Consider the following 288,358-nt stretch of genomic DNA (forward strand, 5'->3'; position numbering starts at 1 on the left):
GCTATATTTTACTTTTTTAATAGCAAATGAATGTAAGATGCAAGTTATCATAACTCAGTTCTGCGAATACAGTATGAATAAGAGACCTTTAATGTCTTCCTAAAACAGAACATTATTTTTTTGACAGAAAAATACCAACATGATATAAACACAAAGAGAATTACAGGTATGATAATGAAGGTTACTGGCCGACAGAAGCTGTGGGGAAGATTATTTTTAAACAATAAACTCAAGAATATTCAAGATCTATGTTCTCATATGCTTCAGAAAGGAAATCCACTACACAAACTTATATAAACCTAGCATAAACCCACTATATGTGATTTTTAGGGATGATTTTATCATGTCCCAAGATGAGTAACTAGGCCCATCATAGTCCAGATATCACCTCCACTTTTGGACCAAACTGTTTATAATTTCTATATTGGATGATTAGACGTTTTGCATGCTCCCCACCATGGGAAAATGGTACAACAGTGCTTAAGTATAGAATGAATGATTGGCTCATTTGAGTGAACATGAAAAATCCTGCTTCCATTTGTCTCATATCAGCCATTGCTTTAACTAATTACTGCAATATCTCTTCGCTAACATCCAAATTGCAGAATGATTTTTATGTCTTATTGGAAATTTAATGAAAGTTTATTGAAAATTTGATTGCACCCTTTTGAAAAATTATATAGTTTCTAATCAAATTATTGCACTGTTTGACAATAGACCTGATTGAGAATTATTATCTGTTGCAAGCATACTGAAATTGTGCCTTTGGTCATTGGAAAAAGTGAGTTATATTGTTATTTTTTTTATAACTTCAATGAAAGTAATGCTATGTTGAAGAACCATTATAAATATGTATTTCCTTTGTTAAAAGTTCCTTTGTTATTTTCCTTTGACAAAAGAGGTAGCACTGTAGCATGCAAAATTTTATGTGAACAAATTTGTTCTCGCTGTTTCACAAGGTCAACGCAGATTCATCTGTGTCTACATGCATTAATCTGTGAACTTGAGTTTGGTGATATTATGATTTAATTAATCGAGCCCAGTCAGAGAGAAAGGCCAGCAATGTTAATAATATAAATACAACAGTATATACAATACAATCACATGAAATGCAGAACCTGTCTTTTGGGGATTTGGAAAAGAAATTATAACAATAGCTTCAGTTAGCGGAGCACAAAGCCTGAAGTTTTTAACAAAGTTTATAATAAGGTTTACAATTCTGTTGGTTGATCATTTCTAATTTTAAACTGTAAAAGTGAAGCAAACTCCTCCAGAACTGCTTTAAGGGTTGATTAGTTCTATATTCAGACAAACATCTCTGCACACCAATCCTACTGCACTTGTATCCTTCCTGTTAGCATTAAGGAGCTTGCCCATTATCCCCTGATCTCACTTAACAAGGTGCTTGCACCCAGATCTGCCTCGAATTGGATGCTATTTTTTCTGTATAACCGCTAGACACTATACTGTGTGAAAATCCCAGTATGGTGGCTGTTTCTGACTGCCTGGAACCAGCATGTCTGGTACTAACAATCGTGCTTTGTTCAAAATATTTTAAGTTAGGCATCAAAGCCATTCTAATACTTAATCAAACTCTAAGTCAGTCTCCTAACCCTGTCTGTGTACTGTATGTATTCAGCTGCAGCTCCATGATTCGTTGTTTGGAGGGTCAGGCTGTTTGCATTTACAAGCATCTGGCTGCTAAGTATAGAAACATGTACACAAAGTAAGCTTCTTATAGATTGACTGTGACGATACAGGTACCCTTGACTTGATTTGACTAGACTTGACAAACAAAAAACAAAACCCTGCCATTGGTATTTTTAGAATGCCTACAAAAATATCCTAAAAAACATCTCAATTCATTTTGAAATTTATTTATTGAATTTTAAAAACGTAGTTTTTAAATTATTGATGGACACATTTTAGGAACACAATAACATAACTCAGCCTACTAATATTCCTAATATTACGAAATAATAAAAGCAGACACTTCTTAATGAACACTTAAATTGCCAATTAATAATGAGCAGATGACATGAGACTAACCGTCGATATGGACTAGACATAAATAACAAAGCCCTATGAAATCATCACCCACGCAGTGGTACTTATTCACACGCCAGTTTGCCATCAAAGGAGGACAGTGTGATGGCAAAGGCCTGAAGAGCACACAGCGGGAAGCTGTAATCCATGGAGAAGACATTGTGTGAAACACGGCCAAACTGCATGACGATGTAGTCCGCTGAGAAAAGCAGGGGGAGGATAGTGATGAAAGGCCGAAAAGGGACAATGAGCAAAGTGATAATAGTGAGTAGTGAAAATAGTGATAATCATCCATAATGAAACAAAGAAAATAGTCAATGGGATTTTTACATGTATCCTACTTAAATAACATAGGATTTCTTACTTTTACTGGTGCATGACTGTTACCAAATGCTGTCTCTATCTCTGTCTGTGTCTCTTACCATTGTCGGGATGGATGATCTGAAAGTTCTTGACGGAAGCCTGAGTAACACGCCCGTGGAAGTTGAGCACGTAGGACTGCGTCTGCTCGTTCCAAACTGGCGACTTATTCACCAGACACACTAGGTTGTCCGTATTGCCGTTCTCATAACGACAGGTCAGCGACTCAAGGTCCTGGGTGAGGAAGGAGATACGGCAGTGCTTATTAGACTCTGTACTTTTTTATTGTATCGATATATATAGATACATTTCTTACGGTACATAAAGTGCAATGTGTCAGTAGTTTTTGTTTTTAGGATAGTAAGGCCTCAACATGCTTCTCAGCACATGGACCATGCGTTCAGACGTCTACATGCATAATATCAGAGCGAACAAGGATGTTGCGCCAGTTTGCTGGAGGACTGACTAAATTTTGCCTTTTTGAGATTGCCATGCCGGAGCTGTTGAAATTTCCAAATATTTCCTATTTCTGAAGATTTTTTTCTTTCAAACCGGCTGACCTCAGGCCATTTTTCCAGCCAATTAAGTGACTGAAGACAAAAAAATGCACTAAAACAGCAAAACTTATTATATTTTTTTTGGGTGAACCTTAAACATGGATGCATAATAACAAAAGGGTTGTGGGAGTGTAGGAGAATCATTCCAAATGCGTGAGACTCCTGTGAAATGCGCGAGACTTGGCAGGTCTGTAATACGAACACGGAACTGTTATTACTTCTGTAGTCAAGCCTGTACAATTCACAAATCCGCAGGATGCGTGGAAGAAGGAAAGGGCCATATTGTTGACGTATCAGAAAATCTGGCTGTGATTTCACGCTATTTAGCATCGGGCACTTCACAACAGGCTATAGCAGCAACTTACAGACTAGGAAAATCTACCAGAGGTTGCACTGATGTAGAGCCACATGAGTTGCATTAAACCTAAGATACAATTTCATGACTTTTTTCCAGGAAAAGTGCTATGGCAAAAATGGCAATATAAAGAAGACTTCTGAATGATTACATTTTTAGTAAAACAGTATTAGAATTTCTTTGAGACAATTATACAATTTATAAGTCTTCTGTTTACAAAATATTGAAACATGCCATCTCTGAGTTCGAAACAGCTCTTTAAACAGCAGATAAACAGGTATCATGATAATAAATATCTGAAACAAAAATATACACTATATGGGTAAAAGTTTCGGTACACAACTGTCAATTATTGAATTCAGGTGTTGCATTCAGACCCATTACCACAGGTGCATAAAATCAAGTATCTAGCCATGCAGTCAGGTTTACAAGCGTTTGTGAAAGAATGGGTAATCCTGAAGAGCTCAGTGAATTCTGCATGGTACTGTTATAGGATGCCACCTTTGCAAAAAGTCTGCTCCCCAATGGATAAGCTAAAATGCTTTGACAGACATAAAATAAGTTTTGCACCACTTTAAAGATAATTCAAACATAATTGTCTTTGACAGCCTAAGACTTTTGCACAATACTGTATATTTTTCAATTAATATGTATTTTAGGAAGGAAGTAGACTTCTAAGCATCCAGGACCACTGCAGAAAATAAGACCTGGAACAGCAAAAAATCCTGAAATATCCCTACCAGGTATAAAAAATTACTAGCTTTGTTTATATCCAAAATATTGAGACAAACAAATATGATCTGAGGCCTTAAACACCATAATTTTCAGAAAAATTGTCTTTATTATACTACAAAACAGTCCTGTCTAATAGCAGCAGGGGTTCATTGTTAACCTACAGTATAGCACCAGCGACAGTTAACAGACTCACATTTTTAGGGCAGATAATGACTCTCTCATCATTTGCCCTCATTCCAGGAATAATCACAGCCATCTTCCTCGGGCCCTTAAACCCCAGCAAGTTTTTCTCCTAACAACAACAGAGAAAAAGAGAGAGAAATTGTTGACATTATCCCAGAAACTGTTTTGGTGAATCGGGGGCTCTGGGCACAAATGAAATCCCCCCCTCCACCCCAACAAGACATAAACACAAACCAGTTATTCATACACAACTCCCTCCCTCTAAGCAAGAATGAAGAGCCAGGTTTTAATATTGCACATTTTTTCCAAAATTAATTATACTTTGCATTATTACCATTTTCATCATTCAACAAAACAAAGGAAACATATATATATATATATATATATATATATATATATATATATACATATATATATATATATATATATATACATATATATATATATATATATATATATATATATATATATACACACACATACGCACACATATGTGTTGCACAATTACCAGTGGTAATTGATAACAAAATCACATGAAAGGCTCTCTCTCAAAAACTGACTCAAATTGGCCTAGTCTGGCAACTGAAGATACATTTGTTGCAAATCTGTCTTTAAATCAATCAATATATGCTACAACACATAAAAGGGGTAGGTGGCATAGCTCGATTTTTAATGCAAAATGGAACAAGAGAACAACAGAGGATTGTGGAACTGGAGTCCAGTGCTGTAGCATACAAACTTCTCTATGTGGATGAAGCTGCTTTCAGTCTGGTCAAGACCAGAAACCATGGGAGGAAAGTTAGAGGCCATAGAGCAATAATACAGACACCAGGGCAAAGGGGTTCAAATATTATTCTTTATGCCGGCATGTCAGACAGTGGTCCTGTAGCTTACATCCCAGCGGTTGGTCCCAATAACTCTGTTAAACATTCGTTGATGAGCTTTTCAGACTTTTGCTGGTTGCTGAGGGTTGACTGGGCTCAATGGCATACATTGTGTAGTCATACAGGACAATGTCCCAATCCATCACTCATTTGCAGTGATAGAGTAGTTTAAGGCTCATCCAAACATCTCAATTGAATTTGTTTGTCTGTATTCACTGTTCCTCAGTCTTATTGAAAAGTTCTTTCTGCCTGGAATTGAAGGTTTATGACCACTGTCCTTACAACAGAATGCCACTGTTGAATGCCATGACTGAGACTTTTAGGGCAATCACAGCATCCAACTGCCAGGGCTGGATCAGGCATGCCTGAACATATCCATCACATTGCATTACCAAATAATATTTTATGTGATGTTGACGAACACATGTGGCCCAACATCCAGGACAGGACTGATCAGACACAGAAGTAGATTTTGATTCTCAAGCAAAAGATATTTTTTGTTGCACCTTAACTGTATCATTCATTTGTAAAGGTTTGATTTTGTCGCTCATGATCAGGTTTGAGTTTGATTGTACCAGTGTAATGCCCAATACAGTAAAATTTCATTTCAGTGAATATGCATCTTCCCTTTTCTGCATTTCGCTTTGTTGGACCACCTATGTGTACTCATGTGTTTAGTCAGTGATGTTTAAGATGGAGTACAGTTTTTCTCAGTTCCTTATCCATGATGGTCTAACCAGTAGCCTCATTCTCAAAGCAAACACAGCTTGCTGAACACTAACACAATAACAAAACAGTCTGTATCATCAAAACAATAAATGTTACAAAACTGCATAACTTCCTCATCAAGTGACACAGGGTATGAAAAACAGTATCACATACAAGCATTCATTGTATAAATACTGTATAAATATTGTCAAAATACTGTCCATATATCACACTCAATAGTGGGACAATCGGTGGTCAGTTTTGACAATGTGATGCTGGTTTCTTACTACTGATTAATGTTACTCAATATTACAGAACAGTTACTGTAATCCACAATAAACACACTGAGTCAAATAAAATCATGATTTTTATGTACAGACACAGATGGTCCAACAGAGTGATATGCAAGAATGAAAGCAGACATATATTACTATTCTATAAAGTATTTTACTGGACTCGCTACAGTTATACACAACATTTCTCACTTCAGAAAATCAAAAATGCATGGATGATCAACACAAAAATGTTGCCTTTTGATTTAATCCCCTTATTCAGTCCTGTCAAAATTTGGCTAAATGCATTCATCCATATCGCATAAAATATTTTCTTTAGCAATGCAGCAGTAGAAATACCTTCAAGCATATTTAATCCAGCCTTTGGAAATCTGATGCTGTGACATCAACATGCCTCATCCATAGGGCCCAACAAAGAAAAAGATGGTATTCACACACCTTCCATCTCCAGGCCGAAAAATCTCCTCAATTGGATCAAGAAATGGGGAATATGGTGGAATAAATTCCATGGACCTGCGTGGATGACCCCTAAACCAGTCCGTTACTGCAGGTGAGTAGTGGAATGGAACATTGTCCCATATAACCACGTATAGACTTCAGCATCCAATCCCCCTTCAAACACCAGTAGTTGTCTGTAGAGCTCATCCAGGAATGTTCTAACAGAGTTATAAGGCCCAGCTGTTGGTATGTACTGTATGCTACAACACCTGATGCACCCAGTGCAGCACATATGCTTACATTAGCACCTCTCAGCCCTGGTATCTGGACCAATGCCAATGCCCCATTACTTTCCACATCTCCTTGTCTTGGCCAAATTAAAGCCAGCTCCATCCACATAAATGAATTTACGTGGCACAGCAATGAACTCCAGCTTTATAATCTTCTATGATGACAAAACAGGAAAAAATGAAATGAATGAATGACTGAATGAATGAACATATGAAAATGAATACAGTACTTCTTCAGTGTACAACATGAAGTCACTGTACAAAAATGACTATGAGAAAAAATAGACTGTGCTGAAATTGTTGTTGTTTCCTTCATATGGGATTGACAATTGATTATGTGAGCAACTGAGGAAAACTGTAAAATAAATGTAAGAAACATCATGCTATAAACACTATTTTGTTCTCTGCCTGTGAGATATGTGCTTAGTGTTTTACTTGTGTTCCCCGTCTCCCATCCTGAGCGATTTTATTACTCTCGTTATCCTGCCCGCTGAGTGTGTGCCTCGACCGGCATTTCAGTGCGAGTGTGTAACTCCCATTCCTCTCCCCCGGTGAGTGTGTGCCCTGACCCCCATATTAGTGCAAGTGTGTAACTCCCTGTCCCCTGGTGAGTGTGTGCCCTGACCCCCGCGTTAGTGCAAGTATGTAACTGCCATTCCTCTCCCCCGGTGAGTGTGTGCACCGTCCCCCGTCTCAGTGTGAGTGTGTAACTCCCGTTCCCCTGCTCAATGAGTGTGTACCCTGACCCCCTGTATTATTGTGAGTGTGTAAATCTCATTCCCCTGCATGGTGAGTGTGTGCCCCAACTGCCGTCTCAGTGTGAGTGTGTAGTTCCTGTTACCCTGCACGGTGAATGTGTGCCCCGACCCCCATCTCAGCGCCAGTGTGTAGTTCCTGTTACCCTGCACGGTGAATGTGTGCCCCGACCCCCATCTCAGCGCCAGTGTGTAGTTCCTGTTACCCTGCACGGTGAATGTGTGCCCCGACCCCCATCTCAGCGCCAGTGTGTAGTTCCTGTTACCCTGCACGGTGAATGTGTGCCCCGACCCCCATCTCAGCGCCAGTGTGTAGTTCCTGTTACCCTGCACGGTGAATGTGTGCCCCGACCCCCATCTCAGCGCCAGTGTGTAGTTCCTGTTACCCTGCACGGTGAATGTGTGCCCCGACCCCCATCTCAGCGCCAGTGTGTAGTTCCTGTTACCCTGCACGGTGAATGTGTGCCCCGACCCCCATCTCAGCGCCAGTGTGTAGTTCCTGTTACCCTGCACGGTGAATGTGTGCCCCGACCCCCATCTCAGCGCCAGTGTGTAGTTCCTGTTACCCTGCACGGTGAATGTGTGCCCCGACCCCCATCTCAGCGCCAGTGTGTAGTTCCTGTTACCCTGCACGGTGAATGTGTGCCCCGACCCCCATCTCAGCGCCAGTGTGTAGTTCCTGTTACCCTGCACGGTGAATGTGTGCCCCGACCCCCATCTCAGCGCCAGTGTGTAGTTCCTGTTACCCTGCACGGTGAATGTGTGCCCCGACCCCCATCTCAGCGCCAGTGTGTAGTTCCTGTTACCCTGCACGGTGAATGTGTGCCCCGACCCCCATCTCAGCGCCAGTGTGTAGTTCCTGTTACCCTGCACGGTGAATGTGTGCCCCGACCCCCATCTCAGCGCCAGTGTGTAGTTCCTGTTACCCTGCACGGTGAATGTGTGCCCCGACCCCCATCTCAGCGCCAGTGTGTAGTTCCTGTTACCCTGCACGGTGAATGTGTGCCCCGACCCCCATCTCAGCGCCAGTGTGTAGTTCCTGTTACCCTGCACGGTGAATGTGTGCCCCGACCCCCATCTCAGCGCCAGTGTGTAGTTCCTGTTACCCTGCACAGTGAATGTGTGCCCCGACCCCCATCTCAGCGCCAGTGTGTAGTTCCTGTTACCCTGCACGGTGAATGTGTGCCCCGACCCCCATCTCAGCGCCAGTGTGTAGTTCCTGTTACCCTGCACGGTGAATGTATGCCCCGACCCCCATCTCAGCACCAGTGTGTAGTTCCTGTTACCCTGCACGGTGAATGTGTGCCCCGACCCCCATCTCAGTGCCAGTGTGTAGTTCCTGTTACCCTGCACGATGAATGTGTGCCCCGACCCCCATCTCAGCGCCAGTGTGTAGTTCCTGTTACCCTGCACGATGAATGTGTGCCCCGACCCCCATCTCAGTGCGAGTTTGTAACTCCCGTTTTCTTCATGCATCAAGACCTGTAACCACCGGTTTTGTTCCTTTTCTCTCCCTGTAATGTCATGCTACTTGTATTGTGTTGGCTGCGTTCCTACTCAGTCCCTGACAAATGCTTATCCTTAACAGTCAAACTTGGTGATCACAGCCGAGTCCCGTGTCACATGGTTACATTTGTTACCCTACCACAATGAAATCGATATGTTATATGCACATGTATGTAAGGACCAGGTATTTTAAAGCATATGATTGGATAAGGATGTGGGCATATTTTTTGTTACAATTTTTTGCACATATTTAGAATTTTAAAGCGTTCAGGTGTTGAGAGCCAGAGAAGGCAGCTCAACTAAGGGACAGGAACTAAGGTTGTATCAGCAAACGTATTCATCGTGTACCATTCAGTACATCATTTTCGGTCTGGTATGCACAATGAAATGAATAAATACATTTACTGACACAGGCGGAACCAAAATTCTAAGCATATGTCCATAAAGGAAAACATTTTGCTGTGGCTGTGAGTTGCTTACGGCTAATGCTAGTAAGAGTCAGCCATAATCAGCTATTTGGGAACATTTTGGTTTCCCAATAAATTACACCAACATCAAAGAGAGAGTATTTGATAAGTCAAAGACTGTTTCAGCCTTTACTGAGAAATAAGCTGCTTTTGCCAAGAAATTCAGGCTGGCCTAAGAAAAATAACTATAGATTTAGGGATGTTTATCGCTACATGTACGTGATCATACTTGTTAGTAGAGAACAAGAGATTTAGTTCATTATGATATTTTGAATTATTTTATATATGTATGTTTACAATATGTAAATAAGCATTGGTTTTATAGCAGACACATTGAAAGACATATTACCTTTGGTTTACAAATGTTCCTGTCATACTGAAATTGTACCGAACCTTGAACCCAAAGATGCGGTTCATACCGATCCGTGAATTTTGTGTACTGTTATCCCCCTAGTTGGAATCTTCATGAAAATAATGCCATGTAGTTGGCTTGGAATCTGGTGGTGGATATTAAAAATTTAATCTCTCCCATAAAAAGCGTAAAACAGTAAGAGAAACAGGGCTGAGCTAGTCTGGGGTGACTTAAAACAGCTGCTGCAAGACCAACAATGACTGTGGGGTATTGGTCTTCTCTCTTGGTACACATGGGTGCAGTGGTGGCTCTGAGGCTAGGTTCTATGTCAGCAATTAGAAGGTTACTGGTTCGAATTCTGTGAATGTCAGGAGTGATTCTACTTGAGTTTTTTTGACCCTTGAGCAAGGCCCTTAACCTGCCATTGCTTTGTCCCAGGTATGACATTAATCTGCAGGGAGCATTAACCTTACAGGGATCATTTGGGGGTTGGTGACAGGATCGGCACTCTAGCTACTGGAAAAAAAAACTCAAATTGTTCCAGTTGGACTAGTGTGGTGCTGAGGTATCACCCACTGCCCTCAGGTTCTCATCCCTGAGGTGAGGTGGTGGGGGCTGTAATCAATGCATTCTCCTTAGTGCTCTCTGCTCTTCATAGAGGATGAGGCCTTCAGTTCAGAATAAGCAATACTGTAATGGTTAGATTGCGTTGCTAGGGAATGAGTGGCAGGAAGGTAGCTAATTCAGAGTACAGCTGTGTAGAAAGTATCAGGCAGCAGCTGCAAATGTAACCCCCAGTCTGCTTAGATTAGAAAAAATTCAGCAGAAAAATCACTAATGTTACCCTACAGAATTCAGGTCCTCATATTTTAACCCCAATTGTTGCAATTATTCTTAAAATAATAATCTGATTATTAATAATACTTGACATAATAGTGATGGAGGATAATCCCTTGTGTTATAGACACTATACATTAAAATCATTAAGCTGTGTATTACTATCAGCTAGAATCTTGTTCTGGTTTACAACACTGCAGTACTAGAATATTTACTAATTTCATCTCTCATATTCATAACTCAAAATATAAGATTATATGTGTAAACTAATGTTTCTTTTCATTCAATGCCAGCAAACACAGTCTAATCCATTTATAATGCATTCTCTAGAGTGGCATCACAGTATCTAATAAGTTTGGAATTGTTCCACGAAGAATAAAATGAAATACTATTTACTTCCTGCTGTAAATAAGACTGGTTGAAGGAGTTTAGCTAATACCTCTTTAAGTAACTTTAATAAATCATGTAGTGACGGGTGCAATGTGAGAGTCACCTATACCCTCTAAGGCTGTTAGTCTCTCACTCACTCATTGTTACTCACTTATGGGAATAGTTTACGTGCAAATGGGACCTATATTATTGTTAGGAAATAATCTACATCAAACATCATGCTACACTGAGCCCTTGATTAAAGGATTTGGGTATTTAATGAGGTCCAGGGGATCATGTGGTCACCAGGAAGCATATGATTTTGATACTTGTCCTAATTTTAATCAAGTCCATCCTGTGCCCGTCCATCACAGTCTGGTTTGAAGCAGCCACCAAACAGGACAGGAACAGACTGCAACGGACAGTTAGGACAGCAGAACGAATCATTGGCGCCCCCCCCCCCCCCAAATGTATGTAATCTGTACTGTTTTGTTCTATTATATTGTATCGGAAAGACACCAACTGCTGGAAAGAAATTGTTTGTGTGCCACACACACACTAGGCAAGTAAACATGATTCTGATTCTAATTTCTTTAATTTCCATTTTGTTTTTGAATTTATTTCAGGCGCCCTATGCATATAACTCCAGGCTTACCTAATTTATATTAAAATTCACGAGTTGATTAAAATTATTATACTTTATTGATCCCTGTGGGGAATATCTCTTTTTGCCTACCCTATCTTGCTCTCAGTGACACACAGAAACACAGAGGTGAGAGCAAGCGTGACGGCAAAGAGCAGCTACTCTTTGAGCTGTGGGTTAAGGGCCTTGCTCAGGAATGCAATAACCACAGATGCGGCTCTTCTGGTGAGGCAGGGATCAAGCCAGCAACCTTCCAATCACAAGCTCGGAGTTTTAGCCCACTGAGCCACATACGATGCTTTTGACTAAAAACTTAAGGAAGCATTAATAAATGGGAATCCACTACCTTACAGGTCTCACACTCACACACATACCAAGGGCTAGTCAGAGACTCTGAGGTCACTGCACTTTGGACTGTGAAATAAAACCAGAGCACCGGTTTCTGCAAGCTAAATAGAAGTTTGTACTGCAATTTCTTATCAAAAAATTGTTAATCTACTAATTTGGCAACTAATGTATTATTGTTCTCAGTCAAACATTAACAATACCTCCGTTTTTTAAGATATCACCAATTATTGATATTATTAAGATACAGTAACTGCATATGGTACTCTGCTGTACCTTGAGCCAACAAACCACTGAAGCCGTACATTTTTTTCACAAGCGTTATGCAAGTAGTGTATGCATTCGCCATTACAAACCTTTGTATTTAACCTATTTATTTATATAATTGGCCCCGGATGTTCTTACCGTGCGGACTGCCTGCATACAATAAGTAGGATGATCTGGATCTCAGTATTAATCATCAATATACAAAATATCAATGGTAAAAAGTTCTGCAAATATCATTTCACTATCACTGTACTCAGGGAAGGGGGGGTCTTTGCTTGGCTGGCTGTCCTGACCGTATGTCTCTGGTACTGATATTGTCTGTCCATTCACACTGACTGCACCAGCATGTAAACCTAATCCAAACCCTCTAGGCATAAATTCAACTCACATAGCAGATGGCTGCAAGCTCCTGACGAAGCATCTCTGTCTCTTTGATAAAAGGCTGTTTTTCTGGATTTTCTCCGCTGTCAAACACAGTGAATTTAGTACCCAGCACGTTGGACCTGAAAAGGGAAAAGGATCATATGACAGAAAGACCCAGACAGCATGATTCACAGAGCGGGAAGTTACTGTCAGAGATGGGCTTGCTGAAGGACAAAGGGACAATCCATGGCGCGGCTCACAAAATACAAAGATCTTTAACTAAAAGAAAGAAACAAGAAATAGAAATCAACAAGTAACCAAAAACAAAGGATCATGAGGGGTCAAAGCCGGAACACAAGAACTAAGGCAGGGAGCAAAACAGGAACAATCACAGCATTGCAGAAACAAACACATAAACAGCCACTCCAGAAGAACTACAATGACTGACTAAAGACTAAAGCAAGGGCACCTAAATACACACATAACAAGGATTAACAGGAGACAAGTTTGGGCAGCAAAAAACACAGGTGAGGGCAGTCAACAGGTAAAGGATCACACAACAGGGGAGACTAGGATAACAAGGATAAATTAACAATAATGAAAACAAGAACTGGGAGCAACAGAAAAATAAACCAAGAAATAAAGTAGAAAAATGAAACATATGACCAAAAAGAAGCCTGGATGACACGGCCACCAGCTCAACCCATTAAGCCATGTGGCAGCACAAGGCACAGGAGAACATATTAGGAGCTAATGGACATAGGATGATCAGTGACACCTGCTGGCCAAACAAGGAACAGACATGGGACAGGGACTGATCCTGACAGTGGCTGTATTAAAATATAGCAACATGTAATTCAGGGAGAGTGCTGCTGAAAGGCAGATGATAGTTTAGGATACAACACTCTCCAATGTTGCCAGAAGATGGCAAGGAGGCTGACCGTAATTTGCCAATGTAGCTCTTTGTCTTTCTGGATAAGTCAGTTGGGTCAGTGGAGATCAGGTAGTTTGAGGTTTTGCTCTTTTTCCTCTTCCTGCCAGCCATCAGAAAGACCTGTTATGGAATTGTCAAGTTTGTTAAATATTAAATAAACTTTTGTGATTTTAACCAATTGTGTCCTTCGCTTCTTCCTTACGGACCCGTGTCCCATCCTCTTTCTCAAGGTGGAGGTAATATGTGGGGTAAATTCCTCTCTCCATGCCTCTTCTGTCCCTTGTTATCCTGCACTGGATTGTTGAATCTCTTGGAGCAGGGCGCAGAGCAAACTGTCCCAGGTCCTCTATGGAGAGGGGGAAAGACTACAGCAGATACAAGTACAGTCAACAAACCGAAACTGAGGCTCAGGTTCATCAGCACTGTACCTTATAACGGAAACACCGGTTAGATATGAGCATTTAATTCGCAATAGTACTTACCCTTCCACCTGAGATGTTGTCTGAGAATGAATGCCGTCGATTGGTATTGAAATCTGCAAGGCATCGAGTGTCCCCATCCCTTTTTTTAACCTTTGTAATAGTTTGCAAACCTTCTTCCTCTTCTTCGTCTTTCTTCTCTTCTGTCTCCTCTTCATCATCACTGTCGCTAATTTGACTCTTTGCTGAAATACCAGAGATGACCATTAAAGAGCTGTTACATGTGTGTTTGGAGTAAACTGAAGTAAACTCAGTGACCATGGAGCCTATTCCAGGATGCACACAGCATGACACCCGGAGAGGGATGTCAGTTCATCGCAAAGCGCACACTCTCCCGGTCACGCACTGTGGGCACAGGTCCATCCAACCACTGTGGGTGAAAACAGGAGTACCAAGAAGGAACCATCAAGAACACAGGGAGAACAAACTCCACACACAGAGAGACAAGAGGAATGCCCATCCATCCATCCATCCATCCATCCTCTATCATGTTTTCTTGGTGAAAGTCATGGTAAAAACAAATACAGCAATAATAAATCAAATGAAGTGGTTCCCATAGTTGGACATGTTAAGAATATGTAAGTGCAATAGTACATTGCTTTTTCTTACATAACTTTTTCTTTGACTTTTATGTGATAGGACAAGACACCAGTAAAAACCATCAATGTGAACCTGCTCAGCTACCTAACCACAGAGTTTAAGTGGCAAATCCCCGGGTTCTAGCATGAGGAGGGAACAGAAACACCAGTGTATAGGGGGGTAGTTAGGTGAGCCCTTTCACTTCTCCTTATTGCAAGTTCTGTGAGACTGGGATTTTATTTATGCCCTGATGTTCACACCCAGATAATGTAGCTATCGTTATAGTACATGATTAGGAAATTGCCCAGGAGATCTACCTTGTGACCATCTTGGGGAAATATGTCAGGTCATCTGGGCCAGTTATGTTGTGCATGTAGTGTAGCAGTAGAATTGTCTATCTCCTTAAACAGTCCTGCATCTTGCACCAGTTTAACTGTTACACACTGCAGCAGTACAGATCACTGCTTTCCCAATTGCCATGGTCAATAAAAAGCAGATGCCGTCTTGAGTGACATGCAAAGAGGGCTGCAGGTGTGATGACTTCTCCTGAATCTCTAGGCCTGTCATGCCCAGCTCGTACGATCCTCGTGTGTGCCACGCCCCCTGATTATCCACGTGTGCTTCCCTGATTGTACCCAGCTGTACCCTGTTGTCTTGTCTATTTCAGTCCACGTCTTGCCTCAGTTCAGTGTCTGTCACTGATGTTAGTTGGCATCCGATGTTTCTAACTCCCCGTATTATTATTAAATCCCCATTTTCCCCGTACCTTGCCTGCCTTGCCTGCTTCCTGCCCGTCTGCCTGCCCGTGCGATTACCCACGTTCCCCGGATCACAACAGGCCTCACCAAAGCAATCTTTGTCAGATGGCAAGCTACTGGTGGATTCCCCTAAATTAATAGTCAGCCACATACAGTATCTCCACAACTGAGTAAATCAGTAATCTACTGTATTTAATGCTATTTGCTTCCAGAGATGACAGATCCCAGAAACCTTTGACATCACAACCTCCAATACCTGCCCTATATTCACTGCATTCCCTTTTACATGAACAATAAAAACAAGTCAGTCATGAGGTACTGTAGATGTTGTCACATTAGGTTTCTTAAAGGTAGACTGAGCAGGATTTGTGCCGATAAAAAGTTTTCTAATATTGAGTGTTGCATGAATTACAGTCAATACAAGGAAACTTTACTTACAACTCAAATTCTAGAAAAGTTGGGACGCTCTTTAAATTTGAATAAAACGAAAACTAAAAGACTTTGAAATCACATGAGCCAATATTTTATTCACAACAGAACATATATAATATACATGTTTACAATTTTATGCACAAAATGAGCTAATTTCAAATTTGATTATGCTTGCTACTGGTCTCAAAATAGTTGGGACAGGGGCATGTTTACCACGGTGTAGCATCTCCTCTTCTTTTCAAAACAATTTGAAGACATCTGGGCATCGAGGTTATGAGTTTCTGGAGTTTTGGTGTTGGAATTCGGTCCCATTCCTGCCGGATATAATGATGCCGCCAAATGTTCTATATAGGTGAAAGACCTGGACTGCAGGCTGGCCAATTCAGCACCCTGACTCTTCTGTAAGGAAGCCATGCTTCTGTAATAGCTGCAGTATGTGGTTTTGCGTTGTCCTGCCTTCCCTGAAATAGATGTCGTCTGGAGGGGAGTATATATTGCTCCGAAACCTTTATATACCTTTCAGCATTTACATTTCCTTCCAAAACATGCAAGCTGCCGATACCTTATGCACTTATGCATCCCCAATCCATCAGAGATGCTGGTCTTTGAACTGAACGCTGATAATACACTGGAAGGTCTTCCTCCTCTTTAACTCCAAGGATATGGCGTCTGTGATTACCAACAAAAATGTCAAATGTGACCATAGAACACTTTCCCACTTTGAAACAGTCCATTTCAAATGAGTCTTGGCCCACAGGACACGACAGCGCTTCTAGACCATGTTCAAATATGGCTTCCTTTTTGCATGATAGAGCTGTAGTTTATTGAGAATGTAGTTTACTGTAGCGGACTGTGTTTACTGAGAATGGTTTCTGAAAGTATTCCTGGGCCCATTTAGTAATGTCATTGTTTTTGACACAATCATGCCGATGAGTGATGCAGTGTCATCTGAGGGCCCGAAGACCACAGGCATCCAATAAAGGTCTTCGGCCTTGTCCCTTATGCACAGAGATGTCTCCAGTTTCTCTGAATCTTTTGATGATGTTATGCACTGATGATGAGATTTGCAAAGTCTTTGCAATGTGACATTGAGGAGCAGTATTCCTTTTTACACACTCTGTCACTGATTGGAGAACCTCTGCCCATCTTTACTTCTGAGAGACTCTGCTTCTCTGACATCCCTTTTATAGCTAATCATGTTACAGATCTGTTATAAATTAACTTAATTAGTTGCTAGATGTTCTCCCAGCTGAATCCTTTTAAACTTTCTTGATTTTTCAGCCATTTGTTGCCCCCACACCAACTTTTTTTGGACCTGTAGCAGACATAAAATTTGAAACAAGCTCATTTAGTTGATAAAGGTGTATAATTTCCAATTTTGAACATTTGTTATGTTATCTATGTTTTGTCGTGAATAAAATATTGGCTCATGTGACTTGAAAGTCTTTTAGTTTTCATTTTATTCAAAGAACGTCCCAACTTTTCCGGAATTCGGGTTGTACATAAGACATTTCATAGAGAAGGTAAATTCAAAACAGTAAACAAAGTGAAGGGATATTTTGTCACCTTGTATATTGTTTACAACACACATCACATTAGGTCCTCACTTCCGGCCTCTACCAGAAAAAGGACGGCCACTGCGAAACCAGTGCTCTGGCTATTCTCGCCTTGTTGCTTTTGCTGTGTTTTGTAATTATTGTCATTCTGCCAGTTCACTGCCCTGAGTTTGTTTTCTGGATTTCTTGCTCTTTGCTTTGCCCTCAGTATTGTCTCAATCTCCTTGTGAGTTTTTCCAATTATCGATCACTTTGCCTGTTTGTTGACCACGGTTTAGATACACCCTCGGATACCTTTGCCTCAGCTACTTCTGCACACTACTTCACAACCACATGGGGAGAACATGCAAACTCCACACACACGTGACCCAGGCCGAGACTCGAACCCGGGTCCCAGAGGTGTGAGGCAACAGTGCTAACCACTGCACCACCATTCCACCCCCCATACTGGTACTTGAATAATGAAATTGAAATTACCGGCCCTGCAGAGTAATAATATTATTTCAGTCCCTCTCATGCTCACTTCCTGAGTTTAATATAAAAAGGAACACAGTACAATTAAATACTTCTAAATGCTAAGGATGGGATTGAATGTTTTTCGGTGACATTCCTGTGTTGAGTAACACTAATACAAAGAAGACCATCATGGCAGAGTAACAGTATCTATTCTGTATATGTTATACTGAATATTGATATTGTTTTAACAGGCTGAGGAGAGAATGTTCAGGAATGAGGGTCAATATTCAGGCCGGAAAATGCCAGCGATTTGCGTAGCTCATGAATTCTGCCGTCAATAAACTTTCAGACTAAAGCATCCTTTTGATGATGTAAGAAGATGAAATTTGTCATGAAATTCTCTGCTCTTTCACAATTCTCCTTTCACTGTGCACACAGAAAACAGACCATACTTTACACGCTACAGTAAGGAACCGAGATCCACTTCTCACTGTTATGAGTGCTCTACACATACCTCTGAAATTGCTTGGAGATTAATAAAATGGGTCTACGATTCTTTGAGCTGATTTTTCATACGTATGGTACACAACTTACATGTCACAGGCTGACATGCCTCCACAGGGAATGACCACTCAGCATCAGGAGGTGGGTCGTCTCTGTCCTGCTCACTGGTCACATGCTCACACATGTTATATGCCGTCCCAAAATTAATCTGAACCACTGAGAAGTAAGAAATGCATATAACAACCAGCATTTAAATACAGTGCAATATACAGCAAGAAAATATTTGTTGCATTGTTTTCATTTTTTGTATATTAGTTTTCCTTTGATACATTTTCCAAGATACTGGGTTTAGTGCTGGCTTCCTTCATATTTTTCATTTTCTGAAAGTCCTGTTGTGTGTGTATTTATGTGTAGATTATGTTTACATTACATTATGGGGACCAACTGGCCACCACAATGTGATGAAAACCCCATGTTATTTTGACATTGTGGGGACCATTTTTAAGGTCTCCCCAAAGATCTGTGAATGCAATCAAAAAACTGAAAATGCCAAAAGTGTCATATTTCGGTTACTTATGGTTTAGATCAGGACTGCGTAGTGTCATGGCGTTGCACAATACACTTAAAAGCAGCAAGACAAAGGGGTTTATTGGGAAAACTTCAATGTAACAGGACCTTGAGGGGTCAAAAGCAAATGGGGGGAGAACTCACACACCATTCACTCACACATGCACACTTACGGGCAATTTAGCAAGTCCAATTAGCCTCAGCATGTTTTTGGACTGTGGGGGGAAACCGGAGTACCTGGAGGAAACCCCATGACAACATGGGGAGAACATGCAAACTCCACACACATGTGACCCAGGCGGAGACTCAAACCCAGGTCCCAGAGGTGTGAGGCAACAGTGCAAATCCACCATGTCGCCCCCCTAAGGGTAAAATCCATCCATCCATCCATTTTCCAAACCGCTTATCCTATTGGGTCGCGGGGGGTCCAGAGCCTATCCCGGAAGCAATGGGCACGAGGCAGGGAACAACCCAGGATGGGTGGGCCAGCTCATCGCAGGGCGCACTCACACACCATTCACTCACACATGCACACCTATGGGCAATTTAGCGATTCCAATTAGCCTCAGCATGTTTTTGGACTGTGGGGGGAAACCGGAGTACCCGGAGGAAACCCCACGACGACATGGTGAGAACATGCAAAACACCACACACATGTGACCCAGGCGGAGACTCGAACCCGGGTCCCAGAGGTGTGAGGCAACAGTGCCCCTTAAGGGTAAAATAAAACCCAAAAATAAACAAATGGTAATGCAGGCCAAAGCCCACCTCAAATCCACAACTGGAGGGCTGTTAGCTTGGAAGTCACTCACTCAGCCATGAGCTATGTAGGAGTCAGGGAGAGCAAGGAAAAACACGAGGCCAAAAGGGGAAGAGACCCTGACAGGTCGGGGTTAAGGTCGTGATGCTGGGATTAGATTTGTCCCCATGGAAATTAATGGAGAGTCCCCACAAAGACATAATTCCAAACCTGTGTGTGTGTATACATATATAAAATACCCCATTTATGTAGCAGAGACTTTTGCCCCAATCAACAAAATGAGGAGCCTAGGATCAGAGAACAGGCTCTGCCAGCATTCAGCATCGGGGGGCAGCTGGGGTTAAAGCAGGGGTGGCCAGTCTTATCCACAAAGAGCCCGTGTGTATGCGGGTTTTTGGGGTAACCTTTAGGTCAGCTGTTCACACCCAGGTGTGAAGACTTTTCAGCCAATCAGTCCTCTAATTAGTAATCTAATTAGGGAGTAGCAGCGAAAACCTGCACACACAGCGGCCTTTTCTGGGTAAGATTGGCCACCCCTGGGTTAAAGCTACCTTGGCAGCTGTTTCAATTGCAAAGTGGGACCAACTCAGTATTGATGCTGATTGAATTAAAATGGGACATCATCAGGTGTAAAGACCAGGTGTCCCAATAATTTTGTCCATATAGTGTATATGTATAGGTGAGTGTAATTTTGTTGCCAAGTGATTTGTTATGGGACTGATTTTCTCATCTGATTTTATGGCCTACCCACCCATACTATAATTCCTCACTCCACTATTGAGTTAAGTGGTTTGCCCAATGACAGGATTTAAACCTAAAACCTTCCAGGCAGGCCCATAAGCTACTGAGCTACATATGTAGAAAGTATATACAAAACACACATACAGGATGTATTCATTTTGCATATGCTATATCTTGTATGTATGCATGTTTACACAGAGTTTAGCATAACATCATGTACATAACCACACAAACACAAACTTGCCTGTTTCATTTTCTTCTTTGGTGACTTTTTTTTTGATTTTCATTTGTTTCTCTGACCAACTTCTTGTTTCAGCTCCAGTGTCTCGTGATTCATAATCAGTTTGTAAATGGATCTTCTTGGTCACCATAGGCCTTGCAGCTTTGTTGGATGGAAAGTTCCCCTCGTCCAGGCTGATCTCTTCCAAGGGGATGTCAAGGCTGTCAGGGGGGGTGGTTGTCACATCGTCACCGGCTAACTCCCGGAAAACAGGAAAACAGTAAAGAAAATAAACAAGGATTTCAAGAATTAATTTCCATTTTCCCATTCCTTAGTAATAAAATAAGCAGAAGAGGTTTGTGGGTCATCTAGGAAATTAAGTGATGTACTGATAATAATTATGGGGAAAAAAAACACTGCGAATGTTATTGTTATATAGTAAACCGTTATTAAAGCTTAGTGGGGCTGCATGTCCTGAGACATGCTTTTTAAAATTATGAATAAAAAGTCAATGTACACAGGCACAAAAAGCCAGACCAAAACATTATTGATATAAACTGGCACCTGTGCTGGATATAATAAATGCAGTGTGCTACTTTTATTCTTCTCTATACTGCTCCTTTTCCTTCCACGCATATTGTCACAGAGTGTTTGGGGTGCAGTACGAATCTCTGGAGAGTATTGATGTATATTGTATTGAGGAATATACACATTGTCTGCTTTCTTATTACTGATGGGCATCTCTGTAGCCCCTGAATCCGTATGGTCATACTGTGGGCCTCAGTCATTATCAGGGCTATCAGTTAGCAGCAGTCAAACACACCCTGATCAGGAAAAGAAACGGTGCTGAATCATTGAGTGGAATGACAAAGTAATGATGGCTTAGCTGAATGCACAAATACATCACAAGTCACTGAAAAAGAAATTTATATTTAGTTCTGTAGATATAGAAAGACCCATGGGAAGCATCCGAAAAGAAATGTCGGTTCAGTTATGACTAACATGACACATTGCTTATAACTGAGTCTCTGGGATTATCTCCTGAAGGCAAGCTGACAACTTTGTCTCGCTAGTGTTAAATTTAATTTATTGTCACTGGAGCTCTGAATGTTTCATTGTTTATCTGACCATTATGGAAAATAAAGTATTTCAAAACCATTTACTCTGAATTACAGAAAATTCCTCAGGGTATGGTCTTAATGCCAGTGATGTCCATTTTTGTTCATTATGAACTTTGCTGACCCAAATGGGTCTCATAAATTGTATACCATTAGTTTAACAGTGCCAGTTCAGTGTTTACTGACTTTTCAGTGATGTATAACTCTGTGGTTGGCTGACCAAGGGAGTCTTGTCCTCTGCCCCAAATTTCAGCTTCCTGGTCTTGGGCCAAACATCACAATTTGCTTTCAGCATTTGGGTATCAGCTCTCCTTCTTTGTTGCTTCTTAATTAGAAGAATTCTCTATAAGGGGACAATGGAAAGGCATATGAGGGATGCATTTTGTTACCATAAATGCGATATTCTGTTCAGCTTCTAAAGGTATAAAAACATGATACAGTAAAATCAAAGGCAAAAATAAGAAAAACACAAAAGAGAGACAAGCAAATGCAGGGACATCCAGAAATTTCTTGAGGGGCAGAAGCTCAACAGTAACAGTTAGCCCAGGGGAGGGGGATGCTGGTGGTTTACTAAGTTCGTTGCCATTGGTGCTCGAAATTAAAATGCACAAAAGCACAGAAAGGGCACTCAGTGCCTTAACTGAGGGCCAGTGTGTTTTGAATGGGCATGCTAAAGGATTGGATGAGCCACACTGTGGTTCAAAATGGAACTTTACCACAATGGGTTAAAAAAACAAAGCAGGTAAATGGGAAATACGGAGGCAAGGAGCAGCACAAGGAACAACCATAGCAATATAGCATGAACGCAATGCAACGACAGCTACAAACACAAAATGACCAGCTGTGAAAACAGAACAAGGGCAGGCACATACATACACATAATGAGGGCTTCAACAAGGGAGAGGTGTGCTATCACATAACACTAACAATTACAATTAACAGGAAACAGGCGAGCATAAACCTGAATCACTAGCAAAGACTAGACCTATGGGTACAGAAAATGATTACAAATTAAACACAGGTAGGGATAACTAGAAACAAGGCTACAAAAACAAGGACCTATACTGACATATAAAAACAAACAGTCCAACATACTCATGACAGTAGGGTATCATAGATGCACAGTCACATGTTTACCGTATTCAGTCACATGGCAGCCTGGGGAGCAGGGGAACACACTAAGGACTAAAACAAACCTAGGGGAAAAATGGGAGACAGGATGGCCAGCGACACCCGCTGGCCAAACAAAGAAATGACACATGGACCAGGGTAGGACAGGGACTGATCCTGATGCAGTGCCTTTAAAGGGGGAAACTCAATGCCTTTAAAGGGAGGAACTTGTCTTTACAGGGAAGAAATCAGTGCATTTAAGGAAGGAACTCTGTGTATTTAAATGGAGGTACTTTCGATATTTTGGGCAAAAGGGGCAAGTGCTCAGACACCCACAGCACCCTCCTCTGCACATGCCTGTACAAATACAATTTCTCTGTAGTTTTTACTGATATTTCTTTCATTCTTGTCACAGATATTAAGGGATACATGACTCAGTGTTGTGCTCGATATACACTATATCCAGCCTCGATCGTCTGCTCCTCCTGTGTGCCACGCCCCCTCATCTACCCATGTTGAATCCCTGTGTTACCTGTTTCTTGTTGTTGTTAATTAGTCTGTTGTATGTAAGTCTGCGTTAGACTATGTTTCCGCAGTCCGGTCATTGACGTCTGTCCTGACGTGCTGCATCGTCTTCCTTACTGTTCTCCAAATAAATCCCTTGTTTACCTGATTTCCTCGGGCTCCTGTGCTGCTTCCTCGCTCTATGACCGCTGAATTTGACACTATATTGACAAAAGTATTGGGATACCTGCCTTAAAAACACATGAACTTTAATGACATCCCATTCTTAATGCTTAGGCTTTGCAATTAGCTCACCCCTTGCGGCTATAACAGGTTCAACCACAAATTTTAGGAGTGTGTTTATGGGAATTTTTGACCATTTTTCCAGGAGAGCATTTGTGAGGTCAGGCACTATTGGACAACAAGGCCTGGCTCGCAGTCTCTGCTCTAATTCATCCCAAAGGTGTTATATCAGGTTGAGGTCAGGGCTCTGTGGAGGCCAGTCAAGTTCACACCAGACTCGCTCATCTTATGGACCTTGTCCATATGACCTTTGTGCACTGGTGTGCAGTCACGTGGAAATAGGAAGGGTCCATCCCCAAACTGTTCCCACAAAGTTGAGAGCATGAAATTGTCCAAAATGGCTTCAAATGCTGTAGCATTAAGAATTCCTTTCACTGGAACTAAGGGGCCAAGCCCAATCCCTGGAAAACAACCCCACACCATAATCCCCCCCTCCACCAAATTTTACACTTGGCACAATCCAGTCTGGCAAGTACCGTTCACCATGAAACCACCAAACCCTGACTGGTCCATTGAACTGCCAGACAGAGAAGTGTGATTCGTCACTCCAGAGAACAGTCTCTACTGCTCTAGAGTCCAGTGGTGGCGTGCTTTATGCCACTGCATCTGACGCTTTGCATCGCACTTGGATGCAGCTACTCAGCCATTGAAACCCATTCTATGAAGTTCTCTTTGCACTGTTCTTGAACTAATCTGAAGTTTGGTGGGTTGTCCTGATACTTTTGGCAATATAATGTATAACTGAACTTATAGATATACACTAGTGAATCACCTAGCATTTTTGCCATTGCACATTAAAAATTACTACATGAATATTGGTGGTATTGTTTATAAACAATCAGAGAATGTTACAAATATTATACATTGGATAATTAAATAAATAACTGAAGCAACAGTTGAATAAAGTTCTACAATCTTGGCCACCAGTGTACACTGGCTACGTGTGTATGGGATGTTTCAGGACTCCTTTGGAGAGGATTGTGCATAGTGAAAGTGCACCAGACCCCAAACCATGGACACCAGACCCTGCACCCGAGACACCGGAGTATAGACACTGGATTCTGGACACTGAACACCAGGCACTGGACAGCAGACGGCTCCCCTGACTGCACTGAGCACTGTCAAGATCATGCTTTCAGAGGCAGGCTGAAGTTCAGTGCTTTTTATACTATTCTAGACCTTTAAAGAAAACCCATACATCCATCCATACCTGTTTTCTCTATGCTGGGTCATGGGGCTCCAGAACCTATTCTGGAGACTACAGGCGCAAGGCAAAGAACAACCCAGGATGGGGCACCAACCCATTGCGGCAAAGAAAAGCAGATTCCTAAATTGAAATATCTGTCATTTGGTAAATATCTGGTATTTCTTTTTCTGGGAATGTTCTGAAGAATGCTTAAGTCTAAAAACGTTAATTATGCAAAACCATTATTATATGCATAAAAGTGATGTGTTTTGTGCATATTTACGACTGTGAACCAAAGAGAAGTTTCCTGCATGGACATAGCTAAACCAAATGGATTTAACATTGTATTTTTTGACTATAATCTCTAACAGGCTGGATTTTTTTTTCTCTGTTCCTAATCATTAAGCATAGACAAGGTAGCTGAGCGAAAGGTTGTGATGTAGTAAAATTGACCGTAACATTCATGGCTTAGTGAAAATGTGGCTAAAATGTGTGAAATGTGTGCCTGCAGCGGCTATGCCTTTGTGCTTGTGACCAGAAGGTCACTGGTCCAAGTCCCAGCCTTGGCAGAATAGCCACATGTCCATAGGCCCTTAACCCCCAGCTCCTAAGGTGCTGCAAAGTATATGGGGCAAAGATACCTTTCCCATACGGGTTAAATAAAGAATCACTATCCTCATCTCAGCATTAAATATAAGAACAACAAAAACTTGTTTCACATATGCCATGTATACTTACAGATGCAGAATAGGGCTCCCCATCTATTTTACCCAGAGGGCCAAATTCTATCAGCTACACAAAGCTAAGGTCTACAGCTTCCAAAAAGAAAACAAAAAGCCAATGGGGGAGTTAGTCATACGATATGGATTCAGTTGTATTTCAGTCCAGATGCAGACCAGATTCTGCCAGTTGGTGACCACTGGTCTGTCAGTGTTCATGCATTTATATGTATTTAAAAATTATTTAGCTATATGAATATAAAGACATATAGTTCTACAAATACCACTCATGCTTTACCAGTCAAATGCCACTCAGAGCAGAGAAATTAATTACTAGGATAAGGGCTATTATTTCATTTTTTTACAAAATTATTCCTACAAAATTATTTAAAATGACTGGTCTAAAGGAAAATGTATGATAATTGTCTTGCAAAGGATTCTGAAATAGGAGGCTGCAGTATGATACCAGAGAATTTCTAAACTGACCACTCGAATGAGGCCTCTAAACCCAGATCATTCCTCATGCGAAACCAGGCTGAAAAGTCGGAAGGATTGTTATGGTTTGCGATGTGAAAATGGTAATAGGAAAAAAAGAAAAAGAAAAAATACCCTCTACATAGATTGTCTTTATTTCAAGAAAGACTCGCAGTGATGTCGTTAAGCACCATGTAAGTCATGTTTTGATGACTGTGATGAAATCTAAACCTGCTGTATTATTGATTCATTGGCAGTCCTTAGCTCTTTCCTCCTGTAAAAACTGATCCAGTGAATTACATCTTAATGCAGTACAAAAATTGTTGCTTACACTGACACCTAATTAGGGTATATTTAGTAGCTTTTTACATTCAGAATGATTGATCTTTTGCTACCCAAATATGGCTTGCAGATGCAGGGGATTAAATAAAATCACTGAAATAAATACGCACATTTTTTTTTACTAACAAACCTCACACTAAAACTGGGAAATAATGACATGCAATTGAAATTTCTGAGACAGTGGCTTTTGCTCTGCTAATGACATGGCTATATATAAATTTTGTTAATATATAAATGGGGCAATAGTTAATGGAAGCTATATTTTAATTCTGATGCATTGACCTGATGCATTATAATGCACATAACCACAGTAATATTCTGATTTCAATGAATTAGCTGAACAACTGCAGAATTAATTTCATTGGGAAGTCTATTAAAATGTTCATCCATGACAGAGCAGCTTTTGGATTAAACAAGAATTATATAAGAAAAAACATACAGTTGAGACTGCGTTGACAAACCCAAGAAAATAATCAAGATAAATATCTGTGGTTTTACCTGATTTTCAAGCTTCTGTTGACGGATTTCTGGGTCATCCATGCCTAAAGTTTAGTGAAAAATTCTGTGGATTGCAAGCACATCGCATAATTAAAAACAAAAAAAATGCTTAACTTGTACGTGCATAAATACTCACAAACTGATAAAAATACACAGACATATAGATAAAATCACAGTCGTACTTACTGTTTGACTTGTACACCCTGAAGAATACAAGATACTTCTTTGTTTCCTTCTGTTGCCTTTTCTCTCCCTTGGATAGTGATTGGACATAAGGTAAAGGGGATTAGAAAGGCTAATGCTATTAAGCTCACTGACACAGTGCTGACACAACGCGCAGTACCAACGCCAGCTGAAAGCAAAATAAAACTTAACAGATGCTATTCTTCATTAATGTCAGCCAACTAGCCTGCCAAGAAGCAAGGAAAATTTGATCTAGCATGGATACAGGTGAAAACAATAAACTGCATGTGCAAAAATGCATGTTTTTAGGTCCACAAGAAGAAGTAGGAAACATTTAATGAGACAGGGGCCTGGTGAGACAGACATATTTCTGAGTGCAGCCATTCACACTGCACCTTTCACAATAGTGGCTGCAGCACTAGTTGCATTTCCCCCTTTCTGACACTGAAGAACTGTTGAACTCAAACTATTCAGTATACAACAGGCTCTGGTTTGAAGGCTGAGGTGAACGTAGCTGTCATCAGATTGCTTACCATACTGAGAGCTATCAACTACCATGTAACCTCAGTTATCTTAGCATGTAGAGTCTTCCTGTAGAATATTCTCCCATTTGTCATGGCTTCTTCATGCAGTTCACAGTCCAAGCCCTAGACCTCCTTTGTGACGACAAATGCAATTAATAAACACTTTCAGCTGACCGCCTGCTCAGCAGAGGGCACATGGCTGGGATGCCAGTCCATTGTCATGGCACATGCATGCGTGGACACATCATCTTACACTATGGGCAATTTTGAGATGCTAATTAGGCTGACTACGTCTTTTGGCTGTAGGAAAGTCACACAACAGATAAAAACTGCACACACACACACACAAGGTGTAGGTGTGATGGAATTAAACCATTGAACTGGACTGATATAAACTCAAGGGTGTAATTTTGGGTGGGGTTGAGGTCTCCATCCATTTTGTGGTGATTTGGAAGGGGGGCTATTGGCTGGCTTTGATTATCAGGGGGTTACAACCACCCCACCCCCCATATTTTATGGCCAAGTGTAAACTATTTCAATAAAATGAGGATGCCACTACTCAGTTGTGTAGAGATATTATGGTAATAGAAATGAACAAAATAAACAGTACTTGAACAACTGACCTAGTTGATATTTGTCTGCATCATTGTATGTTTATCATGAACATATGTTTGTATAAATCATTTCTGATCATTCACAGATCTTGTACTATTTAATGGATAATACAATATTGCTGTCTCTACAAAATGAGAGATGTGTAGTACTTTAGCTGCAGAAAAGTAATTTAGGGAAAACACCAAGAGGATAACATGCATGAAAAATGACAGTCTATAAACAAATTTCTCAAGGCTGCAAGCCTTCCCCTGCTGTGATGTTTGAATAAAGGCATTTTGCTATGTTACAAAATTAATATCCATCCATCTTCCATACCTCAAATTCACTGCATGGTCAATGAGGCTGGAGCCTGGATGGAATGCCCAGCAGGGCATCACATTAGAGCACATACACACACAATCATACAGAGAATTCAGAGACACCAATTCATCTAATAGCACATCATTCGACCGCAAGAGAAAATGGAAATCCCCAGAGGAAAGCCATGCGAACTCCACAAAACCCGATCCACAAGCATGGAGGTGTGTGGTCACAGTGCCACCTACTGAGCTACCATACGTAGTACGAATAGAATTAGTTCTGTATCTGACAAATGCCATGATGCTGGACTGTGCTACGCCTTCTAAAACTAACATATGAAAAATTGTATAATTTCTGTAAAAATTATTCCTATGAGCAGTTTAATGAGTAAACACTGTGACTGCAGTCGATCACAGATCACTCACCAGACGATAATTTGCACGAGCTACACCTTGTGGAAAGAGACCCACAGAAACACAGGCAGAAAGTGCAAAGGCTGGAAACATTTATAAACAACCCAAAACAGTGTAGCCTGCAAAGGCATAAAAATACTTAAAGTCGATACTGTCATTTTTAATATTTCAAATTTTATACCATGTATACAGATTTACTGAGGGGTGCAGGTTTACGCCACATAACACAGTGTCCTGGAATTTTTACTATATACTGTTGTTCATAAGCAGGAAGATCACCATTTTCAGTTGTATTACAAGCTTTATTGGTTTACAAATTCTTTCTGAAAGGACAAAGACTTCTGCAGTGCTTGTTTAGACACAAGTGTCAGGGTGATATCAATCCTGTTCTCACAAGCTTTACGGAGCAACAAGAACAAAATATCTGGAGATTCACCAATTCTGATCACGTTGGTCTTCGGAGTGTGTGTTTACAGACCATTGTTAACCAATATAGTCCTCTTTGCCGATTAACTACTGTGGGGGATCAGTGGACAGCATGTGAATACCTAAATGGATTTCTCCTTGTTCACCCAGGAATACAGATGGAAATAATTACAAATGAAACATGTATAGAATGGGTTTTGTTTTGCGGCTGAGTTTAACATGCATTCCATGGGATCAAGGATATACCTGCAATGATCTTAAGTAATTATTCACTAGTTCATGAACATAATTTAATTTTCCAACTTTAATGTTTGCATCAGTCACCAAAATCATGCCATATCAACTGTCATTAATATGTCCATAAATAAATTATAATAAATGTAAAGCATTTATCACTAGACAGAGGCAACAGAATAAAAAAAGGAAATATGTGTTAAGTGTAGGGTTGGGGGGGCAAGAAGATATGAAAAGTAACAAGAGGGACCATGATCCAGATCCATAACTCAGCATGGAGGTGTAACAGGACATCTCTAAGGCATGCCAAGTGTACCAAGTTATGTTAAAACATTTTTTTTTTTTTAAATCAGCATCCATGTCGTTTAATAAAGCATTTTAAAAGTCGATGTTTGTATGAAGTTTAATTCATTTTGGGTTTCCATTTTGAACACGTCATTTGTTATTTACCTATCTAAAATGGACATTCTGCACCCATTTTGAAGGATGGTGACAAACTCACTGACCAGTCATAAACCATTAAACAACCAGCATTCATCGGAGAGTCCGTGGTAAACGAATACAACCGCAGGCTGGGGAATTCGGTGGCGAATGAAACTCAAGCATCCAATTCTCATTTCATTACTGCATGGTTTCAGCAGCTGCCTGCATGATATTTACAAAATGCAGCTCATTAACTTAAAATATCAAGGAGAACTAGAGGGAATTAAGATTAATTAGTATTTGCAGATGAGTTTATACATTTTTGCCTATGGACTACCCCCCCCCCCCCCCCCCCAAGAAGATATCTGTGGCCAGACATAACAGTAACTGCAGAACAGGAGGCGTGAAGAAGTCGCAGCGGGGGCAGCTCGCAGTCGAAAACCCCAAGAATGCAACAGAAGGTTCCCAATGAATAGGTACAACCAGGAGCCCCCCCCCCCCCCCCCCCCCAAAAAAAAAAAAAAAAACATTTACACTTGGTCACTATCTCCATCAGGCAAAATCATTGATTTATATTGCTCTTTTAAACATTTATCCACAGCCTTAATGGCATGATAAAATCCGTTTGCCAATGCTTTTATTTGATGAAATCAAAAATGTATCTGAAGAGCGTCATGATGGGTTACAGGGCATGAAGTGTTAAAGTTTGTGAAGATCACAGGCTGTACAAAACGTATGGTGAGACACAGGTCCCCAGCCATTTTCTTGTCATTATGCAGGCACTTAAACAATTAAAGAGCAAAAACTGGTAGTTATTTTTTATCTACATTATAAACTGACAAGAAATAAGATAAATACTTAATTCACTGACACTGACTGACGTTTCTTAAAAAAAAAATACTTTATTTGTATTTGTCCATCCTCAAATATAAGTTGTTGGTTTGCATTAATTTTACTATAATTATAATTAATGTTTATAATATTCAATGTAATTATATCGCAGTCATCAGCTGTGAACAGCTAGGATTTTAATATACACCATAGCACTAACATTTTTAAGCCCCCATCAAAACAAGTAACCCCTCCCAAAAAAATCCTACTACACATGAAGATTTCACCCCCTTCCCGATAACATAGCCCTATTTGCACAACTATGTGATTCCTCAGTCAGCTTGTATATGAATGGTTCTCTTTTTGTACGTGCATCTTGCCTTGTGTGCCTGTCCAGTGTGAATATCAGTGTTCCATTGAGCCTGTACAGTGTTCTGAGCCTACGTTCTTTCACCTGTGTCTATAAATGTGTGTTTGTATGGGAAATGTACATCAGTCCATATCTGGAGAGTGAATCAGGTTGACCTCAGCGAGCCATGGATTTCAGTGTGGTGACGTTTGCCATTTTAAATTTCCAAAAGAAGCATTTGACTGTCTGCATGTCCTTCCCTCGCCCACACAGTGATTCGTCTGCTCCGTCAGTAAGTCTGGGTAAATTGGCCATTTATATATATATATTTATATATTAGGAGAACCTGAGGATTATTTAAGACATCGTTCAAAGTAAGTCGCCCCAACATATCCACCCCTCAGTGATCTCTGTACATTCTGCTCAAACAGCCTCCTGTTTGTCTGAAGGACCTCTGCTGCGTCTTTATTCAGGGGATCTTCTGGGTTGGGTTCCTGGAGAAGACCAGAGAGCAAAGGTTAAACACACACAGATTGATCATCACTACACAGTCTGCCAATAAAACGGGTCAACAGATGCAATTACATTAAAAAAGGCATTAGAGAGAACATATAGTGGATATAAAAACTCTACACACTCCCACTAAAATAGCAGGTTATCGTGTGATAAAAAAAAAATGAAACCGAGATAAATCATGTCAGACCTTACACCACCTTTATTTGAAAATTGCAGTCTTTACAAAGAACATGAAAACAAATCAAAAACCATACAAAAACCTGGCTACATAATTGTGCACACCCCTTAATAATCAAGGATGTGGCTGTGTTCAGAATCAACCAATCACACTGTCTCATCCTGAACAGCAGTTAATATACATCTGACATCAATTAAGGTGACTGTGATTGACCTTGCTTAAAGACTGACTGTTCCTGTAGTATTATTCTGAACTCCTCTTGGTTGCATCATGCTCCAAAAGCCATGGTCCGCAAAGAGCTTTCAAAACATGAATGGGATCTTATCACTGAAAGATATCAGTCAGGAGAGTGGTATAAAAAAGTATCCAAAGCATTTAACATCCCAGGGAGCCCAGTGAAGACAGTCATCAACAAGTGTAGAAAACAGTGACCATACCGAGACCAGGATGTCCCTCCAAGACTGATGAGAAGACAAGGAGAAAACTGGTCAGGGAGGCCACTAAGAGACCTACAGCAACATTAAAGGAGTTGCAGGATTTCCTGGCAAGTACTGGTTGTTCCCTACATGTGCCAACTCTTTCAAGTCCTTCATATGCCTGGGTTGTGAAGTAGGCTACCAAGATGAAAGCCTTTACTCACAAAAAAGAACATCCCAAACAGGTCAAACTTGGCAAAAAGGTATATCCAGCCTCCCACAACAATGTGGAACAATGCATTATGGTCCAGACCAAGGTTGAACTTTTTAGCCATAAATCCATAAGGTATGCTTGGTGCAAAAATGACACAGCACATCATCAAAAGAACACTACATCCAGTGAAACATGGTAGAGGCAGAATCATGATTTGGGGCTACAGCTGGAACTGGGACTTTAGTCACATCTAAATTGATAACTGCTATAATAAAATCTAAAAGGTGTTTCAATTATTTGTTTAGGGGTGTGCACACTAATGCAAGCAAGTTTTTGCTTTTCACAAAACAGTTTCTCATTTGCTTTCATCTTCAATGTATAGGCTGCCATTTTGCAATAAAGGTGAAATGAGTTTTGACATAATTTGTCTTGGTATCATTCTTTATCACAAATGTGTATAGACATTTTATATCCACTGCATAGGCAGGAAAAAGTATAGCATGCAAGACAGTAACATATGTTGGTAAATATATTCACCAAAAACAGATACTGTAATCCGTAGATGATGGAGTTAATCGTCAACACAGGTTTCCAGTCTTCTCTGCCAAGAAAATGAGGAAAAAGTTAGGTCAACCATATGCAGAAATGACACTCATGCAATATTAAAATGACCAGTATTCACTGACCATGAACACTAAGAGGCTTTTTGTACTGCCATGTACATACATAATGTATTTTGTGGGCCCACTGCAAAAGCTACTGCATAAAATATCCTGCTTTTCTTGTCGCTATTTTGCTTAGGTTGCAAGCACATCATATCTCATCCAGATAACAGAATGTTATCTCAAAGGTGAATTTCAATTTAATGCTTACAAACAGAGGATTATAAATATTGTCTTGACCAGACCACATAATATGCAGTTACTTATACACATACTTAATGACCATTAAAAATTTTACCAAGCTATGTTATTCAATCCAACAAAAAGTCAAGAGAGCAATTCATAGCATGATACTTACAAAATTTGACAAAAAATGTCACTCCATCATTACAATATAGAAAAACAATCAATGAAAGTTCTGGATCTTATTGTTTTTCATTACTGTGGCAAATAAAACGAAGGATTCAGTACTATGCACAAGCTATAACCATTCCAGATCAGATGCCTACAAGTAGCCACCGATAAGTCATTCCATACAGCAGTGGTCTCCAACCTTTGTTGCAGTGAGAACTGCATTTACAAATAAAATAATCTTGGCTGAGCTGAGTCACTTCACTATATTTTGCCCCTTTGATAAACTTCACCACAAGGTGGTCCTTCAAATGGGGCAGGGGGGAGGATGTCAGTCATTCCAAACTGATATGCTATGAAACTCAACCATAGCATATTCTAAATGAGGTCGCCTACCTCACCTTGAGGACTACATTACACTGCACTTGAGTGCCAACAACTACACTGTCCACCTTCCTACAGGCATCACCTTGCCAGCTGATCTGACAATCTGGATAAAAGACAGAGTTTCCATAAAAGGAATCTCAGCTTGATCTTCCTTGGTTCAGATGGGCTTTCAATGCATTTTCAATTGCTGCCAAAAGATGCTTCATTTACAGGGCTATCCGCTGCCTGTAACAGTCTACCAGCAAAGGTAATGAACAGCTCAATAGTCTCAGCATTTAAGTGTTATCTTTGCATTTTTATTTACATCATTTAAGTAGAATCAGGACTATGGTTCTAAATTACTATCTAGCTGTCCAACCTATTTGCAGTTGGACAAATGGCCTGACATTCTCCAGTGGAGTCAGGGGCAGAATTCACAGTTCATTTAATGTCAATTTGGTCAAGGCCTTATAGAAACTATCATTTGGTTTTGCAGGTGCAAAAAACTGTTGTTTCATACCCAGCGATAAGGCCGAATAATTAATTACATTTGTATTGCTATTACGATGGGTCATTTATACAATAAACATATTGTGTAGGCTACAATAAAACCAATTAAACTAAGCACACGACTGAACTAAAAACTAAAAGAATGAAAGTCTTTGAGAGGTGTCAATCTCTGCGGACGCTCCTTGCAGACAGATTAAGTCATGTGCGGAACAGGAGAAACAGCAGCAGTGTGTATAAGCAGAAGCAGCTACATCATGAACACACCTGAGTGTGAAAATGCTGGCAGAAATCAGAGGATTTGGTCCCAAAACAAACCAGGATATCTATTGTGCGGCAGCACTTTGGTGTTAAATGAGAAGACTATTTACAAGCATGAGTATTTTGCAAATTATGTCAAGCAGAGGTGGCTACCTGAGGAGAAAACAAAACAAACCTGTTCCACCATTTTAAAGAAGCGTAGGGAGCAGCAGAGAGAGTGCTGTTAACAAAAATGTACAAGCAGCACAATCAGACAGAAGGCAAAATCAGAGCCATAACAGCGATTGAGTTTTGAGTGCACGTCACCATATGAGTCAGAATCCTGAATCAAAAACATATAATGCAGGGCATTACACACTAACTGGCTAAAGACATGGTGCCAATAAATACCATCCAAAAAAGGTTCTGTGCACCTTATCAACAGTCATGTTAATTCAATTCTCCCAAGTCACCATCCCGGAGATGTTTCAGCAGTATCATAAATGGGTGCTGGAAAATTGAATGAAGTGGCATTTTTCATATGTACAACCAATCCTTGATCTAGCAGGATTTCGGAGCCCTATATAAGCCTGACAATTCACTTTATCGACTGTGACTTTGAATTTAAGGCTCAGTGTTTATAGACATCCTAATTCCCCAAAGAACACAGTGGGGAAAATATAGCTCTGGGACTGTGGGAGGCTTTGGCTTCCTGGAGTTTATGCGAGGATGTGCTAGTGTGTTTCACCACTAACAACGCCACAAATATGATCAAAGCCACTGATATAAATAATTCAGTGTTTTGGAAATAGACTGTGCCTTACCCACGGTAAGTTTTATTTCAGTGATTTAACTAACCAGTAACAGCGTAACCTGTACACGACTTATATATACACACAGCATTTAGCAGATACTTTTAAGGCAACTTAGGTGAGTGCTATGAAGTCACCTGGGTGAATGTTTCAGGTTTACTGGCAAGCATAGACTAGAGTTGCTAGCAAACTAGATTCCGGAACTAAGGTAGAACAAAAGCAATAGTCAGACAAATTTTATTTTCCCTTTTAGTGCAATGCTGTGGGCAATAGCACCCCTATATTAAGATTTGCAGGTATCTGATTTAATAATTTTACTAATTTCTAATGTATGGTAGGGCACATGCACATCAACATCTCCCGTTTAAACTGTAGACAACCCAGCAACCAACAGCTGTGCCACATAACTCACTGACAATGCTAACGAATGTTTTGGTTTGTGTAAATTAGGGTTGCAGCGGTATACCGGTTTCACGGTATATCACAGTATGAAAACTGATCATGTACATTTGCTTATTACCACGGAATCTTTTGGATACAGCTACTTTCCATGATCCATGATTCAAAGCAACCTATATGTGCCCTGAAAATCTCACAGACATCAAGACACAGTTATTGTCTGATGCTGATGACACGAAGGGCAAGTTATTATTTCAAATAATTGATGAATGAAGAGCTTCAAATATAACTCACATTATTAAAAAAATATACCTACATGCTCAAATCATCTCTCTAACAAGAGCACCAGCCTGCTGTTGTTAACACCAGAAGTTTAGCGGGTTTAGGGTCTGGGCCTCAGCAGAGTTATTCAGTCACAACCCAATTTAGCAAGAGGAGGCTGAAGACGACTCTGTGAAGTCCACTGGAGCTGAAGTTGAACTTAAGTTAACTTCTGACTCTCACAATTAGCAGTGAAATAGATAATTTGGCTTGGTGGAAAATACACCAGGTTAATGTTCCTGAATTAAGCAAGCTAACCAGGAAGTACGTGTGTGCCTGTCACAAGTGCACCTTCTGAAAGATTTGATTGTGACATTCCATGATACGCTGTTCATCTTTAAAGCCAAGCAAAGTGAATGTGCTACTGTTCTTACCCAAAAAAAATTTAAGATGGAAAGTTGAGTTACAAAGCTCAATTTTGTTTCTGATAAAAGTAATAATTTTATTAATGACGGTTTTCAGATTCTTGAGAATTTGCAGGTCTTATATAGGTTGCAACACTGACATTTTTCTTTTCCACTACTGCTAGAAACAACTTCACAGAATCATTATCTGCAATATTTTGCATTGTTGCTTTTTGCACAAAACATTGTTTTGCAACATTATTAAAAGCAATTTGTTTTAATAAACATATACAGTGAACAACCTCTATCCTCAATATTAGCAGCATGTACTGCACAACCTTAAGTCTCTGATTTACTGCATCGTTTATCATTATCGCATTATCACCAGATTTATTGCACATCGCAATATCTTGCCATATTGTGCAGCCCTACATGATGGTTTATAGCAAAGGATTCAAACTGCTGTCCATCACCATTCCTTAATTAACGAAATAATTTACATACATACTAATACATACAAAACAAAACATATGAGTGGAGTTCTTCTTTTCAGATGCCCTCTGTATACCAGTACAAGCCAGAGTGTTCTGGCCAAGCTCAGAAGAAGAAAAGCACTGAAGTGGGACGAACACCAGACAATGGGCAAATGATTATCATGGCACTGCATATTAAAAAGAATCCAGATCGCTCCCAATGACCTTTCTAAATTCTGCACAGCTACAGCATAGACATTCACCTTCGGGGGGTGAAAAATACACAGGGATGTTGTTTCTTTGTACCACCCCATATCAAAAACAGTGCAATGCAGTATACAGTGCCTTGAAAAATATTCATACCCCTTGAACTTTTTCACATTTTGTCACCTTACAACCACAAACTTAAATGTTTTTTATTGAGATTTTATGTGATATACCAACACAAAGCACATGATTGTGAAGTGGAATGAAAAAGATATATGGTTTTCAAAAATGTAAGCAAAGAAAAATCTGAAGTGTGCCATACATTTGTATTCCGCCCCCTGTATTCTGATACCCCTAAATAAAATTCAGTGCAGTCAATTGCCTTTAGAAGTCACCTAATTAGATAATAGAGACCACCTGTGTGTAATTTAGTCTCATCATAAATACACCTGTTCTGTGAAGGCCTCAGTGGTTTGTTAGAGAACAGGTATCATGAAGACCAAGGAACTCACCAGACAGGTCAGAGATAAAGTTGTGGCGAAGTTTAAAAGAGGGTTATGTTATAAAAAAATATCCCAAGCTTTGAACTTCTCAAGGAGCACTGTTCAATCCATCATCCAAAAATGGAAAAAGTATGCTGCAACTGCAAACCTACCAAGACACGGCCGTCCACCTAAACTGACAGACCGAGTAAGGAGAGCACTAGTCAGAGAAGCTGCCAATCGGCCCATGGTCACTCTGGAGGAGCTGCAGAGATCCACAGCTCAGGTGGGAGAATCTGTCCACAGGACAACAATAAGTCGTGTACTCCACAAATCTGGCCTACATGGAAGAGTGGCAAGAAGAAAGCCCTGTTTGCAGTTTGCCACAAGCCATGCAGGGGACACAGCAAACATGTGGAAGAAGGTGCTCTGGTCAGATGAGACCAAAGTTGAACTGTTTTGCCTAAATGCAAAGCGACATGTGTGGCGGGAAAGTAACACTGCTCATCACCGTGAACACGCCATCCCCACTGGAAAACATGGCGGTGGCAGCATCATGCTGTGGGGATGCTTTTCTTCAGCAGGGACAGGGAAGCTGGTCAGAGTTGATGGGGAGATGGATGGAGCTAAACACAGGGCAATCCTGGACGAAAAGCTGTTGGAGGCTGCAAAAGACTTGAGACTGGGAAGGAGATTCGCCTTCCAACAAGACAATGACACTAAACATACAGCAAGAGCCACAATGGAATGGTTTAGATCAAAGAATATTCATGTGTTAGAATGGCCCAGTCAAAGTCCAGACTTAAATCCCACTGAGCATCTGGGGCAAGACTTGAAAATTGCTGCTCACAGACGTTCTCCATCCAGTCTGGCTGAGCTTGAGCTATTTTGCAATGAAGAATGGGCAAAAATTTCAGTCTCAAGATGTGCAAAGCTGGTAGAAACATACCCCAAAAGACTTGCAGCTGTAATTGCAGTGAAAGGTGGCTCTACAACGTATCAACATAGGGGAGCTGAATACAAACGCACAGCACACATCAGATTTTTCTCTGCTTACATTTTTGAAAACCATGTATCTTTTTCATTCCACTTCACAATTACATGCTTCTTTGTGTTGGTCTAGCACATAAAATCTCAATAAAAAACATTTAAGTTTGTGGTCGTAAGGTGACAAAATGTGAAAAAGTTCAAGGGGCATAAATACTTTTTCAAAGCACTGTATAATTTCTTATATGGATCCAAGTGTTGTTAAACATTTCTTTAATCACAAATAGCAACCACACATCACATTTGATGAACTGTATATATACAGATATACTGTGCAGTACAAGGAAACTAAACCCACAAGGAGTAAACTAAAAAGAAACTCAGCCAGCTGTCACGTAACCACTTATCCTGGTCAGGGAGGCCTATTCCAGGCAACACATGCATTCACAAATATACTTTAACTGATCAGTACCATTTTAGGTATACCAAGGCTTTAATGACATGCTACTGAAAGCCTGGAAGACACTGGCACTGCCCACATTTTACATTCTTAGAACCTTTAGCAGTATAACCAGTCCCTGGGTTAAGAATGTCTGACTTACGGACAACAGGTACTTATGGATGGACTGTCATAAAGCCAATTATATTAAAGATATGAGTTAAATACAATAGTTTGTGAAAAATGCACGTACTAATTAGTGACGCTCATGAAAACATTGTGTGGCATCAGCAGTTTGTGAAATGTGTTTTAGGTATTTTCCAATTAAATAATTTTGATTATTTTCAATATTTTCCAAAAAAAGGAAACATTCAAATGCCTATTGTCCTTTATTTCAAACAAAAACAAAGATAAGGATACATAACAGGAAGAATTTACAAACGAGAGGAGGCCATTCGGCCCATCAAGCTCGTTTGGAGAGAACTTAACTAACAGCTCAGAGTTGTTCAAATCAGAGCTAGATAAGATTTTAAGGAACCCAGGGTTTTAGCTTACACTACACTAACAGAAAGACTATCCCATACTCTAACTACATGCTGTGTAAAGAAGTACTTTCTAAAATTTATTTTAAAATGTTTTCCCGCTAATTTCCACTTATGGCCACGAATTCTAGTATTTAAACTAATACTGAAGTAGCCATTTGGCTGAACAGCATCCAGACCAGTTAGAATCTTATATACCTGGATCATGTCTCCCCTGTCTCCTTTGCTTGAGGCTAAACAGATTCAGCTCAGCTAACTTCACCTCTAAGACCAGGAATCATTCATGTAGCCCTATGTCGCACCCTTTCCAAGGCAGAAATATCCTTTTTAAGGTATAGTGACCAAACCTGCACACGATATTCTAGGTGGGGTCTTACCAAGGAATTATATAATTGTAGCATCACCTCCCTTGACTTGAACACCACACACTTAGAGATGTAACCCAACATCCTATTGGCTTTTTTATTGCTTCCCCACACTGGCGAGAGTGGGACATGGAAGCATCAACATACACACTGAGGTCTTTCTCATAATCAGCTACCTTTTATTTCAGTGGAAACCATAAAATATCAGTACTTTATATTTCTGCTCCCTGCATGGATTACCTTATATTTATGAATACATGATATTTGGGTTATTTGTGAGTGAGTCAGTTCAAATAAAATGCAAGCATATTAGTCAGAAAAGCAAGCTGATCATCATTTTGTCATTGTTAATATTAGCAGCTTAAGTCACTGCCGGGTGAGTTCAGGTCACTCATGAAATGGACTCGTGCATCACTGTAGATTATGTATGAATATGGAGTTTTTTCCATCACTGATTTCTTTTATGCTCATAACTGGGGAGTGAACTAGTCAACAATCACGTCAGTCTTTGAATTCCTTGAAAAGGTTGGGATGTTTGTCCGACAGACGTCTGGCCAGGTTTGACACGTTGCCTCCCTTTGCGAAACACACTTTAAAACACCACTTGCACAGCAGTGCTGCAGTGTTTCAGGGCTTGTCTATATCATTCACTTTATAGCCAAAATACCTCCATGTCATTTTGGGCCCCCTCTGTCAGTGACTGCAGGTTTTGCCCCAGCCCTCTCGGTCCACCTCGTGTCACCTTCATTTTATAGGCTTGCATGGTATGCAAGGTTAGTATCGATATGGCATTTCATGTGCAAGCAACTGTCACTTTGCAAGGACCAAGATTATATGCTAGGTCCAAACCAACAGTAAGTTGCGCTAAAATATTTTTACTGAAAGGAAACAACGTTTCCTTCTCAACATAGTCTAGTCCGTTTTTAAAAAAATCAGTCTAAAGCTTACCGCTCCCGCTTTTCCATACGCTCTGCGTGCGCTCTACAATCATAATCATTCTCTTCCTCGCTACTGAACTCTGTCATAGATGTTTGTGAGAAATTAAACAAAACCGTATAGAAATATTTCACATTCCATACAAACGACATTAAGCAGAAGGAAGTTTTGTCAGCACTCACAGCATCACCAGCTTATTGGACAGGCTTTGTTTTTAGGCAAGTTCTATTTGGCTGTACAGTTAAATTTGAACCCCTAAATATCACAAAAACTTATAAAAAAAAATATGAACTTTTTCCAATGTCATTCAGCTCTAATACACAATACATTCAGAAAAAATGGTTATATGTACTGTATGTAAAATGACATGGCAAATTGCAGGGGCAAACCTTAGTTTAAACTGACTATTTTGACATTTGCAGTAAATTAAATAAAATAATTTAAGTCAAAGTGGTGACAAAGGCAGGCGATGCTACTCCAAGAGGCTAAACAGCAGATATTTATGTCTAAAAAAAGGCATGATTATAAGTCTCTCAAACCTGAATGTCTTCTTTTAAGATGCATTTGCATTGCAGTTGTGCTGTGGTGATATTTAAGTCTCACTTTGCAATACTGAAAGACTACATTTTCATTCACTTTTAATATTAAGTGCTTCCACACAATGCTGCTTTCGCTCCTTATTTAGACCCTCATCTATTATGCACAGTCTTCCTTCTGCCATATTGCCAAGTAATTGATAAGGATTTTATTATCAATGCTTTATAATAATGAATTCATCAAGTTTAATTGACTGTGACAACTCTAAATAAAAGTATCATTTTTTCAAAATGCTGGTATTGTAAGGGTTTTAAAATTCTAGCACCACACATGTTCAGTACCAGTTTACAATGCAACCCTACTATGTATTTTATTTTGCAGCTTACCTGGGAATGGATCTCATTTGTAACCTGAGGAGTGTCTGTATATTAAACACACATAAACTTCTAAACTGTTTTCACTTCTGTAAAAATTCCTGTGTCGTTACTGATATGCAACAAGTTACTCTAAATATTCTTAACCCAAGTCACGGATTCTGTTACAAAAGTAACATAGGAGTGAATTAGATAAATTCTGAAACACTAAAAATGTTTGTGATTTCTGAAAAACTCTCTCCCTGCTTAATAGTCTTCTCAAAAAGAAAAACCATCAGATGTAGTTTGTCTAAGCAGCCTAATGGTCTTTGTGCATGTTATAGAGAAGCTCACAAAGGTTAGATAAAGGATGTCACAGAATAACTGCTGAGCAGTTTGTTCTACCTCAAGATATTCAAGCAGACGTTGCCTTCCAGGTCAATGTTGGGATGGTACACCATGGTCTCACACTTCACTTTCGGAGGATCATGTGGATATCCTTGTCCCACCTTTAAAAAAAAAAAAACAGGAAAAAAAGATTATCCACGAGTAAACTGATTTTTAAAAAATCCCCCCTAAGAGTGGACTGAAACTTTCTGAACAAAACTACAATCACCACCCTACTTTAACAAAAACATAAAAGTTGTTCAAGTTGATTTAAAAAAAGATAATCATACACTGAACACTGAAATAATTACTCAGATCAAAATAACCAGCAGCTCTGCAATGTACAACATAGATTCCAGCACATTCTATAGTGTTCAGTTTATGAAATACTTCACAAAATTAAAAAAAACTGAAAAATTAAAGGAAATAGAAATTACAATTTCTCACCTTAAAGCTGAAGACAAACCGTCCACCTTTGTAAAATCCCTATAAAGAAATTATATAAATATTAAATCAAGTTTTCAATATTCCAGACAATATAGTGCATTTTGATAAATGCTGGCTTTTCTTAATTACACAGATCAATAAGTTAAACAAACCAAGCACAAGATAAATGCATCAGTATTTTAAAATTCAATTTGAGGGAATTTGTCATTGTAAGCAAACATCAATGGCTAATAAATACAGTAGATCTGACCTCATCTGGAGAGATGATGAGTTTGAAATTCAGTAGATCATCCTGATCAGGGAACACAATCTCACAGGTTTTTGGGAGGTTGAGCTCATTTATATCTGTGGAAGAAGGGAAAAATATGCCACTTAACTGGTTATTTAAAAAACTAAAAAACCTTCTTTAATACATCACAAAACAAGCTGACTGATAACTCATACGACAGAAAGGTACATTTTACAAAGTTTATACAATTTAATCTGAACACAGGCATTTAATCATTTACTCATAAGTCTCTCACACCCATCACATCACCATACAACTCTTACTTGGATAGGGATGTTCCCATTTATGCAATAAGCGTTATACACAAATATTTCACAGTAACAAGAATGAATAAGCTGATTTCAATATATGACATTTCTATAAGGCACCGATTTGAAATATCATTAGTTCATGGTACAAGCACAATTATATTTATCTTTTACTCTCATCATAATTAAATATTCTGTTCATTATTTATAATGTATGCTCATATATTTTGCTAAATGAGTAGTATATCCAAATGTAGAGAACCCAGGTACACGTTCAAGAATATCAATCAATACATTACATCATATAATTGGCTGTTTAAAAAAATCTGTGTAATTATACCAGGACCATATTATAGGGAGATGAAAAGAAAATCTGGCATCACACGTACAGATAACCCCGTGGCTCACCAGTAAACAGTTAGTGTTTCTATCTGAATTTCCAGTTTGCAGAATGCTGAAATATTAAAACATTAATCGGCGTCATTGGTGAGGATACATCACCCATGAACCGATGGCCGTAACCAGCTACACCGATCATGCACCGGTTACAAAAAGACACGATCAGTGCTACATCTTATCGGTACCTACCGTGACTCTACACAAAAAATTACCAATGAAGAGATACACAGCGGCAGACATTTAAAATTAAATACTGTATGCAGAAATGTACACCTAATATCCGTGCACCTTCGTCTCGTTATATCGAGGTAGCTACCATACTGCTAACCAACCCACCCGAAAGTGATTGAACCACCACTAAAATTGAACGGCCCTCCAAAATTAATGAACATTTCTGGAAGTCTGCTGTTTGGAAGGAAAAAAAGTAAATCGTGTAACATTTTTTGAACAACTTACCTACTAACTGTATAGCTTAAAACGATTACTATTTGTTCTCATGGCTACAAATACGAATCTTGACTAGCTGGTTATTCTTCACACATATCGTCCGTTAACATTATTTGACTGCATTTATCACAAAACAACTTAAACATCTGAGCTGGTAATGTCACCCTGGTTATCGTTTATAAAATAAAGGGTTTTCTTTCTCCGCTAATTTAAGGCCATCAGCTACTCTGCTAACAACAAGATGCTCTGGGATTTAGCGGTATGCTAAAACTGTGTAGTTTGGCTACAACACAATGCCGCACAAGTAACTATAAAATGTACATCTTAAGACACTTTCAGGGTCTCCTATAGAGATCAGCTAAGCCGGGCAGACATTACAAAAGACTTCATCTCTACGATTACCTGGGGCCACACTGCGGCGGCCTTCCTTAATCGACACCGGGGCTTACGGGCCCACGCACCATTAGCGGTGTTTTCTTACTTCATTTCACTTCTGTTTTCCATAAAGCCCAGAACCGGTGTCATACCACTAAAACGGTAGCATGTCCCCTTTTCGCCTTCAAAATTTACCGGCGAGCTGCAAGCGAAACGATCAGCCGGCTACCTTTCTGTATCCGGAGCTGGGCCGCACTCGCCTTCTTGCCCCCGGCTCCAGCTCTAGTTCCTCCCGCCGATTCCTCGTCTTTCTTCTGCTGCTTCAGCGAAAAGAGCTTAATCATTTTTAAATGTTCACTTAAGATGTGCAAGGCGCAGTTTTGAAAAGGTGCAGCGTGTCCGCCGTGGGCTGAGCGCTGCGCCGTGTGTCACACGGGGGCCGGAGTGCACGGCGAGACTGGAGGGCAGCTGGGCTCCTGCGTGACGAGCGGCGCACCGGGAGGGAGCTCCACAAAAAGGGGGCAAATGCGAAAAATACCGCTGCGAATAACGCTCCTACTGCCTGTCTGCCTGCCTCTCCTCTACTTCTGCAGCTTTACATGCCAGCGAGTCTTTATTCTGCCTCGAATGGCATTTAAATGCACCTATGACTAAATAACGTGTATATATTGGACAGATATATAGTGGCCACAGCATATAGAAAGGCAGCCACAGAGATATTATTGTGAGTAGTCTATCGCTATATTTAACAGTGAAGAGACATTAAATGTATATAATCAGCATAAACCATGTAATATTTGAGTGGGTGTAATAAATTACCAATATTTGCATGCAAACTGGGAATATGAAATAAAAAGCATTACTAATGCATTATTTGCATTGTATTGTAAAATATTGTTAAGATATTCTTTGGCAGAATTTGTGGATGAATCGCAGACCAAAGAGATTTTTAGTTAGTTGAGGTTCTTACAAGAGCCAGTTCTCTGGTCCTGTGTACTCTTTAAGTCTTCTATATTGTTATTAATGACCAATCTATGACCAGACAACAGTAAATTACCAACTGTTGTCCACATATCATATTTCACCAAACTGAAAAATTGCAAACTGTTTTGCTAGGTAGTATCTAGTCTCACTTTCTTGTAATTACAGACGTCCATTAAAAATTCCATTAAATTATAATGGGTCATTTATTCCATTGTTTTACTAGAGCACACTACAGCAGTGTAAAACAACATGTTTTCTACCAAACTTTTTTGTTTTAAAGCGGTGTGTTGAACTTGTGGGCTGCAAGTCCATTTTCAGTGAATCTGCCAGTTTCTCGAAGGTGAAATTGTCTGAACCCCATTTGCACCTCTCAGTCTGCTCATCCATTCAGAGTAAGTTTATTACCATTTTGACTAACAAATCTTTCAACATTTGTGAAGTCCCATCTGTTTAAAATAGCTGCTGCAACTGCCCTACTTAAGAAACCAAACACAGAATGCAAAATTCCAATTAGATTTTAGACCTTTTCACACTAATTATTGCCCTAGCAAAAGTTGCTAATGCTTTGCTTATGGCTGTCGATTCTATGTTCAACCTCTCTGATCTTTCAGCAGCCTTTTACACAGTAAATCATAGCATCCTCTTGTGAACAATAAGGGATTTCTTTCTGAAATGTTTTTCCTCCTATTGCTTAGGTAAGATATATCAGATGTGCTGTTCCCCAAGAGTCAATGTTGGGACCCATTCTTTTCTCATCCACATCCTCCCTCTGGGCTGGATCATTGATGTCTCAGTTTTCGCAGTTTGGAGATGACATACATTTGTACATCAACACCAAACCAGATTGTCAATGAGAATCTGAAAAACTACCTGGAAGAGATCTGCCTCTGAATGCTGCATAAACTGAAGCCCCTCACCACTTTTTCAGTTTAAATGCATATAAAGTCACTGTTGATGGGAATGCTATTCTCTGTTTCAAATGGCATCTCATCTTGGCATGATGCTTGACCCCCTTCATAGTTTTCCAGTGCTTATTAAAAATTTTTGGAATTTTGCACATTTTAGCTTAAATATTCATTGGTTAAGGTTCTGATTCCAAGGTCCTCAGATGCTGAAAATCATAGTCATGTAGTTCCATTTCATTGGCTTTCTGTGGAACTGTAAAATGCTCCTCCTGGTTTCTATCAATGATAAAGAACCCATAATAATAATAATAATAATAATAATAATAATAATAATAATAGCACCTTTCACAAACCCAAGGTCAATTTACAGGAAGAAGAGGGGGATAAATCACACAAACATCTAAGCAGTTCAGGAAGAATTATGCTCATTAAACAGGAAGGTCTTTAAATCAGATTTAAAAGTGGAGAATGAAGAACAGTCACACAGAGATTGAGGAATATAATCCCAGAATTTGGGGCTAATGGCATTGAATAACCCATCAACCATAGTGAGAATACTGGTGTGAGAGACAAAGAGTAGATTACACATAAAGGACCAGAGAGAGTGAGAGAGGGAGTAAGACGGCAGGAGCTGGTTGAGGTAAGCGGGTGGTAAGAGGTTATGTAACTGCAGTTGTTTTGAGGGCAGTAGGGATGAAGCCAGAGGAGAAGCATGTCTGCTCTTTATGCGCCTCCATAATGAAACAACCTTATATTATACAAGCTATGAATCTTTTTTAAAGCCCTTAAATCTCATCTTTTCAAGCAGAATTATTTATTACAAGGATATTTAACATTTTGCTTTGATTGTAAAGCACTTTAAAATTTTGGGTAATGAAAATATAATTGCCATCATAAATATAGAACAACAACAACAATGATAATAAGTAGCACAGCGATACACTGGTTAGCACTGTTGCCTCACATCTCTGAGATAAGTGGTCAGGTTTCCTCCATGGCTCCATGTGTGTGGAGTTGGCATGTTCTCCCCGTGTCATTGTGAGGTTTTCCACCACAGTCCAAAAGCATGCTACGGTGAATTGGAGTTACTAAATTACATATAAGTGTGAATGGTGTGTGAGTGTGCCCTGCAAAGGGTTGGCGACCCATCCTGGGTTGTTCCCCGCCTTGTTCCCATAGTATCCGGGGTAGGCTCTGGACCCCCCATGACCCTGAATAGGACAAGAAGTTACAGAAAAGAGATGTATGGATGGATGGAATCATTATTATTATGTTTTCTTTTATTGGAAACTACAGAAGGAAAACCCAAATCCAAGCAGACATCCCTGGAGGACTAACCCTAAGCCTAACTTCACTCTGAATCCCTTGTTTATTGAAGGTAAAATGCCTGGATCTCCTTGCATGTGATGGCATGATGGTGTGGTCAAGAGTTTACGTACAGGATCCAATTCAGCCATCAGGTTTTCTACTATGTAATAATGAATGTGTCGTTCAACTGAAGTGTTCAAGGACACAACAAAGCCTTGGACTATATTTCATTCATTGGTTACAATACTACAGAATAATTTTATATTTTATAATTTTTTGTTTTGTTTTTTACAAATGAGAGGAGGCCATTCAGTCCATCAAGCTCATTTGGAGACAACTTAACTAATAGTTCAGAGTTGTTAAAATCTTATCTAGCTCCGATTTAAAGGAACCCAGGGTTTTAGCTTGCGCTACACTAGCAGGAAGACTATTCCATACTCTAACTGCACGCTGTGTAAAGAAGTGCTTTCTGAAATTCATTTTAAAATGTTCTCCCGCTAATTTCTCCTTATGGCCATGAGTTCTAGTATTTAAACTAATATTGAAGTAGCCATTTGGCTGATCAGATTTCCAAGTGGCTGGAGTGCCAATCCTGCCACCAACCCACAAGCTATTCCCTGTAAGTTGGAGGACCTCCTTATAGGGCTGGATGTAGATTAACATCATACCCAGGATGACGCAATTGCAGGTTAAGAGCCTTGCTCAAGGACCCAACAGAGTAGAATCACCCCAGGCAATCACAGGGATTTGAACCAGCAACCTTCCAGTTGGTGACAGAGATTCCTAGCCTCAGACCTACCACTCCCACTTTTTTTGTGCGAATGTAGGAAAATGGAAGAACAACTGCTTGCACATTGAATGGCATTAATCTTTAATTTTATAAGACATGAGTTGGAAGACAACAAAAAACAAATGACAATGCAGAACAAAAGAACACATCAAAAAGCCAGCACTTAGTTCTATGCTCATTCCGTGTGTAGCTCCCACAGAGGCTGCATTTGCAAAAACCATGAAAATGTTGTAAAAGTCGGCTATTATTAACAACTCACATCAAATCTTTACACTATGTTAATGGTGAATATAGGAAATACCACAATACAGCACATACTAGAACTGCCTTAAAGTCTGATGTGTCTGAGCTAGAGTGACAGCACTACACTATGAAATAAACCAAATATAAACATAAGAAAAACGGTGTGCTTCTTTTGACAAGACCTTTCAAGAAGGTCATGTATCAGTCAGAATCTCAGTAACTAGGAAACGGAGGCTGACAGGCTAGTTTGCCAGAACGGAGGAAATTGTTGATGCAGAGTGTCTGTTCCTCGGTCGGAGTTTCATGAAAAAAAATATTTGAGTAGCAGGTTGAGCAATTGCTACCTGTACAACCAATATAAGTAGGAAAAGGATAAAAGGAAAACATAATCTTACGACTTGTAAAATCTGGTATATCTTGGACTGGGTCTGTGATCTCTTGCTTGCCTACCAGCCACCCATACTGTCTGGTTCTACGTCTAAGAAGTCTACCATCAACTGCATCCTGGCACTGAAGGTTCTCATCGTCCTGTATTGAAAACTGAAATGCTGTGTCCCGTTTAGAACCAATGCGGGATACGATTTGTCGCGTATTCGTGATTTGACCCCACCCTATTTCATCGTGAGGGGAGTCCCGTAATTCTTTAGATGGGAAATGGCAACCATAGGATGGAATGACCTACAAACACGTTGTTAAAAGTCTTGCATTGCAAGGAATTGTTACTAGCGAGAAGCACGTATGTAGAATAGTGAGGGCCAGTGCGCTTTACCGAACTATAATTCGTGCAAATACAATAATTAAGCAACACAGCCTTTGACCCTTAACGGTCTTTGTGAAACAATATTAATCGTACGGTGTATAATATGAATTTTATAGCCTTATCATGAAAACAAAAAATTAGACACTAACAAATTTATCAGCCAGGAATTTATATCGTTTCATTCCCGGCAGTTCACAGTATAACATAACATGTTGCGGTAAACTAATAGATCCATAGTCTCCTGATCCACGACCGCTGCAAAGGGGGCCATAAATCCGTTTCTGTGGATGATGGCTGCACCAGTTGCACTGCTCCACCAGTGATCCAGTAAGAGATTGTGGTGAGGATTGAAGCCTATCACCGGAAGCCCAGGGCATTTAGACAGGGGACACCCTGGATGGGATGCCAGTCCATCGAAGGGCACAAATTCTGACAGCATCGCTTCACTCGACTGTAAATATTAAGACTACAAAAGAGAACTGAAATATTTGGGTTAACTTGGACTAACATGGGGAAAGTACGTATTACTCTTCTGTTATTATTGTTTTCTTTTTCTTATGATTATTCTCTTTCTTAAATACTCCGCTACGCTCCGTCGAGGTGTGATTTGATTGGTGGCTGTCGACTGCAGCTGCGCCTTGCAGAGAGACGTGGCGTCATCGTACGTCATGCCGTACGGGAATGCGGAAAGAAAAAGACAGATACCTGCTACGTCTGGAGAAATAACTGTAACAGCAGAGAAAGTGTATAAAACGAGTAAAGAGGGTTGTAGTTTTGCCGGATTTTCTAGTTTGTATTTGAAACCCTGTCTGAACACATTGCCACATAGAAACACACGGTGAGTACTTTTGGGTGTTTGGTCAAGTACCTATATAGCTTGTAGCTATGTGTATGGTATGTAGTGCGAACTGTTAAAAGCTTGTTAATATTCAAAGATGGCGAAAATGTGATTAACTGCCTCGATACGGATCCCGTAGTCAGCTTGTTAACCGTTTTGATAGTAGTTTTCACTTTGTATTTGATTTCGCTGTCTCACTGGCCTTAAGGTTACAATCCCAAACAACAATAACATACCAGCGTAGACTATAAGTCTGATTTAAGTAAACAACATATCAAATCGACGGCTGGTGATCAAATAAAAGTTTGCTCAGAACACCAAATAGTTTAATCTGATTTTTTTTAGTCACGTTTGGTAGCTCACTTTGTAACAGCGTGCTTTTAGTGCCGCTGTTTGGGAGTATTCCTTGTGTTGTGATTGTTGCTTCCGCCTGACCGAAACCGACTGCCCAGTGTTCCGTGATTCATTCTACTATATATACTCATGGCTTCGCTCAGTATTTCGTGGTCTCATATGCTTGTATGCTGCTCATACAGATAGTGTAGCATTAAAATTTAAGAAGATAAAACAGTCGTAGCTGCTTCCTCCCATGGAATTTTTGACTTCGTGACTTTCACGACAGCAACGAAACAAGTGTTGCTTTGTAAACTTGTACAAAAAATAACGGGAGCAAACTGCAGAAAAGATTTTTAAGTGGAGATATGAGCTGCTACATGGTGGAGTTTTCAGTTGGTTATTCTTGGTGGCGTTCTTAAATGACCAACATGCTCTTTGTAAGGAACACTGATACAGCAGTACAAGTTCTGTGACTGTAAAGAAATGTACATCAGGGGTATAAGTCAGGCACTTCTAGTTCCTATGACTTATTTTGGTCCTTTTTCCTCAGATGGAGTTCTTATTTGGAAAGCGGAAGACCCCAGAAGAGATGCTGAGGCAAAACCAGAGAGCTCTGAACAGAGCCATGAGAGACCTGGACAGGGAACGGCAGAGATTGGAACAGCAAGAGAAGAAAATAATTGCAGACATTAAGAAGATGGCAAAGCAGGGACAGATGGTGTGTTAGCAGCATGACATAAACGTGTAATGATAAGAGTTATATCCTGCACTGTAATAGTGTTCTAAATATCTATATATATATTTTTGCAGGATGCAGTGAAGATCATGGCAAAGGATCTTGTTCGCACTAGACGCTATGTAAAGAAGTTCATCATGATGAGGGCGAACATCCAGGCTGTCAGTCTGAAGATTCAAACGCTGAAATCTAACAACAGCATGGCGCAGGCCATGAAGGGAGTGACCAAAGCTATGGCCACCATGAACAGACAGGTTAGCACCTTCCTGCCAGATATGCACTGCACAGTTTCGGATTGTATCTTTTACCCGTTTACTTTGTCATAATTTGCAAGGATACATTTTGTTTACAAACCGTAGATGGTTCTAAATGCTGACTCTTCATTACAGTTGTTGGCCAGGGTGTTTCTGTTTCTATGTATATTATTTTTCACCTACCAGCTGAAGTTACCTCAGATTCAGAAGATTATGATGGAGTTTGAACGACAGAGTGAAATTATGGACATGAAGGAAGAGATGATGAATGATGCAATTGATGATGCCATGGGGGATGAAGATGATGAGGAAGAAAGGTAAGCCTTTCAGAATTTTAATACCCCCACAGGTGGGTATATCTTGTATTAAGAAAAGAGAAAACTATTTAACCTGAGGAAAATTGTTGGACATCAGTGGTCCCATTCCTGGAGGGAGTCTCACTTGTTCAGTGTCTTGTGATCATAGCCTCTATATGATAACTTGAAATTTTGCCCAATTAAGAGAGTTATATGCTTTATGACGTGAGCATTATATGTTGGACTTTTTTTTCATTACGCTTTTTTACTTCTCTTTAGTGATGCTGTTGTTTCTCAAGTACTGGATGAATTGGGCCTAAATCTCTCAGATGAACTATCAAGTAAGATTCATTTTCACAAAAGTGTAAATCGTGCACTGTTTAATTTTTTTTTTAAATAATGTTTTGAACTGTAACTTGATTGTAAATTAATACAGGCTCTCCCTGGGTTATGATGGGGTTACGTTCTGATACACCTATCATAAGGCAAAAATATGTAGTACTTTTTAGGCGTAATACAGCACACCTAAAATAACACACATCATAGCCTAGCCCAGCCTAGCCTACACATGCTTGGAACACTTACATTAGCCTACAACTGAGCAAAATTATTAACACAAGGCCTGTTATAATGTTGAATATCTCATGTCATTTATTGAATAATGCACTGGAAGTGAAAGATTGGAATACCCATCGTAAAGTCAAAATATTGTAACACGGACCATCGTAACCTGAGGAGTACCTGTATTATCTTTTAGTTACCTTTGTTTTGTTTTTCCATTGGTTAATAAATTGTTTTACATTACATCTATTAAGGCAGTGGATTTTGATGTGTTTTTTTTTTTCTTGCAAATTAGACCTCCCGTCCACTGGGGGCAGTCTGTCAGTGGCCGCTGGAAAGAAAGCAGAACCACAAGCTGCTATGGCTGATGCAGATGCCGACTTGGAAGAGAGACTGAATAACCTCAGGAGAGACTGAGAGATTAGTGTGGGTACATTAATGCAGGTGTAGGTCATCAGTGTATATACGCATTCTTTACTGAAGCAGAGTTATAGAACCAAGGTGGTGGCAAAAGCCCATATGAGTGTGCTGTGTCTGCATTTAAAGGAAGATGCTTAATACTACAAATATGGTTGGGGGATATAATTGAATATGTTTATTGTTATGTAATTAAGAAGTTCCACCAGAAATGTGCTTTGAGGATATTTAGAGGAACAAAGTTATTGTGAATATAGTTTTTTCAGTAATTAATTTTAATAAAGATTTAATGACAATCTCAAGCATATTTTCTGTTGGATCTCCACACAAATTAAGACGATTTTTAAATGACAGTTTTCGAGAAATGAGAAATCTGAACATCTCCACATATCCTGCATAATTTGTACACTTGTATTAGAACATACTGAAGTCAATAATAGATGTAAGATTAGCAAGTTATGCAGTAGAAGTGTTGCGGCTAATCTTTATACCTTTTTTAATAGTAAAGTACCTTTTATTAGGTCCTCTCTAAATGACAGCTTTAAGAAATGTGGGTTTTTTAAGCTGCCCTTGTGATATAAAAAGTTATAACAAATATTTTTCCCAAAGAGAAATAATAAATTGTCAGTGTGGATAACTGTACCACAGGTTTTTAACCGGGGAATTTATTGATGCAAAACACTATTGGGTTATTTATCCATAATTACCGCAATCACTGTACAGTTTGTGATAACTGGCAATGGGAGATAATAGGCACCCCACGGTAACATATGCTACCACAGTGTGGAGTTTATTTACTCATGAAGGTAATGGGAGGCTGTTCTTTCTACAGGGTTTATATGTCAAACAACACGTTTTGTCTTTTGTTGAGTAAAAATTTTCAACCATTTAACAAAAAAAGGCGGTGTGTTTTTTTTCTATATATATTTTTTATATAAGGTTCAACATAAAATTAGCATCTTTGTGGTTTCGTTAATTGTTGTAAGTTTTTTTTCAAGTGCGTTCCTCAGGCAAAGCTTTTTATTTTGTCACCTGAGTGTCGCTGGTCACCACAACCAACATTTGCACATTTTTCAGATGACAGATGTAAATTTTTATGCCTAAACAGTAAATGTTTGAACAGGAAAAAATTAAATCAGAATATAAAGTGTTTAGATTTATAATACATTGACAATCATGAAACTCAGGAGGTCGGTGTATCAATATCCAAGTCTACCATAAAGAGAAGACTGCATGTAAGCAAATACAGAGGGTTCACTGCAAGATGCAACCACTCATAAGCCTTAGAACAGAAAGGCTAGATTGGACTTTGCAAAAAAAAAAAACATCTAAAAAAGCCAGAACAGGTCTGGAACAACATTCTTTGGACAGATGACACCAAGATCAACCTGTATCAGAATGATGGGGAAAAAAAAGTACGGGGAAGGGATGGAACAGTTCCGTAGAACATCGTAGCATCTGTAAAACATGGTGGAGGCAGTGTGATGGCTCAGGTGTGCATGGCTGCTAGTGGCACTGGATCTTTAGTGTTTCTTCATGATGTGACAGGATGAAAGCAGCCGAACGAATGCTGAGGTGTTCAGAGACATCATGTCTGCTCTAATTCGGCGGCGTTTCATAATACAGATGGGCAATGACCCAAAACACACAGCAAAAGCAACCCAGGACTTTATTAAAGCAAAAAAGTGGAATATTCTTGAATAGCCAAGTCCAGCACCTGATCTCAACCCCATTGAGCATGTATTTCACTTGCTAAAGACTCAACTACAGACAGAAAGACCCTCAAACAAACAGCAACTGAAGGCTGCTGCAGTAAAGGCCTGGCAGAGCATTAAAAAGGAGGAAACCCAGCGTCTGGTCATGTCCATGAGTTAAAGACTTCAGACAGTCATTGCCTGCAAAGGGTTTTCAACTAAAATATTAAATTCTAATACTATTTGCAGTTATATTAATTTGTACAATTACTTATGAGCTCCTGAAAGACCCCTCACAAAAGCACACATATGAAAAACCAAGCTGTTTATTTAATGCTGAATTTCTGCCACAGCATTATATCGGGCGCCAAGTGTCAAGCACACACAGAATGGTACATTTTGTCCATGAAAGCATGAAGACTTCTTTTATGTACAAAAGTCAAAAGTAATGTTTCATTTTGTGCACAGAATTGATATCAGCAACTTTCATTTCATGGACAGAAAGCTGAATGTATCTGCTTTTGTGAATAAATCATTTCATTTACAAAATGCATTTTGGCAGCTAAATAAATTCATCTGTGTACAACATGCATTTCATAAGTGAAAGAAAGCCATTTTGTGAAGTCCATGTAGTCCTCAAAGTGACATTTCCACTTACGAAATGCATTTTACAGACAATGTGCTATATCGTGAAATATATGATTATCGGGATATGAGATTTTGGTCATATCACACAGCCCTAGTTATTAGCTTCCTGTCCGAGGGGCTCTGGCAGGGAGACACGGACCCAGAGATGCGGGATGAAATGATCTTTATTAGATCCTTTGAGCTAAGGGCTTTCCAAGGGCGAGATAGGTTTGAGGGTAAGACAAGAGACAATAGAGCGCTCGGTATTGCAATGCAACATTGGCAAATACTTTGTATTTGACAAATACAAAATATAATAGGATTAACTTCATAATACTGATGTTGTGTCAAGAAAAGACATTGAGCTTACCAAAGTATGTATTATGAGGCCAAAAATATATTGTATGTTTGGAAAACAGTGATGAAAATAAAGTAGCCTAAAAACGTTTCTCTTGAAAATCAAGCTTCCATGGTTCATATCAGTACCTTAAGTATATAGCTGTATAGCTTTAAACGTAGAGCAGATAGACACATAAGAAATATCAAATCAGAACTTTTCACCTCTTATGTTTGGGTGTGGGGGTGGCATGGTGGTGGCACTGTTGCCTCACACCTCTGGGACCTGGGTACATGTGTGCGGAGTTTGCATGTTCTCCCCATGTCGTCATGGGGGTTTACTCCATTTTCCCCCCACAGTCCAAAGACATGCTGAGGCTAATTGGAGTTACTAAATTGCCCATAGGAGTGCACGTGTGAGTGAATGGTATGTGAGTGTGCCCTGTGATGGGCTGGCCCCCTATCCTGGGTTGTGCCCATTGCTTCCGGGATAGGCTCTGGACCCCCTGCGACCCAGTAGGATCAGCGGTTTGGAAAATGGATGGATGTTTGGGTGTGTATAAAAAAAAACTGTACAAATACTTATTTCTCCCCAAACAGAACCTCACTTGCCTTCTCTCATTTTATGTAAAGAACAAATGAAAATGATAGCGCCTGTGTGTTTTCTCTTCAGGCGAACTTGGTACATTGTAAAACCACCTTTTTGTTTTGTGATAATTTGAATTTCTCCCATAATTACGTAGTGAAATTAAAGGAAAACATTTGTTATAATGCATTGAAGCATTTTAGAAATTGTGATGGTAATTTCAATAAAATAATGAACGTAAAAAAACTGAAGCTGACGCATTTTCATCTTCAGACTAATCGCGGCATCCCTAATTTTAACAATGACTCAGCACTGCGTAATCACCTGCTTGCCGTCTGGTGGGTGCTGTGTACTGTGTACAAACACCAGCATTTAGGGTTTACACTTTCAGTATGAAGAAATATGGGGCATTTTCAAATATGACATAACAATATAATTTAATTATTTCCCATGATTTTCCAGAGAAGATTTAGCCCATTCCTAGATTAAGAAGGCCTTTTAAATTAGATTAACTGTAGTCTGCTTTCTGAGTCATGGTTTGAAATAGTTCTAGACTTACTCCTAGTTATGATTTAATTGAGCTGAAGTCTTGAAGGAAGATTAGAGTTACTCCAGGAACAAATGAAGCCATAAAATAAACCTCCAATGAAGCAGATTTAACTTCATATTAATGCTGTTTGTCAATGGAGACACATGGATAATGTGGACTATTTCAATGAAACCAAGCCTGGGTCACATGTGTGCGGAGTATGCATGTTCTCCCCATGTCATCGTGGGGTTTCCTCCAGGTACTCCGGTTTTCCCCCACAGTCCAAAAACATGCTGAGGCTAATTGGAGTTGCTAAATTGCCCGTAGGTGTGCATGTGTGTGTGAGTGTGCCCTGCGATGGGCTGGCCCCCCATCCTGGGTTGTTCCCTGCCTCGTGCCCATTGCTTCCGGGATAGGCTCCAGACCCCCCGCGACCCAGTTGGATAAGCGGTTTGGAAAATGGATGTATGGATGCTTTACAGCCTTTAACGAAAACACGCAAACCAGTATTTTTTCCAGCTTTACTTACACAATGCAACTTATATCACCCAAGTGAAAGATATCACAGCTACAGTTCTGAATTGTAAAAAATAAAAAACAAGAAATACTGAGATTAATAATGGATCACCCCCCTCCTAAACAATATTTGTAAACTCAATCAGGTACAAGTAACCACCATTTTCATTACAGACTGTTTTTATGCTTCACTAAGCACACTGATTACAATTGATCACAGGTGGAAGCCAATAACCATGGTCTGTTTCCTGGAACACTCCCTCGATTGGTATTGCAACTGAAAGCAAACAACTGACTATGGGTGGCAAGTCACTGTTAAAAGATCTCAGAGATAGAGCTGTGGATAGACAAAAGGCAGGAGATGCATACAAAAAAAATCTCAAAGGCTTTATCAATCCCAAGGAACACAGTAAAGTCCATAATAAAGAAGTGGCAAGTGTTTGGTATTATTGGGAACCTCCAGCCGTCCCTCCAAACTGGTAAGGGAGGCTAGCAAGAGGCCAATGGCCACTTTGAAGGAGTTACAGGATTTTAGGGCAAAGAGTGGTCATTGTGTGCAGGTGATAATTTCACAAGCGCTCCACAATTGTGACTTGTTTGGGAGGGTCGCAAGGAAAAAGCCATTTCACAAGAAAGGTCAGTTGCCAGAATGCACCTTGAAGATTCTGATGCTAAGTGCAAAAAGGTCTTATGGTCAGACGAGACCAAAATTGAACCATTTGGCCTCAGTACCAAATGGTACACCTGGCGGAAATCCAATGCAGTTCACCATCCACAACACACCATACCTACAGTAAAGCATGGAGGTGACAGCATCCTGTTGTGGGGGTGTTTCTCTGCTGCAGGGCCTGGGGCTCTCGTTTGGGTAGAAGAAAAAATGGAAAAAATGGATGGGGCAAAATACCATCAAATTCTTGAGGAAAACCTGCTACCCTCTTCCAGAAAGTTGGAGATGGGCAAAATGTTCACCTTTCAATATAACAATGACCTGAAGCACACAGCAAAATTGACCACACAGTGGCTGAAGGAGAAAAAAAGTGAATGTCCTCGTGTGCTACTGTAAACCCCATGAAAAATCTGTGGAAATATTTGAAAATAGCAGTCCACCAATGCTCACTGTCCAATTTGACCAAACTTGAACAGTTGAAACGTTGACAGAGAAGTATCCCAACAGACTCAAGGTTGTCATTAAAACAAAAACAAAAGATGTCATTAAAACAAAATATTCAACACCAAAAGTTCATGTCACGATCGGCAATTAGGCTGGCGATCGCACGTGCCGGTGATGCGAGCAGTAAGCAGGCAGGCAGGTAGAATACGGGGAAACTGGTTTATTTAGGTACGGGCAGGACATAAACGGACGGAACAGGAACAAAAGACTCGAACATCGACTTACATCGGGTAACATCAATGACGGACAATCAACTCTGGCAAGACAAGGACTCAAATAGACAGGACTGATCAAAATAACTAGACACAGCTGGCGACGATCAGGGAAACACACGTGGGTAATCAGGGGGCGTGGCACACACGAGGAGCGTACGAGCTGGGCATCACAGTTCAACAAAATATTGACAGATCCTTTATTAATCTCAGTATGTCTTGTTTTTGATTTTTTTATAATTTTTCTGAACTGTAGCTGTGATGTTTTTCACTTGGATACTATAGGTTGCATTGAGTAAGTAATTATTGTTAGTCTGTACTTTTATTTAAGACTGTAAAGCAAAAAAATTGTAATATTTCGAAGGGAGTGATTATTTTCTATACCCACCGTATATCCGCTTCTCTCTAAGTGCAGTTTTCTTTGGTACAAACTACAATTCCATGAATATGGGAGCTTCCCATTTACTAAAGTCTGCTCTCTGAGTTTGGTTTGAAATGGTTCTAGATGACTGACACAGGAATGATCGGTTATATAAATGGATACCATATTCTCATGAATTTTGTTCAACAACAGATGCCGAGGAGTATAGGAATCACAGGAACTTTTTAATTAATTAATTTATTACATTTGATTTGATTTTTAATTCAATAATATAATATTCAGGGTATATGCACTGCACGTTTACAGTTTTCAAACCTTTTTGCTCACTGGAAAGTTGCAGCTGATGATTCAAAGATTTTGAAAGTGGGCTGGCTCAGGACACCTTGTTGTTCACACCATATCTAAATGCATCAACACCTGAACAACAGCACTATAACCATGCCATCACCACTAGATGTCTGGTAGAGTACATGTTTGGGTCATGGAAAAAAGTTACCAGTGCCTAAGTACATGTTTTTGTTTTCAGCCAAGAAGATGCTGCATTGCCGTTATTGAAACAGCCGTTAGTTACAAACACAATTGCCCAGATCCCCCAGTGGAATATGCAGGCCAACCAAATGCCCCCAAATGTTGAGGCTGAGAATAACAGCTGTGGATCGGCGTTCAGATTCTTTTGTGCTGCAGTGTTTTTCTAACTGTACTACTAGTATATTGTTTTGTTTCCTGTTTGATTTAAGTTTGCAAGGTTTCATTTGTTCTCGTTCATCGCATTACTCTCCTTCATCCTCACGTGCAATTTAACCTGCAGAATATTCATTTTTAATTCACGTTCCTCTTTAGCCATTTAAGCTTGTGTTTATGAAATTTTAAGGCCAGCTTTAAGGCCGTGTGTGTTTTTGTCTTATTTTTTTATACTTTTTTACTCTGCTGACTGGAATAAGCGAGAACTTCCCCATCATACAGCATGGAAGGTCATGAGACCTGTTAGTTTCCCCTATTTAGTTCTCTCCCCCCCCATCTATTATTCCTAAAGGCAGGTCATTTAACTGGTCAGCATCTCCTTTTTCAGTGGTCCACCACCAGTCTTAACCCTCTCACTTCAAACCACTGGGGCTTTTTTCCAACCTTTCTAGATTATTGTAGCTGTAGTAGATTCTAGTCAGTAAGTGAATTTTTAGCAGCAGTACAGTAAGCAGAATAAGTTAAAATACAAAACCACGGGACAGAAATCACGGCTTCGTGTAGGAATATTTCATGTGTTCCCTGATGTGTTGTAATTTAAGCATAGTAATAACTGAGTGAAGCAATGAGCATAAGATTCTCACCCGTAATTGTTGTACTGTTCTTTTCGTACTGTTCTCATCAGCATTTTATCCATTGCAAATTTATGCCCAGGCATGAATTTTCTTTAATTGAGCTGCAGATTGATTTATGTTCTATTTGTCTTCTGTAACTGGATGCTTTGGCACTATTTGCTTCAACAGTGTTTGGTGAGTTTCATGCTCACTAATTTTTTTGAACCTGTTTTTTTCTCCTTCTATTGATTCATTTATTTTTACTCATCTGATTCCACCCAGTGATCCAAATGATCCACTCCAGTTTTTATGAGCACCCTCAGGCCAGTGCCAGGTCCCGACACCTAAACTAATGAATATAAACATACAAACATAGAATTTTTTTTTTTAATCATGTTCAACTTTTCCAAAAACTCCATAGCGAAGTAGTAATTAATCCAAAAATTAACTGTGTTTCAGAAAGCCAATTTGTAAGCCTTGATTAACTACTCATGATTAGGGCTTTCTCCTGCCTGAAAATAAACCCTGCTTGGGAATGCGCCCCAATATGTTTATATTGTATTTTCATCTGACCAACAGGGGGTGCAATTGCACCCCCTCTTGAATCACTAATGCCATTCTGGTTAAAAACTGGATGGATGACAACTCTACCAGCAATATCAAACCCCTTCCCTGGAACGAGCAACAAAGAAGTCTGAGAAAAAACCCAGCAGCTACTTTTATTGTCATTGTTTTCCAAAGAAAATTATAAAAAAAACTTTTCGTTAACTGAAATTAAATTAGATATGAGGCATTGTACAGTATTGATAGGGTCATGTTTAGTCTCACACCTTAGTAAATAAATCCCAGTTATCATGAATGTCCACAAATGGTTGCGAGATGAACTCCTTCAATTCATCCACAGCGTGGAGATTCTTAGGTAAGAATTCTTAGGTACGACTCAATGCTGCCATTGTGTCACTGGAACGTTACCTGCTGCTGGGGCACATGGCACTTGGAGGGGTTCAGCTTCAACTCCTTTACTCAACCTTTTTTCTTAGTGCCCCCAAAAATAGTACAAGATCTGAAGTGACTGGTTTAATAAAATGTACATTTTATGCTGATTTATTTCACCAGCTTTAATGTTAATTTTCATTTACCAGTCTGATTTCTTGAGTGGATGAAATATTCCTACAGGAAGCCATGATTTCTGCCCCATGGTTTTGTATTTTGACTTATTTTGCTTACCATACTGCTGCTAAAAGTTCACTTACCGAGTAGAATCTACTACAGCTACAATTAGAGTAAGAAGTAATCCGTGAACAACTTGATATTTTAACACATGTTGTGTTCAAAAGAACTCAAGCACTGCTTAACTATGTGATATGCACATCCATCCATCCATCTTCTGTGCCCACTTATCCTATTCAGGGTCATGCGGGGTCTGGTCCCTACCCCAAAGGCTACAGGTGCAAGGCAGGGAATAAGCCAGGATGGGACACCAACCCTTTGCAAGTGATACATACAACACATATGAAATAAAAATTACTTTTTCATCACATTTTTCAGTTTATTTTGTTTTGCTTTAAAGTGGTACAACAACATGCCGACAAATGAACATACTGCACCAGATTATAAATGACCACAGATGCATATAACTAGTTTATTAGATAACTAATATACTAATGTACAGAGTGGCTTATTCAGGACCCCTCCCACTCTGAGTCTGACAGACCCCCCACCCTCTGATTAACCACCTGTATATGATAACTAATATACTAATGTACACAGTGGCTTATTCAGGACCCCCCACCCTCTGATTAACCACCTGTATATGATAGCTAATATACTAATGTACACAGTGGCTTATTCAGGACCCCCCCCACTCTGAGTCTGACAGACCCCCACCCTCTGATTAACCACCTGTATATGATAACTAATATACTAATGTACAGAGAGGCTTATTCAGGACCCCCCACCCTCTGATTTAACCCCTGTATATGATAGCTAATATACTAATGACAATGACATTATTGATGACAATCAACAATGACAATTAATCACTAAATTCTAAAGCACAGAGTGGCTTATTCAGGACCCACCTCACTCTGTCCCCTTATTCAAAACACACAATACATTTACAAAATTAAATAGGCCTATTATATTGTTGATATGTACCATATTAGTAAGATGATGCAGCTAAGCGATGGGGCTAACCTTTTTTATAGCAGCAGTTATTTTGAGATAAAGGAATCACAGAAAGTAAGTTTAGCAAAGTGATTTACGCCAAGTGATGGTAAAGGCAGGCTACAATACTCCAAGAGGCTAAATGGCATATCTATGACTAACCTTGCATCATTGGGTGAGTCCGTCATTCCGAAATGTCTTCCTTTAAGATGCATTTGCATTTCAGTTATGTTGTGGTTGAATTTAATCTCTACTTAGCTGCATTCTCATTCACTTTTAACGTGAAGTGCTTCCACACAATTGATGGTTTGGTTCTTCCTTTGGATCCTCTTCCTCTATACACCATATTTCGCCATATTGACAAATTTTAATCAATGCTATTTCTTAATCAAGTAATCATGCCACCCTAATGAGCAGCTGCGTTGCCTTTTCTCATTGTTCTTTAAGTGCTCATTGAGTATCACTTTTCAGTGCTGTAGGTGGAGCCCACAGGAATATTGAATCATTACCCTTTATTTGATCATTTTTCTACAGATTTATAGTCCAGTTATAAATCTATATTTTATCTACAGTTCTGCAGGACTAACAAAAACCATAATGATATATGGGGGATGTTATCATGAGAAAATTATAGAAAACCATGCATCCTCTTAAAATTAAAATTTATTGTTTCTGCATTTGTACAAAGGACGATGTCACTGTGGACATTCACAAAATAAATATAAACATTATTTGATCCACTGTATATTTCCTACAGGTGACATTTTATTTTATCCTCCAGCTGTAAAGAACACACCAAGCCTGATGTAAATCGTCTTCAATGGCTCGAAACCACAGCTGCTAGAAATCAGCTGGACAAAAACCCTAAAGAAATATTTTTTTCTTTTTATGTTCAGCACTGGTGTTGATGATACTCCCCTGCTTGGTAAATGTGTCGAAGCTATTTGAATTACAAGTCAGTTTTGGCTTATTTATCTTTTCTGAAGTGTTTTGTGAAATGAAATTATCTTGAATCTCTTTCATGGCGTCTTTATTCACCTCGTGTAAAATCAGGCATTGGGTTTGGGGGCGTGTCTGTCACTGGGTAGTACCATCATATAGACACAAATGGGACATTTTTTCCTGGGAAAAAAAAAAAAATCTAGAAAATGGAATAAAATGTTTTATGTTTGTTTATCTAGCCCTTTAATGAAGGGAAGGCTGCTGGTCCATCGTCACAGTGTTGCCAGAGGCCACCCTGCATTCCTCCATCTCTCCCTGACTTCGCAGGTTCCTTCATGACCTGCCAGGTCCTTTGAAGTCAAAGTTCTTCACAGATTGAGGTGCCATTCCTGCCTGCAAGTTACAAGCTGTGGGCTCACAGTAACCGTTGGGCCCGGCGGGACCAGGAAGGCCTGGGACTCCCGGCACCCCGGCAACACCGGCAGGACCTCGCTCGCCATCGCGGCCATCTCTGCCGTAAGCAGGTCTTCCAGGCTCACCTGAGATCAGAACATCTGTCTTGATATCTACACAATGTCACAGTTCAATGCCTATTTATTTTAGCATAATCAAATGAACGATAATCAAATTTAAATAATGACCTAAAATATATGTGGAGTTCCTATTCTTCTCCGCAAACACTACAGATATATTTAATCGAACTCCTCAATTAACTCCATGGTCAGTTAACTTAGGTGCTGCATATACTCACTCTCAGCAACACGTCAGTAATACTAAAGGCATGTTGGTGTTTCATCATTATTCCACATCTGCATTCTGAGCTTCACTAAACCAGTCATGGAGTTTAACAGGCGACTTTCTTACTTCATGCGGCTCTTGAAGCTGGTTATAAGAAACTCTGCTTCTACTCCCCACCACATTTTACAGGCAAGAGTTAAGGGTCTTGCCCAATGTTCAAAACACTCTGCAGACCATGGGATTTGAACCTATTACTTTCTCATCACTGGTATGGCGTCCGAACCCACTGTCAATGGACATACCTGGAAGGCCGGGAGGTCCTGGAATGCCCTTTGGTCCATGTGCTGTGGGTCCTCTGTCTCCTCTATCTCCCATTTCACCTGTGGACAGGACACAAGTTCTTCATTCACCTTTTACAGCCATTACTAGCAGAACAGCATGCCTTCTCCTTTAACAAAAGCATCGCTGAATTTAAAGGATAGGACCAAAAATTTTTAAACGACTCCAGATATTTCTGAAAAGTTGCAACCTTGCCATTCTGACATTACTTACCTTTGGGCCCTTTGACTCCCAGAAGACCTGGAGGACCTTTGAGGCCTGGTAAACCTCTTGGACCAGCGTGGCCGGGTAAGCCACCGCTGCCGGGGAGGCCTGGGGGCCCCGGGGGCCCGGGTTTACCAGGCAATCCAGCCACACCTGTCTCAGGTCTCCTAAGACTGGCGGCCAGCTGGGCCAGCTGCTCTGTGACATACAGGTTGCAGGCATAAGACAGCTACAGGTCATGGGCAGTTGCAGCTTAGAAAATAAAACCTGCTTTAAAAGACAGTTCTCTTGGGGTACATGACCACAGATTTTCTTAATTTATATATTCTTAATTTCCATCTTTCCTATCAAGTAATTAACATCTAGAGACTTTTTATATTTTCATTTCACAATGTTATTTTTCAACCTTGCGTTGAAACAAAATCAAGCAATGTTCCTATTTCTTCTCATCAATCAAGCATTAATTAGGATGAGGTGTCCAAAGGGATCCAGGTGAGGAGATCGAGAACAGTTCAACCTATTGAATTTTTGTAAGAGCTTGCAGGTATTGTAGTTATAGCACAGTTCCTGGGGGCACCTTATAGGGCATCTATCTGAGGGGATATCAGCCCTCCAATCACACGCACCCCTATGAGCCTGTGTTTCAGCACAGAACTTATGGTTCTTTTCCCCTGCTGATAGGAACCAAGCCTTACCTGAGCTGTACCACGAAGAGACAGTTTTCCATTGTAACTTACACTAGCCATACTCAACCCGTACCCACTCTGACATGACCTTGCTTACTTGGAGGGCCTCCAGTGTCACTACACAGAGTTGGTTGCATCGCCACTATCTGATTAGTCGGAATGCATGGAGACAAGAAAGAACTTCGATATGCATGCATTATTTGAAGGAAAAAAATGGTATATTCTATATATTATTCATTATTAGTAGTATTGCACATCACAATGCATTGATATATTCACAATAACTCAAAACTTGAAAATTTCCAACTCCATACTTAAAAAAGTACTATAGAACAGTTGAACGGAATGGATGTGTAATGTAAATTTATGCAAGTGAATGCTAATTCCGCTAGCATCATATGCTAAGACGGCAATTCTCACAGACTTGCTAGCGGAAATTGGCACACGATAAATCATGATGTATATTTTGTGGACAATAAATAAGAGTATCTTTGGTTTTACGTCACGGTCACTCTTCAAACCTAGTAACGCCTTTACCAGGCCGACCCTTCTGCAATGGAAACTCGAAGTGAGCTGGACCTGAGCTGTAACTAGTCTCTCTTCGTGGTATGGGCAGAGCACGGCTCAGTTCCTGCACGCCACTGGGAAATCACTGATAGTGACACGCCAAATCCAAGTATTCTGAATGACACGGGTGTTTTTAAAGACAGGAATTTCAAGAACTTAAGGCACACAAACAAGCTTGCTTCATGGCCAGTACTTCATAGGGCATTAGGCATCAGCAATACCTAAAAAAAAATGCTTACCCTGCATTACTCTTATGCAAACCTGCTTGATGTGCTGATCACTTGGCCCTTTACCCTAGAGAGAAAAAACACACATTTTAAGATCTAAGTTAATAACAAATTTGACGTACTGGTTTTGATCAACAGTCAAATGTGTGTATATAAAGAATGTTATAATACTTCTAATAATGTGTTGCAAATTGTGTTACTATCTCACAAGAGACAGTCAGTCTGGGTGTACTATATAACCAGAAACAGCATATTCATTTTATTTACAAATAATCAATGTTAGCCATGTTATCAGCAGGGTGTAGTCAGTACCGAAGGGCCCTGTGATCCTGGAAATCCCGGCACACCCCTATCTCCCTGCATGCCGCGGGGTCCAGGAGCTCCCGGCGGACCCTCGACTCCAGGCTGCCCACGGCCTCCCTCTGGCCCTCTGCTTCCCGTCTCACCCAGTATGCCCATCTAGACGAACGCCACACCACAGAGCTCATACAGCACTCTACTGACACGCAAAGAGCCGCGGTGAAAAATCACGGCTCCATCTCAAAGACATTAAGGCGCTTTCAATATTTTCTAAAAAGTTTCTAGACATTCGAGTGACTTGTTGAATATGTATGTCAGTGTATTATAGCAGGAGTGTTTAAGCTCTCTTAAAGCAAACAGAGCAGAGCTGAGGACCTCGTACCACCAAAACACCATCGCAGATCTAAGAACTAAAGCTCGAGGGAACGTTAATATTTAATATCTGTAGGAGTTAATTGTGCACCAACATATACGCTGATTCCTTAGCAGATTTCATTAATTAGGCTTAACTGAGCTGAATAAACAATAAGATTCACATTTGCATGTATGTGTTACCAGAAGACTAAATTTCCAATTTCCAGTTGTTAAACTAAATTATGAATTTATTAATTTATGAATTAATTTTTGCTGAGATAGAATTAAATGCCACAGGATTATATAATATACATAAAATATGAATGAAAATCTTACTGATCCTTTCAGGCCTGGCTCTCCTTGGTCACCCTATTAAAGAGAAAGTAAAAGTGAAGATACTGTCTCACTTCTGATGAAATATGAGCATTTTCACCTGTCTCTGCATGCATTTCAATGAATAAGAAGCAAAATAGCTGTAATGTGAATGCGAAAGTTTTACCTGTTCACCTTTGTCTCCAGGTGTCCCCTCTGCACCAGACGTTCCCTAATCACGGGACAGAACATCATCTTCGTTTAAGGTTTGACAGTGATGCACATTATTCTGATATTTCTTCACTGGCCTCTCCAATCCAATACAACTCTTTCCCCCCTCAACACACAGCTTTACAGGTCATCAAAACAGTTTTACCGTTATCTTCCCATATACATGGGAAAATAATCTATGGTTTTCTAGTTGAGGATTATAGGATCTTAGGACTTACTTGTTCACCCTTGGGGCCTGTTTGACCAACAGCACCCTATAAAAGACAAATAAGCTATATAACCAATTATACATGAATACAACCAATCGATTAAGCAACTGAATTACAGAATTATAATCTAAACTAAAAGGAGATATCACTGTTGTGCCCTTGGGGTTATTTTTCTGAAGGTTAGTCATAGTCCATATATATAAAGTACCGATACAACTATCGTGCACTAACAAAGACTCTCCATAGTAAGACCCATTAACTTTCATTGTATATGCGTATATACTTATCAGGTAAAAACTGAATTGAATCAAAAACGTGTTATATTTAAGATAAAAGATCTTTTTCAGGACCACAGATAATTTATGTGTAGATGTCAATATTGGAGAAGCCAAACTAATTCTAAGCAGGTCTGCCAATAATTTTCACAAAACCACCAAAGTTTTGAAAATGCTCCATCTCCAATGCACCGTAATGTGTGATTGAGGGAATTGTTTGTAGTAAAATTTATAATTATCCGAAAAGCTTTTTTTTCCCCATCTTTTTCCAAAATCTGGTGTAAAACACATTTTAATAAATAGCAAATTTTATGTGGATTAAGAAGTTGTTGCATTAGCAGATGGCTGAACAACAGGAAAATGCAGTTCACTGGGCGCAGGGGCTCATGGGAATGGGGGGTACGCACTCCATGTGTCCCGCAGAGCGTGACATGATCCACTCAACAGGGGGCTATAGCACTCAAAGGAACTTCATACGTCGTCACTACGTGTTTGTGCAGACCCCCTATATTTAGCTCAAGTCGAAGTCCTGGGAAAAACGTTGTCTTGATACATAATTTAACTTTTTCGTTTTTTGGAACATCATTCTGTGATAAACTGCCAACAAAACACTGCATTAATAAGTTTTTAAAACTGCTTTTCACAAGAACATGGATAGAGCTTTGGAGAGCTTGGAGAATATTTCCAGAGCTGTACAGGCATATTTTGTTCACAAAAGTTTTAAGTTGCAGTTGTCCTAATGATTACTGTAATGTATCATTTTATGTGTAATACCTGTATAACCACCGCGGACACACGATATTCCAAACTTTATCGAAACAATATTACATTTTAAACGCGATTTTAAGACTAATATGGTATTTAGGGAATTACATTACTTTACTCTTCACACTACTTTTGATATTAGCACCCCCGTTATACATATTGTTAGACTGAGCATGTTTGCCATCACCCCACATTGTAAAAACTAGGCATGTGACAGGTAAGGAAAGCCAAGGGCCAGCTTCCTACCCTGTCTCCTTTCAGTCCCATCAGGCCTGGAGGACCCGGCAGTCCTGGCAGGCCGAGGTCTCCGTTAGCTCCCTGGAGAAGAGAGGAACGGGCCAATCAGCGCGCAGAGTGTCAAAGCGCTTCATTGATTGAGGTTTTGAATTCACTCCGCCTTCTTGTTGAAGCTGAACCCACTGGTGTGTAAAGTAGGCATAAAATAATTTCCCATTGAGCTACTCCAGACATTCCTCAGGAACAGGGAACTCTTTCAGGGCACAGTCCCAGGCAAGAATATCCCCTTACCACATACATACAGCTCAGAACAAGAGTTCCTTCATGCCCAATCCACTCCAGTAAATTCCAATATTTAAGCTAAATCTCAAAGGCTTTTTATTTATACCATCACCAGATGAGTCAATAAAAACGGTATGAGCCCTTAAGTTTGTTTCATCAAGAATGTGTATTCCAGGCATTACTGTCTTACATGTGATAGATATAGATAATGGATCATTCTAGACTGGAAACAGAAACACTGCCTTGATACAATGTTTAAAATTGCTTCCCTGGTAGCTGCATGGTTTGCCATCCATGGGGTGGCAAACCTGCATGGACAGCCACTGAGAGAGCAGGTTTTTGGGATGACCTCTCAATCAGATAATAATGCAGTGGTTCTCAGCTCCTGACCTAAGGACCCACTGTTACTAACTGAGAAGTCACCTCAAAAACCTGCCCGCGCCCACAACAGCTCTCCATGGATCAGGTTCACCACCTTTGTTGTATGCAATCAGTATTTTCATTCTTCTAAAGTCACTGCAGAATTAAACTGATCATTTTGGCACCATAAAGTCAGTGAAGTCTACTCTTCTCAAAGACAGTCTTTAATAAAGCAGATGCTTTGCTTTGCACAGCTAGTGATGAAATGCCTGCTTGAATACTGGAACACAGGCCAGCTAGCTCTCTGATCTTACCCTGGGACCCGGTGCTCCCTGTGGTCCTGCTGGGCCCAGCTCTCCTCTCCAACCCTGGAAAAGTTACCAAACTTCTAAGTATCTGAAATTTATTTAGAATCCAGTTTTATTCGTATAACAACATTCTTAGGAGATGATTTTTCAGTGATATTACTGAAACAAAACCAAATCAACAATGGAACAACACAACATTCTTAACTGCAAATACAGCTTATCTTCTTTCACCTCAGCCACAGAGAGGGACTAATTTTCAGCCCGAGAGTTCCAGCCCATTTTGTCTTCGTTCTGAGGTAATTTTATAAACGATGCCACTGTTCAAGTCTTACTATCCCAAGTGAAACTGAAATTTTGTGAAATTTCTTTCCTGCTGGATATTCCATGGTCAGCTATAAGTGGTATTATTGCAAGGTGGAAGCTTTTAGGAACAATAGAAACTCAGCATGAAGTAGCTGACGACGTAAAGTAGAAGAACAGGGTCATCAAGTGCTGTGGCGTAAAAGCCACCAATGCTCTGTTGACTCAATAACTACAGAGCTCCAAACTTCCCCTGACATTAACCCCAACACAAAAACTGTGAGCCAGGAGCTTCATGGAATGGACTTCCATGGGCGAGCAGCTGCATGCAAGCCTCACATGAAGAAGTGTTGCATGGAAGGCTGCAAAGCACATTGCCACTAGACTCTGGAACAGTGTAAACATGTTCTGTGGAGTGCTGAAACACGCTTCTCTGTCTGGCAGAGATGTTATTATATTAATACATGTATCTTCTGTCTGCTACAACCGTGACATCAATTCCCATGCAGGTGGCAACTCACTGGCAGATTTAGGTATGGGTGGCATTGGCAGCTGCCCACAGCGCCATCTTGCCGGAGGTGGCACAGGGCGCCCGTACAAAAAACAAAAAGTCGGAATGGTGACATTTGTGCAATAATTTTTCTGTCACTCATTTGCACATTTGTACAATGTGAGTCAATCAACCTTGTCAGAGTGGGGGGGTCCTGATTCTAGCTTGCGAGCTAGGCAGGCTATCACACAGAAGTATGAGATGGGCAGGACATCAAGGGTGGACTTCTTAGCCCTCAGCTCACCAGGGGAGGACTTACTTTAAGGCAGGGGTAGGCAGCTGCCTGGGGCTGATACTGTCTCGTTAGAGTGGTAGAGTTTAAAACAGATGAATGTGCTGCCAAAGGCTGTGCTAAATTAGCAGTAGTGCACCGTTTGGGGGGGGGGGGGGGGGGGGACAGAGGAAGTCATACTCACCGGGCCACCTCTGGGTCCTACAGCTCCCACCTCCCCTTGCTCTCCACGCTCTCCCTGTTACAAAATACAATTTAATTATAAGTGCATTGGACCATTGGCTGATGGTAAAGAGCAAGCAAACATTACAAGTAATGTTATTTAAAAGTAACTTCAACTCACCACTTTACCAGGAGATCCCATTCTTCCAGTGAGACCAGGGTCACCAGAGTTACCCTAGTATGAAACCGGTAAAAAAAACAAGTAGTTTTGTTCAACCGTTTTCTTAAAATCTGTATCTGGCACTGGAGTTTTTGAAAGATATCATTTATGCTTTTTTTTCTAATCAGTTTTAAATGTAAAAAAACTGCAGCCATTTTGTACTGCATTTCCCATAATGCTCTGGGGGCACACCCTAAAGGGGATGCTAGTCCATCACAGGGAAGATGCACAATACTTCTTAACCATGACCTGGGAAAACATGCAAACTCTACACATACAGAGCAGAAGTAGGATTCAAACCCCCAAGCCTGGTGGCGTGAGACCCCCTGAGCCACCCTGCCACCTGATTCTGAACTGTCAATAATAATAGGTAACGATAGACAATAGGTCCACATATAAACATTGAACTGACCCTATAAACACAGTCAGCAAAATGCCACCTTGCTATGGAAAAGAGTTCTGAGAAAAAGAGGGTGTAGCCACACTGCAGAAGTGCCAATCATGCTGATTGGTTCCACTGGTCAATGTACAAACCAATGAGCTCGTTGCCTTCCTCCCCACAGTGAGATGCCATTCCCTAATTATATTGTACTGCATTTATTATTCCTATCTGTTCATTGTTGTTTCTTTCTCACTGCTGCTCACAGAGGAAGGAAATCCCATTTCCAAAGTCTATTCCCATTCCCATGTTACACAGTTCTGTTTTCCGTCTGGTTCAGTGTGAAGCTCTCATGAATGACCATTTCTTTATCCATTTATCTTAAATGAAAGCCAGCCAGGTAATGTTCAATGTATACTTTAGAAATTTAAGGCCTTTCCGCACCATTTAAAACCCGCATATTTTAACTCCTTACCTTCTCACCACTAACACCCACTGACCCTGGGGCCCCAGGCAATCCCTACAGAAAACACATGATGGAAAATTAGTGTCTGCTCAGTGGAATTCAAGAGATCTCTACACCAGGAATATTCAGCGTTTACTCTCTTTCTTTTATTAGAAGTATTGTACTCTGGGTTCTCTCTTGAACATTTGATTAATAAATTCAAGTATCTTCTCAATGCAGATATATATTTTTAAGAGGAAACAACATACATGTTACTAGCTACTATTCAAGAGTCAAATAATATAAGCAAGAGTGAAATGTGTTACACAAAATGCTAACAGTATTGTCAAGGCAAGGCATCTAAGAAAATTAATGCATACAAACATTTTTCTGTGTAGAAGCCAATAAATAGTGAAATACATGGAAAATGGATCCAATCATCAATGATACTTACAGGAAATCCCTGAGTCCCTGCATCTCCTGGAGCTCCAGCTGTTCCTGATCCCCCCTAAAACGACGAGGAAGGCAGAGATGACTCCTTTCAGGTCACACTTTCTGCTTTCCATCATGCAGTGCAATACGCTGATTAGTTCAGTCATATAATCATCGGACCTTAACTGCTGGCAACCCAGGAATTCCATCTTCACCATCCACTCCCGCTAATCCCTGATAAAATAGAATATAAAAAAATAAAGGCATTTGTGTAAAGGTATTTTCTTTTGTTGAAGAAAACATGACAACAGAATTGTATTTATAACCTTTCAATTTCTTTTCATAATCCTTTTGTATTAAAACACCATCAGGAACAGCAATAAATAATAATAATAATAATAATAATAATAATGGCATTCCCATTGACACATCCATCTTACACTGTAGCTAAAGTTAGCTGCTTCTGTATAATTGAAAACAAATTCAATTAAACAAATGCTAAATTAATTTCTTTTTATCAGTAGTTTTCAGGGACTGACAAACCAGCAGCACCCATAAAATGGTATTTCTGTGAGTATACTCTATGTACTGTACATTACTAAAGCAAATTCTATCCATGTTAGACAACCTCATGTTGCATCAGCCTTGACCTGTGGTAATCATACAAATCATCAGACTACTGAAACAGACTACAGTAATTTGGCATTTTAAAATTTAAGCACTGACAGTTCAAATTCACAAATAAAATTTTTATATCATAGTACAAAAACCAAAAAATAAAAAAGTGAGACAATGGTCTAAAAGAACGTAAAAGGACACATTTAAACTGTTTTCACAATTGCTAGACCACAGCTTAGACAAAATGCTGAAGTCAAAGCCCTGCGTCCTCTTACCCTCAGGTGACTACAGCTATGTGGCAACAGAATGACTGACAGTAACATCTGACATAATCAGATAAACATTAAGCAGAATCACCACATGAATCCATGGTGATAAATGACTGAAATGCATTCTTCAGTACAAGTTCAAGTTAAATGCATTGATTATACATTTTAAAAGTTAAAAAATAAATGCTTACGCTCTCTCCCTTGGGACCAGAAAGCCCGCTGAGTCCCTGTGGTCCTAGAGCCCCCTACAGAGAGTAACACGCAGAGGAGTTAAACATCCTCATACAGGCAGGCCAGGGTTAGCAGAAAGGCACGGGAGGGGGGGAATTATCTAAATATGAATGATCTTTGCCTATAACCTGTAAGACAATAACATGCATAAAACAGACATTCATTTTAAATAAACACATACATAGCAACATGAAGCAGGAGGATAACTGCTGGCTGCTCTACGGTCCACATTCAAACAGACACAATTGACTGAAAGATTACGCCTTTGCATTATGGCAGGACAAAACATCAAGGAAATAAAATGCATCAGTACCAATAACATAATGAGTTTAAACATGCAAAAACCCAAAATTTACCAAACGAGATTCATAGTGGAGCCATCCCAGAATAAACTTTCAGCATTTTCAGTGTGCATAGAGTTACTTTACTCATTAACACTGAATGCTAATCAGTACATTAGATAGTACTAAATAGTAATATTTAGAAATGTTCATTTTACATTGCTTTAACACTGACTGTTCAGATAGCAATTATAAGCTCAATTGTATACATTTGATATGTATAACCTGCACATTCTTCAGGAAATCCATCAATATTATTAAATCTAAAATACTTCATTATAATACCAAGAAACTTAAAATTTTACCTCTGCAGGTTAGTTTTTTTTAGGGTTTCAGAGCCAAAAAACCAAACCAAAGCTAAATGCCAATAATAAAAGTTAGCAATTATCGTTAGTTTCCAATATTTTTTTTTGAGGTTTACCAGTTCTGTGATATTAAATTAATCTTGGGAGTTAGCTTTGATAAGCACCAATCCACTAACTTTTCAGTTAGTTATGCCCACCTCTGACTGGGACACAAACCCAGTGTCCTCTGGGGACTCAGCTATGTAACTATATCTGGACAAACAGCTCTTGCATTGACACAAGTCAATATAGGTTTTAAAAAAGATTAACATGTAACAATTTAACATGTTTTTACTACACAATTGTTCTTCTTTATTATATTACTGCACCCAGGTCTGTGGGCTTTCAATTGCAAGGTAAAGAGTACTTTGTGTCACAATTACTATAATACACATATATACCTACAATAATAAACTCTCACACTGGTCCACATATTTTAATACTTTATAATGAATATATGTGCCTTTGATTAAGTAAGCCGGCTTACTTTCTAACCAGAGGTAACCTAGAGCAAGTATTTGTTAACAGATTTTCAACATAGAAAAACTACAAGTTTGTTTTTGTCCTTTCAAACCTAATTATTAATATGAATTCCAAGCATATCTCAAAAATGAAAAAAAAATAAATAAATAAAATAATAATAATAATAAATAGGGAAAAAAGCAGAAAACAATTTTGGTATTTTTATTAGTGACAAACTATGAAGCTTGAAGTCAAACTGCACAGCAGCTTTATCAATGTGAACCACACAGGGACATAAAAGGAGCAATTTTCTGCAAGGACAAAAATCTAAGTGATAGGAGAGCATTTCTAAAAAGCTGTGAGGGCCCTTTGGTGTGAGTTCATCTGTGTGTGCCTCAGATTATTTAGCAAACTCCAATCATTTCAGTAATTTAAACATGCAAATAGGTAATTAAAAGTAAGAAGAGCAAGAATGTTGCTTATGAATCAGTGAATGCAGAAAAGCAGCCAGAACTTCACACATCTCTCTTTTCAGATGCAGCAGGCTGTCAATTTACAAAGATTCCTGGATACTGAGATGACAAAAAATGCCTCATAAAATCATTCTGGTTTTTCTCTACCCTGATATTTTCTCTCTTTATGATATAAAAATGGAATGATCTACTTCTGTAATCATCACTGCTGCAAAAGGCAGCTACAGTCAGCTAGCAAAGTACATTCCCAGTACTCTGGACCCCATTCACATGCATCTTATTCACGCTGTCGCTCTCACACTCAGTCCTGTGCTTACAGCCCACTCTCACCACATCAGTCATCATTGGTACATTCCTCAATATATTTAAGCAGGCTTCAGCAGCTCCATTGTTAAAAACACACTGGACCAATCACGAGTCAAACTACACACCAGTCTTTCTCCACTCATTTGTCTAACACTTCTGAGAATATTGTCCTCAATTTGATCTTCTCACACTGAATAATCTTCTGGATCTACACCAATAGCTCCAAAGCTGGACACTACTGTTGCTATGCAGCTGACATCCAACTCTACCTGACCTTCCCTCCAGAAGAAACCACTGGAGGAAAGAAACCTAAAGGATGAACCTCCCCAAAGACTATATTGTCTTCCCTACCTTTCTTCATGGCATCAGTATCTGGCTTGGATCAGCTTCCTAGGAACCAAGGATTAATGATAGATGACCAGCTATCATTAGCTACAATTGGTCAACAAATATCTTGATCTTCGCAGACCCAGCTTTCTGACACTGGGCTCTATATTGTGCCCAAAAATCTTTTGGTAGTCTTCAGATTTCATGATGCCTTGCATACAGTTAAGGCATCCAGTGCCAGAGGCAGCAAAACATCCCCAAAACGTCTTGCAACCTCCATCATGTTTGACTGTAGATACTATGGTCTATTCTTTGTAGGCTCTACCTTGGTCTCATCTGTCCATAAGACGTTCTCCCAGATGGATTTTGGCTTCCTCAAGTACATTTTGGCAAACTTCAGTCTGGCTTTTTATGTTTCTGTGTCAGCAGTGGGGTCCTAGGTCTCCTGCGATAGCTTTCATTTCGTTCAGATGTCGACAGATAGTTCGAGCTGACACTGTTGCACCCCGAGTCTGCAGAACAGCTTGAATTTGTTTAGTTGATTGTGGCTGTTTATCCACCACTCAGACGATCCTTCGCTGCAGTCTTTTATCAATTTTTTTCTTCCGTCCACGTCCTAGGAGATTAGCTACAGTGCCATGTGTTGTGAACTTCCTGATTATGTTGTGCACAGTGGAAACATGAAGATCTCTGGAGATGGACTTGTAGTCTTGAAATTGTTGATATTTTTCCAGAATTTCCTCAGACAAAAGTCCTCAGACAATTTCTGTTCTCCATGCTTAGTGTGGCACACACAGACACACAACAGAAAGGTTGAGTCAACTTTTCTCAATTTTAACTGGCTTCAAGTGTGATTTACTATATTGCCAGTACCTGTTTCTTGCCACAGGTCAGTTCAAACGAGCATCATATGCTTGAAATAAAACGATTTACCCACAATTTTGAAAAGGTGCCAATAATTTTGTCCGGCCCATTTTTGAAGTTCTGTGCAAAATTATGTCAAATTTGGCCTTTTTCTCTGTTTTTTTGTGTTGATCCAATGCACATAAAGAAAATTAACATGTGTATACCAAAACTTTTCTAATTGGAACAATTTTCTGGGGAAAATGGTGCATTTTCCGGAAAAATTCCAGGGGTGCCGATAATTTTGGCCATGACTAACATGTTGGTTAAACCATATCTATCAGAATATGCAGGTTAACTCCAAGTATTTGTCATCTCACAACTAGACTAATGCAACTTTTTACATAATGGCCCCAGTCATTATTCAAAAAGATGTGTTTTCTCTTTATTATCTTTGTTATTCCAGATCAGGAAGGAATTCAGGAGAAAACCTATGGAGTCTCTGGAGCAGTCCTTCACGTAGAAACCAGACCAGTACATTTAAACACACCTAATTCAGCTTTTCCAGTAATGGTTTTAATTTGTTCCCCGCTACACCTCCATTAGTCTTCATCAGGTTAAGACGTTTTAGTGTAGGTGACTCAAAACACAGCAGTATGTCTGGTATTCAATCAGCTGAAATGCTGTCACGTTATACCCCTCCTAGCTTCTATCTTTATTGGTTCCTTATTAAATTTAATGAAATTTAGATTCTTTGGTCCTGTTTACACTTTTAAAATGCATCTTGGGCAATTGTGCAAGCTGTCCACTTGTCATCTATCACTGTTTACATCTGTGTCTATTGTGCGTCTCCCAGGTATCCCGCTCACCATGTGCGTTCAGATTAAGTCACAGCCCCGCACACAGTTACTGTTAAGTCCCTGTCGTACATGCATCAGGACGCATTAATGTTTAAACTACAAAAAAAAGTGGCCAAATGCATTCCAGACCACCTTGGCAAGTGGATTGAGTAATCGATCGCAATGCATCTTGTACAGAAACTCCGCAAGGACACTCCTGACGGAGTTCTGCTCCTATGACTAGGTCATTGGGCGAATTGTTCGATAAGCAAGGAGCCACCCATTACCAATATTTTAAACATACTATACTGGTATTTTCAGTATATTTATAAATGTTTATACAGTTGTGTACTGAATACTGTAATAAACAGTGTGTGATTCCCGCTATGTGTTTTCTCCATACATGACAGGTGAAAATCTGAGTGAAACTGTAACAAACAAAAAATACAGAAATGATTTGGGAAATCTCTTTTCTAGCACAGCAAAGTTACAACAAGCTGGCCGATAAGCACTATCGTTAATCATGTATGGAATTACAAATAAACTATATGCTAACATATATAGACATGTATCGCAAATTAGCATCACTGCAATCCAGTGAATCACTGTTACCTTCCTTTTGCTTTACTGAACTAAAACAGACCATAGAAAATAAGTCACTTGTACATATTAACTAAGATATGAAACAAAGCAAATAAAATTCACAGCCATTGCTTTCAAAGACGTAAGAAAAGTATAAAACATAGGAAAACTTCAAGCTTGCATATAAGTGTTTTACATGCTATTGAAGGTTGCCTATCCCACAATGCAAAGCGTATCCATCAAACTAAAGACAACATACAGAAATAAAAGTGGAATGCTCAGTGGAAACTGATATAGCATATCAAATTAAAGGTTCGTTAAACAGGTAGGTCGTTAAGTGAAGAGTGTCTGTATTTAGTGCTGTCCACTTGTGATCTGATGTTGGGCCTTTTCTCAGTTTTATCAATGGCTATAGCTACATATTGTGTTACACCTTGATTCAAATCAGCATTTCTTGCATTGTGACGGTGGCACACAAATGTGTCATATCCATACTACACCTGCAACATACACCTGAATTAACACCTGGATACTGGACATTCGCGATATCATTGCCAAAGAAGTGTTCAAAAACTGCAGAGGAATGATTTCAAGCTCACTGCTCAGCAGGGTGTGCATAGGTACAGTATACATGAGAAGTGATAAGACAACACTTAGTACATGTGCACCTTGTACTGGGTCATTTTTCTACTTACGCGGCTGCCTTTCGGCCCAACCTCTCCGACCAAGCCTCTCTGTCCGTCATCACCCTAAAAAAATGTATACCCATTTTAATTTACAGAAGCTGCAAAACTATAATTTATTCATAACTTTGTGTTATAGTATTGAAATATAATTACCTGAGGGTATACATTATTTTTAGAACATAGAGCATGGTTAGAGACCATAAGTCAGTCGACAGGTAATTCCGGAAATGTCCAATTTCTTCAACAGTCTATCAGTAATAACTGAATTTTAAAAATCATTGTTTGGTCAAATGGGACATAACCACAACTTCATAAGCATGATGTTCGATTAACTTTCCAACAACTTATATTTATATTCCATACAGACACATCATTTTTGGTTTTCCATGATGTAAATCACTCACCATGGACCCCTGGATGCCTTGAGGGCCAGGATTTCCACCGGGGCCACGAGCCCCCTGCCAGAAAAAAACAACAGGCGTGTTTTCACATCCATCCATTCTCCATACCCATCTGTTATATGCATGGTGACGACGGTCCAGAGTCTATAGGGAATTGGCAGGGAATAACCCAGGACAGGGCGCCACCCCATGGCAGGGCACACACACTACGCACACAGAGAAATTCACAACCAACGGCAATTTGGCAACTTCAGTTCGCCTATGGGGTGAAACCTAGAGACTCCGGCAGAGACCCTATAATAAACAGATCCTCGCACATAGAAACAAGGCAGAGACTCAAACCCACATCTCAGATGTATAAAACAACAGTGCTAATTGTGGCATCGCCCGTGCATTCTCCAGGAAATCCATAAACATTTCCCACTGTCATAATAAATGACTATATTTTAAATGCAATTTACTCAAGCTGTCATCTTGTTGATTTGTCCCTGAATATACAAATTCAACATACTAATAAACAAATGCCGACAAGTTATTATACTGCAGAACATTCTACAGTAGAGTACAGTATAATATTGTTTTTTTTTCTCTTAAATGGATGCAGCCTTGTGAATCATTAGGTATTTTTGATACTTTAAAAAACTAATATGAAAACCAATGGATTAACATGCTGTGCTGTAAATGCACTTCTAACTCTCCCACTTGGTATTTAAAGTTGTGATGCTGGTTCAAGCCCAGCACACACACAAGTCTGGAGGCAGGAAGACCAGACGCCTGTACCTTCTCCCCTTTTCCACCCAGCATCCCTGTGATTCCTCGCATTCCTGGTGGTCCCTAAAAGAAGAGAGAACATCCAAATGAAATGATTCTGCTCCTACAGACTTTAGTCAGACTGAGGTGAACAGCAACCTGGAAATTCTTACTGCACTGCAGTGCTAAATCTCTGAGTAATTATGAAGGTGAACAGGATTATATACTATTGGGCCTTGTTGTCCAACTTCACCAGGGGGTCCCTCCTCTCCTTCTTCACCCTGAAACATTTTCCAGAGATTAAGATAAGTGAGGCAGCCACCCAAAATGATAGCATATGTGCACGATACTGCTACCTTTTCAAAGCCAGAATAATTTACTACAAAATGCACTCACTGTCATTATGATAACTGTAAACATGACTGTGGATATTAAAAAGCATGATTTAATTCAATTTACCTTGTGCCCTTGTTTCCCTGGCTCACCAGATTCCCCCTTTATGCCTTTGTGGCCCTGTTCCAAAAGCGCATTTCAGAGAGTTTATTTTTCAAATTAAACCAGATATATTAATATTGGTTTTTAAATACGTATTGATGCATGACATTTAAAGGCTTTTCAGGCATTATGGCCAGACTAACTACAATGTATCACTGAGCAGATTATGTGTGAAATAGCAGCAGAACATACCTTCATACCTGGAAGGCCGGGATGCCCGGACAGGCCGAGGGGGCAGGAGTTAAGACACTACAGAATCAGAAAGGTCTGCATTATTGTCACAGATCAGTGCATTGAATGCATGTAGAGCTGAAGATGCCCATATAAATCAGAATCCTACCCGTGCTGCTCTCCCAACATGCACTCCTATGGCACCCTAAACAAGGAAAAAACAGATCAATAAGAGATTAGCCTTGCAATATATTTGTGTATTAGAGCAAATTTATCATAACTCCATCCAGGATGAGGGGAGGGTGTATGGATATTCCAAGGCAAGACAGTCAGGCGATGAGCACATTCCTAAATTTCACTTGAACCTTATTATTACTCCCATGAGACTAAATTTCTTGTTCTCAATCCCACTTAATATGACTAGACCCTAATGCCACCCCCCAGCCAATCACAGCCTTTTCTCTAACATGACGTCCATTACATTTTCTCAAGCATTTCCTCTTGTCTTGATGCAGAAATGACCACTTTTGTTTTCTTTCCACTCCCTACTGATATTTACTATTTAAAGTCCCAGTTCCTCAACCACTCCCTGTGTCACAAAGTTCCAGTCACTGTCCTCTTGGGAGTTTGCTGGACACATCTACAGTGAAGCAGTGCAGTGATGAGCAGTTAATCTGCTCACTATATTGATAATTATTGATACGCCGCAAAAGTGTGGTTCTTAGTCTCTTCTGAAAAAGCTGCTACAATCAAGCTAAATCTAACTCATATCTAAAGAGCAAGGCCAGAGGAAGGGTCTCACAGTGGGGGGGCGAGTGGGGTCCCCTTGGTAAATGTTGCAGTGGGCCCCATTGCCCATGGAATGCATTTATGTTTAGTCCCTAAATACATGTAAATACTTGATAAGTTATTACTCAGCATTTGTTTCCTTTTGTTACTATAACTTATTTATATTGATTGTTTTAAAAAAATATATACATTAAGAATATTTTTTCCATTAGGATTCTTATGTTAGGAAATGACAAAGTGAAGGTAAAATTAAGTTAATGGATTTAATCAAAATTAACCACTTAATGTATGGATGTGTGTCAAACACACGACAGCATATTAACATTTGTGTAAGCTTGAAATTTGAACAGAATTCTCCTGTTAGAGAACCATTTCATTTGATTTATTTACTTTGGTCCAAGTCAGAAGTAATTGTAAGCCTTAAAAAAATCCAAATCAATCAGCATATTCTGTGTGTGTCAGACACAACAGGTTGCAATGATACTGATTCACGCTGCCTAGACCACTGGATGCCATAAGGATATCAGGCTTTATTTCTCCCTAAACAATTAGTAAGAAAACATATAAAGATTGGTTTAGTTGAGTAGTGATAATATACTGGTTTGTTCAAAAAGTACAAAACAAAAGTTTCTTCCTCCAAGACGATGTTTCTAATGCTCCACAACTATTTTGAAAGACAGAAGAAACTTGTCATCTTTGAATGGAATAACTATTGTGGGAAACAATGTCCAGTCAGATAAAATCATTGCTAAAAAAGTGGAAAGTGATGCAGATCATTTTTCACGGCCGAAGAGAAAGCAGCACATAAGCCCACCGACTACAAGCGGCACAATGTGCCACAAACCACCCAAGTACATCTTACAGCTCCATTCAAAAGGCCCGAAAGCAACCTGTACACTTTCCAGTGACAAGTAATGTAAAATTAAATAAAGATGGCATATCCTGGTACAGAAATGGCTGACCTGAATACCACAGTGAAAAGCAGAAAGTAAAAGGATAAAGTTATCAGTCAGAAGAGCTTAAGTGTGTCTTACAGTGTCACTTTCAATGTTTTACAGTGCATCCGGAAAGTATTTACAGCACATTACTTTTTCAACATTTTCTTATGTTACAGCCTTATTCCAAATTGGATTAAATGAATTTTTCTCCTCAAAATTCCACACACAACAAACCAGGCAGGCTGCCATGTGCCTTTTACTAAGGAGCGGTTTCTGTCTGGCCTCTCTACCAAACAGGCCTGATTGGAGGATTGCTGCAGAGATGGTTGTCCTTCTGGAAGGTTCTCCTTTCTCCACAGAGGACCTCTGGAGCTCTGACAGAGTGACTATTGGGTTCTTGGTCACCTCCCTGAGTAAGGCCCTTCTCCCCCGATCGCTCAGTTTAGATGGCCGGCCAGCTCTAGGAAGAGTCCTTGTGGTTTCAAACTTCTTCCACTTACGGATGATGGAGGCCACTGTGCTCATTGGGACCTTCAAAGCAGCAGAATTTTTTATGTAACCTCCCCCAGATTTGTGCCTTGAGACAATCCTGTCTCTGAGGTCTACAGCCAATTCCTTTGACTTCATGCTTGGTTTGTGCTCTGACATGCACTGTCAATTGTGGGCCCTTATATAGACAGGTGTGTGCCTTTCCAAATCATGTCCAATCACCTGAATTTCCCACAGATGGACTCCAATTAGCATGTGTGAGTGAATGGTGTGTGAGTGTGCCCTGTGATGGGCTGGCCCCCCATCCTGGGTTGTTCCCTGCCTCGTGCCCATTGCTTCCGGGATAGGTTCCGGACCCCCCGCAACCCAGTAGGATAAGTGGTTTGGAAAATGGATGGATGGATGGATGGATGGATGGACTCCAATTAAGCTGCAGAAACATCTCAAGGGTGATCAGTGGAAACAGGATGCACCTGAGCTCAATTTTGACTTCATGGCAAAGGCTACAAATACTTATGTACATGTGATTTCTCAGTTTATTTTTTAATAAATTTGCAAAAATCTCAAGTAAACTTTTTTTCACATTGTCATTATGGGGTGTAGTGTGTAGAATTTTGAGGAAAAAATGAATTTAATCCATTTTGGAATAAGGCTGTAACATAACAAAATGTGGAAAAAGTGATGCGCTGTGAGAACTTTCCGGATGCACTGTATATGAGAAGGAAAACACATTTAAGTGTGATACTCACTCTAGGCCCAGGGGGTCCAGGAGGCCCGGGCAGCCCTCTCATTCCCATGGCACCCTGTGTGCGTCACACACCTCATCACATACTGTTCATGCAGCTAAGCGTATTACACATACTTATTCATTTACATATTATTTAGCTAAGGATGATGCACAAAATGATTTATTTACATATTGTTCATTTAGTTATTTAACTAATTAAAACTGACCAAACAGTACTCACTGGGAGCCCAACTTTACCCACTTCACCCGGCAGTCCAGCTGGCCCAGACGGCCCCTTAGAAAAGGCAAACACACACAAATTTATACATACAACTCAGAAATGTTACCCATTGGCACCAAATACGAGATATAGTACAACAGGGGCGCCTGTAAGATACCTACAGGGGGCCCGTCACGTCCAGAACCCTGAAAATAAAGAGAAATTAATTGTAAATTAAATGTAGATAAAATCAAATTTATGATTTATGATTTAATGATTTATGTTAATTAACTTTAATCTGGCTATTCTGAACTTTATAAAACTGTCCGAATATATCAAAGATAGCATTTCCTCTTCTGAGTAAACTAATGCTGGCATATTAATATGATTAAATTAAACATGTATCAGGTCAAAGCATCCTAAATATCTCAGGCACACTTTTACAGCAAAGACAAACAGGATCTCAAAACATGCAAGCCAGGCAAAATATCACAGCATTACCCAGAATATTCCTTATTTCCTTTTGAGTAAGACCTTAAGCCTGAATTCCAAGGGTGATTCTCAATATGCATGCTTGACCATACTTCTGTTCTCGTGAACCCGTTTTACATCATCTTCTATTGTTGAAGACCAGATCCAATACTGAGAACAGCAGTAGAGAGTAAAATCCCCAGTGTCATTCTTGTCCCACCCCAAATATCAAGGATACGTCAGTTACATCCTCCCTAAACTAGATCAATCCCATGATTCATTGCAGTCCAAGTTTGTTCTTGGGAGGAAAGTTAGTAAGATTAATCTACTAAGTATGATCTTTGCGCTCTTGATATTGAGAAACACCCCAAGTGTTTTAGGGTCAGGCTCACTTGAGAGCAGGCATTTACTTGAGCTGAAGCCTAGGGTCTCCGCTAAAAGGCAGCCTCAACTAACCTTTTTCAATACATTATAAAACCCACCATCCAGTATTTTACACGATAATCCCACAATGAAAAATAAAGTGCTGTGATTTGCTTTGAACCAATATTGAATTTTTGCGTCCGGACCAAAATAAAATTTAATCCACCCCCCCAAACCAGTCTTATAACACCCCCAGTCCCAGGCTGACAACTGCAACACCATAGAAAATAGCCCAGGGGCCTTTGACCAAGTTAATGGATCTCTGGTTACGGTCTTCAGTTTTGAAAGTTTTAGGTACAAGTTGCAGCAAAAATACATTTAGTGCTATTCTTGGAAAGCACGGGCAGAACTATTCAGCAAGTTAGAAGCCGTCTGTACGCAAGGAGGTGATAGATGCTTTATTCCAAAGAGACAGAGGTAGAGAGAAGGCCAAGATGCAGAAACAAAAGCTTAATGAAACTCCCCAGGGTCAAGTGAGTCCATCACTCCAGCTTATCTGAGCTTGTAAAGCGGTGAGAGTGGCTTGTATTCAGTCTAAGGTACTGAAAGTGCTGGGTGCTGTTAGGGTTCTGTGACTGCATGGGAAATCGAACTTCAACAAAGCCAGCTTGTGCTCTGTGTTTTTCAAGGCAGCCCAGATGGAGTGAGAGTTCCTAATATAGGGACCACAGTTCTCCACTCTGCCTGGTGCCTGAGCCTCAACTAATGGAGGGACAATGCAGGTTCTGTCCTAAACCTGGAATAACACAGCTTTTCCTGGTAAAACAGAGTGAAATATTCTCACCAGGAGGAGTGAGAGTTCAAATGCTTTATTCATGAGGGGTGAATAGGGGCTTAATGAAAACCAGACCATTTCTCCATTTTTCACCCATAGTGAAAAGCAACCCACCCAAGTAATCCATATAAAGAGACCTTCTCTAACTATTAAAATGATTAAAAGCAGGTTGCACATCAGTTTCTCCTGGAAAAATACACCCATAGCTATGCTTGTCTTCAGTTCATGTAAAAAAAGTATTGTTATATACATATTTCCTGTGGTGTAATATGTATCTGCTGTATAGGAATACAAACAGTTTCCTTACTTGTGAAACATGGATGCAAAAATATCATATTGCTATATTGCATAGAAGTAGATAAACATAAAAAAAATTATCTCCAAAAATGTGCAAGTCTTATTAAGGACTCGAGAATTATGGCACAACACATTTCGCTGAATGACATTCTTTCGTCTATAATGGCACATAAATGGTGCAGTATACTAAAAGTATATTTTCTGCTGTGGACAACTAGTGCTCTTTTCAGAAGAGGCAAGGGGCCCCCATCAGCATAAGCACTGCGGAAGGTGAAAAGAAGTAAACTTGCTCTCTGGGTCATAAGCAATGGGAATACATCATAAAAAAACCCAAATGACTGGCCTTTCAGAATAATGGAAGATAAGTAAGGATGGCTGACGTCTTGGGAATATTTCATATTTACAATATACTCACTGCAGGTCCGTGGGGCCCAATTTTTCCCACTTCACCCTAAAAAGCATCAAATAAAAATCAGGCAATACTGATTTATTACAGCAACCTGCAGTCTTATAAAGCTTATATTGTGTTGAAAATGTATACTCTACACACACAGCACTCTTTATACCAGTGTTTCTCAACCCGGTCCTCTGGGATTCGCAGGGAGGGAACAAAAACATGGACTGTTTTGGGGTTGCTGAGGACCGGACTGAGAAACATGGGTTTACACAGTGATTACTTCTGTGAATGTGCTCTGCATTGAACTAGACTGGGTGCAGCCAGAAATAAAGCCTTGTATCACTGAACCCGGGCGAATGTTATATTTACATCACAACATTTTTGACCAAAAATGCATCTGTGCGCCTAAATACCAGTATTGATTACAACATGTTGACTTGTCCGGTTATTTGGAATGTAATAAAGGTTATACCATCTATAACATGATCAACTATACGCCAGTACACAGGCATTCCTCATAGCTAATTAAACTACATAACTTTAGCCTTCAAAAGTCAAGCCAAGCAGTTCACTAATGTTTTAGCATATTATACTATGATTATTCTCCCAAGCAGAACACGTATTAACAAATACTTACCTTTGGTCCAGGAAGACCAGGCAGACCAGGATCTCCATCTGGCCCAGTTAAACCCTTAAATTAAAAATGGTTTGTTGATTAATCATAATAAATATGAATAAACGAAAAAAACGTCACATCGGTGTATCATTAACTTTACATTACTTACCAACTTTACTGTTAAAAGTTGTATATTAAATTATACAGCCTAAGTAAACGATTTGTATAGATATGAGCGATATGGCCACAATGCTTGTAACATACTTATGATACTAATAAACTTAATTAAGGCAAAAATACTGCATGTATTACAGAAAATAACTCATTATCGCAGCAGTGCTTTTTGTATTAAATTTTCAGTTTCGAGTAGAGATGAACATTCATCACAGTCAATAACTGTACCTCTGAACTCAGCTTACAACAAATACGAACAATGATAAATTAAAAAAATGGTTGCGTTGCTACTTGTATGAACTGCATCTTAGCAAAATTTGCAAATTATGGCAGACTGATCCACAGCGCATTTAGCAAATCCAAATCATTTCCACAAAACTGAGGTAAAACGTTTTTCGGAATCAAATCTTCCTCATAAGCAATGCCGCACACTCGACTGCATACACCCATTTTTAGCAATCTGATTATACACAAAGTTTTTTTTACTAGGTTAGCTAACTGTTTATATAAGATCTACTAAGTTTTAGTTCATGATTTTTTTCTCCAAGTTGAGATCCACCGAGAGAGACAATTGGCAAAGAAGTGAGATATATAGACTGCCCTGAGATTATATAGGCTAAAAATGCTTTGTTTCATCACAGAGTATTTTTGTTGTTGTACGACTGCAGCCTCCGAACACGCAGGTATCGTATGATAGACGTATGTCGTTTTGTTCCGTCATTAGAATAATAGTATTAAGTAGCGCACGTGTAACTGGGCATTCATTGGAAGCTCAGCCTAGTCGCAGTTCTGCAAATCGACTCATCGACAGCACCTATGTTTAAGTGCTTTTTGCTCGACTTGCACGTTGATACAGACAAAGGCGACTTAGCATGTAAATATACCAGCATTGTATTACGATTCTTGTGATAACTATAAAACGCTTTTCGTGGATGCTGTAGCATTGTATATGTACTTAAAACTTTTAAAATTATTATTAGTATGAGTACTGCGTCCTTCGTTAAGTGACTGATACCTCAGCGCTGTTCGTTACGTAACACGTATTTAGGGGTAGGCAATATAATCCAGTAAGTATTCTCAAACCTGGGTTTGAACAGCTGACCGAAAAGGTTATCCCAAAAACCTGTATACACACTGGCCCCTTGCAGATAACATTGCCTGCCCCAGCTTTAGACCATCACAACAATGTTATCAAATGCCACAGCAAGAACAATCAATGTTCATGCAGAACATATGTATAGGTCTACGTACTGCCTGGGATGTTTTTTATGATTGTTTAATAGCAGACAAGTTGTGCCATTTTCTAATTGATATTATGAACAGTATTCATCACCAAACTACACATTTTTCTCCAACGTCCAAGCAACAATGCCCTTTACAGTACTTGCTGTTTGTACTACAAAAAAGTTCAAACCAAGTGATAGATCATACTGACAGACAGATGTCATTGAGGCTAAAGCAACACACTGCTGTCATTGATCCATCTCCCATAACTACTCATCCAGGCAAGGTCACCAATCCCATGAAGCTTAAAGCTGCACAAGGCAGCGAGCATCAAGAATGAGACCGCAGTCCATCAAATGACACACACGTAGGAAATAATATAAGCATTAATTTACTAAATAATACTTTATTGATCTCTGTGGGGAAATTCTCTTTATGCCTCCCTCAACTTTCTCTTTGTAGAGTAAGCTGTCTATAGCAGCACCCAAGGAGCTGGGGGTTAAGGTCCTTGTTCAAGGTTCTGCAGCCAGTCTGAGGGTAGGTTTGAACCAGCAACCTTGTGATTACCGGCACACAGACGTGGCCCACTGAGCCACACACTACCCCCAAAGTATTTTGGACTGTGAGAAGCAACTGGAGTATCTATAGAAACGTTCCTCAGAAACTACCAGAATAAATACCCAGCCACATAGATGCTGCATAGTATTACTTACATCAGCTCCAGGTTCCCCTGGCAACCCTGCAGACCCCCGTTTCCCAGCATCACCATCAGGTCCCTGCATTCAGGATTAATTAAAACTTTGTTAATTTTAATGCAAATGTTTACCATGCAAAAACAGCAGCAGTGGTGGTATTGCAGTAAGTGGTTAATTTGGAAAGTGAGGCTCTCTTACAGGACCGCCATCTGGGCCGACAGGACCCCTCTCTCCCTGAAAAACACAACAGGTATATAGGTTAAATGTGAGGTGGTCACATTTCCATACATGAAAGTAGATGTACTTAGATATATATCTGGAGTCTTACGTCTATTCCATCAACTCCAGGAACACCTGCAGGACCAGTAGGACCAGGGTGACCCCACGGAGCTGCAGGGCTTCTCTGTGAAATCAAATGTAACAGCGCCATAAAGTTTGCGTATATTATTACTGATCACGAGTGACGTCTTTCCGAAGCCAGATGCGCGATAACTCGGGATGCAGACCGGTGCAATTACATTTATAACGATTCAGACCCTCTAAAAAGGCATCAGAATAGCACTAGTAAAATCTAATAGTTTTATGTGACTAGCTGTAAGTGAATTCTTATACAAGCATGTTAAAGAACATAGTAAAATAAGGTTTATCATTAATCCACTACGATGATTTTATTTGAATTTACTTTTAAGCTACATATAATGCAAATACAGAATATCCAGCTATCATATTTTGATTCCCTGAATGTTCTGGGAAAGTTATGTTTTGGTTACATGATCGTTCCATGAAAGTTTGTTTGGTTGTCCTATGGTTAGACAGGAAAGTTTTTTTTTGTTAACGTAAATATAACGTTAGGTTTTAGTTTGTTTAGTTTGTTTTAGTCATGTTTTGGTTTATGGAACATTCTCCAAACGTTTGTAATGTGGGAACGTTTGAACAATGTTCCAGTTGGTTATTAACGTTCCCCTAACCATTGCAATATAAGAAACCTTCGGAAAACCTTATGGCACGTTCCAGTTGGGTTCTCTAAATGTCATAGGAACGTTCATGTAACGTTAGACGTTTTAGGTACCAAAACGTTTGTGGAATGTTGTAATGCATAATAAGTGAACGTTCTCAAAACGTTACGAGAGGTTTTTTTTTTTTGTAAAACGAGCCATAGGAGAACCTTAGGCTCACTTTAGTTGAACGTTCCCCGTTTGCTGGGTATACGCTAACTACAGAACGACTGCTATCCTCACCTGGAGAAAGAGGATGAATGGATGGAAGTATAGATAAAAACTAGAACTATAAACACATTATATAAGGATCTTACTCTTTTCCTCACACAGGAGTTTGAGCGGTGTTTCTTTGTATGCAAGATAAGACTTTATTGATCCCACACCGGAGAAATTTACAGTCTATAAATAAAAAAGCAATAGAAAAACATACCAAAAGATACTATAACAAAATAGAAATAAATAAGAACAATTAGTGCACACAATTACACATATTGCACAGATGGATGACCTAAATACATATACAGGTATTGCACCGAGTGATATGAATATACAGTATCTTACAGACATACACACGCCTTACAAAGAAGACCTGAAGTCGCACCTCAGCAATAAGAACGGGAAAGCGCATATGCAATAATACTTACTTGTGCAGAGCAAATGAAGACAATTTGCAGTAAAATGACAAGCAACGGTCCCCGAGAAGCTGTGGTGCTGGCCATGATCTCCGTCAGCACAAGTGTCTCGCTGGGTTCAATCCACTATTACCCTCTCTAATCGGCACCGAAAAATGCACATGGCACTAAAGGGGGCTTTGTAGCCCATCCATGACATGGCTGTGTTTATCCATGACGTGTGGCGCTATAGGAAGTGAATACAGAAATACTAGACCACACGAGAAACAGCAATCCTATCGGCGACAGACCAGGGTATCTTCAAAACTTTCACTGTAACATTTTTATAATAGGCAGATATGAAGATTTTGAATGTTACGGTCTTCCATAAGCTATCAAACAGCATACATATAACCCGCATTGCATTTTGTTCAAATTATGCGTCTTTCTATGAATGGTGCATGTTTTATTTCTTAGGTAACATCATCATCTACTGGAGATTATATATTTTAAGAATAGATGTTCTGGGTCACTGGAAGGTCAGTGAATACTGTTATATAGAATTTACTGAAATTTAATTAGCTCAAATGTATAAGCAGTTTATTTAAAGGAATAAGTTTAACACATTTAGCGGGGTTTCTTACCATACAATTAAGATTATTTGTGAAACTTTAAATCCTGACCCCCTCTAATTGCCTTTCTGTGTGTAAGGTATATTGCGACTTAACTAACTGGATCAGCAAATTAGTCACATACCGAACATTATTAATTAGTTCAATGTTAAAAGTTTTACACCTCCGTTTGACACAGCTCCGTTGTACGCTCCCCCGCTCCAGCCAATTTTCCATCAGGCTCCAATGAAATCGCTCACCGTTCGCTTCAACAAAGAAAACAATCTGCATTGTATCTTAATCTTAAATTAAACTGTAGCCTGACATGAAAATAACTGAGCAGCTAAATCTTATTAATATTTAATAAATATTAAAGCAGAAATTATTTATTTCAATATGTAAGCAGGTCCGGTGCCGCGCAGGTGTATGCGAAAGCATGGCTGCCAATTTAGATCCGATGGCCGTCATGAGAATTTCAAGTCTGCACAAGCATTTACATGTATGTAAGAGTTGTGTTACCTTGTAAATAAACTGTAGGGATTGCAAACTACCCCGGCGATTTTGATGTAGCTAATTTTAGGTTTTTATTGGAAAAATATAGATTTGCCATAACATTTCTTGAGTATGATGCCAGATGTGTGAGAGTTGGGAATTCTGCAACCTCGGAGCGAAATAGAGCCAGAGATAAGGGGATGCTCCCATCCATCCATCCATCCATCCATCCATCCATCCATATTCCAAACAGCTTATCTTACTGGGTCGCGGGAGGTCCGGAGCCTATGCGCACGAGGCAGGATGGGGGGCCAGTTAGCCATCAGCATGTTTTTGTACTGTGGGGGGAAACCGGAGTACCGCACGACGACACGGGGAGAACATGCAAACTCCACACACATGTGACCCAGGCGTAGACTCGAACCCGGGTCCCAGAGGTGTGAGGCAACAGTGCAAATATGCTGCTTCGTGCTCGCTCCCGCTCCGGCCAAAATCCTTCCGCGCTCGCCTCGGCTCTTCTCCGCTCACATGCTCTGAGTGGAACCAAAGTTGAATTTGCGGTTTTCAAATGGGAAGCAATAGCAAACAGTTATTTTTGTTTGAGACACTGAAACAAAACTGAAGTAAAGTATTGACATCACATGCCCCCCCTCCCCACACATAACAAAACAATCAATCAATCAATCTATCTATCTATCTATCTATCTATCTATCTATCTATCTATCTATCTATCTATCTCTCTCATTACTGTTATACATTTTCAGTTTCTTTACTAGTTAGATTACTAATTAATTAAAGTAATGAATTGCATTGGTTAAATGAATTGCAGTTTTTTCTTAACCTTCAGGCCTATGGTGACACACACAAACACACACAGTAGAATGCTGCTTCCTCTATTACTGGATCACAAATTACAACCTACTGGACTTTCTGCAGTTGAAATGGCAGCAACTATCAGTTAAAATACTTTCACTGTCATATTCATAAATTGTTCAAACACAAGGCTACATAGACTGGCAACTGTGAATCATCCATCCATCCATTTTCCAAACCGCTTATCCTACTGGGTCACAGGGGGTCTGGAGCCTATCCCGGAAGCAATGGGCACAAGGCAGGGAACAACCCAGGATGGGGGGCCAGCCCATCGCAGGGCACACTCACACACCATTCACTCACACATGCACTCCTATGGGCAATTTAGCAACTCCAATTAGCCTCTGCATGTCTTTGGACTGTGGGGGGAAACCGGAGTACCCGGAGGAAACCCCACGACGACATGGAGAGAACATGCAAACTCCGCACACATGTGACCCAGGGGGAGACTCGAACCCGGGTCCCAGAGGTGTGAGGCGACAGTGCTAACCACTGCACCACCATGCCACCCAACTGTGAAGCAACTGACTCCAAATGTCAATATATGGCATTAACAGGCAATTTTGTCTTCTAGAATCCAAGTCCTATACAGAGAATTACTATGATTATTTTGCATATTTATGAGTAAATTGATGCAAATAACACAACTGTGGTGTCCTAAGCAGTAGAAAAATGTGACAGATGAATCATGCATTACCTTATCCTTAAAAAACATAGAGGCATACATATAGTATGCCAAAAGAAGCCTACAGACTGAAGTATTTCCCACGGTGAATTGTTCCAGTGGCCCTATTAGGGTGTGAGATGCATTTTATTTTTCATTTAGACTACTGAAACCTTCAGAGGTCAAGGTAAATGTGACATTTACCCTATCCATTCATCCATCCATCCATTTTCCAAACCGCTTATCCTACTGGGTCGCGGGGGTCCGGAGCCTATCCCGGAAGCAATGGGCACGAAGCAGGGAACAACCCAGGATGGGGGGAAGCCCATCGCAGGGCACACTCACACACCATTCACGCATACATTCACACCTACAGTACGGGCAATTTAGCAAGTCCAATTAGCCTCAGCATGTTTTTGGACTGTGGGGGGAAACCGGAGCACCCGGAGGAAACCCCACGACGACATGGGGAGAACATGTAAACTCCACACACATGTGACCCAGGCGGAGACTTGAACCCAGAGGTGTGAGGCAACAGTGCTAACCACTGCACCACCATGCCGCCCCCATTTACCCTATATTGACACAATTTTGTTCTAATGGGAATAAAACCTTCTATATTTCCAATTACCACTCTAAATGGGTTTACATATAAATACAATATGCCACAGTCACCAGATCTAAACTTGGCTGAACCTTTATGGGCGATTATGGAGCAAACCCTGAGACCACCACTATCCAAAATAACAGTGAAGGAATTTGTCATAGAACAATAGGTTGTTCCTCTTGCATGTTGTATTGTGTTAAAAAGGAAACTTGAATGACAGGACGGTGTACAGTTAATCTCACAGAGACCAGAGTGCATTTACACCGCTGTATAGGAAGGATCGAGTAAGTTCTCTCCCCTCAATCTATAAAGCTCACAATCTTCCATTTACCCTTAATCCAAATATTATACATACAAAGCAATGAACAACTGTTTAAATTAAAAAAAATATCAAATAAAAAAACATCATTAACAAAAGCGGGATTTGAAGTTCTCAACATCTTAAATTAATTCCAAATGCCATTTATTAAGAATAATGTTAAAAATGACAAAACAATACAATGAGAGGATGAGATTTTAAAGTATGATTCTTATCAGTCAAAAATGTATGCTATGTAATTAAACCAATTGTCATGCCCGGCTGGTCTGATCCTCGTGTGTGCAACGCCCCCTGATTATCCGCATGTGCTTCCCTGATCATGCCCAGCTGTTTCTTGTTGTTTTCGGCTTCTCTTGTATTTAGTCTGCGTCTGAGTCCGTCTTCCCCAGACTTGTCATTAATGTTAGTTAATGTTAGTGGATGTCAGTTTGTCGCCTTCCCCGCTTCCTCCTTGCCCTGTCTCTCCCGTTCCAATCCTGTGAATAAACCCGCGTTTCCCCGAAGATCCCGCCAGCCTGCTTGCCCGTCCAAAGCCGAACCTGACACCAATTATCATTTGTTGTGATTAATATTAGTGTAGGCTTGCTTATTGGTTGGCCCACTATTTGCTCTTATCACTCACGTTAATGTTTATACAACTGATTTTAAAAGAGAAGTGATGGATCAATGATAATCTTCTTGGTTCCATATTAAGGCATAACCTGTCCCTTTATTGCTTAATCAGGCTCTTACTGAGTTTATACGGCCTACCTTATTCGACATCATTTAAACCTGAAAATACTGTAAGATAAGCAATGGCTGCATTGCAGTTCCACAGACGGACATTGTGACCAGAAATGTGTCATTCATAAACAAATCATCTCCAGCTAGAGTTCAGTATCCTGGTCACCTGGTGAAAGACCTGTCTCAGAGCCTCACTAACCCTCTCCACGGTGGTCCCATTGTTGGAAATGGGGGTCTATATTCCCCTGGAGTCCACTATTAGCTGCTTGGTCTTGGTGACACTTGGTGACTTGGGTAGGGCAGTTCCTCTCTGTAAGTGGTCCCGTCACTGTTGGAATTGAGACCCACCTCCCCCGTGTCATTTTCAAACGTTATGATGATCCAGGGGGCGGCATGGTGGCAATTAAATAATTATGTATAATAATTATGTATGCCAGACAGAGTTTGTAAAATAACAAGTATCTATGTAATATAGCCTACATCGATATTCAATGACGTAGACGAGAGTTTGATTTGGGGGGATGGGGGGCACAACTCAGTTATTGGCAGAGGGGGACATTTCCAAGTAAAAATCCAGACAATGGTTTTGTTTCAACCAACCAGCTGAGTGTAAAGAGTCACATCAATCACATTCAACCGACTCAACTGGTTGGATTTTACTTTCTGAACCTGACATGTCCAGGTCTTTATTATGGAAAAGTGTTGAATGAATCCAAATTAAACACTGGGGGATGCAGGTATCCTGCGCTTGTGTATGTATATGTATACAGGCACGGGGAGTAACGGAACACGTGGAATTATATTGCGCATTGAGAATACAAAAAACTAAATGTATTTGTTACAATTACAGGAAATCATCTAATCATATTATAGATACATTTAGAAAAAATAAGCATTATTACCAGGATTACACTTACAATAAATTTTAAAAACAAAGAATGATTTTCTGTAGACACACCATAAACACGCAACGCCTCACTAAAGCATGCGGTGTCACTAGACCCCTTTTACTGGAGAAATTCATGTGCTGTGCCCCAGTAAATAAAAAATCTCGTTTTTTTTTTAATTATATGGGTAATGGAGGGGGGAGGGGCCCTCAGCCCTTTATGTCTAGCAACTCCCCCGCTCTCAAGACACCATTTCCATTTTACTCTAGCAAGAAACATTCACCTACCTAAATTAGCAGTACCCCCCACAGACAGGGAAGGCATTACCCCATCCATATATCCATTTTCTGAATGGCTTGTCCTATTCAAGATTGTGGGGGAGGGGATGGGGTTACAGTGCCAATCCAGGAGGCTATGGGTGCAAGGCAGGGAACAACCCAGGATGGGTCACACACACAAACACATATGGGCAATTTGGTAACTCCAATTAACTTCAACATGTTTTTGGATTGTGGGGGGAAACCAGAGTACCTGGAGGACGTAGGAAAGATATGCAACCCCCTCACACATGGAGTGTGTGCTAACCACTGCTGCCCATTACCTCATCCAGTGGTGCATACTGTACTGAAGGTCACTGGAGATGAAACGGCTGAGATGAGATTAGATTTTAGGGAATTCGTCATGTGTAATGTCAACATTCTTCCCCCCCAAAAAAACCTTTTACAACTAACTGGATTACCATCTTCATTACTAAAACTTTATATAAAAATAAAATTTGTTTCAAAACTTATACTTTGTTAATGCATGTCCAGGCAATGTAATGTTCATCATCAACCAGGACCGCATTTTGAACTGCAATCAAGCACCGCGCCTCCAGATTTTTGAATCCTCACCAACTTCTGCGGGTCTGTCACGCATGCGCAGTAGAGACCACGGAGAGCTTTCGACTAAAAATTATTTGATCCACCGCTGCTCACATTTACCAAGGTTTGGGCCAGGACATGAAGCTATACAATCCGTCTTTGAAAGAGCAAAAGGGCGCCCAATTGTGTGCAAAATCAGGGCTTGAAATAGCACTGACGTTAGGAAAAGTAGAAACCTTCTACAAACGGAAGCGGAAATCTTAAGGTACACACATACAAATTGTAACCCTTCCTTATACTGTAAGTCGCTTTGGGTAAAAGTGTCTGATGAATAAAATGTAAATGTAAATTTACGTTTACTGGACAGATTCTACTGCGCATGTATGGGAGCGTCCGCGTTCACTCATTTCCGTTTTAATGCGCGCTCACGTCAGCGGCAACAACAGAAACGGGCGCGGACAGTGTGCTGCTTGAGAAGCGGGCGGACACACACTCGTCTTCGTTGGTTGAAACACTTTCAGCCTCCTTCCCTCCACCCTTCCTGCGCGTCGGGGATACAAACTTTGGCGCCGCAGAGCCCGCCGGAGCGAACGAATAAAACCAAACACGTTAGTGTCGTTTACAATGAACAGTTTTTGCTGTGATCCTACGGCTAGTTATGGACGTCTTTCTCTTAACTACATTTGAAAATTGGCGCCCTACTGCCAAAGTTCAGGAGAAGTTAGCTGGCTAGATAACGAGATTTTGATTATACTGAAGTATAAACGGCAGTCTATCTGTTCAGTCATTACTGGTTTAGGTGGGGGCAGTTTGTTGATTCATAATTACTGGATAGCTAAGCCATGTGTTGATCCCGTATTAGTTGGTTATATGAATAAGCGACGTGGCTACTTAAGTCTGATCTTGCATGTTTGATGCCGAGTCTTATTTATGAATATTAACAGGAAATGGACAGCTTGGATTTCTCCGAGGAAGAGATTGAACGGCAGCTGGCAGACCTGGGTTTTACAGGGCTGCCGAGACACAGGCTGCGTGAATTTAAACGGGGTGAGATTCTTTACATACATCTACATGACTGTCAATTCTCACTGTTCTGATGCATAAATGCGTGCATTTTGAGGCTGATTATATATACTAAATGCCAACAAGCGTATTTTCACCTTAATTTGAACACACTTCTTGTCAGACCTCGATCTGCTAATTCGTCAGGAGATGTCCGGTGATTGTACTTCAAGCTTCTGTTCTGCATTGGGGTTCAACAGCTGCGGCAGTGAGGGCTCTCCTGCACTCGGTAAACAGCATGACACTTTCCACTTCAAACATTTCTGAACAGTTGACTGTATTGGGTTTTAAGTCTTCATATGCATCGAAGTACTGGTGTTACAGTGCACTCTACTTTTTTAATACCCATCCTTTTCCCATAATTATTCATACAGTGCAAAGGCTGTACATTCAGACACTGTGTGCAATTGAGGGAAACCAAATGCCCTAAATCAGGCTGCTTAGGGTTGTGGTAGGAATCCCAAACTGGAAATTGGGTAGTTTTCATATATCTCTTCTTAATCTCCATGAGACACATTATAGCATTTTTTAAGCAGTGTCGTCCAGAATCAGAGCATAGGGTTAGTCCCTGGAGCACTGGGATTAAGGGTCTTGCTCAAGGGCTCAATGGTAAAATTACTCAGCCAATGATGTGAACTGGCAACTGGCACAACATGCTAATGAGCAAAGCTACATACCGCTCCACGGTACATGGCTGCTTTAACATCTGTATTTTTTTTGGTGCTCTGTTTAAATGTAGAATTATTCACAGAAATTGTACTGGGTTTCAGGTCCTGTGCTACCTTTTTGTTGTGGGGCGGTTCACTAGGCAGCCCTGGTGCCTCCCACCTTCAGGATTGGGGGTTCAGATCCTGTTTCTGCTTGCTGTGTGTGTCCTGTCCTGTCCTGTCCTGTCCTGTCCTGTCCTGTCCTGTCCTGTCCAGTCCAGTCCAGTCCACGTTGGGTGGGCTTTCACCAGTAGTCCAAAGATGTGATTATCTCTGTTTTAAGTGTATGTTTTAATGTCTGATGTAGATCTGTACTTTTGTTAGTATAGATTATACCAGATTTTTGAACTGTAATATAATGTGCATATTTTGCATTGTTATTTATCTTTTGATTCAGATGACAATGCATCTTTCAAAATCGTGACAGGGTCTTTACCCCCTGAGAGGCAGGTAAGGACAAACGCTTAGCTAACCAAGCATTAGCATGTGTTCTACAGTGTTGGGCAAGCTACTTAAAAATGTAGCAGGCTACATTGCTACTAGTTATTCTACAAAAAATATAGGTGAGTGACTTGAAAGCTATACTTTAGAGAAATGTAACAAGTTAAGGCACAACTATTTTTTTAGCTTGGAAAAAAATGAACAGCAAGTGAACATTGTAATATGAAGAAAACCTTTCATTCAAACCTTTTCATCTATCTATGTAGTTGTACAGGTCAGTACAAGTACATTGGAATTTTTGTGTGTATCTCCCAGAGTCATTTTTATAAAACAGAGAGACAGAGGAGAAGAGACAATTAAAAAAAAAAAATAAATAAATAAAAGCAGCACGCACACTAATTGCAGGATGGAATAAGTCGATACACACTGTGTACAGATGCAGATACAGGATACAGAGTGCATGGCCTGTGTGGATGCGTGAATTATTTCACAGAAATAATATTAAGAGGTATATTGTACACAAAAGTGGAACATTGCACATGTTTGTTAGGCTATTGCACTGAAAGAGTTATTTGACTACCTAAGAGGAAGACAGAGAATGAGAGTGAGGTTGTAGTCCTCTGATGTGTCTGATTGCCTCTTTGGAGTGCCAACTGTCCAGGTGATGTCCATGGGGGAAGTGAGGGGGCTGTATTTCTTACCCACCTTAGTGTCCTTAGCCATCAGTCTAACTGGCTGGGAAGAAGCTGTTGTAGAATCGTGCTTTGTAGGTGATGTCTGGCCTGTGGTATCTTTGGTTGTATCCTAAGTTCTTCCTCCTGACAGGCAGAATGCTGGGTGATGTTGATCACTGAGTATGACCTGGGCTTTCCTCCTACAGCGCTGTGTATGTGAAACGTACATTCCCATACCGGAAGTCGAACCCGGGCTGCCTGAGTGAAAACCAGGAATACTAACTGCTAGACTATTGGAAAATGTAGTTAAATTAATATCTTTGCTATTTGTAGTGATGCTACTGCCCAACACTGGTGTTCTAAACAACTAAATTGGTGTTCTTTTTAAATATATGCAAATATTCTACGGCTGGATATTGCTCAAACGATGAATTTTTCAGTTAAATTCCAAGACTTGACACAGTAGATCTGAATTAAATGGCATCCTCTGATGAGATATTCAGTTTTGCCGCCCCCCTCCCCCCCCCACAGGCACTTCTCCCTATGGATGCTGCAGATATTCACACCTTCCCAGGGAAAGAGAGACAATATGATTTGTACGCTCGGTATTCCGTGGCAGCAAAACATCCCCGTGCAGTGTACAGACAGGAAGCTGAAGATGACCTGTGCAGCCATAGCGATTCCGCGCTTTCACGCATCCCCATGGCTTCAAAACCTGCTAGAGAGGACCGGGCTTCTGGGAAGGCTGTCATGAAGCGGAAAGTTGTCAGGTATGACCCCAGGGCTCAGTGCTGGTACAAATCAAAGTTTATGCCTATAGCAACAGTTAAGAGGACGTTTTTACCTGTATGTCTGCAGGAAGCAAAGGGGCGGCCTTCATATCTGTGATGAATCCTCATGCAGTGCAGGTAATAATTTTACATCCAATTCTAAACTACAGATTTAGGAATTAGTTGTGAACCATTCTTTCAGTAAAATATAGACCTTACTTGATTATTCAAAAGTATTGATTCAAATTTGCTCCCTCAATTTCTCTCCATCTTGTGTAATGCAGTTCATAACAACCATATAATATAAACAAATTATTGTGAATGTATTGTGTGTTTGGGCTAGGGCTGTCCGGTACTGGAAAAGTGGTGCCAATAAATCATTTGCTTTTGCTCATTCTTTACGGAATACAAAATATTTAAATACAATGGAAGACTAATGTCTTTTCCTAGACAGTTCTTGTTCGTGTTTCTCTTTACTCATTTTGTTAAATTTTTTTAACTCTGTAAATGAGTCCACTGTATGAATGAGTCACTATGAATAAGTCTAATGGTAAGGATGAGCGGATGCAGAGCTCATGCAAAAGCAATATACTTCATAATGTTAAAAAAAAAGCAGAAACATTTCATATAGTTAGTGATGCACCGACAAGGAAATTTCTGCCCGATTCTGATAGCCAATTATTTTGAAAACTGACATCAACACTGATTGTTGGGGGAGGTTCTGCTTAAATACGTTTAAAGGGACACTCCACCTGCTTAAATGAAAAAAATATATTCCAAAAATTTGAAAAAGTATTTATTTTTGGTAAGAAAGCAGCAGCTCAGGCATAGAACAATCACAGAGCACTGTGTTTTATAACTGCATACATCTTATATATTAATAACATTTATAACGGAGAAGGGCTGATCATCAATTGTGATTAAACCTTTCTGAGTAATATCTTTTGGTTTTGCACTGTCTGCAATGAACTTTCTTTTGCTGTCAAACACTTGCGCTACTGACGGGTTAGCGTTATTAGCGCAGTTAGCGTTATTCGGCTGTACTGCAGCTTTCTTTATTGGAACGGATTTGTTTTTCAGAAGCTCTTCATACCCTTCACTTGTTATGATGTTTATTAGTAGTTCATTCTCTTGGAATTTTAGCAGAGATGTTTGCAAAATGCGTTTCTAATTATGTCAAAATATTTCCAAAGCAAAGACATTTTTCCACCATTTTAAAGGGAATTACTTGTATTTTTTTGTAATTTTCTGGGTGCCATTGGCTGTAACCTAATAGACAGCTTGCAGAGCTACATGAAGTTTTGTTCTTGACCCCATGTTGGAAAACACAATGCATTTATTTCGGTATGAACACAGTTTCACAGATGAGCCTGCCACTGTCGTTTTAGCTGTGGTTTTTAATTCTCTGTGATGGATTAAAACTGAAGATAAATCTATACAAAGCAAATGTGAACCCAGGCATTTCATGCTGATTGTTTTCCTTGTATTTAGACACAGTTAGTAGGCTGGGAGACCAGCTTGAGGGACTGCAGATGTCCGTGTGTTCATATCCCGACTCTGAGCTGCGGCCTGAGGATAGAGACTCCCTGAGTGACGTATGCGACTCTGAGGCTGCAGTCTCTGACCTGTCCTATCGGTCAGCCCTTCCTCCGTATACCGGTGCCATGGTAAGTATTCCCTCCTATTCTGCTGAAGCTTAGCTTCTCCTGAGACGTTACACTGAATAGGAAAGCATTGCTTGCATGAGCCCTAATTCATCATCGTTGAACTTTTATATTCATTATACGCAAACAGTGGTTGCATTTGTCAAAGCCTAAATTCTTTAACAGTACAGGTCGCAGAGTGAGAGCAACATACTACCTCGTCCAAAATCCTGTAAGTATTCTGAATTGGAGCTTTACTAATTAACTAGCGAGCAGGAAGGTGTTTTCATACATCTGCTCCCCTTTCAGTTATCCAGCCGCAGCAAAAGCATCCTCACATGAGGAATGTGAAGAAGACTGATCTGGTTGCAAAGTAAGCTGTATGATTACGATTTCCCACCTTAACATCATCCAAGTTCTTGTACAGTACTAACTTGGCTCGTTTCACAGGTATTTCCAGTACAAACAAGACTGGGAAACCTTCGGAGTACCAGGAGAGAAGGATCGGAAAGAACTGCGCTGGGAGATACGGGTATTTTAATGCTCAGATTATTGCTGACTCTGTCGGCCCTGCTGTATGTGGTGCTCCATCCGTACTTCTGACAGTAAAGTCATGAAATGGTCACACTGTCAAAATGACTTGGCGTGAACGTGACCTAAAATAAAACGACTAGTCAGGTTGACTTCATTATCTAGTTGCTTTTGGAACATATGGATATCATTAACTGGATAAGTGTGTACCAGACTTACTGTGACCTACTACAGTGTGGCAGCTGATTTTCTTCTAATTTTATGCCATTCAAACCACAATCACTGCAGTCTTTCTATAGTGACAATAGTGCATCTCATTAGTCTGAATGGCTGAGAAACTTTTGGTTTGAACATCTGATTTTAACTTTAATTGGATTTCAAACTAATATTTTGCTGTATAATTTTCCTTTTTGCAGGAGCAAATGATGTACAAAAGCCAGCCTGTACCAGTAAGTACAGTCTTAAATTTTAGCCCTCTACCCCCTGCGATTCACTTATTCAAGAATACCTTGATCCCGTAAATCACAGAATGAGGCTGCACAGTGATGTTTTGACCTATGTCATGTCTGGTTCAGGCATACAAGGACTTAATCCTGAGCATGAAAAACCCTCAATGAACTCATTGAACAGCCCGTTTGCCTTTCTCAATGTTACAAATTTCAGCTCCAGATAAGGGCAATAACTAGTAATAATTAATCACCATTTATCAGCATGATTTTAAAATGTTTCACTGCCACTTTGTCACTTTTAAATAGTTATTACAACTGTGACTTAATTTGCAGTTCTCTTTAAACGTTGTAATGGCCCACCTAATCAGTCGATTGCATGATTATCAAAATAATCGTCCGAAGAACATGTCCTTACTTGACTTTTTTCCCCCCTCCTTCACTCACAGAAGCCTCAAAGGACATATGTGCCAAACAGCTACGTTGTTCCGACACAGAAAAAACGATCAGCGCTGAGATGGGAGGTGCGACACTATTTAGCCAACGGGATCCTTCCCTCTAATGTCACTTAGATCCTCGTTTATGTGTCAATCTTGTACATGTGTGTTATGAACTGTAAGATGTTAGATGCTGAGCATTTTATTTAAATATTTATACACAATGTTTTTAAACTGTTGAGTGGTGCCGTATTTAGGGGAAGTCCCTGTAGGGGAGCTTGAAGGGGTACAGCGGCGTGAACCGTGAGTCATGCCACAGCAGCTTCTTCTCCAGAAACTTCACAGCGTCCAGCGTGAGCACCAGGCTATCGTGCTTCAGCATGCTGTGAACGTTCAGACCTGTCGGGCATAAGAGGAGGGTCAGTCAGCATTAAGGATATGTGTTACACCACCCTTTCCAATCACACAGCTATCACATTATTGTCTCACGTGCAACATAACTGGTACCAAGTACTGACAAGTAACCCTTGCTAGTTCGGGTTCTCCGATTTTATTAGCTCAGAATAATGGTCCGTATACAAGAACGTCAGGGCACTGCAACAGACTACCCCCCCCAGATCTGGGCCACTACTTTCTTTTGCATTGGATGAGACCTGTGATGCGGCTTCTATCTATTCATGTAGCTGTTCTAAGATATTGACTGAAACAGATTTTTGCAATTGTTTTTTAAACTGAACTCTCCCTGCCCTGGATTTGAATGTAATCGCCTCAGGAGACAACCGTGATAACAATAAAAGCTTTTTTTTTAAAAAACTAAGAAGGATAAAGCTATTCTTACCAATGGCTGGAAGAACATTCACCGTCTTTAAACCTGCTGTTGCTTGGAGCAGGTTTTCAGGAAAGGTTTCATTGCTGTAAGTGACACATTGCCAAAGAGACGTACACGTTCACCATAAAATGTCATAATTATGAATAAACACAAACTGAGCATGCAAGTTAAAGGTTGAAGACTGATGATGTTATAGAAAGCAGATACTTACGCGTCTACAAGGAGCACAGACTCGCCCCACTGCCTGTGCCGTACAATGTCCAGCAGGAACTCCGGCTCAGGGGTTGGCATCTCCAGATTATCCACAACATGAAGATAGCCCTTATGATAAAGGCCAAAAAAGACCACTTGGACAATGCCCCCAATTCCAGCAGAGCGGTCTACACAATTACATGTACTTATCAAATGAAGCACATAATATTCACTGAATTTTATTCATTCGGGGATTGTACCACGTTTTTATGATACAACTATATACAGCCATCTATTGACTTAAGTACTTATCAAGTGACGTCCAGTTGTGCTTACATTCCATAAGAGCCGTAATGAAATTTAACCAGACGTGCAAGCGGATGTCGTGCATGTTAGCGGATGTATTTTACCGTCTGTGCACCATGCTGCAAGAACCAAAACAAATTGATTGTGCTGCCACTATAAAGGTGTAATAAATAGTGTGTGATATTGTACTTTGTCACACAGTATATTTGACTTCTCCCCCATAATGACTTTGACGTACATCCTCACTTCTGGGATGAAACCCAGATGTAAGTTGATGGATACCTGTATTTTAATGCGAATGAAGAAGTTTGGTTTAACCCGGCTTGCAAGTGAACAGACGGTAACATGGAGGCCAAGAGCCACGTCCTACCTGAGCCAGCTTAGACGTCAGGGCCACCTTCAGTCCCATGACTCGCACCTTCATGGGCAGCATATAATAGTAACTTGTTGGTCCTCTAGGGCCGTGAGAGATACCACCTGTAAATAAAAATACATATTTGGCATTGTACTGATGAAATGGAGGAAACGGCCTAAGCTGGCCGTCCAGCCTCCAGACAAGGAGAACCGCGTGGCTGAGGAAAGCGGAGCTGGAGCGGCGTTCAGGGTACCTCCCCTCCAGAGCGGTGACCTGATGCTGCCTTGCCGTGCGCGGCCACTGCCCTTCTGGGCCCAGGGCTTCCTCCCCCCGCCGCTCACTTCTGCTCTGCTCTTTACTTTAGCGTGGCTCTGTAAGGAAACCAGAGCTCAGCACAGGTGTGTGTGTGTGTGTTTTTGTACTTATTACATTGTGGGGACCAGATTTCCCCAAAATGTGATAACCTGTTTTGACCTTTTGAGGACCATCTTTTGGTCCCCACAAGGGGAAACTCAGTGTCATAAAACTGACTACAATCAAAAATATAAAAATGCCTGAAGTCTTGTATTTTGCTTGGTTACTAATGGTTAACGTTGGGACTGGGACGAGGTTAAGGTTTTGCCCATAGAAATGAAAGTCCCCATAAAGATATAAATATGTGGACTCTGTGAGCAACTGGCATTTGGTCTGGAGTGTTCCCCAGTGTGGCACAGTATATCATATGATTACTATCGACCCCTTGTAGCGGTGGGCAATATGGCCAAAAAGGTATTACATTTTTACAAAAGCAAAATGCATGTTTGATGTCAGTTTTTTAAATAAATAAAAAACAGAATAGCAGTCAGCGAGTGTCAGAGTATATCATTTAAAATGTCGATTACATGGCCTGCAGTCACTTGACCGTAACCCCACTGAGGTGATTTGGGACGAAATGTACAGAAAGGACTAGATCATCGTGGGAACTTCTGCAGCAATGTTGCAGTGCATTTCAGAAAAATACCTTGAGTCTGATAAATGCCTAGAGATCTTTTTCAGCTGTACTCACAGTCACAGTGGATATTTTACTATTAGTAGTTTGTCATTCTGCACCTTTTCTTTTTGTACAGTACTATGCAAAAGTCTTAGGCGGCTAAAGAAAATGTTTAAATAATCTTTATGTTCGCGCAAAACTGATATTATGCCTGTCATAGTGTGTTAGCTTAGCCATTCCACAACCTCTGCTAAAATCACCCCATTATTTCCAGCAATCATATAATACACCCATGTATTTTTTGACTCGACCACTAGCACACCCCATATAGAATCATTAACTTCAAACATTTCCTTTGACTGCCTTATACTTTTGCACAGTACTGTATGTTGCACCGTAATAAACTCCAGGCTTCTGACCGCTGGTGCACATGAAATTTAATTTTTGAAAGTCAGTTTCTTTTTAAGTAGCTAAAATCTGGCATCTTGTGTGCTAGACATTTTTACAATAAGGTTCAAACTGTTAGACACTTACGATTCTTTTGAAATTTCTCTGCCAGACTTCAACTGCATGCAGTATGTCAATTCTGAAAAGGTAATAAAAATGAACTTTAGAAAACTCAAGTAGTCAAAATAAATAGTGCTGCCTGCAATAATCCAGCCTGCAGTCTTAATACCTGTATACATATTCCCACTGTTGACTGTTCCCAGTCAGTACGTCCTGATACAACACGTGATATCACACCAGAAATCCGTTAACCTTCGGTACGGGGGCCTAAATTAAAAGGGTTATTCCGCAGCTCTGACTTGCGTAGTTTTTAACCCAGTGATCCCTTAGTCTGGAACTCCCAAAGCTCTCATGAATGCAGGTTTTCCACAAGAACCAGCAGGAAAATGCTAGCCAGACCAAGAACATGCAGAGAATCCTGTAGTAGCAAATATCAGCATCACTACAATGGGCGAAGGAAATAATGTACCCAAGTAACTACTGCATGAGCTGAAACAAGCTCCAGATTACATCAGAGCAGGGTTGGGTTTTACTAGTATATCATATGATTACTATCGACCCCTTGTAGCGGTGGGCAATATGGCCAAAGTTTCACGTCACAATATTTTTGGTTAGAATCACACTCCACAACATAGATTACATTTTTTGGTTTGTTTACAAACCAAATTGGAATGTATGTAGTAATGTTAACATTTGTTTCCAAAATCTAAAGTAGCAAAACATAATGGAGTGCAAACAATCTGTACTGAGTTTAATGAAATACCTGTATTAGATGAGTAGATAAGACAAAACTAGCCATGATGCCATCTATTGTATGAAAGGTATCTTGAAAAAAAAAAGGTTTTCAAATTACAGTACATTGATCCAAATTTTGCATATCTAAACCATTTCCACACAATCAATGGAGAACATGGATGTCCTGACTTTTTTGGTACCCCTAACCAATCCATTCAATATTTACAGAATCTGAGTCGTCGATTGAAGCAGCATAGCACTGATTACAAGGCGGCGGCATGTCAGCATAACTCAAAAATATCTGGATGATCTTTTGCAAATTTTGCAGGTACATTGTACAGCTGAAGATCTGAACCTGTTCAAATTTTAAATCTCGCCAAAATTGAATAAGCAAGCAAGCAAGCAAAGAAGGCTATGTTAATAAATAATGAGATTTGGATCCATGTATGATGAATACTCAAAGTTTGAAAGCATGCAAATTTGGTGAATTTACTGAGCGAATAAAAAAAAATAATAAAATAAAATGACTGCCAGTATATGACCTTTGACATATGGGAGAAACCAAAAAAGAAAAAAAACCAGGAGGTATGCAGGTCTCTCTTAATTATGACTTAGGATCTCGTAAGAATTCCCCCCCCCCCCCCCCCCCGCTTCCGTACGAAATAGATCTGGTCTCACTCAAACCCCCAGCACAGTCGTTTATTTTATTTTTTCCCCTTATCTGTGCCCCCCCCCCCCCCCAATTCCTTGAAAGTGTTAAATTGCATGTAAAACATTTAAAAACAAATATATAACTAAAGGACATTTTCAGACATTGACATTAAAACGTTGGTATAGAAGTAGCCTAACCGGTGGGGAAAGATTCTACAAAATTATGAAGTGGAATAAAAAGGAATAAGTATACTTTCAGACCTGCACATCATAACAAGGACTCTCTGCATTAACTTCTACATTTCTAGGTGATTAGAACAAGTCATTATAGAAATTGTACAAGTTAGTGCGTGCAGAATGACTGGCTTAGATGGCCAGACCAAATGACAGGGCTGTCTGTGGAACAGACAGCATCAAATCTAGTTATATTTGTGGTATTAGGTCTAAATGACACTCTACCTCTCAAAAAGATGGCACTGCAAACATTGCAGGTAGCTGTCGGCCTACTTTGCAATTGCAATTTAAAGAATTTCCACACAACTGACATCTTGGTAGTTTGTAGATTCAAGCCATGTGGCTCAGGCTTACAGCAGAATGTGATGGAACCTTATAACCTGTGCAGCTGTTGTAAATTGGACGGACAGAAGAAATGAAATAGATCAGTCTATAGATTGGGCTGTGGTACCAGATACTGATCAACTGAAAAATGCCTGGATCGCCCCTGATTTTGACCTTTGACATCTCCTCAGGACATTTCTGAAAAACCGCCTTTATTTCATACCAAATTATTATCATATCTTGCACATGTCCCCTCCTCTGCAACTATGGCAGACGAGGCTCGCAGCTGGAGGGAGGCAGTAAGCAATGAGGTCAAGGTCACTACTGTACCGTACATGTATAACCACTTATAGGTCATATATACTTCCAACAGTCAGGTAAAGTTGGATTACTACATGTACAATATAATAATCTATACTACAAGTGTGTCTGCTGAGGTGTGACATGAGTAAATGGTGTCCTGTAGTTGTGTACTGGGCATACAGCAACTCTGGATATAACGAACTTTGGATACAACGGACTGTTTTGCCAGATCGCTTAAAGTCCGTTATAAAGATATTGAACTGTAGTACGATATGTAGAGATAATTGTAGAGAGTTAATACATGCTATGCATCAGTACTGACATTCTGCTTCTAAGAAGCTTTTTCACTTCCCCAGGTACTGTACTTTTGGAACTTAAAGTCTCAAAGGGAAGGTGTTGATTTTCTACTGCCGTTAAAAATTGGTACCACTGCTGAATGACATAACACGACGTGGGGTATTTTCTGCTGAATTCAAAAGATGACTATAGTATATTACAGGGTGGGGCAATGTGATATATAACACCAACATGTTAAACACAGTTCTCTCCATGTCGTCTTGGGGTTTCCTCCGGGTACAGTCCAAAGGTACAGTTTCCCCCCACAGTCCAAAAACATGCTGAGGCTAATTGGACTTGCTACATTGCCCGTAGGTGTGCATATGTGAGTGAATGGTGTGTGAGTGTGCCCTGCGATGGGCTGGCCCCCCCATCCTGGGTTGTTCCCTGGCTCATGCCCTTCCGGGATAAGCTCCGGAACCCCCAGACCCAGTAGGATAAGCGGTTTGGAAAATGGATGGATGCTATGCACATGCCATTCTCACATCACAAGGATTTCAATAATCAGCTGGGTTGAGATCTGACTTTTTCATTATACTTCATAGCATTATACTTTGTCATAGGAAACAAACTTAGCAAGTATTAAAATTTTAGTGATTATTTTAGTGATTATTCCTTTTCAAAATTCAAAAGTATGATTTTTTTTTAATTGTTTAAAAAGTTTACCGCTTTTGATTTTGCATCAGCTCTGCAAGTGTTCTCTGAGCCAATAAATCATTTCCACCATTACTGTTTAAAATCACTCCTAGACGGATTTGTGAGACATTTGTTTTGAACTCCTTTTTTGCTTTATAAACACCCCAATATTTATAGTGAGGTATATCGGGGTCAGAGGTGTGACATCACATTGTAGCGAAATTCTGTAGCCATGCTGCATAGTTATTTATTCTTTTTCATTCTCAAGCTATTGCCGTTATAGTTACAATATATTAAAGTGAAATTTCTCTCTCCATTTTTGCTGTTATTCATCTTCACTAATATGGTAATTTCAGTGTGTTATGTATGCCGAATTTGCAGGAATTAAAATTATGTAAAAATCCTGAGATTCCACCATGAATATCAGGCCCTGCACTCTGTAAAAATGACCTCACCTCAGGGTGCCTTATGATGCCCCCGTCATTCTCCTGTGCCCCATTTTCTCTCACTAACACATCCTAACATTTTTACTGGAGAGAAAGAGAAGAGTGAGAAAGTCTGACAGAATTGTGCGATGGAAAACCAAATGGGCTGGGATTGTAAAGCATGCCCCAATAGAGCCATATGTCCAGTTTTCCATCTAATGTATTACCCTCATAGAAAATAAAGTCAATCCAATGAAATTGAATATTCATTTCATATTCAATGAAATATCTTTTCACGCCATAGTGACACAATGAATGTTCTTTGCATTATAATCCATTGACAGGGAGAACTCTTGAACTGTTGTACCTCAGATTTATCTACACAAAATTTCATTTATATTTGGTTAGAAATTGCTTCCTGTTATTTTATGACACTAATGTTAATATTTAGATTGTAACAAGCTAAGCAAATCTGAAAAAAGTTAATTGGACTGTGATGGCAATTGTCAGCCTGGTATAACAGATTCTTGCACAAGTCTTACATACTAACTCAAGTTTAATTTAACCATTGGCGAAGCCCCATGAAAACTGCAAATGAATTGATGGAATCCAAACAAATTCTCATTTGAATAATTGTTTGTTTATGGCAGGTTAGGTCATTGTTACTTTCAATTGTATAAATACTGACTTAAGTAGTAGTATTGGTACTCGGTATAGTACACAAGTACACAAATGTAAATACTCATACTTGGTCTGGAAAAAAAAAATCGTATTGTTGCAACCCAAATTAAAACAAATGTGCTGCACCGAAACACATTTTACCACAGATGTGAGCTCATTTAATCACGTACACATGTTCAGAAACTTATACCTGGGGTGCACAGCAAAGACATCTGGGTGAAGCTCGACTATACCCAGCTGGTCCTCCTCGCGACTTCTCAAGGACTCCAGCCATGTCTGCCTGGGACGCAGATGCCGCGCAATCGTTGCTTCACACTTGTGCAGCACTGGGACATTTGAGTCCGTTGGCAATGGCCGAACTAGGAAACAAACAAAAAAAATCCTCTCAAAAGATACAAGTACTCTTTTACTAGCTTATAATTCAGCAATAAATCTTTTTTAAAACTCCACAAAAAAAATTTCTAACAGCTACTGTATACTGTTGTATACAACAATTAGAGAGTCAGAGGTTGTTGCAGTTCAACCTCAGTTGTCTTAAGCAAAGGCTACGGGTGATCACGTAGCAAAAGTGACTGCAATGTTTTCCCCACAACTGTACATTAAAGGAAAAGAAATGGATTGATAGAGAAAACCCTTACGTCTGCGCTGGACTTCAACCAGGTTCGGTGGAATTAGCAGGTTGGTTGGCAGCGCACTTTCTCCGGCAAACGTTGAAGATAACTGGGATAAAGAAAATTAAAGAACAGCAGTGATTAACTTTACCTTTCTATTCAATGATTCCCGTTATGAGTGGTATACCAGCGTGCCATGTGCAACTCGTTGCCAAATCTAGACGCCCCGGGTTTTTGCAACTGCAAGAAAAACTTACCCGTTTACCAAGCGTAAGGCAGCAAACATTCAGCCCGCTCCGGAACATGTTAATCATTTTTACTAACAAAACATAATATACATGCCTTCCAATTTTGACTCTAGTGCCATTGAGATCACCTCACTGCGTCGATTAGAGATGACGTTTGAGTTAAATATTCTTGTCTTGAATATGACTTCCGCCATCTAGTGGCAAGGGGGTACCACATGCATCACCAATACGTGAATCTGTATAAAATGAAATGCAATTAACATAAAATGTAATATAACGATGCTTTGTTTGCAATTTGTAGAAGTATGTGAACAGTACCTCCCTTGTTAGTAAATTGATTCGTTATGTACGGTGGAACATAGAGGACACTTCACAATTGCCGTTTAGGCCATTTTATGGGCACCATATCAATTTTTTTTTTCATTAGAAGAGGACTCATTAAAACATTTCATTACATTCTGTTGCTATATAGGGCACATCGTCATATACTATCCTATATGAAGAGGGCACGCCAGACGTAAAAGGCTGCCAAAAGTTCCATTGTCACCACTCTAAAGGACACTTCACTCACGTTTTTTTTCAGCCACGGAAGCATCGGCCTACCCCCTCTCCAAGTCGACCAGTATATACACCAAATTTATCAGGTATTTGATTTAAATCTGAATTTTAAATTCAAATATATTATCCCGATTTGTTTCTAGATTTACCATTATATATATTTAACGATATAACATGGTTTTATATCGTTTCACCATGTGCGGCTCAATTAATGATTATTAATTATATTAAATTTAATTCAATTCCAGTCCATCATTTAATTCATAAATTAGATTACAGATGGATATTATACATACATACACAAAAGATACATACATACAATACAGATATACGTATCAACATTTAAAAGTCTCTATAGATGGGGTAGTGGCGCAGAGATAAAATCGTGCAAATGTCACATTTGCTGTAGTGCATTATATGAGTGTGCGTGTGTGAGGAGTTATGAGGGCTCAGTTCGAGGGGAGGAGTGCGTAACAGTGGTGAATGCTTCCAAACGTCATCCCCATTGAAGCTCAGCGTCTCTTGGAGTAAAAAGCCCTACGCCATTTTGGCGCACCAAAGAGTAAAGCTTCGGGACTTTTATTTTGAAAATGAAATAGTAGCGTCAACCGGAAGTTCCTATCTTCAATTTGTGTAAGCGTTTAGCTTTGCACTCCTCCGTTGGGGAGTTCTCTTGCATTGTAAGGCTTTGTATCTGCTTTCTTTTAACAATTTATATATGTATATTTTTGCTTTATCTGCATTTTGTAATATGGGGTTGCTGTATATATAACTTACGATCCCGTTTATTAAATCAATCGTTACCAGCTACGCTCCATTCGTCGATATGCTAACTGGCTAAGTAACTAACATTAATTTTAATCAGTATGTTATTCACTTGCATTTCTTGTATACGATGGGGAGAACTACATTGTTAGTTAATTAGTCTATTCGTATGTTAGCTATAAAATTAAATTGCTTGTATTTTTGTAATGTTGGCCTTCAGTCAGGTTCTTGTACTAACAAATAACGTTACTCCCTTTTCCCTTATGTAAAGTAGGAGCTGCACAGTCGTCCAACACTGAATGTTTATATGATTTCAGCGATCTGACCATTACTTTGTCTTTTAATCAAAGGTTAGCAAACGTCTGACGTGTATTTTGAACAATGCATAGTTTTTCCTACGTTTATAGTATATTTCTAATGTTATTTAATGATCCCTTCTTTGGTATTCATTTGTTTGGTTCCTAGCCTGACAGAAGAAATGTCTGGTATGGGAGGAGGTAAGAGGACAGCCGGAATTGGAGGGGACAGCCCCCCTGGACCAGTGGAAAAGAAGGGGAAAAAAGAAGAGAAAACCACCACCACATTGATTGAACCTATTCGCATAGGTGGTGTGTCCTCTACGGTCAGTCACATTGATCTCAGTTTTCTATCTGTACTGTAGTCAGAGCACAGCATTGAATTTCAACAGTGCTAATGTTTCATTGCTTGCAGCTGCTTTTCTCTGGACTTATTTATTAATCCCACTTGTTTTTGTCCTCCATATTTAAAATGTTCTCTGTACCAATGTCTTCCAGCACAGTCCTCAAGGATCACCTGACAGTTCATGTTTTTGCTGACTCTCAGATTCTGGGTGTTGGGAGGTAGCAAAACATGGACTGTTTGGGAGTCCCCAAGGACTGGGGTGGGAAACCCTGCAATATACCTAGAAGCACCAGGCTGTCTTTTGGCTCAGTGGGCAGCACTGTAGCCTCACACCTCCAAGGTGTCATGAGTTTGCTATGAGGAAGGGTTAAATATAGCATAAAGCTGCTGTGTAAACTTGGAGACATCTGAAAAAGAGTGTGCAGCCAACCCTTCCATGTCGCAGGGGCTAGAGGTGCAGGCCTCCCTCGACATCGAAAAACTGCATTAAAGTTTTGGTCCCTTTGGCGAACGAAGCAAAGCAAGATCACTGTGGGATATCAGTGAGAAGCTGCTGTAAATGCTCTTGCCGTCCTTCAAACTAGCACTTGGGGCCACACGATATCACATCACGATGTATTCGCAGTTATATGTTGTACGCTCAATAATCACCAAGTTTTAGATGAGGGGCAAAACATTTATCTGGATGCTGGTTCTTCGGTTCTTTATGGATATTTACTTACGCCCACAATTTGGTCAGCAGATTAGTAGTAAAATATGAATGAGATGTATTTTGTGATGCCAATAATGTATTAAATTAGGTTCCTGGAGCACAGCACATGGTACTGTTTTGGTAAATCTTGAAAGCAATAAACATTGAAGTGGCCGTGAAAAAAGCTCAGCAGCTACAACGTCTTTTGCGAACATTGGTGTTGTGTCGGTACTTTTTGTAGTTTAAAATCGTTACATGTTTATGAAACATAAGGATATGCTGAATTCATGCAGATTACTCATGTTTTAGGTGCACTACTAATCTGCTTATCAAATTGTGGGCATAAGTACGTCCATTAAGTTCCCGTAAAGCTGTCGTCTGCACAAATGTTTCGCCCGTCGTCTAAAACCCTGGTGATCATTACACACGATGTGATATTATGCAGCTCTGCTAGCTCTGTACATATATTTTGTGCATTTATGAGTTACTAAACTTTGCATGTGTATTCTGCAGTCTTGCAAAACTCCAAATAAAAATTCCATTTAATTTATTATAGGGATGGGCAGATCCACACTTTTCAGTTCCGATCCGATACACGACTGCCAATACCGATACAGATTCCAATACAAGAGCTCTTTTTACATTTTTAAGCTAGTTTTTAAATTTTTTAGCTTTTTAAATTTGAGCTAGTAAATACAGATGGAAAAAATGTATGACGAAAAATATTTAATTAGGCTACTACAAACATACATAACGTACTGCTCCACCTCGTTTGTACATCTTGTTTTAAGTGTGTTTGAGGCATTTGCAGTTCAAAGCAAATATGCACAAGTGGCGAATGCTTAAATTTTTAAGTTTTTCTCCCATTGGCATCAGCTCAGTTGCACTTTATTGCGATGGCAGCCTCTCTTGTATCACAAGCTGCAGCGAGTTCGCAAAACAGTCCAAGTTAGCGACTCCCAAATCATCCATTGCTTTTATTTGTCTCACACAGGTATGTGCTCTTTAAGTGGGGTTGTCCATCAAATGTTATTCCCACCTCTCAAAACTTTATTTTACAAAGACTGCAAATCACTGTGCTACTGCTTTCTGTTAAAAGCATAAAATACTCCCAGATCGTCACATCTTATCTTACGCTCCCCATTCTGCGAAGGGTATGCGCATGATGTCGCAGCAGGTGGAAGTCACTGTATTCACACCCACTGAGTAACAAAAAAAGACAGAAGGGCAGCGAAAATGGGATGGAGCCGTCGTGCGAATGATTGTACGAATAGCTCCTATTTTGTGTTAAATCTATCTTATGCTCACTCTGTGAAATATTGGATCTGTACTGGGGAAAGTCATGATGCAGAAGGGTCGAATGTAGTAATATGATGCTTGTGTTTTCCTGGTGAATCTGTTGTGTCATTTTATTTTCTGTGTGCCTCTCGTACAGGAGGAGATGGACATGAAAGTGTTGCAGTTTAAAAACAAAAAGCTATGCGAGCGCCTGGAGCAAAGGCAGGCCATGGAAGACGAATTGCGTGAGCGCATCGAGAAGCTGGAGAAGCGGCAGGCCACTGACGATGCCACCCTGCTCATCGTCAACCGCTACTGGAGCCAGGTGCGGATCTCTAGCTAGGTCTTTCACTGGGGCTTTGGGCAGTGGTGGCCTAATGGTTAGGGAAGCGCACTTGTAATTGAAAGATTGTGGGTTCGAATCCCTGACCAGTGAAGTACCACTGAGGTACCCTGAACGAGGTACCACCCCCAAGCACTGCTCCCTGGGTGCTGAATTAGCTGCCCCCTGCTATGTCATATTGTCACATCTGGGTTAAATGCGGAGGACACATTTCGTTGTTGTGCACTGTGTGCTGTGGTGTGTCGACAATGATCACTGATCACCAAATTCTAAATTCACTGTCACTTTCAATGTCATGTGAACTGTCATAAAAATCTATCACTGTACAGAAGTTTTACCAGCCTTGTTAGTGTCTTTTGGTTTGTTTGTAGTTTGCCTCTCAAAAAAAGAATATCACTATGAATGTACTAAAATATTTAAAAAAGCTTTTAATGTAGTTTGGCTAGTTCGTGTTTCTTGTTTGTATGTCTCTTGGAAAAAGAATCTCATTCCAAATCTGATAAGATATGAACAACACACAACAGTGTATTCATGGAGGCAGCCATTTGTTCCGAGTTGCGGTACTGTAGCTCGAACAGGCGATTGTCAGACGTGATGTCACTCACCTCCGAATATCCGAGTTCTAAGAGATAATCGGACCCACCATAATACTGTTTAGGCAGTGGGTATATTGAGTCCATGGTTCTGATTTCATGGTTAGCGTTAGTGTTCTCTGTAATAATGTTATTGGCACTGGCATTAGAGAAATGTAATATCGAATGGCTTTCAAAAATGCGGTACCTTTTTAGCAAGATTTTTTGCTTAGCCGGGCAACCTGTCAGATTTAAGGTACCTTAGTTTAAATGGCCTTTATCTTCATTCACTTACAATTATCCAAACTACTTTAAATCCAACAAATAATCTGACTAATCATGCAATCCAATTCTAGCCCAGTTAATTGTTAGCCATTGTTAGTAATATCAGTTGATAACACATTATACTAGGTGCTTTACGTATAAAACTCCGTAGCAACACATCCATAGATGAGTTGGACGGTATAGTGTGTGCAACCGATTTAATGAGCCACAAATGAGAAGTAGTACATCAAAGAAGGGGGGGGGGGCATTGTATTTGTGCATGGTATGATGCCACCAGGCCGAGTGTGAGTACACCCTAAGTCACATTTATGAAGTGTGGCATATGTATTACTTGAAGATTGACTGTGCATTGTGTACTTACATTACGCATGGCAAGGTTATCGTTAATGGAAATTTTCCTCATTCTCTTCCACAGTTGGATGACAGCGTCCAGGTCATGCTCCACCACTTTGATCCAGAGGTGAAGGCAGAACCTGCTCCTGTCCCGAGTCCAGAGAAAATGGAGAGCGAAGAGGTCCAGGAAAAGGTTCTGGAGGAGGAAGAGGAGCAGCGGCCTGAGGAATCCACCAAGGAGCCTGAGATGCCGGCAGATTGTGGTGGCGGTAAGACCAATCTCACTGTCCCTTTTCTGAGTGGTGGGGGTGCTGGCAGTGAAATCCAGCCATGAAGTCCATGATAAATGATAGCAGAAGCAGGAAACCTTTCATTCGTTGTACTTTTAATCTGCGGAAAAGTACGTCCAAGAAGAGAGTGGCATGTGCCGGTGTCACGTGGCCTTGGCAGTGAGACTCCTGCTTCTCCCTCACCACCTCCTCCTTACCCCCAGGTCACGCATGCCCTCCCGCCCCCCTCAGTGACACGGCCAAGAACTTCCTGTGTGCTCTGGGCAGCAGCAGTGAAGAGGAGGTCAGCCTGCAGCTGCAGGACCGCATGCAGTTCAGCAAGGAGGCCGTGGCCCGCATGGTCTGCGCCTTCGACCGGCTGCACCAGCGCATCGAGAGCCTCTGTGCCCGGGTGCAGGCTGCAGGTAATTCAACCCCATGGGCACTTATCTCAGTCATCATAGGCTACCCGCTACTTGCTGGGCTCTGTTACTCTGATCTGCCACATAATCAGTGGTGACTTTTTACAAACTGTATTGTCTGCTCACACTTCTCTCTTCTGCCATGTGACACAGAGAGAATCTGATGAGATGTCTGACAGGAAATGTGTATGTGTGTGTGTCTCTCCCCGTCAGTGTGTGAGGATGATCATCAGAGGGACGTCCTGACTCTGAGCCGTACCCTCCTGCAAGAAAACAGCCAGTTACAAGACCTGGCCTCGTCCCTGCAGGGGAGACACCATCGTATGTCCCTGGAGGTACTGTCATTCATTCATTCATTCATTCACTCATTCATCCATCCATCCATCCATTCAGTGAGTGAGTGTGCATTCTGCTCTCTCGGTGCTCCTTTAAAGGAAAATTTATGCTTCACTTTTTCACATGCTGTCACAGCCCACGCACAGGGTTTACATCAATACGGCGAATATGACTTAGTGTTTCCAGTAGGTGGCAACATTGACTTACACTGAGCGGTAGTCAAAGGCAATTGAGTAGATGAAGAAGAGTGTTTGTAGCAGTCGTTATGGTGAGCAGCTGTATGAGGAAGTGCAGAGATACTTGTATACTGATGGAGCTCAAAGACGTATTCTGGTGCATGAATTAAGAAATAAGAAATTGCCCTAACACTAACAAAGGAGAGAATGTCTGCAGGCAGTGATAGAAATATATTGTTTCATATGTCATATATAAAGTGCATATTCAACATACTTTAGTGTTTTTGTACCTCTGTATGCAACATTAAAGATTATTTATTGTTATTCATTTTGTTATAGTTGTTTAACAGTAACACCTGGGATTCAGCGATATCTAATTTTTCATGCCATCCAGTTGTGACCAACTTGTCAGATCATGATTTTTTTAGTTGGAATATAATTTCAGTTTTATTTCATATAGTTTTTTACAAATCAACCAAATTGGAATGTATGTAGCAGTATTAAGTGGTAAAATGATTAATTAAACAGGCATTGTCATTACAAGAAATGCTACTTGTAGCATTATAATATATTTAGCTGATTATTAAGATATGTGGGATAATTGGCAACAGTGCAAATTACAGTAGCTTAATCCACATTGAATTTTGCATATCCAAACCATTTCCAGTTGAAGTGACTGCCAACTGGTTTGCAGTAATACATTGCAGTGCTTGCTGTTGCGTATAAGCTTGTTTGGACTATGCAGTTAATTGCATTATTACTTTATCAGCAATGTATTCTAAGCTATCAGTTCATGCAGCTAATAATATTAACATTTACACCATATGTTAGGTGTTGGTTACATTGGTTAGGCATATTTGCAGGTTTAAGGCATTGATTTGAAGGAAGAGGGGAGAAAGAGGAAATGTATGGCTTCATTCTTAAACGTAATAGGCGTATTGGTTATTCTCACAATCTCATTACTGTAACATCGGTTTTCTCTAACATTTAACGTTAGTTTCAGACTTATTGTCTGCTAATCTTGCCTCTTAGTTATTCAGATGAGAGTAAAAGTTGACATTACAAGAGATTAAAAGAATGAACTTGCATTTTGTTATAGTTATTCTCTGTCATGGGTTACTTGCAGTAAAATTCAAAGATGTAAAAACAAAGTTAGTTGTGTGCTATTTGTTTTTAAATTTTTAATGGTGCCTGTTTGGAGAAAAAGGTTCAGAGATTACATCAAAGCTATAAATGATGCATATACCTGATGAGGTAATGTCAGTTGCTCTGCACAAAATTCAAACACTTTCACTGTAAAGTTTTGTTTTTTTTTTGGCAAAAGATTGACGTTATACTGACCAAATCTAAGTATGGTAGGCTACAGGCATGCTTTCATTTTCAAAATAAAAGGGTTTCTGCAGATCAAATTAGGTTCACAATGTAAATGAAACATTTTGCTAGTTGCCGAAATCATCGAGGATGTGACTCCTTCTCTTGCTTGATGAATGAATCGTGCTTCTTGCATGGTCGTACCTTCTTTTTTGGATTAAGCGTGGTTGACGTGACTGTGATGGTGAAGGGAGAAGATGCATTACTCAAGTAATTTTTAAATGCTTTTTTTCACTTACGCTTCTGATAGTAGAATAGAGCCATAAATGAATAGTTGGTGTTTCATAGTTACTTGTCACAACTAGGACTCATTTATTGGTTTAAAAAAGTCTATTTGGTTCATCCAGTATTTTAGGTTTATGAAGTTTTTACCTTTTGGATTATTCGGTCTGTTTTAATATTCATATATTAAAGTGTAGCGTGTGGCTCAGTGGGCTAAGCCTGTGTGCCTGTAATCAGAAGGTCGGCAGTTTAAACCCAGCCTCAGCACATCTGTGAGTCCTTGAGCAAGACCCTTAACCCTCAGCTCCCTGGGCACCACTACGGGTGGCTTCCCTGCATGGACAAGTTGAGGGAGATGGAAAGACGATAAAAGTATCAATAATTATAATAATATATTCAAGACATGAATATAGCCCTAATTGCTTGCATGCCATAAAAATCTGCATAACGTAACTGATTGTCTTGTACAATGTGAGCTGTGTGATTTTCACTCAGCGGTTTGAATATCTGCAGCTGAATGCATGTTTCTCTCTCTGTCAGTACAATGAATTGGTGGACAAGGTGACAAGCTCGGAGACCAAGGTGTCAGAGATGGAGACAGCCGTGGAGGACTTGCAGTGGGATATAGAAAAACTTCGGAAGAGAGAGCAGAAACTCAACAAGCACTTGGCTGAAGCTCTGGAGCAGGTTTGCTCTTCAACTTCCGATGTCTTTTCCAGGTTTCTTTTCTGGACGCCTGGTTCCACCCCCAGTTCCCCCTTCTGCTGTAGTTGGTCGGTTCTTTGCCTTAATATGTCTCTCATCAGTGTTTTGTCTTTTATCCTTAAGCCTTAAGGCTCCTACTACTTATATTGCTCCTTAGTTCTCACTGCCCAAAGACCATGAAGCTTTTTTGAATAATAACACTTTTGAAAGTGTGGCTCATCGATGCAGATCTTTGCCCTCGGAACGAGAAATATCTCAGAGCAGCACAGAGGATCCCGAGTTCGGAATCCAAGATGGCTGCGCTATTAACAGAAGTGAAAGTTGTAGTCTTATACTGTTTAAGCAATACTTCTGATTTGTGGCTCATTAAGTCGGTCGCGCACACGATACCGTCCAACTTATCTGTGGCCAGTTAAATGCCAGTTAAATCTTAAATCCGACAAGTTGTCTTGCTTTTTGGTATGGGTCCGTGGTATTGGTATTTCTGTGGCAAATGAAATGCATCCGACTCGGTTTTCCCCGAGTTTTTGGCGGATGTGACATAATCTCGGCAACTGAAACTCTGATCCGAAGGCAAATGGAATGCACCATCAATCTCTTCACGTTTCAGCTGAACTCTGGGTACAACTACTCTGGGAGCTCAAGAGGACTTCCAGGTGGACAGATAACCCTCAACATTCAGAAGGTGAGCACTGGCCAGAATTAGTGCTTTATGTAGTAAGTGTTAGCGTTTACTCTCTCTTGTGAGTGGCGGTAACTTGTGCACAGCCAGTAAATGTCGTGAAATTTTTTATTTTTTTTTCCCCAGTTTGAGCTATTGAATGCAGAGCTTGAGCAAAACCAGGAACTAGCTAACAACCGTATGGCAGAGCTGGAGAAGCTCCAGCAGGAGCTGCAGGAGGCCGTCAGAGAAAGTGAAAAACTCAAGGTATCCATGTTGCATCATAGCCAAGCATGTGCTTCGGTGCTCTGATTCACATTAGCAGGCATTTTGAGGCTGGGGTTTAACATGTATATGCAGGCACCAGCCTAATTTCTATTGGATTAAAGCATTGTATTTACTAGTGTTTTACAATGCTTCCTGAACCAGTCTATTCAGCCTGGCTACTGTTTTTTGGAGTCAGGAAGGAAAACAGCACAAACACAGGAAGGGCATGCAAACAACACACACCCACAGCCCAGAGGATGCCCACTCTGCCTCCAGGATTGTTTGCAGAACCTGCAGGCATTTGTCCTGTCTCGCATGAACATTATATTCCTGGCCTTTCACTTTGCCATTCCATCAGTTCAGACCTACTGTCAGTATACTTGGTACAATTCAACTCGCCTTCATTACAGCCAGTCACTGGGTTAATAATATCCGACTTATGGACAACTTGTACTTATGAACGAACTGCCATAAAGTGTATCGTATTAAAAAATTGGGTGAAGTACAATGGCTTGTGGTGATAAACTGAAGCACTGTATTGTGAAGCGCTCGTGAAAACATTGCATGGCTTCAACGGTTTGTCGGCTCAACGTTCAGTACAGTGCCGTATGCAGTTACTTTTATTATTACTGTATAATAATTATGCACTGTATTGTACTGTTATTATTTTTCTGACTTGTGTGCAAATTCCATAAGACAGACTTGGGGAGCAAAACGTGTCTGTAACCTGAGGACCCCCTGTACCGAGTATTCTGACTGACTTAGATTTTCCCTTGATATTAGTCATCTATGCCCACTTCCCCAAATCTTGTTAGCACTTGATATTTAGAGTAAATGTCATATTTTTGGTTGCTACGATAAAATGAGCAGGTCTGTTACCCCCCCCCTCCCCTCCCCACACACACACACACACACACACACAAAACTCATCAAGCTGCTGAGGTTTGTCACTGGTTAGTGTTGCCCTCAGTTGTCTACACACCTGACTACTTTTAACAATTGAAATTGCTAGACTAAATTGTATTTCCAGCCCTGTAGTCACTTTCAGTTGAGCAACATGCTGTTCTGGCATTCAGCAGACCCAGTGACATTTAGTGTCGTAATAAGGAGAAATGTGGTCTTTTTTTTTTTTTTTTTTTTTTTTTAAAAAAAGATAAATTCTGCACTTTATTTTAACTACCCCCAAATCCCAGATGGACCTGCGGAACATCCCAGAGGAGGTGGTCAAGGAGACCCCAGAGTATAAGTGCCTCCAATCGCAGTTCTCACTGCTCTACAATGAGTCCCTGGGAGTGAAAACGCAGCTGGACGAGGCCCGAGCCCTGCTGCTGACTGCCAAGAACGCACACCTGCGACAGATAGAGCACATGGAGGTAGGTGGGGGGGGGGCACTCTACAAGTTACTGTGTTACTGTACAACACTTAGCTCTAAGGGCTCTGTACATGTCACTGTTACTGTACTACACTTAGCTCTAAGGGCTCTATACAGGTCACTGTGTTACTGTACTACACTTAGCTCTAAGGGCTCTGTACATGTCACTGTTACTGTACTACACTTAGCTCTAAGGGCTCTATACAGGTCACTGTGTTACTGTACTACACTTAGCTCTAAGGGCTCTGTACAGGTCACTGTGTTACTGTACTACACTTGGCTCTAAGGGCTCTGTACAGGTCACTGTGTTACTGTACTACACTTGGCTCTAAGGGCTCTGTACAGGTTACTGTGTTACTGTACTACACTTGGCTCTAAGGGCTCTGTACAGGTTACTGTGCTACTGTACTACACTTGACTGAAAGGGCTCTCTACAGGGTTCTGTTACTGTACTATGCGTAGCTAAAAGGGCTCTGTAAAGGTTACTGTGTTACTGTACTACACTTAGCTGTAAGGGCTCTGTACAGGTTACTGTGTTACTGTACTATGCATAGCTAAAAGGGCTCTGTACAGGTTACTGTGCTACTGTACTATGCGTAGCTGAAAGGGCCCTGTACAGGTTACTGTTACTGTACTATGCGTAGCTGAAAGGGTTCTGTACAGGTTAGTTACTGTACTATGCGTAGCTGAAAGGGCCCTATATAGGGTTCTGTGTTACTGTACTATGCGTAGCTGAAAGGGTCCTTTACAGGGTTCTGTGTTACTGTACTACACTTAGCTGAACTGGCTCTGTACCGTTACTGTGTACTATACCATGCTCAGCCTAAACTCGGCTCTGTTTGATGTTTGTTGGTATAACTAACAAGTAGGACTATCATGATCGCGTCGCAGTCTAATTGCGATTATATGGCAACTGCGCAATAATCTTCAGGACTTTAGATGACGGGTGAAACATTTGTCAGGATGCCGGATTTTCGGTACTATACGGACTGCTACTTACACTATAACTTGGTAAGCAGATTAGTAGTGCATCTAAAATATTAATGAGATGTGTATTGTGACACCCAAAAGTCAGTCAGTCATGTAAGTTCGACGTAGCCCAAGTGATTATTGCACATGTGCCGTATAATTGCAATTACCTTGCAATGTGATCACAAGAGCCCTACTAACAAGCATGTGAACCTAGACAGGGCAGTCGTGCATGGTTACTAAACCATAGAATTAATCGGTTTAATTCTAAATGATATGTCTTGTATTGTCTACCTTTCATGTAAAGATCTTTTTAGTAGTAGATCTTTTAGCGTGCACAGCGTTGTGCTGTGATGTGTCCTGTTTCTGCAGCTTTAGTTGCTCTCTTCTCTTCAGAGTGATGAGCTCTCCCTGCAGAAGAAGCTGCGTACTGAGGTCATCCAGCTGGAGGACACGTTGGCTCAGGTCCGCAAGGAGTATGAGATGCTCAGGATTGAATTTGAGCAGAACTTAGCAGCCAATGAGCAAGCAGGTATTTCTGGCTCTCTTCAGTTAAATAGGGTTCTCTTTATGCTTGCACTTATCTGGCACAAACATACCCCCACTTTACATCTGCAGCTCATTCTCTAGTAGTAAATCTCCATTCCAGTTCTTTACTAAGTCTGACCCCCAGGGTGCTGGATGCTGGCTGAGCCTGCTCTCTGACCCCAAGCTCCTGACTGACGAGGAACTGATATTGCTTTGGACAAAAGTAGCTGTTAAACAAGCAAATGTATAAATATTTAATTTAGTAGTGTTAGTAGTAAGCTGATAAACTTTGTTTTGATTTAATTTAAAATGATTTATAAAATGCTTTTAAACAATCAAGTTTGACCAAAGTGCTGTACAGATTCACATCATTAAAAACATTAAAAAAACATCAAATAAGAAACATAAAATGAAGACACTCGGAGCATTTTATGCTAACTCATCCTAAATTAAAGATGTGTCTTAAGAGAAGATTTTAAAGTTTCCAGAATCAAGGCAGATCTAACATGCCAAAGTGGGCCGCCCCAAAGTCTAAGGGCAGCCGCCCCAAAGGCTCGGTCTTCAGCCTGATCTTAGGTTGTCTCGACAGCTTCAGCTAAAAGTTCCTAAGTGTTTGGCCGGAGTTTAAAAACAATCAACAACATTCTAAACTTCACAGGTAGCCAGTGAAGTGAGGCCAATATTGGAGAAATATGGTCGCGCTTATGCTTACCAGTGAGGAGACGAGCTGCTTATAATGAATTGCAATAATCCAACTGGGAGGTTATAAAAGCACGGATAACCTTCCCGAGATCTTTAAGGGGGAGATTACCTTTAACCTTAGCTATAACTTTCAATTACTTTAAAGGTAATTTGAGCTAAGCAATGTGGTGAATTCTGTGTTTTATACTGTCCAGATAATCTAAAAAGGCAGAGCACGTTGCCTATCCATTAATGGCCATTCATACAGCCTGCAATACACAAAGGACACCTTGTAGCCGCCAGTTTACGTGTTTGGCATCTCTTTGCGCTGTGGGAGGAGGAACTCCTCAAAAACAAAGGAAGACTATTCGGACTGACCTAAAAACTGTATCCGGATTCCCATGTTCACACCTGGACTTGTCCATGGCGTTAGCGTCGCCATGCTGGGCAGCTTACGCTGTATGTATGTGAATGGTTTTGCAGGCCCGATTAACAGAGAGATGCGGCACCTCATCAGCAGCCTTCAGAACCATAACCACCAACTGAAGGGAGACCTGCAGCGCTACAAGAGAAAGCTCCGGGAAACCCAGGCCGAAATCAACAAGGTCTGCAGCCTTACCTGTGCTCCTGTCCCAGCATGCATTTCTGTTTTGTTTATATACCATGTCTCCTGTTTTGAACCCTGTTGGTGATATGTAACCTCTGTCTATTCAGCTGCGCTGTCAGAGTGGAGAGGTGGGAGTCTTAGTTTTGGAAGATGCCGGAAATGACGGAGGGGTGGATGTGAAGAAAGAGGAGGACGAAGAACAGGAGGAGGAAGAGGAGCGGAGGAGAGAGCTAGAAAGGCAGCGAGCCCGGGAGAGGGAGAGAGAGGCAGAAAGGGAGCGAGAACGTGAACGGGAGCAGAGGGAGAAGCTGAGGAGCGAGGAGCTGAAGAGGAAGGACTGCGACACGCTGAAGATGCTCAGGGCCGAGCTCAAGTGAGTGTGCCTGAGAGCCTGAGGTTTCCTGAGTACTGCTGGGGATGAGGTCATGGCCAAGATCAACTGAATATGGCTGAGACTCTGGGGTTTCCCATGTACTGCTGGGTATGAGGTCACGGCCAAGCTCAAATGAATGTGTTTGAGAGCCTGAGGTTTCCTGAGTACTGCTGGGGGTGTGGTCACAGCTGAGCTCAGGTGAGTGTGGCTGAGAGCCTGGGGCTTCCAGAGTACTGCTGGGGATGACATCATGGAGAAGATCAAGTGAATATGGCTGAGAGCCTGGGGTTTTCTGAGTGCTGCAGGATATGAGGTAACAGCCTAAATCATGTGAGTATGACTGAGTGCCTCAAGTTATCCGAGTACTGCTGGGTACAGGGGCTTGAGTCACATGGTCCCTGTTCTGCTGGGTGGCTGGTGGTTCCCTCTTTGAAAACAGACTGAAGGTCAAAATATGAATTGAATATGGATTATTGGAACATATAAATAAAATTGCATTTCTGTTTGCCGTTTAAGCTTTCTAAACAAAAATTGTATTGGGTGGATATGACTAACAAGATATTAAATGCCTGGAGATTAACAGTTCATGTTGTCACTACCCAATTCATACCACCTACCCGATTTTTACCATCTGCACTGTCCAATCCGTTCATCCAGCCATTTTATGGCAAACCATGTTGTCCACATTTACAGCAAACTAAGCCAAATAACTTATTGGAATTAAGGTAGTCTGGTGTAACTATGTGAACAGAGATGATATCCATTTAAACTGGGGAACCTTAAATTGGGAAGTTTTCTGGCTAAGCAAGAAATTCAGCTTTGTTGATGATTCTATTGACTTAAAGCGGGTTGTCTTTGCTTGTCATTTTAAGCCTTCACTCCAGTCATCTTTTTCCAGTTTCTGGATCAACACTGTTACCTAAATATCTCAGATCTGCAATGTTAGTTTGTTTCCATCCGTTGAAATTGCTGCTATCCAGTGACATGATATGTTGGTATGCTTATAGTCAGGGCATGTGAGCGGAGCAGAGCAGGAGCGAAAGGATTTTGGCCAGAGTATGAAGCATTATACACATCTGAGACTCAGAGACTTGCAGTCAGGGCTGGTGATGGAACAGTCCTTATGGATCACACTGCAGTTGTGACCCGCTGGTCCGGCTACTTTGAGCAGTTGTTTAAAGCTGACCCTCAATCAGCTGTGAACCACCCAATCTCCCTGAGATTGCATGGGTGGTGAATCAGCTGGGGGTATGGAAGGCCGCAGGAATCTGTGATATCCAGGGTGAACTTCTCCAGGCTGGTGGTAAGGCTGTCCTCCTGGCATTGCAGACAATCTTTGCTTCCATTTGGGAGTCGGGCGTCATCCCAACTGACTGAAAAACGGGACTTGTCCGTATCTGGAAAGGGAAGGGTGATTGCTTTGATTGCGGCAACTATCGGGGGATAACACTGCTGTTAGTGTCCGGTAAGGTCTTAGATAGGGTCATCCTTAACAGCATCCTTAACAGGACAGCAGCTGTAGGGTATCTGTTTGTGAAGAAAGATTTACTGATCTTGATCAATGGTCAATGGAAGTTCTGATCGGGGCTCTTGAGAGACTGAGTGAGAGGTCTGAGTGTCCTGGATAAAGACTAAGATCCAGGCCTTTGACTTCTTGGGCACCAACATCAGTATTATCTGTCTGCGGGGAGAATGTCAACCTTGTCGAGAGATTTACATCATTAACATTCATGTCTCTGGTGACTCTTCCTATGAAGTCAGGAGATGGATTGGAAGAGCATGGGGGGTCATGAGGTCACTGGAAAGAGTGTGTGACTCCCGATATCTTTGCAAGAGGACGAAGGTCCAAGTCTTGAGTCCTGGTTAGGGATGTAACGATTATCGCGATAAAAAAATACCTCAGCACAGTTGTCGGACTGTTACGATATCAACCACGATATCACATGGTTATTTCACTTGTATAAGCTTGTATGAATTATTTTAACAATTTATAAATTGGTCAAATAGAAACAAAAACGCATTTACAGTATATTAACAGTACTACGGAGCCCCTCTGGTGACATAGGAGGAAAAAAATGTATATTGCATGGCCACGAGAATTCAGTCTTTCTTAAAGCTTGGGAACGAGTTAGATTTTCGGGATGTTGTACGCTGGTCTAATGCACTTTTCGATAACACCTGTAGGAAGTTTACGTGTCTTCTCACAATTGTTATCAATTTAAAAAATTATTATTTCTTCATAAAATTATACATACTTTTATCCACTCTCGAAGTTGTCCATGTGTTTCATAGCATTTGGAAATCTTGTGGCCATGCATCATTAATTCGTGGCCACCGCTTAATTAGGCATGGTTACGAGACGATTATGTCGTGGCCACGTGTTATAATTTGTGACCACGCAATATATATATATTTTTTACTATGTCACCAGAGGGGCTCCGTACTAAACAATAATTTATTTCTTTAAGAAAAAAGACGATTGTATGCAGATTGTGCGGTGATGTCATGCAGTAATGTGGAAAGCGCGGGTTGTTTTTTTGCAGAAGCGGTTGTAGCTGACTGCAGCGAGTGCTACCATAGGATTTAGAATATGGTAAAAATAAAACTTGCTAAATTGGATTTTACAGCTTATGTGGTGTAAAGATTTTTTTACATAACTAAAGGAAAAGGAAGATGGAAGAAATGTTATAAACCACGATAGTGTTTCAGACACTTCTGAAGATTTGGAACGGATATTCCTGCATGTGTTTTGCCGAACAGGGACCCACTGAACGGAGTTCATAGCAGGGTGGTAAGCTAGACCCTTGGAGCAATGGTGAAGGATGAGTAGTGAGAACTTAAAATTTCTTACAACGTGTGCAGATAGAATATGATGGACTTAATTGAACTGTATATTACACATGCACTGTTCACGCATTATTTAGCATGTCAGTATGTATGGGCGCATACTTTCACGCGGTGAAAACGGACTCGGTGGGAAAAACGGCAGAAAACACTACTTTGGAATTGCAGGTTGTGTTTTGATTGTAAGATCCAGCCGCTGCAGTAATAATTCATATTTTATAAAGGAACTGCTGACTGCTTGTTTTTGTTTTATAGTTACATGCATTGTTCAGTCATTCATTGCAAAGGACAATTACTGCTAAATTATGGCAAAGGCTTAAAGTCATAGCTAGATATTTCACTAAAAAAGAAAAGCAGAAGCACTTTGTTAAAAGGAAAAACCAATTTGATATAAACATGTTGATTATTAATTAAGAGGTTTCTTTTTAAAATAGCTTGATAATTATTGTACCGTGAACCTTATTGCGATATTATGTACTTATCGTTACATCCCTAGTCCTGGTGCCATACGTGGTGGATTAGTGGTTGACTCAAAAATATATATGGGTGTATTAGATTGTTGCTGCAAATACAGGGGTGGCTTTAGGAGATGAGAACATGCTTTGATAGTGTAAAACTATGATATTATGTCTAACGTGAAGATCACTGAAATATCATTTTCCTTGGCTGCCGAAGACTTTTGCACATCTGAAGTTGGCATCAAAATCACAGGTTAACATCAACATGAATCTCAGAAATTGCAGCATCATCCATCCATTTTCAGGATCTGTTCACCTAAGGTAACTAACACCTGCTGTGGAAACTTGCTCATTGTGTCTGATTTCCTCACTTAGGAAAGCTCAGGAATCACAGAAGGAGATGAAGCTTTTACTGGACATGTACAAATCAGCCCCCAAAGAGCAGAGAGACAAAGTGCAGCTCATGGCAGCCGAGCGCAAGTCCAAAGCTGAGGTTTGTCCTGAAGCATTTTCAGAAAGAAAATCTTTTAACACTAATAGAATGATGGACAAGTACATCAGTGTCTAAAGTTCATGTAACATTATCTACTGATAAGTGCAGTACCGGATCTTTGAATGTGTTCACTTACCTTCTGGGTCCAGGTGGAGGAGCTGAGGGTACGAGTGCGAGAGCTTGAAGAAAGAGAAAGGAAAGAGAGCAAGAAGCTGGCCGACGAGGATGTCCTGAGGAAGATTCGTGTGGCAGAGGAAACCATTGAGCACTTGCAGAAGAAACTTATAGCAACAAAACAGGTACAGAATGCAGGTCTTCATCGGCTTACGTCCTGGATTCATCCCAGAAGTGAGGACATGAGTCAGTCTGCATGTGTCTCAATCATTATAGGGGAGAGGTCAAATGTACTGGATAACACACGGTACAGTATCACACACACTTAACTAAAACTGTGCAGTGTCAGTGCAGTTGGTTTGTTTTGGTTCTTTCCGCATGCTACACGTGATAAAATATGTCCGCTAACATGCACTCTGTCTGCATTGGACTTCCCATGATAAATTTAACTAAGGCTTTTCTGGGACATGGGTACGATAGGATGTTAGTTAATGGGACATAAGTCGATGGATGACGCACTGACTTGCGATTTGACTGACTCAAGTCACAAATCTGATGACTTGTGATTCGACTCGGCAAAACTGAGAGAAAAACTTTGACTTGACTTACACAGCGACTTGAGACTTAGACCCGACTTGGACCCTATGACTCAAGAAGACATGAGGTTATAGTCTTCCCCTCTGGATACCATAATGTTATGTTTTCTGTGTTTATGAATTCTCTGCTGTCTGCATTTTTAATTGGCTGAATGCAAGGTCTCTTGAGAGAATTTGTATAAAAGGTGCATCCCTCTCTGCACAGATGTAAAAAGTGTTTACGGACAACCGTGAATGAGCACTCTTTTCAACCTGTCTCTGCCTATAAAGAGTGTGTCCTATGTACTGTGATGGGTTTTTGCTGCAACAAGTTTTAATCACTAAAGGTAAAAAAAACTGACATAGGTAGGAAGTTGCATGACTCACAACCTGACTTGGATTCGAGTTACAAATTTGTGACTTGTGACTTGAAAGCAAAAATGATTGAAAGACTTGGACTTGATTTAGACTTCAGGGCAAAGGACTTGAGACTACAATCAGACTGCAGTGTTTTGACTCGAGATTTGACTCGGATTCGCCAAGAAATGACTTGCATCCTTGCCAGATACACTTGGATCAAGTGTTATAAAAACCACAATCTGGGTGACTGTCAGGGCATGCATGAAAATATATTAATAGGAATCAATAGGTTTCATAGCACCTTCAAATTAGTGACAGGAGTCAAAGCATATCCAGACATGCTATAGAGAGAGTTCCTTTCTTAACGCTGGAGAATGAAGTAATCATCAGTCAGCAGTTTGACCAGTGTCGCTCCCCCCTTGTTCCAACCAGGAGGAGGAAGCTTTGCTTAGCGAGATGGACGTCACAGGTCAGGCTTTCGAGGACATGCAGGAGCAGAACAGCCGACTCATGCAGCAACTGAGAGAGAAGGATGATGCCAACTTCAAGCTGATGAGCGAGCGCATCAAGTCCAACCAGATATACAAGCTGCTGAGGGAGGAGAAGGAGGAGCTGGCCGACCAAGTGCTAACGCTAAAGACGCAGGTCTCTCACTGCACTCAGCCGATGGGGAAGCTGCTTCTGCACGTGGCATTAAAGCCAGAAGTTGGTGCATTCACACAGCATTCAGAAAATGTATGTCTGTCTCATTCTTGCTCCATCGCAGGTTGACGCGCAGTTGCTGGTGGTGCAGAAGCTAGAGGAGAAGGAGGGGGTGCTTCAGAGCTCTCTGGTTACTCTGGAGAAGGAGCTTGGTATCCGCACTCAGGCACTGGAGCTCAATAAGAGGAAGGTGAGAACCTCATAAACATCATGCTTTGCAGGTTTGGCTCATATGTGTCACCTTGAGAGGTAAAGTAGGCTATCCCACATTTTTGACCCCTACCCCCTTTTTATTGAATATTTTCAATTGGATAAGTTATTATCTAAGTCATACCTCTGTGCTTCCTATGATACATATATCAATTGTAGGGTATAGTCAAACTGATTTTGTATTTTTTTTTTTTTATTCAACTTTGGAGCTCATTTTCTCAAAACTTTGTTTTTTGTGGGATAGCCCACTTTACCTCTCAAGGGCATATATAGAGTTGAGAATCTAAATTTCAGTTCTGGAATCAGATACTTAAGATGAGGAATCGGACATATAAAATTAAAATTTCAGTTCCGCTTGTCGATTCCAATATGAGCATTTTCAATTAGCCTGTATCTTATTACATGTCAGGACTTGAAATTCAGCACGTAATTGTAGGCATCACAATTTGATTTATTCCTGCATAGTCTTATCATAATGCAGGAATTTTTCGCTGTCTTAACATAAGGTGCGGAACACGAGGAAATTCCGAAAGTAACTATAAGCTCAAAAAACAGCCATCAGCTGTGACGCTTATAATATGCAGAACTCATGGTTGGTGATTGTTTACAGAAAGGTCCTATTATTAGGGATCCAAACAGTGTTACATCGTAACTGTAGCTTGACTTGTAAATGTATTGCAAATCAAATCTGTTGTACACATAATATTGGTCCGAACAATTGCGATTAAATATTTTCCCCAAATCGTTCAGCCCTACTTTGCACTGTATATATTTTTGTTTCACTGTCTAGCCTCTTTGACAAGGTGTGGATGTGTGGGGCTTCGTCATGGTGTCTGTCAGTATCTGCACCACCAGCCTTTCTATCTCAAATGTCTTTACGCCAAACTGTATTGTCTAGTTTTGCAATAAATAAAAATAACGATACATTATCAAGCCATTTCATATGTAAAAATGTATTATAAGATAAAAATTTGACATTTCATCTAGTCCAACTGCTTGTATGCCTGGTCAGGAGCAAACAAATTTTGAGGGGGTTTATTCCCAACGGAACATTCCCAATGGGATTTTGCGGATTTTTTTTTTTTTTTATGGCCAAAAACACTTAATTTTTGCTGCAGCTTTTTGCTAGATTTGCAATGTACATTTTGAAGTTCTGTGTGCTTTTTTTGTGTGAAATTTAAAGAAATTGGCAAAATTGCAAGGAATTTTTTTTTAAAAAAAACAACAGTGAAGAACGAGACGCTACTACGTTAAAAAGATTGAAATCGCAAATCAAATTTCTTGTTTTCCATAAAAATACATTTTTTAAATTCTTTTCTAAATCTTTTTATTCCAAACTTTTTATTCTTTTCTAAATAGTTCTAGCATAATTTGGATCTGTACTTTAGGTCATTCACCTGTTTATAGGATGAAATTGGGTCCGATCAAAGGCCGTGCACATTGTTGCCAATCGGAGTGATTGCCTTCCTTGTTAACATTCCTTTTACCCTGTACAAATTTCCTACTTTACCGGCACCAAAGCATCTCCAAAGTATCAGATTCCCCCACCGTGCTTATTCTCCAGTATCTTTTCATTTCTTTTGCACCACCTTCTCTGTGAGCAAAACACCTGACATGGATAGACACCTTTTTTTCCCGTGTGCTTGTGTGTAAAAGAACTCAAGTCAACATCAGCAGAAAGTAAAATCAACATTAAGCTGTTTGCTGTACATATTTGTCTGTTTGTGTGTGTGTGTCTCTAACTTGCCGTCCCTCAGATTTTTGGTAAAGGAGGAATGTGCTCATCTTCCTTGTGCTGGAGTCTAGCAAAAAGCACATGAATGTGCACTGTGATAGTCGTGGTCGAAATGCCAGCAGTTTTGATTTGGTTATTTAGTCAAAAGCTGCAGTGAATTTGATTCACTGCAATACGAACCAACAAAATATAGAAACAGACTGCTGATATGCAGCAGCGTCTAGCACCTCCTGATTCAATCTGTATGCCTCCCCCCCCTCGCTCTCTCCTCAGGCTGTGGAAGCGGCGCAGCTTGCTGAAGATCTGAAGGTGCAGCTGGATCACACTCAAGCCAAAATGCGGGAGATCCAGGCCTCTGTGTCTGACAACCGCTCGGCCCGGGAGCGAGAGAGCTTCAACCTCAAGAAGGCCCAGGTGCTGTGAAGCTGTTTAAATGTATCCTCCAAATACACTGGGCGGTCGTGTGTAGCTCATCCTGTTAGTAATATGTGCGTGTGATTGGAAGATGGCTGCTTGGATTGTTGGCCTTGGCAGACTCGGCCCCAGAACAAGACTCTTCATTCCCAGCTCCAGGGGTGCTGCATGCTGACTGACCCTGCTTTTGTCACTGTCTCATGGAGGGCAAGATGGAGTAGACGAAAAGACAATTTCTCCCTGAATAAAGTATTGCTATTTTCTGTACTATATGGCATTGGACTCACTGATGTACGTTTCTCTGTCCGTGTTCCCTTTGCAGGAAGATTTGTCCAGGCTACGTCGAAAGCTGGAGAAGCAGAAGAAAGTGGAGGTGTACACAGATGCGGATGAGATTTTGCAGGAGGAGATCAATCAGTACAAGGTCAGTCAGATCAGTCATAATGAATACTCTTCCATCTGCAGTATCGCAGTAGAAATTACCCACTTCAAAAATGAATGGCTGTAATCGGAAGCTGGAATGCCTTTGCCTCCTGTGACGTACTTCTCTCCGCTGCCGCTTCTCGTTCCCCTCTCCCCGTGTGGCCTCTTCTCAGGCGAAGCTGCGCTGCCCCTGCTGCAACACTCGGGACAAGGAGACCGTGTTGACCAAGTGCTTCCATGTCTTCTGCTACGAGTGCCTTAAGACGCGCTACGACACGCGGCAGAGGAAGTGCCCCAAGTGCAATGCCGCCTTTGGCGCCAACGACTTCCACCGCATCTACATCACTTAGGGGGGTGATAGCTGGTGTCCAGCCAGTGGGGAAGCCTTCGTCATTCTGTGTACCAATTTTGAGGAAATACTTTGCTGTATCTTGTACAAAATGTGAGGGGTGAATAGAGAAGGAGAGGCAGGCGGGTGTGATGGTGTCTGAGTAGCATTGCAGTCATAGGTAAAACTGGTTTGGGCACTTTGTGATGTGGACAGAGCAGACTCACCCGCTCGGAGTCATCTCCACAGTGCTCTGCCGGTCTCACTAGATCCCGAAAGCCTCCTGTGCTCATTTTCGAGTGTGCTTCTCTTCGTTAGCTAATTATGCTGCACATTTGTGTTGCTAAGCACATTAATACAGACGTCATGTCAGTAATTATGCATCTGTTAAATCAGAAAGTTACGCCATATCATTTCCCTTGTCTAAGCACCCAAAATAATACTGGACCATCTGATTATCTATATTTACTGCTTTGATGCCCTTGTTATTGCTATAAAAACAATAAACAGTTTTGCATTTTCTAATGATAAATATTTGCTTTTGAATTGGAGTGTTCCAGGAAAGCTGAGTTAATTTTTAGGTGTCACAATATAACTTTTACATCAAATGGATTTTTTAGAAATGCCTTGTTAGAGAGCTCCCTCCCATCACAAAATTACTCGTACTGTTTTTAACATGGTTATTATGCGATCTTCAGAAGAACAATACCTTATTAAAACATTATAATGATTTTTCTTCAGTGATTCACCAAAAATATGACATCCACACTGCACTTGTGCATCCCACAGCTCCTTGAAATTATTTCCTGTACTTTGCATCAGTTGTCATTGTGCATTTAGAATAAAATCTTTTAACCATTCTGAAAAACTTAAAGGTTTCTTATTCAGAAGTATAGTAGGTTATTTTTCCTTTTTTTTTATTGTAACTTATTTTGCCACTTGGTAAAGATTTGAGATGTTTTTGCATTCCAGCATTTTATATAGAGAGAAGCTAAGGTTTGGCAGCATTATCACTGTAATACGACGTAAAATTGTCTTGTTAAATAGTTATTTAGCGTACAGAAAATAAATCCAAATGGACACATTTTGATAAAGGTTTTACTAGTGTGCTTTAGTTTGTGTGTTATTAGCTTGCCTTAAAGTATATATCTCTTGTGTATAATGTTGTCTGTGTCCTAATGTATTCTATGTCTTTGATGTGTTGACCACTGTTTCACACTTTGTGAAAATTACTTATAGTTTTAGATCGTTATTCCAAATGCACTCAGGTTGCTACAGCTCAGCACTGTCAGTCTGTTTTTGAGAATTGACCCACTGTTTTGTTTACTGTCAGAGGAAACACTATCCAGCCCAAGCATGCATGTAATAACTATTTGGTTTGTAACGCGTGTATTGCAAACCTTTTGGGTCACACTGCAGGGACATTATTATAAGCCATTCATAAGCTGGCAACTGATTCGCCCATGACAGTGGACCTTGATACTTTAAAGTCACCCGGCAAACACACATCCATAGTTAGCATGAAAAAGCATATAGAGGAAAAAAGTCAATGTTGAAGCTATTGTTTGTAGCCGTACAGCACAGCATGCTAAAAGATATGGATGCAATAGTGAGATTCCATTTGCCCATCTTCTGCTTATCCTGCTCCAGATCACAAGGAGTATGGAGCCTGTTGTGAGATTCTCAGCTGGTGGTGTTTGGTGCTTAAACCTTAATTCCGAATTGAATGAGCCTGAAATGAATCAGGTGAGAGTGGTGAGCAAATTCATTTTCTTGTTTGTTTGGCAAGTAGCCTGAAGCGTCCTTCATTCTTCATAGTCTTACGCCTATCAATTGTTGGATCCTTCAGATAAAGATGCATCATCCTCGAGGCAGGTGTTACCCAATGGCTTACCAGTGTGGGCTCCAAGTCTCTTCTCCCTGTAGCCTGTTGGGAGTTATGTCCTCACTGGCCTCTTCTGCAGCAGCCTGCCCTTCTTAACTGGTCTTTTGAGTAGCACCTTCCACATCCTCTTTCAGCCATTCTTTGGCCTTAGTCAGTGCAGCACCAGAGGAGAATGGATGATTCTTAAAACAAGGATCTAAGAGATGCTAGCGCCACAGGTTTCACTCTATTTGCCCTCATGTCTTGCCTGTGCATTCTGATGCCTTGGTCTTGAAGGCCCTTCGTTATTTTGAAGTAGCATCTTCAGCACAGTCAGACGGGGAATAATGCAGGATGCTGATGAATAGTTATGGCTCACCTATAGTGCCACTTCCTCTGTTGGGATGAGAGTTTTGACCAAATTGGACACAATGTCCCATTGGTGACCAGTAGGGCATGGAAATCCTCTGTTTTCTCCAAAGTAGATGTTGAAAGCATGCTTTTGCTTCCTGCAATCATCACCATTGTTTTAGTAGTAGTGTCGTTAGCTTTGGTGCTGCTAACTTTGAATACTGATAAAGTTTAAATATCAGCTAGCGGTATTGGCCAAGACTGACGCATCAGATGCTAATATCTTGACTTTTAACGAATATCAGCAGATACCAATATGCTGTGCATCTCTAAGGCTAACATTACTTTTTATTTAGCTAGTTAGCTAACCCAAGGTCCTAACCACTGCTACCGTAGCTAGCTTGCAAAAACAATGACTTTTTATGTGCAACAAAATCATTCACCAAAAGCAGCATGATTATCTTAACCAATACAGGGAGTGTTCTGCACTACAACAAAGTTTCCCAAAACAGTTGTAAAGATCATCAGGTAACATTCCTTTATGAATTAATGAACCTTCACTGTCATCCTACGTTTTGGAAATTCACGCATTGGCACTGCTACTTTCTGCATTCAGTGCATTGAATAGCCACCTTAACTGATTCATCACAATGCCTCTTCACACTCCTAGTTCACAATATATACAAAGAAATGTCTGTATGCATGGCTACTTTGGAATGTTCTGACATAAAGGGAACTGTCCCTAGTGTGTTAGAAGATGACTCTGAATAGGAGGGGGTATGAAAATGGGAACTGTTAGAGGCTATGAGACCAGAAAGTATGAGATAAAAGCCCAGTAAAACAAGTGTTATTTACACACACACACACACACACACACACACACACACACACACACATACATATATATGTATGTGTGTGTGTGTGTGTGTATGTGTATATATATATATATATATATATATATAAATAAATAAATAAATTTATTTTTATACACATGTAGGTGTACAAATACAGAATTATGGCATATGAATTAGTACTTGTATTAAATTTGGGACATTTAGTCTCCAAAATCAGGTAGTGCTTTCTTATCTCTTGTAATGTTGTCTTTCCCTTAAACATTGTTGTATGAGAAATGTGCGAGATGAGATAGTCTTGCAGAAGATCGTAGGAGGAAGAGGGTTAGAGGCCTTGAAAAGTATGCAAAAAAGAAACAAACCAGCAAGAGGAGAAGTTTGGGGGTCTGTTCAAGGGGCGTCAAAGATGGTATAAACTGTCATTTTTGGGCTGGGGAGGCTCCTATGTGCATAGACATCCAATAAAATAAGACTTCCACACAAACAACAGTAGATTAGTCCACATCAATCCAAACCATTTCCACACAACCAGAAGTCAATTCTTCCTCATCGGCCATGCTGCAAGCATAGCCAACCTATACACAGACCATATGTTGTTTACAGTGTCACACAAATGCAATATTTTTAGCAGTATTGTTTTTTTTCTTAACCAAGTTGACTGATAAAAAAAGATCCAAGTTTTTAGTTGAAAGTCTAGTCCGATAATTGACAAAGTACTGTGATATACAGACAGCACTGAGATGTTGAGGCTGAAATTGTTCGTCACATGTCCCACCACTAGCGCTAAGAATGGCTATATTCAGTTCTGCCTTAGCTCCGGTCCTGCAGTTCAGGTGCTGGGTGTATGGCAGACATCCCACCTCTCCCAGAAGTTTTGGGAGTCGCTCACAAATTGACAGCAAGTCCGCGACACCCGAATATGTTGTGCAATGTCCTAAAAATCTGTTGTTCCACTATTCGGTGGTGGTGAAATTAGCCTGTAAGATGTTTTACCACCATGTGGCCCCATCCAGTTGGAAAATTTTACCACCACCCCCCCACCTCTGCACTAGGCGTGGATGGTGTCTAATTTTTAATACTCTCATACCATGGTATATGTATTTCATTTGCCAGGTGGAATGGGTGAGTATTTTAGAACACCATGCTATAGGGTATTACTCCCCAGGCCACGCCAGTACACCCCCTCCATGTTGCCCTTCATCCGCCTCCCAGAAATCAACATGCCTAAGGTGTGATGTCTGGTAAGATGTCATCAGAATAGGCAGGAAGGGAGGGAAGGGGTGCCTTCAGACCCCAGTGAGAGAGTACAGCTGTCATATTACAGGGGGACAAACATTTCCATCTGTGTTAATTTAAGGTACAACTGGAGAAGTTCCACACCCTGAGCAAATCTGTCATACAATGTAGATTCCTGGACAGACTGGCTGTTTTGCACTGAATATCACTTGTGCAGCGTCGCAAACGATCTTAACAGTGGATACAGATAGACCTTAAGTTGTATATAGCACACTGATACTACACAAATGAAGCCCTGAATTGAAAATAAATTATTTAACATTACCTGCACGTTAATGCTGTGCAAAGGTTGCCTGTCCCACAATCTCTTTCATTTACTACTTTATTATAGTGATAGGAATGAGAGTACCATCTCGGCATTCAACGGTATCAATGTATATTTAAACAATTAGATTTAGTCACAGTGACAAATCATCCGGGTTAGACACCAATAAGCATTTCTGTAATAAATGACAAACCTGGAATTTGGTGGAATATGTAGTGGCCTTTTTGGGTGACATTTACTCTGATCTTGGTTTCTGGAATGGAGACTGATCAGGTTTATATTGTTATACAGCCCAGACCTACCTAAGCCTAGGCATAACGTTATTGCTAGGTAATCAGATTACTAAAGCACTGGTTATTTACAGGAAGAGAAACTTCCAGAACATGTGAGAAAAATTTCATATTCATTAGAAACAAGCTAACCCTCAATAAAATTCAGGCAAGACTGGATACGATTTTAGAGTTTTTAATCATGTTAACTGCAGAAGAGGTAGGCATTCAAATTAGAACTTCACCTAAGGACAGGATTTTTCTACTGAACTTTGAGGGAAAAGTCCACCGTGGGGTAACCCTGAGTGATGCAGCCTAGGGAGATGATGTCCACGTGGGGGGACAGGTAGAGGTTCAGGTTGGCAGGGGTTATTCCACCACTGGCTTCAATCACCACAGAGGGGAAGTCCAGCTTCAGTGAATGAGCAGCACTGCGTATGCTCTAGAGAAATGGACAGACAAAGGATGAAGGACATACACTTCATTTAACAACCTGAAGGTAAAGACTATTGATATAGGTATGCGTCACTTGACACAGGGGTTACGTTCTGTTATATACAGGAAGTCTTGAGATGCTCAATTCTGTAAATAATATTGCATATTTATTGGTTTTATAACAAAATTACTTTATTCATCTATTTACAAAAATTTGTATCACAGAAACATTTAGTAGTTTTAAGTAAAACATTCATTTTAAGCAGTAATAATTGAAACTCAAATTTAAAGTTAATTGACAAGCAGCCACATTGAGTGCTTTTTAGCAAAATAAAATAGCTAAGATACTTTAAACTTACCCACTTCGTGTACACCAGCTACACGTGGTGCGCTATGGCAGTTTAAGTACATTGTCTTGACTCCATTTTGTGCTGTTTGAACCCACAACCCTCCAGATACATGCCTGGATCCCAAACTTATTGAGCTACACATTGCCCCTTAAGCACATGACATGTCAACAATTCAGTCATTAGTTCAGTACAGATGCCTGGCAGGTTTTACCTCAGGAGTAAAGTTGTCAAGCATGATAATGTCCACTCCAGCTGTTGCCGCCTCCCTGCCATCATTTTCGCTTGCACACTCCACCTCAATCTTACTGCTGAATCCACAAACAGAGCGTGCGTCTCTTACTGCCTGGAGAACACAGAGGAAAGGGAATCATGAATGCTGGATGGAATGTGGGCTCTCCGTGTCTCTCTATGCTCTCAGTTGAAAAGTAAAGCACTGCTCTCAATACTAAGAGAGAGCTGAGCCGGGCATGTCCCACTGGGAGGAGGCCCCAGGGAAGACCCAGGACACGCTGGAGAGACTATGTCTCTCGGCTGGCCTGGGAACGCCTCGGGGTCCCCCCAGAGGAGCTGGACGAAGTGGCCGGGGAGAGGGAAGTCTGGGTCTCCCTGCTGAGGCTGCTGCCCCCACGACCCGACTCCGGATTAAGCGGGAGATGATGGATGGATGGATGGATGCTCTCAATACTGAGCTGTTTGCATTGAAAAATATCGTCCATACATTTTCACTTCAAATCCTAGTATATATACTTGATGCCATGAAATAATAGAGCAGGACAGATCTAATAAATGACAATCACATTGTTTTCATAGATGTTAACGTTCCATGGATTAAATCCATTTGTCATCCTCCAACCACTTATCCTGTTCAGGGGGTGAATCACAGGGGGCACTGGGCACAAGGCAGGGGTATACCCTGGATGGGCTGCCAGTCCACCACAAGGCACGGGGCAGGGGTACACCCTGGATGGGATGCCAGTCCATCACAGGGCACAGGGCAGGGGTACACCCTGGACAGGATGCCAGTCCACCACAAGGCACGGGGCAGGGGTACACGCTGGAGGGGATGCCAGTCCACCACAAGGCACGGGGCAGGGGTACACCCTGGACAGGATGCCAGTCCCTCACAGGGCATAGGGCAGGGGTACACCCTGGATGGGATGCCAGTCCACCACAAGGCACGGGGCAGGGGTACACGCTGGACAGGATGCCAGTCCATCACAGGGCACAGGGCAGAGGTACACACTGGAGGGGTTGCCAGTCCCTCACAGGGCATAGGGCAGGGCTACACCCTGGATGGGATGCCAGTTCATCACAGGGCACAGGGCAGGGGTACACCCTGGATGGGATGCCAGTCCATCACAGGGCACAGGGCAGGGGTACACTCTGGATGGGATGCCAGTTTGTCACAGGGCATAGGGCAGGGGTATACCCTGGACGGGATGCCAGTCCCTCACAGGGCATAGGGTAGAAGTACAGGATGCCAGTCCAAAACAAGGCACAATCACACACTACTGGTAATACAGAAATGCCAACAGGCATAACTGCATGTCTCTGAATTGTAGGAGGAAATGGAAATACCGATGGGAAAGCCACATAAGAACATAAGAACTATACAAACGAGAGGAGGCCATTCGGCCCATCAAGCTCGCTTGGGGAGAACTAAACTAATAGCTCAGAGTCGTTAAAATCTTATCTAGCTCTGATTTAAAGGAACCCAAGGATTCAGCTTGCACTACATTATCAGGAAGGGTATTCCATACTCTGACTACACGCTGTGTAAAGAAGTGCTTCCTTAAATCCAGCTTGAAATGTTCTCCCGCTAATTTCCACCTATGGCCACGAGTTCGTGTATTTAAACTAATGCTGAAGTAACTATTTGCTTGAACAGCATCCAAACCTGTTAGAATCTTATATACCTGGATCATGTCCCCCCTCAGTCTCCTTTGCTTGAGACTGAACAGATTTAGCTCAAGTAACCGTTCCTCGTATGACATGACACAGGGAGTCGTCACAAACTCACACACACAAGACAAAGGAAGGACAGCACCACCATGCCAGCCTCCCTTGGATTAAACGTGTCATTTTAAAAAAAAAAACTGCAAATAACTGAACATTTGTAAAGTAATTTTTACATAATGCTAACAGTCCTGTAGCATCATTTTAATTCCTTTTCCTGCGTCTGGATCTTCCTATTCACTCTACTGAAAATCTGCATGTTATATTTTTGGTCATGATTACTCCAATATACTTCCTGTTTGTGCCCTTGTACCCTGATTAGCATAAGAGCAGTTAGGAGATGAATGGCTGCAGTTATGCATTGTAACTTTCATTCAAAGCAGGACGCAACAAACCTGTAGTAGATAAGAGATGGAAGATGGATGAATAAATGTGATCCTATGCCTGTTACCATTTAACTGTGCAATAAAAGAAATGAATAAGAAGACAGAAATATTCTAATCAAAGGTGGTTTGGCAGTTCAGACCCTTCAGCTTCTCCCCAAATTCTCTGCACTCGGAATGTTGTCCCGGGTTCTACAATTAAAAAAAAACCTTAATTCCGGGCCGTTCTGACGCTCTGTGCAAGACTAAAATGAAAAGACCAGGAGCGACACATGGGTCTGCTCACCTGTGTGATGCTCCCCGATGCCTTAACATGGTTATCCTTCAGCATGACCATTCCGCTGAGGTCATGCCTGTGAGTGGAGATGCCCCCAACCAGCATGGCATACTTCTCCGCCAGGCGAAATCCCGGAGTGGTTTTACGCGTCCCGGACAGCTGACCTGCCCAACCTGCAGACCTGGCCATGGCGAGCAGCTGGTGCGAGCGGCTGGCGATGCCTGATGTCCTGGCCAGGCAGTTGAGAGCAGATCTCTCCCCCAGCAAGATGCATCTCGCTGGACCTGTCACTACTGCAGTCTGGGTCACTGTGTCGGGACCTGAAGGAACCAATAAGAGAGCCTATGCTGGGACTTATGCTTATAAACATGCTCCTTTTTGTTGTAAAGTGGAATTTTCAAATTGGATCAATGGTCTTCTCTTCATTTTCAGGTATCAGCCAGATATTACTTAAATGTTAAGTTATATACAAAAACATACAAAAAGTATATTCATATGCGTGTGTCATATATATATACATACATACATATATAAATTTTATTACATCATTCCTGGATATATATATATATATATATATATATATATATATATATATATATATATATATATATATATATATATATATATATATATATGGATATCAATACTGGTAAATACATGGTATTTTGTAGTGGTTATCATCATATAACAAAATCAGGCTATATATCAGCAAGCACAAAAAATCATGATGTTAAATGATCTTAGCACTGATGTTAAAGCAAGTAACTTTTAGTCATTTAACTGAAGTCATGGAATGGTAAGTGAAGAATTGATTTTCCGTCACTGATTCAATTAAATTAAAGAAAATGTTCAGTTAAATTGTGATTATGCTTCTGACACTGTAAAAAGTGTAACGGATACGAATTTTCTAAAGTTAGATTTACCGAAACAGTAGTAAAAACATTAAATTGGGTTTATATTTTATCTTTAGACTAGCTTACCAAGTATTTGTCCCTCAGGGTGGAGCCAATCCACAGTGCAATCAAGCTCCGCAAAGACTGCATTAAAAAAAGGACAGCCAGCAAGTACACTTCCAGGAGATTTACACAGGAGCGCGGCCTCGACTTCCCTGGAGCCCACACAGAGCCCAGCAGGGTCAAAGTTTGGTGTGTCCTCTGCAAGCCATTCCCTTGCAAGTCTGGCCAAAGTGTGTGGAGGAATTGCATGTGACAGGTCAAGGGTGGTCGCCATGATGGAAGGTAAACTGAAGGGAAATAAGGAGAGCACAGTGCATCTTAGTTCTGTGAGAGAATAAACACAATGTAAGACTCTGGTGGGACGACACATTAAGTACTTTTAGAGTGGATATCTACACACCCTTACTTGAAATGTCAGACTTTGCTGCTTGAATGGCTGAAATTAAGACAAGTCACATTAGACCATTTTAGCTGTAATAAGATCACATAGCCATAACTAAAACAAATGGATAATTTTTAGGAAAAATAAACCTTTTCTTGCACAAAGCAGTTACGCGGCGCAGGCAATAAAGCATCCATAGAAGAAAAACAGACTTTCCACATAAATCCATTGTGACACGCATACTTCCGGTTATATTTCTATTAAAAACAACAATTTAATATGTTCAACACAGAATATATCCCACAGTTGACAGTAAAACAATATTTAAATGTATTTAAGTTACATTTTCAGATCAATTTATTCAAAACTGTTTAATGACTTAATAGTCACCTGCAGTTTTGGTTTATATGCAGACTTTTGTTCCATGCAATCGCTTAACCATTTTTGGAAATAGATTCATCATTGAGATTTAATCATTTTTCAAGTCAGTGCCTCGGAGTTAAATACCCCCACTCCATACCATCCAAGTAGCATAAATAAATCCCAACTCCATCAATAGTTACGCATCTGCTCAGGTAAAGTTGGGTTACATATGTACATACATAAATTTAGGTTTGTAAAATAACACATTCAACATACAGCGTTAATTTCAAAGTTATGTTATTATTCTTTAATTGTATTAACACATGCCATATTTTGGTAGCCAAATGGGAGAATAATATGAATGAAGATTTTATATTGAAATCCATAATATTCCTTCATGATTGTAAACAATGCTTCGGTTGTGATGTTGCACAAAATCCCAGAATACAGCTAAAAATGCATTCAAAATATTCAGGGTCAAAGGCAGGGCGAGGAAATATTAGTACTTGGTTCATCTCATCTTAAAAAAATGCCAAACAGAAGCATTAATAGGATGAAAATAATGCATTTTGAAATGTTTGTCTTATTTTATTGAAGACTAATGACTTATAGTGAGGATCTTATCAGTTATTAAATGCAATTTCTATTTTTAAAACCATTTTGCCAAACAGGTTTTACATAATTGTATATGCCAGGATTCCCCCAATGCAGATTAGATCTGCATGCTGTATACATGCAAAGGTGAGTCATTAAATCGTTTGACATTCCTACTTTATATTAATAATACAATGCCCTCTCTTTTCTTATTGCCATTTGTTCATCTAGTCTACCTGAAAGTATTGAAAATCAGCTTGTACTTGCTTTTAAGCAGGAAATTAGAGACAGGGTTATTGGAAACAGCATTGTATTCCCACCCATCACTTGCTCCACCCAACTAATCTGTACTCATCTCATACTCACCAACCTGCACAATTTCTAGATGTACTGGATGGATCACTTACAAATGTACTTAATAAATGTGTTTTACTTGGATACTGAGAGTCCTTGTTGTGATATGTACACTTGTTAATTTACCCTGCACATTCTGCTAAGACAATTTGAAGAATCTTTCCCCATAAGCTCACTTGGATTCCACTGCATATGTTTTAATATCCATGTCTGAAAACATCATTTATAATGTGGATATCTTTATACTTAAATATTTGTATTCTTTTTTTGCACTATGACCATCATTTTCAATAACAACAGTAATTACCCTAACAAAAATACTAATGGTATACAGTACAGGCCAAAAGTTTGGACACACCTTCGCATTCAATGTGTTGTCTTTATTTTCATGACCATTTACATTGGTAGATTCTCATTGAAGGCATCAAAACTATGAATGAACACATGTGGAGTTATGTACTTAAAATAAGGTGACATAACTGAAAACATGTTTTATATCCTAGTTTCTTCAAAATAGCCACCCTTTGCTCTGATTACTGCTTTGCACACTCTTGGCATTCTCTCGATGAGCTTCAAGAAGTAGTCACCTGAAATGGTTTTCCAACAGTCTTGAAGGAGTTCCCAGAGGTGTTTAGCAAGTGTGCAACTGTATATGTCCCTGGCAATTTCCACTATTATGCTGCAGCAAAGTCAGCAGATTATGCAAATAGGACAAAGAACTACAGAAATGTATGGTATTTTTTCCTGATCCAACTGATTTGAACTGATATAAATTTGGCTGCAATAAATGCAAAATATGCCAAATTTCATATTTCAGAGTGAACTACAAGTACAGCAAAATACCATCACTGGAGAGCAGCAATTTCAATTGATGGAACTGTTAACTAATCCAAACTAATCCAAATGCTCAAAAATGCTGTGCATGCACAGACATGCAAGGTACAATTGGGCAAGTGATACAGAGCGAGTAGGGCATTACCTCTTAACTTACTGGAGTGGAATGTACAATAGCATACACCTTCATAAGGTGCCATATAAAGACTTGTTATAGGGTAGGATGGGGACAGTTGCAACATGTCTAATTACCCCAGTGACAAATACAGTAGAACCATGAACCAGATGCCCATTTGGCCCCTCCCCCTACCAGAAAGAAGGCAGCTGTTTGTGACCTTTCCCACTGGATTTTTCATCAAATGGGTGTTTTGGAGTTAAAGTATTTTTTCATGATCAGAATTTTTGTCATACTGCCCTTAATGTGTACATTAAAAATGTAATCAGATCATTTTAATTACTGTTTTCCTGATTTGTAAATGACAGCTAGCACGTGTCAAGGTTATTGCGAAAGCATTCTTTGCCTGGAGTGTTACTCTCAACTAAGAGAATTATGGGTTCAGTGCTGCTAGTGCAAGGTATGGATGCAATGGGTATGCACTAGTGGAAGCGCAGTTAGTATCTGGATTCAAAATGACCCCTCCCACCAGGGTATTATTCAGTTGTGTTTTGTAGTTTGTCATTTTTTATTATTTAGCCAAATTTCACATAATTAAGAAAATGCCCACTGCTTTCAGCTTTTAGGTTTATAAAGAGAATAAAAATTCTTGTTACATTTTTTGCACCATTTAATAATTGTTGTTATTTTCACAATTGTTCTATCACTGAAACATCTGTGCATTGGGCAGACCTTCTCCATGCACAAACAAAAAATGTTAATTCTCATAAACATAATGCCAATTCTCAAACTTATTAGGCTGCATTTGGGTAAATCAGTGCAAATATTTAAGGCTAAAACGGCAGATGAAAAAATAAGTTAAATAGTACCATTATAATGCATTTTAAATAATGTCGCAACCGTCCCAGTAACGAGGATAGTTGCAAAACCTGATTTCTTCACTTGAAATATAAATTTGAAGCTTATCATCATATTTAGAAATATTTGAATTGTGTGGGTAATAAACTGACAGATGTGAGTTTAATATATTAAATTGTATTGCTCTAGTGCGAAAAGTCTTTTGATAATTTAATGAAATAAATAAATAAAAAGTTTTGCGACAGCCCCTTCTCACCCTACGATTATTCTTGGTTTTTAATTCCCGGGATCGACTAACTTGTCCGTCACAGTTGACCAGGTATTGGATTAAAAAAACATCCTGTTTTTACTAGCTTTTTATACACATATTATGCGATTTAAAACGAAAGAGTAGCTCAAGTTACACACAAAAATCGTAAAAGAACGAAACGTGTAATAATGGTGTTTGACAACGCCACAGAAGTAAAGCACAGCAGGCAGAAAAGCGCCAAGTTTAATCTCATCGGTCCGGATTTGCGCTCTTACCGGGTTTATATCGCTAAATGAGGCCGAGGGCAGCTGCTCGATCGTTGCAGATTTTCAAAAACTTCACTGCTTTTATGTTCTGAGTTTTTCAGCGCAGTCTGACCCAGATAAATTCAGAAAGTCTGCAGGTCAAATGCCTCACCAAGTCTGTAACGATCAATGAACAGAAACTAAGTCGATCAGTAACTCCACAGGTATTAACTTAGTGTTCCGGAACGATCCATTTTCTGCCTTACAAGTCACACTGTTTCTTGCGCGAAAGATTTGTTTAATTTTAACTTTGTGTTGAGATTTACGTGATTATTTTTACTGAATCGATTTTTTTACCACCGTTAAACAAAGATTTTTTTTCAGATTCATTACTTTATTTGTGGGGGGAAATATTCCCCCTGAATATTTTTTCGCTCCCCTGTTAATGTTTTTCTTTTGGGAGACGCTTTTGTATTTATTTATATAGGCCTAGCTATGAATAATTGTTTTTATTCATAAAGGTATATCGTATAATAATTTATATATTTTATATTGTGACGTTACTGAGCCGGTCAGCATGCCTTGCACCGCGCCTTTAGTTGTATTGTAATCTGTAAGTCTTTGCGTATTTATGCTGTAAATATTAAGTGTTTTTAATAGTGAACTGAAAATAACGAACACTTAAGTTCCCATCTCTGCAAAGCAACCTGATTCACTGGAAGCAGGGAGTCGGTGCTTGTTTCATTTGTGCAACATCATATGACTGATGACGTCGGACGCGTCCTTCTATCGCCGCCACGTGATCACGTGGCCCATGTATAAACTTCAAAAGGTCAAAACAAACCCCGCGCGATCAAATTGTGGTGTGATACTGCAAAGTTTGGTATCGATCCAATACCAAGTAAATATGGACCAGTATCGCCGAAACCGATACTTTTACTTATAATAACATAAGAAATTTACAAACGAGAGGAGGCCATTCGGCCCATCAAGCTCGGTTGGGGAGAACTTAACTAATAGCTCTGTGGCCTGTACTAGAAAGCGGGGTTACTGGCTTATCGGGGTAATTTTGCGATTAACTTGCGTGGTGTAACTAGGCTGACCAGATAATCCATGTCAGGGAGGACACTTCAAGTTACTCCAGGTTTTACAAACTACTATAAATCTGAAAGGCAACTGTGCTTGGCTAAATAGCTCACATCTTCTTGTGCTTTGACTGCTTTGTGATACGTGCCGTAAGTTTCAAGGGGATGCCTACAGGTTCTCCAGACCTCGCGCCCTCGTCGTCATTCGCCGGCTGCATCTTCAGCTCCACCTATAGGCCTTGTCGTCAACAGCTTCTCCGCCATGCGATCCTTGCTCCGCCTCCCCGCCCAGACCCCGCCCACTACTCGGCCAATGCACCTTTCGTCACTTCCGGTTTCTGGAAAGAAAAGACCACGGCTGGTGTATGTCGAGTGCTTTTCTCATTGATTTTGGACTATTGTGGATGACGGTTTTGGTTTTTGATGTTTTATTTTCCTTCGCCTTTTTTTGGTACTTTCTCCCTGGTTTGTTATTTTCTGGTTCGACCTTCTGCCTGTGTTTTTGACTGCCCTTTGGTACTGTTGCCCGGATTTTGTGTTTCCTGTGTGTTCGTACTTAGGTGTGTAAGGAGTGACTGCTTGTTTTGCGAGACGTGGTGGTTTATTGTTGGTTTGGTTAGGGAGTCAGGCGTTAATATTGATGTTTTGTTTTGTAATTTGTTTCTCACGTAGGATTCTTAGATTGGGATTCGTTTAGTAGCGGTGTTTTGTTTGTTGTTTTGTCCATTGTCACTCCCGAAGTCTGTTACACCTGTTTGTGAAAGTGTGTATAAAATATAAAGAAAGATCCCTTTGTGTCCCGTGTTTCCTTTCCTCCTCACCTGTTTTTCCTGCTTTTCCTTTTCCCTATTCCATTTCCTTTCTGCTACGCTCCAACCCTAGACTGGGTCGTAACATTTGATTGGGAAAAACCCATCCAGCTGTTGCACATTAACGCTAGTTGCATGATAAGAGACTGACCAATCAGCACGCAGCAAGAACACTGCTTAAATGAGATCCGGGTTCTTTTAATTAACATTGTGTTTTAAAAAACCCTGTCATAGCTCAATATATCCTCCCTGACATGGATTATCTGGTCACCCTAGGTGTAACTTCACAACCCTTTTTTAGAGATTGCCAGAATCCGCTGACATACCCGGACAATATTCTCCATGAAAGGTAATTTGTTATGTTTGCCAGTTGATCGGTCCAGAGGTCTCTAATTGCACTCGTCGTAGCAATGCCCTCATGATCGAGCAGACAGTATGTTTTGCGATGCGATATTTTGCCAGTGGGCAATTTATGTATTCCATAGGCGATGCTGAACATCTGATCGAGAATCCCGTTTGCCATGCGGTTCGCAAAGTGGTGCTTGCTGTTGGATGCATATGTGGTTTTCCATGATCTTTTAAGTGCTCTGCAGAATAAAGAAGGGTTTCATGTAATCACACTTAAATCGCAGCATTAAAATAATCTATTTTTTTTAGGTAAATTGCTTTACATTACTGAACACAATTTTTCATAGGATTCCCAAGGGTGATAGGAATCATCTATTGCACACACGTCCCAATTAATGCATGCATAGGAGAGCATGAGGCCGTGTATATGAATCACAAATCTTTTCCCAGCATCAATGTACAGGTATTTCTTCTCATAATATGGTTTTAGATCTGATATATGGGCTAGTGACTACACGTTTACCTTAGGTTCACCTTCTATTCAGTTATTGGAGTCACATAAGGTGGTGATTTGGAATTTAGCTTCTTCTGTAACAGATATTTATGACTGATCTACTATTTTGATAGTATTGCACTTTAAGGAAAAATTTTGAAGTTACCCCAATAAGACAGTAACCCGACTTTGTAATATAGGCCCCTGGTGCTCATAACTGGAGTAAATGCGAAAGAGAAAAGGATAGGCTTGAGGGCGTGATACTTAAGTGCAAATGTGGTCATGCGCTTTTTAACTGAACTTGCACAATCTGTGGAATTTACAAGATTAAATGTAGAAGATGTTAGCTGGCAGCAACGGTAGTTTTAGCACATTAGCTTGTGTAAGATTGGTCGAGCTGCTTAGAGTTAAGCACATTACAAATGGTTGTTGATATAAACTAAGTACGTGACATCACTTCTAGTCATTTATAAAGAATAATTGCTGATCATTTCATTAATTGCTAGTCAAAAATCCTCAAACACCTGACTTCCCTCAATCTGTCTTCGCAAAGATGTAAAAAAGCAACCAACCAGTCCGAACTGGTAGTCAGAGGGCGAATCCAAGTCTGAATAGCGAGTGCATAAAATTAAGAAACAAATCCAAAGAACTATTAAGGTAAATAATAGTGTACACAGTCAGCAATAGGAAATGTGTTTTTGAGTAAAAAAATATGTACTACGTGGGTAAGAGAGCTTACGGGCATCCATTTACATAATAAAAGCCACCCCTATGTTTTTGGTATGGAATTGTCTAATGTGGGAAGTAGCACAAGTGATAAGCACAAAATTAGTGCAAGAAACTTCTTGAGTAAAGATGGCTGGCTGGCGCTGTGTGATTTGCTTTGCATTTATTGCATTGACTTAAGACATTCTTAAGCCATATTAACACAGCACATGGACATAATATGAACTTTTGAGAAATTTGTGGAATTGATGGCTGCAAATAGTTTAGAGTGTTCCATTCATTCTACTACCACATCAAACACAGGCATGCGTCATACTTAGCCAATGCATGTCTGCCCAGGGAATGCCTGACATTTGGCTCTGGCTGTCATGGAGGTGAAAGGTTTGACGTACCGATTTTATAATTTATTTTATTTTTTTTCAAACTGTATTACTCCCACCAGCCACCGAATTCAAGACTATACTACAAGTACTGTTACTATAGAGGACACTATGCAAGATGCAAATTGCTATGAAGGCAACTTTATGCAAGAAGCTGCTTCCCAAGAGAGCAGGGGAATGTCCAACCAAGACCAAGGCTACATTCACGCTCAGTCACTCAAGGTAAGCTAAACACTAATAGTGTAGCTTACAAAGTCGAACGTGTTGGCAACGTATAGCTTGTATATGTTATGTAAGGAATAATTGACGACGCGCCGTTGAATTATTAGAAAATAATGCACACCCGAGGTGGTAATGCGGCCACGACGCGAAGCGTCTGGAGTCCCACAGGCCAAAAAGGCCTGATAGGACTCCTTCTTCAGCTTTACGGCATCCCTCACCACCGGCACCATAAAATGCCTTTAAAACAATTTTGTTTTCACTGTTTGCAAAACACAAACAAATTGAGTGGTTTATTAGAAACTGTTTTCTGAATCAAATTTGCTGGTCCAGTTGTTGAGCTCATGGTTTCATCATGCTGTCAAAGCCTTATTGGCTGCAGGAACTGCACTGAGGAGTAGCAGAACAATTCTAGCCTTTAACCAAAATGTCGAGCTGATAATTTTGATGAGAACATGCAAAGAGTAACTGGATTCTCTGCAGTGGCTGCAGTGGGAAACTTACTTTGCGAGTAATATTGCACCGTGTTGACTGAAGCATTGCGGTTCTTAATTGTTCTGTTTTGCCTTAATAAGAGGTTATTGTTTATCACATTATTAAAAAGAAGAGAGATATCAGGTAGGTCTTTGCAATGTCCTGTTCTGCATGACATCTATCTTCCTCAGATGAAAAGGGGTCAGTTACAGAAACTGACACCCAAGTTAACGAGGATCCCAACTCCTTGTTCGTGCAAGTTTGCCACAAAAGAGCCACTCGGCAGGAGTTCCTCAGAAATTATAGCAGGACAGCCACCTGCTGCAAGTTCATTGGGTATCTCAGCCTAAAAGAAGGAACAAATAACTAACAAAGCAATGCCATTTATGATGGATGTGACTACAGTATACAATAATCTCTGCTTCTAGTGTTGTGCATTGTCAGTTTAGCATACCTGTGATCCTGTGTGTATTCCATGATTGCACAGCTCTGCCTAGTCCAATTTGGCTTAACTGACATGTCAGGTTTGAGATGCAAAATTTAGTCATATTGTCCTCCATGTTGATGACTTCTTGGTCCAGCAGGTGTACAAGGGCCTGTTTCAATGGGCAGTTCACTCGATTGTTCACCTCTGGCCAGATCCTTTCCACTCGAAGATCCTATGGATCGCAAAACATGTTTCTAGATGGTATGAAAATACAACAGCTGAATGTAATTGTACATTATAAAACAGTTTCTCAAAACATTACTATTGATTTCAGTTCTTTTTCAGTATTACAAAATCCTCACCCTTGTTGATGTTTGGAGGTACGGTGGCCTGCGGAAGCTGTGTCTGTGTCTTGATAGCTTTTCTTGCATGTACAGACACATGTAAAACTCCCTGCCATGGTTAACCCTCAGCTGGCCCCACATCCCATGGTTGATCACTGCAGGTATGGAATAAAATAATATGCACAAGGCTATGATGATCTTAAGGGTAAGGATCCAATAAGAAAAAGGCATTGCATTTAATTAAAAGACAATAAACAGCACAAAAATGAATAACTCACCTGTAAACTTCATCATAAATCGCAAGGTTGTTTTTCACTGGTATGGTCAAACTGGCAACAATTTTGCTGCCGTAGTCATCAACTGTCAAGACGTGTGTCACTCCAAACATCCCAAGCTTCTCATTCTGATCGAGGTGAAGTTTATGGCATGATAAGGAACTGGATTTAGATTACGAGCACCCTAAAGTTGAAATATCCATCTTTGTCACATTAGCCTACAAATTTTGCTAAACTTTCACTACAAAGAAATTTTTGTGCTGATTATAACTTAGTTTTGCGTTCAACTCAAATACCTGGTTATAAGACTACATATAACACTGAACTTGTAGCATAATACCTAATGTGAAAACCTAAATGAAATCTTACCTCATAAATTTATCCCATCACAGCTCTCTCTAGTTCTGTGTCTGATACATGTCTTTTTCGCTTCAATTCATGCTTAACACAGAATCTCCTAAGGCTCATTTCAAAGCAATGCTAGATACTCATCTGCTGTACTGTGCTGGAAATCTCTGTATGGGTCTTGCCAGAGTTAAACAAGACTTTGATTAAATTAACGTATGTTTTCAAGGCGGCCATTTTGTTGATTTCAAATACGTGCAACATCTGCGTGGAGAAGGGTCTAGCTGCAGACGACTGTAGAGTGGAGCTCCACAGGAAATATGTCAGCTCCACAGGAAACACGTGTTTTTTAAGAACGTAAAGTGGGGCTAATCACCATTGTCTGCATGCATACCCAGATAGCATGCGTAGTCGGGCCGATTCTGGCTGAGGGTCGGCACTGTCGGCTTACTGTATGTACGTCCGATTACAACTAAGTGTGATTTATCGGGGCTAGTACATTGCTTATGCGCCACCCTGTATATATGTAGGGCTCCAACATTATGAAAAAATCACGTCATGATAACCGTATATCCAAATATCACAGTTTTCGATGTATCACGGATTTGTCACCTTAATAGAATGAGAAACGTAATATGTAATATTAAGGACTAGGCTGGGAACCCTGGCCTGGTGTCGAGGCAAAAGTATTCTATCGGCCGCGAAACGTTAGAAAATCTACAACTAAACCAATAACCAACAATACCGTTATCTTGGGATATATGGATTAAGATTAATATATACAATAAAAAATTATTAAGGCTGAAGTGTAGCTCTTAGAACAGGTATTCGCGTTAACAACCGTAGCCAAAAAATTGCAATAAAAATTTATATCTGCGTTTTAACAGCCGCTGTTTTAAAACGCGCGAGCAGGCGTTAGGTGACCAATACAGACACTGCACTCTATAGCACTGTAATGAACTCCAGTTAACCATATTTTACTTAATTATTAATTGTTGCGAATTTTTATGTGAATTACTTATGTATACATTACTGTATTTTCTAAATGATTATGGTAATATTCGATCAACGTCTAAATCGTCTAACGTCCTGTTTTACAGAACGTAATGCAGACATTAAACGGGGGATACCTGTAGTTGCAGTTGTCAGTGGGGAGGTAGAATGGTTTTTGCAAACATGGAATTTATATCACTTCCCAGTATGGCATTGCAGGATCACATAGCCAGCTACACTGAATCTTGACACAAAACTGTCCTCGAATACAGTATGGTAGTAGTGTAGGACTGATTAGATTCATTTGTGTAGAGATAAGCGATCCACATATTTTTGTATCTGAATCCAATCAGGTAAATATATTAAAATATCTAAAGGCAAATGTGTTTTATTTCCCCTCATATTTCCTTTTCTTCCCAGAGTGCACAGAAGTAACCCACACACCATATAAGGTACTTTAAATATGGATAGACATAAGGTTAGGAAAAAAGCTGTGGAAAAAAAGTGAACATGTTTTTAGTATCGCTTATGAGTGAGAATACAGAGGGCACTGAGACTGTGATGGAAGGTTATCATACAATCGGTGATACCAGTGTAGATCAAGCCTATCCTTTCTATCCCAGTCAATCAGAGAGTGAGGGGGAGACCTCAGGGGAATCTGAGAGTGCTTATGCAGGGGGTGATATGAGCAGTTTGTCATTGGTGGGCGCACTGAGTGACTGGGCTGTCAGGTTTGGTGTATCTTTAGTTGCTTTGTCTGCCCTTCTGGGAATTCTCAGAATACACCACCCATATCTACCCAAGGATGCCAGGACCCTACTCAAAACAAAAACCCTGTATTGTGTGCAGAATGTGGCTGGTGGTCATTACTATTATTTTGGCATTTTAAAAACCTTTGGCAAAACAATGGAGAGGATGTGGTCTGAAGTTACAGTACATATAAGTAATGGTCTGATTTGGATGTGATTTGGTACATGTGCAGACCAGCCATGGGACCAGCAGTGTGCCTATTCTGCCAACTCTGTTGTCTGTGTGATCTGATATTATAATCATTGCAATACAGTCACATGACCTTTCACCACGTCCAGATTCATTTCCACCACTCCGTCTGGGTGCTTAACTTTTTTTGTCACTGAGTATATTTTGTTTATTATCATCAACAGCTATGTTCAAAATTGTGGAGTTTAAGGAGACAAATGAGGTAGAACTGGTCCCTGGTGTGTGGGTGAAAGATGGTGTCTTAAAGGAAAGCAGTTGGATTCAGCAATGAAGCATCAGGTCACTCCAGACCACAGCTGGATACAGTGGGAAGTCAGAGTGATGTTTATAACAGAGAGTAATGAGGAAGGGAGACGGAAATGACGGGAAGCCGAACAGCGGTCAGACCTCCAGTCAGAAGCTGAAGAGTCTGGGAAAAAGAAAAGGAGAAAAATGTATGTATGCGTCTTTCAGTATTTATGTTTCTTAATTTTTTAATTGCTTCAAGAAAGAATGGTTTATTTATTTCATATGTTTTATAATGTTGATCTTCAAAATGTTTTTTTTTTCTTAAGGCCAAGTAGCAGACTTCTAGATGCCACTAATGGTGCTTCAAGTGAGAGTGAAGAAGAAGCAGGACTGCAGCAGAGTGACAGACGTCTACCTGAGGCCCCACCAATCAGCCAAGTTAAAATTTTAACACCATTGCAGACTGCTAATACTGGAAGTCGCAGTACTATTCCCTGGCTGAAGAATCCACCCCTCCCTCTGGAAATGATGTGGCAACCTACTGATGCCCTACGTGGAGAGCATGACCTAAACAAAAGTCAGTAACAGGAGTTTAGTGACCAGTACAAGATTCTGTATGGCTCGGCACTTGCCATATGCAGATGCATTTCCCCCTGCTTTTCTGTTTATTTTCTTAAGCAGATTTTTTTGATTATTATACATTGAAGAATTGCCACCAGTTCATTATGTCATTCAAGTTATGGAATTGTCATTCCCCCTTGTGCTTTGTTCTTAAGACCGTGCAGACTTGTTTTCCTCACCACCACCTCATCCAGAGCCTTCAAAAGTTCAGAAGTCCTGGATACCATCTGAAGGTAATATTCATATATTTCGTTATTTATGAATGTTACTTCTCAAAAGGATTATTGTTATCTGCAAACTAAAATTTGGTGTTTAAAATAGCATAATTAGCCAGTGTTATATTAGAAGGAGCATTTATTGTCCTGTGACGTTACCTTTTCATTTGCCGTCGCTGACGCTGTGTAACAGGGCCATTGTTTTTGCCTTTGGTTAATCAGTTTCACCAAGACCATGCAAAAACCTGGACACCCCCATCACAGCTACAAAGGACTCCTGCTGAAGGCAAGTAACACCTGAGCAATTTCCTATTAGAAATGAAAGTTTTTAAGGGTAGCCACTGTCAGTAAAAATATATTAATATTTCTACATTGGTTGCCATTTCTACACTGCATTGGTACTCATTCCTGAACCTTGTTCTAAGTATAAATATAACACTAGTGGGTATTCTCTGCAGTACACACTTTTCTAATTGCTGGTTTTAATTCTGAAAGTATAGAAATCACTAAATTTGCATTGTGGAAGTGGTAAACGTGTTTGAGAGTTCCTGTGGTACCTGAAATAATAATATTTACATCATGGTTGTCATTGATGGCAAGTTGTATATTGGGTTTCTGAGGTTGACGTACATTGATTGAATTGCAACCATTGTAATAGCTAGTAAAAAGCTTGTAAAAAGCTAATCAATCGGTCTTCTACAATAACTGAATGTAGCAGCTTTCTAATAATTAAACATTAGCCATGCAGTTGACTGATGTGGATCAATCAAAAATAATATACATTAAAAATATCTTCTGGTCTTTTTCCTCTTCTCTCTAGTACCCCAATTTCCTCAAGGTTGGGCTAATTCATTTACCCAGCAACAATCATTACAACAGCCACCAAGAGTTTGGAGCAATCAAACTTCATCTGAAGGTAAGTTCCATAAATGTGTAATTTAATAATTTATATAGATTTTTTTTCAATGGAAATAGTTTTCCATTGAAAAAAGGTATTGTGTGTGTGTGCGCGCATATGCATGTTATTTTCAACATACATGCACACAACCAGCGAAATAGTAAATTAGTCCAAAACTACTTTCCTTTGCACAACCCCATTTATACATGCACAGTATATGTACTGATTGTTCATTCTTTTCTTGTGTTTCCAGTGTGGATTTCATGTGTCGGTAAATATTTCTTTGGTTAGCATCCTGTTAACTCTCTTACCAGTTGCTGTCTGTATCTTTGCAAAGGATTCAGATACATGAGAATACCTTCAAAACTTGGTCAGGACATTTAATGTTACTTTATAAAGTAAAGAGTAGGGTTTATGATTTGACTAAATATCACATCACAAGGTAAACTCTAGCAGGCAGCTGACACTGGCAAATATCACCTGGTATGACTACTGGAAAAATAATTCTCATTGTCAATATCTGATAAAATCTTGCTATAAATCAAACTTACCATAACATTGCAAATGCCTCTTTATGTGTTTCAGCACTAATTCGGGAAGTCCTAACAAAGCAAGAAATGATCCTTGAGCAACAGACATTTATTTTGCGTCTTCTTCAAGCACGGCAAAACACCCAGGATTGTGAAATTGAAGAAGGGCTTCTGCCAGTGCATGATATAGAAGCGCTACAAAACGTAGAAGTACAACTTAGTAATGGAGAATTCAAAGAGAGATTGGTAGGTTTTTATATATCTTAGGGGGGAATACCACTTTCTGTGGTCACTATTTTAAAGTTTAACAGCCACTTTTGGACTTTATGATTAACTTTTTTTTTTTAAATGCAAAGTGAATGTGTCTTGTTCCATCAGTCATAAAGTTTTGGTGATTTGTGACTAAATGTTTTGGTGTGTCTCTCGTAGATGAATCACTTAAGTCTTATTGGAGGGTGTGACATAAAGGATGCAGTCTGGCGGCTAATGAGGAAAACAATTTCCAATAGCCTTGCTAGAAACATGAATTGGAAGGGGTTGAATGGGAAGACATCATTTGCAGCACTGCGATTGAAGGATGTGATGATTGGTAAATGTATATGCAAACATATCATATGGGTCATTAGCTGGACAAGGTGGTCGTTGAGAAGGATAAAATATATGGAACACCAGAACACTCAAATAAACAAATAAATGTAACCCATCACCACGAAATGAGTCTTATGGGTGCAGTTCTATCAGTGCGACTTCAGACTCATTTTGTGGCGATGGGTCATATATTTGGAAATAAATAAATATTTCAGTAATTAATTAAATGTGTCATTTTATTTAACAGTTCAATAAATGGAATTACATTTCATAATATGCAAAAGTGATTGCTTACATAATTTAAATTCTATTTCACAATAAAGTTAGACTTCACAATGATGTATTTCTGAATAATGGTGCACTCTTTCAATCACTTTGAGGGGGGCGGTGTCATGCCCGGCTCGTCCGCTCCTCGTGTGTGCCACGGCCCTGATTACCCACGTGTATTTCCCTGATCGTCTCCAGCTTTGTCTAGTTACTTTGATTAGTCCTGTGTATTTAAGTCCTGGTCTCCCCGGTTTCCCTTGTCCGTCATTGATGTTTGTATGCGTGAGATGTTTCCCCGTCCGCGCTTCCCAATTAAACTCCCGTTTTGCCCCGTCTTTGCCTGTCTGCTTGCTCCTTGCACGCCTTACCCGCACGATCGCCTGCCTGCTTGTACCCGATCGTGACAGGCGGGACTGAGCTTGTGATTTGCTAATCCCATGTGATCCATTATTCAGCCTAGCAGATATAGGAAATACTTTGAAAAGCTTTGGAGGACGTAATTATTTTATTTATTGAGATATTTATGTATGTATTTATATACACATATACATTTACTTATTTAATTTTGAGTATTATGGTGTTCCATAAAATATGACTTAACATTGCTAATAACTTAACATCTATAAACTCAGTGACAAAAGCAAGTTAAGCACCCAGAAATAACGGCCTGATTTGAATGTATGATATAATCATTGTGATAGTCACATGACCTTTCACCATGTGCAGATTTATTTCCACCACTCCAACTGGGTGCTTAACTGTTTTGTCACCAAGTATAAAAATCTTTAAATAAATGAGAGTTTAATACTAGATGAATTTTTGGATATGTTGAAAAACTAAATTTACATATTTCCCTGACTGGTGTTGCTGCATTGAAAAGATACATCTTAAAACCAATGTCTATTCATGGATTATTTTTAAACTGGCATAAATTTGTTTTAAAATCTCAATATTGTATGTATTTTGAGACATATCTGTTACTTTCTGCCATTTTAGCTGCAGTTCGAAAAAATCCACTGATGTCCAAAGCAACAGATCATGATCTGGAATCTGTCATGAAAAGATGGCTGCAGCTTGCTTTAGATCGAGAGGGCGGCAGAAAACGGCGGCAAAAAACACTCATAAAATGTCTCTCTTGTTCAATCAACCACCCACCCACTTTCACCCACCAGTATGTGTGCCAGATGTGTCTATGCTAATATTCACACACTAGTCATTCATTTTGTTTCTAATATTCATTAAAATTTAGGATGAAAAAAAAAGCAAAATTTTAAATTTTGTGAAATATTTTTCATACCATGTGCTTTGCTGTTCTGAATTTTCTGAATTTGACTGATGTTTAAAAAATAAAACCAACTGAAAACGTATTGTTTTGCTTTTTCTTCACTGTAACGCTAAGTGTAGTTCTATGTAATTTGAAGTACTGCAATTTGTAGTTTGATCATTACTTCAGCCAGCTCTGTGCTGTACCGTTACATAATACGTGGGTCAGACCGGGGCCAAGCTACTTTACAATATGATATCTTACATAAGGCCCAGATCTGGGGGGCTGGGGATCAGATCTGTACTGTACCTTTAAGAAAACATCATTTTGTAGTGTCTGGGCCACACCCCCATTCTGACTGGCGTGCAGTATGTGGGCCAGATCTGGGCCGTACCTTAAAGAATAAGTCATTCTGTAGTGCCTGTGCCATACTTGGGCCAGACTCTCATTATGATTGTTGTGTGGTATGTGAGCCAGATCTGAGCCAGCTTTTGAAAATAAGTCGGGATGCTGTACAAATGCCAATTCTGGGCCGAGGACCCAAGCGGGTTGTGGGCCAGAAGAAACTACAGTATGTGGCCATCATCAGAGCCAGCATAATTTTGCTATCTGGGTACTTATTAAGTGCAACAGTCAATAACTTACGGGTCACACAAATCAGAGAAATGAAATATCCAAATGAAGTTCTGCCTGACCGCGGCACTTTTTCATTTCATTTTTTTAATGTCGACCTAAAAACAAAAGTATGATAAACAACCCGGTATTTGTTTTTTGGTATCAGATTAGCAAACAACATGTGAAATAATGAATTGTTTTTTGAATTTCCGATTTTTGTTTCTTAATTGAATATGGAAAAAACGAATAATACTGTAGCGTTTTCTGGGTTTTCGCCACCAGGGAGTAATGGAGACAGTCGAGGAACTTTGCTCAACAGGAGAAAAGTCTGTGAGCTTTATTCCATCAGCAAAGAACAGAATAAAAGCACAGCAAAGGCAAGCAAAGGGCTAACTCTGCCACAAGCTTACTTGCTCGCTCTCCCCTTTTACACACAAAAACCCTGCCCAGATACACAGTACTACCGAGGATCCCGTCCACCTTAGCCTGTGTGTGTTTACAGAAAAACCACCCAAACACATTTCCAAACACGCCAGAACCCAATTACATTAACAAATACTAACAACTTCCCCCCCCCAAAACAACACAAACAACAACAACAGGAATCACAGGTAAACAGATTCTCCCCCTCGGTGGGAGCAGTGCATTATGGGTGCCGCCGCCCCCTACAGTCCAACTCCGCTACACTGCCCCCACCTCAGCTGCGGATGTCCCCATACGCAAAGTCCGTAACAAAGTCTGCAAGGCGCCGGGGCCGGCGGCGACGCCTCCGCGGCCGGTCCCCAGCACCACGCTCAAAAGGAGTTGGAGAGACAGGGGACGGGGGCTCGTCCTCAACCTGCCCTCCCCCCCCTTGAGTCTCTACCGGCGGAACCGATGGTTGGTAGGGAGCGAGACGGTCCCGGTGGAGGACAACCACCCGCGGTCTTCTCTTCAAACGGACCCGATAGGTTACATCAGACAGCCTCTCCAACACAAAGCACGGGCCCTCCCAATGGGACATGAGCTTGGGTGACAGCCCCCTCCTCCTCATCGGGCTATATACCCAAACTCTTTCCCCGGCCACGAAGTCGCGGCCGCGGGAGCGCACATCATACGCCCGCCGTTGCTTGGAGCCAGCGTCTGCCAAGGCCCGTCGGGTCAACCCATGGACCACCCTCAATCGCTCCCTTAACTCATAAAAATAGTCCAGCCCTGGCCTACCTGGAAGTTCCGGTTCGGGCGGAGGGCCGAACACCAAATCCACCGGCGTCCTAAGCTCCCTACCAAACAGTAGCGCCGCGGGGGTAGACTGCGTAGACTCCTGCACCGCAGTGCGGTACGACCACAGGACCAGCGGCAGGTGCACGTCCCAGTCTCTCTGGTGCTCGCTCGTGAGGATGGCGAGCTGTGTGGCCAGGGTCCGGTTGAACCGCTCAACCAGACCATCGCTCTGTGGGTGGAGGGGAGTGGTGCGGGTCTTCCTCACCCCCAACCGCGAACAAACCTTGCTGAAAACCTCAGCCTCAAAGTTGCGGCCCTGGTCGCTGTGGAGCTCCTCCGGCACCCCGAAACGGGAGAACATCTCGTCCACAAGGACGGCCGCTGTAGTTGCCGCGCTCTGGTCGGGGACCGCGTAGGCCTCCGGCCACTTTGTGAAATAGCCCATGGCCACGAGCACGTAGTGGTTCCCCCGGTCTGTCACAGGGAAGGGGCCCAGCACGTCCACGGCGACCCGTTCCATAGGAGCCCCCACCCGATAATCCTGCAAGGGGGCCCGGGAGCGCTGTGACGGACCCTTCTGGGCGGTACAAGTGTCACACTTGTGGACATACAGGGCCACGTCCACGTGACAGCCCGGCCAGTAAAACCGCGCGCGCAGACGGTTTAAAGTTTTGGCCGTCCCGTAATGGCCCGCTCCCACCGCTCCATGGACTAGGGGAAGGACCACAGACCGCAGGGACCTGGGGACGATGAGCTGGAGCACTGCCCTCGCGCCATCTGCCTGTGTCCAGCGGCGGTAGATCAAGCCGTCCCTCTCGACCAAGCTGCCCCACAAGTTCCAGGTCCCCGTCCGAGACCTCAGCCCACTGCGGATGATGACCGGTCCGTAGCCACTCTGCGACCCGGCCCAAGGTGCTGTCACGGCTCTGCTCCACCCGTAACCGCTGCTCGTCCACCTCCTCGAGGACCTGAGGGCGCGCCGTGCACACCGCGGCCAGCTGCTCCCCCACGCTGTCACGCAGAAACGGCACTCCCCCTCTGAGCACGGCCGCCGGGACAGGGCATCAGCGTTGCCGTGCAGGCGGCCCGCTCGGTGCTGAATCTCGAAATTGAAGGTCTGTAAGACCTCCAACCAACGCGCCAACTGACCCTCCGGTTCCTTGAAACTCAGCAGCCAGGTGAGTGACGCATGATCCGTCCGGAGCTGGAACCTCTGCCCATACAGGTACGGGCGGAAGTGCTTGAGGGCCGCCACCACAGCCAACAGCTCCCGTCGCGTGACACAGTAATTCCGCTCTGCCCGAGAAAGCGCACGGCTAAAGTATCCAACAACGTGCCCCCCCTCCTGAGACAACACGGCCCCCAGCCCCACATCGCTGGCATCGGTGTCCAGCACAAATGTCCCTTTGGGATCCGGGTAATCCAGCACAGGGGCGGAAATCAGTGCTGCTCTCAAAGTCAAGAAAGCACGCTCACAATTACTGTCCCACACGAAAGCTTGCCCCTTTTGTGTGAGACAATGTAAGGGGCTTGCAATCGTGGCAAAGTCCCGCACGAACCGCCTGTAGTAGGAGGCCAACCCCAGGAAGCTCCGGAGCTGGCGGATGTTAGCCGGCACAGGCCAGTCCTTGACAGCGGTAATTTTGGCCGGGTCTGTAGCCACCCCCTTTTCACTGATCACATGCCCCAAGAACGTAGTTTCCCGGCGGAACAAATGACACTTGTGCGGGTGCAGGCGCAGGTTGGCGTGCCGTATGGCGGTGAACACCCCCTGTAGGTTCCCCAGTGCCGTTTCGAAGTCCTTAGCGTGCACTAAAAGATCGTCCAGATAAACCACGCAGCACGAACGCGGAATGCCCCTTAAAACCCTGTCCAGGAGTCGCTCGAACGTGGCCGGAGCGTTGCATAAACCGAACGGCATCACTCTAAACTGCATTAGTCCGTGCCCAGTGGTGAACGCCGTCTTTGCCCGCGCCTCCGGAGCTAGTTCCACCTGCCAGTAACCGTTCCGCAGATCCAGTGAACTGAACCAGGTAGAGCCGGCAATCCAGTCTAGGGCCTCGTCAATGCGGGGGAGTGGATATGAGTCTTTGTGTGTCACCGCGTTTAGTCTCCGGTAGTCCACACAAAATCGCCACGAACCGTCCTTTTTCCTCACCATCACCACCGGTGCCGACCAGGGACTGGAAGACGGCTCGATCACCCCCGCCTCCAACATCTCCTGCACCTTTTGCTCGGCAGGGCCGCACTTGGCCAGCGGTAGTCGGCGCGGCCGAAGGCGGATCGGCTGCGCGTCACCAGTGTCGATGTGGTGCTGGACTAGATTGGTGTGGGTGCAGTCCTTCTCATCAACTGCGAAAATGTCCATGAAACTGTCCAACAGCCGGCGCAGCTCGAGCTTCTGGGCTGGATTCAGTCCCTCGCAACTGCGTTTAAACAGCTGATCCACTGCTTGCCGATCTGGCGACAGTCCCGTACGCGTGGCACCCTCAGCCGACTCCGAGGGCCGTTCGCAAGTCCGCACCGGCAGAGGAGCCCCGGAAGTATTCCACCCCGGCTTGCGGAAGGGTATTCCCCCAGTCCGTTTCCCGAGCCGTACAACCCCCCGAGCAGTGTCCACCACCGCGCCCATCCGTCGCAACAAGTCCAACCCCAAAATGCACTGGTCCTGAATTCCCCCGATAAGGAACGAGTGTCCAAGAGTGAGTGGGCCCACCATGACTTGCACTGTCCTCCTGACTGGCATAGTCACTCTCTGTCCCGTAACCGTAGTGATTCCCCACCCATCTGTCCCCTCGTCCGCAACAGAGTCGGTATCCGCTAAAAGTCCGGTATGGATCAGCGACACGGTGGAACCGGTGTCCACCAATGCACGACATGGCACGCCGTTCAGTTTACAGTCCACATAAAATCCGTCCTGACCAGTACGCGCACTAAATCCACAGAGCGGGGAAAAGGAAGCTGAGGCGGGTGGCGGCTCCCCCTCGACGCCACCCCGTCTTAGTTTAACTGCTGCTGGGGCACGTGGTCCAAAGGCGTAGGAGCAGGGCAATAGCGAGCAATGTGCCCCAGCTCTCCGCAGCGGAAACACCGACGTCCTGACCGCGGCGCGACGTTCGGAACTCCAGTCCGCTTGGGCGGCTCCGTCGCTCTGCAGACCCTCGCATTGTCGCCGCTCGCCTCGTAGGACACCTGCCGGGCCCGTTCCGCCGTGGTGCATGCTGTGCGCTTGTCCGCCAGGATGTGCTCGGCCCGCTCAGCCACATCCACGGCCTGCTCTAGGGTGCAGGGTGCGGAGAGCCGCACATGTTCCCGCAGCCGCTCCGGCCGAAGACCGCGTAGGAAGGCCTGTAGTGCTAGCTCTTCCTGGATGGCCACCGGGAAGTCTGGATGGCCCCGCTGTGCCAGCTGTCGAAGGTCAGAGGAGAAGGCGCCCAGTGTCTCACCGTCGTGGCGTTGCTTGGCAACTAGCTGGGCACGGGCGTCCTCCAGGCAAACCCGCTGGCCAAACCGGCTCTGTAGGGCACTCTCGATGGCGGGCCACGAGCTCTGTTCGTGCGGCAGGAGATCGTCCAGGACCCGCAGCGCCTTCCCTTCCAGGGTTAACGCAACCCGGACCGCAGTCTCTGCCGAAGTCCAGCCGTTGAACTCCGACGCCAGCCGCACTTGGGTCAGGAAGGAGTCCGGCGGCTCATCACCCTTGTACGGCGGAAGTTTCACTGTTGAGCCGCCGGGCTGTCGGGGCCGCTCAGTGGTGTCATCTTCTGCCGGCCCTCGGCGCGTGCTCAGCTGCTGGAAGGCTGGGCCAGCCGCGCTGGACCCCACCGGAGGACCCTCAGCTGTCCTCTGATGCTCTGTGACCCTTGGAGTCTTCTTCTTTAGTCTGGCTCCTTCTAGCCGCCGGATGAGCTCTTCGATTTCCTCGAGCGTCGAAATCTCCATGATCCCACTCCTGACACCAATGTAGCGTTTTCTGGGTTTTCGCCACCAGGGAGTAATGGAGACAGTCGAGGAACTTTGCTCAACAGGAGAAAAGTCTGTGAGCTTTATTCCATCAGCAAAGAACAGAATAAAAGCACAGCAAAGGCAAGCAAAGGGCTAACTCTGCCACAAGCTTACACTGAAAAAAGCGATGCTGAACATTTGTATATATGACATAAATTAACTCTGTGACATTAACAATAACAATCCTTGTTTGTATCTGTACATAAAAAATAATCATTTGAAATTGATATGCATTTGTTCAAACTACAATATATTGTATGATTTTTCATTTACAAGCGTTTTTAGGTTATCCCAGTCGATCTTCGCAAGTTCAAACACTCAACAAACAATAAGCTTGTTTATTTAATTTCATATTTTACGTTGTTCCGTAATTTCGCCAACTGATGCATTCTGGGTCTTGCATGGGAAACACGAGTGCCACATTCCCGCAGGCTGGACGTGTGCTTGAGTTCACGGATGTTTAAGGTAAGAATAAAGTTTTCCAATGATGTGAGATTGTCACGATCGGGGTGTAGCAGACGGGCGATCGTGCGGGTAAGGAGCAGGCAGGCAAGCGGGACACGGGGAAAACGGGGTTTTATTAGGGGAAACCGGAGCAGGACGGGAAACAGACATTGACAACATCAATGACGGACGAAGGACTCAGGTAAGACACGGACTGAAATAGACAGGACTGAGCAAATGAACTGGATACAGCTGGGTACAATCGGGAGAAAACACGTGGGTAATCAGGGGGCGTGGCACACAGGAGGAGCGGACGAGCCGGGCATGACAGAACCCCCCACCAAAGGCGCGCTTCTCCGGGCGCGCCAAGGAAGGGGGCGACGGACGGGACACGGGAACCGGGACCTGGAGCAAAAAAACAGAACCATCAACGAGAGATGGGAAACAGGACCGAGGCACAGAACAGGGCAAGCGACAGGACATGAGACAGGAGCTGACAAAGGGCCGGGAAGGCAGAGAGACAGATCAGGAAGGGAGACACAGCGGGAACAGGAGGAACAAAAGGACCAGGAGTGAACGAAGGGAACAGAGGAGGACGAGGAGCAGAGACGGGAGGAACAAAGCGAGGGGGAGCAGAGACAGGCAGGACCAAGAAAGGGGAAGCAAACGAAGGAGGGACCAGGGCAGGAGAGAAGGGAGAGAAGGCGGGGGAACAAAGGGGAGCCCGTGGGAGCCCTAGCGGGCGACGGGCGGCAGCCGGAGAGGCTGGAGCCGGAGGGGACCGAGAAGGGGCCGAGGAGACAGGGCGAGGGACCCGCGGAGGGGCCAAGGAGGGAACAGGAGGGAGCACCGGGGAAGGGGACGAGGGAGCAGGAAGGGGCCAGGGCGAAGGCAAGGCGAGGGGGGGAGCCGCCGAAGGCGGCGACGTCCTCCGACGGGCCGAAGGTGGGGGCCCCGCAGGCGACTGAGGAGCCGCCGTCGGGGAGCCCCCCGGCGACCGACCAGGCATCGGAGGGGGGAGCGAGGCAGGGCGACGAGGCACCGGAGAGGGACCCGCAGGCGACAGCCGACCCGGAGGGCCAGGAACCGCAGGCGCCAACCGAGCCCCAGCGCAGGCGAGGCAGGGCGAGCCAGGGGGCAGGGCGGGCGGGACCCTAGCCCTGCGTCTGTGTCCCCTTCCCCTGCGGGACACAGACAGGCCGAACCTAGGTTGGGGTCGACGTCGCCGGGGCGAGGGACAAGGGGTCACAAGTTCTGTCCCCGAGGGGTCCCATTCCAGCTCCTCCACCTCCAGAGAGGGAGGAGCTGCGGTGGAGTCTTCGAGGACCTCCTCGGGAACCGGGGCCAAGGGACTTGGAGCGGGAGTAGGAACGGGGCCAGGAAGTAAAGTCACTCGGGGCGCCTCGGGAGCTGCTGCAGGCGGAGGGGGCGCCTCGGGAGCTGCTGCAGGCGGAGGGGGCGCCTCGGGAGCTGCTGCAGGCGGAGGGGGCGCCTCGGGAGCTGCTGCAGGCGGAGGGGGCGCCGGGACAGGAACAGGAGCGCGGTCAGGAACAGGAGCGCGGTCAGGAACAGGAGCTGGCTGCAGTGGGGGCGCCTGCCCGGGAGCTGCAGGTTGCTGCAGTGGGGGCGCCTGCCCGGGAGCTGCAGGTTGCTGCAGTGGGGGCGCCTGCCCGGGAGCTGCAGCAGGCGAAGGGGGCAGCGAAGGCGGCTGCGCAGGCGGCGGCGGCTGCACGGGAGCGGGGTCCGCCGGCAATGGCGGCTGCACGGGAGCGGGGTCCGCCGGCAATGGCGGCTGCACGGGAGCGGGGTCCGCCGGCAATGGCGGCTGCACGGGAGCGGGGTCCGCCGGCAATGGCGGCTGCACGGGAGCGGGGTCCGCCGGCAATGGCGGTAGCGAAGGCGGCTGCGCAGGCAGCGGCGGTAGCGAAGGCGGCTGCGCAGGCAGCGGGGTCCGCCGGCAGCGGCGGCCGCACGGGAGCGGCGGCCGCACGGGAGCGGGGTCCGCCGGCAGCGGCGGCCGCACGGGAGCGGGGTCCGCCGGCAGCAACGGAGGGAGGTCCTCCGTACTGGCGATCGCCGGTCTCCTCCTTCTCCCTCGCTGGCGCCTGGCGGTGGCGGGAGGCGGCGCGATGTCCGTGAAAACGGACGGCGGAAGAAAGGCTTCCGGCTCCGGGTAAGGGTAGAGGAAGGGCTCCTCGTCCTCGTCCTCACTGGAGAGCCAGTACTTCCCCTGCGGGACTCTCCGTCTCCTCCGCTTCTTTTTGTGGTCCGTCATTCTGTCACGATCGGGGTGTAGCAGACGGGCGATCGTGCGGGTAAGGAGCAGGCAGGCAAGCGGGATACGGGGAAAACGGGGTTTTATTAGGGGAAACCGGAGCAGGACGGGAAACAGACATTGACAACATCAATGACGGACGAAGGACTCAGGTAAGACACGGACTGAAATAGACAGGACTGAGCAAATGAACTGGATACAGCTGGGTACAATCGGGAGAAAACACGTGGGTAATCAGGGGGCGTGGCACACAGGAGGAGCGGACGAGCCGGGCATGACAGAGATAGTGCTATCTTTTTCAGCTTTAATAATGTTTTATGTAGTTTTTTTTCATGCTCTGGCTCGGGACACCCGCCAACAGAACTTCCAAAAATGGCACGCAGCCCGATATTAATGCATTGAATTTCATGAAGAGCGTAACTATTTTTGAAAAAAGGAAGGTGTAGCTTGTCTTTTTTAACGTGTTTTCATGTAACTAGGGACATTTTTCCTCTATTAACAAGCTAATTTCTTCGAACAACCGTCAGTTAAGTAACAGCTGAATGCCGGAGATTTCCCGAACAGAAGATCCGGGGGCCTTTTACTTTTTGTAGCCCATAAAACCTGTACGTTAACAGTCTCCCGCATGACTGAAAAAAAACATCCACAAATAATTTAAAACAAGAGAAAGAAATCTACCACAACTTTTAAGTAGAGACCAGATGTGCGCTGGTCCTGTTTTTTTCCAAGTTCAAGCATAGAGATCACCTGTCTTTCTCATTTAGCTATTGAGAAACAAATATGTCTTCCTGCATGAATGAAAAAAAAGTTTTCTTTTAAAGTAATGCTGCTTGTGCACCACTGTTATGCGTGTTTTTTTAATTTAAACTTTATAGTTAAGTCTTTTTTAAAATTTCATTTCAAGTATCATAGACCTGCTGCTGCTGTGTTTGTAATCTACTGCAGTCTACATCTAGGCCTCTGAATTCCTCATAGCCTGGTCTGTAAATCCTTAATTTATTCCAACCTGATAGTTTGCTTCTGAATGTTCTGCAGAAAATATAGAAGTAACACTACAGAAATGATAAATGTGGAAGACGTTTAATGATGATATTTAGGTCAAATCTGTAAAGTTGAGTCGCTAGTTGTCATGGATTTTGGATGTTTTATTATAGTGTGGTTTTGGTTAATTGCCATGGTCAGTAACTATGACTTTTCTTTATCAGCTGTCTCTAAACTGGATGAAGATATTCTACCAGGTGACTTTATAACTACGGATTAAGGTTTGTATACAAACACTTGGTTAGTTGTAGTATTGAATGTGAGGCAAAAATTAGTTTGTTTACTCTTGGGCCTGACAAAAAGTTGCGCATATATATATATATATATATATATATATATATATATATTTTTTTTTTACAACTCATACATTTGTGTTGCATTCTACTGAACAGAAATGTGTGTATTTTTGTCCAACCCATTAACATATTTAATGGGGATAAAATATAAAAACTAATATAACATATATTGCACTCGAGTACACCAGCTCCACACAGCCACCTAGTACAACAATAAACATATAGTATAATTATCCTCGGCATCTTTGTGGTCAGCAAAGCCAGAGAAGATCTCCCCAAGCTAGCTGGAATAGCCATCGAAGGAGCAGAAATCCTTTTTGGTATCCCAGATGTGGCTCATGCTTGCACCTATCTGATGGGCCTTCTCTATGCCTTGGACCTAAGGTACCCTAATAAACTGAAATATACATTTGAGGTCTTTCAGAAGATCTTTCTGGAGCTGGAGGATGCAAACAAAAAAATGTCTTCCAAAGTCCACGATCTCAAGGTCTGTTTGCATGCTTAAAAGCCATACAGATGACGTTGAAGGTGTAGATTTTGACTGAACTCACTCGTACCAAGTTGTGCTAATAGGTTTACACTGCATATTCTGAGGTTCCCCTAATGCTCTCAGGTTACACTTTTCATTTTCGTATCTCTAATATGCAGAAAAATATAAAATTTAATTTAAAAAGAGTATGCTGGCACATGCCTTTTTTTGTTATGTATTAATTTAATTTTTGAGAGATGCTGGATTTTGCTTTGATTTTTGCCTCATCAGTGTACAGTATCTGTAACCGTGAATATGAACGTTACTGTTAGGGTGTTCTGACCTCAAAGAAAAACTGTCAGTTTTGTTCTGATAGCATGTCTTGTACTGACAGCAATTATCCATTCAGTCAGTGTTCATAACTCTGTGGAATAGATTTTTTTTCTTTTATTGTCAAAACTTTTATTTTGTTTGAGCTAACTGACAAGTTTTGTTTTGGGTTTAGATGCATAAATAAACCTGAGATTGACTCTTGTGGGTCTCGTTAATAGTATGTGTGATAAATCAATCACTGGTTTGCCAAAGCCAAAGATGCAACCCAGTATCTCTTGTTTGGTGTTAACAGTCCACAATTTTAAACTTTCACATCAGATAATTTGATTTTTGTTCTTCAAAATATGACTCAGAGAAAATTATACAAATTGTTGATAGCAACTAATTCATTAATCAACTAATAGTTGCAGCTCTTGGTTATTTATCATTATGGTCAAGTCTTGGCTCCATGCACATTGATTTGTGATGGGGAATGTTACAGATAGAGGACATATACTTTTTGAGTAGACTAAACATGATTTGAGTTGTTGTGTCTGATCTACTTAAAAAAGGTAAGGCAACTTTTTGCATCACTTTATTATGTAAAGTAAAGCTAGTCTTTGTGTAGACTACTTGATTTTTTTGTATGTAAGAAATGAGTTTTGGTAGTAATTGCAACTTAATTTTACAAGTAAAGAAAACTTGGCTTTATTAAATAGATGTTAACTCATAAAATTAAGTTAACTGATTTGATAAACTAAGTTGGCTTTACTTGAAAAATAACGTTGATTTTACTTACTAAATTAAAGTTGGATTTACTTTAAAACCATAGGTTTTACACACAATAAATTAATTATCTTATACAAAGATTAGTCTTGCTTTATTTACACAATAATCTGATGCAAAAAGTTGCCTTACCTTTTTTAAGTAGATTAAGGTCAATATTTTTATTAGTGTACTTGCTCGCTCTCTACTTTTACACACAAAAACCCTGCCCAGATACACAGTACTACCGAGGATCCCGTCCACGGTAGCCTGTGTGTGTTTACAGAAAAACCACCCAAACACATTTCCAAACACCCCAGAACCCAATTACATTAACAAATACTAACAACCCCCCCCCCCAACAACACAAACAACAACAACAGGAATCACAGGTAAACAGATTCTCCCCCTCGGTGGGAGCAGTGCATTATGGGTGCCGCCGCCCCCTACAGTCCAACTCCGTTACAATACATTGATTGCCTGCATTTCGACCCTTAATTCTCTATCCGGTTCAGCTGCTGTATGGGGGATTTGTTCCCAAAATTAGAAGGCGAGGTAACGCCCAGTTATGGAATAGCGCAGGAAGTCGTTTGAGGACTCACAGTTATTCACTTTCATTATTATAGAAAAGGGACATAACAGCCATGGCTTTTGCTTATATATTACTCTTGTTCAGCTGCCTCTTTGGGGTCATGGGTAAGAAAGTGGTGCCTTTTTTTGGTTAACTACTGCTATAGCCGTTTTCATACGTTGCTCAACTTTTTTATTTGTATAGTCAATTATAAATAAAACATTACAAAGATATATTTTCGCCGTGCCAATAAGGGTAAGGGTTTGTGATAGTTACATTTCTCTTAAATCAATTGACAAATCTGGCTTAATTTTTGATTTAGTGATTATGTGTAGTCTTTACTAAGTGAAGTACATTTGTGAAGAAGCAAATTATACGGTTAAACAAGACGCCGTTAGTCAACAATCGTCACTTTTCCTTCAGATTATTCCACCATCATCGTAACGGTATTATATGTGTGCAGTATATGTGATACTTTTATTGTATATTGCACAACAGGAAAAGAAACCAAATAACTGAATTTCAACTTCTTAAATATATTCTCATATTTTGAAAATCGCAAGGTTTTTAAAACACCGTGTCCACCACGTCTTTTGCAGATATTTGGAATTTCGGTGAGTTTTTTATGGGACAGCTGAGGGTTAAAATTTACCTACAGAGCGAATTCTCCCGTTCTCTGCTTTATCCGTCTTGAACAAATAATTCTTTATCATGATATTATTAGCCTAACAATGTTCACCATTTCTTGCCCTGCACATTGAACTGACAATATTTCATGTGTAGGAAAAAAGATTATTATTAATATTGTAATAATAACTCTTAAGATTTACTGTGACATTCTGACTGTTATAATTCTAATCTTTCCATTAAGCAGCCCTATTAGGCGAACTGCCTGGCCGTATTTAAGCGACTTAAAATGATTACGTTTTTCTGATTACTTAATATAGCCATAATAAAAATGTATTTTTAATGTAAATCGTAATAAAAATGAAGTTCTTCCCGATCACAGCTTTATTTAGAAAAAAAAAACAGAACAACAGCACTCGTTCTAGACGAAGCTGAAGGGTTTAATTACACAGTTTTTTATTCGAAAAATTATAACTTTTTATTGATCCCCTTGGGGAAACTGTCTTTTTATGCCTACCTCAGCTTGCTCTTTGTGGAGTAAGCTGTGTGCGAAGGGCTGTCACCTGTTGGGGCGCTCAGAGAGCTGGGGCTTAAGGGCCTTGCTGAAGGACCCGCAGATCTGCTGAGGCTGGGTTTCAACCAGTGATTTTCTGATTACAGGCATACAGGCTTAGCCTACTGAGCCACTAGCTGCCCCCTAAAAAAATCTGTCCTTCCTTAAATAGACATAATCCATGTTCTGCCACATTCACAGCAGTTTCTCTTGTCAAGTTCAAAATGTCTGTTTGAAAGCTTAGTATCTGTTTGTCTGTCTGCTGTCTGTCAGTTTTTTCTTTTTGTAATCGTTGCATTTTTGGTAAACACGTAACTCTAAATACCATAATTGTGATAATGAAAATTAAATCAAAATCTGTAAATTTTTGGTTCTTAAAAAGTTTCCTTTGTATGTCCAGCGTTCAACATCGATGTAAAAAACGTCAAAATCTATGAACTGGATGGAAAGGACTACTTTGGATACCAAGTTTTGCAATACAGATCAGAAGATGAGAAATGGTGAGTGAGCTCTGCAACATTTCATATGTATTTTTATTATAAAGACAAGAGAATTATTTGAACAACATTGTAAACATAAAGGGGTAATTGTGTGTCCCCCATCGACTTAAGTCTGGGGTTTACGCACGCTTACGCTAGATATGTACTGTTGGTGGTGAAACACCAAAATATGGGCATGCCACTTGTAAATGACCCTTATGTACTTTCTTCCTCGGATCTAATTGCTTTAAAGTGCATGTCTCTGGATGGTTGTATGAAGTCACGCTCTTCAATGTTCCTCCAAATGCAATATTGCAGTATTCAGAAAACCGAACAAAAAAAAACTTTTTATATGTATTATACATTTAGAAGTAAATTTTACAAACCAAAGCATGTGAATAATTATATAGGCCTAATTATATAAGAATTGTACACAATAGTATATATGAATATATGCTTATATACAAGTATATAATACGATTAAGCAGGATTCAAGTGACATCTGCCTTATCACATTTCATGTACAAATCATTTAGGCTAAACAACTGCTCAATTAAAAATAATTATTTGAATTAATTTTAAGTACAAAATAGGATCAAATGAAGTAGAGTGTCTTCGCAATCTTACAGTGTATGTGCTGGTGCTGCTGTGGGAGTGGGTCAGCCAGAGTCCTCGTCTTGATGTATTTCACCTGACCAACACTGAATGCATCATTTCTGGGTGGATCATGAAAAGCTGGGTTTCAACACTGGAGGCGAGTTTTCCATATTTTCATAAACATACTGGAACTTTAGTCAAACCCAGGCATCAAGCCAGTAAGAAGGAGATGAAAAATCTTTATTTGAACAATAGCACTTTTTTATTTTGAGCCTTTTAAAAGGACCAAGCACGACCATTAAACACTAACTCAGCCACACTCCTGACACCCTCTGCCCACCGTGCTGGACGTTCCAACCACCCATACCACACCCGGTGGTCGCACACAACACACAACGCCAAACATTATACATGACACTTCAATACAGCACAACACAATAACAACACAATTTAATTACACATAACTATTTACATTGAGTCAATGACAGGACTGGGGAAATGTACTGAAACGCAGACTGAAATACAGAGGATGCAATGGAAATAAGAAGAGACAGTTGATAACAATCAGAATTTCACACGAGGTTAATGAGGGGGCGTGGCACACAGGATGATCGGACAAGCAGGGCGTGAGAGAACCAGTATCAGGGGGCAGGACGAGCCAGGGGAGCATGGCGAGCCAGGGGGCAGGACGGGTGGGACCTGGCCATCACAGGGCACACGCGCACACCATTCACTCACATGGGTAATTCAGCAACTCCAATTCGCCTCAGCGTATCTTTGGACTGTGGGAGGAAAACGGAGTACTCGGAGGAAACTCCATGATGACATGGGGAGAACATGCAAACTCCACGCACATGTAACCCAGGCAGAGACTTGAACCTGGGTCCCAGAGGTGTGAGGCAACAGTGCTAACCACCATGCCGCCCCCATTTGACAAACCATATAATTTAATTTATAATGTTAACTCGTTTAGTTGACGTCGTTTAATCGGCTAGCTTATAACATGGCGCCAACATTTGTCGCTACATAAATGTTGACAAATAACTCTTCCGTGGCTGGTTAGCATTGCCAACCATTGTTCCCTCGTGGTCACTATCGTTAGCTAAGTGGTGGACTCGGTCACAGTTAGCAAGCTAACTAGTCACAGCAGGTTGAAGTTCGTTATAAAAAATACCTAAAAAGCTAACATGAAGGAAATATATGAACATAACTTATCCTGATTCTCTTACCTTTATTGACCTACTTTAACAAGTTGGATGTTTCTTTGACCACGCATCAAGCTGCTGGCAGATTTTGAAATCCCGCATTCTGAGCATGCACAAAAGTGTCTGCAAGGGGCGTGGATATGGAAATACAAAACAGAAACACTCAGTGTTTGGAATTTAGAGGCTGTAAAAATTCTGAATGTGATGTGACAGTTTACGCCATTACAAGTGGAATTGTATATGTATAGTTGTGATCATGATTACTATTTCAGAAACTGATGCAAGGGAGCATATGGTATATATTTTTTTTTATTCCATTTATTTCAAAAGAGGTTGAATTCATGAGCATTAAACTGAATTGACAATGTCCAAAAACCTAGATTTTCAGATATTAAACTACATATCAACGCTGAAGAGAGGTTGTAGTCAGACGTCCAGATATTGAACCTGATTTGCATGTCGTGCAGACGTATGGATATAGTCCTGGATGCACTGACCCCATTTAACCATGATCTGCACATCTGGGAGACGTCTCATGTTTACTGGGATGATGTACTTTGTTTTGACTTTACACAGTACAATCACATTTTCCGTGGAAGCATTAAATTATTGGATTGAATCCACGTGATTCATCTTAATTACTTTTTTCAGTGTACATCTTTGAGTTGAGTGTAGTGAATAGGAACCTTCAAGCTGTAATCCATGACTTCCTGGTTAACAGGGATATGAATATGAGGTGACACAGACCCCAAATTCCCTTAGTCATCCATTAACATGGCAAAGATAAGAGAACATATAAATCAAATGAGGGAGAAGTGTGTTGACCTTCATAAGTCAGGGGATGGGTATTAAAAAATAGCTACTCACCTTAAAATGCCAATTTCTACTGTTAGGGCAATAATAAAAAAGTGCAACAACTGGAACTATTACAAATCTGCCTGGAAGCTTTTTCGTCAATTAACCATAAACGTAGGCATCCAGTATTTGCGAAACACTACCACAACTATGACTGGAACCAAATTCAGTGGTCTGATGAAATAAAAATGGAGCTTTTTGGCAATATACATAAGGTGGGTTATGTTTAAAGCGTAAAAAGAAGGATGGCTATAATGAAATGAACTTTATCCCAAATGCAAAATATGGTGGAGGTTCTGTGATGTTGTGTTCCTCCAAAAGCCGTGGAAACCTTGCTAGGGTGCATGGCATTATGGACTCCATGAAATACCAGGACATTTTAAATCAAAATGTGGCTGTCTTTGCCAGGAAACAAAAACTGGGCCAAACATGCACTCATGGGTGAAAATATCATTGAACTGTTGGGGGAGGCAATAAACAAAAAAAGGGCAATACCTGAGGGGGGTACAAAAGATGCCACTAAAAGTACTGTTGTTCTTGTATTAAATGTTTATAGAGGAAACCCTTATCACAATTACATGCTTGATAAGTGATTGGTAAATAACTTAAGAAGGCATAGACAAATGTTTTAAATATATTATAAAGTAATTACTTTCATTCATTTCTTATGAAGACGTTATCAAATTGTCTTTGATATTATTGGGGACTTTTTCAGTGCACTGAAAAAAACGGTTGTATGTCCATCTTCATTTTTTTGCCGTTTTGGCTGACTCAAACAACACACAGAACATGCAGGTTGTTTATAGTGGGGAAAGCAGCAACACCCATTAATTAGCTAATAAAGCTAAAGAGTCACCCACACAGTAACAGACGGAACAAGATGCAGTCTGGTTACAGATGTACATGTGTGATATTCTATTGAGTTGTAGAAGTAAAGAAACATGTTTGGTACATCTGTTGTTTTAAGTGAACATTTGCAAAGTAGCTACTTACCGGTCATCAGCCAGCACTGAGACACAGACACTCATACCGAGGTAATGGGTGTGGTAATGGGATTGCATGCAGTGGGCACATCACTGTGAGGGAGGGGGGGAGAGAAATCTTTTGAAACTGAAAAAATAATTGTTTTGCACTTATAATTTGTACACTTGCTTTCAGTACACATCATTATATTATTTAAAATCATACAGTTGGGTTTACAATAGCCCTCATGAAGGGGGGGGGGGGTCCTGACCCCCCACCTCCCCCAGGATTTATGCCTCTGCATACATTAGGTCAGGGGTCCCCAACAGAAGTACCTGACTAGGGGTGCATTCCCCAAAAACAGTTAGAACTATGCAGACATGATGCGAGTGTTTTCAGAAACAATAGTTTGAATGGAGGTGTGTTCTTCACTTGCGTGTCTGTTCCTGTCTCTGGTGCCCCTCTGCTTGTCTGTCCTGTTTTGGTGTAGCATGTTTTGTCTATATTTACCTCTTCTGTTCCGTAGTCCCTGCTAAGGGTCCTACTTGCTCCTAGTGTGTGTCCTGTTTGTCTCCACTACTGTCCTTGGTCCTACCATGGTCTGTTCTGTGCCCCTAGTGGTGTTCTGCATCTGGTCCTGTATCCTGCGTAGGCACCTCTCTGGTGTTTTGTCCTGTAGTGGAGCTTTGGCCCTCTAACCGCAGTGTGGTGTTGGTCCCACATGTCCTGTTGTGTCTTGTCTGATCCGGTGTTTCACCCGTTTTCTGCCCTGTCGTTCAGTCTCTTTGGGTCAGTGGCTCCTCTAAAATGTCATGAAGAATTTATTTTAAAATGTACTGTTGTATTTAGAATGCTATTATGCGTTCAACTTTATGGCAAATTCTTTCAGAATCAGCAGTTTCTCGAATGGCTGTCCAATGTGATTTTTTTTCTCTTAGTGTTATGAAAAAAAAACAAAAAGCAGGGTGATGCCAAATTGTAAGAAAAGACTGATAGGACAGAAGAGAAATGGGGAAAAAATAATAATAAAAAGAATACAATGACAGAACGATTAGATTCAAGATTCAAAGCATTTATTGTCGAAAGTACAGTGTCACGATCCGGGGTGTAGCTGACGGGCGATCGTGCGGGTAAGGAGAAGGCAGGCAAGTGGGATACGGGAAAACGGGGGTTTATTCGTGGGAATCGGGGCAAGGGACATCAGGAAACATCAATGACAGACCAAGCAAACTGGGGAGACCAGGACTTAAATACACAAGACTGAATGACAGCAAACGGAAACAGCTGGGTACAATTCGGGAAACACACGTGGGTAAGCAGGGGGCGTGGCACACAGGAGGAGCGGACGAGCCGGGCGTGACAGAACCCCCCCCCAAAGGCGCGCTGCACCGGGCGTGCCCGGGAGGAGGCGAAGGACGGGACGAGACCAGGGAACCAAAACCTGAAAAACAAGAACCAAAACCATCAACGAGGGACAGGGAACAAGACAGACAGGCAAAACTGACACAAAGGCAGAAGCCAAGACAGGACACTACACAGGACAGGAAAAGCGGACAAACAGACCAGAAAAGGGGACACAGAGGGAATAGGCGGGACAAATGGACCGGGAGCGAACGGAGGGAACCCAGAGGGAGAAGGAGGAACACACAAAGGAGGGACCAGGGCAGGAGAGAAGGGAGAGAAGGCGGGGGAACAAAGGGGAGCCCGTGGGAGCCCCAGCGGGCGACGGGAGGCAGCCGGAGGGGCCGCAGGCGGCCGGGAGGCCGGAGCCGGAGGGAACCACGGAGGGGCAGAGGAGACAGGGCGAGGGACCCGCGGAGGGGCCAGGGAGGGAGCAGGAGGGAGCACCAGGGAAGGGGACGAGGGAGCTGGAAGGGGCCAGGGCGAAGGCAAGGCGAGGGGGGGAGCCACCGCAGGCGGCGACGTCCTCCGACGAGCCGAAGGTGGGGGCCCCGCAGGCGACCGAGGAGCCGCCGTCGGGGAACCCCCAGGCGACCGACCAGGCACCGGAGGGGGGAGCGAGGCAGGGCGACGAGGCACCGGAGAGGGACCCGCAGGCGACAGCCGACCCGGAGGACCAGGACCCGCGGGCGCCATCCGAGCCCCAGCGCAGGCGAGGCAGGGCGAGCCAGGGGGCAGGGCGGGCGGGACCCCAGCCCTGCGTCTGTGTCCCCTCCCTTTACGGGACACAGACATGACCCCAGGTCGGGGTCGAGTTCGCCGGGGCGAGGGAGAAACAGTCACAGGGGGAGAAGGGACAGGAGCGCGGTCAGGACTTGGAGCGCGGTCAGGACTTGGAGCGCGGTCAGGAGCTGCAGGTGGCTGCAGTGGGGGCGCCGGCCCGGGAGCTGCAGGTGGCTGCAGAGGGGGCGCCTGGACAGGAACATGGTCAGGCTGTGGGGGCGCCGGCCCGGGAGCTGCAGGTGGCTGCAGAGGGGGCGCCTGGACAGGAACAGGAGCGCGGTCAGGAACAGGAGCTGGCTGCAGTGGGGGCGCCTGCCCGGGAGCTGCAGGTTGCTGCAGTGGGGGCGCCTGCCCGGGAGCTGCAGCAGGCGGCTGCAGAGGGGGCGCCTCTGCAGGAACTGGAGCGCGGTCAGGAACTGGAGGTGGCTGCAGTGGGGGCGCCGGCCCGGGAGCTGCAGGTGGCTGCTGCAGAGGGGGCGCCGGCCCGGGAGCTGCAGCAGGCGGCTGCAGAGGGGGCGCCGGCCCGGGAGCTGCAGCAGGCGGCTGCAGAGGGGGCGCCGGCCCGGGAGCTGCAGCAGGCGGCTGCAGAGGGGGCGCCGGCCCGGGCGCTGCAGCAGGCGGCTGCAGAGGGGGCGCAGGCCCGGGAGCTGCAGCAGGCAGCGGCGGCAGCGGCGGCGGCTGCGCAGGCGACGGCGGCAGCGGCGGCGGCTGCGAAGGCGGCTGCGCAGGCGGCGGCGGCTGCACGGGAGCGGGGTCCGCCGGCAATGGCGGCTGTACGGGAGCGGGGTCCGCCGGCAATGGCGGCTGCTCGGGAGCGGGGTCCGCCGGCAATGGCGGTAGCGAAGGCGGCTGCGCAGGCAGCGGCGGCCGCACGGGAGCGGGGTCCGCCGGCAGCAACGGAGGGAGGTCCTCCGTACTGGCGATCGCCGGTCTCCTCCTTCTCCCCTGCTGGCGCCTGGTGGTGGCGGGAGGCGGCGCGATGTCCGTGAAAACAGACGGCGGAAGAAAGGCCTCCGGCTCCGGGTAAGGGTAGAGGAAGGGCTCCTCGTCCTCGTCCTCACTGGAGAACCAGTACTTCCACACGGGATCGGGGTCGCGTGTGGTCAGCCTCCGGGCTGGAGGTAGGGCGGGTACTTCCCTCTCGTCCTCAATCGGGAGCCAAAGCCTGGAGAGCGAGCAGGCGCCGAGACGGATCGTCCCCTGCGGGACTCTCCGTCTCCTCCGCTTCTTTTTGTGGTCTGTCATTCTGTCACGATCCGGGGTGTAGCTGACGGGCGATCGTGCGGGTAAGGAGAAGGCAGGCAAGCGGGATACGGGAAAACGGGGGTTTATTCGTGGGAATCGGGGCAAGGGACATCAGACATCAGGAAACATCAATGACAGACCAAGCAAACTGGGGAGACCAGGACTTAAATACACAAGACTGAATGACAGCAAACGGAAACAGCTGGGTACAATTCGGGAAACACACGTGGGTAAGCAGGGGGTGTGGCACACAGGAGGAGCGGACGAGCCGGGCGTGACATACAGCAGAAAAGTGCATTTCTCTGTGCAATGAAATTCTTTCTTTGCTGTCCACACAAAATGCCAAGGTACAATATAATACAGAATATAATTAATAAATACTTTGAAGTGTAATGTGCAGATGTCAAGAAATATTAACTGTGCATTTGTGCAAATTGAAGGAGATGTGCAAAAGAGCTTAATGTGCAAAAATTACAGTATGAGGTAGGTGATGATGTCAATCATACATCTCTCGGCTGTTAAGGAGTCTGATGGCAGTGGGGAAGAAGGAGTTGTTGAGTCGGGAGGTTCTAGATTTCACACTTCTGTACCTCTGTCCTGAGGGCAGAAGTGTGAACAGACCTTGTCTAAATCTAAGATTTCAGACGAGTGGAAGATGGTTCATGCAAAGTCATTGTAAATACATAACTTATTTTTGGAAGAACCAACATTTTGGTCAATGCAATACAGTCAATGAATGATACTGGAAGGTACATCCGATGTTGAAGGTTGTCCTGAGACAACAGTCCTGAGATGAGGTGTATAATTCATATTAGCAAGTTCAGATAGGGGAGCGGCATGGTGGTGCAGTGGTTAGCACTGTTGCCTCACACCTCTGGGTCCCAAGTTCGAGTCTCCGCCTGGGTCACATGTGTGTGGAGTTTGCATGTTCTCCCCATGTTTCCCCATGTTATACTATACTGTAAATGTGCTAATGTGACAAATATCCGTTAGGCGATACTGTACTCTACTTTTACAACAAACATTTGTTTGTTTTTTTTTAATGTATCAAGCTAACTTTTAAATGGAATTAAACTGTTTTGGGAGCATGACTGTGTCATATTTAGGGTTTAAACTATAGAAATAAGCACATTTTACCATTTTTTGTGACTCGACCGAACATCCACGAATCCTCCTCATACCTGAAGGGTTCTGAACCGTAACCTCACGAATGTCTGAGGGCTCACTGTACTTCACTGTAGCCTCATGTTTTTAATCAAGTGACTCATGTTTGCAAGAATGACTAAACATAAGTGTAATAGGCTGACTGCCATGCTTTCATTTTCTAAATGAAATTCAATTAGGTTTACAAGGTAAATGAAACAGTCCATGTTCCACATTTTGCTTGTTGCCAAAATTAATCATTTTGCATTGATGAGGGGAGAATACTCGTAGCTCAAATGCTTGTGACTTTCTAAGCGCTATTGTTTTATTTAACTGCCTGATAGGCAAATAGACCCCAGAATAAAAAGAAACTATGTCTCTATTGTACATGCTGTCATGTCCTGCCTACACCTCCACCTGTCCCACTTGTCTGCTTCTTAGTGTGACCCTAAGAAGCCATGCCTGTCACTCGTTTGTCTTACCTCTCGTTCTTAACCCTCATGTTGATCACTCCCAGTTGCCTCTCATTAGCTCCCTCGATAGCCCCATATATGTATATAACCTTCCCAATCCTGTGTTCCAGTCCAGTCAATTAATGTTCATGTTGTTCATGTTCTAGTACTCCAGCTTCTGATCCCTTGAGGTCCTGTTTATTTACCGTCCTTGTTTAATACAATAAACCCATCTGTTTTGCCAAGATGCCTGCCCTCAAGTCCTCTGTCCTTCCTATCATGATACACAGTGATGGACTAAGGTTGCTGCAAGGACATGGGCAAAAATACAAAAGGGCATCTACTGCACGACGAGCACCCCCCTCCTGCTAGTAGAATGGTATGGTGAAGTTGTCTCATTTGGCACTTTTCCACTGTCACCAAGAACCAAGACGTAGCTGAGCTGTATCCATGCTGACATGGCCCTATTACCAGTAGAAATGTCAGAAAAGTAGAGAAATAATTTTTTTGCACGTCCAAGTCAAGTTTCAAGTTTTTACTTCCAAGGTTTCATGGTTATAATGTGCATTCTTTCATCAGCTACATGCCTGTTTATAACATTGTATTGCTGTATCTAAGGAACTGTAAGCATGTACTGCATCTGTTTGCATACAGTATCAACACTGAATAGATATTTGACATGTACAGTAACTTTAAATAGGCTAATGCAATACAATACAAAACAAAAAAACAAGGAAATCTTTCTTTTAAAGTTAATAGCTGTTTTTTGCAGAAGTTTTTCTGCTGTGAGCTGGACCCAACCATGATGCAACTAAAACTGATGACAGATCATTTTCACATGTTTATTTGCAGAAATAAATAATAAAATACAGCAGTTACAAATATAAAACCCGCAGCAAGCTAATTAGGAGCATGACAAGAATGCTCCTTATGATAGACTGTTGACCAGTGACTTTCCTGTCCTAGTCGTTCCTCTGAATACTCAGCAGAGTGGGTCAAGTAACTGTAGCTCCATCTGCAGTGACACCAGTGATTCTACAAGGATCCGCATACCATCTGATTCCTTCGGTTAATACATTCAAATTCGCCATTTTATTGTTTCACTCTATATGCAGGGGGAAAGTGGCATAGTAACATAGCCTATAATTGGAGGGAATCGGTGTAGAGATTTTTCCTATGTTAAACATTTTTAGAAGTATAATTAAAATACTGACACTAATGAGTACATACAACAGTAGAAGTACGAGCCCAGGAGCAATTTGTGTTTTTACTAAATTTAAGTTCAAGTTAAAGATAATTACACAGGTCTGCAAAATCAAAGCCGGTGATCCACCTTCTGGTCATTGGAAGGTACTGCTCCCCCCACAGGCACGTGCCTAACTCATACTTGGAGAGACACTACATATTGAATCGTTCCCAGTAGGGCTTCCGCCTAGGAAACAGCATTGAAACTGCCTTGACTAAAGTCCTAAATGACATAACAATGGCAACTGATGCTGACAGGGTGACCGTGCTAATGCTTCGGGACCTTAGTGGTGCTAACATGGTTGATCATTCTGTCCTATTACAAAGACTTAAATTTGAGGTTGGGTTGTGTGAAACAGTGTTGAAGTGGTTAAAATCATACTTAACTAATCATCAATATGTTCAAGTGTAAGATACTGGTACTGCATCGTCAATGTCATCGGTCAAATATGGAGTACCACAGGGATCAGTGCTTGGTCCTTTACTATTTTCCCTCTACGTCTTGCCATTAGGAAACAAAATTAGAAAACATAATGTTAACTATCACTCCTATGCCGAAGACACCCAAATATACATTTCGGTTACGCCTAACAGCACCACACCTGAACTTCGTTGTGAAAAGCGTTATATAAAAATAGATAGTTATTTTCAATTCAATCATTCACGAAATGCATTTCATCTACAAAATGACTGTTTCATTCACAGAATGCATTTTGTATGCGAAATTTAGATGACATAATGCATTTTTTTAATGAAATGACTTTCTTTTTATTCATTAAAGCAAATACATTCTGTCTTCTGTCCATGAAATGCCGGTTGCTGATATCAATGCTGTACACAAAATGGAGCATTCCTTTTGATTTCTGGGCCAGAAGGAAAGTGAAGTCTTTATGCTTCTATGAACAAAATGTAAATCCAGTTTGTTTTTCAGTGGACAAAACGCAGCATGCATTACTTGATTTCATCATTAATTAGTGCTTTTTGTGGCAGAAAATGTATATTGTGCATAAAAATGAGCACTTGACTCTTGGTGCCCCATAGTAGCCAACATTAATAAGAAAACATTTGCTAACTGTCCATAGGCGCTAAACCTGAACTTGTCTTTTACATTACCTAGTGAATTACTGACCTGTCCAGGTGTGTTTTGAGGTGCCTTATAATTTTTGACGTTGTTGATCCAGCATCCTGTATTGTCATGCTGCACACCTTTAATGTAGCTATTCTTTTCTGTTAGGGATTTGAACAAAGTCATTTTGAGCCAAATAAAATCACAAGCGCCGTAGCTGCAGGTGTGCTTGCCACCATGGTCACAGTGATGTTGATTATCTGTGCTGCACACATGAGGACGTGCACGATAGGAGGATGGACAGTCAGCTCACCAGACATTCCCTTAATTTTTAGGCATGAAAATAAAATAAAATAATGATTGTTTACGAGTCCCAAATTTCGAGTTCGAGTCAAGTCTTGCGTCATTTAAGGACGAGTCAAGTCTGAAATCACTGCACATGCGACTTACAGTAAGTGCAATTTAAGTCCAAGTTGCAGACTCAAGTCCCCATTAGTGACTAACTGGGCCAAAAGCATGACCAAACTGAGCTGGTTGCATGAACACCATCTGATGCACAGAGATACCGGTGTTCTGTGTTGATGTGTATGGATTAAGAGAAAGAAAAAGGGCATATTCTATATTTTATTCATTATTAGTAATATTGCACACGATGTACTTGTGTGAACAGTAAAACATCCCTGTTGCTCTCCAAACTAGGCATTGTCTTTTCTGAGCTGACCCTTATGAGGTGGAAAACCAAAGCAAGCTGGAACCATGCTGTAACTAGCTGTTCTTCGCAGAATAGCTCGGTACTTGTATGCCAGTGGAAAAGCACCAATTTTCTTCACTGGAAGGGTGTCAGGTTCGCGGTTGCAGATGGGCAGGCGGGCAGGAAGGATGCAGGGAAGAACGAAGCAGGCAGGCAAAATAAGGGGAAAACTGGGGATTTATTAAGGGGGAAGATGGCTACGGAAAGGGCAGGGCGGAACAACAGCACTGACATCAACTAACATCAATGACAGACAACAGGCAGGGCAAGACGTGGGCTCAAATAGACAAGACTGGGCGAAAATAATAGGACACAGCTGGGCAAGATCAGGGAAGCACACGTGGATAATCAGGGGGCGTGGCACACACGAGGATCGGACGAGCCGGGCATGACAAAGGGCACCCATTAGAGATATTTACTCTCCATTACAAGGGCACTTAATCATGTTTCCTCAATTGGAAGAGCACTCCATAGGGCACTTCACAAGTTTTTTGCACCATTAAGGCACGCAATGGTTACGTCAAGTTTACCTAATTGTATGGGCACCTTATGGGGCTCTATATCACATTTTCCCCACTGAAGGGGCATCCATTTGGGGAACGCCTCACATTCTCAGACATGGACAGATACCCTATACAGCACTGCATCACATTTTCTCCACAGGAAAAGGGCACCCTCTGGGGGCACTTAATCATGTAGAGGTACCATAGAGGTCACTTTATAATTGCACCCAAATATATTAGAACTTTCCTGGTATTTTATTTACACCTTGGTTACTTACAATGGTACACTAAAAAAGAAAAAGTTAACACAGCTTAAAATTTCAAGGCAACTTAATGCACTACATTTTTGAGTTTTGAGGGTGGACTTAAACTTTTGAGGTTTGAAGAAATTGTTTCGGCAACTCTTAACTTTTTCTTTTATACGGAGTAATAATTGGTCAATGAAAACAATTCTTTTGGAGACATAAGCTTTTACTGATCACTGAAGCTAATTTGACATTGAACCCAAACAGGCAAAACCACTTTCATTAAATTTAATTATACCCTGTAAAAAGTAACTGCGATTTAGGCTGGTCTATAGAATGTAGGGCACTTGAGAGTTTACGCTAGTGACAGAAGAAATGCAGTTTCTCCACTGAATTCCAGTATAGGAATGATGGTCTAGATTCCATTGTGTACTGTGAATTTTATGTTAAAGCTGTTCATAATATAATTTCCTTTAGATGGTCACCAGAACTTGAGGAACTGAGCAGGATTTAATATGAATCATTTTCAAAATGTATTACTGGTGCTGGCAATCTTTGAAGAATATTACCTAGCCTTGTTCCCTCTGTTTCATTGTTTAGGATCCAGACTCATTGGACTCTGTACTGGAAAAACAATTGGGTAAAATGGAGGTATGGGATTTTTATTATTAAAACTGATAGTTCATAATGATTTGCTATCTTTTTTTGCTTCTTTTAGGATTATTGTCAGTGCGCCACGGGGAAACAATGGAGCTGGAAAAATCTACAAATGTGATCATATAAACTGCACGGCTCTTCCTCTACAAGGTAATAACATTGTCTAACAAGCAATAAAAAATAGCCATACTTACTGAAAATCTAAAAAGGTTTAGCTATGCTTGATTTCATTAGAACTGACCACACTAATTTAGTTGTGTATTCCACAGAGTCTAATTATACCATCAAATCTATCGGATTATCTCTGGCAGCAATGCCAGAAGAGATTATGGTAAGAATATAAAAATTTTTTCTTCATTTTTATTTTTTTTCTGCAAATTGTTCAATTCTTTAGTAGTAGTTTTAATAGTAAAAGGTAATATATAGAAATGTTATCATTGCTAAAATGTGTAAACAATTTAACAGGGTATGGTGATATTGATGTGACTCACATTATCATTATTTAAGTACTGTGAGAGAAAAGACTCACTATTGTCACATGGCATGGTAATGGATGATCCATAGAGCGATGTTATGACAGCCAAGAGACTTTATCAAGCACTATCCCACACTGCAAACAAAAGCACTGCATAAAACTACAAAGGAAAGAACTACAAGGGGTCAAAAATCAAAATGGGGAAAACAACAGGTAACTAAAAGGAATGACAAGGAAATAAGGTCCAGGAAAAAAGCAGCACAGGGAGCAAGAACAGGCAGGGAACAAAGCACAAACTCATACTACAGAACAGAGTAACATCTAATATCCCAACATAATGACCAACTATACTGTAGGAATAGAACACAAACAGGCACTAAAATATACAGATAACGAGAACTAACAAAAGGCAGGTGCGAATACTCAAAACAATCAACCAATCAGAATAGACACTTTAAACAAGACAGAGCTGGAATTAACTAACAAAATTATAGAACTATGATACTGACAGAGAAACAAGGAAACAGAATCTAACACTAGGAAAATAACGAAGGCAGGTAAAACAAAGCCAAGGTCACAAAGCTAGAAACCAAAACAGAATGCAAACCACAAAATCACAGGAACTAGAAAAACTGATACAAATAAATACATGTTTTGCCAGATTGTGTTGGAGTGATGGAAACTCACATTATCACAAATGATCACATACTTTGGTACATTTTCTTGACCAAACTCCTCTTCAGGAATGAGATCCCTGTAGAGGGCGTTCAAGAAGGTAACCAGGTGTTGGGTGTTGTATACATGGTCCCACAAGAGGGATACGAGTGTAGACCCTATTGTCCGAAATAGCCGCACACATAGTGATGTTTTCATCCTGCTGGCCTGGCACGTCAACAGTAGCTTTCTGTCCAATCAGATTACAGCCACATCTCCTTCTTTTGGCCAAGTTGAAGCCAGCTTTATCCATGTATATGAAAACTTTTGTAGAAACCTATAAAATACACTCGACGGCCAATGATATCTTATTGAACACTTTTGACTGCAATGAGTTACACAATAACAAAATGACAAGTTAGTCTGGAGTGTAAGACTATGCAAAAGAGGGCTGGCACAGTGCATTTTGATCATCCTGACATAAACAACTGCTGTTGTATGATATAGCTGAGAATTGCACATAAGCATCTGCTTGACGGTACGAAAGCAATTGCAAAATCATGAAAACAACCGGGGAGGTATGGTGGTGCAGTGGTTAGCTCTGTTTCCTCACACCTCTGGGACCTGGGTTGGAGTCTCCACCTGGGTTACATGTGTGTGGAGTTTGCATGTTCTCCCCATGTCATCGTGGGGTTTCCTCCGGGTACTCCGGTTTCCCCCCACAGCCCAAAAACATGCTGAGGCTAATTGGAGTTGCTAAATTGTCCATAGGTGTGCATGCGTGAGTGAATGGTGTGTGAGTGTGCCCTGCAATGGACTGGGCCCCCATCCTGGGTTGTTCCCTGCCTCGTGCCCATTGCTTCCGGGATAGGCTCCGGACCCCCCGCAACCCAGTAGGATAAGCGGTTTGGAAAATGGATGGATGGATGGATGGATGGATGGATGGATGAAAACAACCAGAATTTGCTGCTATGATTTGCATTACTGATTAGAGGTTGTGGGAATTGAACAAGCAGTTTTGAGAACTTAAATTATGTTGTGAGAAATGCATCAAAGCAACTGAGAAAAACTGTAAGAACACATTCCTTAAATTGCAGTGATATGGCATTATTGTGTTTTTGGTGAATTTGTTGTCAATTGCAATATTGAATCTGGTGTATTTCACAATAATAAGTATCGGTTTGCTAAAGAAAAATGATCAGTTAGTGACAATGAGAATGTGAACCAACTATCATTCAGAATTGTGGGGTTCAGGAGCACACTTACTGTAGCATTTTGACCCTCATGGATGCTGATTGTATTTTTAATTTTGGTGGCACTGACTAATTCATTGGTGGAATTACCTGCTTTTGAGACACTTGTGAAATGCTTTGGGTTTGTGACAGGCCAAAAGGCATTCTTGTTTATTGCAGCGCCCCCTACTGTTAAAATGACATCATTTTTGTTTACCTTCCTCAGAACCGAGTCATAAGTCCACCTGCCAAAGTTGGCTTTGACAACTAAAAGCTTTTAATCAGTATTAGTTATTTGCATGGTGGCTCTTTGGGTAGCTCTGTTGCCTCATACCTCCAGTTTGGCAGTTTTAATCCCACCACTGTTCTGTGTGTGAAGTTTTATGTTCTTTATGTGTTCGTCCCTAATGGAAAGGGCATATTCCAGGAGGAAAATGCTATTATTCATCATGCTCGACTTGTGAAAGAGTGGTTCATTGAGCATGAAGAATCCTTTTCACACATGAATTGGCCATCGCAGAGTCTTGACCTTAACCCCATTGAAAGTCTTGGGATGTGCTGAAGGAGGTTTTTTGGACGGTTCAACTCACCTACCATCAATACAAGATTTTGATGAAAAATTAATGCAAATCTGGATGAAAAAATTGCTGAGATGTTGCACGAGCACATGGCAACTATGCCTCGACATGTGCACCATAAATAAAGCTAAAGGTTGTCCAATGAAATATTAAACTGTGCGACTTCTTTTTTAGGCAGGCGGTGTATAATAACATTTGCTGTAAAAGCAAAAATCCTTTTTGGAATATCTTTCAATTAGTGAAAACCAGATAGTGCCCCCATAAGGCCCGATGAAAGTGGTGGCAATCTTGTGTTTTCAGGTCACAGTACAAGTCTTTGAAAAGTATCTACATTGTGATAGAGAAAGAGCACAAATGATAACTGGTATAAACTGGTATAACTGGTACAAATTTTGTGTGGTTATTTGTGAGTGAAGTGCTTGAGTACATCTATTTTGACTGTTATATAATAATTTCTTGTGTTTCTCATATTTCCCAGGCTTGCGGTGCAGGAATGGCTTGGGAGTGTGACCAAAATACACACCTGAATGGCATTTGCTACCAGTTCAGCAAAACACTGGAGTTCAGGGATGAAATTACACCAGGATACCAAGGTACTACTGATACATGCTTTATGACATTAGGGAGTTCCCTATCAGTATGGAAATAAAGTAGTAATATACACTGTAATGTGGCCTGACTATGACATTTTAATGCTATCGGTTAGTATTAGGGTTGGAATGGTACATAAAAATCACGGTTCGGTACATATCTTGGCTTTGAAGTCACAGCTCGGTATGTTTTCAGTACTGTGGGGGTAAATATTCTCTCAAGTAAATAAAAATAAAATAAATTTCCATTAAGGTGCACATTTAGAAAATTAACTGTACCCGATCTATACTGTACTGGAGTGCTTTCGACTTCATATTAGAACTGTGTAACACAAATAACGTCTGGAAAAAATGCAAAGCATAGCAAATATCCATTAAATATCCATTATGATGCAGCATTTTAAAAATACTTGTTCTGTATTTGTAGTCACATTAACAAATTCCAGCTTCACCTTAGGATGTACGTACGTATGTATAGTGACGCGGTTTCATTCGCTCCTTTCCGAAACTCAGGGGAAGCAAACAGCTGCACCAAAAATCAGCTGAAACAAAGGAGCTTTGGCACAATTTTTAAAAGAATACTTTAATAATACTTTAATAATAGTTGTTTACCACAACTAAACAAGAAATAGTATCTCTGTGGTAGATTCACTGTTTCTTCTATCAAATTCAGATATTTCTAATATTTTGCTTTTGTGAAATAGATTGCTTTTAAGTATCAGATAATCTTTAATATCTCCTGATATTCCTTTTTTTTTCTTTTGAAATACATCAACAAACTCATTTAGTATTGGTATTGACTAAATGTTTAATTCTTAAATTTGAAATAGATAATCCTGCAGTTAAGCAAAAATTGACCAATTGATCTAAGCACAATGTTCATGGACAATGTATTTTTACCAATCATGATCGAGCAATCCAAGCTATTTTCTGAATGGTTTTGCTTTTTATGATGGTAAACTTACTGTTTCTATAACTGTGAGGGAGAAAAAAATCCATCCATCCATCCATCCACCAAACCACCAATCCGCTTATCCTACTACTGGGTTGCGGGGGGTCCGGAGCCTATCCCGGAAGCAATGGGCACGAGGCTGGGAACAACCCAGGATGGGGGGCCAGCCCATCGCAGGGCACACTCACACACCATTCACTCACATATGCACACCTATGGCCAATTTAGCAAGTCCAATTAGCCTCAGCATGTCTTTGGACTGTGGGGGGACACCGGAGTACCCGGAGGAAACCCCATGACGACATGGGGAGAACATGCAAACTCCACACACATGTGACCTAGGCGGAGACTCGAACCCAGGTCCCAGAGGTGTGAGGCAACAGTGCTAACCACACCGCCACTATGCCACCCCCGAAAAAAAATCTGTACTTGGAATTATGTGGATTTTTGTATGAGTGGCTCTTGGAATATGATCTTAATAAACAGAGTTATACTTAAACAGCACATTTTATATCGTCATATCTTTTTTGAACAAATAGTTTAGTCAAGGTAATTTAAGGAATGTAGATGAAGATCTAATTTCATTCATACAGAAATCTAGGGTTCACAAACCCTTTCCCAAGCAGAATCAGGTTTGTTGACCCAGCTTACTCAAACACACAGGGAATATATTGCAGGTTGACAATGTCTCTCATAAGTACAGTAGATGAAAACACAGTGAGACAAAACAAGACAATGGTGACATACAGTTTGGTTGATATACACAATTTGCACTTATGGTTGGTAAGTATATAAAAAGTGCAAGAGTGCAGTGCAATGCAATAAATACAATAAGTACAATACAATATAAAAGTACAGATTTAATTACAGCAGTGGGGTTTTGTGCGGTAATGAGGAAGGGGAGCAACTGATTTCTCATAACTGTATTTGCCTATGGATACTGCTTCATTACAATCTGCTCGTAATACTTACAATGTTTCCATTTTTCACTTTAAGAAGGGGGACCAGAGGGTGTGCTCCAACTATAGGGGGATCACACTCCTCAGCCTCCCTGGTAAGGTTTATTCGAGGGTTCTGGAGAGGAGGGTCTGTCGGATAGTCGAACCTCGGATTCCTGAGGAGCAGTGTGGTTTTCGCTCTGGCCGTGGACCATTGGACCAGCTCTATACTCTCCGTAGGGTTTTGGATAGTTCATGGGAGTTTGCCCAACCAGTCTACATGTGTTTTGTGGACTTGGAGAAGACATTCGACCGTGTCCCCCGTGGAGTCCTGTGGGGGGTGCTCTGGGAGTTTGGTGTGCTGGTGCTTCCTTTTAAGGGCAGTTTGGTCCCTGATGAGAATCAGCACCTCTAAATCCGAGACCATGGTCCTCAGCCGGAAAAGGGTAGAATGCTCTCTCCGGGTTGGGGATGAGGTTCTCTCCCAAGTGGAGGAGTTTAAGTATCCTGGGGTCTTGTTCACGAGTGAGGGAACGATGGAATGGGAGATCGACAGGCGGATCGGTGCGGCATCAGCAGTGATGCAGGAGCTGCACCGGTCTGTCATGGTGAAGAGAGAGCTGAGCCAAAAGGTGAAGGTCTCGATTTACCAGTCAATCTACATTCCTACCCTCACCTATGGTCATGAGCTATGGGTAGTGACCGAAAGAACGAGATCACGAGTGCAAGCGGCCAAAATGAGTTTCCTCCGCAGGGTGGCTGGGCTCTCCCTTAGAGATACGGTGAGGAGCTCAGTCATTTGGGAGGGACTCAGAGTAGAGCCGCTGCTCCTCCGCATTGAGAGGAGCCAGATGAGGTGGCTCAGGCATCTGATTAGGATGCCCCCTGGATGCCTCCTTGGTGAGGTGTTCTGGGCATGTCTCACTGGAAGGAGGCCCCGGGTAAGATCCAGGACACGTTGGCAGGACTATGTCTCTCACCTGGCCTGGGAACACCTCGTGATCCCCCCAGAGGAGCTGGATGAAGTGGCTGGAGAGAGGGAAGACTGGGTTTCTCTCTTGAGACTGCTACCCCCGCGACCCGACCTCGGATTAAGTGGGAGATGATGATGGATGGATGGATGGATGGATGTTTGCATTTTTTACAGTAGGATATGAGAATTAAGAATGGTATTGAAATCATATGTAAATAATGAATGCATAATGAAACTTATGTTTTTCTGCCCTAGAATGCACCAAAAACCAAGCAGACCTGGTCTTCTTATTGGATGGGTCAGAATCTTTAAAGGCGGAGGATTTTAAAATGACCAAAGAATTTATCACAGGGATCATGGCTAATCTTTCCAATACCTCCTTTCAGGTTGTATTCCTCAGACCATAATGAATGTGCCTGGATGAATGTGCGTGAAGGCAGACTGTGATTTCATGATGTAATTACATTAATAATGTTTCAGGGATGCCCTCCTGTTTACTGCTTTAACATACTGTAACATCTCAGCAACAGCATTAATATCAGGAATGGCTGTTTTAGTTTGCAGTTTATTATATAATTATTCCATATTTTTTTAAAAAAGAAAAATAGTTTGCAGTCCAATGAATCAAGGTCCCTGAATTAATAAAATCCCTTGAAATATTCAGGTTACAGCACAGCACAGCACAGACATTCTGAAGCTTCTGTTTTTATTGTCTAGTTTGCAGCAGTTCAGTTTTCTGATGAAGCCCGAACAGTTTTCAGTTTTACGGATTATGCGAAAAATGAGTCAAATATAAAACTTGATGCTGAATCACACATGCGGGGACTTGGAAACACCTACGATGCAATTCATCATGTTTTGTAAGTAAAAGAATTTGAGCACTATAAGTTCATTGTCATATAAAATTGTGTTTGAGTATATGAATTCTTTTGACCAAGATGTTAGTATTCTTTCAAAAGGACTGTTTGATTTTTGTATTATATAAAAAGGACAATTCTACAAAAGTAATTTGAGGCTGATTTGATAGTTGTTTACATCATTTCATTTTCACCAACATTCATTAGTTTTAACTGTGTATATTAAATATGCACAATATCAGAAAAATTTCAAATATTGCAATGTGAATATTACGATACTTATAAAGCAAACATGGAGTTGAAATATCCCAAAAAGACTAGTCAACTAGATTTTGTGCTGACAAAATATTAAATCATTTTTTTGTCTCATCTTTCTCTCCTTCCTCTGCCCTCTCTTCTCCCTTGCCTGAATACTAACTTACCTTTCCATGACTCCTCTCTTCTAGCTTCAGTCCCTAATCCATGTTCCCTCTCTGTCTATGGAGGTAAACAAACACAGTAATTATGTGAATTAATATAGACTAGTTATTTTTCAGTGACGGTTATAATTACATTTTTTAGCAGCTGCTAAATTAAGTCCTCAACAATTTGCCCATCTCTAAGTGCTTCACTCAACAACGTAATAATAGCCTAACTACACTGCATGCAGGCCGTGGTCAGAATGTCCACTCGTCTCGTATATAGTCCACTGTATAGTGAATCAGCCATTTTGTAGTGGTGGTCAAATTCTCAACTGCAAATTTCATTCATTTTTTTGTGTACTACAAAATCGTCGCTAGGCAAGCCAAGATGTAGTGTACAGTTAAGTAGCTTGCTTTTGAAATACTTGCACATGAGCTTATGTCAATTACAACATGTACTTATCCAAAAATACCAGCATTAGTGTCTACATTCTAGTGTTTGTTTATGCATCAGAGATAACATTTATGAATATCTGGTGCATCATTATGTGGCCATGTAACATCCCCCTTGTGTTCACTTCTGTCATCTATGACTTTTTCCTGTCTAGAGAGTAAAATGTAGCTTTTTAGTCTGTCCACATCCTAAACTTTACTGCTGTTAATGTGCAGATCCAGTTAGGCAGTTTCTTTATTGTATGACCTATTGTGTACTAGGGATGAAATGGTTATCGGTTTTAGGGTAAAGCCCAGTAAACTTCCAGACGGTTAGTACTACCTTTTCAAATCTTAATTATCATTGAAACCGTGGCTGATTATTGCACTTTGCAAAATTCATGTTAAATGCTGTTCAAGCATCAACCAAGGTTAGCAACAGTCTCCCAGACACAGGTGTGCAGCCACACCATGCAATATGGGTTTGTTTGTTATGTCAGTGAAAACATAGTGGAAGGCAGTGACCATCAGCAGTGACAGCACTCTGGAGGTTTTTAATATTAATGCGCATTTGATATGGTTTGCATGTGTTTACATACGGTATTTGCTATGTTATTATTTTAATGTTCATGCAAACAAAAAGTGCATAGTGCTGCTAAATTTATTCATGGGTTTCAATATAAACTTGGTGAATGTCTATTGTGTTCAAAAATTAAAAATGGTAATTATATAATGTAGACTATACATCCATCCATCCATCCATCCATTATCTTCCGCTTATCCGGGGTCGGGTCGCGGGGGCAGCAGTCTCAGCAGGGAAGCCCAGACTTCCCTCTCCCTGGCCACTTCATCTAGCTCCTCTGGGGGGATCCCGAGGCGTTCCCAGGCCAGCTGGGAGACATAGACTCTCCAGCGTGTCCTGGGTCTTCCCCGGGGTCTCCTCCCAGTGGGACATGCCCGGAACACCTCCCCAGGGAGACGTCCCGGAGGCATCCGAATCAGATGCCCGAGCCACCTCATCTGGCTCCTCTCGGTGCGGAGGAGCAGCGGCTCTACTCTGAGTCCTTCCCGAATGACTGAGCTCCTCACCCTATCTCTAAGGGAGAGCCCAGCCACCCTGCGGAGGAAACTCATTTCGGCCACTTGCACCCGCGATCTCGTTCTTTCGGTCACTACCCATAGCTCATGACCATAGGTGAGGGTAGGAACGTAGAACGACTGGTAAATCGAGAGCTTCGCCTTTTGGCTCAGCTCTCTCTTCACTATGACAGACCGATGCAGCACCCCCATGACTGCTGACGCCGCACCAATCCGCCTGTCGACCTCCCGTTCCATCGTTCCCCCACTCGTGAACAAGATCCCGAGATACTTAAACTCCTCCACTTGGGGGAGGACCCCATTGCCAACCTGGAGAGAGCATTCTACCCTTTTCCGGCTGAGAACCATGGTCTCGGATTTGGAGGTGCTGATTCTCATCCCAGCCGCTTCACACTCGGTTGCGAACTGCTCCAGTGAGAGCTGAAGGTCACGGTCCGATGAAGCCAACAGAACCACATCATCTGCAAAAAGCAGAGACCTAATCCTGAGGTCACCGAACCGGACGCCCTCAACGCCCTGGCTGCGCCTAGAAATTCTGTCCATTAAAGCTATGAACAGAATCGGTGACAAAGGGCAGCCCTGACGGACATATGATGGTGATAATGTGTTTGACACAAACATAAATAAACTTGGTATCAGGATCCCATAGGTTTCTCTCAGGGTCCTCCCCTGAATAGCCTGAAGCCATAAAATGTGTCTTTTGCCCTCCCTTTTCCAGTTTGGTAGCAAGGAGAATGGAATGTGTGGGTACGTTGTACTATTGATGGTGCAGGACACAACATGGCACATTTTAGGCATGATGAAAACCTCTATCTCCTATTTGTCGCCAATCCCAAAAAGGGGTGTGGCCAGCAAAACTACATTAAGCTGTTTTTATGGTAGTTATAGTGACTCAGTCTAACCTAACGGGTTTGTTGTGGGCACTCCAAGACTGTGGGAGCTTCTGCATAGCCTGAAGAAAGTTTAATTTGCGGAAAGCCACCACAAAGAAATTATACCATTGGAAACTTTATAATATTTATTGTATTGCACATTTAGATTAACTATAACTACTGCCTATATCTAGGAAACTCTAACGTACATTTTTATTCCAGAAAAAATGTTTTGACCCCAGAAGCCGGTGCAAGGCAAGGTGCCTCTCAGGTTCTGCTCATCATTACAGATGGAATACCCAATGACAATGATGACTATGATATCATCAAAACAACTAAGGAAAGAAAAATCATCCGTTTTGTCATTCTGGTAAGATGTGAGCTACTGTAATCAAAGATATGCACAACTAGGGGTAGGCAATCTGACAATCTTATATCGTGATTGATCTTGAAGACGTCCACAGTCTACTTTGCATGCAAACTGTAGACATTGTGATCTTTTATACTTCCCAACGTCACATGTGATACACATGATATAACTTGGCCAGTCAGCAGAGCCTTCTAGTACAAAGTCATTCTGTTGGTTTGTGAATGACGCACCAATCAAACGTGGTACTAGCCAGTCCATACTACCTGCCTGATTTGCACCTAACAGGTCTGCACCACAATATCTTTTCTGGTACTGTCTGATCCGTTCATCCCGCAATTTTACTGCAAACTATACTGTGTATATGTTTCTACATAAAAGAGTAGAAGTAACACACGATTTTCTTGCAGATTTCATACAAAGGAGATGAGCTACAGTTAAAATTATTACTTTATATCTGGAATATGATTTATAAATCATTAGACATTAGTTCTGAAAAGTAACCAAAACAGGGGCTCACATTGATATAAAAGTATTATAAGTGTGTGTATGTGTGTGTCTGTGTGTATTTGTGTGTAAATAGAATAATGATGCACGGATCATCTCTGTTGCCATCCAAATCAGTGTGGGCGTTTGAATCATCCACCCGCAACCAATCCGCTAATTATTTTCTCCAATATAGATACCCGCACCCAATGACACATTATCAGTTTTTCTCAGTGCGATATATGCAAGTGTGATGGAAAGTTTATAAGTGGCGGTCTGGTAACGTATTATGCCGAATTAGGCTGATTTTCAAATAAAGAAACATGATTTTAAAGTAAAAGTTCTTCTTTATTGGTAAAATAAAAATGCCAACAGGAATTTCCACAACAGCCTAAACACGGCTGACATCATCAGATGAAATTATTGTCATGACTGTGAGGTGCGGGCAAGGCGCGAGACCGGGGCGACGAGCAAGAAGGCAGGCTAGCCGGCAAGATCAAGGCAAACAGGGATTTATTAGACGTACGAGGACTAGGGAACATCGCACAGGAAAACTCACGAGGTAACATCTACAATGACAGACCATGGACTCAGGCAAGACATGGACTGAAATACACAGGACTGAGCAAATTAACTAGACACAGCTGGGTACAATCGGGAGAAAACACGTGGGTAATCAGGGGGCGTGGCACACAGGAGGAGCGGACGAGCCGGGCATGACAATTATGAATGTCACTGAAACTTTCCAAACACCAACAGTTTAATAGCTAATAATAATAAATTACTACTGCACAAAATAAATAAGTAATAAAACATAATGCATTCAGCAGTCCAAGCAAAATATAATATATTATAAACACAGTCTCATCTGTCATTTCAGCTATACTACGGTATGCTGGTATATTAAAAATTTATACCGTATGGAAATTATAATCGGTATATCAGATGACAAGTATGCTGCCCAATGCTATTCCGAAGATTGCAAAGTATATGTCTACAACTGTACAACTGTCAATACAAAAATATACAATGATCAGTTAAAACACCGACTGCTGGAAAGTTATATCACTGGAGCAGGACCCACACCTGTTTTTGTAGCCAAAAGCTGCACAGTGTGAGTGAAATCTTTGCACTTGCAGTCATATGATAGCAGGTCTAGTAAATGTATGTCTCTGGTTATCTGCAAATTTTTGTTGAGCTTTGGTCAGCACTTCCAGAGGTAATACAACAAACCATTCCAACACCATTAAAGGAAGCATCCATCCATCCATCCATGTTCCAAACCGCTTATCCTACTGGGTCGTGGGGGGTCTGGAGCCTATCCCAGAAGCAATGGGCACGAGGCAGGGAACAACCCAGGATGGGGGGCCAGCCCATCGCAGGGTACACTCACACACCATTCACTCACACATGCACACCTATGGGCAATTTAGCAACTCCAATTAGCCTCAGCATGTTTTTGGACTGTGGGGGGAAACCGGAGTACCCGGAGGAAACCCCATGACGACATGGGGAGAACATGCACACATGTAACCCAGGCGGAGACTCGAACCCGGGTCCCAGAGGTGGGAGGCAACAGTGCTAACCACTGCACCACCATGTCACCCCTAAAGGAAGCATATGACATAATTAAATTAGTATTTAAAATAAAGTAAAATCTGCATTTAAATTCCATTTTGTCTTTAATGCAATATTGTGTTTTTATATGGTGCCAAAAGAAGAGTCCTTTGGGTCGTTCAAGTCTTGGTATTCTTGACAGTACATTAAAATTGGGAACAAAGATCACAATTAGACTGTGAATCAATTTGAATAAATGAAAATGCCCATCCTTTTCAAATGACTTGTGCAAAAATAGGTAGGTGTCTATGCAAACTGTTGGTAATCTGGTAATGTACTGTAAAGCAATGTACTGAAAAAGGACATTAAAAATGACGTATACAAAACAATTTTGAATTGTGAAGGAACTGGGATACCACTGAAGTTACCTGGGATTTAATTAAATGTTACATTAAATGAATATGTATCAAATGTCACTTTCCCTAAATATTCCATAGTGTTATTTTTTTGTGTTTTGAAGTTGATCTCACCTCTGTACTGTAAATATAATACGGATTTATTTTCCAGTTTAACGCAGCTACTGCTTCTACGTGGTTTGTTGCCAACTAGTCCTGTTAGAAAATGACAATCCTGTTTTTGAGCTAGCTGTAGTACTACCTCAAGCCTTCCCATTAACAGTCTGTTATCCTAACTAGAACAAAATATTGTCTGATCTTGATCAATTTTCTCTGTAATATTACAGGTGGAGCGCAAGAAGGTTACTGAAAAAGATTATGAAAGGATAAGAATACTGGCATCTGACACTGAAAATATTTTTTATGTTAATAGCTTTACACAACTGACAAGCCTCTTAGAAAAGCTGCAAAAAAAAATTTATGACGTTGAAGGTAATGCCTTATTATAAATGGTTAAACTTGTGATTCATGTACAGTCATTTTATGTTATCTTTGCAAATGCAGCACTGTGCGGAAGTCTTGATGAGGTTCTCTGTTCAAAAATGGGCTCAAATATTCCTCAAAGCAAACATAGAATGCGAAGTAGCGAGGTCAAAAAATACTGCCAGTGGTTCATGAAGTGTCATTTTGGTCATCATTAGCCATTAGTAATCAACTAATCACTGGGATCTAGGAGAAACAAGGAACAGGTGAGGGTGATTTAACGAGCATTCAGGACTCTCACCAGGAGCCATTAGGAACAAGGATACAGGACATCACTACGGAAGTGTATCAAAGCAGAGATAACTCTGATAAAAGCACAAAAGTGATAAAAGCACAAAAACAAGAACCAATACAGAAATACATAAACAGAAGTGCATAGAAAACAAGGTGCAACAAAGTTGAGAAAAAGAAACAACAAAGAAACCCACGAAGGTAGGGAAACATGGTTACACAGTTCTTAGCTGCATGCTCAGCCCATTCAGCTATGCAGCAGACCAGGGAGAACACTCTGGGACCTGTGAAGGGTGCTACAGCTATGGGGAAACAGAGAAAAGGATGGGATGGCCAGTGACACCTGTTGGGCAAACGGGGAAAAGACAGCAAGACTGATTCTGACATATTTGTACATACTAATATATTTCTGTACACTATTGTGCTATATAATTCTAATATAATTGATCACATGCATTTTGGATTGTAACATTCATTTATAAATTTATAATAAATGTTTAATTTTCTTACATATTAGACTTTCTGAACACTGAAATATTGCATTTGGCCATGTAGAGGTGTGTGACTTAATGCAGCCCTCCAGAGTATGTAGTGACTGATGCGATTAAAGGGGCTTAAGTCAGTGGTAGAATGTGCAAAATGGTCACTTACATGTGACACACCCATATTTTGGTGTTTCTTGACCAAACTGCATATCTAGCATAGACACACTTTTTTGACTTGCATGCATGGGACAATCAACCCCAAAGTGAACACTAGCACATGTCGCATTACATACAGGTGTTGTAAAAAGGTTAGCATTTATTCCTTTTTATGAGTGAATATCAAAATCACAGAGGAAACAGGGAAACAGCTCACTACACTCAGGCAAGCATCCTTCAAATTATGTGGCGCACATTTGGGGACATTTTCCCCTTTTTGCCTTGCTGTGGTTTAGAAGTCAGTTGATGTGGATATTTCACTTTAAAATCAGGTTTTAGGTGTTACCGCTAAAGCATTTATAGAATGGTGACATTGTCTTTTGGCCTATCCCATCATGTTCTTCATGAGACACAGACATATATACATGTGAGAGCAAGCTTGGAGGTCATACTTGTGGAGCAATTTGGGGGCTAAGGGTCTTGCTCAGGGGTCCAACACTGGTATCAGTCTGCTGGCTCTTATTTTCAACTGGTAACCTTATGAACACAGGGTCAGTTCCCTTTTGTAGTATATCTGCTTATCTATTTACTTGGTTTGTAATTAGCATAGGAGAATACTGAAAAGTTAGACTGTAGCTCAGATCATATGTTTAATTCAGTTTACCACTAGCATTGTAGACACTTAGAATGATAGCTCAGAAAGTATTAGATGGATCATTTTCAAATTTTGCAGGCACATTGTATGGCTGAAAATCTGGAACAGATCAAATCTGAGACATAGCAAGCCAAAATTTAAGCAGTCCTGCTTAGTGGCAGCGAAGGGAAGGGTTTCATGCAATTTCATTTTGAGACAAATATCACTAATACTGAACCAGTGCCACATGAAAGGAAAGATACAGACACAGGTTACGTAAACCAGATTACATTAAAACAAGTCACACAAAACTGGGCTTTCAATAAAGATCTTTGGAGAGGGAGGTGAGGGAAGTGTGAAGGGGGGAATGTATTGCAGTCATGTCAACAGCATCTAGTCTTATGTGTTTAGAGGAACACATTCAGAGGAACACACTGAAATTCTTGACAAGATAGTACAATATCTGAATGAGTAAACAATACATTGGTGATGCAATTGAAATCAGATTGTGCAAATAACCACAAAAGTAGTAAAGTACTGATAAAGTGCATACATTTAAAATCAGCAACAGTGTGCAATTGTACTGGTTGGACAGATGCAAATCATACAAATATGCATAATTTTCAGTAAAGAATATACAAGTTGTGTGTGTGCCCTGCAATGGATTGGTGCCCCATCCTGGGTTATTCCCTGCTTTGTGCCCGTCGCCTCTGGGCTAGGCTCTGGACCCCCACGACCCTGAATAGAACAAGCGGTTTCAGAAGATGGATGGATGGATGGATGGACTGTACAAGTTGTACATTTTTTTCCTTCATGGTGTAAACTCCACTTTGTCCTCATTCTAGGTACCAAAAATGCTCGTAGCAAGAAATTCACAAAAGAAATGTCACAGAGTGGCTTCAGTTCTATATATCTTAAGGTGAGACCCTATTTTTTCTTTTAATGATCAAGCATGAATTGTTTATTCATTTAATGATGAATCAAAGATGTCATTATCACCTTTTCAACTGTACAATTGAAGCCTCTATTTTTTTATTTGTTTTATACAATGGGCATAGAAAGTTACTGCCTCCTTTCAGATTTCATATCTTTTTAGTGAAATACACCTTAAAATTGAAATAAATACAATAATTTACACATAGTAATGCATCACAGTCAGTTGAAAGAAAAATCTTAATTTAATTAATTATGACAATAAATTCAAACGGTGAAATGCCGTGGTAGAAAAAGCAAACTTCCCTTCCAAAATGCAACTGCAGCTTTACGACCAATCAGGTATGAGCAATCAATGAAGCAATAACAATACCTGACAATTAACACCCACATGTAATTAAATATACCAACGTTTTTGGATAAACTTTGATTTTTGATGTCTACAGAGAGTTCCACTGCTTTTTTCAAATCCACCATGGGTGGAAAAGTACATTCAAAAGAATTTCAGTTAATGTTGGAGAAAGGCACAAGTTATGAGAAGAATGTAAGATGATCTCAAAGTCTTTAATGACCCCTTGGAACACCGTGAACACCATTTTCCAGAAGTGGAAGAGATACAGCACCACGCAGACAATAGGGTCAATGTGGATCGGCTTGATGAGGGCAGTCTAACAACGTTTACCGGGTAGTTTGACTGAGCTGGAGCAATTCTGCAAAAACGAACAAGCAAATATGTCTCCCTCTGGATCGGTCAAGTTGGTGTAGATGTACCTTCACAGGCTCAAACCTGCAATGCAAGCAAAAGATGCTTCCAAAAAGTATTAACTTTGAACTGGGGGCTGTCTTGTACAAAACATTTACACTTAGTTTACATAATCTGTTTTTGTCTTTGAAATCTTACGTTCCTTTATTCAGCTGGATATTGCAGGACTGCAAAATATTCTATGCACACTGCATTTAGACTAGCATATCTGACGAGCACCAAGTATCTGTAAAACCTTTTGGTGAAAATATTGAAGTTCATTTTAAATCCCAATACTGACAGTTACAAAAACTGAAGAAATGGCAGATATTATAATTTGAATGTTTTCCTATTCCGGGCCTATGAGAGGCCTGTTGAGAGATAATTCATATTATTTAGCATGATTCAAATAATGCAAAAGCAAATTAAGCATCAAGCATTAAATTCTTATTTGAAAGCTTTAATGCATTTTTTTCTGCAGGACAGCTTAGTTTTGGGATCAGTAGGATCTGATGTTTGGCGAGGCTCTCTAATTGAAATGAAGATCTCAGGAAGCAAGTATGAAGAAATTAAAGATTCAGAAATGGAGGAGAACTCCTACATGGGTAATACACAGCTATTAAGATCTATTATGATAAAGATCAAGCAGGCAGAATGTCTGAATATTAGTTCTAGTTGTCACTGAATTGTTGGAACATCTAACAGGAATTTGAAGTAAAATATATTACAGGCAGTCCTGGGGTTATGAACGTCCAACTTACGGACAACTGGTACATACAAATGAACTGCCAAAAAGCCTATTATATTAAATATTTGGGTTAAATATGATGGTGCATAATAATGAATGCATTCCTAATAATGAGGTATATGGTACAGTACCATGTGTACTTTTATTATTACTGTAAAATTATTATGTTCTGTATTATTCCTCCAACTTGCGTAAAAATTTGACTTAAAGACAGACTTAGCGAATCTAGGGACTGCCTGTATTCCGGTTCTTCAAATAAAAATAATTTTCAAAACATAATAGAACTGGCATATTTTCATGCTTCTCTGTACTTCTCAGTATGGTGCATTCTGTTGATGTTATGTTTTTGTTTGTTAGTTGATTGATTGTGTGGCTTTTATGTTTTTGTAGGATACTTAGTGGCGGCAGGAAAGAAAAATAATAACAAAGTGTATTTTACTGGAGCGCCACGATTTCGCCATATAGGGCAAGTTGTAGTGTTTTACAAGGGTAGTACAAATTGGACAGTGAAATACAGAGAAACTGGGCAACAGGTTAGTATAATAATTAATGTCTTCACTTGTTCTTTTTTAAAACAGCTCCTGTATTCGACTGTGACTTAAAACGTGAATATGTGTTGTATAAGATAAAGTACCAAAAGTGCTGTCAGCCACAGTACCGGTCAGCCTGGACACATTTATTTTTAATGCATTTGTCTTTATTTTTGCTGTTATTCACCTCATGGAAAAAGCCCCAAGGCAATGAAGTTATACAGTTCAAATATTGCAACAACCAAAAAGAAATGTTTAACATCTCAAAATTATGTCAAATTTTAGACTTTTCAAAATAGCCCCTCTTGCTTCCATGATTCTTTCATCGACTTTCAGGATGTAGCCACCTGGAATGTTTATCCAACAGTCTTGAAGAGTTTCCACAAATTCTGGAACAAAAGTTGGCTACTTTGCTCTTACTCTTCAATCCACTCATCCTAAACTAGCTCTGTAGGGTTTACGTCAGGGTATTTTGAAAGCCAGGTCACCTGTCGCAGCTCTTCATCTCAGCTCATCTCACCTCTTTCCTTGTTTACAAGATAATACTTACTACATAACCTCAAGGTGTTCTTGGGGTCGCTATCTTGTTGCAAAACAAATGAAATTCAGTTTATATGTCCAGTCTTCTGACTGATACTGTATGTTTTCTCCTGATTCTTAATTGTAACATCTGTGTTCTTCAGATTGGTTCATATTTTGGAGCAGAGCTGTGTGCTTTAGATATAGACTCTGATGATGAAACAGACTTTCTTCTAGTGGGGGCACCCCTATTTCACGAACCTCAAAAGGAGGGCAGGATGTACGTCTACAGCATGTCTTCTGAGGTAATGTTCATTCTTTAAGTAACGGTTAATGCAGGACAAACTGTGCATTATACATTTTTAAACCTACAACTGCAGAGGTGAAGTGTCTGTGAACCGTATTTAAAAATTCAAAATGCACTGCTTGGAGTGCATTAATTTGCTTATATATGTTTATATATATATATATATATATATATATATGTACTGTGTGTATGGTTGAAATGACAATAAAACCTACTTGACTTAAACTTGAAGATATTATTTTCACATTTACCAACAAAAAATGAATTTCTCAGTATAACTACTATTTAGGCTTGAGCAGTATAACCAGTAACACAGCATATCATGAGATCTCCTTTGGCAAAATTGTACCTTTGTATCCCCCTCCAAGACTTCATAAGAAATACTGTAAATTAATCTAATCCGTTCCAGATCCCCAAAAAATTCCATATTTAAGCTTATCTACCTACCTGACTAATGATAAAAGCATTAAAAATCAATATAAAACTAATACACACATGAAAATGCATGCATACAAAAGCAATAAACATGACATAATTGACAATTTGTGAGCATGTTACCTGTACTGTGGTGAGCTACTGACATATTAGAAGTGGCAGGTGGAGAGGAAGAGGGATGGAGGGGTTATTTTTTGGTAAAGGAGACGTGTCTCAATCAGTACAAATTATAGCAGGTCTGTTTAATTTTTTGGTTTCCAAATTTTCGGTCGAGTTGCAGCAAGATTTTTTTCGTCCGACCTGTTCGAGGTCCGAGTTGGTAGAGTTGAACACGTCTTGAGCCATGCAAGTTTTAGCAATAAGTGTCGAGTTCTGAAGCACAATTTAATTTTTTTTTTGACAGACCCATTTGACGTTGAGTTGGGCTAGTTAACCCTTGTATGATTGTGTCATGCCCTGCTCGTCGGCTCCTCGTGTGTGCCACGCCCCCGGATTACCCACGTGTTCTTTCCCGATTGTACCCAGCTGTGTCTGATTATTTTTAATCAGTCCTGTGTATTTCAGTCCGTGTCTTACCTGAGTCCTTCGTCCGTCATTGATGTTAGTCGGCGTGCCATGTTCCCCCGTCCGCGTTATACCAATAAATCCCCGTTTGCCCTGCTTCCTGCCCGCTCGCCCCGTCCGTGCGCCTCACCCGCAGACGCCGAGCGTGACAGATTGTTGTTAAAGTTAATGGTTGCGTTTCCCTATTGTCGCACATGTGTTTGCCTGTGTCTTGTGTGTACCTGGTTCGATCCACGCTTGTATTTCGCGTGTGTTAATCTTCCACCACATGTGCATCTTGCAGTTCGGCATCTTACAACCTTGTGTTTCCCGTTTGTGTATTTGGGTTCGGTGCTCGTTGGGTGCCTGTTGTGGTCTTATTTACAATTACACGCAGGGCATGTTGGGATATGTGCATGCTTTTTTTTGTAAAATTTTTGATCGTGAACCAAACAGACCACAGCGTTCGTGAACCGCAAGCACCAGTGTAAAAGATTGCTGTGTTGCTTGCCATACATTATACATATATAGTGACTTTGTAGTGCATTAGTGAATGTCGTCTCAGAAATGTCAATTCACCCTATATCTTTTTGAAAATAGGACATGTATTTGGAATATTAAGATGCTGCCTATGAAATTATGTGCTGAAATTATTTAATAATTACATTGCAATTAGTTAAGACAGCTGATAAATTCATAGTATAGGTATCAAAGTCACCTCTATTCAAGTATAGGTATCAAATTCCCTCATGCAGTTCCTCAGGTAATTACCCCCCCCCCCCCCCCCCCCCCACCAAAAAATGTAAAATATTAATTATATTACATATTCTGTCATGTTACATATGAGAGTGAGAGAGATGTTTTCTGGGATTGTTAGTGTCAGTGCCCTGGAGGGGCCGAGGAAACCAGGCGAGGGACAGAGGAAGGGGCCGAGGAGGGAGCAGGAGGGGCCACCGGGGAAGGGGACAAGGAAGCAGGAGGGGCCCTCGGCGAAGGCCCAGAGAGGGGGGGAGCCGCCACGGGCGGCGACGTCCAGGGACGGGCCGGAGGTAGAGGCCCCATAGGCGACCGAGGAGCCGCCGTCGGGGGGCCCGCAGGAGCCCGACGAGACGCCGGAGGAGGGAGAGAGGCAGGGGGACGAGGCTTCGGAGGGGGACAAGCAGGTGACTGCCGACCCGGCGGGCCAGGACCCGCAGGCACCGAGCGAGCCACAGCGCAGGCGAGGGAGGGCGAGCCTGGGGGCCGGGTGGGAGGGACCCCCACCCTTCGTCTATGCCCTCTCCCCCTACGGGACACAGATATAAGGCCCCTTGGTCGGGGTCGGGCACGCCGGGAAGAGGCGGAAGGGAGTACCAGATGGACCCTCAAGGGGTCCCATTCGAGCTCCTCAACCTCTGAGGAGGGAGGAGCGATGATGGAGTTCCCTGGGACCTCCTCGGGGACCAGGGCAGACAGGACTGGAGTCGGGTCAAGAACGGGGTTCGGGCTAGGAGTGAGGGCCCTTGGGGCCACAGTCACACAGGTAGGTCGAGATGGGGGCACCAACCCGGTAGCTGCAGGCTACTGCAGTGGGGGCGTCGGCCCGGGAGCTGCTGGCTGAACGTGCTGAGGGTTCGCAGGTCTGGGCGGCAGCACGAAGTTAACAGCCGGGGTTAGAGGAAGCTGCGCAGGTATGTCGGACAGTGAAGGCGGCTGTCCCGGCTGCGCAGATTGCAGAGGCAGTTTCTGTGCGAATAGCACAGACGGCCGTGACCGCGACCGCGGGTCTCACAGGTAGCGGCGGTAACTCCGGCGCGGGGTCCGCCGGCAGCGGCGGTGGCTCCGGCGCGGGGTCCGCAGCCCTCCGGAACTGGAGTAGCTGCTGTAGGTCCCCGGTGAGGCTCTCGAGCACCGCCCAACCAGAGGCTGGAGTGACGGTCTCGAAGCCTTGGTTAAGCCGAGCGACGAGCTGCTCGGCCTCTGGTCCCTTTGGCGCCGCTGGGTCGTTCATCACCCTTACATAAAGCCCTTGGAGGGTGAAGAACTTGTTTGCCAGAGTAGTCACGTCCTCTGGCAAGTCCTGGGAAGGGGAGACGGGCGCGGTCCTCCTCGGGACCCGGGGTACTCGAGGGATTGAGTCCCTAACAGCCCTAATACCTCCCCAATTCGCCAGGCGTTCTGGCCGGTAATCATGCCGGTTCAGGTGCGGTAGCTGGTCCGGAGCGATCGGCTCCAGCTCAGGGTACGAGAAGGGAGCGTCCTCCTCGTCATCGCTGGAAGCCCCGAGCCTCGCCAGGAAGTAAGTTCCCATGTGGAGCGATTCAGGGTCAGAACCCCGGACGAGCTCCTCTTTCTCGTCCTCCGCGAAAGACCAGGAGTGGGCGAGGGAGCACATTCCCAGGTTGATGGGCTCCGGCAGGGGCTTTCCTCTCCTCTGCTTCCTCTGTCTTCTTACGGTCTGTCATTCTGTCACGCGTAGCGCAGGACGGAAGATCGCTCAGGCAGCGCGAGCGATCAGAAACAGGCAGGCAGGCAGAAAATCGGGCAAACGAGGGTTTAATTGGGACCACGGACATTCACTAAGACCAGTAACATCAATGACAGACCTGGAAACAGGGGAGACCAGGACTTAAATACATGAAAGCTGGGCAACATAATCGGACAGGGCTGGAAACAATCGGGGAAGCACAAGTGGGTAGTCAGGGGCCGTGGCACACATGAGGAGCGGACGGATCAGTCATCACAGTTAGTTACCTTTGTTTGTTTTTAACATAATTCCTTCTTTCTTCCTTTGTCTTTTTCAGCTGAAATTGACCCTACAAATTAATGTCTCTGGAACATCTCTGGGTAGATTTGCATTCTCCATTTCATCTTTAAAAGATTTGAATGGGGATAAGTTGCAAGATATTGCTGTTGGGGCACCTCTAGAAGATGACCAGAGGGGGGCAGTGTATATCTACTTGGGAGACAGAGCCAAAGGCATTCAAACTCAATTTCAGGTAGGGTACAAACAGCTTAGAGATCATAGATAGATTCTGTTCTCAAGAAAATAAGAAACATTAAAATGACTTGTAAATTGGGAGAATCTAACACTGTGGTTACTCACCCCTAGCGTATTACAGCCCAGAAGTTGTCTTCTAAACTACAATTTTTTGGCCTGTCAATTGATGGAAAGATGGACCAGGGAGATGATGGACTGACAGACATTGTGGTTGGATCAAAAGGGAATGTTGTATTGTTAAAGTGAGTTCAGCTAGCTTAACACAAATCAAATAACTGTTTGTAGGAAAGTCATTTTCCCATAAACTACCACATTTTTAATCAACATCAAAAACATTTTAATGATTCATGAGATTCATGAAGTAATTAAGATTTTAATCAAAATAAAAGAGAATTATCAGGCTACGACGTTATATTGTAATTCGATTCAAGATCTGAGGGGTTATAGAATGATGATGATGGCAATAGTTGACAGCTATCTCTTTCTTTTTCCACTGCTTCTGTTGCCCTTTCAGGTCCCGACCAGTTCTAAAAGTATCAGCCAACGTCACCTTTAGTCCTCCGAAGATTAGCAGTGATAGATTTGTTTGTTTGACTGAAATGGAGAGCATATCTAATATAGTAAACTTGACTGTCTGTTTTGATGTAACTAAGTCCACAGAAAATGCTATAGGTAAGCACAACAACAGTACAATGATACAATGTACCGCTGAAATTTGGCAGTAGAATTAATGCAGAATTGAATTCATTAAGCTTGCTCACATGACCTGGTATTTCTTATACTAATGGATGACAGTGTCATCTGATTAAGCTCTGATTAAGCCTTAAATATATGCAAATGATTATTAATTTAGTTTTCATATTTTGTGTTAAGCTTGCTGATCTTGTTGCCTTATTTAATTTTATCTGTATTTCAGTATATACAGTACCAGTTAAAAGTCTGGACACACCTAATTAAAATCATTTGTTTTTCAACAAGATAAGTACACTTTGAGCTTATGTGTTAAGTATTATATCTTGAACAAGGAAAGGGAAGGAGTGCCAAGACAGATGACCTGGCCCTTACAGTCCCCTGACATAAACATTATGAATGGCCTGACATCACTAAAATTGTGGCTAAAAATGGTAACACTCCTCTGCTGGGATGTTGTCCAGGTCCTGATGCCGCATCTAAAATCCATCTCTGTGCTCTCCAGCTTCGTCCAGCCATGAATGTGATTATGTAACCATTTCCTGGCTCATTATTGGAAGTTTTCAGCAAAGACATCTTGAACTCTTTTTGCTGAGCTAAATCAAGGTTTAGATTTGTCAAGCTATTCAGACAGCTGACTTTATTGTCTGATTACTTTCCTCATCAAAACACTGAAAGAAACATCACACTTTTTTTCGTCCCATTGTGTAACTAAATATATTCAGGAGGGGGTAAACATTTTTATGCTGTAAATGTTTTTACTGTATGTAATATAGTTCTTCTGGTGAAAGCAGGCAGAACACAATGAATAGTATGAAAATGATGAGGCCTCTGCTTCACCCTTAGGGGGCGCTTTGCCATGGATGAACGTGTCCTATGAGCTGAATCTGGACAGTACGAGACTAAGAAGCCGAGCATTTCTGCACCATCGTGATAAATCAACCAGGAAAGAGCAGAACTGCATGAAAATGGAGCTCGGCATACAGTGCAAAACGCATCTTGTTTATATGCCTGTGCGTCAGTAAGCCTTATCAATGAAAGGGAGGGGAGGGCAGGAATAACAGGGCAAAAGGAAACGTGGGGGCGGGGGGGGGGGGGGGGGGGGGAGTACAAAGACAGGCAATTAGTACTGATAAAGAAAAAGAATATGGGAAAAAAATCACATTCCATTAATTTGCATTTGTAGCTTTGCATATAATACTATGGCAACTAATGCTTACATGAAATATTTAACTTACTTTAATGAAATGATTTATTTTTAAGTTTAAAGTTTGATTCTGCTCAGTTTTCATTATATTTATAACATCCACATTAATTATTTAACATTATTATTTAAATTTCATACAACTTGTATTTATTATGAAGTTTAAAGTACATTGATTCATGTATATTTTCAAAAGAGCATACAGATGCTTATGAGCATACTGATTTCAGAATATTATGAGTAACAGACTCAGAAGTCTTTCTTGATGTTGTTCCACTGTTAAGATGAACTGATGCTACAAATCACAGGTTTGATTGTAGTCTGGAGGCAGAACCGAGTTGTGGTGCAAGCTGCCAGTATTTGTAGTTAATCCAGGGGAGACGAGAAAATGAGACATGGATAGATTTATGCTGTAGCAGCACTGGTGATGTAGTAGCAGATCCTGTAGATGTAGAAGAAAACAAATAGCATTTTGAGAGGTCAAAACTCATAAGTCTACTTAGATAAAGGAAAGTAACCTCATGCGTGTATTAAAAAAAACGGGGCAATACCTCTCAGAAAAGTGTGGCAATGATTTATTTGAACGTAGGATTACTATGAAGAATTGTGTATTAAGAGAAATCTTGTAGGCTTTGAAAATGCTTTGCTTCTAAATTTGTCCTCACTTGTCTAACTCAGAGCTGTGTGAGGGACACTTTGTCACCCATCTCCATCAAACTGAACTTCTCCCAGTCCAGAGATGAAGGGACGGCCATTCTTGACCCTGAAAGTGTCACTGTGGCTTTACTTGAGGTACCAGTTTTGCTGTGTCTGTGTCCCTGAATATTTACTGCTGTTTCAGTCTCAGTCTGTAGGTCACAGTATATGTTATGTTGTGTTGTTATGTTAAATCTGTGTGTGTGTGTATTGCTCAAATGATCTTCATGTTTGGAGTAAAACTATCATATTATGTCTGTCAAAGTATGTCAGCTTAGCCACTTCAAAATCTCTCCTAAAATCACCCCAGTATTTGCAACAACCAACCATCAATTAATTAAGTAATTGAGCTGAATGTGAAATGTAACAAACACATGGAATGGCTGAGGTGCCCCAGAGGAGAGGTTTTGGAACTGAAGTGGTGTTCATCTAGCCATTCATCAAGTTATCAGTAAATTTTTGCAGATTAGAGGAAATTCTTGTTAGTTTCTGTAGTGGTACTCTTAATTTTCATTTGTTTTGATCGTTAAATTGTGTTTTTGTTCTTTACTATTGAAATAATAGCTTTAGACATTTCTTTTGACTGCCTAAGACTTTTAGCACAGCACTGTGTGTGTATTCCCTCGTTTTCATGTATTCACAAGAATTGCTTTCTTTCCTTTGTGTTTTATTGCCTTGTATTAATAAGCTGTACCTCAGAATTACTTATGTTTTTGGTATTTGATGTTGTTATTCCATGTACTGTATACTATTAGAAAATCTGGCAGTTTAAACCAAACCATGATGATGCAGGCTCTCTATGTCTGTACCTCAGATTCCATTTCAGAGCAACTGCCAAAATGCCACATGCATCTCAGATTTGGAGCTGACTTTCAACTTCACGTACGTATCTGCAGGGAGATGATGACAAACTACATGATAGCCCTGAATGGGAATTGAAATGGACAGCTAATTAAGCTGTCCCAGACAGACTTACCACATACCTTTAAAGGGAACAAGATGTAAGCTGATTAATGTAATGCAGTTATTCACCAGAGATATTATATTTGAAAATGTACTTGTTATTGAGAGATCTTGTACTTAAAAGAAATTTTCAGCATCTTCTGAGATCATTGCAGGAGTTGTCTTTATTTAGCCAATTCAGCTGGATCATAGCTAAGGAATAATAACTGAATTGGACTGGATCTGCCTAAAAATATGTATTTTATAAAACCATAAACTAAATTATATGGCTGCTTTGAAACACTCTTTGCTGTATGTATTTTTCATTTCAAATCCATTGAATGCACAAAAAACAGTTTCACATCACTTCATCATCTTGGTATTGTGGGGGTACTTCATGCTGCTTAACAACATGAAATAATAGATTGTATCTTCATGTCCTGTTTTAAATTTATATATCATTTATGGCATTAATCGTATGAGAAGTATTGTCATTGATTCTAAATAATAGCTTAATGAGCTGAACAATTCAGCTTCTCTGTCTGAATGAGCACGTCTCCACAGAACTCCTAAACTGCTGGTGATCGACCAGGACTATTTCAACGTGACAGTGAGCTTGTACAACAGAGGGGATGACTCCTTTAACACCAGCCTGATCTTTCGCTATCCGCCTGGTCTGTCTTTTTCCAAGATATCCATTATAAAGGTAATGTATACCAGCCTAAGACAACCTGTGCATTTAAAATTGCGTTTTTTAATCTAAAATTACATTAGCTTTGTTGACATATCATGAAATATCTAAATAATATTTTAAGTTTAGTATTAGTTTTATAGTTTAGTATCATTGTATGCTAATTTTATTCCTAAAACTTTTCAGGATATTTATGTATTGGGCTAAAAACTGTTAATTTGAGAATGGATGTCATTTTGCTAACTTTTAGGAGTATGAAAAATTCATACTTTGGCTCTGCATAAGTAACTTTGAATGAGCTTATTTTTTGCACTCCTAAATCCATGCCATTGCTTAATGTAATTAAATAAAAGTACTGATTATACAGTTGTGCAAATTGCTTCCTTTGTACCCTGTTTCTTTGACAGGAAACAAGGAAAACTCTCACCAACTGCCGCGGCGTGGATGATATGAATGACAAGACAGAATGCAGTGTGAGCCGTCCTGTTTACACAAGCAAAACCATGGTATGGACAGTTACTATCTTTAGGCACCAAGCACCTCCTTCTTCCTGGGATAGTCCCAGTAAGGAATAAGTAGTTGGAAGATGGGTGAATAGGGAATTCAAGCTACCCCTGAGACAACTTTTCATGGGTTGTGACAGAGGCTGTTGTTTCATTGGTGAAATCATTTTTTTTCATGTTTTTTAAGGCATTTTCAGTTTAAATCCATTTGCTAATGAACTCTTTTATGTTATATTTTTATGTTATGTTAGGGTTATGATTTGACCTTGTTTTGTCTGAAAAATGGAAATGTTGAAATTAAACTTTCATGCTCTACGTGTACAATAGCTGGTGTGAACCCCTTGTGTATCATGATTTTCAGATATTAATTACTGGCATAGGTATAGACAGTGATAGGCGCTGGAGCTCACTGAGGTGCCAAAATTGTTGCAAAATAACTCATTTACATAAATATTTACTTTTATTGTTATTTGTCTGTACACTTAGATTTTGATTATTTGATAATTGTTTAATATAACATTAACATCTTAAGAGATTATCGAATTATCAGTAAAATATGCGACACTAACCAAACAGCTATTATTTGCGTCAAAATCTCTTTTTCAATCCTTCCTTTTAGGCTGTTTTTCAAACTATGTTCCGTATCTGTAATAAGTACAACTGGAGTGATGAAATGGAGATGGATATCACACCTTACAGGTACGGACTATATGCTTTGCAAACATAATCAACGGGCTGTTGTACATATTTTTTTGCAATTCAGTTTTATACTCAGTATATTTCATGGTGGTGTTAAATGAATTTAACTGTTGTTTCTTCAGTGACAATGGGAAATCTTCCAATAACACAGTAACAAAAGGTCTCCAAGTTCAGTATGGTGTTGACTTTGCAGTCAAAATGTAAGTTGAGGACATGCTTTGTTTCATAATGAATAAATAATAATTTATTGTTATTTATAATAATAAAAATTATTGATTTATTGCTATATCATGTTTGTGTGTTACTGCACTTTGATATAATAACTTTATGTTTCTTTCCCAAGTCTTGATGAAGACTCTGTGATGTACCTTAATTTCACTCCAGATGACAAAGAACCAAAAGTTGCGACTCATGTTTTTGAGGTGATATTTTTAATATTCCACAATGGCATTACTGTACCATAAAGATCATATAAAACTTCACCATTAGTTGTTAGAAGAAGTTGCAATGAATGCTGTAACTCCAATGAAAAGGTAGAACTACAAATATAAACTTTGTGGACAAAAGTATTGGGGCACCTGGCCATTACACCTACATGAACCTTTATGAGAACCCATTCTAAATCCATAGGCATCAGTATGCAGCTGGTGCCCCATTTACAGCTATTATAGCCGCCACTCTTCTGGGAAGGTTTTCCATACATTTTTGGGGTGTGTCTCTGGGAATTTTTGCCCATTCATCCAGGAGAACATTTGTGAGTTCATGCACTGATGCTGAAGGTGAAGGCCTGGTTCGTAATTTGCATTCTAGTTCATTCCAAAGGTGTTTTATTGGGTTGAGACCAGTGCTCTGTGTAGGCCAGTCAAGTTCCTCCACGCCAACCTCACCCAACCATGTCTTTATGGACCTTGCTTTGTGCACTGGGACTCAGTCATGCTGGAATAGAAAAGGACCTTCCCCAAACTGTTCTGACCAAGTTGGAAGCACAGAATTGTCGAAAATGTCTTGGTATGCTGAAGCATTAATAGTTCCCTTTACTGGAACTAAGGGACTGGGCCTGAAAAACAGTCCCATATTATTATCCCTCCTCAACCAAACTTTACATTTGGCACAATGCAGTCAAGCAGGTAACATTCTCCTTGCATATGCCAAACCCAGACTCGTCCATCAGACTGCCAGACAGAGAAGCAGCATTTGTTACTCCACAGAACACGTTTCCACTGCTCCAGAGTCCAGTGGCAGCATGGTTACACTACTCCATCTGATGCTTGGCATTGTGCTTGGTGATGTGAGGCTTGTATGCAGCTGCTCGGCCATGGAAGTACATTGCATGATGTTCCCACTGCATGGTTTTTGCGCTGGGGTTAATGCCAGAGGATGTTTGGAACTCTGCAGTTATTGAGTCAACAGAATGTTGGTGACTTTTAGGCACTTTGTGCTTCAGCACACGGCAAACCGATTTTGTTGGTCTGTCACTTCGTGGCTGAGTGTCTGTTGTTCCTAAATGCTTCCACTTTGGAATAATACTGCTTACATTTGATAATGGAATATCTAGCAGGGAAGATATTTTACGAACTGCCTATTGCAAAGGTGGCATCCTATGGCAGTTCCATGCTAGAATTCACTCGAGCTCTTCAGAATGACCGATTCTATCACAAATGCTTGTAAACCTGACTGCATGGCTAGATGTTTGAAATTAGTCATTAAGAGCTGTGTCCCAGTACTTTTGTCTACATAGTTTAAATATTGCATAGATGCTCAGCTGAATTCATTTGATATTCATGAAACAAAAACCAATCTTAAAAACTATAATGATCTCACATCCCACTTAATCCTGTAGGTAAAGAACTTGGGTGCTATACCTCTACCAGTCAATATTACATTCAACTTTATAAGTGAAGCGAGATACGATTTTGTGATGGAAATTCATCCCATCAGTGCCTCTCAGGTAACATTTCAAATCTATGCTATTGCAATTCAGCGTAAGGGGGTTTATTCTAAATTGATCCTGAATGTCTATGCTGATCCTCTATTGTAAGTCACTTTGGATAAAAGCGTCAGATAAATGAGTAAATGTGATGTAAAAGGTAATCCCACCAGGCATTGGTCCAGTGTAGATTGAGTCCATGAGGGGTTTGTGTAGCAAGAGTATGTGACACAGAATGAAGATGTTGGTTTTTAGCGTTAATACATCTTTACAGCATTAAATATGGTGTGGTTTTGAATACTGGGTATTAAACAGAATGAATTTAAGAATGAGATCTTTTAAAAGATTTTAATATAAAGTTCTTCTTTCGCCAGGCAAGATGTGGAACAATTGAAGACTCAAACACAGCACAAGTGGGTATTTCTTTGTTAACAATTTCCATAATTTAAACATCCTTCAGATGTTTCACTTTCTATGTACTGAACAAGATTTTACTGAACATTACAGATCTGCAGTATGTTTCTCTTACACTTTGGTTCCTCTGAACTCTGAACACGTTTGAAAAATCTCAGATGCTATATTAATTACAGCAAGGCTATCAGGAGCATCCAGAGAATTCCAGTGGGCTAGTGGTGTCTCCGGGTCTATCCAGCTGCTGCACACACCCTTTCACATTCTCATAAAAAATGCTCATGCATGTAGTAAATCAATGAAAAGTGGTATATGACCGTATCCATCTCAGAAAAAGGCTGACAGCACCTCCAAAATTGGTACAAGCCTGCTATGTGCGAACACGTAGAAGCATTTAAAATCATCCATACACCCATTTTCTGCCGCTTATCTGGGGTCGGGTCTCAGGGGCAGTAGTCTAAGCTGGGATGCCCAGACCTCCCTCTCACCAGCTACCTCCTCCACCTCCACCGGGGGAATACCAAGGCGTTCCCAGGGCAGCCGAGAGATCTAATCTCTCCATCATGTCCTGGGTCTGTCCTGTTGTGCCGGGCCTCCTAATAAAGACCTTTCATCTGATGTAGAATGTACTATTTTCTGAAATTAGAGTAAATGTTCAGCTTATGTATGAGTGTCTTTTCTTATGTTGGCACACGTCATAGAAGCTATTGGGCTTAATGGCTTCGCTCAAGCACACAATGGTGAAACTACTCTACTGACACTGGGATTGGAACAAGCGACCTTCCAATCAAAGGCACAGCATCCTAACCTGCTCGGCCACACCCCTACCACCATGCAATTTATATATTATTAGTATTCAAATATTATTATTATGGATCAAACCTATAAAAATCACCGACAGCACATTTAATTCCCAGTATTGTAAACTGGACCGCATGGCTGGCTGTTTGATTTTATACACCAGTGGTAATGGGTCTGAATTAAACACCTGAATTCAATGATTAGGAGGTGTGTCCCAGTAATTCTGTCCATAAATTGTACATTTCAGTATTTTGGTTACCATATGTCATTTTGCATGTATGTAGGTCAGCTTGACATGTTTCATTCATGTCTATTACAGGCTTGCAAGGGCCCTTATAAGACAGCCCAATGTGAAATCTCCAGTCTTGTGAGAGGTTTGCCAGTTCGGTTTACAGTGACTGCAACAGTGAAATTTTCTAATCAAGAGAAATACCAGGGGGTAAGATACAGAAAGACAAGAAGACCTACAGAGTGTCTTATGACATGCATTAATTTAACGACTACAATTCTAAAATTATAATTGTATTGTGTGAAGTGTCATGCTCGGCTCGTCCGCTCCTCCTGTGTACCACGCCCCCTGCTTACCCACGTGTGTTTCCCGGATCGTACCCAGCTGTGTCCGTTTGCTTTCAATCAGTCCTGTGCATTTAAGTCCTGGTCTCCCCAGTTTTCCTTGTCTGTCATTGATGTTTGTAAGCGTGAGTTGTTTCCCGGTCCCCGTATATTCATTAAACCCGTGTTTGATCCCGTACTCTGCCTGCCTGCTTCCTTACCCGCACGATCGCCGCTTCGTCAGCCTGCGATCGTGACATGAAGCGTGTGGCTTAGTGGTTGTCTATATTTGTAACTTCGTGGATGTCAATGAACATCACATTCATTCTCTGGGATAGTCCTTCGCCCCAGTGATTTTAAGCTTCAATTCTAAGAGACATCCACATTTCCAATTTGAAAGGCCTGTGAAAATCACTGGCTGTGCCTTTACCTGTTTGTTTGAGATCAGTATGCCAGTATTTAGACATTGATGAAAACTGATGATTCTCTTGCATCAAATGACACTGTAGTATTTGGAAGACCATCAGCATTTTTCTTTAATAAGTGTAGATCACCAAAGCTCCTTTTAGCTATTTTTTTTTACTAAAATCTAATTAATTTTTTTTAATTATTCAGCAATCACACAAAACAAACAGTGATAAATACATTTACACTGCATTTTAGCTAGACTCCTATTAGAGAATAGACTTGTTTGTTACTGCCAACAAGGGTACCCTTTTGGCACAAATCTTAGTCGACCTTGATTATAGGGCAACGCACATATTTCCAGCAATTATTATTTTTTTAAAAATGTGGAATACATTAGCAAAAATTTGCCTCAGGACGTCACATAGGGGGTGTGCTGAATTGGTAATCACCACTAATATTGCTAAAATGACATCAATTTTGTTTGAAGTGCATGACCACTAGCCAAGAGGTGGATAATTTACTGTTGAATATATATAATGACATTTAAACTTTAGTCCTCAAATACAAGATGACCTCAGTTTTTTAGACAGAGAAAAAACAGTTAACCCAAAATGGTAACTGGGAAATTAATGTTTTTATTCATTTCAGAACTTTAAACTTCAGTTTCATCAATTAAAGAACTAATTTTCTTTCTCCACAGAGACTGAATTTTAATGAACAACGAGTTGAAGTGAAGTTTGTAAGCAAAGCAATACTCAGCTATAATAATCAGCGATACATTCAAATTTCAAGCAAATCAAGGGTAAGTTTTATTCATAAAGTTTGTCAGTAAAGAAAATAAGGAATAAAATGTGATGAGAGTGGTAAAAACTCTGTCTTTCTTAACAGAGCCAAGATAACACCATAAAGTTACATGAAGCAGAGGTATATTAATACCATTACTATTATCATTGCTGTTATTATTATTATTATTATTATTATTATTGCTGTTGTCATCGTGTCTGCTGTTGATGTAACAGCATCTAAGATAGATAATTGGTAGACCTTTGTTCTGCTTTCTGCTGTTGAACAATTGGCTAATCGCAAAGCATGGTTTTAATACATTTAATGCATTTGTATTTGGAGGAATATGATTTTTATGAAAAAATGGCAGGAGAGATTGTGAGAAAATAAGAGGGTAAGAAAGCAGATTGTGCAATAAGCCACATCCCCCAAATTAGCTGTACACAATGACAGCTGTGCACATTAAGGTGCTCATATCAAACCCCTTACTATTACAGTGTTAAGCAGAGTGTTTTCAAATGCAGTATCATCAACCACTTTTTGACATTCTAGATTATTTGCCAAGCAGAGATGATCATTCCTCCCAATAAAGCTTTTATTGTTGGGGTGGGAGCCGGAGGAGGATTTATTCTTCTGATTGTCATTGTTCTCATTCTGTATAAGGTAAGCACATCATTTTCCATTCTTCTAACCCCTTCCCCTGGTCAGGGTCATGGGCGGGGGAGTATATCCTGTTCAAGGCTGTGTGAAGCACAAGGATGGGGAACATCATGCATGATCAGGATGCCAGTCCATCACATCCCAAGTCACACAGTCATATACTCTGGATAATTTAGAAACACCAATTAGCATCTCTACTGTACATGTTTTAGGATTGGGGGATCTGGGCATTCTGTCCACACTTTTCCCTCTGAAAACTCTATTTAGGCTTTGCAACATGTTTTGCAGAGCAGACCTTTCTCGCTCGAAAAAGAAAAAAATCTCTTTCATCTTAAAAGAATCACATTTCTTTTTTACTTTGGCTTGGTGAGATGTGTCACTGCCCATTTGTTTTGCCATTATTATACAGGGTCAACATAAGCAGCACTTAGCATCATTAGCGTGTCTTCACTCCACATCGGCCACGCCGCTTTGCTAGCTAAAACACCGGCACATAAGGATGCTGTCATAGCCTGTTAATGACATTGATTAGCTGCGTAAATACGTATGTGAATCGCATCATTGACTGGAGCAGACAGTCGCCGGACACTCACTGACTCACATTGCAAAATAGCATAGAATGAATTGTTATGTGGTCATTTTACGTTCGATTCACGTTGGATTTTTTTTTGTGCGCGGAAACCGTGTCAGAAGTGCGAAATTGCCACCCCGCGCAGCTTAGAGGGAACTGTGATGGACAATAATATCAACACACATACACAAGCGCCTTGTTATAGCCTAATGTTTAGTTTTTTTTATGTTTAGTTTATTTCTGCTGCATGAACTTGCTTACATAACAAAATTTTGGCTAATCTTTTTCAAGCATTACAGAGGCATTGTATGGGTGACAAACTGGAACTGATTAAATTTTGAGAGAGATCTCCTTAAAACTGAAGTAGTGCTGGTTAGTGGCAGCAAAGGGATGGGTAACAGCAGAAGACATTTGACCTTGGAATTATGATAAGTCAAAAAGTATTTGATGGATCTGATTACTGCTTCACAAAAACATTATATGGATGAGCCCCCAGAGCTCTGTGTATACTATTGCTGTATTTCTTTCAGTTCTTACTGTTACATGATGGAAAATATTGGCCAAAATGCAAATTATAAATAAATAGAATTTAAATATTTAGACATATAAAAAATAAAGCTGAACTGAATTAATTGAATACATTTCTATTTACAAACCATTTTATTTTGAGAATGAAAGCATGGCAGTAGCCTACTATGCTTATATTTCGTCATTCGATGAAAATGAAACGAAAAGTATTTATCACTCTGATTTATTGATCCCTCGACCATTTCTCCCAAACAGTACTGCCGTTGCAGTTTTACTATGCACTTTTTTGCCTTAAGCGCAAAGGCGAATCAACCCCAGTAACATTTAGGTACACATGTCCATCTCAGGACACACGCTCACAAATTACAGACAATTTACAACCGCAGTGTCACCTACCTGGATTGTGGCAGGAAATCCAATCCAGGAACCACACACAAACTTACACAGTCATACTGAGAATCAGCAAAAACAAAACATCATTTTCCATTCAGAGTCCTTTCATGCAGAAGGTAATGTGTAGTAATTGTGTTTCTGTCTCTGTCTGCAGTGTGGATTCCTCAAGCGAAACAAGTTTTCCTTTGATGTCACAGATCAAACATATCAGAATGTTCAGGCAGTGGAATTAAAATCATATTCTAATATCGTAAGAGGTTGACTTTGAATATATTTTGGTTTAAATAGTATAAAAGTAATCAAATGGTGGTAGTAATAATGGTAATAAATTAAAAATGATTGTATAGCGTACTGCAGTCCTATTAATCTGCAGTCATAACTAAATAGAATTAATAAGAACTGCCCTGATCAGAAAATGAGTGTCAAGTGTTTTTTTTTCACAAATTAAAACAAATGACTATTTTGCAGAGTTTATTAATTTCATAAATTCAGTTTGATGTGTGTTAGGTTGAAGAAACTTATTAATCATTTGTTATCTCTGTATAATCAGCAATGAGTGTAAATATGTATATACATTATTTTGTTTTCCTCTAGCCTCATACTTTATATTATATTAATAATAGCATTCAGCTTGCACGTACCCTGAGTATGTGCTCAACAGCTGCCCACCTAAGCAAAACCAGAACTTTCTCTTCTTGCTCTCACCTCCCTATTTTGCGAGACCCCTGCGCCTCCCACTGACTATAAATAAAGGAGCCAAGGGGAACCACCCTTTGTAGCACATTCTGCTGAAAGTGTGGGTACCCTTGCGCAAGTAAAACTTTAAAGTGTGTTGTCTCGTAATTAATAGTGTGTGCAGAGTTGGAGTGTAAAGCTTTGGCGCAAATTTGGAGTGGAAAGCCTGACGCTTTCTCCAACGTGTATTTATGAACTGTTGATACTGATAATGATATAAATGCCATTGCTGTTTGCTATATTTGATACGACTAAGACTGCATTGTGCATTTTACTGAATGTAACTTTTTTCTTAACAAAATGTGGTATTATTTTAATGGTGAGGTAAATTTTTGTTTTAAACAATAAAAATTTTGGGGAAAGAAAGTCTACATTTTAAAAAATGAGCACACACATGCGCTTTGAGGTGTTCACAGTTTATACCCTGACAGTGTTGCATACGTAAGCCCTCAAAAGCTCGCGAGTGGGATAGCACTAAGCCCTAAGCCCTCAAAACCTCCATACTGTTACGATCAGGGAGCACGGGTAATGCGCACGGGCAGGCAGATGGGCAGAAAAGCAGGCAGGCAGGCAGGATCGGGGAAAAACGAGGGTTTATTCTGGTATCGGGGACCAGGAAACATCTGACGCAGACTAACATCAATGACAGACAATGAACTGAGGCAAGACGGGGACTGAAATAGACAAGACAACAGAGTACAGCTGGGTACAATCAGGGAAGCACACGTGGATAATCAGGGGGGCATGGCACACATGAGGATCGTACGAGTCGGGCATGACAGAACCCCCCCCCAAAGGCGCACTTCACCGGGCGCGCCTCAGGGGAGGCGATGGATGAGACGAGACCAGGGAACCAGGACCTGGAAAACAAGAAAAAAACCATTAATGGGGCACAGGGAACAGAACGGACAGACAAAACTGGCACAAGGGAAGAAACCATGATAGGACCTGACATAGGACAGGGAAGGCAGACAGATGAGGAATGGGGACACGGAGGGAACAGGCGGGACGAAAGGGCCAGGAGTGAAAACGGGGACAAGAAGCAGAGACGGGAGGAACAAAGGGACAAGGAGCAAACAAAGGAGGGACAAAGACAGGAGACCAGGGAGAGGAGGTTAAATAAAGGGGAGCCCGAGGGAGCCCCAGCAGGCGCCGGGCAGCGGCCAGAGGGGCCGCAGGTGGCCAGGAGGCCGGAGCAGGAGGGGACCTTGGAGGGGCTGAGGAGGCAGGGCGAGGGACAGATGGAGGGGCCGAGGAGGGAGTTGGAGGGAGCACCAGGGAAGCGGACGAGGAAGCTGAAGGGGACACCGGCAAAGGCAAGGAGAGGGGGGGAGCCGCAGCAGGCGACGGCAAGGCTGAAGCTGGCTAAGGTGATGTCCCGCGATGCGCTGGAGAGGGGAGAACTGCAGGTGACCGAGGAGCCGCAGCAGGGGAGCCCGCAGGCGACCGACGAGGAGTTGTAGGCGGGAGTGAGGCAGGGCGACGAGGCTTCGGAGGGGGACCTGCAGATGACAGCCAACCCGGAGGCCCTAGACCCGCAGGCGCTTTCCGAGCCCCAGCACAGGCGAGGAAGGGCGAGCCAGGGGGCAGGGCGGGAGGGACCACAGCCCTGCGTCTACTGTATGTCCTCTCCCCTTCTTGGACACAGACATCAGGAACCTCGGCCAGCGTCAGGCTCGCCGGGGCGAGGGTGGAGGAGTCACAAAGAGGGTCCCCGAGGGGTCCCATTCAAGCTCCTCCACCTCTAAGGAGGGAGGAGCGATGGTCGGACTGTCCGGGACCTCCTTGGGCAGAGGCGGCTGCAGCAGGCAGAGGTGAAGGGAGCGCCTCGGGCGTAGCGGGCGGAGACGGAGGCGGCAGCTCGGGTGTAGCGGCCGGAGACGGAGGCGGCAGCTCGGGCCGGGCAGCTGCAGCAGGCAGAGGAGAAGGGAGTGCCTGGGGCATAGTTGCTGCAGGCGGCGGGACAGGCAGGACCCGTGCAGGTGAGACGGGCGTGGGCCCTTTAAGAGTCCGGGGCATACGCGGGATAGCGTCCCACACTGCGCTGGCCCCTTTGTTGGCCAGTCGCTCCGGCCAGTAGGAGTACCGCTCGAGGGGAGGCGGTTGTTCCTCGGCGGCCCGGCGTGTTCCCCAGACGGGGAAAGCTACCTGCGAAGGCAGCTTAGCAGCGCTGGTGATGTCAGGATCGGCCGGGGAGTCCTCCTGTTCCCCGGCTGAGAGGGAAGCAGAGACGAGCGCGCACAACCCCAGAACGATTGTTGGGGCGATTGCTTGCTTCCTCTCCCTTCTTCTGTCGTGTCACGGGTGCTGCGGGAGGCTGCTCCGCGTCCGACGGGACGGATGACTGGGGAACAACTTCCGCGACATAGGGCGCGTCCAGCCCGGTTGGTGTGCACCTCTGCCTGCCCTCAGGTGGGGACATCGCCAGCAGGAGGTTGCTGCTTTCGCTGACCAAATCCAGCGCGACGGGATTCTCCTGGACGTCGGGCTGGTTCAACCAGTAATATAATTCTTGCAGCGGACCGAGACACTGGTCTTCGGTCTGCTGCTGTGCCTCTAGTTTCTGGTCCGTCATTCCGTCATGATCGCCGGGTAATGTGAGGTAACGCACAGGCAGGCAAGCAAGCAGGAAGCAGGCAGGCAGGCAAAATAAGGGAAAAGGGATTTATTAGGGAAACGGAGACTATAGAAAACATCTGACATCGGCTAACATCAATGACTGACCAAGAACTAAGGCAAGACATGGACTGAAATAGGCAAGACAACAGGGCACAGCTGGGTACAATCAGGGAAGCACACACGAGGATAATCAGGGGGGCGTGGCACACACGAGAATTGTACGAGCCAGGCATGACACATGCTAATATAACGCCCATATTCAAAAAAGGGGATAGAAGTAATCCAGTAAAATATCGGTCAATCAGCTTAACTAGCATTACTGGAAAAATTATGGAAGCTATAATCCAAGTGAAAATGGTACATTACCTAGATGCAAATAACATTCTGAGGGATAGCCAACATGGATTTAGGAGAGGTAAAGGAATGAATTCACTTGAGTTCTTTGAAGAAGCTACAAGAGAAATTGTATACAAAAAGGCCTACGATGTGACCTACTTAGATTTCCAGAAGGCCTTTGATGTTGTCACCCACAAATGGCTCTTGCTTAAGCTCAAAGCTGCAGGGATTTTAGGACCTGTAGCTGCTTGAAACGAAAACTGGTTAACAGACAGGAGGCAGCGGGTAGTTATTAGAGGCACAATGTCACAGTGGACCTCCGTTTATAGTGGGGTACCGCAGGGTTCAATATTAGGACTACTATTGTTCCTAATTTACATTAATGATATTGACACCAATGCATACAGTAAACTGGTTACATTGACGACACCAAGATGGGTGATCTAGCAGCAAAGAGGCTACAACGGGATCTGGATTTAATTAGCGACTGGGCTGATACCTGGCAGATAAAATTTAACATAGATAAATGTAAAGTAATCCATGCAGGGAGCAGGAATTTTATGGGTTCCACTGAAATAAAGGTAGCTGATTGAAATGTGTATGCCGGCAGATCTCGGTGTGTATGTTGATGCTTCCATGTCCCACTCTTGCCAGTGTGCGGAAGCAATAAAAAAGGCCAATAGAATGTTGAGTTACATCTCTAATTTTGTGGAGTTTAAGTCAAGAGAGGTGATGCTACGATTATATAATTCCTTGGCAAGACCCCGCCTTGAATATTGTGTGCAGGTTTGGTCACCATACCTTAAAAAGGACTTTGCTGCCTTGAAAAGGGTGCAACGTAGGGCTACGAGAATGATTCCTGGTCTTAGAGGTGAAGTTAGCTGAGCTGAATCTGTTTAGCCTCGAGCAAAGGAGACTAAGGGGAAACATGATCCAGGTATATAAGATTGTGACAGGTCTGGATGCTGTTCAGCCAAATGTTTAATATTAGTTTCCATCCATCCATCCATCCATCCATCCATCCATCCATCCATCCATCCATCATCTTCCGCTTATCCGGGGTCGGGTCGCGGGGGCAGCAGTCTCAGCAGGGAAGCCCAGACTTCCCTCTCCCCGGCCACTTCATCTAGCTCCTCTGTGGGGATCCCGAGACGTTCCCAGGCCAGCCGGGAGACATAGTCTCTCCAGCGTGTCCTGGGTCTTCCCCGGGGTCTCCTCCCAGTGGGACATGCCCGGAACACCTCCCCAGGGAGGCGTCCCGGAGGCATCTGAATCAGATGCCCGAGCCACCTCATCTGGCTCCTCTCGATGCGGAGGAGCAGCGGCTCTACTCTGAGTCCCTCTCGAATGACTGAACTCCTCACCCTATCTCTAAGGGAGAGCCCAGCCACCCTGCGGAGGAAACTCATTTCGGCTGCTTGCACCCGCAATCTCGTTCTTTCGGTCATTACCCATAGCTCATGACCATAGGTGACCATAACGTAGATCATAACGTAGATCATTACCCATAGCTCATGACCATAGGTGACCATAACGTAGATCGACTGGTAAATCGAGAGCTTCGCCTTTTGGCTCAGCTCTCTCTTCACCATGACAGACCGATGCAGCACCCCCATGACTGCTGACGCCGCACCAATCCGCCTGTCGACCTCCCGCTCCATCGTTCCCCCACTCGTGAACAAGATCCCGAGATACTTAAACTCCTCCACTTGGGGGAGGACCCCATTCCCAACCTGGAGAGAGCATTCTACCCTTTTCCGGCTGAGAACCATGGTCTCGGATTTGGAGGTGCTGATTCTCATCCCAGCCGCTTCACACTCGGTTGCGAACTGCTCCAGTGAGAGCTGAAGGTCACGGTCCGATGAAGCCAACAGAACCACATCATCTGCAAAAAGCAGAGACCTAATCCTGAGGTCACCGAACCGGACACCCTCAATGCCCTGGCTGCGCCTAGAAATTCTGTCCATTAAAGCTATGAACAGAATCGGTGACAAAGGGCAGCCCTGACGGAGTCCAACCCTCACCGGAAACAAGTCCGACTTATTCATACAGGAGGTCATACAGGGGCCGAACCGCCCTTAAAAGGGGGCCCGGTACCCCAAACTCCCAGAGCACCCCCCACAGGACTCCCCGAGGGACACGGTCGAATGCCCTCTCCAAGTCCACAAAACACATTTAGACTGGTCGGGCAAACTCCCATGAACCCTCCAAAACCCTGCTGAGAGTATAGACCTGGTACACTGTTCCACGGCCAGGGCGAAAACCACACTGCTCCTCCTGAATCCAAGGTTCGACAATCCGGCGGACCCTCCTCTCCAGGACCCCCGAATAGACCTTACCAGGGAGGCTGAGGAGTGTGATCCCCCTATAGTTGGAGCACACCCTCCAGTCCCCTTTCTTAATATTAGTTTAAATACTAGAACTCTTGGCCATAAGTGGAAAGTAGCGGAAGAACATTTTAAAACGAATTTCAGGAAGGACTACACAGCGTGTATATAGAGTATGGAATAGTCTTCCTGCTAGTGTAGCGAAAGCTAAAATCCTGGGTTCCTTTAAATGAGAGTTAGATAAGATTTTAACAACTCTGAGGTATTAGTTAAGCTCTCCCCAAACGAGCTTGATGGGCCGAATGGCCTCCTCTCGTTTGTAAATTTCTTATGTTCTTATGTTCTAAAGCTGGAAGTCAGTGTTATTTTGCAAAATCAAATGTGTAGTAAAAATTTCAAAAGCTATGGGTAATGACTGAAAGAATGAGATCGCAGATACAGGTGGCCGAAATGAGGTTTCACCGCAGGGTGTCTGGGCTCTCCCTTAGAGTTAGGGTGAGAAGTTTGGATATCCGGGAGATTCTCAGAGTAGAACTGCTGTCTCTCCACGTCGAAAGGAGCCAGTTGAGGTGGTTTGGACATCTGGTGCGGATGCCTCCTGGGCGGCTACCTGTAGAGGTTTTCCGTGCATGTCCTACAGGGAGAAGGCCCCGGGGCAGACCCAGGATGCGCTGGAGGGATTATATCTCTCGGCTGGCCTAGGAACCCCTCGACATCCCCTCCGAAGAGCTGGTAGAGGTAGCAGGGGAGAGGGAGGTCTGGGTATCTCTCCTGAAGTTGCTACCCCCATGACCCGAACCCCGGATAAGAGGATGTTAATGGATTGATGGATGGATGTATATTAAGTACAAACTATATCATTAAAATCCTTTTTTTGTTCATTATCTGAATCAAGCGTGTACTCCAATTGAAAGGGCTTTTAGATTGCTGAAAATGTGTGTCAGATATTTAAATAAGTAAGGTGGAGCATTGGAATGCAGCACTCAGAAGGTCCTGGCATTCTTTGTGGCATGTTGTATGTCGCATAACATTGCAAGGCGTGATGGATGTCTGTTGTACATAAATGAGGACACATTAGAGGAACTTTGAAGATGTGATGCTGAACTACACGTGTGTTGCCAACAAAGGAGTGTATGCCGGCAGCAGCACGGGAAAGGAGGGATCAGCTGGCAGAAGAGCTGAATGGCCTACAGCCCATCCCATCCCTGCTTCACCTCCAAAGGCTTGGTGGAGCAGTGCCACTCCCATAGATGACGTGCTCATACCTTTTCACCTCATGGACAAGCACATCCACATTTTCCTTTGCCAAAAAACATTGTGGCTTCCCGGTGAGCAGGTTGGCGCCTTGTATGACAGCCTCCGCCACCGGTGCATGAATGCGTGTATGAATGGGTGAATGTGAGGCATAACATGTTAAGCTTTTTGAGTTACTCGTAGGCGTAGAAAAGCGCTATATAAATGCAGTCCATTTACCATTGTAATAGCAATTGGCGGTAGACCATGTGCCACTACCTATTAAAGGTGAGGTGACATGCCATTACGATTGGTTCATTGCACGTTACACCCAAAAAAAAGCCACTGAATAATTAAGAGATTTAGGACAACCAGTCTGATATTTCCACGATCCAGATCATGGATCTGGACATGCCCATAACTGCTAGTTCCACTTAGCGTTTTACACTTTGCATTAGATCGTCAAAATAGGAGTCCACAATTCAGAGTTTTGGGGAGTGCAGAAGAGAGATGAATAGCTGAGTGCAGACTGGGTGGAGCAGGTTGAAAAGAGTGGCACACGTGATTTGTGACAGACAGGTATCAGCAGGTGTGAAGACAAAGATTTACAAGATGGTAGTGAGACCAGCTATGTTATATTGGTTGCAGACGATGGCACTGACAAAAAGACAGAAAGCAGATCTGGAGGTGGCAAAGTAAAAAATGTTAAGAATTGCCTTGGGAGTGACAAGGAGGGACAGGATTAGGAATGGATATATATTAGAGGGAAGGCTCATGTTGGACGGTTTGGCAACAAAGCCAGCGAAGCCAGATTGTGTTGGTTTGGACATGTACAGATGCTGGGTATGTGGGGTGAAGGATGCTGAGGGTTGAGCTGCCAGGTAAGAAGAGGACCTAAGAGGAGGTTAATGGATATGGTGAGAGAGGACATGCAGGTGGCTGGTGTGAAAGAGGAAGATGCAGAGGACAGGAAGGAATGGAAACAGATGCTCCGCTGTGCTGCCCCATAATGTAAACAGAAGAAGAAGATTCTTATTTTAGTCTTTTTACCGTATGTCACCACCTACTGGTGTAGCTAGTAATTGCACCTCATATTTGTGGATGTTTTCTACAGAACAGCTGCAGACAAAGATTTGAAAATAAACAGGAGCTTAGTCATAAATGCCACAAGATCCACAAATAGACAGGAAGTGAGTGATCCACAAAAGTGCAAAACCCATTTCAGATGTAAAAATTGCTTTTATGGATATGATTTAACACAACACAAATTTAAATAATACATATTTATGGGGAAATATTTATAGTGGCCATATGGTATTTATAGTGAAATATTTGTGGGTCATGGTGTGGAATGTCTTCTGTGGGTTACAAATAATGAAGTCTAATTAAAATTTCCACACCATAATATGTAATGAGCATCTCCTCCAATGTTTTTCATGAAACTCCCATTTTTCCTTTGAAGTGCAACTTCTCATTCAGTGCTCCTCTGGCATTATTGATATAATTATGTGTTTATTATTATTATTATTGTTCTTGTTGTTACTGTTAAACCACAATATAGTGATCCCGAGTTAGGTTTGATATCATGTTTTATTATGTTTTGGTTTGTATACAATTCTTATGGTTAAAAACAAAAATGAACCTCACCATTAAAAGAAACTACATTCTGTTAAAGAAAAAAAAGTTAAATTCAGTAAAATTTAAAATATAGTCTTAGTTATATAATAACAAACAACAATAATATTTATATCATTATCATCATCTAACAAAACAGTTCAGAAATACACATCAAATTGAAACCCTGCAAATAATTTAGGGAAAAATATTAATTACATATACATTCATCATTTATATTTACACTTTCCTTCACAAATCATATTCCTGATCAGGGCAATTCTTTATTAATACAATTTAGTTATGACTGCAGATTAAAGGAATTGCAGTATAATACACAATAATTTTCAGTTTATTTCCAATATTACTACTACTTTTTAACTACTTTTATACTACACTGCGCAAAAAAAAATTAAGGAACACTTTTTAATCAGAGTATAGCATCAAGTCTATTAAACTTCTGGGATATTGATCTGGTCAGTTAAGTAGCAGAGGGGGTTGTTAATCAGTTTCAGCTGCTTTGGTGTTAATGAAATTATCAACAGGTGAACTAAAGGGGCAACAATGAGACGACCCCCAAAACAGGAATGGTTTAACAGGTGGAGGCCACTGGAGTTTTGCATTTGGTGACGGTCAGTGTCACTACTGGTAGCATGAGGCGATATCTGTACTCTACAAGGTTGCACAGGAAGTCTAACTCCTCCAGGATGGTGCATCAATACGTGCCATTGCCAGAAGGTTTGCTGTGTCTCCCAGCACAGTCTCAAGGGCATAGCGGAGATTCCAGCAGACAGGCAGATACTGAAGGAGAGCTGGACAGGGCTGTAGAAGGTCCTTAACCCAGCAGCAGGACCAGTATCTGCTCCTTTGTGCAAGGAGGAACAGGATGAACACTGCTGGAGCCCTACAAAATTATCTCCAGCAGGCCACTGGTGTGAATGTTTCTGATTGTTTGGTCAGAGACAGACTTCATGAGGGTGGCTTGAGGGCCCAATGTCCTATAGTGGGCCCTGTGCTCACTGCCCAACACCATGGAGCTCGATTGGCATTTTCCATAGAATACCAGAATTTGGAGGTCTGCCACTGGCACCCTGCGCTTTTCACAGATGAGTGCAGGTTCACCCGGAGCATGTGACAGACATGAAAGGGTCTGGAGAAGCCATGGAGAACGTTATGCTGCCTGCAGCATTGTTTGTGGTGGGTCAGTGATGGTCTGGGGAGCAATATCCATGGAGGGACGCACAGACCTCTACATTCTAGACAACGGCACCTTGACTGCCATTAGGTATCAGAATAAAATCCTTGAACCCATTGTCAGACCCTATGCTGGTGCAATGGGTCCTGGGTTCCTCCTCGTACACGACAATGCCCGGCCTCATGTGGCAAGAGCGCATGTAGGCAGTTCCTGGAGGATGAAGGAATTGATACCATTGACTGACCCCCACGCTCGCCTGACCTAAATCCAATAGAACACCTCTGGGACATTATGTTTCGTCCATCCGATGCCACCTCAGACTGTCCAGAAGCTCAGTGATACCGTGGTCCAGATCTGAGAGGAGATCCCCAGGACACCATCCGTGGTCTCATTAGGACCATGCCCCGACATTGTCAGGCATGCATACAACCACGTGGGGGCCATATAAACTACTGAGTATGATTCTGAGTTACTGTAATAAAATTTCAGCAAAATGGACTAGCCTGCCGCATCATTTTTCACTTTGATTTTCGGGGTGTCCTCAGCCCTCTGTAGGTTGATCATTTCATTTCCATCAAACGATGTGGCATCCTTTCATTCCTAACACATTACCCAATCTACATCAGTATAGATATCCAGCATGATTTTTTCCCCATTGATATCTGATGTGTTTTCTGTCATGCCAGCTCATACAATCCTCGTGTGTGCCTCACCCCCCTGATTATCCACATGTGCTTCCTTTAGCATACCCAGCTGTGCTTTGTTATTTCGCCCTGTCTTTGTTCTATATCAGTCCATGTCTTGCCCTGCCGTTTGTCCGTCATTGATGTTAGATGTTAGATGATGTCCGTGATGCCCTGTTCTGCCTGTAACCGTCTTCCCCTTAATAAAACCCCCGTTTTCCCCATATTCCACCTGCCTGCCTCGTCCTTCCCTGCCTCCTGCCCACCTACCTGCCCGTCCGCACCTGCGAAACCTGACATGTCCTTTAATTTTTTTGAGCAGTGTATTTACACCAAAATATATTCATGTCAAACTTTCACAATAATAGAATATAATATTAATATAAAATCTGTATTGGCAGAGACCTTAAAAATAAGTAAAACATATAATGGTAAAATGGCATTTAAGAAGGCTTTTAAATCAAATGTACCTAGATACTTCCTAATTTTTACTATTGCAGTATTTACAAAATTTGTGGATATATCACCAAAGACCAAATATTATCACAAGTAATTAAGAATGTCTCTCCCCCACAGATCAAAGACATGCTAAGGCTAACTGGAGTTACTTAAAAAAATATATAAAATTGCCCATAGGTGTGCATGTGTGAGTGAATGGTGTATGAGTGTGTCCTGTGATGGGCTGGCGCCCTGTCTTGGGTTGTTCCCCTTCCTCGTGCCCGTAGCTTTCAGGATAGGCTCGGACCCCGGGCAACCCAGAAGGGTAAGCGGATTGGAAAATAGATAGATGGATGTTTAAAAAATAACCACTAACTTTTAATTGATATGTCACCCATACATAGAAGCTCATTATTCTTCATTTTTAGTGTTATCTAAGCTGGTACCCAATGGGTTAGATTCATCTTTTGCGGTCTTGTCTTCAGAACTGCCTATGAGGAGTGCTGTGTCCATCTTACCATTCTCCTCATTCACAGAGAAAACCTCTTTTTCACCTTCAGTTGCCTGAACATCCTCACAAGTTTGCTCTGTGTCTTCAAGGGAAGGCTTGTTTCGCTTGAAGAATCCACACTGCAGACAAAGACAGAATTGCAAATACCATACTGTACATTACCTTCTGCATGAAAGCACTCTGAATGGAAAATGATGGTTTGTTCTTGCTGAGCCTCTGTATGACTGTGTAAGTTTGTGTGTGGTTCCTTTGGAATTCTTGCCACAATCCAGTTAGGTGACACTGCGGTTGTAAATTGTCTGTAATTTGTGATTATGTGTCCTGAGATGGACATGTGTACCTAAATGTTACTGGGGTTTGTTGATTTTCCTATGTGCTTAAGGCAAACAAATGTGTGTAAAAACTGCAAAGGTAGTACTATTTGGGGGAAATGGTTCATCCCGATCATTAAATCAGAATGGTAAACATCAATTTAATATATTTAAAAAGAGGGGTAATGTCAATTCTCTGGGTACTCCGGTTTCCCCCCACAGTCCAAAAACTACTGAGGCTAATTGGAGTTGCTAAATTGCCTGTAGGAGTGCATGTGTGTGTGAATGGTGTGTGAGTGTGCCCTGCGATGGGCTGGCCCCCCATCCTGGGTTGTTCCCTGCCTCGTGCCCATTGCTTCCGGGATAGGCTCCGGACCCCCAGCGACCCAGTAGGATAAGCGGTTTGGAAAATGGATGGATGGAAGATCCATCCAATGCTTTTTGACTTATCACATTCACAAGGTCAAATGTCATCTGCTTTCATCCTTTCCTTTGCTGCCACTTCAGTTTTATGAAGGTGTTTATAGTGCATTTTGATGAGACTTTCATAGAGCATTCATAATGCATTTATAGACTATAATGTGTTGTGCATTTTTATAAAAAGTCGTGTTTATAATACTTTATGTATGCATTACAATGCATTATGAAGGTGTCTATATTGCATTATAAAAGAGGGCTTTGTAAAAAGTGTTAACGATCTAGCAAACATTTTTTGAGTAAAGAAAATAAGTTCATACAGCACAAATAAACTAAATAAATATCAATAAACTAAACATAAGAAAGAGCATTAATAAACTGCCATGGTAACACTTAATTTGATGGGGCACAAATACTTAGTAATAACTTAGTTACTACCGAAGTACACGTTATGAACAAATAATGAACATACATAGCTGTTACATGAGATAAAATATGTCACGATTCACAAATGATGAACAAACTTGAGATCAGTATTTCATTCAAGTTATTCATTACTTATTCCTTCAGTTGTTAGTTCCTTAGTGTAGTTCACAAAGATATTTGAAAACAGTTATTAATAAGTAAGTAATAGTATATAATATGACTTAATATAATATATAATTAGAAAATTGTTACCACTGTCACCAACAGCACTCTGCAACAACCCACCACAGCGAGAGAGAGAGTTATTTTGCGGATCATCTGTACAGTATGTCGCTTTTTTCTTGTTTCATCTTTCATAATTTTTGACCAAAACAAGGTGCTTGTGTATGTGTGTTAATATTAATGTTCGATACCCGATATTTTAAAATGAAAATATTGCATATTATTTTTTCTACATCATCCAGCCCTCAGTGGCATCAATGAGTACCAGAAAGGGAGCATCAGTACTTGTATTATAACTGAAAAACATGGTTTCCATTCACCCCTAATATATAATCTGTACAGTATAAAACTGTCCATTCTGGGCAGCCTGGTGGCTCAGTAGGTGACACTATTGCTTCATTCTACTGGGCCTGGGGGTGTAAATTCTCCCATCAGTCTGTGTGTGCCCCCCCCCCCCAATCCTAAGACATGTGGAGACGCTAATTGGTGATTGGTGTTTCTAAATTATTCTGAGTATATGACTGTGTGACTTGGGATGTGATGGACTGGCATGCTGATCATGCATGATGTTCCCCATCCTTGTGCTTCACACAGCCTTGAACAGGATATACTCCCCCACCCATGACCCTGACCAGGGGAAGGGGTTAGAAGAATGGAAAATGATGTGCTTACCTTATACAGAATGAGAACAATGACAATCAGAAGAATAAATCCTCCTCCGGCTCCCACCCCAACAATAAAAGCTTTATTGGGAGGAATGATCATCTCTGCTTGGCAAATAATCTAGAATGTCAAAAAGTGGTTGATGATACTGCATTTGAAAACACTCTGCTTAACACTGTAATAGTAAGGGGTTTGATATGAGCACCTTAATGTGCACAGCTGTTATTGTGTACAGCTAATTTGGGGGATGTGGCTTATTGCACAATCTGCTTTCTTACCCTCTTATTTTCTCACAATCTCTCCTGCCATTTTTTAATTAAAAATCATATTCCTCCAAATACAAATGCATTAAATGTATTAAAACCATGCTTTGTAATTAGCCAATTGTTCAACAGCAGAAAGCAGAACAAAGGTCTACCAATTATCTATCTTAGATGCTGTTACATCAACAGCAGACACGATGACAACAGCAATAATAATAATAATAATAATAACAGCAATGATAATAGTAATGGTATTAATATACCTCTGCTTCATGGAACTTTATGGTGTTATCTTGGCTCTGTTAAGAAAGATAGAGTTTTTACCACTCTCATCACATTTTTTTCCTTATTTTCTTTACTGACAAACTTCATGAATAAAACTTACCCTTGAGTTGCTTGAAATTTGAACGTATCGCTGATTATTATAGCTGAGTTTTGCTTTGCTTACAAACTTCACTTCAAATCGTTGTTCATTAAAATTTAGTGTCTGTGGAGAAAGAAAATTAGTTCTTTAATTGATGAAACTGAAGCTTAAAGTTCTGAAATGAATAAAAACATTAATTTCCCAGTTACCATTTTGGGTTAACTGTTTTTTTCTCTGTCTAAAAAACTGAGGTCATCTTGTATTTGAGGACTAAAGTTTAAATGTCATTATATATATTCAACAGTAAATTATCCACCTCTTGGCTAGTGGTCATGCACTTCAAACAAAATTGATGTCATTTTAGCAATATTAGTGGTGATTACCAATTCAGCACACCCCCTATGTGACGTCCTGAGGCAAATTTTTGCTAATGTATTCCACATTTTTAAAAAAATAATAATTGCTGGAAATATGTGCGTTGCCCTATAATCAAGGTCGACTAAGATTTGTGCCAAAAGGGTACCCTTGTTGGCAGTAACAAACAAGTCTATTCTCTATAGGAGTCTAGCTAAAATACACAGTCATATATGACATACAGTGTAAATGTATTTATCACTGTTTGTTTTGTGTGATTGCTGAATAATTTTAAAACTATATGAATTAGATTTCAGTTAAAAAAATAGCTAAAGGATATACAGCTTTGGTGATATACAGTTATTAAAGAAAAATGCTGATGGTCTTCCAAATACTACAGTGTCATTTGATGCAGGAGAATCATCAATTTTCATCAATGTCTAAATACTGGCACACTGATCTCAAACAAACAGGTAAAGGCACAGCCAGTGATTTTCACAGGCCTTTCAAATTGGAAATGTGGATGTCTCTTAGAATTGAAGCTTAAAATCACTGGGGCGAAGGACTATCCCAGAGAATGAATGTGATGTTCATTGACATCCACGAAGTTACAAATATTGACAACCACTAAGCCACACGCTTCACACAATACAATTATAATTTTAGAATTGTAGTCGTTAAAGTAATGCATGTCATAAGACACTCTGTAGGTCTTCTTGTCTTTCAGTATCTTACCCCCTGGTATTTCTCTTGATTAGAAAATTTCACTGTTGCAGTCACTGTAAACCGAACTGGCAAACCTCTCACAAGACTGGAGATTTCACACTGGGCTGTCTTACAAGGGCCCTTGCAAGCCTGTAATAGACATGAATGAAACATGTCAAGCTGACCTACATACATGCAAAATGACATATGGTAACCAAAATACTGAAATGTACAATTTATGGACAGAATTACTGGAACACACCTCCTAATCATTGAATTCAGGTGTTTAATTCAGACCCATTACCACTGGTGTATAAAATCAAACAGCCAGCCATGCGGTCCAGTTTACAATACTGGGAATGAAATGTGCTGTCGGTGATTTTTATAGGTTTGATCCATAATAATAATATTTGAATACTAATAATATATAAATTGCATGGTGGTAGGGGTGTGGCCGAGCAGGTTAGGATGCTGTGCCTTTGATTGGAAGGTCGCTTGTTCCAATCCCAGTGTCAGTAGAGTAGTTTCACCATTGTGTGCTTGAGCGAAGCCATTAAGCCCAATAGCTTCTATGACGTGTGCCAACATAAGAAAAGACACTCATACATAAGCTGAACATTTACTCTAATTTCAGAAAATAGTACATTCTACATCAGATGAAAGGTCTTTATTAGGAGGCCCGGCACAACAGGACAGACCCAGGACATGATGGAGAGATTAGATCTCTCGGCTGCCCTGGGAACGCCTTGGTATTCCCCCGGTGGAGGTGGAGGAGGTAGCTGGTGAGAGGGAGGTCTGGGCATCCCAGCTTAGACTACTGCCCCTGAGACCCGACCCCAGATAAGCGGCAGAAAATGGGTGTATGGATGATTTTAAATGCTTCTACGTGTTCGCACATAGCAGGCTTGTACCAATTTTGGAGGGGCTGTCAGCCTTTTTCTGAGATGGATACGGTCATATACCACTTTTCATTGATTTACTACATGCATGAGCATTTTTTATGAGAATGTGAAAGGGTGTGTGCAGCAGCTGGATAGACCCGGAGACACCACTAGCCCACTGGAATTCTCTGGATGCTCCTGATAGCCTTGCTGTAATTAATATAGCATCTGAGATTTTTCAAACGTGTTCAGAGTTCAGAGGAACCAAAGTGTAAGAGAAACATACTGCAGATCTGTAATGTTCAGTAAAATCTTGTTCAGTACATAGAAAGTGAAACATCTGAAGGATGTTTAAATTATGGAAATTGTTAACAAAGAAATACCCACTTGTGCTGTGTTTGAGTCTTCAATTGTTCCACATCTTGCCTGGCGAAAGAAGAACTTTATATTAAAATCTTTTAAAAGATCTCATTCTTATATTCATTCTGTTTAATACCCAGTATTCAAAACCACACCATATTTAATGCTGTAAAGATGTATTAACGCTAAAAACCAACATCTTCATTCTGTGTCACATACTCTTGCTACACAAACCCCTCATGGACTCAATCTACACTGGACCAATGCCTGGTGGGATTACCTTTTACATTACATTTACTCATTTATCTGACGCTTTTATCCAAAGTGACTTACAATAGAGGATCAGCATAGACATTCAGGATCAATCTAGAATAAACCCCCTTACGCTGAATTGCAATAGCATAGATTTGAAATGTTACCTGAGAGGCACTGATGGGATGAATTTCCATCACAAAATCGTATCTCGCTTCACTTACAAAGTTGAATGTAATATTGACTGGTAGAGGTATAGCACCCAAGTTCTTTACCTACAGGATTAAGTGGGATGTGAGATCATTATAGTTTTTAAGATCTATGCAATATTTAAACTATGTGGACAAAAGTACTGGGACACAGCTCTTAATGACTAATTTCAAACATCTAGCCATGCAGTCAGGTTTACAAGCATTTGTGATAGAATGGGTCATTCTGAAGAGCTCGAGTGAATTCTAGTGTGGAACTGCCATAGGATGCCACCTTTGCAATAGGCAGTTCGTAAAATATCTTCCCTGCTAGATATTCCATTATCAAATGTAAGCAGTATTATTCCAAAGTGGAAGCATTTAGGAACAACAGACACTCAGCCACGAAGTGACAGACCAACAAAATCGGTTTGCCGTGTGCTGAAGCACAAAGTGCCTAAAAGTCACCAACATTCTGTTGACTCAATAACTGCAGAGTTCCAAACATCCTCTGGCATTAACCCCAGCGCAAAAACCATGCAGTGGGAACATCATGGAATGGACTTCCATGGCTGAGCAGCTGCATACAAGCCTCACATCACTAAGCACAATGCCAAGCATCAGATGGAGTAGTGTAAGCATGCTGCCACTGGACTCTGGAGCAGTGGAAACGTGTTCTGTGGAGTAACAAATGCTGCTTCTCTGTCTGGCAGTCTGATGGACGACTCTGGGTTTGGCATATGCAAGGAGAATGTTACCTGCTTGACTGCATTGTGCCAAATGTAAAGTTTGGTTGAGGAGGGATAATAATATGGGACTGTTTTTCAGGCCCAGTCCCTTAGTTCCAGTAAAGGGAACTATTAATGCTTCAGCATACCAAGACATTTTCGACAATTCTGTGCTTCCAACTTGGTCTGAACAGTTTGGGGAAGGTCCTTTTCTATTCCAGCATGACTGAGTCCCAGTGCACAAAGCAAGGTCCATAAAGACATGGTTGGGTGAGTTTGGCACGGAGGAACTTGACTGGCCTACACAGAGCACTGGTCTCAACCCAATAAAACACCTTTGGAATGAACTAGAATGCAAATTACGAACCAGGCCTTCACCTTCAGCATCAGTGCATGACCTCACAAATGTTCTCTTAGATGAATGGGCAAAAATTCCCAGAGACACACCCCAAAAATATATGGAAAACCTTCCCAGAAGAGTGGTAGCTATTATAGCTGTAAATGGGGCACCAGCTGCATACTGATGCCTATGGATTTAGGTTGTCATAAAGGTTCATGCAGGTGTAATGGCCAGGTGCCCCAATACTTTTGTCCACAAAGTTTATATTTGTAGTTCTACCTTTTCATTGGAGTTACAGCATTCATTGCAACTTCTTCTAACAACTAATGGTGAAGTTTTATATGATCTTTATGGTACAGTAATGCCATTGTGGAATATTAAAAATATCACCTCAAAAACATGAGTCGCAACTTTTGGTTCTTTGTCATCTGGAGTGAAATTAAGGTACATCACAGAGTCTTCATCAAGACTTAGGAAAGAAACATAAAGTTATTATATCAAAGTGCAGTAACACACAAACATGATATAGCAATAAATCAATAATTTTTATTATTATAAATAACAATAAATTATTATTTATTCATTATGAAACAAAGCATGTCCTCAACTTACATTTTGACTGCAAAGTCAACACCATACTGAACTTGGAGACCTTTTGTTACTGTGTTATTGGAAGATTTCCCATTGTCACTGAAGAAACAACAGTTAAATGCATTTAACACCACTATGAAATATACTGAGTATAAAACTGAATTGCAAAAAAATATGTACAAGAGCCCGTTGATTATGTTTGCAATGCATATAGTCCGTACCTGTAAGGTGTGATATCCATCTCCATTTCATCACTCCAGTTGTACTTATTAGAGATTCGGAACATAGTTTGAAAAACAGCCTAAAAGGAAGGATTGAAAAAGAGATATTGACACAAATAATAGCTGTTTGGTTAGTGTCACATTTTTTATTGATAATTCGATAATCTCTTAAGATGTTAATGTTATATCAAACAATTGTCAAATAATCAAAATCTAAGTGTACAGACAAATAACAATAAAAGTAAATATTTATGTAAATGAGTTATTTTGCAACGATTTTGGCACCTCAGTGAGCTCCAGCTCCTATCACTGTCTATACCTATGCCAGTAATTAATATCTGAAAATCATGTTACACAAGGGGTTCACACCAGCTATTGTACACGTAGAGCATGAAAGTTTAATTTCAACATTTCCATTTTTCAGACAAAACAAGGTCAAATCATAAACCTAACATAACATAAAAATATAACATAAAAGAGTTCATTAGCAAATGGATTTAAACTGAAAATGCCTTAAAAAACATGAAAAAAACTAATTTCACCAATGAAACAACAGCCTCTGTCACAACCCATGAAAAGTTGTCTCAGGGGTAGCTTGAATTCCCTATTCACCCATCTTCCAACTACTTATTCCTTACTGGGACTATCCCAGGAAGAAGGAGGTGCTTGGTGCCTAAAGATAGTAACTGTCCATACCATGGTTTTGCTTGCGTAAACAGGACGGCTCACACTGCATTCTGTCTTGTCATTCATATCATCCACGCCGCGGCAGTTGGTGAGAGTTTTCCTTGTTTCCTGTCAAAGAAACAGGGTACAAAGGAAGCAATTTGCACAACTGCATAATCAGTACTTTTATTTAATTACATTAAGCAATGCCATGGATTTAGGAGTGCAAAAAATAAGCTCATTCAAAGGTACTTATGCAGAGCCAAAGTATGAATTTTTCATACTCCTAAGAGTTAGCAAAATGACATTCATTCTCAAATTAACCGTTTTTAGCCCAACATATAAATATCCTGAAATGTTTTAGGAATAAAATTAGTACACAATGTTACTAAACTATAAAACTAATACTAAACTTAAAATATTATTTAGATATTTCATGATATGTCAACAAAGCTAATGTAATTTTAGATTAAAAAACGCATTTTTAAATGCACAGGTTGTCTTAGGCTGGTATACATTACCTTTATAATGGATATCTTGGAAAAAGACAGACCAGGCGGATAGCGAAAGATCAGGCTGGTGTTGAAGGAGTCATCCCCTCTGTTGTACAAGCTCACTGTCACGTTGAAATAGTCCTGGTCGATCACCAGCAGTTTAGGAGTTCTGTGGAGACGTGCTCATTCAGACAGAGAAGCTGAATTGTTCAGCTCATTAAGCTATTATTTAGAATCAATGACAATACTTCTCATACGATTAATGCCATAAATGATCTATAAATATAAAACAGGACATGAAGATACAATCTATTATTTCATGTTGTTAAGCAGCATGAAGTACCCCCACAATACCAAGATGATGAAGTGATGTGAAACTGTTTCAAAGCAGCCATATAATTTAGTTTATGGTTTTATAAAATACATATTTTTAGGCAGAACCAGTCCAATTCAGTTATTATTCATTAGCTATGATCCAGCTGAATTGGCTAAATAAAGGCAACTCCTGCAATGATCTCAGAAGATGCTGAAAATTTCTTTTAAGTACAAGATCTCTCAATAACAAGTACATTTTCAAATATAATATCTCTGGTGAATAACTGCATTACATTAATCAGCTTACATCTTGTTCCCTTTAAAGGTATGTGGTAAGTTTGTCTGGGACAGCTTAATTAGCTGTCCATTTCAATTCCCATTCAGGGCTATCATGTAGTTTGTCATCATCTCCCTGCAGATACGTACGTGAAGTTGAAAGTCAGCTCCAAATCTGAGATGCATGTGGCATTTTGGCAGTTGCTCTGAAATGGAATCTGAGGTACAGACATAGAGAGCCTGCATCATCATGGTTTGGTTTAAACTGCCAGATTTTCTAATAGTATACAGTACATGGAATAACAACATCAAATACCAAAAACATAAGTAATTCTGAGGTACAGCTTATTAATACAAGGCAATAAAACACAAAGGAAAGAAAGCAATTCTTGTGAATACATGAAAACGAGGGAATACACACACAGTGCTGTGCTAAAAGTCTTAGGCAGTCAAAAGAAATGTCTAAAGCTATTATTTCAATAGTAAAGGTATATGTGTTCAGAACAAAAACACAATTTAACGATCAAAACAAATGAAAATTAAGAGTACCACTACAGAAACTAACAAGAATTTCCTCTAATCTGCAAAAATTTACTGATAACTTGATGAATGGCTAGATGAACACCACTTCAGTTCCAAAACCTCTCCTCTGGGGCACCTCAGCCATTCCATGTGTTTGTTACATTTCACATTCAGCTCAATTACTTAATTAATTGATGGTTGGTTGTTGCAAATACTGGGGTGATTTTAGGAGAGATTTTGAAGTGGCTAAGCTGACATACTTTGACAGACATAATATGATAGTTTTACTCCAAACATGAAGATCATTTGAGCAATACACACACACACAGATTTAACATAACAACACAACATAACATATACTGTGACCTACAGACTGAGACTGAAACAGCAGTAAATATTCAGGGACACAGACACAGCAAAACTGGTACCTCAAGTAAAGCCACAGTGACACTTTCAGGGTCAAGAATGGCCGTCCCTTCATCTCTGGACTGGGAGAAGTTCAGTTTGATGGAGATGGGTGACAAAGTGTCCCTCACACAGCTCTGAGTTAGACAAGTGAGGACAAATTTAGAAGCAAAGCATTTTTAAAGCCTACAAGATTTCTCTTAATACACAATTCTTCATAGTAATCCTACGTTCAAATAAATCATTGCCACACTTTTCTGAGAGGTATTGCCCCGTTTTTTTTAATACACGCATGAGGTTACTTTTCTTTATCTAAGTAGACTTATGAGTTTTGACCTCTCAAAATGCTATTTGTTTTCTTCTACATCTACAGGATCTGCTACTACATCACCAGTGCTGCTACAGCATAAATCTATCCATGTCTCATTTTCTCGTCTCCCCTGGATTAACTACAAGTACTGGCAGCTTGCACCACAACTCGGTTCTGCCTCCAGACTACAATCAAACCTGTGATTTGTAGCATCAGTTCATCTTAACAGTGGAACAACATCAAGAAAGACTTCTGAGTCTGTTACTCATAATATTCTGAAATCAGTATGCTCATAAGCATCTGTATGCTCTTTTGAAAATATACATGAATCAATGTACTTTAAACTTCATAATAAATACAAGTTGTATGAAATTTAAATAATAATGTTAAATAATTAATGTGGATGTTATAAATATAATGAAAACTGAGCAGAATCAAACTTTAAACTTAAAAATAAATCATTTCATTAAAGTAAGTTAAATATTTCATGTAAGCATTAGTTGCCATAGTATTATATGCAAAGCTACAAATGCAAATTAATGGAATGTGATTTTTTTCCCATATTCTTTTTCTTTATCAGTACTAATTGCCTGTCTTTGTACTCCCCCCCCCCCCCCCCCGCCCCCACGTTTCCTTTTGCCCTGTTATTCCTGCCCTCCCCTCCCTTTCATTGATAAGGCTTACTGACGCACAGGCATATAAACAAGATGCGTTTTGCACTGTATGCCGAGCTCCATTTTCATGCAGTTCTGCTCTTTCCTGGTTGATTTATCACGATGGTGCAGAAATGCTCGGCTTCTTAGTCTCGTACTGTCCAGATTCAGCTCATAGGACACGTTCATCCATGGCAAAGCGCCCCCTAAGGGTGAAGCAGAGGCCTCATCATTTTCATACTATTCATTGTGTTCTGCCTGCTTTCACCAGAAGAACTATATTACATACACTAAAAACATTTCACAGCATAAAAATGTTTACCCCCTCCTGAATATATTTAGTTACACAATGGGACGAAAAAAAGTGTGATGTTTCTTTCAGTGTTTTGATGAGGAAAGTAATCAGACAATAAAGTCAGCTGTCTGAATAGCTTGACAAATCTAAACCTTGATTTAGCTCAGCAAAAAGAGTTCAAGATGTCTTTGCTGAAAACTTCCAATAATGAGCCAGGAAATGGTTACATAATCACATTCATGGCTGGACGAAGCAGGAGAGCACAGAGATGGATTTTAGATGCGGTATCAGGACCTGGACAACATCCCAGCACAGGAGTGTTACCATTTTTAGCCACAATTTTAGTGATGTCAGGCCATTCATAATGTTTATGTCAGGGGACTGTAAGGGCCAGGTCATCTGTCTTGGCACTCCTTCCCTTTCCTTGCTCACGATATAATACTTAACACATAAGCTCAAAGTGTACTTATCTTGTTGAAAAACAAATGATTTTAATTAGGTGTGTCCAGACTTTTAACTGGTACTGTATATACTGAAATACAGATAAAATTAAATAAGGCAACAAGATCAGCAAGCTTAACACAAAATATGAAAACTAAATTAATAATCATTAGCATATATTTAAGGCTTAATCAGAGCTTAATCAGATGACACTCTGTCATCCATTAGTATAAGAAATACCAGGTCATGTGAGCAAGCTTAATGAATTCAATTCTGCATTAATTCTACTGCCAAATTTCAGCGGTACATTGTATCATTGTACTGTTGTTGTGCTTACCTATAGCATTTTCTGTGGACTCAGTTACATCAAAACAGACAGTCAAGTTTACTATATTAGATATGCTCTCCATTTCAGTCAAACAAACAAATCTATCACTGCTAATCTTCGGAGGACTAAAGGTGACGTTGGCTGATACTTTTAGAACTGGCCGGGACCTGAAAGGGCAACAGAAGCAGTGGAATGTTGGATGTAGCACAAAAAGAAAGAGATAGCTGTCAACTATTGCCATCATCATCATTCTATAACCCCTCAGATCTTGAATCGAATTACAATATAATGTCGTAGCCTGACAATTCTCTTTTATTTTGATTAAAATCCTAATTACTTCATGAATCTCATGAGTCATTAAAATGTGTTTGATGTTGATTAAAAATGTGGTAGTTTATGGGAAAATGACTTTCCTACAAACAGTTATTTGATTTGTGTTAAGCTAGCTGAACTCACTTTAACAATACAACATTCCCTTTTGATCCAACCACAATGTCTGTCAGTCCATCATCTCCCTGGTCCATCTTTCCATCAATTGACAGGCCAAAAAATTGTAGTTTAGAAGACAACTTCTGGGCTGTAATACGCTAGGGGTGAGTAACCACAGTGTTAGATTCTCCAAATTTACAAGTCATTTGAATGTTTCTTATTTTCTTGAGAACAGAATTTCTCTGTGATCTCTGTGTATGTACCCTACCTGAAAAAACTGAGTTTGAATGCCCTTGGTTCTGTCTCCCAAGTAGATATACACTGCCCCCCTCTGGTCATCTTCTAGAGGTGCCCCAACAGCAATATCTTGCAACTTATCCCCATTCAAATCTTTTAAAGATGAAATGGAGAATGCAAATCTACCCAGAGATGTCCCAGAGACATTAATTTGTAGGGTCAATTTCAGCTGAAAAAGACAAAGGAAGAAAGAAGGAATTATGTTAAAAACAAACAAAGGTAACTAACAATGCATAGAAAACATCTCTCTCACTGTCATATGTAAAATGACAGAAAATAACTAATATTTTACATTTCTTGGTGGTGGGGAGGTGAGTTCAGGAGTAATTACCTGAGGGATTGCATGAGGGAATTTGATACCAATATTCTATTAATTTATCAGCTATCATAATGTAATTATTAAACAATTTAATTGAGTACATAATTTCATAGGCAAGCATCTTAATATTCCAAATACATATCCTACTTTCAAAAGGATATAGGGCGAATTGACATTTCTGAGATCAGATTCACGAACCCACTACAAAGTCACAATATATGTACAATGCATGTCAAGTAACACAGAAAACTTTTACAGTGGTTCTTGCAGTTCACGAACGCTGTGGTCTATGAACTATTTGGTTCACGATCAAAAATAAAATAAAATAAATAATAAATAAAAAAAATTGGTTCGCGAACAAAATTTGGTTGACGAACAGATTCCTCAACCAGATTCCTTTTTTATACTAGTGTAGCTCAGACGGGGGTATATCCCAGCATGCCCCGCGTGTAATTGTAAATAGGAGGACCATAACAGGAAAACAACGATCACCGAACCCAAATACACAAACGGGAAACACAAGGTTGTAAGATGCCGAACTGCAAGATGTACATGCGGTGGAAGATTAACACACGCTAAATACACACGGGGATCGAACCAGGTACACACAAGACACAGGCAAATACATGCGCGACAATAGGGAAACGTAACCATTAACATTAACAACAATCATACAAGGGATAACCCCTCCATCCCTCCTCCTCTCCACCTGCCACTTCTAATATACCATTAGCTCACCGCAGTACAGGTAACATGCTCACAAATTGTGAATTATGTCATGTTTATTGCTTTTGTATACATGCATTTTCATGTGTGTATTAGTTTTATATTGATTTTTAATGCTTTTATCATTAGTTAGGTAGGTAGATAAGCTTAAATAGGGAATTTTTTGGGGATCTGGAACGGATTAGATTCATTTACAGTATTTCTTATGAAGTCTTGGAGGGGGATACAAAGGTACAATTTTGCCAAAGGAGATCTCATGATATGCTGTGTTACTGGTTATACTGCTCAAGCCTAATTAGTTATACTGAGAAATGCATTTTTGGTTAGTAAATGTGAAAATAATATCTTCAAGTTTAAGTCAAGTAGGTTTTATTGTCATTTCAACCATACACACAGTACATATATATATATATATATATATATATATATATATATATATATATATATATATATATATATATATATATATATAAACATATATAAGCAAATTAATGCACTCCAAGCAGTGCATTTTGAATTTTTAAACACGGTTCACAGACACTTCACCTCTGCAGTTGTAGGTTTAAAAATGTATAATGCACAGTTTGTCCTGCATTAACCGTTACTTAAAGAATGAACATTACCTCAGAAGACATGCTGTAGACGTACATTCTGCCCTCCTTTTGAGGTTCGTGAAATAGGGGTGCCCCCACCAGAAGAAAGTCTGTTTCATCATCAGAGTCTATATCTAAAGCACACAGCTCTGCTCCAAAATATGAACCAATCTGAAGAACACAGATGTTACAATTAAGAATCAGGAGAAAACATACAGTATCAGTCAGAAGACTGGACATATAAACTGAATTTCATTTGTTTTGCAACAAGATAGCGACCCCAAGAACACCTTGAGGTTATGTAGTAAGTATTATCTTGTAAACAAGGAAAGAGGTGAGATGAGCTGAGATGAAGAGCTGCGACAGGTGACCTGGCTTTCAAAATACCCTGACGTAAACCCTACAGAGCTGATATGGATGAGTGGATTGAAGAGTAAGAGCAAAGTAGCCAACTTTTGTTCCGGAATTTGTGGAAACTCTTCAAGACTGTTGGATAAACATTCCAGGTGGCTACATCCTGAAAGTCGATGAAAGAATCATGGAAGCAAGAGGGGCTATTTTGAAGAGTCTAAAATTTGACATAATTTTGAGATGTTAAACATTTCTTTTTGGTTGTTGCAATATTTAAACTGTATTACTTCATTGCCTTGGGGCTTTTTCCATGAGGTGAATAACAGCAGAAATAAAGACAAATGCATTAAAAATAAATGTGTCCAGGCTGACCGGTACTGTGGCTGACAGCACTTTTGGTACTTTATCTTATACAACACATATTCATGTTTTAAGTCACAGTCGAATACAGGAGCTGTTTTAAAAAAGAACAAGTGAAGACATTTATTATTATACTAACCTGTTGCCCAGTTTCTCTGTATTTCACTGTCCAATTTGTACTACCCTTGTAAAACACTACAACTTGCCCTATATGGCGAAATCGTGGCGCTCCAGTAAAATACACTTCGTTATTATTTTTCTTTCCTGCCGCCACTGAGTATCCTACAAAAACATAAAAGCCACACAATCAATCAACTAACAAACAAAAACATAACATCAACAGAATGCACCATACTGAGAAGTACAGAGAAGCATGAAAATATGCCAGTTCTATTATGTTTCGAAAATTATTTTTATTTGAAGAACCGGAATACAGGCAGTCCCTAGGTTCCCAAAGTCTGTCTTTAAGTCAAATTTTTATGCAAGTTGGAGGAATAATACAGAACATAATAATTTTACAGTAATAATAAAAGTACATATGCTACTGTACCATATACCTCATTATTAGCAATGCATTCATTATTATGCATTATTATTATATTTAACCCAAATGTTTAATATAATAGGCTTTTTGGCAGTTCATTTGTATGTACCAGTATGTCCGTAAGTTGGACGTTCATAACCCCAGGACTGCCTGTAATATATTTTACTTCAAATTCCTGTTAGATGTTCCAACAATTCAGTGACAACTAGAACTAATATTCAGACAGTCTGTCTGCTTGATCTTTATCATAATAGATCTTAATAGCTGTGTATTACCCATGTAGGAGTTCTCCTCCATTTCTGAGTCTTTAATTTCTTCATACTTGCTTCCTGAGATCTTGATTTCAGTTAGAGAGCCTCGCCAATCATCAGATCCTACTGATCCCAAAACTAAGCTGTCCTGCAGAAAAAAATGCATTAAAGCTTTCAAATACGAAATTAATGCTTGATGCTTAATTTGCTCTTGCATTATTTGAATCATGCTAAATAATATGAATTATAGGAAAATTCAAATTATAATATCTGCTATTTCCTCAGCTTTTGTAACGGTCAGTATTGGGATCATCAGCCATATTTAAAATGGTTTTAGAGATACTTGATGCTAGTCAGATATAAATATGTCTAAATGCAGTGTGTATAGAATATTTTGCAGTCCTGCAATATCCAGCTGAATAAAGGAACCTAATATTTCAAAGACAGAAACAGATTATGTAAACTAAGTGTAAATGTTTTGTACAAGACAGCCCCCAGTTCAAAGTTAATACTTTTTGGAAGCATCTTTTGCTTGCATTGCAGGTTTGAGCCTGTGAAGGTACATCTACACCAACTTGACCGATCCAGAGGAAGACATATTTGCTTGTTCGTTTTTGCAGAATTGCTCCAGCTCAGTAACAACGTTTACCGGGTAGTTTGAGACTGCCCTCATCAAGCCGATCCACATTGACCCTATTGTCTGTGTGGTGCTGTATCTCTTCCACTTCTGGAAAATGATGTTCACGGTGTTCCAAGGGGTCATTAAAGACTTTGAGATCATCTTATACTCATAACCTGCCTTTCTGCAACATTAACTGAAATTCTTTTGAATGTACTTTTCCACCCATGGTGGATTTGAAAAAAAGCAGTGGAACTCTCTGTAGACATCAAAATTCAAAGTTTATCCAAAAACGTTGGTATATTTAATCACATATGGGCGTTAATTGTCAGGTATTGTTATTGCTTCATTGATTGCTCATACCTGATTGGTCGTAAAGCTGCAGTTGCATTTTGGAAGGGAAGTTTGCTTTTTCTACCACGGCATTTCACAGTTTGAATTTTAATTAATTGTCATAATTTGTGATTTTTCTTTCAACTGACTGTGGTGTATTACTGCGTGTAAATTATTGTATTTATTTCAATTTTAAGATGTATTTCACTAAAAAGGTATGAAATCTGAAAGGAGGCAGTAGCTTTCTATGCCCATTATATACAACAAATAATAAAAATAGAGGCTTCAATGGTACAGTTGAAAAGGTGATAATGACATCTTTGATTCATCATTAAGTGAATAAACAATTCATGCTTGATCATTAAAAGAAAAAATAGGGTCTCACCTTAAGATATACAGAACTGAAGCCACTCTGTGACATTTCTTTTGTGAATTTCTTGCTACGAGCATTTTTGGTACCTAGAATGAGGACAAAGTGGAGTTTACACCATGAAGGAAGAAAATGTACAACTTGTATAGTCCAGTCATTCATCCTTCCATCCATCTATCCATCCATCCATCCGTCTTCTGAAACTGGTTGTTCTATTCAGGGTCGAGGGGGTCCGGAGCCTATCCCAGAGGCGACGGGCACAAGGCAGGGAACAACCCAGGATGGGGCACCAATCCATTGCAGGGCACACTCACACACTGTTCAACTTGTATATTCTTTACTGAAAATCATGCACATTTATATGATTTGCACCGCTCCAACTAGTACAATTTATTGCACACTGTTGCTGATTTAAAATTTATGCACTTTATCAGTACTTTACTAATTTTGTGGTGATTTGCACAACCTAATTCCCATTGTATCACCAATGTATTGTTTACTCATTCATAAATTGTACTATTGTATTGTATAAATTGTATCTTGTCTTCCACTGATTTGTCTTGTATTGCACTGTTCTTGGTCCCATTGTTCCCCATTGCACCTGTCCCCTGGGCACAAGAATTTTAATGTGTTCCTCTGAATGTGTTCCTCTAAACACATAAGACTAGATGCTGTTGACATGACTGCAATACATTCCCCCCTTCACACTTCCCTCACCTCCCTCTCCAAAGATCTTTATTGAAAGCCCAGTTTTGTGTGACTTGTTTTAATGTAATCTGGTTTACGTAATCTATGTCTGTATCTGTCCTTTCATGTGGAACTGGTTCAGTATTGGTGAAATTTGTCTCAAAATGAAACTGCATGAAACCCTTCCCTTCGCTGCCACTAAGCAGGACTGCTTAAATTTTGGCTTGCTATGTCTCAGATTTGATCTGTTCCAGATTTTCAGCCATACAATGTGCCTGCAAAATTTGAAAATGATCCATCTAATACTTTCTGAGCTATCATTCTAAGTGTCTACAATGACAGCGGTAAACTGAATAAAACATGAACTAAACATATAACCTAAGCTGTAACTAAACTGAATAAAACTTGAAATAAACATATAACCTGAGCTATAACTTTTCAATGTTCTCCTATGCTAATTACAAGTAAATAGACAAGCAGATATACTACAAAACAGACTTGGTGTATGGCTCATCAGGTTAATAATTGACCCCGTGTTCAGAAGGTTACCAGTTGAAAATCAGAGCTAGCAGAATGATGCCACTGTTGGGCCCCTGAGCAAGGCCCTTAGCCCCCAAATTGCTCCCTGAGTATGACCAAGCTTGCTCTCATATGTATATATGTCTGTGTCTCAAGAAGAGCATGATAGGAAAGACAATGTCACCATTCTATAAACGCTTTAGCGGTACCACCTAAAACCTGATTTTAAAGTGGAATATCTGCATCAACTGACTGCTAAACCACAGCAAGGCCACGAGAGAAAAATGAAGGATGAAGGAAATTTGAAGGATGCTTGCCTGAGTGCTGTTTCCCTGTTTCCTCTGTGATTTTGATATTCACTCATAAAAAGGAATAAATGCTAACCTTTTTACAACACCTGTACGTAATGCGAAATGTGCTAGTGTTCACTTTGGGGTTGATTGTCCGATGCATGTAAGTCAAAAAAGTGTGTCTATGCTAGATATGCACTTTGGTCAAGAAACACCAAAATATGGGTGTGTCACATGTAAGTGACCATTTTGCACATTCTACCACTGACTTAAGCCCCTTTAATCGCATCATTCACTACATACTCTGGAGATCTGCATTAAGTCACACACCTCTACATGGCCAAATGCAATATTTCAGTGTTCAGAAAGTCTAATATGTAAGAAAATTAAACATTTATTATAAATTTATAAATGAATGTTACAATCCAAAAATGCATGTGATCAATTATATTAGAATTATATAGCACAATAGTGTATAGAAATATATTAGTATGTACAAATATGTCAGAATCAGTCCCTGTCTTGCTGTCTTTTCCCCGTTTGCCCAACAGGTGTCACTGGCCATCCCATCCTTTTCTCTGTTTCCCCATAGCTGTAGCACCCTCCACAGGTCCCAGAGTGTTCTCCCTGGTCTGCTGCATAGCTGAATGGGCTGAGCATGCAGCTAAGAACTGTGTAACCATGTTTCCCTACCTTCGTGGGTTTCTTTGTTGTTTCTTTTTCTCAACTTTGTTGCACCTTGTTTTCTATGCACTTCTGTTTATGTATTTCTGTATTGGTTCCTGTTTTTGTGCTTTTATCACTTTTGTGCTTTTATCAGAGTTATCTCTGCTTTGATACACTTCCGTAGTGATGTCCTGTATCCTTGTTCCTAATGGCTCCTGGTGAGAGTCCTGAATGCTCGTTAAATCACCCTCACCTGTTCCTTGTTTCTCCTAGATCCCAGTGATTAGTTGATTACTAATGGCTAATGATGACCAAAATGACACTTCATGAACCACTGGCAGTATTTTTTGACCTCGCTACTTCGCATTCTATGTTTGCTTTGAGGAATATTTGAGCCCATTTTTGAACAGAGAACCTCATCAAGACTTCCGCACAGTGCTGCATTTGCAAAGATAACATAAAATGACTGTACATGAATCACAAGTTTAACCATTTATAATAAGGCATTACCTTCAACGTCATAAATTTTTTTTTGCAGCTTTTCTAAGAGGCTTGTCAGTTGTGTAAAGCTATTAACATAAAAAATATTTTCAGTGTCAGATGCCAGTATTCTTATCCTTTCATAATCTTTTTCAGTAACCTTCTTGCGCTCCACCTGTAATATTACAGAGAAAATTGATCAAGATCAGACAATATTTTGTTCTAGTTAGGATAACAGACTGTTAATGGGAAGGCTTGAGGTAGTACTACAGCTAGCTCAAAAACAGGAGTGTCATTTTCTAACAGGACGAGTTGGCAACAGGCCACATAGATGCAGTAGCTGTGTTAAACTGGAAAATAAATCTGTATTCTATTTACAGTACATACACAAAACATAGACCTGCTATCATGTGACTGCAAGTGCAAAAATTTCACTCACACTGTGCAGCTTTTGGCTACAAAAACAGGTGTGGGTCCTGCTCCAGTGATATAACTTTCCACCAGTCGGTGTTTTAACTGATCATTGTATATTTTTGTATTGACAGTCATACAGTTGTACAGTTACAGACATACATTTTGCAATCTTTGGAATAGCATTGGGAACTCATGTGATACCCATCCATCCATCCATTTTCCAAACGCTTATCCTACTGGGTCGCGGGGGGGTCCGGAGCCTATCCCGGAAGCAATAGGCACGAGGCAGGGAACAACCCAGGATGGGGGGCCAGCCCATCGCAGGGCACACTCACACACCATTCACACACACATGCACACCTACGGTCAATTTAACAACTCCAATTAGCCCCAGCATGTTTTTGGACTATGGGGGAAACCGGAGCATCCAGAAGAAACCCCACGACGACATGGGGAGAACATGCAAACTCCACACACATGTAACTCAGGCAGTGACTTGAACCCGGGGTGTGACTCAACAGTGCTAACCACTGCACCACCATGTCACCCCTGACTGTGTTTATAATATATTTTGCATGCACTGTGAATTCACTATGTTTTATTACTTATTTATTTTGTGCACCGGTAAAATATTATTATTAGCTTTTAAACTGTTGGTGTTTGGGAAGTTTCAGTGACATTCATAATTTTATCTGATGATGTAAGCCGTGTTTAGGCTGTTGTGGAAATTTCTGTTGGCATTTTTATTTTACCAATAAAGAAGAACTTTTACTTTAAATTCGTATTTCTTTATTTGAAAATCAGCCTAATTCGGCATAATATGTTACCACTTATAAACTTTCCATCACACTTGCATATATCGCACTGAGAAAAACTGATAATGTGTCATTGGGTGCGGGTATCTATATTGGAGAAAATAATTAGCGGATTGGTTGCGGGTGGATGATTCAAACGCCCACACTGATTTGGATGGCAACAGAGATGATCCGTGCATCATTATTCTATTTACACACAAATACACACAGACACACACATACACACACTTATAATACTTTTATATCAATGTGAGCCCCTGTTTTGGTTACTTTTCAGAACTAATGTCTAATGATTTATAAATCATATTCCAGATACAAAGTAATAATTTTAACTGTAGCTCATCTCCTTTGTATGAAATCTGCAAGAAAATCGTGTGTTACTTCTACTCTTTTATGTAGAAACATATACACAGTATAGTTTGCAGTAAAATTGCGGGATGAACGGATCAGACAGTACCAGAAAAGATATTGTGGTGCAGACCTGTTAGGTGCAAATCAGGCAGGTAGTATGGACTGGCTAGTACCACGTTTGATTGGTGCGTCATTCACAAACCAACAGAATGACTTTGTACTAGAAGGCTCTGCTGACTGGCCAAGTTATATCATGTGTATCACATGTGACGTTGGGAAGTATAAAAGATCACAATGTCTACAGTTTGCATGCAAAGTAGACTGTGGACGTCTTCAAGATCGATCACGATATAAGATTGTCAGATTGCCTACCCCTAGTTGTGCATATCTTTGATTACAGTAGCTCACATCTTACCAGAATGACAAAACGGATGATTTTTCTTTCCTTAGTTGTTTTGATGATATCATAGTCATCATTGTCATTGGGTATTCCATCTGTAATGATGAGCAGAACCTGAGAGGCACCTTGCCTTGCACCGGCTTCTGGAGTCAAAACATTTTTTCTGGAATAAAAATGTACGTTAGAGTTTCCTAGATATAGGCAGTAGTTATAGTTAATCTAAATGTGCAATACAATAAATATAAAGTTTCTAATGGTATAATTTCTTTGCGGTGACTTTCCGCAAATTAAACTTTCTTCAGGCTATGCAGAAGCTCCCACAGTCTTGGAGTGCCCACAACAAACCCGTTAAGTTAGACTGAGTCACTATAACTACCATAAAAACAGCTTAATGTAGTTTTGCTGGCCACACCCCTTTTTGGGATTGGCGACAAATAGGAGATAGAGGTTTTCATCGTGCCTAAAATGTGCCATGTTGTGTCCTGTACAACGTACCCACACATTCCATTCTTCTTGCTACCAAATTGGAAAAGGGAGCGCAAAAGACACATTTTATGGCTTCAGGCTATTCAGGGGAGGACCCTGAGAGAAATCTATGGGATACCAAGTTTATTTATGTTTGTGTCAAACACATTATCACCATCATATGTCTAGTCTACATTATATAATTACCATTTCTTATTGTGAATTTTTGCACACAATAGAGATTCACCAAGTTTATATTGAAATCCATGAATAAAATTAGCAGCACTATGCACTTTTTGTTTGCATGAACACTAAAATAATAACATAGCAAATACCGTATGTAAACACATGCAAACCATATCAAATGCGCATTAATATTAAAAACCTCCAGAGTGCTGTCACTGCTGATGGTCACTGCCTTCCACTATGTTTTCACTGACATAACAAACAAACCCATATTGCATGATGTGGCTGCACACCTGTGTCTGGGAGACTGTTGCTAACCTTGGTTGATCCTTAAACAGTATTTAACATGAATTTTGCAAAGTGCAATAATCAGCCACGGTTTTAATGATAATTAAGATTTGAAAAGGTAGTCTGGAAGTTTACTGGGCTTTACCCTAAAACCGATAACCATTTCATCCCTAGTACACAATAGGTCATACAATAAAGAAACTGCCTAACTGGATCTGCACATTAACAGCAGTAAAGTTTAGGATGTGGACAGACTAAAAAGCTATATTTTACTCTCTAGACAGGAAAAAGTCATAGATGACAGAAGTGAAGACAAGGGGGATGTTACATGGCCACATAATAATGCACCAGATATTCATAAATGTTATCTCTGATGCATAAACAAACACTAGAATGTAGACACTAATGCTGGTATTTTTGGATAAGTACATGTTGTAATTGACATAAGCTCATGTGCAAGTATTTCAAAAGCAAACTACTTAATAATGGTTAATGGCTACAGTTGAGACTGAAGTTTCTCAAATATAGCTCCAATCCAACAGGCCGCAATGCATGATGGTCTAAGTCGACCTGTACACTACATCTTGGCTTGCCTAGCGACGATTTTGTAGTACACAAAAAAATGAATGAAATTTGCAGTTTAGAATTTGACCACCACTACAATATGGCTGATTCACTATACAGTGGACTATATACGAGACGAGTGGACATTCTGACCACGGCCTGCATGCAGTACAGTTAGGCTATTATTACGTTGTGAAGCACTTAGAGATGGGCAAATTGTTGAGGACTTAATTTAGCAACTGCTAAAAAATATAATTATAACTGTCACTGAAAAATAACTAGTCTATATTAATTCACATAATTACTGTGTTTGTTTACCTCCATAGACAGAGAGGGAACATGGATTAGGGACTGAAGCTAGAAGAGAGGAGTCATGGAAAGGTAAGTAAGTATTCAGGCAAGGGAGAAGAGAGGGCAGAGGAAGGAGAGAAAGATGAGGCAAAAAAATGATTTAATATTTTGTCAGCACAAAATCTAGTTGGCTAGTCTTTTTGGGATATTTCAACTCCATGTTTGCTTTATAAGTATCGTAATATTCACATTGCAATGTTGGTGAAAATGAAATGATGTAAACAACTATCAAATCAGCCTCAAATTACTTTTGTAGAATTGTCCTTTTTATATAATACAAAAATCAAACAGTCCTTTTGAAAGAATACTAAAATCTTGGTCAAAAGAATTCATATATTCAAAGACAATTTTATATGACAATGAACTTATAGTGCTCAAATTCTTTTACTTACAAAGCATGATGAATTGCATCGTAGGTGTTTCCAAGTCCCCGCATGTGTGATTCAGCATCAAGTTTTATATTTGACTCATTTTTCGCATAATCCGTAAAACTGAAAACTGTTCGGGCTTCATCAGAAAACTGAACTGCTGCAAACTAGACAATAAAAACAGAAGCTTCAGAATGTCTGTACTGTGCTGTAACCGGAATATTTCAAGGGATTTTATCAATTCAGGGACCTTGATTCATTGGACTGCAAACTATTTTTCTTTTTTTAAAAAATATGGAATAATTATATAATAAACTGCAAACTAAAACAGCCATTCCTGATATTAATGCTGTTGCTGAGATGTTACAGTATGTTACAGCAGTAAACAGGAGGGCATCCCTGAAACATTATTAATGTAATTACATCATGAAATCACAGTCTGCCTTCATGCACATTCATTCAGGCACATTAATTATGGTCTGAGGAATACAACCTGAAAGGAGGTATTGGAAAGATTAGCCATGATCCCTGTGATAAATTCTTTGGTCATTTTAAAATCCTCCGCCTTTAAAGATTCCGACCCATCAAATAAGAAGACCAGGTCTGCTTGGTTTTTGGTGCATTCTAGGGCAGAAAAACATAAGTTTCATTATGCATTCATTATTTACATATGATTTCAATACTATTCTTAATTCTCATATTCTACTGTGAAAAATGCAAACATTGTAAGTATTACGAGCAGATTGTAATGAAGCAGTTTCCATAGGCAAATACAGTTATGAGAAATCAGTTGCTCCCCTTCCTCATTACCGCACAAAACCCCACTGCTGTAATTAAATCTGTACTTTTATATTGTATTGTACTTATTGTATTTATTGCATTGCACTGCACTCTTGCACTTTTTATATACTTACCAACCATAAGTGCAAATTGTGTATATCAACCAAACTGTATGTCACCATTGTCTTGTTTTGTCTCACTGTGTTTTCATCTACTGTACTTATGAGAGACATTGTCAACCTGCAATATATTCCCTGTGTGTTTGAGTAAGCTGGGTCAACAAACCTGATTCTGCTTGGGAAAGGATTTGTGAACCCTAGATTTCTGTATGAATGAAATTAGATATTCATCTGCATTCCTTAAATTAACTTGACTAAACTATTTGTTTAAAAAAGATATGACGATATAAAATGTGCTGTTTAAGTATAACTCTGTTTATTAAGATCATATTCCAAGAGCCACTCATACAAAAATCCACATAATTAAAAGTACAGATTTTGTTTTCCTCACAGTTATAAAAACAGTAAGCTTATCACCATAAAAAGCATAACCATTCAGAAATAGCTTGAATTGCTCGATCATGATTGGTAAAAAGGGGCGGCATGGTGGTGCAGTGGTTAGCACTGTTGCCTCTGGGTACTCCAGTTTCCCCCCACGGTCCAAAAACATGCTGAGGCTAATTGGAGTTGCTAAATTTCCCCTAGGTATTCATGTGTGAGTGTACCCTGTGATGGGCTGGCCCCCCATCCTGGGTTGTTCCCTGCCTTGTGCCCATTGCTTCCAGGATAGGCTCTGGACCCCCCGCGACCCAGTAGGATAAGCGGTTTGGAAAATGGATGGATGGATGATTGGTAAAAATACATTGTCCATGAATTATATTACATTGCGCTTACATTGCAATTTTTGTTTAACTGCAGGATTATCTAGTTCAAATTTAAGAATTAAACATTTAGTCAATACCAATACTAAATGAGTTTGTTGATGTATTTCAAGAGCAAAAAAAGGAATATCAGGAGATATTAAAGATTATCTGATACTTAAAAGCAATCTATTTTACAAAAGCAAAATATTACGAATATCTGAATTTCATAGAAGAAACAGTGAATCTACCACAGAGATATTATCTTTTGTTTAGTTGTAATTGTGATGCCTGACCCGTCCGCTCCTCATGTGTGCCACGCCCCCTGATTACCCATGTGTGCTTCCCCGATTTGTTTCCAGCCCCGTCAGATTATGTTGCCCTGCTTTAATGTATTTAAGTCCTGGTCTCCCCTGTTTCCGTGTCTGTCATTGATGTTGTTCGTGGAAATTCGTGCTACGTCCCCGATTAAACCCTCGTTTTGCCCCGTTTTCCATCTGCCTGCTTGTTCTTGGTCGCCCGCACTGCCTGAGCGATTCCCCGTTCAGTGCGTCCCGTGACAGTAATAAATCATATTCTTTAAAATTTACTTTTGCTTTTATTTTGCCAAAGATCCTTTGTTTCAGCTGATTTTTGGTGCAGCTGTTTCTGTGTATCCCCTGAGATTCGGAAAGGGGTGGATGAAACTGCGCCACTATGCATCCATCCATCCATTTTCCAAACTGCTTATCCTACTGGGTCGCGGGGGGTCCGGAGCCTATCCCGGAAGCAACGGACACAAGGCAGGGAACAACCCAGGATGGGGGGCCAGCCCATCGCAGGGCACACTCACACACCATTCACTCTCACATGCACACCTACGGGCAATTTAGCAACTCCAATCAGCCTCAGCATGTTTTTGGACTGTGGGGGGAAACCGGAGTACCTGGAGGAAACCCCACGATGACATGGGGAGATCATGCAAACTCCATACACATGTAACCCAGGCGAAGACTTCAAAGCCAAGATATGTACCGAACCGTGATTTTTATGTACCATTCCACCCCTAATACTAACCGATAGCATTAAAATGTCATAGTCAGGCCACATTACAGTGTATATTACTACTTTATTTCCATACTGATAGGGAACTCCCTAATGTCATAAAGCATGTATCAGTAGTACCTTGGTATCCTGGTGTAATTTCATCCCTGAACTCCAGTGTTTTGCTGAACTGGTAGCAAATGCCATTCAGGTGTGTATTTTGGTCACACTCCCAAGCCATTCCTGCACCGCAAGCCTGGGAAATATGAGAAACGCAAGAAATTATTATATAACAGTCAAAATAGATGTACTCAAGCACTTCACTCACAAATAACCACACAAAAATTTGTACCAGTTATACCAGTTTATACCAGTTATCATTTGTGCTCTTTCTCTGTCACAATGTAGATACTTTTCAAAGACTTGTACTGTGACCTGAAAACACAAGATTGCCACCACTTTCATCGGGCCTTATGGGGGCACTATCCGGTTTTCACTAATTGAAAGATATTCCAAAAAGGATTTTTGCTTTTACAGCAAATGTTATTATACACCGCCTGCCTAAAAAAGAACTCGCACAGTTTAATATTTCATTGGACAACCTTTAGCTTTATTTATGGTGCACATGTCGAGGCATTGTTGTGCTCGTGCAACATCTCAGCAATTTTTTCATCCAGATTTGCATTAATTTTTCATCAAAATCTTGTATTGATGGTAGGTGAGTTGAACCCTCTGCAAAGTCTTCTTCAGCGCATCCCAAGATTTTCAATGGGGTTAAGGTCAAGACTCTGCGATGGCCAATTCATGTGTGAAAAGGATTCTTCATGCTCAATGAACCACTCTTTCACAAGTCAAGCTCGATGAATAATGGCATTTTCCTCCTGGAATATGCCCTTTCCATTAGGGAAGAAAAATCCATTGATGGGATAATCTAGCCATTCAGCAGATTTAGGTATTCAGCTGACTTCAATTTATTGCTACATAACATTGCTGAGTAATAATGATCCAGTCATTGTTTCTTAGGTACTTGCTGAATTAAATTCAAACGGTGACTTTTTTTGGCCATGCAGTGTAGAAGCAGAGTGTACCCCAAGCAGTGACAGTTACCTGGGATCTACACTCAGCATCAAGCCGCCAAAGCTTTGAACAGTGTCTGTGAGCCCCTGTGCTTTATATTGATTTATTTTATGCCTTTAAGTGAAACTACACTGTCTTTACTATCTCTACTACTTTTACTTTATATAGGCTGTGTATTTATCATATCATTCCTGCTTTCACTATATGTTACTGTAATTTGTAGGCTATTTTTTCAGTCTGGGAATGTTCAAAATATTTCCCCATATACAGTAATGGTAACTGTTTGTTTGTTTTATGCCTTCGGCTTATGAAAGGTTTCACAGGAACCCTCTACTTTCAGATAGTGGGGGAAACTTCTGAGTGTGTAGATCAGCTAAACCTCTGTGCCCGTAATTGGATGGCCGCCAGCTTAAGCCCAGCCTCAGCACATCTGTGTACCCTTGAGCAAAGTCCTTATTCCCAGCTCCATGGTTGGCTGTTCTTTGCTGTCAAGCTTGCTCTCACCTACAGAGAGTATGATGAGGTACAACCCCAAATCAGAAAAAGTTGGGACAGGGCAGAAAATGTGAATAAAAAAATAAAGCAGTAATTCACAAATGTCCCTTAACTTTTATTTCATTGCAGACAGTATGAACACAAGATAATTCATGTTCGTTTTGGTCAACATCATTTGATTTGTAAATAAACATCCATTCTTGCCATTCAGGCTTGCAACACATTCCAAAAAAAGTTGGGACAGTACAGCATTTACCACTTTGTATAGTTCCCCTGTCTTTTAACAACACTTAAAAGACGTTTAGGCATTGAAGAAATCAAGTGACTAAGTGTTGCAGGTGTTAGTTTGTCCCATTCTTCCTGCAAACAACGTTTTAGGTGCGCAAAAGTACGGGGTCTTCGTTGACGCATTTTTCGTTTCAAAATGCGCCAAACATTCTCCATTGGAGACAAATCAGGGCTGCAGGCAGGCCAGTCAAGCATCCGCACCCTCTTCTTACGTAGCCATGCCTTTATTATGCGCGCAGTATGTGGTTTGGCATTGTCTTGCTGAAATAAGGGTCCCAGCCTTTTGTGTCTCCTCCCCATTTGGCCAGCAGATGTCACTGGCCATCCTGTCCTCCCTGTTGTCCAAGTCATTACTGTGTTTCCCAGGTTTTCTGCACTGCCGCATAGCTCAATGAGCTGAGCCATATGACTGCCAAACCTGTAGTGGTGTGTTCAAATCCACCCCCTCGATTTTGGTATTTTGTTCCCTAATGTTTCATTTGTATCAGTCTCTTAGTGCTGTGTGTTTATTCCCTGTGTGTGGACTTGGATCCTTGTTAATGTTTCCTTTGTGCCTCCTTAAGTGTTTAGTTCCAGCCTTTATTTTGACCCCTTGTGGTCATTTTGTTTCTAGTGTGATATACTGCAAGATAAAGTCTCTTGGCTGTTAGAACATCACTCTATGGATCATCCATGACCAAGTGAGTCTTTTTCTCCCACAGTATTTAAATTATCTGATTAATTTTTTAATAGAATATGAGTCACATCAACATCATCATACCCTGTTAAACTGTTTACACATTTTAGCAATGATAAAACTTCTATATATTACCTGTTACTATTAAAACTACTAATAATAATTATCTTGAAAAACAATTTAAAAGAATTCAACAATTTCAGAAAAAAAAGATAAATAAAAATTAAGAATAATTTTAAATATTCTTACCGTAATCTCCTCTGGCATTGATGCCAGAGATAATCCAATGGATCTGATGGTATAATTAGACTCTGTAGGATACACAACTAAATTAGTGTGGTCAGTTGTAATGAAATCGAACATAGTTAAACTTTTTTAGATTTTCAATAAGCATGGCTATTTTTATTACTTGTTAGACAATGTTATTACCTTTTAGAGGAAGAGCTGTGCAGCTTGTATGATCACATTTGTAGATTTTTCCAGCTCCATTGTTTCCGAGTGGCGCACTGACAATAATCCTAAAAGATGCAAAATGATAGCATATCATTATGGACTATTACTGTAGCTTAAATAATTCCATACTTCCATTTTCCCTAATTGCTTATGCAGTACAGAGTCCAAAGAGCCTGGAGTCTAACCAATGAAACAGAAAACAATGCAATATTCTTCAAGGAATGCCTGTAATAATCCATCCATCCATTTTCCAAAACGCTTATCCTACTAGGTCACGGGGAGTCCGGAGCCTATCCCAGAAGCAATGGGCACGAGGCAGGGAACAACCCAAGATGGGGGGCCAGCCCATCGCAGGGCACACTCACACACCATTCACTCACACATGAACACCTACGGGTAATTTAGTAACTCCAATTAGCATGTTTTTGGACTGTGGGGAGAAACCAGAGTACCCGGAGGAAACCCCACGACGACATGGGGAGAACATGCAAACTCCACACATGTGACCCAGGCGGAGACTCGAACCCGGGTCCCAGAGGTGTGAGGCAACAGTGCTAACCACTGCACCACTGCATCTGAAGAAAATTATATTATAAATAGCTTTAACATAAAATTCAGAGTACGTAATGTAAAATCTGAACCACTCTTATACTGGAATGGTGTGGAAAGCTGCATTTCTTCTATCACTGGGTTTAGCTCTCAGGTGCCCTACATCCTATAGGCCAGCCTAAATCACTATTACCTTTGATAGGGTTAATGAAATGTAATGAAAGTGGTTTCATATGGAGTTAATTTTGTGGCAAAAGTATTAAACAAAATTTTGAAAACTGCAAGCAAATTATCATAATGAAAATTTACATTACAAATATTAAAAAATAGAATTTAATCTCTTCTTTTTCTTCTCTGCTTTGCTTCTGGAATTTATTTTGCTTCTGACTTTTGGCATTTTTTTAACAGGTGGGTGGGCATTAAAGGGGGGTAAACACCTTACACGTCTATTTATCAACTGGATTAAGGAGCCTACACTGCTTTGACCATCAGAGCACACCCACTTCAGAGAACCGCAACATGGCGGAAAGGTATGGAGGTGGTTTTCAGCCATTATTGCTCTCATGGAATTGCATTTATGCAGTTCTATAATAGTTCAATAGTTCACAATGAAATTAATGAATACATTTATTCAGAATAGTGGAATTTAAATTCACATGTGGATGTTCAATATGAAAAATATTGTGCTCATTGGAGCTGTGACTTGGTTTTGGTTAATGCTGGTTAAAGTCAGTCATAATCGGCAGTTTGGGAACATTTTGTTTTCTCAGTAAATGACACCAGCACTGGAGAGAAGGTCCAAGGGCTCTATTTTCTTCCAATGTAAAGCGTGATAAGAAGTGCTTTTAGTAGTTTCGCATCAGCGCATTAGTTTTTTTCATGCTACGTGTGCATTTCACCAAAAGATTAATGACCTTGCACCGATTTTTCTCTCATAAGAGTGATGTTTTTTAAATGAGGCGTGGCCGGGTGCATTGTTCACGTCTTGCTATTTTAAGGCAGCACAATGTCATTGATCTTTTGGCCAAAGAAAATCCAGGTTAAAAGTCATTATTAAATGGTATTCTATGGAAGGCCAACAGGGCCAAAACGTTGAACCCTACAGACGTCAAATATTAGCACCTACAGAGGTCAAATTTCCACGCCTTTAGACGCAAAAAAGTTAACATGTCAATTTTTCACGCCTAAAGACGTCAGTTATTTCACACCTACAGACATCAAAAACACATCAATTTTTCACATTGACAGACGCAACATTCTCCCCTCTATAGACGGCCATATAGCCCGCCTACAGGTGGCATTTTGCAACATGTGCTGATGTTGACAAAGCGACCTTTTCAAAATAAAAGCACCGCCAACTCCTTTCCACAAACACCTTAATCAAGTACTTCCCTCTTTTTTAATTAGGACATTACACTTAATTATTTAAAAAATATAATAAAATGTCTGCATGTATGCATATATTATTAATATTCTTAATTACAATTTTTGTTCCTACTAGCAATTGTATTTATAATTTTGTACTTCTTCTTCTTATTATTATTAAAGTGAGTAATTATTTAATAATAATTGGGTACTGTACCTTGTACTGAGTACCTCAGTGGTGCCTTATCTTTAGGGGTGCAACTACTTACTTTTTGTAGGGTATGCAACTACAATTTTGGCACCCCGCCCCCCCCAAAAAAAAGGTATAAAAAACCATGTCCGTTTTATAGTTCACTTACTGAAGTTTATTTAAACAAATAAATTCACATACTGAATATATATATATATATATATATATATATATATATATATATATATATATATATAGAGGCCTAGTTGCAATGTACATTAGTTCATGGTATCTATTACTTTCATCCAACTTTCTGTCAGCCATGTGTTAGCTAGCTATCCATGAATGGTGATTACATGATCAGGTGCTGGTCCGACCGACGTTAACGATGCACGCACTACATATCAATCAATTTGACAAACGGCTTCTAAATCCTTGCCTATAGCCTGTGTTCATCGGCAAGAAATCGCTATGCAATTTCAGCTTACCTAACCCAAGTAAGCTAGCCAGCAGCAGCACTATCTAGCCTAGTTTTATGTGAAATTCAGAACTTAATCCCTGACGCTGGGCACAATCTTGCACATAAGTGACATTTGTTTCCATCATAGTTCATACCTGTTGCTGTCTTTCACCCACATCAGCATTTTTGGCGCATCCTCTCGCATGCCTTCTCCTTTTCTTTTTTTCTCTTTCTGCCTTGAGCACCTGATAACTTTTTTTGCTCTCTCCATTCTGCCGCAAATAGATGCCCCACCACTTCAATGAGCGACAGGCTACTACCAGTCTGGCTACTACTAAATAGATGCTCATCAGTGTCCCCCCCTCCTTCTCCCTCCACTGAGGTGAACAAGCACTGTAGAAAATAAAGGAGACAGTGCCTGTCGCAGCAACAGCACTGGTCATAACTTCTACTGCCAGTGGCCAGGTTTTACGTCTCTTAAATATTTTAAGCAGCATATTTAGAGCATACAGGCAGTCATGAGTTAAAAGCACAAGAACAGTTTTAAAACATAGACGTCAATGATTTATTTTTTTGTCCCTCCCTTGTTTTGGCGCCCCCCCCCTGCGGTGTGCCCATATGCACCACATATACTGAATACCCCATTTTTGAGCCACTGCTTACTGTGCCTTGGCTGGTCTGGGAGATACTCATGAGCAAGGTACAGTACCCAATTATTATTGAGGGACAGTCTGTCAACAGGAGGGGAAAATATTTGAATATAAAATATTTCAAATATTTTTGAAAATACAACCCCAATTCCAAAAAAGTTGGGACACAAGGTATGCCTGTGTTTAAATGTTGGTTTTACAACTTGAAATCTAAGTCCGGTGAAAACGAGCCTAGAATAACGCAAAATCATCAAAATTATAACAAATAACGGCTTGAAATATCTCGCTTAGCATGTAATAAGAACATAAGAACATAAGAACTATACAAACGAGAGGAGGCCATTCGGCCCATCAAGCTCGCTTGGGGAGAACTAAACTAATAGCTCAGAGTCGTTAAAATCTTATCTAGCTCTGATTTAAAGGAACCCAAGGATTCAGCTTGCACTACATTATCAGGAAGGGTATTCCATACTCTGACTACACGCTGTGTAAAGAAGTGCTTCCTTAAATCCAGCTTGAAGTGTTCTCCCGCTAATTTCCACCTATGGCCACGAGTTCGTGTATTTAAACTAATGCTGAAGTAACTATTTGCTTGAACAGCATCCAAACCTGTTAGAATCTTATATACCTGGATCATGTCCCCCCTCAGTCTCCTTTGCTTGAGACTGAACAGATTTAGCTCAAGTAACCGTAATGAGTCCATATCATATATTAGTTACTGAAATTTTAGGTTAGTTATTCAGACCAACGCATTACCTGTGTTTTACAACTGTTCCTACTCATGTGTGTTTGCAGTTTTAATGATAATTTTAAAATACTGTTTTCTACTGTTCCGAAGTTGCAGTGAACTGCGACCCCAAAACCTACGTTTGTACCAAGCCATGCATTTTGTGTACTGTTAGGCCTAATGGCTGGCTGATAAAATGGCTAGGGTCAGCAGGTTGGTGGAATAGCGATTGCTATTCAACTGAATGGGTTGGTGACATTTTATCAACACCAAATATGTGTTGCATACACCGATTCCTAATAAAAGTACAGTATTACAGAACTGCATAGACGCAACTCCATGCCAGCGTTACCAGCTGAAAACCGACTCTGGACTTATCTACCATGTTGCGGTTCTCTGATGCGTCAAGGAGTGGGTGTGCCTTGATGGTTAAAAGAGTGTACACCCCCTTCTATGCCATGTCCGACATGTAAGGTGTACACCCCCTTCTAAGCCATGTCCGACATGTAAGGTGTACACCCCCTTCTAAGTCATGTCCGGCATGTAAGGTGTACACCCCCTTCTATGCCATGTCCGACATGTAAGGTGTACACCCCCTTCTAAGCCATGTCCGACATGTAAGGTGTACACCCCCTTCTAAGCCATGTCCGACATGTAAGGTGTACACCCCCTTCTATGCCATGTCCGACATGTAAGGTGTACACCCCCTTCTAAGCCATGTCCGACATGTAAGGTGTACACCCCCTTCTAAGCCATGTCCGACATGTAAGGTGTACACCCCCTTCTATGCCATGTCCGACATGCAAGGTGTACACCCCCTTCTATGCCATGTCCGACATGCAAGGTGTACACCCCCTTCTAAGCCATGTCCGACATGCAAGGTGTACACCCCCTTCTAAGCCATGTCCGACATGCAAGGTGTACACCCCCTTCTAAGCCATGTCCGACATGCAAGGTGTACACCCCCTTCTAAGCCATGTCCGACATGCAAGGTGTACACCCCCTTCTATGCCATGTCCGACATGCAAGGTGTACACCCCCTTCTAAGCCATGTCCGACATGTAAGGTGTACACCCCCTTCTAAGCCATGTCCGACATGTAAGGTGTACACCCCCTTCTATGCCATGTCCGACATGTAAGGTGCACACCCCCTTCTATGCCATGTCCGACATGTAAGGTGTACACCCCCTTCTAAGATCCGCCCAAATGTCAAAGAAGTGCCAAGTCATAAGCAAAAAAATTCCAGAAGCAAAACAAAAAAAGAGAAGAAGAACATGAATGAATTCTATTTTTTGATATTTGCAATGTATATTTTAATTCTGATAATTAATAATTTGTCTGCGGTTCCGTGATGAGTAAAGGATAATGTCATCCAAAAGATTTACCTTCATTGACTAATTATTAGCATTATAAGCAAGGTGTAAATCCAGTATCAAAAAGTAAAATTTTCAAAAGCTGTAATTAAATGTGACATCAGATTAGATTAAGGATTACATTTAGGTTATATTAAATTTGGAAGACTGTGGAGTCAAAAATAACTAACTTGGTTTTACTTATTTATTACCACTTCAGTCAAGTTATAGTGAACTTGAGTCAATTTAGTGATAGCCAGAGATACCAAAATGGTAAAATTAAAATAGACAAGTTAAAGGTTGAACTTCTGTGACAGTTTAGTTAGTAAAGCATTGAGCAAGCATTGTCCTCTCTGATAGCTTATGTACTTGAAAAGTGATAATCCTGTAGCGTGCTAAGTTTCCGGTAGTCACATGTTTGCATTGCACAAATGTTATTATGTGTTCTTTATGTGCAGCAATCAAGGTTGGATCAAGGTTACAGGCAGACCGGAGTTTCACTTCCTTCCCTTAAATTTTGCAACACTGCATGCTGTTACTAGCACGCAATTTCATCTCGCTTCAGTATCACCTTCTTATCAGTCAGTGATCTGCTTCTGCAACTGGTAGCTTTGTTTTTATCGGTTTGCCAAAAATGCAGTTTATGCTGTCAATTTATGTGCGACCCAAATTTATTTTATGAGCTTGAATCGTCCTGAAAATCTTAGCCACCTAGCATTGCTGCACAATCGGTCGTTCACAAAGACAATCGTCACTTACAAAAGCACTAATAACTTTGTATACGTTGTGTTCCGAATAGTCACCAGTAGGTGGCAAGAACATAATATGCAGAGCACATATAGGCCTACTAATGTGCAGAAGGAGAGTAAGAGTTGGCATCCCGCATATTACATTCAGGCTGTCATCTTCAATTTATCTTTCTTTTACAATGACGGACATGTGTAACGTATCAATAATTTGTCCATGCAAATAGCATGCCAACCAAAATTGTGAAGTTGGGTTTCAAAACATCTGAAAATGTGCTTCAAGAGGTCAAAAACTGCCCTTGTACATTCGTATCAGCAGCTGGCAAAGTTGATAGAGCTGACAGCTGGACAAACCTCGCCAGCGATGTGGTATAAACCGCCGATCAGCAGCTTGGTTCGCTGGTCAGTGGCGTCATGTCTTTATTTCAGTTTAAATATTTAGCTTTTATGTGAGCCCCAGAGCCAGAGTCTGTGCCCTCCACGGCTCAAAATAGGGGCGGTTTGTCACCGGAGTAAAGTTAGCAGTGGATTCGATTTTTGCCAGACATTCACAGATCATCTCTGAATTTACTCTATTAAAACATTACAAAACAAAGTAAATTCCACATTCACAAACTCATGTGTGTTTGTGAAATCACATGCATACCTTGGTTTTTCAATTATGATATCCAGTAAATTGTGAAAAAGCAAAATAATGCAGCTCCTGCTGTGAATTAACACGTTGGCTTGGGTTTTGACTGACTGTAACGTTTCAAAATAAAAGTCCCAAATTTAAAAAAGGCGTAGCTCAACAAATGATTATTACAAAACACACAAAACACTTTCAAACAGTATTCCAATGTGGCACATACGTACAGGAAATGACAAGCACATACATGGCCCACTAACACTCGTGAAATTGTAAATAGTGGTATAAAATAACATGTCCATTATTATTCTGTGCAGGTGGAACATTGACTATATTAAATTTCAGCCTGTGGTTAAAGTACATCAGTAAAGCTACACATATCATAGCCTTTGGCACTTGTGAAATGGAAGTAAGGGATATAAGTTAATTTCACAAATTATCTATAAGTTTCACAGGTTTCAAAGTGCATGATATGTGTAGGTTGACATGTGCCCTTTGACCCCAAGCTGAAATTGAGGTGATGGGGTCTTTGGTTTTGGAGCAATACGATGCTGTATGTTTCACCTCCATAGAAACCAAAGTAAATAAGGGGTTTACGTTAATTTCACAAATTATCTAATCATGATATGTGTAGCTTTACTCATGTCCACAGGCTGAACCACAGGCTGAAATTCAGGTGCTGGGTTCTTTGTCTTTTGAGGACTGGGATGCTCTATGTTCCACCTGCACCGAAAACAATGGATATGAGACTATTTTATTGCACGATTCTTGAAAGGACGTTGGTAAAACAGCGAGTGAGAATAAACTCATACATAGAGACAGGGGAGCCTTTACAGAGACAAAAGTGGATACAGGCAATAGAGACATATCGCAATTTTTTTTTTCAGTTTGGCAGCTTATAAAAACTTCAAATCTGAAACAGATCAAAATTAATCCAACAAAATGTAATACATATGAACCTTTACTTTACTCTCACTTATGTCTACATTCATTTTTGAAACATAAACACACAAACATCTTCCTCTGTCCAGTGTCTGTGTTGCTTTGCCAATCTCAGTCTTTTCTTTTAACTGGCCATTCTGAGATACGGCTTTTTCTTTGCAATTCTGCCTAGAAGGCCAGCATCTGAAGTTGCCTTTACGCTGTGGACGTCGATTTTGCGGGTACTATTTAATAAAGCTGCCAGTTGAAGATTTATGAGAGATCTCTTTCTCAAACTATATGCTCAAATATTTATCATCTCACCTCTCCCTCTCCTCCTTCTATTGTAGTTAAAGCCAGTTTGTGCAGCTCTATGAAGAGAGTAGTACACAGCGTTGTACAAGATGTTCAGTTTCCCGGAAATTTCTCACATGAAATAGCCTTCATTTCTCAGAACAAGAATTGACTGATGAGTTTCACAAGAAAGTTCTTTGTTTCTGACCATTTTGACCTTGTAATTGAACCCACAATTGCTGATACTTCAGCTACTCAGCTAGTCCAAGAAGGCCAGTTTTATTGCTTCTTTAACCAGCACAACAATTTTCATCTGTGCACATAATTGCAAAAAGGTTTTCTAATGATCAAAATTATAAACATGCATTAGCAAACACAACATTCCACTGGTACACAGGACTAATTGTTGCTAATAATGGGCCTCTGTACACCTATGTAGATATTCCATTAAACAGCTGTGTCCATCTATAATACAGTAGTTATTTACAACATTAACAATGTCAACACAGTATTTCTGATCACTCTGATGTTATTATAATGAAGCAAAAAACATATTTTTTTCAAAAGCAAGGAATTTTCTAAGTGACCATAAACTTTTGAGCAGTTATGTAAGTAAGAATCAATTCATAGTTACTTAAGGTATAAGGATATTCATTTTTTATACTATGGGTTATTCAACTGTTGGTTTCTTCATTTGATATATATTGAAAAGATGAATAAAGCATAATTAAAAGTTTTTTATGTTTCTAAATAATAGAATCGTGCATTATATAGAGCTTTCATTTTATTCTGGAGTCTCTTCTCCCATCAGGCACTTAAATAAAACATAAATAAACGTAAAAAAGTGCTTAAAAAGTCATAAGCTTTTCAGTTACATGTATCCTCTCCTCAGTGAAAAATCAATGATTTTAACAACAAGCAAAATGTGGAACACAAACTGTTTCATTTACACTGGTCATTCTCATGAACAGAAGAGTCCTTAAATAAGGCAATAAATTTTCAGTGAAATACAGTGTTTGAATTTTGTGAAGATCAAGTGACATTACCTTATTAGGTACACCGTAATCATAAAAATATTGTGACACCCCTCCAAATCATTGAATTCAGGTATTCCAATCACTTCCATAAACACAAGTGTACATAATCAAACACCTCGGCTTGCAGACTACTTCAACAAACATCTGCGAATGAATGGGTTACTCTCAGGAGGTCAGTGTATCCAAACATGATACCATGAAAGGATGCCACCTGTGCAATAAGTCCATTCATGAAATTTCCTTGCTACTAAATAATCCATGGTCAATTGTTAGTGGTATTATAACAAACTGGAAGCAATTGGGAACAAGAGCAACTCAGCCATGAAGTGGTAGGCCACGTAAAATCACAGAGCGGGGACAACGCATGCTGAGGCACACAGTGTGCAGAAGTCGCCAACTGTCTGCAGTCAATAGGTACAGACCTCCAAATTTTGTGTGGCCACAACAAGGACATTGCGTAGAGAACTTTCCAGGCCAAGCAGCTGCATCCAAGCCTTACAACACCAAGTGCAATGCAAAGCGTCGGATGCAGTGGTGTAAAGCATGCCGCCACTGGACTCTACAACAGTGGAGACGTGTTCTCTGGAGTGATGAATCATGCTTCTCTGCCTGGAAATCCAATGAACGAGTCTGGGTTTTGCGGCTGCCAGGAGAACGGTACTTGCTTGACTGCATTGTGCCAAGTGTAAAGTTTGGTGGAGGATTATATTGTGGGATTGTTTTTCCAAGGATTGAGCTTGGCCTCTTAGTTCTTCATTTCAGAACCATTGTACTTTGCTAGTACTACAGTAATTTGAACTATGTTGGTTTGGACAACAGTAGTTCGAACCACAATAGTCTCAGATTTTCTTTTTGATATGCAACAAAATCTCTCAGTTATTAAGAATTTATTCATTTTTAGCCATTAAGTTGTCCACACTGCTTTCCCCATGTTTTTTCCATTTAATACTGTGTGTATACAAACCCTGAACAATAAATCATTTCAGCATCGTCATCACAATGTGCGCATATGTAATAATCATATCGCATTTTTAGCACTGCTTTCTGTCTGTTGTCACAACTCACGACAACACACCTGACTCTCTATTAAGATAAGTTCTATTTGGCAGTATTTTTTTTTTGGTAGATTCATCTTCTTTTTGGTTTTATAAAGATCACAATGCTACTCAATGTGATATTTCAATGTGAGTATCGCGCAGCCCTAAATATATTATTGCATCGAGCAGACCAAGACATCACAAGGAGATGAAGAGAGTGAAGAAGAGACGTTTTCTAACAGGGAAACAACATCCTTTTTATTTAGTCATTAAAACAGGGGTCACCGACATGGTGCACCCACATACCACAAGAGGGCCCGCTGCCCTTTTGTGGGACCTGTGCTCACAGCCCTGTACCATGCAGCTTGATTGGCATTCGCCAGAGAACACCTACATTGACAGGTTCACCATTAGTGCCTATTTCTCTTTACAGATGAGAGCAGGTTCACACTGAGCATGTGACAGGCGTGAAAAAGTCTGGAGATGCAGTGGTGGACGTTAAACTGCCTGCAATATCATGATTGGTTTGGTGGTGGGTCAGTGATGGTCTAGGGAAGCATATCTTTGGAGGGCCACACAGACTCAGACCCACTGTCAAACCTTACACTGGGGCCGTGGGTCCTGGGTTCCTCTTGGTGCAGGACAATGCCTGGCCTTATGTAGTTGTAGTGCATAGGCAGTTCCTGGATGTCGAAGGTATTGATGCGACTGACTGACGCCCATATTCTCCAGACCTGGATCCAATCGAGAACCTCTGGGACATTATGTAATGGTGTGTCTGACACTACCAAAGTAGTGTCACAGACTGCCCAGGAGCTCACTAATGCCCTGATCCAGGTCTGAGAGGACATCTCCAGGACACCATCTGCCTTGTCATTAGGAGCATACAGACATGTGGGGGCATACACACTACTGAGCTACATTATGAGTAGTCATGATATAATTCAGGCCACTTGGATCAGTATGTGATTTTAGATTTGTGATGTTTTTTTTTTACTTTGATTTTCAGCGTGATTTTGAATCCAGCCCTTATTAGGTGAATGACTTTGGTTTCCATGATTTTTCACATCATTTAGTTTATGTGAATTAATCAATGTACATCGATATAAAATTTCAACTTGAATATTTCGTTCATTGAAGTCTGATTTGTGAATTAAATGTTCCCTAAATTGTTGTGAACAGTGTATGTAATGAATTCTATTGTATATCAAAAAAGTGGGTAAACAACATCTTCTAATACTACCATACCTGAACAGAGAAGTGCAGAAAAAGTACTTACAACTATATTTTCAAAGCACTTGACATTATTTATGTTTGTACAGCAAGATTACTAAATATTTTCACCTAACATGGTGACTATCCTTCAACTGCATTTTCCGCCACTGATGACAGATTTGCCAGGAGCAAAGCTTCTAACCACAACTCGAGAGCTGTAGTTCAAACTACAAAACTTAATGACAGTGTTTGTGAACATTTGAACTATGGTTTTGGGAAACTTTGGGAACAAGTCCGCAGTAACAATATACTGAAAGCAACAGCAAATTATAAATGTAAAACAATGTTTTTTGAAAGATTTTACCCCCCCTCTCCCTGAAAGTGGTTTCCCCACTGCCTGCTATCCCCGATCCACTACCACACACATTACCTCGCAATGAGTGTCTATGTCTCAGCGGAGCCTGACCATGAGTAGGTAGCTATGTGTCAAACATGTTTCTTTACTTCTACCACTCAGTAGAATAACAGACATTTACATTTGTAAGCAAACTTCATCTTATTTGGTCTGTTATTGTCTCCCCCAACAGTGAAATGATATTTTCACTCATGAGTGTATGCAGTACATGTATTAAGTGTATGTCCTATAGCGCTGGGGGTACCCATCCAGCATGCTGGACTGGTGTCGGCAACATAAATAATGCAAATAGTTGTGTATAATAAGTGTCTATTGTGTTGTGTTTTATTGTAGTATAATGCATAATGTTTGGTGTTATGTGTTGGGAATGTGGATGAGTTGGTGTTTGACGGTTCTGCTGTGATGCCTGGGTTTTCCAGACACTGCAGTTTGTTTATGAAAGTATGGAAAAATCACATCCTGTGTTGGTTCAAAACCCAGCATTTCACAATCCACCCAGTCTTGCAGCAACATGCACTATAAGCTTGTGAGGACACAAATATTTAATTTGATTCTATTTTTTTAAATTCATATTAATTGAAATAATTCCTTCTAATCAACCAGTCATTCAGTATAGTTGATTCACACACGAGGTGTGATGAGACAGATGTCACTTGAGGTGTCTCACTTCACACAGCCCACCAGAGCATGAATTGAAAAATTCCCCCATAGGGAAATTCTCTTTACGACTCCCCCAACTTGCTTTCTGTACATGAGAGCAAGCTGGCTGTGAAGGGCAGACACCCATAGCAGAGCCCAGGGAGCTGGAGGGTAAGGGCCCTTCTTAAAGAGATGTGCCGAATCGCAGACGCAGAGCCACAGCCCACTGAGCCACACGCTGCTGTACCTGCTACACCTAAGTCAGTGGAAAAATGCACATTATTGTGCATTATTGTGACATGCCCATATTTTGATGTGAGAATACACTAACCCCTGTATGTTTATAATGTTGTTCAAATACTTAACTTATCATTGTGATAGAAATACATATGAAATGTTGCAGAGCTCACTCACCATTTCTCATCTTCTGATCTGTATTGCAAAACTTGGTATCCAGAGTAGTCCTTTCCATCCAGGTCATAGATTGTGGTGTTTTTTTCATCAATGTTGAAAGCTGGACATACAAAGGAAACTTTTTTAGAATCAAATTTGCAGATTTCGATTTCATAATAGTAATGGCAATTCAATAAAGGCACTTAGATTTACGTTTGCCAAAAATGTAACAATTAGAAAAGGAAAAACAGAGAGACAGACAAATGCATGTCATGTGCTCAGGAAATGGATTCATGCACCCCTCTAATAGCAATGAAGTAGGGCTGAGCAGGGTGGCTCACTGGGCAGCACTGTGGTTTCACATATGCCAATAGAAATGTAATAGGATACACCACAGTATTTTGGGAGAGGGCATGATAAATTTCGCAATGTCCCCCAGTACGGCGGTGTAAAACGTATGAAGGTATGCAAAAATAGGTAACTCCAAGCTTACTCAAGTCCTGCCTCTAACTCTGTGTGTGTGTGTGTGTGTGGGGGGGGGGGGGGGTTGCTCCCATTGTGTTTCTATGGGTCTCCTCCCACACTCCAGATGCATGGCATGAGTAGGTATAGATAACCTTGTTCAAACATAAATCACAGACACCGTAATCGACTCAGGGCAATTAGCCATTGTTGTATTTTATAACAGCAATTCCTACCGAAAGCTCTGAATCGTGTATAAGCAGTTTACCTGTTGACATCCACTGAGAAACTCAGATGACATCACTGCCACTGTAATATTTCACTATGCTTGTCCAATTTAGCTTGTTTTTGAAGAGCTATGTCAGATACCCATCATTGGATGGTTATGGAGGTATGGACACCGATGTCAGCATGCTTTGAGTGGCAGGTGCTTTGTAATTCATGGGCACAAATTACAAATTAGCCATGTATATATTTATTATACAGCCGGGCAGACCGAGACATCACAAGAGCAGCAAAGGACAAGGAAACTTGCTTGCAGGGGTAGAACACTAACCCAACAGTCCATGCAGTTCATAACAGGCACCCAACGAGCACCGAACCGAATATAACCAGGGAGAATCCTGGAGGCTAGACGCAGGACATCAATATACACACACAGTGGCAGATTTATACACAGCTAAGGACAAGCGAGAATCGTACAGGGTGCATATAAGACACAGGCAAACACACGCGTAACAATAGGGAAATGCAACTATAACCACAGCTAGAACATCAGGACATACATGAGACTATTTATCATTACACACGGGGCATGCTGGGATATGCAACCCCCACCGGCGGTACAATATGTTTGCAACACCATTTCAGAGTCAATGTAGCAACAAAGAAGAGGTAAAAAGGACTTCCTCAGAAAGTGAAGTGCAGACATTATAGTGTTCAAAGTAGAGGAACAGCAAAACATTTTATATAGTAGTACATCTGCGAGTATGACACACAAAGAAAAGAAAAAACATTCAGAATGGGAGCACGTGGCTGCTGCTGTTAACATGATCAGCTCAGCAAACCGGACAATAATAGAAATGACTTAGAAAATTAGCCGGGTTTAAAATCCATTGAAAAATGCATATATATGTACAGACATGAATTCATATACAGTGGAAACCGCATTTAGTGATCAGAGTTATAGCAGTCAACCACTTATATGGATTAAAAAGCTTGGGAGAGAATCATTCCTGTACAAATACTGTTTAAAAAATGTGCTTATAGTAGAACTATAATGTTGCCTATCAATTGGAGCAAATGGGGCTCGTTGTTGTAACACCTGTATGTCATTTGAATACATACTGTACAGGGGTGTGCACCATTCAGAAATGACTTGATAATGACCTTGAAAATCAAAATCAGTCAATAAATCAAAATTGAAAACACGGTGCAGAATCGCAATTCGACTTTGAATATAAATAAACAGAACCAAAATGGAATTGATTTCACATAAATTCATATACATGGTGTAAGTGCAGCTTTAACAATACAGCTTAATATTTCAATATGAATTACCCAGCATGTTAACATACTGTAAGAGGCATACACTGAATTCCGCCACTACCCCGTGCCAGACGATTACGAATATTTAGGGCAGCAACAGTATCTGTCGGCCATGCCCCCCTGTTCAAGCACCTGCCTGAAAAGTCTGTGCATGTCACTGTTATTCATGATGAATCCCACATTTGAAGTGACGCCTCTAGAATAAATAATTTAACTGCGATTTTGTGTACCATAGTGAAAGAGCACACTGTAGTGTTAAAAAAGTAACCCTATCACCACCCTATCCATCTGACAGCCCAAAATTAATTGTGGAGATGCAGATATCGGAGTTACAAAATCCATTCGCGCTGATAAATGCTTCCTCCCTCCACAAGCACAAATATTCACACTCACACTTACACAGATGCAGACATACCCACACACATCATCAAGGACACACGTAGATACCTACACGGGCACCCCTACACATACATGCGCCCTCTCACATACTTCAACTGTCAATTTAATCAAAAACCAGACAGCATTGTTCAGTTGATTGCTTTTGCTCACCATTGATGTTACTGGTCTGAGTCTAAGAATACCTTTATATTTATATATTTAGAATATTGAATTCTGTGTTGGTGTCACGCAGATATCGACTGAAGCCAATGTACTATCACTGAACTTTAAACCTTCAGAACTTAACTCATCATTATTAACTTTCATTAAAATTGGAATTGTATTGATAAACTTAATTAATAAATCTATTAAGTACTGTGAATTTAATTTTTATTAATTTCACAGTACTTTTTAGGTGCAAGTAATTTTATGAGACTGATTAGTTAATGAGAATTATACCCACAGCACCTACAGAAATCAGTCACAAAGTCCCTCAGATAACCTGGATGAGATCGGACACGAACTGGTCTTAAAGGAACCTCAACTGAATGTGTGGCTGGGCCTTGAGGTGGCCCGACTGTGGGTTCAGATGGGTGTGCATCTGAGTCCACAGGCAAGTCCCAATCACCTGCTGATGAAGGGGAGCCAGCGTGAATACATGTGCCAATTCTGGTGCTGCCACCAGGCGGAAGTGGCTAGTGTGCTATCAAGTCCCATCGGAAAGAAAGTAGGTGGCTTACCCTAGCTTCCCCGCAACCTGAACAGGAGATGAGAGCAGCTTGTGGTCACAATGAGGACGGCGGATCCTGACCCAGTCCAAGACTGCAATAGTAGGTTTCTTCGCCCTCCAGGACCAATCAAACTGTAGCTTCATCTGTCACATTCCTTACCTTTCCTGCTGTTGAGAGGACACCTAGTGGCGGCACGGAGGGGGTGGCGAAATAAAACTGACCTTGAGCCAATCCAGTGGAAGCTGCAGTTCACATCCAACATCAGTGATGCTGGTGGCTCTATAATGGAGCAGTGTGTGAAGGAGAGCCGCTGAAAAGGTATAACCTTCAGCTAAGTGGGCTCTGATGCCATTTTTTATTGGGATGGAACACTCTACCATTGGCCTGAGGGTGATATATGCTGGATGTGCTGGATGTCTCGCTCCACCAGAAAGGCTTCAAACTCAGGAGACACAAATTTGGCCCCATTATCTATTGTTGTGGCCAGAAGAAGTCACCATTGAGCAAAGAGGGTGTCTAAAAAGTCAGTGACCACCCATGCTGTGATAGTGCCAGTAGAGACCATCACAGGCCACTTAGGGAAGAGATCATATATGACAAGAAGGAACCGCAGGTGGTGTGGAATTCCATGTAGTTCCCCAGAGATGTCCAGCTGTAAATGTTCCCAAGGACGGGCAGGGCAAAGCAGAGGCTGCAGAGGGTGTGGTGCAGGTTGGCCCATTTTCCCACTCATAAGGTAGGCTGCACAATCCCTAATTAGATTTTCTATGACCCTATCAATGCCGGTCCCCCATACTAGGTCCCTACAACGCTGCTTGACACATACAATACCCAAATGGCATTCATGCACCATGTTAAGAATATGTGCGCGAAGCCTGCTGGGCACCACTGAGACAGCTCCACGAGCCACGCAATGCTCATTCCAACAAGAGAGTTCATTCCTGACCCTGTGATAAGGGGCCAACTCCGCAGAAACTTTAGTTGGCCAGCCTGTGCAAATGTACAGTATGTAGGAAGCTGGGAGAGGACTGGGTCTTGTTTTGAGGCGTTCTTTGATGGAGACAGCTGTCTTCAGTGGTGTGGGCAACATCTGGATGAGGTCTGGCTTCTAATAAACAGAGTCTGGTACTGCAGGATACTGAGTGAGTGGGACAGCAGATCTCCCACAACATTATCACAACCTGAGAAGAAACACAGAGTGAAATTGTACTGCTGAAGTCGATCTGATCATGTGTAAAGTCGGAGTGGTTTGCGCCCTGTGCCAGTTGTTGCAAGCAAAACTGTCAGTACCTGTTGGTTGGTGTGCAGTGTAAATGCCCTGCCAAAAAGGTACAAGAGCCATCGCTCACAGACCCAGACACAGGCTAGAGCCTCACGTTCGCCCACTGAATATTTTTGTTTGGTGGGAGTGAGAGCACGGGAGGCAAAGGCAATGGATGGGTCCGCTGCAGAATTAGGGAATGATAGGGAAAAGTGTGCCAGGATAGGAGGCGATGTGAGTTGGGACATCAGGAGCTGGAAAACCACAGAGGGGGAGGCATACAAATCCAATGTGCGTTTTTCTGAAGCAGCTGATGCAAAGGAGCTGTGGTATTGGAGTAGTGAGGCAAAAAATGCAGGTAGTAGGCTGTCCTGCCAACCTGGGCAACATTTTTAGGTTTGGAAATACTTTGAATGACCTCAATATTCGACTGAAGTGGGGTGAGGCCCTCGGCCATGAGGTGGAATCCCACAAACTCAATTCCAGGTACAGAAACCACACATTTTTGGCTGTGAAATGTGAGGTGATGTTTAGCTATCACCTCAAACACTCTAAGCAGGCGTTCATCGTGGATGGCAGATGTAAGTCCATGGACAACTATGTCATTGAGGTAGATGACCACACCAGGGATGCCAGTGAAGATAGTAGCCATAATCCTCTGGAAGCAGCTGGGGGGCAGAGCTAAGTCCAAATAGAACTCATGTGTACTGAAACACTCCAGCATGGCAGGATGGAGAGGGATCTGAAGATAGCTCTGATGAAGGTCCAGTATTGTGAAGATCATCGAGCCATGAAAATGGTAGGTGAATTCTTCTATGAAATGAATTGGGTACTTCTCAGGGACGATTGTTTACAGTCCAGAGCTCAACACAGAGATGTAGGTTTCCGCATTTCCTCCTATCTATCTCCAGAATGGAGAAGCATTAACTGGCTCAATTATGCCTTCCTCCAGCAGGTGGCACAGCTCATCGGCTATGGTGAGCTGACAGTTAAAATCCAGTTATATCCAGTAGGGAGAATCGAGGTTGCGGTGAAAAGGTTGAAGCCCTGTAAGTTGCCACCATGTTGTGAGACGTGAAAAGGAAAGTCTGGGACTAGTTTAGAGCCATAGCAGACAAATAACCGGATGTAGCCTACTATGTTAATTTTGGAACTGCCGCAGCCACATAAAGCAATAGTGGCCTTAGAATGTGGGATGTGGGAGAAAAACTGCCATACAGTAGCCTGTGCTGCTGTGCATATGACGTAGATCACATGCGTAAAATGGACTGTTGCAATATCAGAAATACATGAGATTGATCGGCCAGTGTCCGGGCCAAGCAGGCTGAAAATCAAGTGACCAAATTGGTGCATCTCTAATTATAAATGTTGAGGTTAAAGCCTCAATGATGTGGGACTGCAGGGGTTTCATGAGGGATCTTTCTATGGCTTAGCATTGTGAAGGATGAAAACAGGAACCATGTGAAACTAATATTTAGCACAAACAGAAATTAGGGAACTTAATAACAAAACAAGAAACATTAGCTACATTCTGGGAATTAAACACTAGGAGTAGAACACAAGGGGAATTAGACAGAACACGACTGGAACAGAACGGAACACAAGCAGGGAAAAGCTAGGACAAGAAAACTAATAGAAAATAAAGACTGGGAAACAAAAACAGGAAACACAAATAAACAGATGAGACTGGTCTCTGACCAGCATCAAACCCATAGTCAGAAGGTTACAGTTTATGCCACATGCTCCACCGGTTGAGCCATGTGGCAGTCTGTGGAACGTGAAGAGCACACAGGGTGGAAAGACCAGAGACAGGGTGGAGAACTGGATGGCCAGCAACGCCCACTGGTCAGTCGGGGAGGAGATACAAAGGGCAGGGTCGGACGGGGAGAAAATAAATATATTTGACTTTGCATCCATTTGGTAACTTGATGAGGTTATCTGATAAATAGCAATGCAGGGTGAAGAGTGAATGAAGAGTACATTATGCATGTTACTAGTAGCCTAATGAAAGATTTTTTAGCATACATCTTTTCTTTTGTATTTACTAGTTAATTTAATAATATATAAAGTACACATATTTATATAAATATTATATATGTATTATGTTAAAATATTAACAATATTAATAAGAGCTCTTGTATCAGAAGCTGTATCGGTATCTGGAGTTGTGTTTTGGAAAAATTGTGGATTGGCCCATTTCTAGTTATAGCATTAATTGTGAAATGAAAAATGACTTTTGTAACATCGGTAATATAATGAGAGCTCATCAGGCTGAACCTGCAGCAGTGGATTGGATTTTGAAGGGATATTGCAGTTCCGGTAGACGGAACTGAAATGCTAAATCATGAACGATTGTATCGTGATTTTGGTATTGGATTCAGAATCATTATACCCTATCTATACCTTAAATCATGTGCGGCTCAGCTGGCTGGAGTGTTCACGAACATCTTCAACCTCTCCCTCTCCCTGTCTGTAGTCCCAGCCTGCTTCAAAATGGCCACCATCGTCCCTGTACCCAAATCCTCCACCATCGCATCACTGAACAAGTGCAGACCGGTAGCCCTGACCCCCATCATGAGCAAATGCTTTGAGAGGCTGGGCAGGGACTTCATCTGCTCTGCGTTACTTGATTCACGGGACCCTCTACAATTTGCATACCGCCACAACAAGTCCACTGATGATGCCATAGCCCTGAAAATACACACTGCTTTCTCACACCTGGAGAAGAGAGACACGTATGTGAGAATGCTGTTTGTAGATTATAGCTCAGCATTCAATACCATTGTTCCCTCGAAGCTGGATAGGAAACTTCAGGATTTAGGATTGAGCAGCTCTCTCTGGACCTGGATCCTCAACTACCTGTCAGACAGGTGCCAGGTGGTCAGACTGGGTAGCATCACCTCATCCTATGTGACAATGAACATTGGTGCTCCAGTGGGGTGTGTACTGAGCCCTCTCCTGTACTCACTCTACACCTACGACTGCACGGCCACAAGGAGCTCCAACATCATTGTGAAGTTCGCGGACGACACAACAGTGGCGAGTCTAATCACCAATGGTAATGAGACGGCATACAGGGAGGAGGTCAGTGCCCTGGAATTCCAGAGCTGCAGAGGTGCACATAACCCCATCACCATCAACGGCGCTGTGTGAAGAGAGTGAGCAGCTTCCGTTTCCTAGGTGAACATCTAGAGGAAGATCTCACGTGGTCAGTTCACTCGGCCAAAACAGTGGAGAAGGCGCAGGAGACTGAAGAGATTCGCCATGAGCCCCCACATCCTCAGGACCTTCTATTGCTGTGCCATTGACAGTATCCTCACTAGATGCATCACCACCTGGCACGGCAATAGCACCGCCTACAACCGCAAAGCTCTGCAGAGAGTGGTGCAGTGTTCTGGAAGGATAATTGGAGGTGAGCTTCCCTCCCTCCAGGACACCTACAGGAACCGGTGTCTGAGGAAAGTGGGAAGGATCATCAAAGACTCCAGTCACCCCAGTCACAAACTGTTTAAACTACTTCCGTAAGGCAGGAGGCAATGCAGTATCCGGCCTCGAACTAGCAGGCTGTGGGACAGCCTTCTCCATCAGGCCATCAGACTGCTGAACACTGACCACTAGTACTTCATAGACACTTCACTGGAACTTTTTGACACTTATGCTCTCCATACTGCACATAATTCCCTTTTTTGCACAACATTAATATATATTTATACTACGGGACCGTTGAATGCTTGAACCTGATTGGCTGACGAACGTTCTGAGGTGTGCAATTATTTTCAGGGAAACGCACGGCGAACGTAGTTCCAGGCAGCTCTCTTGACCGCATTACAGTTCCATATCACTTTGCATAGTTAACTGTAATAATATTGCAATAAATAGAAAAATGCAACGAACGAATAAATAATTAAATTCCACGTGCAAAGAGGCACTTTTTTTAATACATGCACAAGCTTTTCTGTCTCATTACTGCAATCACACGTCCTTGCACACGCACACTACGGTTACACACTCACACAAAAACGTGTTGTCAGCGCTGCCCTGACGATTTTATCAGTTAGCCTAGTGTAGCAACTTAAAGGCTACACATGACATTTCTCACTAGCGAGGTAATAACAGCACTGCATCTTAAAGTAGACTTACAGTTTAGAGACGGTGCTTCAGAACACTGTTGAGGGACACACAAAGGTAGCCTAATTCATACAAGCTCTCTCTCTCTCTCTCTCTGTTTCTTTTTCTCTGTGTCTCTGTCTCTCTCGCTCTCTTTCTAAAAACTTCATTATTAACTGCATTAGTCTGCTATCAACGGCTGAAGCCTCCATTGCCAGCTTTAAAATGACGTTTTGGAACTAGCAAAAGAGTTGTTGGATGAGATACGGAAGAAATAATCCTACTCACAATAGCGATTTAAGTAGAAAAACCGGACGAATCCCTTGAAATATATCATCTGATCGATGTCTTGAGGTGTGGCAACCGTAGTATAAGCGGAATAATTGACTCCGGACCGTTGAATTATTAAAAAATAATGCACACCCGAGGTGGTCATGCGGCCACGACGCGAAGCGGAATTATTTTTAATAATTCAACGGCTCGTCGTCAATTATTCCTTACATATATGTATATATATATGATGTATGTTTTGTATTCATATTTATTCTTGTGCATATTTATTCTTATATTTTGTATTGTATATTTTGTACACCACTACTGCTTGTGAAGCTCGCACACAAGAATTTCACTCACATGTACTGTACCAGTGTACCAGCAATAATGTGACAATAAAAGTGATTGATTGATTGACTGATTGATTAATTGTTTCCCATAGAATTAGTGGCAGTGGCTGACAGGGGTGCCGGTGTGTGTCTTTCCACGTGCAAAGAGGCACTTTTTTTAATAATGGATTTCCCACTTTGTTTTACAGCAGGGTGCTGAAGATGTGTAAATTCAAAGAAGAAACTGGGTTTTTATGTTAGATATACACTCAAAAAAAAAAAGAAAAAACGTAACTAAAGCTGTGACACACAATATTCAACAACATGTTCACCACCCTGTTCCCCCTTTTACACAGGCTAAGTTGCTAAAAAAAACCACCTACATTTGGCTGACAAAAATTAATTTTGTACTTAGGAACAGAAGTAGCTAGCCAGATTTACATCTAATGCAGTCAATGAAGCCTTACATGACACACAAGATGCCACTTCTTGAGCATGCCTATAGAAATTAACCAGAATGTCACTAGCAGGCTAGCAAGTTAATTCCAAGTTCTAGAACGCAGCACTGCTGTTTGCTAATTGCTCTATTTTTCTGTCCTATAACAACAATCAGCGAGCAATATCTGATAGTATATCTTACTACATTCTTCTCCGAAGCAGCTTCGTTCCTACGTTAGATTATTAGTTATGCGAAAATGAAGTTCACTGCGAGCAAGCTGGGACCAACAGGATGTGTCATGTGGTTTATGAAATGTAGCCAAAGATGGTGATAGGCTATGTGTAAAGGTATGTAAGCCTGTTGATGAAGGTTCTTGAAATTACAAAAAAAAAAAAAAAAAAAAAAAACTAGACAGGTGCTACTTACAATTGCACGCAGGGCATGCTGGGACATGCACCCCACTGGCGCCCCAATATTTTATTAAGTGTTTTAAGTATCTGAAATATATAAAATACAATATCTCAAGTATTTCTTTTTTACAAATTACATATGATTTTTTTCCCGTCCTGCAAAGGACAAATTAAAAATAAAAATTAAATACGTATTTTAAATGCTATAATTCATAGAAATACTTCCCATCTCTGTGTGCAATTGCTCTGCACCATTTGGAAATCTGCAGACTTTTTCAGTGTATGTTTTATTTATGTTGTTCTTCCATATGCTCATATGAAGCTTTTAGAAATGTGCCCCCTGGTCATGAAATATGGCAATGCAAAATATTTACAATAACAATGTGATCATTAGCAAAGTTAAGGAAATCAAAAAAGCTAGCTCAAAAAATGATTTCCAAATCATAACAACCATAGATACATTTATTTCTCCAGGAATTCACAAATGACTGCACGATAAAGAAATTCTTCTGTATAAATCCTTTCAGAAAAGCTACAGATAGTAATCCAACAATGTGGGACTGCCTGCCTATACAGATATCCACACAGATATGCACTCTTAACACAACCAGATACGCCTACGCCCAGGCTACTTCCTTGCCTTCTGGTCATGTCCTCCAAAGGACCTGTTTTGGTAAGATATGTCACTGCCAAGCTGTTAGACCTATTTTAATTGGATTTACCATGCTATCATCTACATTAATTTAAATAATAAGTACTGCTACAATTTCTTAATAACCTAAAATTCATCATATTATTTCCTAAACAAATATTCTCAGGGCGATAAATGGCGTAAATGGTTAGGATAATAACATAACGATTGTGAAGAATTTAAGACGGGGACAGTAGGAAACGGGAAAGTTTGCTCTGTAAGTAGTTTTTAATCCTCGGTTTTCCGGTACAAATAAAGACCTCCTAAATTCTAAATGTCTACGAAAATCTCCGTGGGACATGGTGTTTTAAGAATTTTATGATTTTCAAAATATGAGAGTATATTTAAGAAGTTAAAATTTTAATTAATCATTTCCTGTAATGCAATGTCTAACAAGTATCAGCTAAACTGCACCCACACATAACACCATCACGACGATGGTGGAACATTCTGAGGGTAAAGTAACGGTTGTTGCTAATGACGTCATGTTTAACCGTATAATTTGCTTCTCCAAAATTCTACTTCGTTTACTAAAAACGACACCTTTTCACTAAATCAAAAATAAATTTTAAGCCAAATTTGCCAATTGACATTTTTTATGATTTAAGAAAAATGTATCGATCACAACGCTGCTGCACCAATGATATTGAAACTCGAAAAACCCTAACCTCCGTATTGGCCCTGCGGAAATATATTGTCATTTATTACTTATAATTAAATATACAAATAAAGAAGTTGAGTAAAAAAGAACTGCATCAGTATGTAACCAGAAAAGGCACTGCGTTCTTACCTATGCCCCCCATAAGGCAGTTGAACAAAAGTATTAAACAAGCAGAAGCCATCGCTGTTCACTTCTTTTTCTATAATAAAGAAAGTCAGTAACTGCGAGCCCTCAAACGATTTCCTGTGCTTTACCATAACGGGGCGTTACCTCGCATTCTGACCCTGGGAACGAAATGTGCAGTTACGTTTCTGCTTTCGCAACTGTATTCACCCGCCATTTGAGGTGTGAAGATGTAGGTGCAACTGCTATAAACTGACATTTAAACTTTAAACATTCTAAATATGCATTAATACCACGGTTTCAAGGGAACAAATGATATGCATAAGGTAAACGATAGGAAGGTGTATTTAAACCGCAGTTAATTGCATTTTTGGCGTCCTGAGTGATATGATATTTTCTTGCAAATATATATTTTTGGTTTCATTTCAGTGTTTTTTTTACTGCTTTTCGGCAAAGGAAAGGCGCCAGATGTGGGTATTAAACACACGAACATAGTTCACGTCAGTAAGTTTAATCTGACGTGGATTTCTTGTTACCCTCTCTCTCACACACACACATACATTACATACAAACACACACACAGTTCACACAGTTAGTAGGTATTTACAGAAGTTTTGAATTTCAGTGT

The 288,358-nt window shown here is 41.0% G+C and overlaps 10 protein-coding genes and 2 long non-coding RNA genes across 15 annotated transcripts; 6 read left to right on the top strand and 6 right to left on the bottom strand.

Moving 5' to 3' along the window:
• Window positions 1-2,008: 2,008 nt before the first annotated feature.
• On the bottom strand, window positions 2,009-18,654 carry LOC125715432 (tubby protein homolog). Its single transcript, XM_048986936.1, has 8 exons — window positions 18,542-18,654; window positions 14,170-14,351; window positions 13,894-14,052; window positions 13,695-13,807; window positions 12,779-12,893; window positions 4,247-4,345; window positions 2,469-2,640; window positions 2,009-2,245 (listed from the first exon to the last, which is right to left on the bottom strand). The coding sequence occupies exons 1-8, from the start codon at window positions 18,633-18,635 to the stop codon at window positions 2,112-2,114; spliced, it is 1,068 nt and encodes a 355-aa protein (XP_048842893.1). The 5' UTR covers window positions 18,636-18,654; the 3' UTR covers window positions 2,009-2,111.
• A 12,077-nt stretch (window positions 18,655-30,731) lies between these two features.
• On the bottom strand, window positions 30,732-45,171 carry ube2m (ubiquitin conjugating enzyme E2 M). The gene is made up of 6 exons (XM_048986964.1): window positions 44,760-45,171; window positions 43,023-43,117; window positions 42,773-42,811; window positions 42,344-42,447; window positions 33,153-33,216; window positions 30,732-31,785 (listed from the first exon to the last, which is right to left on the bottom strand). The coding sequence occupies exons 1-6, from the start codon at window positions 44,872-44,874 to the stop codon at window positions 31,645-31,647; spliced, it is 558 nt and encodes a 185-aa protein (XP_048842921.1). The 5' UTR covers window positions 44,875-45,171; the 3' UTR covers window positions 30,732-31,644.
• A 5,008-nt stretch (window positions 45,172-50,179) lies between these two features.
• chmp2a (charged multivesicular body protein 2A) lies at window positions 50,180-53,600 on the top strand. The gene is made up of 6 exons (XM_048986962.1): window positions 50,180-50,358; window positions 51,245-51,412; window positions 51,505-51,684; window positions 51,871-52,001; window positions 52,260-52,321; window positions 52,837-53,600. Exons 2-6 carry the CDS (start codon window positions 51,245-51,247, stop codon window positions 52,956-52,958), a joined length of 663 nt encoding a protein of 220 aa, XP_048842919.1. The 5' UTR covers window positions 50,180-50,358; the 3' UTR covers window positions 52,959-53,600.
• Window positions 53,601-63,151: 9,551 nt separating this feature from the next.
• LOC125716084 (collagen alpha-1(IX) chain-like) lies at window positions 63,152-90,676 on the bottom strand. The gene is made up of 32 exons (XM_048988320.1): window positions 90,544-90,676; window positions 89,230-89,304; window positions 89,100-89,135; window positions 88,920-88,982; window positions 86,830-86,883; window positions 86,211-86,246; window positions 84,012-84,035; window positions 83,851-83,904; window positions 83,632-83,685; window positions 80,836-80,871; window positions 80,688-80,744; window positions 80,460-80,513; window positions 80,228-80,281; window positions 80,031-80,084; window positions 79,254-79,307; window positions 78,859-78,912; window positions 73,607-73,660; window positions 72,709-72,762; window positions 72,551-72,604; window positions 72,127-72,171; window positions 71,234-71,287; window positions 71,075-71,128; window positions 69,815-69,868; window positions 68,868-68,939; window positions 67,591-67,626; window positions 67,329-67,373; window positions 67,166-67,198; window positions 66,488-66,634; window positions 66,188-66,242; window positions 64,705-64,893; window positions 64,455-64,532; window positions 63,152-63,953 (listed from the first exon to the last, which is right to left on the bottom strand). Exons 1-32 carry the CDS (start codon window positions 90,616-90,618, stop codon window positions 63,748-63,750), a joined length of 2,064 nt encoding a protein of 687 aa, XP_048844277.1. The 5' UTR covers window positions 90,619-90,676; the 3' UTR covers window positions 63,152-63,747.
• A 5,951-nt stretch (window positions 90,677-96,627) lies between these two features.
• Window positions 96,628-104,256, top strand: hyls1 (HYLS1 centriolar and ciliogenesis associated). 2 transcript variants are annotated; one of them, XM_048986935.1, is made up of 12 exons: window positions 96,628-96,815; window positions 97,495-97,597; window positions 97,737-97,841; window positions 98,717-98,769; window positions 99,966-100,204; window positions 100,293-100,342; window positions 101,696-101,871; window positions 102,034-102,079; window positions 102,157-102,220; window positions 102,298-102,379; window positions 102,795-102,827; window positions 103,274-104,256. In XM_048986935.1, the coding sequence occupies exons 2-12, from the start codon at window positions 97,498-97,500 to the stop codon at window positions 103,394-103,396; spliced, it is 1,071 nt and encodes a 356-aa protein (XP_048842892.1). In that variant the 5' UTR covers window positions 96,628-96,815; window positions 97,495-97,497; the 3' UTR covers window positions 103,397-104,256. The 2 variants fall into 2 exon arrangements, with proteins under 2 accessions (XP_048842892.1, XP_048842891.1); XM_048986934.1 differs by lacking the exon at window positions 96,628-96,815 and adding an exon at window positions 96,981-97,158.
• mrpl4 (mitochondrial ribosomal protein L4) lies at window positions 103,448-111,770 on the bottom strand. The gene is made up of 9 exons (XM_048986943.1): window positions 111,614-111,770; window positions 111,384-111,465; window positions 110,936-111,104; window positions 106,448-106,499; window positions 105,197-105,314; window positions 104,959-105,065; window positions 104,302-104,411; window positions 104,100-104,173; window positions 103,448-103,660 (listed from the first exon to the last, which is right to left on the bottom strand). The coding sequence occupies exons 1-9, from the start codon at window positions 111,668-111,670 to the stop codon at window positions 103,515-103,517; spliced, it is 915 nt and encodes a 304-aa protein (XP_048842900.1). The 5' UTR covers window positions 111,671-111,770; the 3' UTR covers window positions 103,448-103,514.
• A 982-nt stretch (window positions 111,771-112,752) lies between these two features.
• On the top strand, window positions 112,753-135,783 carry LOC125715407 (E3 ubiquitin-protein ligase BRE1B-like). The gene is made up of 21 exons (XM_048986849.1): window positions 112,753-112,842; window positions 113,202-113,277; window positions 113,393-113,549; window positions 115,696-115,863; window positions 117,154-117,340; window positions 117,565-117,765; window positions 117,976-118,097; window positions 120,408-120,554; window positions 121,183-121,257; window positions 121,381-121,500; window positions 122,694-122,873; window positions 124,238-124,373; window positions 125,534-125,655; window positions 125,765-126,030; window positions 129,708-129,825; window positions 129,975-130,124; window positions 131,307-131,519; window positions 131,641-131,766; window positions 133,795-133,935; window positions 134,258-134,359; window positions 134,532-135,783. Exons 3-21 carry the CDS (start codon window positions 113,406-113,408, stop codon window positions 134,706-134,708), a joined length of 2,895 nt encoding a protein of 964 aa, XP_048842806.1. The 5' UTR covers window positions 112,753-112,842; window positions 113,202-113,277; window positions 113,393-113,405; the 3' UTR covers window positions 134,709-135,783.
• Window positions 135,784-139,762: 3,979 nt separating this feature from the next.
• Window positions 139,763-148,610, bottom strand: LOC125715442 (nicotinate-nucleotide pyrophosphorylase [carboxylating]-like). The gene is made up of 5 exons (XM_048986955.1): window positions 147,965-148,610; window positions 143,964-144,226; window positions 142,993-143,303; window positions 140,579-140,710; window positions 139,763-140,024 (listed from the first exon to the last, which is right to left on the bottom strand). Exons 2-5 carry the CDS (start codon window positions 144,211-144,213, stop codon window positions 139,845-139,847), a joined length of 873 nt encoding a protein of 290 aa, XP_048842912.1. The 5' UTR covers window positions 144,214-144,226; window positions 147,965-148,610; the 3' UTR covers window positions 139,763-139,844.
• A 5,612-nt stretch (window positions 148,611-154,222) lies between these two features.
• LOC125715456 (uncharacterized) lies at window positions 154,223-157,192 on the top strand. Of its 2 annotated transcripts, XR_007384069.1 has the most exons (4): window positions 154,223-156,285; window positions 156,406-156,656; window positions 156,856-156,933; window positions 157,138-157,192. It is a non-coding gene; the product is annotated as an uncharacterized LOC125715456 (long non-coding RNA). The 2 variants fall into 2 exon arrangements; XR_007384068.1 differs by lacking the exon at window positions 157,138-157,192 and having other exon boundaries at window positions 154,226-156,285; window positions 156,856-157,117.
• Window positions 157,193-157,733: 541 nt separating this feature from the next.
• On the top strand, window positions 157,734-160,363 carry LOC125715453 (uncharacterized). The gene is made up of 4 exons (XR_007384064.1): window positions 157,734-157,831; window positions 158,399-158,589; window positions 158,773-158,932; window positions 160,195-160,363. It is a non-coding gene; the product is annotated as an uncharacterized LOC125715453 (long non-coding RNA).
• Window positions 160,364-172,283: 11,920 nt separating this feature from the next.
• LOC125715403 (integrin alpha-L-like) lies at window positions 172,284-223,157 on the top strand. Of its 2 annotated transcripts, none has more exons than XM_048986834.1 (31): window positions 172,284-172,583; window positions 174,039-174,138; window positions 187,290-187,378; window positions 187,498-187,559; window positions 190,646-190,760; window positions 193,876-194,006; window positions 194,338-194,480; window positions 197,503-197,650; window positions 200,433-200,577; window positions 202,980-203,053; window positions 204,291-204,414; window positions 204,948-205,090; window positions 205,771-205,911; window positions 209,675-209,869; window positions 209,983-210,113; window positions 210,386-210,543; window positions 211,408-211,574; window positions 212,444-212,557; window positions 213,276-213,343; window positions 213,968-214,109; window positions 214,502-214,600; window positions 215,217-215,296; window positions 215,419-215,496; window positions 215,640-215,718; window positions 217,137-217,244; window positions 217,598-217,636; window positions 218,755-218,874; window positions 220,096-220,197; window positions 220,284-220,319; window positions 220,731-220,841; window positions 222,485-223,157. In XM_048986834.1, the coding sequence occupies exons 1-31, from the start codon at window positions 172,532-172,534 to the stop codon at window positions 222,590-222,592; spliced, it is 3,402 nt and encodes a 1,133-aa protein (XP_048842791.1). In that variant the 5' UTR covers window positions 172,284-172,531; the 3' UTR covers window positions 222,593-223,157. The 2 variants fall into 2 exon arrangements, with proteins under 2 accessions (XP_048842791.1, XP_048842792.1); XM_048986835.1 differs by lacking the exon at window positions 172,284-172,583 and adding an exon at window positions 172,614-172,713.
• Window positions 223,158-231,151: 7,994 nt separating this feature from the next.
• On the bottom strand, window positions 231,152-287,889 carry LOC125715402 (integrin alpha-L-like). Its single transcript, XM_048986832.1, has 31 exons — window positions 287,737-287,889; window positions 276,339-276,438; window positions 263,676-263,764; window positions 263,496-263,557; window positions 260,852-260,966; window positions 258,542-258,672; window positions 258,073-258,215; window positions 255,842-255,989; window positions 253,877-254,021; window positions 251,220-251,293; window positions 249,907-250,030; window positions 249,227-249,369; window positions 248,407-248,547; window positions 246,710-246,907; window positions 246,469-246,599; window positions 246,022-246,179; window positions 244,988-245,154; window positions 244,009-244,122; window positions 243,209-243,276; window positions 242,495-242,636; window positions 242,004-242,102; window positions 241,308-241,387; window positions 241,108-241,185; window positions 240,886-240,964; window positions 239,407-239,514; window positions 239,015-239,053; window positions 237,777-237,896; window positions 236,709-236,810; window positions 236,587-236,622; window positions 236,070-236,180; window positions 231,152-234,140 (listed from the first exon to the last, which is right to left on the bottom strand). The coding sequence occupies exons 1-31, from the start codon at window positions 287,786-287,788 to the stop codon at window positions 233,922-233,924; spliced, it is 3,516 nt and encodes a 1,171-aa protein (XP_048842789.1). The 5' UTR covers window positions 287,789-287,889; the 3' UTR covers window positions 231,152-233,921.
• Between the last annotated feature and the right edge of the window lie 469 nt (window positions 287,890-288,358).

This window comes from Brienomyrus brachyistius, chromosome 20 (genome assembly GCF_023856365.1).
Source record: "Brienomyrus brachyistius isolate T26 chromosome 20, BBRACH_0.4, whole genome shotgun sequence".
NCBI lineage: Eukaryota > Metazoa > Chordata > Actinopteri > Osteoglossiformes > Mormyridae > Brienomyrus > Brienomyrus brachyistius.

Bases quoted from the DNA above. Each gene is read 5' to 3' on its own strand.
- LOC125715432 (XM_048986936.1), bottom strand. From the start codon at position 18,635: ATGTGTGAGCATGTGACCAGTGAGCAGGACAGAGACGACCCACCTCCT. The intron at 14,053-14,169 runs GTAAGTACTATT...TATCTGCTGTAG, and splicing joins ACAACATCTCAGGTGGAAGG to TCTTTCCCCCTCTCCATAGA. The intron at 13,808-13,893 runs GTCCGTAAGGAA...ATTCCATAACAG, and splicing joins AGAAAGAGGATGGGACACGG to GTCTTTCTGATGGCTGGCAG.
- ube2m (XM_048986964.1), bottom strand. From the start codon at position 44,874: ATGATTAAGCTCTTTTCGCTGAAGCAGCAGAAGAAAGACGAGGAATCG. The intron at 42,448-42,772 runs GTGAGAAATTGT...TTTTTTTTAAAG, and splicing joins GGTTTGTCTTCAGCTTTAAG to GTGGGACAAGGATATCCACA. The intron at 33,217-42,343 runs GTAGAACAAACT...TTTTCTTGGCAG, and splicing joins GTCTGCTTGAATATCTTGAG to AGAAGACTGGAAACCTGTGT.
- chmp2a (XM_048986962.1), top strand. From the start codon at position 51,245: ATGGAGTTCTTATTTGGAAAGCGGAAGACCCCAGAAGAGATGCTGAGG. The intron at 51,413-51,504 runs GTGTGTTAGCAG...ATATTTTTGCAG, and splicing joins TGGCAAAGCAGGGACAGATG to GATGCAGTGAAGATCATGGC. The intron at 51,685-51,870 runs GTTAGCACCTTC...TTCACCTACCAG, and splicing joins TGGCCACCATGAACAGACAG to CTGAAGTTACCTCAGATTCA.
- LOC125716084 (XM_048988320.1), bottom strand. From the start codon at position 90,618: ATGGCCAGCACCACAGCTTCTCGGGGACCGTTGCTTGTCATTTTACTG. The intron at 73,661-78,858 runs GTAAGTAGAAAA...TACTCTCTGTAG, and splicing joins TTGGGCCGAAAGGCAGCCGC to GGGGCTCTAGGACCACAGGG. The intron at 66,243-66,487 runs GTACTGACTACA...TTTTCTCTCTAG, and splicing joins CAGGATCACAGGGCCCTTCG to GGTAAAGGGCCAAGTGATCA.
- hyls1 (XM_048986935.1), top strand. From the start codon at position 97,498: ATGGACAGCTTGGATTTCTCCGAGGAAGAGATTGAACGGCAGCTGGCA. The intron at 98,770-99,965 runs GTAAGGACAAAC...CCCCCCCCACAG, and splicing joins CTTTACCCCCTGAGAGGCAG to GCACTTCTCCCTATGGATGC. The intron at 101,872-102,033 runs GTAAGTATTCCC...ATTCTTTAACAG, and splicing joins CTCCGTATACCGGTGCCATG to TACAGGTCGCAGAGTGAGAG.
- mrpl4 (XM_048986943.1), bottom strand. From the start codon at position 111,670: ATGATTAACATGTTCCGGAGCGGGCTGAATGTTTGCTGCCTTACGCTT. The intron at 106,500-110,935 runs GTATAAGTTTCT...TTACCTTTTCAG, and splicing joins GTCTTTGCTGTGCACCCCAG to AATTGACATACTGCATGCAG. The intron at 104,174-104,301 runs GTAAGTATCTGC...TGTCACTTACAG, and splicing joins TCTGTGCTCCTTGTAGACGC to CAATGAAACCTTTCCTGAAA.
- LOC125715407 (XM_048986849.1), top strand. From the start codon at position 113,406: ATGTCTGGTATGGGAGGAGGTAAGAGGACAGCCGGAATTGGAGGGGAC. The intron at 115,864-117,153 runs GTGCGGATCTCT...TCTCTTCCACAG, and splicing joins TCAACCGCTACTGGAGCCAG to TTGGATGACAGCGTCCAGGT. The intron at 130,125-131,306 runs GTACAGAATGCA...TGTTCCAACCAG, and splicing joins AACTTATAGCAACAAAACAG to GAGGAGGAAGCTTTGCTTAG.
- LOC125715442 (XM_048986955.1), bottom strand. From the start codon at position 144,213: ATGGCGACCACCCTTGACCTGTCACATGCAATTCCTCCACACACTTTG. The intron at 143,304-143,963 runs GTAAGCTAGTCT...TGGTTCCTTCAG, and splicing joins CCCTGAGGGACAAATACTTG to GTCCCGACACAGTGACCCAG. The intron at 140,025-140,578 runs GTAAAACCTGCC...CCATTTCTCTAG, and splicing joins TTGACAACTTTACTCCTGAG to AGCATACGCAGTGCTGCTCA.
- LOC125715403 (XM_048986834.1), top strand. From the start codon at position 172,532: ATGGCTTTTGCTTATATATTACTCTTGTTCAGCTGCCTCTTTGGGGTC. The intron at 200,578-202,979 runs GTAATGCCTTAT...TCCTCATTCTAG, and splicing joins AAAAATTTATGACGTTGAAG to GTACCAAAAATGCTCGTAGC. The intron at 213,344-213,967 runs GTACGTATCTGC...ACGTCTCCACAG, and splicing joins GAGCTGACTTTCAACTTCAC to AACTCCTAAACTGCTGGTGA.
- LOC125715402 (XM_048986832.1), bottom strand. From the start codon at position 287,788: ATGGCTTCTGCTTGTTTAATACTTTTGTTCAACTGCCTTATGGGGGGC. The intron at 260,967-263,495 runs GTAAGAATATTT...CATATTTCCCAG, and splicing joins CAATGCCAGAGGAGATTACG to GCTTGCGGTGCAGGAATGGC. The intron at 236,811-237,776 runs GTAAGATACTGA...CTTTCTCCACAG, and splicing joins ATCAAGAGAAATACCAGGGG to ACACTAAATTTTAATGAACA.